The 288,358-nt window shown below is 39.2% G+C and overlaps 13 protein-coding genes and 1 pseudogene across 19 annotated transcripts; 9 read left to right on the forward strand and 5 right to left on the reverse strand.

Annotated features, from left to right (window-relative positions):
• Window positions 1–48,327: 48,327 nt before the first annotated feature.
• On the forward strand, window positions 48,328–73,801 carry npffr1l2 (neuropeptide FF receptor 1 like 2). The gene is made up of 4 exons (XM_087805682.1): window positions 48,328–48,517; window positions 59,311–59,410; window positions 60,669–61,468; window positions 73,611–73,801. The coding sequence occupies exons 1-4, from the start codon at window positions 48,367–48,369 to the stop codon at window positions 73,799–73,801; spliced, it is 1,242 nt and encodes a 413-aa protein (XP_087661808.1). The 5' UTR covers window positions 48,328–48,366.
• Window positions 73,802–81,529: 7,728 nt separating this feature from the next.
• hk2 (hexokinase 2) lies at window positions 81,530–94,512 on the reverse strand. Its single transcript, XM_087796850.1, has 18 exons — window positions 94,286–94,512; window positions 93,520–93,682; window positions 92,461–92,606; window positions 92,204–92,323; window positions 91,494–91,589; window positions 91,301–91,400; window positions 90,567–90,750; window positions 90,261–90,422; window positions 89,424–89,657; window positions 88,590–88,894; window positions 88,375–88,523; window positions 86,185–86,304; window positions 85,983–86,078; window positions 85,017–85,116; window positions 84,690–84,873; window positions 84,183–84,338; window positions 82,427–82,663; window positions 81,530–82,005 (listed from the first exon to the last, which is right to left on the reverse strand). Exons 1-18 carry the CDS (start codon window positions 94,343–94,345, stop codon window positions 81,861–81,863), a joined length of 2,757 nt encoding a protein of 918 aa, XP_087652976.1. The 5' UTR covers window positions 94,346–94,512; the 3' UTR covers window positions 81,530–81,860.
• A 382-nt stretch (window positions 94,513–94,894) lies between these two features.
• figla (folliculogenesis specific bHLH transcription factor) lies at window positions 94,895–97,515 on the forward strand. 2 transcript variants are annotated; one of them, XM_087796924.1, is made up of 5 exons: window positions 94,895–95,081; window positions 95,934–96,080; window positions 96,165–96,251; window positions 97,219–97,371; window positions 97,454–97,515. In XM_087796924.1, the coding sequence occupies exons 1-5, from the start codon at window positions 94,896–94,898 to the stop codon at window positions 97,469–97,471; spliced, it is 591 nt and encodes a 196-aa protein (XP_087653050.1). In that variant the 5' UTR covers window position 94,895; the 3' UTR covers window positions 97,472–97,515. The 2 variants fall into 2 exon arrangements, with proteins under 2 accessions (XP_087653050.1, XP_087653058.1); XM_087796932.1 differs by having other exon boundaries at window positions 95,970–96,080.
• Window positions 97,516–100,958: 3,443 nt separating this feature from the next.
• Window positions 100,959–117,563, forward strand: add2 (adducin 2 (beta)). 5 transcript variants are annotated; one of them, XM_087796863.1, is made up of 15 exons: window positions 100,959–101,279; window positions 105,533–105,709; window positions 105,798–105,939; window positions 106,402–106,553; window positions 106,622–106,702; window positions 107,755–107,904; window positions 108,852–108,995; window positions 109,072–109,170; window positions 109,948–110,124; window positions 110,616–110,861; window positions 113,084–113,200; window positions 113,597–113,683; window positions 113,775–113,901; window positions 114,869–114,940; window positions 116,482–117,563. In XM_087796863.1, the coding sequence occupies exons 2-15, from the start codon at window positions 105,569–105,571 to the stop codon at window positions 116,736–116,738; spliced, it is 1,992 nt and encodes a 663-aa protein (XP_087652989.1). In that variant the 5' UTR covers window positions 100,959–101,279; window positions 105,533–105,568; the 3' UTR covers window positions 116,739–117,563. The 5 variants fall into 5 exon arrangements, with proteins under 5 accessions (XP_087652989.1, XP_087653016.1, XP_087653026.1 ...); XM_087796890.1 differs by lacking the exon at window positions 114,869–114,940 and adding an exon at window positions 116,308–116,335 and having other exon boundaries at window positions 116,482–116,627; XM_087796900.1 differs by lacking the exon at window positions 114,869–114,940 and adding an exon at window positions 116,308–116,350 and having other exon boundaries at window positions 116,482–116,610.
• A 178-nt stretch (window positions 117,564–117,741) lies between these two features.
• Window positions 117,742–120,819, forward strand: snrnp27 (small nuclear ribonucleoprotein 27 (U4/U6.U5)). Its single transcript, XM_087796943.1, has 6 exons — window positions 117,742–117,906; window positions 118,442–118,580; window positions 118,980–119,095; window positions 119,184–119,263; window positions 120,298–120,362; window positions 120,651–120,819. The coding sequence occupies exons 1-6, from the start codon at window positions 117,870–117,872 to the stop codon at window positions 120,703–120,705; spliced, it is 492 nt and encodes a 163-aa protein (XP_087653069.1). The 5' UTR covers window positions 117,742–117,869; the 3' UTR covers window positions 120,706–120,819.
• A 973-nt stretch (window positions 120,820–121,792) lies between these two features.
• Window positions 121,793–137,966, forward strand: mxd1 (MAX dimerization protein 1). The gene is made up of 6 exons (XM_087796911.1): window positions 121,793–122,441; window positions 122,982–123,081; window positions 129,497–129,526; window positions 133,076–133,190; window positions 133,957–134,116; window positions 134,985–137,966. Exons 1-6 carry the CDS (start codon window positions 122,375–122,377, stop codon window positions 135,179–135,181), a joined length of 669 nt encoding a protein of 222 aa, XP_087653037.1. The 5' UTR covers window positions 121,793–122,374; the 3' UTR covers window positions 135,182–137,966.
• A 6,462-nt stretch (window positions 137,967–144,428) lies between these two features.
• On the forward strand, window positions 144,429–149,393 carry neff1 (neuronal intermediate filament family member 1). Its single transcript, XM_087796954.1, has 4 exons — window positions 144,429–145,250; window positions 146,699–147,016; window positions 147,494–147,618; window positions 147,912–149,393. The coding sequence occupies exons 1-4, from the start codon at window positions 144,510–144,512 to the stop codon at window positions 148,249–148,251; spliced, it is 1,524 nt and encodes a 507-aa protein (XP_087653080.1). The 5' UTR covers window positions 144,429–144,509; the 3' UTR covers window positions 148,252–149,393.
• A 7,528-nt stretch (window positions 149,394–156,921) lies between these two features.
• On the forward strand, window positions 156,922–168,810 carry cds2 (CDP-diacylglycerol synthase (phosphatidate cytidylyltransferase) 2). The gene is made up of 13 exons (XM_087796967.1): window positions 156,922–157,114; window positions 160,843–160,985; window positions 161,834–161,930; window positions 162,156–162,253; window positions 162,578–162,717; window positions 163,425–163,483; window positions 164,827–164,909; window positions 165,052–165,139; window positions 165,200–165,268; window positions 165,510–165,662; window positions 165,915–166,034; window positions 166,576–166,679; window positions 166,918–168,810. The coding sequence occupies exons 1-13, from the start codon at window positions 157,055–157,057 to the stop codon at window positions 167,051–167,053; spliced, it is 1,350 nt and encodes a 449-aa protein (XP_087653093.1). The 5' UTR covers window positions 156,922–157,054; the 3' UTR covers window positions 167,054–168,810.
• LOC148088364 (uncharacterized) lies at window positions 167,725–169,784 on the reverse strand (annotated as a pseudogene).
• Window positions 169,785–172,924: 3,140 nt separating this feature from the next.
• On the forward strand, window positions 172,925–183,070 carry arhgap25 (Rho GTPase activating protein 25). The gene is made up of 10 exons (XM_087796981.1): window positions 172,925–173,081; window positions 176,187–176,383; window positions 176,817–176,904; window positions 176,993–177,103; window positions 178,508–178,712; window positions 179,567–179,699; window positions 179,764–179,959; window positions 180,117–180,271; window positions 181,256–181,737; window positions 182,713–183,070. The coding sequence occupies exons 1-10, from the start codon at window positions 173,018–173,020 to the stop codon at window positions 182,912–182,914; spliced, it is 1,833 nt and encodes a 610-aa protein (XP_087653107.1). The 5' UTR covers window positions 172,925–173,017; the 3' UTR covers window positions 182,915–183,070.
• Window positions 183,071–186,739: 3,669 nt separating this feature from the next.
• Window positions 186,740–189,632, forward strand: bmp10 (bone morphogenetic protein 10). The gene is made up of 2 exons (XM_087806392.1): window positions 186,740–187,225; window positions 187,701–189,632. The coding sequence occupies exons 1-2, from the start codon at window positions 186,811–186,813 to the stop codon at window positions 188,765–188,767; spliced, it is 1,482 nt and encodes a 493-aa protein (XP_087662518.1). The 5' UTR covers window positions 186,740–186,810; the 3' UTR covers window positions 188,768–189,632.
• Window positions 189,633–194,580: 4,948 nt separating this feature from the next.
• Window positions 194,581–198,158, reverse strand: ch25hl3 (cholesterol 25-hydroxylase like 3). Its single transcript, XM_087796994.1, has 2 exons — window positions 197,632–198,158; window positions 194,581–196,268 (listed from the first exon to the last, which is right to left on the reverse strand). Exons 1-2 carry the CDS (start codon window positions 198,069–198,071, stop codon window positions 195,893–195,895), a joined length of 816 nt encoding a protein of 271 aa, XP_087653120.1. The 5' UTR covers window positions 198,072–198,158; the 3' UTR covers window positions 194,581–195,892.
• Window positions 198,159–199,634: 1,476 nt separating this feature from the next.
• Window positions 199,635–214,259, reverse strand: erlin2 (ER lipid raft associated 2). Of its 2 annotated transcripts, XM_087797013.1 has the most exons (13): window positions 214,181–214,259; window positions 213,292–213,399; window positions 211,705–211,786; window positions 211,200–211,246; window positions 211,073–211,134; window positions 210,625–210,750; window positions 209,850–209,923; window positions 208,879–208,937; window positions 206,102–206,193; window positions 205,619–205,708; window positions 205,021–205,100; window positions 202,824–203,000; window positions 199,635–199,916 (listed from the first exon to the last, which is right to left on the reverse strand). In XM_087797013.1, the coding sequence occupies exons 2-12, from the start codon at window positions 213,396–213,398 to the stop codon at window positions 202,827–202,829; spliced, it is 993 nt and encodes a 330-aa protein (XP_087653139.1). In that variant the 5' UTR covers window position 213,399; window positions 214,181–214,259; the 3' UTR covers window positions 199,635–199,916; window positions 202,824–202,826. The 2 variants fall into 2 exon arrangements, with proteins under 2 accessions (XP_087653139.1, XP_087653132.1); XM_087797006.1 differs by having other exon boundaries at window positions 199,635–203,000.
• Window positions 214,260–235,679: 21,420 nt separating this feature from the next.
• Window positions 235,680–238,700, reverse strand: znf703 (zinc finger protein 703). The gene is made up of 2 exons (XM_087797024.1): window positions 238,131–238,700; window positions 235,680–237,832 (listed from the first exon to the last, which is right to left on the reverse strand). The coding sequence occupies exons 1-2, from the start codon at window positions 238,389–238,391 to the stop codon at window positions 236,339–236,341; spliced, it is 1,755 nt and encodes a 584-aa protein (XP_087653150.1). The 5' UTR covers window positions 238,392–238,700; the 3' UTR covers window positions 235,680–236,338.
• Window positions 238,701–288,358: the final 49,658 nt, after the last annotated feature.

Genomic DNA, 288,358 nt, shown 5'->3' on the forward strand with positions numbered 1-288,358 from the left:
CAAAGAAGCAGTAGACTACCATTCTCTGTCTGAGGTGAATGTGGCAGATCTGGAATCCCGTCTTCTCATCAGGAAGGTAATGAACTAGGTTTGTAAATGTAATATTGAATATACAATATCTAATTTAGTAATGCATTACAAAGGTCAGAAGTTCCACAGATGCACAGACCTTGTTGGAATATGCTGATGAAATTGTGAGCTGTGGATACACCAGCCACATAAACTTAGACAGCAAAGAAAACATCATTAGGTACTTTTCATGAAAATTGACATTTACGGTATATTTAAAAAAAAAAGTCTATCTCAAAACCAAAGTCTATCAATGTTTTTGTGTTATTCAAAGAGCAATTGTCCTACATTTTACAACACGGCTAATTCCAATACTGCAGCAGCTTAAGAAGGGCTTGGAATTGTATGGCCTGGTTGATCATAAGGTTGCAAACCCTAAAGCTTGCCACTCACTGTTTGTTCTTGGAAAGATAACCAAAGTAAGTAAATGTAGTAAAATTATGTTTTAATAAATTGAATATTGTCTTTTTTACTTGTCATTGTTAAAATATTAATTTACTGTTTTTATAGCCGGATGCTGATTTCATGATGATAAACTGCGAGCCACATTCAGTGAAAAAGGGACAAGGAAAGAAGTGAGAGGAGGATTATTAATTTCCTCCAGGATTTCTTTCAGGAGATTGAGGAAGCAGGTGTGGTATGAACATATTGCTATGTAGACTAAATGACTCTGATTTGGTACAACAAAGTGACGGTAAACTTTGTTATACAAAGTGTTCGACTTAATGACTCAATCCATAGTTTTGAACCACATCAGATGTATCCAGCAGACCTCTTATTGATAAGCCAAGTTTAGTTGTTCTTCTGTAAATAGTGTGTCGTGAAACGCTGAGGCACTTTTCAATGCAGCCGACAGGCAGGTGCATGTCAAGCAAATGTTATAGCCTTTATAACACATCCTGTTGGACAGAAAAAGTGAATTAGATAATGAAACATTTAAACCTTGAAATACAGGCTAGCAACATTCAACTCAATAGAACTTAATAACAGCATAATAACCAATGAGATGAAAGACAATGTGTAAAATGCAATCATTAGACCATGTTTTTGTTAAACTTCTACTTAATAAATGTTTTGTTAGAATGGTGAAAATTAATTGTATTATCCTCCAAGTTCGATGCTGGGTTTGCTACGTTAGCTGCTGTGATTGGCTGCTTCGTCAACAATTCTGAGATCTTTTGTACGTATAGCAAGTGAATTTTAGTAAGTAAGTAATAGTTTATTTGTAGGAGCGAAAAGTCTAATTTCAAATAAGCTAATGTTAGCAACATGCGTTATTGGCTAACCACTGGTTAGCATGGTAAATATAGTACTTAAACTGCAGGGGATTATGAGGGCTTATTAAGTCTTGACACAGCATAAAGACAACATAAAAGTCATAAAACACCTTACCTGTGGCTCTGCCTGTTGTTCGTTCGACATTTAAAATTTTTCTTTCTCTGGTCTCTGTAATTGGTTGGCTTATTGGCACAAATGAAACACTGTGTAGAAGTTGAGCGATCGCAACAACGAAATCGGAGCGCGCGCAGGGAGATGAAGTTGAGCACTTGTAAAGCAGAAAAACCGTACGCAAAGTGAGATTTATTGGATGTAAAATAGATTGTTTGCTCAAACCACTTAATTTTTTCACTTGAGTAAAAATAAAATGCAAACTGTCACAAACATAGTCTAAGGTGCTCAAAATGTCTTACTGCACGCTCAAAAAAGAGACACATATAAAACGCCATATGAATGTGTCCAATTTGATGGAGGACCATGGGAGTCAATGCTTCACAGTCTTAGTAAACTATGTTAGGTAAAAAAAAAAACAAGATCCCAGCGTATCAACAATGAGTGAATCAAAGTGTGATACTGGCAAAGGAAACTTTCTTTTAGAAGGGAGAAAGATGGGATGGAGTGCGGCAAGGGTCATCAACAGAAATATGGATGCCTTGTGGAGGAGAACCAGGATCCAGCAACAGTGCCAGTGTAGGTACAATTTCGGTCCCCCCTACAAAATCTGTCCACGAACGTCTCTTTAAAATATTTTTTATTGGTTAAAGAAACGTCAACAGAACGTTTACATGATGACGACACACGTGACTTTAAGACCAACGGAAGTGTCCGCGCTACATGTGACGAAGCCGCTGATTGACTGAATCAGTTTTACTAATAACGCACAACTGTACAATGCAATACAAACATTCGAGTTACGAAATAATTCGCTTTTCAAATAACAAAAATGTTAGAATATTCCCCTTTCAATAACTCATTCTACCTGTCTGTAGTTCGGATCATAAACACCTCAGTAATTATTTAGTTTTCATTTCGATTTTTTTTTTTCCCGATTTAAATAAATTATTAAATGTACATAAGCGAATTATTTCGGAACTCGAATGTTTGTATTGCATTGTACAGTTGTGCGTTAATATTAGTAAAACGGCTTCAGCCAATCGGCAGCTTCGTCAAAGGGGTGTCAAAGTCGTGTGTGTCGTCAGACCAGGAGATGAATGAACCGAAAGTGATTTTGTTGACCATGATCATCTTTTTGTCAATATAAATGTTTTATGTGGTAAAAAGTATCATGTAAACGTTCTGTTGACGTTTCTTTAACCCATAAAAAATATTTTAAAGAGACGTTCGCATATGCAGCGTGTGACGTCATCACGTAGGAAGTGGGGGGACAGATTTTGTAGGGGGGACCAAAATTGTACCTACACCGGAGATGGAGCCCTCGGACCTCCTTGAGAGAAAAGTGTGGGTTTAAACTGCACAGGTGATAAATATAATGCAGAAAAGAAAGATACACAGAGAGAGAGCTTGGTGTCTAAAACAATCTAAGCCTATATCAGCATATCAAAACTGCTGGGTCAGTCCTAGGCTGAGTGAAAAGTAAAGTTTTAAGATTCCTCTTAAACATAGACAGAGGGTCTTGAAAACTGAAGGCCCTGGCTCCAAATCTACACTTAGAGATTTGTGGTATAACTAACGAATGTTGATAAGTTTGGATTAGATCTGTGATGTATGTTGGCGCGAGACTATGTAAGTGAGTAAGTCATTCTTATTTATAGAGTGCTTTTCTAGACCAGAACACTCAAAAGATATATACTAAAAAGATCAAGATAACACAAAGAACAACACAGGAGTTCATGTAAAGCTTTGTAGGTTAAAAGAAAGATCTTAAATTGTATTTAAATTCTAAATACAATTTAAATGTTTAAAATTAAAATTGGTCAGAACATGAGCTGCAAAGTTCTGAATGAACTGAAGAATTCTCAGATACTTTTTTAAGAATCGTGACAAAAGAGAGTTACAGTAGTCATGCCTTTAATGAACAACAAGGTGATTATAATCATAAAATACAGACAGGATGAGTCTTACCGGGTAGAGGAGATGATGTAGAGACATAAAGCTGCTAAAATACCAGGGTCCTATTGCTATCATAGTATTTCAGGTTTTAAATCAACCCAGAACAATATGCCAATCATCAGGCAACAATCGCCTGATTCAAGAGTGTTGATCCACACATACACTGTTCCAAGTCACAAAAAGCCCTTCTATTGCCATGAATCATATTAAATGCATTCCATTATTGGGTTTTTTTTATGTTCTTATGCACCAGCCTCACCCTGGGTACCATGAACCCCAAGTCTGGCTTGATCAACTTACAGTTCCGATTTTTTTAATTTCCTCTAGGCAATTGCAATTGTGACACTCAGCTGTCCCATCTGGTCAATGCTGTTCTGTTTTCTCTGCCTAAAGGCCAGTGTAATTGTGCAGCAAGGCCATCTACAGCTTCAGTGGATTGCATTTCAGTTATGACATAGAATGGTGTTTAACAGCATCTTACCCACTTTTGAATGTGTCATCTTGTAACTGTTGCTTAGAAGAAAATTGCATGTCCTTGTTGTGGCAGACTAGCAACTATTCGATAGGATAGACATTTAAATTGACATCATATACACAAAAACAAGAGAGAGAGATAAAAAGATAGCAAGATGTGGTTTTCTAGCTTTAGATTGCACACTTTTTGAGAAACAAACACATCAATTGTTACTTTAGCAAGCATCCATTTAAATATGTAAGATGGGAGGCGAGTCAGGAACACTAAGAGGTAATGTGTACCCCTCACTGACAATTTTCTCCCTCAGGTTTAAAATACATTCTTCAGTACCCTCATCTCAAAATGTGCTCTGGTCTCATTGCTACAACAGTTAAATGGTCACCGTTGTATTATAAGTAGAACAGCAGAAAATGATGTATTGCATGTGATTGTTATTGAGGAAAATTTACATCAACTCAACCTTTAAACTACTCCCTATGTGGTTACATCTGAATAAGTGCTGAATTTAGCAGTATTTTACTTCTGTTTTGAAGGAAATGATTAATTCTCAGGGGCATAAGAAACATATTCCATATCTTAGCTTGGACTCTAGGCTTGAAAGATAATATACAGTCCCTGACAAAATTCTTGTCGCTTATCTAAGTTGTAGGAACAACAAATAATAGCTTGACCTGTAGTTGATCAATTGGAATCAGAAATGGCTTATATGAAAGACAAAAGCCTCTAGATTATGCTTCACATACCAAAATAAGGTTTTGTATTATTCCATTAGTTTTATCATTTAATTAGGGCAGAAAGGTCAGATTTTTCTTGGAAAAAGTCTTGTCCTGTCTTTATATGATTCTACCAATTACAAATTAGAGGGACATTTGAAAATGAGGACTTTGCTTCTTAAAACCGTGTTAGCTGTTTGATGAAACTTCTGATGAATAAATTATACATCAGAAGACGCAGGGATTTTCACCACATTTGATGTTTCAGGCCCAAGCCCTTCAAAAGACTGGGGATGGCTGTTTTTTATGTACTTTTTGGTTCGGCACCCAGAACAAACTTTTATGAAAAAGTAATTAGTGGTGCTGACCCAGCTTTTACATGGTTTCATGCAGTACAAAAGAATTGAAAAGTTTTTGGTTCATATTTTAAATGCATTTTTAATATAAGAAATTTAAAAAAGAAAAATACTTTAAACTCAACTCAACTTTATTCAAAAGGGAACTTTAAAACAACAGCAGTTGACAAAAAGCGCTGTACAAGAACATAACATATCACACAGAATAAAAACAGATACAATTAAAGCAAATATATCAAGTTAAATGCAATTCAAATAATACTAAAAGGAAATCATACATGTCCCAGTTAAAAGCCAAGCAGCAGTATTCTGGACTAATTGGAGACATTCAGGGTAAAAATGGTCGTTCACAAAATAAAGCATGTTACAGTTATCCTGCCGGGTTATAATGAAAGCATTGATTCCTGTTTCATAGTGCTGTTGTGCAAGAAAGTGCTTAACCTTTGCCAATCCTTTATCAAAATATTATGGTCTACCGTGTCAGAGGATGACATTGTCACCAGTCATTTGCCTCAAGAATGTCCTTAAAAACTCTTAAAAAAGCAGATTCAGTGCTGTAGATAGTTTTAAAACCAGACTGAAAAACCTCCATGACACCAATTAAATTGTATTTAAAGTTTCATATCATAACAAAGTTAACTCAAGACACTTTACAGTTGAAATAAGATTATAGTGGAGAAAGGAAAAACAGATCCCAGCAATTCAACAATGAGTAAATCACATTGTGGCATTGGCAAGGAAAAACTTCCTTTTAGACGGCAGAAACCTCGAGCGGAACCAGACTCATTGTTGAAGGCCTCCTGCTGTGACTGGCTGGGAGGATGGATGGGGGGGAAGACGGATGGACGGAGAGAAGAGTGAGGCAGGATACAGTGAGAGAAAAAAAAGGTGGAGAGTATAGGAGAGTCCATGGAGGCACCTATACTCTCTCCTATACTCTCCACCTCTGGATCCGATGATGTGGTGGAGGTCCTGGATCAGCAGCAGCTCTGGAGGTGGAGCCCTGGGTCTCCGGTAGAGAAATAAAAGTTTGGATTTAAACTGCACAGGTGATGATGCAGAAAAAGGAGAAATATACAGAGCTCAGTGTTTAAAACTCCTCCAGCATTCTAAGCCTATAGCAGCTAAGATAAAAAGAAAGGCTTATTATAGGCTTCATCGAAAAATAAGGTTTTAAGATTGCATTTAAACATAGAGAGGGTGTTTTCCCTCCGGACTGAAGTCGGTAGTTGGTTCCACAGCAGAGGGGCTTGAAAATTTTAGGCCCTGGCTCCAAATCTACATTTATAGATTTGTGGTATAACTAATAGATCTGAGTTTAAGGATCGTAAGGTCCTAGAGGGTTTGGATTAGATCTTTAATGTATGATGGTGCTAGGCCATGTAAGGCTTTATAGGTTAAGAGAAGGATTTTTAATTCTATTCTTAATTCTACTAGAAGCCAATGTAAAGAAGACAGCACAGGGGAAATGTGTTTGCACCTCTTAGTCTTAGTCAGGACACCTGCCTATATGGTTTTCTAACCTCTGTAGAAGGATTTGATGGTCAACAGTGTCAAATGCAGCACTGAGATCTAGAAGAACAAGAACTGAAACATGGAATCATGTTCATGCCCCCTTCAATCCCTGATCAGAAGCCCTTAGCAGGTCAGTACTTACCTTTACCAGGGCGGTCTCCGTGCTGTCGGGTTCCCTTAAACCAGACTGAAAGACCTCAAATTGATCATTGCCATGGAGATATTCACAGAGCTGACTTGTTACCACTTCTTTAAGTAGCCATGTGGGAACAGGATCCAGAAGACATGTTGTGGACTTCGAGGAGGAAACTATCAGGGACGGTTTTCGAGGACTCACTGGTAAAAAGGAGTCAAAATATATATCTGTTTTACGGTCCGTGTCCGGTGAAGCTGCACAGGTTGTATTAGAAGAATCTAGGAGGTCCTGAATCTTTCCTATAATAATAGTTACGATTTTTTCATTTAAAAAGTTCATGAAATCACTGCTAGTGAGATTTGGAGGGATGGACTGCTCAATGGAATGATGGCTCTGTGTCAGCCTGGCTACAGTGCTGAATAAGAACTTGGGGTTATTCTTATTTTCTTCTATAACTGATGAGTAATAGCTCTGGCTTTCTGAAGAAATGCCTTATATATTTCTAACGTATATTGCCAGTCCTGGTAGAATTCATTATTTTTGATGAACGCCATTTCTTCTCTAATCGCATAGAATCCTGTTTTAATTTAAGTGTTTCCCGAGTATACCAGGGAGCACGACTACTTCTGTTAACTTTTGAGAAAGTGGTGCAATTAAGTCAAGCATGTCACCAACAATAAACACTGTATCTGATTCAGGGAACTCAGACAAGAATTCAGACTATGGTCCAGGAGGCCGATAGAGTCCAACAAAGAGAAGTGACTGACCTGATCTCAAGGTTGTATTAGATATGCCAAGTATAATACTTTTAAAAGAGTTGAAATCAGATTGTGGTCTAGTAAAGGTTGACATACATAAATTGATGAAAGCTGCGACTCCACCTCATTGACCAGAGTGTTGAGGACCATTAAAGTTAATGTGGCTGGGTGGTCTTGATTCATTTAAAGATACGTAATCATCCATAGACAACCAGATTTTGGTTAAGCAGAATAAGTCAATGATTTTATCTGATATGAGTTAATTAATTGGTGCATCTTTTGAGGACAGGGAACGGATATTCAACGATCCACATTTAATTCTCCTGTTTCCTGTCCTGTACAATATAGTGGAAGTATTTATTTGAATTATATTTTCTTTAACAACTCTTCTGATGCGGGCATTTTTTCTTGGTTTTAGTAAGCAGGGCAGATTCACCCTCTCTATGTGGTTAAAGGCAGGTGACTGTTGTAGGAGAAGTGCAGAAATTGCTTCAACAGCACATGAACAGCTTTCTCCAGTAGCTTGAACATAAAGGCCTGGACACACCGCTAGGATTGTCGGGCGTCTGACGCCGTCCCGTGTGGTCAGCGCCCCCGAGTCCCTAGGGTGTGTCTCCCTCAGTCTGAAGTTGGCTTCCTAGTCGGACGACAAAGGTGCACACGTTCAGTCCTCTCGTCTCAGTCGGACTGGTCAATCTGATTGGTCGAGAGAATCAGTGCAGGACAATGAAACGGAAGTGACTATTGTAAACACTAGATAAGCAACTTCACACCAATATTATCATGTGAACGAAGCAGCTCAATGCGGTGCAGTCTATACATAATCTGGTCCTCCTTTCACATTCAACCAGCTCACATTATCATAACATTGGAACAAATCTCATCGCCTCCTGCTCCATGAACTAATTCATTAGTTAATGTTAATGTCTTGAATTGTGTTCATGTGAGTCACCTTCATCTCAACGTGTGTACATTCCATTATCACCTTGTCTGATTCTAACTAATGGTCATTCTGTGGTAATAATGATTCAGAAGGCCAATATTGTTGACATGACTTTAATGATCATTCTAGATAATCAAAATGATTCCCCTATATCTTGCTCAACACAAATTTTGGAAAAAGCCCTCCGAGCTGCCGCCGTGAGACTTCCGGGGTGAAGAGGGTACATGCAAGACACATCTGAGGTTTCTCTCGCGCGTTTCTCCCACAGAGCCAGATTTTATGTACGAGAGTGGGGGTTCTAGTGAATCCAGCTCGAGTATATGCGCTGTTGGTTCAGGAGATGGAGATGCGACTCGTGTGATGCCCTTTCGTCAACGGCCTGCCGTGTGACAGTGGCAGGGGGCGGGCCGGAGGACAACCCAATGTTCGTCAGGGCTGCAGTTCTGACGGAACATTATTCGGCTTGGAGTCGCCTGGTTTTACTTTATTCCAGATTGCAGAGGGAAGTAATCAGGCGGGGCTATGCGCTCCAGTTTGACCGTCAACCCCGCGTTTTCAGGGATTCTCTGGACACGCGTGGCGGAACAGGTTATTCTGTCTAAGAAACAAGGTCTTTACTATGCTGAAGAAGAGATCTAGCAGCAGAGATGGTGAGCGGGTTTTACTCCCGGTACTTCACCTCCATCACCATGGATGGGGGCCCATACTGGACCTCAGCTATTTGAATAGGTTTATAGCAACCCTCCGTTTCGTATATTGACGGTAAAAGAATGCTGACAGGTGTAAGTCCAGGAGATTGGATGACATCTATTGACCTGATCAACGTGTACTTTCACGTTCTGATAGCCGAGAGACATCAGAAGTACTTGCGTCTCGCCCTAGAGGATTGAGTGTGTCAATACACTCGACTCCCATTCGGGTACTCTCTGGCACCCAGGACCTTCACCAAGTGTGTGGAGGCAGCACTGGAACCAATGAGAACAAATGGGGTGAGGATCTGACCTATTTGGCGACTGGTTGATCCTTGCCAGGTCAGAGGCAGAAAGTCAGGCTCACACACAGAAGATGTTGAGCCATATTGCCAACCTGGGGTTCATGGTGAACCTCAGCGAGAGCGCTCTGACTCCAGTCCAGCAGTTATTTTACCTGGGGGTACTGCTGAACAGGGAGGAAGGATATGCGTGCCTCCCGGACACGAGTATCCAGCCCATTCTCCGACTGACAACACAGTTGGTGGAAGCTCGCTGTCATGTAAAAAGAAGAAAGAAGGACGGCAGCAGGCGCTGTTAATATCCCTCCTGGGGCTCGTGGCAGCAGCTCACACGGCAGTGCGGCTTGGCTTGCTGCGTATGAGGGATCTCCATAGATGGTTTGGTCGTCTCAAGCTAGACCCTAAGTGGGACCGAGGTCGAAAAGTGAGCCTTCCCGCTTTGGTTTTACAGGACATCAAGTTTTTTGGAACTCTCTAACCAACCTCAGAAGGAGAGTTTCCATTAGATTGCATCCTTCCTTACATTAAGGTGTTCACAGACGCATCCCTGACAGGTTGGGGAGGCACCTCGGCTCAGACCTACGCCAGCAGTGTCTGGAACAGACCGGTGTACATCAACTGGCTAGTGTTGAAAGCAATTCCCAACGTCCTGCTTCAACTCTCTCCCCAACTGTCACAGTCCAATGTCCTAGTGCTATCAGACAGCTCCAGCGGTGGCGTACATAAATCGCCAGGGTGGAGTCTGATCCCCAGCCCTTCTGAGTGTCACCTGCCGGTCTTCCCTCAGAGGTCTCATATTGGGTGAGATCGGCCACTATCCAGGCTTACCAGGCAGCGGGTGGATCTGCTCCTAGCGAATTAGGGGCACATTTCATCCATGGTGTGGCAGCCTCAGTGGCTCTTTTGCGGGGTGTGGCAACAGAGGACATCTGCTCAGCTGCTTCTTGGGCGTCCACGTCAACCTTTGATAAGGCCTATCTCCTCGACGTGACGGCAGGATCAGTAGCTCATACGGTTTTGAGTGCTGCTGTGCCCCCCTCGAGGCCCACGGCTCCAGTAGACTTGGACCTAGGCCGGCAGGGCCCTAGCGATGCTGCTTCAGGAGCGTCGTCCAGCTGGGGGTAAATTTATCCCGTCAGGCTTCGCCTTGGGTTTAAGCCAATAGCAAAGCTGTTAGAGGGCGCACCAATATGAAGTAGAACCCCTGAGTTATCTATCATAATCTCAGGTTCTACGAATTTGTGCGAAGCTCTCTAACCTAGTCGCCCAGCGGCCGCCCTTCTCGCTGAGTTTTCAGTTGGAGGAAGTGCAACGGGTGTTTCCCGCCTTTATAGGAAGTGGACTGCCCCCTGCTCGGTGGCGAGTTCATTAAGCTTTCTCAGAGACGAGGCGGTGCCTCGGGGTAAACCAATAGCGAAGCTGTTAGAGTGCTTCGCACCAATTCGTAGAACCTGAGATTATGATAGATAACTCAGGGGTCTCAAGTGTTATGGTGTTATCACAGCTTTCTTAATGACATTTTCGTTCCTCAGCCATCTCTATAGCACTGATCTTTTCTTTCCATTTCATTTTCACGCAGAGCGGTACTACACACATGTTCACAAACCCGGCATTTATAAATCCAGCACATTAAGTAAGTGTGTGAGAAAAATATGCATCAGAAAAAAGATGCCACGCTGTGTATCAGCACATATGAAAACAAAAACTCATGAGAACCTTTTTCTTTCTTTTATACATTAGAAACATTACAAAACAAAAACAATCTAATGGTAAATGTGAAGACTTTGTTACGTGTTGGGTTTATTTTAGTTGTTATTGTTCTGGATCAGGGCGTGGGCCTTTTTGTTTTGTCTGTTTTGCCTGTCTCATCCACAGAATCAGTCGCACACCTGATGTTCACCATCCCACCCCTCCCTCCAAAATCAAGTCACCTGGTCCATAAAAACGGTTGGTATTCAGTGCACTCGCTCTCTGACTGGAGCTTGGTGTGTTTGAGCTCTTTGGTTTCTGACTTCTCCCCCACAGCAGCTGCAAAACATTTACTCAAAGTAGGATCTGCTTTTTGAGCTGCAATCAAATTACTCTGGGTCAAAGGTAGACATTAGTGATGGGTCGATGAGGCGTCATAAAGCGTTTCAACACATAGCAACACTGTGTCACTGAATACTCTGGGGATCTTCTGGAAATTGTTTAAGTTACCTGCTGGACCTTAGAAATCACTGGCATGAACTGACACTGATTTTATGAGCATATATATATATACACAAGTCATTGTATTTTATATTGTGGTATTTCAAACCTTGATTGCAATTTTAAATATCTAAGAAACTTTGATACAATCAATAAAAAATTTACATATTCATAATAATGTGAACGTGTTGTGAATGCTTGTGGACTGAGATTTTTACGACACATTATTTTTTACACATTTTTATGAGAAAAAAGGTTTTCCACAGCTTTAAAATTAATTTGCTTTTGCTTTATTGATATACTTTCTCTTGCTGTGGAAAGCATGCTCACATGGAACAGATGATGCTAGAGTACAGAGGAATTCCACAGACAGCAGGAAGAAGTTGGGAATAAATTGGGAATTAAATATTAATTTTAATGCATGATTTCCAAACAAAAACAAACACAATTAATAAATAGTAATGTTTTATCAATAAAGCAGCTGTGAGTGTGTTGTAGAATCGCTGTACAGTGTATGCTAGATGTCTCTGGGACTTTATTTTTATGCCTGGCCTGTTAATAGGAGGTGGATTTATTTAAATAATCGACATTTGACCTGCAGAGAACAGGAATAGTAAACCAAGAGTCACTTTAAAATTAATTTGAATTAAAATGGATTAAGGGGAAACTTTGTGAGAAACGGCGCAAAACAACATGCAAATTAGCGGACGCATTCTGTTGACAGATGCTCTTCCTTAGACGGGCATTGTTTGTCGCTTCAGTACGAAACAGTCCCGATATCAGTCATGTGACTTTCTTAAATCGACACAGGTCTTGCTGTCGGAGCTTGACGCATGCACGGACGCATTGGTGTTACTGGACTCAACACTAGTAGACATGTTTTCTCAAAGTCATCGTTACCCCGAGACACACTCAGCACTACGCTCAGCAAAAGATGATGTAGGCACTGATGAAACTGGGGATGCAGACAACTCAGTCGCGAACATGGTGTCCGACAGATCAACAGCTTCTGGTGTCCGACAGATCAATAGCTTCACCCCACTTGCATGTCTGAGCATGTGTCATGACAGCCACTAAGAACACCTCCTAACCCAACACACCAGATGTGACTTTCCACCAGCAAGGCAACGGCAAGGATGGACTCACGCCCACCGCAACACCGCTGACCAAATCACAGGAGAGTATCACCTGATGAAGAAGGACAGGAAAATAATTGCTTCCAATAGGCTCTGTGACGTACTTCCACTTTTACCCGGCGATCTGCATAAGTTTACGAGACAAGGGTCACAAAGCGCTTAGACATTAAAAATAATACTCAATAAAATATTTACTCAAAAGTTCAAGATAACACAGAGAATAACACAGGAGTTCCAGAAAATCAGGGAAAAGCCTGCACAAATAAAAATGCCTTAAGATGTTTCTTGAAGGAGTCAGTAGACTCCATCAAGCGCAAAGAGAGAGGAAGATTGTTCCAAAGTTTAGGAGCAACAGCCTGGAGGGATTTCTCTTCTCTGGTCCTGAACCATGTGCGAGGAACCATCAGTAGATTCTGATCCACAGACCTCAGATCACGAGCTAGGGTGTAAGGCTGGATCAGATCAGTGATGTAAGAAGGAGCTTGACCATGAATAGCTCTAAAAGTAAGAACCAGAATTTGAAAAGTTAATCCTGAAAGAAAATTGAAGCCAGTAAAGAGTTTTAAGGATCGGAGAAATGAGAGTTCTTCTACTTGAGCTGGTCAGAATTCTCGCTGCAGAGTTTTGAATCAACTGCAGACAGCTCCTTCTTGTTAAGACATGAAAACTAACTGCTGCAATAGTCAAGACGAGAATACACAAACACATGGATTACAAGCTCCAGATCATGTTGTGACAACATTTTCCAAAGTTTAGAGATTTTTCTCAGTTGAAGGGAACCATTTCTGGTCAGTTTTCTGCAGTGTTGAACTAGAGACATGTCTTTGTCCAATACAACACCCAAGTTTCTCAGGCTCAGTTTGACAGACGGACCTAAGTCACCCAAGTACTGACTCAACCCTGGAACCTTATCATCAGGAGCAATAATAATAATAATAATATGTTTCAGCTTCAAATTTCACTCAGCCATTGTTTGATTTCTAGCAAACAATTGACTTAGCTGTTCAGCCTCTGGGGCTCAGTTGGATCAAAAGAGCAGTAGAGCTGGATGTCATCAGAAAAGATGTGGTAAGAAAAATCAGGAAATCTCTGAATGATTTTACCCAAGGTAAATAAGTACAGCAAAAACAATAAAGGACCCAGAAAAGAACCTTGAGGGACTCCATATAACAGATCCGCCTATTCAGACCTTATTTGATTGGCAGATACACTGAAACTGCGCCCAGAAAGGTATGATGAGAATCACTGTAACACAGACCCAGACAGTCCCACTTCACCTCTCAGTTTTCTCAGCAGGATCTGGTGATCAACTGTGTCAAAGGCTGAGGACAGATCCAAGAGAACCAGAAAAGTGTTTTGACCCGAATCAGCCAACATCATGATGTCACTGGACACTTTTAGTAAGGCTGTCTCTGTAGAGACATGTTTGTGGAAGCCAGACTGAAACTTCTCATGGATGTCGCTCTGATCCAGGAACAAAGACAACACCACCTTCTCCAAGATCTTGGACAAGGAAGGGAGCTTAGAAGAGAAAGATCACTCAGATGGACATGATGTACAGATACATTAGAAATTTCCAGGCCAAGAGTAAAAACTAAGTCTAATGTGGCCTTTTTGATCAGTGGGTTCGAAAACATGTTGCGCAAAATTAAAGGATTCTGTTAAAGTGAAAAGTTATTTAGCAGAGCAATGTGACGTCATCAACATGAAGATTAAAGTCTCCAAGAATAAGACCAGATTCCATCTGAATAATGGAAGATAAGAAGTCACTGAACTCTTTCAAGAACACCGCCGCAGGACCAGGCGGGCGGTAGATTGACACACAATAGAAAGGTCTTGTAGAACCAACCAAGACCATCTGAGACTCAAAAGAAGTGAATTCCTGTGTCTGAGTCACTTTTCAAGAACAACTCTCTCTATATACAACAGCAAAACCACCCCCACGACCACAAAGGCGAGGCTTCCCCGAGCACTCCCTATTGGACAGAGTTTGTTCAGATGAATAAATCTTACTCTATCTGCCAAGTCTCAGACAGAAATAATAAATCCAACTTTTTTCTTGTGAAGAGATCATTCAAGGAAAAGGATTTATTAGTTATGGAGCAAATATTCAAAAGTCCCACATTCAGCACCGATGACGTCACTGATCTCTTGTGGATCTCAACTGATATTCCACAGAGTCCATGTCGATGAGAAGCAGAGGAGGAAAAATACTCATTGGATTTTGGTAACTGTGGTGAGGGAAGTCCTCCATCGACTCTCTGGTGTTGAAAAGAGCATCCAGTTGTAAATCCGTGATAATTGAAACTTATTTATATTGATATAAGCATAATATCAGGACAAGTAGTTGTTAAAACTACAGTTTTTGGCAATTATTGCAATAGCTCATGTTTGTGTACATGGATGTCCCCTGCAGCTGTAAAGGCCAGTCTTCCAGGACTTTGAGGGCAGCTACAGCAACACACATTTGGTCCTTGACTGCAAAGTTTTACGCTGTCAGACTCCTTCATCTCTGCTCCTTCTCAGTGAGGTCTTTTTCTACTACTCACTGCACCTTCGAGGCCATAGTGGAAATGTCCACCCTCTGATATTGTGTTATCACTCTTTGAGGAATCCATGAGTGACAAGGACGTGTTTCGCCATTCAGGGATTAGATCACTCTTAACACCTGACATGGCCATCATGGTTGACAAGGGCTATGTTCAAGAGTGCCCGTTGAGAGGAAGATCCGAACATTTAAAGAAAATAAACCTTTTGACACTACAATCCCGCTTTCCATCTCAGGGAGCATTAACCCAATTTCTACAGTTGCATGTCTCCTTAAAAATTACCAAAATGAGCCTCTCGTCAAAAAATGGATAAGAAAATTTAGATTTTACTTATTAGTTTTGTTTATGTTACGTTTCTCGAGGTGTTTCTTGAAGCTACTTCCGGTTTGGGAGGGGCTATCATTATGGTTCCACCAGCATATGATTTTACGTGTGTCAGAGATCACACAGACCAAGTTTCATATGTCTGAGGGTCCCTGTGGTCAAATAAGAGCAAAAGAGCAACAGTCATGAAAAACACGTTTTTTGGCCCCTGTTCATTCCCTGCGGCCACTGGAAGTCTGAAAATGTGCACAATAGTTCACACTAGACGCAATATCAAGCCTGTGTTTGGCCTTCCAGAACTGGTCTGATCATGAACATGTCATGGGTGCTCATATTACCTGCGTGTAAAATTGGATTTATATATTGTTGTAAATTCGTATAAATGTTGTCAGGAACGTTTGTTATGTTATATGTTTCGGGTTGGACCTATATTGATGAGACACTATAAGAAAGTTTAGTCGACTCGTGGAAAGTTTGTCCCGACTTTTCGACGGAAAGTCCAGCCAAGAATGCGTTCGTGAAGAAATACCATTCTCTGGATTAATCATTGAAATATAACTCTTTTGTGACAAATCTGGTGTCCTCATTGGCTCTCTAATCGATGCGGCTGTTGTGAGCAGAAACTCACCTGGCATTTTATAATCTGAGACTAAACATTCAGAACAATATAGTAAAACTGAGGTAGCAGGACTCACTGTTCTTCTAGAAGTTCTCAGGCTTCAGTGGTCAATTGAGAAACATGTGCTCCTGTCCTGCTCCCTAAAAGACATCCACTGAAGACAATTTAATGTTTCTCCACTTTTTCATGAATTATTTATATTTTTTGAGAGGAAATTCATTCATAATGATTGATTAGCTGTAAGCAGTACATGTTATTGATTACTAACGTATGTATATGTATGTACTTATACAATACATGTTAATGATTACTAACATATGTTTATGTATGTACTTATTCAATACATGTTGATTATTCACGTATGATTATATATATACTTATGCAATACATGTTATTGATTACTAACTTATGATTGTATATGTAATTATTCCATTAGTAGTAAACTTTAAAGGCGTAAATGCCTTTTACAATGGATAAGCTATTAACTCCAATATAAATATTGTACATGACCTGATTTTTATCACTCTGTCACAATAAAAGATATGCACTGTTATCATAATTTAAATTTTAAATTTTTTAAGCATTCATTGGTATCTATTATAGGCATCTCTGATGTTACAACTGCATTGATCATGTTGGGATAATACTATGGGAGCATTATTCGAAATTACATCAAATTGTGCTTTATTACAGGTTTCATGTCAAACAATTGTTCACACATCATCACAAATGTCACGAGTAACCATCAGACTCAATCTCCACGACGTTGATGGTCGCATCCTCAGCGAAGACTTGCGTGTAGTAGTTTCTGGTCCGAGTCATGGCTCGAATGACGTCATGCTGCCTTGCTCCTGCTCCTAAAATGCTCTGAATCCCTTTCAAAGCCTCACTAGTCAAGCCCCATGGTGTATCTTAAAAGAATAAGACAATAAGAATGGATTAATTCTGTTCTTCACTTGCTAAATAAACTCTTACCTTGCTGTGACGCTGTCATGTGAGACAACTCTTTCAGGGAATCACAACGACTTGACAGGGACTTCCAGTGTTGGTTCATCTCTTTTTCACAAATCTTTCTTTTCCTGCTGTCTCCTTACTGCCATATCAATGTCGAATCCTCTTTGTCCAAAAGTCATTTGATCATTTGAAGTGTAAAATCTATTGAAAAAGATTCTGCAGTCTGGTGTACCTACCAGCTTGACGGGCACAAACAAGTGTTTCCAACAACAGAACCCAGAAAACCATGGCCATTAGCATCAGCATGTCAGTGTGTCCTGCCACAGAAATGTATTCATCATTATAACCTAACATGACTATTGTAATAACCAAAGTGTGTATGATGTAACCATCTCACCTGCTTTTGACATGTGTTTGGTGGTCACTGCTATTCCAGAGAGGAAGGAATGGTCACAGCTAAATAAAAAGAAAACATATGTCCATAAACACAATCTCAAAGGGTCTATTTTCATACAAAAGCGTGACGGATTATAAAGAGGATCAAACGAAATAGCACATCCAGACTTTATTTTACTCATTCATAAAACAATGTCAACATTGTGGAGTTGTAACACCCAAAAATATACAATATAGTCACTTTTACAGGACCTTTTAAGCATGTATTACTTCCGCGATGCGTGAACAATCCAAGCTTCAAAAAATTAAAATTAAGCATTTTGTACCGATTTATGTTCACTCTGTACTCCTTAAAGTGGTTCGAGGTCGGTAGGCACAATCGGGGTAGAATCGCACTGTTGACATTAAACATTTCAAGTGCGCTTCATAATTTTAGAATTACAGACAAATGACAACACCGACACGTCACGTCATGTTATCATGGCAACGAAGAGTTGGGCGACAGGTCAAATGTTACCCGGGTCGTTTGAATCAGACGTCGGGGAGTGTTAAAACCGACGTTTTTGTCCCCCCTATACCGTCACCCTAGTGATGCCCGGGGGCATTGCACGGTGTCGGACGGTATGACACCGCGGGTGTGAGGACGTGTTGGAAAAAGATGACTTAACTAATTGAATGCATCTGGACGGAGCCCCCTTCAGCAGTGTTGTTTGAGAAAACCGTGCAACAAGAATCACCATCAACATGTAACACATACCCTTATTATGCAGCTAAGTCCTTCTTACCCTTTTCCCAACGAAGACTCATTCCTGCCTTTTGTATTATTCGACCTGTTTCTGCCCCTTGAGGCCGAGTTTGCCTTACCCTTGCTATTGCCTTTTGTTGCCGATTACTGGACTGTTGGACTACGCCTTTGCCTTCCCCACGGAATTCCTCTTCCTGATAGCTACAAAGATATTCTAAGCTCAGTTTAATCATTATTATTTCTTTTAGGTTTGGTTCGAAAGTCTACTGCTGAAGTAAAAGGTTCAATGAATAATATCAATAGAAAAAATTGACTGAGCAACCATTTCTGCAGCCGTTTACTTATTAAATAATTTTTTATTGTTAGCATGTCTTTTCTTTTTTTTTAAGATATTTGTTTATTGATTTTTTTTTTTTTTTTTACATAAAACAACCAGTACAGCTTAACAGTGTAAATGTTATGATACACAGAGAAAATAAAACATATGAAATAAGAAAATGTCCATCAGAAGAAGGGAAATAAAAAAAATTCAGCTGTAAAAATAAAAGTAAATATATATACACACACACTCAACACAAACAAAACATGCCTGGTCCGCACATACACCCACCCCACATCCTGTAGACAATGACATTGTCAATCTAAACAAGCATTTAAGATAAAAAATAAATAAAATAAAAGATTTTCATGAGGTGACAGTCAAGTGCATTGTCCTTGCATATGCCAGAAAAGGTCCCCACATCCTTTTGAACTTAGTGCTGGACCCTCTTAAAGTGTGACGTTTTTTTTCTAATATAAGTTGCTGAGCACTTCTTTCAGCAATGATGTGTGTGATGGAGGTGCTGGTGATTTCCATCTCGTCAAGATGAGGCGTCAGGCCAGTAATGTTGAAAAGGCTACTACATCTTTTTGGAGTTTGCTTAGAGGTAGATAAGAAATACCAAATAAAGCAGTTAAAGTATTCGGTCCGATATTGGTCTCAGTGACCTCTGACAATGTCCTAAAGATGTTCTCCCAAAAAAAGGTCAGAGAGGGACATGACCAAAACATGTGTAGATGGTTCGCTGTTCCATTATGGCACCTCTCACAGACTGCATCAACGTGGTCGTATATTTTAGAGAGTTTCAGTTTAGTCCAGTGTGTGCGGTGTACAATCTTGCATTGGATCAATCCATGTCTGGCACAAATACTTGAAGTATGAACACGCTTCAGAACTATGTCCCATTGGTCCTCAGAAATTATCTCCCCGATCTCCTCCTCCCAGAGAGCCTTGATCCCATCCAGAGATGTTGAAGTGAGATTTTGGATTCTATTATAGTTATGCGTTATTAAGCTCTTCGTCACTGGAGTTTGTTAAAGCAATATATCCAACGGCGTTTTTTCAGACAAATTTGGAAATTGATCAAATGCTTTTTGGACAAAAATACGGATTTGTAAATATCTGAAGAAGTGTTGTTTAGGAAGAGAGGGTGATTCTGATAATTCTTCAACAATGCATCGTCTACGAATGAGGGGGCAGATATGTGGTTTCTAATCATGGGAGCAGTGATGGGGATTGACTGTAGATTGAAATGACGTTTAAACTGAGTCCAAATCTTTAAGGTGTTTTTGATTATAATATTCTTAATAGGAGCATAAGTGGGACAGTTAACGGAAGAATGTGCCAGGGCAGACAGTGAGACTGGTTTGGAAGAGGCAGCTTCCATAGCTATCCAAGACGGGGGATTGTGAGACCCCTCAAAGTTGATCGAGTACTCAACAATACGGGTGTTTGTGGCCCAATAGTAGTGTTTTAGATTGGGTAAAGCCAACCCTCCATGTGACTTTGACCTTTGCAGAAGTTCTTTACGTATCCTTTGGTTCTTTTTATTCCAAATAAATTCCAAAATTGATGTGTCTATTTTTCGAAAAAAAAAAAGCCTAAGGGAGAAATACTGGTATGGATTGAAAGAGATATGAGAATTTCGGTAAAATGTTCATTTTAACAGAATTTACTCTTGCAGCGAGATTAGGGGGAGTAGTGACCAACGCTCAAAATCCTTTTGCATCCGTTGCAAGCAGGGCTGAAAGTTTGCCTTGAAAAGTTCCGGTACTGTCGTGCATAAGTTAGAAATGTATAATAAGAGGCCATCTGCATAAAGTGTGACTTTGTGCTCATTTCTTGTTATACTGGTAATTTTAAGATTAGAACAGAGGGCTACAGCCAGAGGTTAAACTGCAATAGCAAATAGCAGTGAACTCAAAGGGCATCCTTGTCTGGTGGATCTGTACAGCGAAAAGTGTTCTGAGGTGAGGAGTGTAACAGTCTAATCCAGTTGATAAATCTCCTGCTGTATCCAAATCTGTCAAGAGTGTAAAAAAAAGTATGGCCACTCTACCCGGTCAAAAGCTTTTTCTGCGTCAAGAGATATTACAGATTCAGCAGTTATGTGACTAGATGAGGTATAGATTATGTTGACTAACCTTCTCAATTTAAAAAAAGATTGTCTACTTTTAATGAAGCCTGATTGATCAGGAGAAATAATTAGCGAGAGTGACGACTCGAGACGTAAAGCTAGAAGTTGGTAGTAAAGCTAGAAGTTGGTAGTAAAGCTAGTTTGGATAACTGTTTAAAGTCAACATTCAAGAGGCGGATGGGGAGTTAAGAAGCACATGACAGAGGGTCTTTGTTCTTTTTCAAAATGAGGGAAATAGAGGCCTGTGTAAGAGTTGTGGGGTAGTTTAAGTGACTTGTATGATTCGTTAAACATGTCGACCAAGGTTGGAGCTAATTTGTGTAAAAAATTCTTATAAAATCCTAATGAGTAGCCATCCTGTCCTGGGCATTTTCCGCATAGCATGGAACTGGCTGCAGTGGAAAGCTCTTCTTTAGTGATGCTTGAGTCTATGTTTTTAACTTATTCTAGGGGTACAAAAGGAATATCAAGTGATCTGAAACAACTTTCAAAATCTGAAATATCTGCCTTATTCTCTGACTTGTACAGATTCAGATTTTATAAGTCTCAGAACTTATTGTTTATCTCTTTATGATCAGTTGCTATTCCAGAAGGCGTTTGAATTTGAGTTATTTGTCGTGAGGCTGACATCTGTCGTAACTGATATGCTAATAATTTACTGGCCTTGTCACCATGCTCTTAATAGTTGAATCTAGATTATAATAACAGTCGCTTGGTCTGTGGATAATAGTTAAAATTCAGTTTTTAGGGAAAGGCGCTCTTTATAGAGGTCAGGTGATTGGGAGGATGCATAGATCAAGTACAGCTGACTGATGCGTTTTGTTAATTCTTTAATTTTAGTGTGAGATTATTTCACCTCTAATATAGGCCTTGAGAGTTTCCCATAACAGTGAAGCTGAAACTCCTTGGGTCTGGTTTACACTAAAACAGAAATCTATTTGTTTTGATATAGAGTTAACAAAGTCTTCATTTGACAAAAGATGGTTGTTAAAGCGCCATGGAGTGCGGCCGTTATTCATATCTACATAGTGACCGGAGCATGATCTGAAATAACAATTGCTTTGTATGTGGTGGATTTTATCTCAGGCAGAAATCTGTTGTCAACAAGAAAATAATCTATACGTGTGAAAGTGTGGTGGACATTAGAGAAGAATGAATAGGCTTTAGCGGTGGGATTTTGATATCGCCAAGGGTCAATTACTGAGAATTGCTCCTTAATTCTGTTGTTGGATTTCTGTACCTACGTTTAACCAATTAATAAAAGATTAAGACTTACTTTATGAAAAAATAAATTAAAAGTCAAAATCTAATCTATCAAATATTTTTCTGATTATAATTATAAAGCTTTCATTTTATTTTCTTGTATATAGATATAGAACTCCAGTGAATATTTTGAGAACCTTATTTTCCATTATTAACCCTATTTTTCATCTTTGTATTGAAGTTTTCCTCCAAGAACTGTTAAACAATTTCCCAAAGGAGACCTCCTGAGGGATCAATAAAGTTTTACCTTACCTTACCTTACCTTAAACTCTAGTGATTCAAATTGGTATTTATTTTAGGTTTACTTTGTTTTAAGACTTCAATCAAAACATTTAGTCATGTGGATGGAAGACTAGTATTTTCCGATGCTTATATAATTAAACTCCTTCAAAAAGTTACACTTGCAAGTCCATATGTTGGGTCAATTTAGAACTCAACTTGTTTGTTTTCCATCAATCTCTTGCTCTAGTTCTTATTTTTGATCAACTTGGATTTAAGGTAGATTTATCTTTAACAAAGATAATTTAGAGACTAATATGATTCTGTAGTATACATGTACATACTGTATATACCTTATTTTAGCATTAAGTAAAGTAAAGTTGGATTTATCTCAAATCATGATTTCTTGTGTTTGGTAATTTCTACATCTTAACTATTTCACCACATGACCAAAGAGTAGTTTCCCTAAAACAACATTTGTTCATACATACATTTAAAGTCTGCTAGTCAAGTTTTTATCTTTACATATGTTGGCTCATGTTTCTTGATTATTTGATATCTGCAGTGGACAGTGACTTCTTATTTCACCCTCTCTGGATGGCTTTTCAACACTGTCAGAAAAACTCTTCGCAAAAGTTTTCACAAACAAATCGTTCAATAGCAAAGAGAAATCAAACTCACACCAGCAAGAGATTGCGTTTTCACTCCCGAGGAACAGCAGAGCTCGAACACGGGGGTTCGCTCTCCAAGACTGCCAAAGAAAGCTCTGCATCCCTCCTCTTTTATTTAGCTTGTTCAAGGTGAGTGTCTCAGGGAGGTTACAACATAAGCCGTTCAAACAGTCAACAATGGTTTCTTACAGACAGACAGGTCTTGTTCTCATCAGCCACCTGCTCACCCCCGCCCAACCCGTTTCCTGTTTTTCAATTGTTGAACGTCCTTGGGGTTGATCAGTTAGCAGTTTTAAACACATTAATATTGTAATAAAGCAATATTTCTTTCACAAACACCACCCTTACCAGGATGAGAATGATCAGAAGTAATGAAAAGGTCAGTTATGAATCTATTCAGGTGGTGATTAGGACATGCTGTGTGTGTCATGAGTTGTGTATTCCAAATTTGTATGTCTGATAATTCTTTTCATGTATTTTATATGAATAAATCTTGAAGTTAGCAGAGGGTTCAAATGATAAGTGTTTTGACTTCAGGGAGTTTCGGGGGAATTCTTTCACTCTCACACACACACAGGGAGCAGGTTGAGGCAGTCACACTTATTCAATTTTAAATTTAAGACATAATGTGTTTGTTTACTTGTTGCTGAGCTCATTGTGTTTGTGAGATCTGTATGAATGTCCGAGAGTGTTCAATAGTAGATGATGTTGTGTGTGTTCAAATGTGTTTTATGAATGTAATTGTCAATTTGATCAGGTTGCAGTCAGACCTCGACGCTATAGGTCGTCACCTCTGCGACTTTTGAATGTAAGGTACCCGGTTGAACGATTATAATAATATTCTTGTTTAGTTCACTCTCTACTGGTTAAATTGGAAAACTATATCATATGTTATGATATCGTCACCTGAGGTATCCCACCTGGTTTCTGCTATTGAAGATGACGTTACCCATTTGTTGAATTTAGAAACACTATATTTTAGTTTACTCTTTTTCTTATTCTTAACTATTTTCTTTAATTAATATTCACTTCAGGGAGATTTCCTTTTGGTCTATAGGTGTTTGGTTTATTCAACTAGAGAGAAGAATGTCATATTTATTTTTCTTATTTCATAGATTAAAGGCTCTTCAACCTTTTTGAAAGTACATAGAGGATAAGGACGCAGAGTCGATGTCATGGAGCAGCGAATCAATGAGATGGACAAGCGTGGAAAACTCTGCGAGGTAATCGTGACTGGACTCGAAATCCGGCCCTCAAGTTACGCAGCTGCCGTAACTGTGGACACTTCGACTGAAGACTCGGAGATCCAATCTGTAGAGATGCAAGTGTCTGATTTTATACGAGGGAAAGACATAGACCTGGACTTCGAGAACGTGGAGGCATGCTTCCTCCTACCAAGAAAGAAAGACTCAAAGACCAGAGCTGCGGTGCTGAGATTCACCAATGTAAAATACAAGACTGCTCTACTCAAACAGGGAAGAAAGCTTAAAGGATCTGATGTTAAATAAATTAGAACCTGGAAAGTTCACCAGCTGAGGAAAGGTGGGAAAATACAACACACCTGGACATTTTACTGCAGGATTTACATCAAAACAAACAGAACAACACCGGAACAAGTCAAGATAATCCAAATCAGGAGTGAGAAAGATTTTGACTTATACAATATCTATGGTATGGCGTACTATCGACCCACAACTACACCCCAGCAAAGTACAATGGAATTTACAAGGACTGGAAGTATGTTGGATCTATCTGAAAAGATTGCTGGAAGGGGTGGGGAACTGATTATAAATCAACAAGTTAAACGGACCCTGTCTGAACCGAATGAAAGAACGGACAACCATTTCTACAAAAACAAACCTGAGAGATGCCAATAATACACTGATGAACAATTCAACACAAATTTGGACATGGATGGAAAGCTATTTATACTTTAATAGCAGGAGTCTTTACACCAACTTCGGTCACATCAAGGATTACCTTACTTCAAAAAACCTTTCAGCATAATTGCGGTGTTAGAAACATGGATTAAAGAAGACAAAGTCAAGGATTTTGTCCTGGACGGATATAATCGTGTTTGTACTAACAGGAAAAGCAGAGGAGGTGGTGGAGTGGCCCTTTTCATCTACAACCATATTGTAAGGTAGGTTATGAGATTCTATGATGTATGTTAAAGGTGTCAAAAGGTAAAAATATTGTTCTAAGCTGTGTTTACAGAGCACCAGAGAACCTAGAAATCGTGACAAACAGATTCAATGAATTCTTTGTAAGTGTCGGCCCTGAACTAGCCAAGAACTTTGATAAGAACTCGGACTCAGACTCAAATCAAAGCTTGATGTTTCTAACTCCAGTGAGAGACACAGAGATTAGACATCTGGTAGAAAAATATGTAAGCAAAACATCCACTGATGTAAATGACCTCAACATGATATTGAATAAAAGGATATTATCGGGTATAATATTCCCGCTCACTCACATTTTCAATCTATCATTCCAAAGTGGGACTTTTTCTAACAAAATAAAAGTTCATTCCCCTGTACAAATACGGTGATAGACATGAATTCACTAACTATAGACCAATCTCAATACTGCTGCAACTGTGCAAAGTTCTGGAGAAGGTATTCAACAACAGGCTAGATGATTTCATCAACAAACACAATTTACTGTATGACAGTCAATATGGATTCAGAAAAATCACTCAATAGCCCTGGCCTAACTGAATCTGTAGAAACTATAACAGACGCCATTGATCAAAAGCTCCACTCGATAGGAATATTCATTGACCTGAAAAAGCATTTGCACCATTATCCACGATATTCTACTAGCTAAGCTGAACATACTTGGCATCAGAGGAGTAGTTCTAGACTGGGTAAAGAGCTATCTATTCAAGAGATCACAATATGTTAAAATATGTGACAATACTTTGACCTGCCTGGACATATTGTGTGGGGTCCCACAAGGTTCGGTTTTGGGGCCAAAACTGTTTATATTATACATTAATGACATTTGCAAAGTGTCAAACATCCTGAAATTAATTCTATTTGTGGATGACACAAACATTTTCTGCTCTGGACGCAACTTTGAACCAATGAGTGACAACAGTGAACCAGGAAATGGCCAATCTTCACGTATGGTTTAATATTAATAAATGATCACTAAATCTAGCAAAGACAAAATATATGCTATACCGTAAAAAAGGACGAAACGAGAACACAAACATAGAAGTAAATGGAATACATATTGAAAGGGTCACTGAGATGAAATTACTTGGAGTTACAATTGATGAGATGCTTACTTAGAAGCCATACATCAGACAGTTAAAAAATAAGCTGGCCAGAAGTGTCTCCATATTATGCAAGGCTCAAAAAAATGTAAACCATGTGGCTGGCTTAGGCATGGAGTAGGTTGCGTTTTCTTTGGCTCCCCACCCTACGTTGTTTAAACTATTTTAATTAACTTTTATCCGCACCTATATTCTATGAAACCATCGCCAAGGGTTGGAACTATGCCTAAAAGCAAGAAGAACAGTCAAAAAGTGCAAGAAACTCGCTGTGGTAGTGAGGATGAGTGCCAGCCTCCGGAGCTAACTGGCCCTAGCTCACCTAGCTCACCTAGCTCACTGAGTCAAGGAAAACACCTGAAAAGACGGAGGCTCCTCCTCGCTCATACTGGATGGTATTAAACAAATGGAACATTCCATGAATGCAAGGTTTGATAGTCTGGAGACTTCGCTTGAGAGTGTTGAATCGGCTGTAGCTGCTAACACTTCCCGCATTGTTAGCCTCCAAGCGGCGCAGGAGGAAAATGGAGTACACTGGGCTGAGTTGGAGAGAACGTGTGCTGCGCTGGTGAAACAGACTCTGGTGTTAAGCGCCAAACTTTGTGACTTGGAGGGTTCACTTTTTTTTTCTTATTTTAGTTTTGTTTTTTTGTGATTTCAACTGTGTCTTGGATACAATAATGGATAGATCTTAGGTTATGTTAGGCTAGGTAGAACTTTATTGATTTTTCCAAATTATCCACAGCAAATACAGCTATTTTTCATAAAAAAGAATCAAAATAAAATAAGAACAAGAACAAAGAAAAATAAAGAGAAAGAACAAGATGATACAATCTAAGTCTAAAGATAAAGATAAAGAACATAGATTAAAGAAAAATAACAAAGACAAAGGATAAAAAGATTAACATAGAACAGAACATCATTATACTTTTACTCCACTCCTGCCCCCGAACTCAGTATTGTACAATTGAATAGCCCGAGGAATGAATGAGTCTATTTGTTTTGCACCTGGGAAGGAGCATTCGTGCTCCATCTGCTTCTCTGCTCACTGATGACAGTGTTCAGAGGATGACTGTCATCATCCATAATGGACAGTAGTTTGTTCAGTGATCTCCTCTCAGCAACTGTCACCAGTTAGTCCAGCTTCATGCCAACCACAGAGCCAGCCTTTCTGATCAATCTGTCCAACCTGTTGACACATTCCCACCCCAACACACCACAGCATAGAACAGGACACTGGCCACTACAGACTGGTAGAACATGCAGAGGAGCTTCTTGCAGATGTTAAACGATCGAAGCCTCCTCAGAAAGTATAGTCTACTCTGAACTTTCTTATACACATGGTCTGTGTTGCAGGACCAGTCCAGTTTACTGTCCAGCCACACACCGAGGTACTTATAGTTATCAACTATCTTCACCTCGTCGCCTCTGATGGACACTGGACGTGGCTTTGTCCTGGACCTCCCGAAGTCCAAGACCAGCTCCTTGGTCTTTGGAGGTGTTCAGCAAGTGGTTCCTCTCACTCCAATTCACAAAGTCACGTATTAGACTCCTATACTCGTCTTCGCTGTTGTCCCTGATGCATCCAACAATGGCAGTTTCGTCAGCATACTTCTGGACGAGACTCAGCTCTGAGTTGTATCAGAAGTCTGAAGTGTAGATGGTGAAGAGGAGAGGGGCCAGTACTGTCCCCTGAGGTGCCCCTGTACTGCACACCACAGTGTCAGACGTGATGTCCTTCAGCCTGACATACTGTGGTCGATCAGTAAAATAATCCGTAATCCACGAAGCAAGACCAGGGTCCACATGCATCTGTGTCAGTTTGTCCTGGAGCAGAGTGGGCTGGATGGTGTTGAAGGCACTAGAAAAGTCCAGGAACAGGATCCTCAGTAAGCCACTTACTTTATCCAGGTGGGAGTAGGTCCGATGCAGGAGGTGAAGGATGGCATCTTCTACACCAACTGCTGGCAGATAGGCAAAATGCAGGGGGTCTTGCACGTGCTGGACTTGTGGCCTGAGGTGTTTGAGGACCAGCCGCTCCAGTGTCTTCATCAGCTGCGAAGCCATCTTCCTTGCGTCTAACAAATTCACTTGACTCCACAACTGTTTTAAATAACTTGATGAAGTCATTAAATCGAATCGTTATTTGGAGGATCCAACATCCAACTCAGAGAGTATTCTTTTTTTTCTCCAGTTCATAAAACCTACACATGGATTGACTATTTTCTCGTTGACGGCAAATTAACATCTGCAATCTCCTCATCAAAATATTGCAACATTTTAATTTCTGACCACAGCCCAGTCATTTTAAACATTGATTTCGGAAGGAAGAAAGGGTATTATAATTGGCGACTGAATCCAAGTTTACTCAATAATGAAGAATTCTCAAATAGATGTTCTGAAGAGATTAAGGAATTTATTAAATTGAACGATAGGGGAGACGTTTCTGATTCGATATTATGGGAAACTTTTAAGGTAGTAATCCGAGGTACAGCGATATCTTATGAATCTATGCAGAAAAAGAAAAGAACTGTCAGATTAAATTATTGTTTCAAAATGTTTTTGTCATGTTTATGTCCTTCCTGTTTTATTTTGAAGTTGTGTTTCCGTTTGGTACGTGTTCTGTGTTTTGTTTTGACGGATTCTGGAGGTGCGCGGCTGGGGATGATTGTATGGCGGGTTCTTCCTATTGATAAGGAGCACCCCTACCCGGAAGAACTCGCCAGAGTATTCAGTTTCCTGACCAGGTTGGCATCTCTGATCTCGCTCCTCGCTTGAATTCTGAATGAACTATCTTTTGAAGACCCCTGACGTTGTCAGCGCTTTAAGTTGCTCACATGAGTCTTTTTGCCGTTTTGTTTTTAGTTGCTGTTCGAGACCCCGATCTCCAGCCGTGTCCTGCCTCTTTCCCGAGCGCCTGTTCTGTTTTTTTGTTCCGGTACTTTCCGACCGTTTTGGATTATTAAAAGACTTTTATTCTGAACTATTCTGTCGGGGATTATTCACACTTCCGCATCTGGGTCTCCTGCCTTGTTCAACTCGTGACAGAATACTCTGGCCACCAGATGGACCCAGCGGAAGTAAGGGAGCTCCGCCGAGCCCTCGGTTCTCAAGGAACCAGACTATGTTCTCTCGAGGAAGTGACACGGGACAGTCACTCAGCGCTCGTCCAGCTGTCAGACGCTGTGGGCCTCGGTGCGCGCGCCGACTGCCTCCGCTCATGCTCACCCTGAGAGACTGCCGGCTCTACGTGAACCAACGATACCCACTCCGGAACATTATAATGGAGAAGTGGGTGGTTGCACGTTTCTTGCTTCAGGTCCAATTAGTGTTTAGCCAGCAGCCCTCCTCGTTTTCCACTGGTCGCGCCCAGATCGCGTATATGATAAATCTCCTCCGGGGTAGAGCAGCTGACTGGGCAACTTCTCTGTGGGACTCTAACTCTCCGGCTCTAGCTAATTATGACGGTTTTACTGACGAGATGCGCCGGGTTTTCGACCTGCCACATCGCTCTCCCGCTGTGTCCGCTCGTAAGTTACTTAGTTTAAGACAGGGAGATGAGTCTGTGGGGCATTACTCTATAGATTTTCTAATATTAGCCGCCGAGAGTGGTTGGAATGAGCCCGCACTAATAACCGCTTTTACCCAGGGGTTAAGTAGCTCCGTCAGGGATCAACTCGCCACTCGGGATGAACCGGAGGGGTTAGAGGCTCTTATCAGCCTAGCTATCAAAATCGATGATAGGTTGAGGGAACGCCGCAGGGAACGTGGCAAGGACATTTTCTCTCCTCCTCCTTCCTTCTTTGACCGACCAGCTCCTCAGTTGACTCCTGTGACTCCTACGCCGCCACCCGACAAGCCGATGCAGCTTGGTCGTACACGTTTGTCTCCCGACCAGCGCTCACACAGGCTCACGAGGGGATTGTGTTTGTACTGTGGCGAGCCTGGTCACCAACTACGTGTCTGCCCAAGTCGCCCTAAGGTTAGTGCTCGGGTGGGACACACCCGCTCTTCTCCTGACCCCACTCACCGGATCACTCTACCTGGACTTTTGACTGTTGACATGACTTCTACTGCTGAGGTTGTTCTGATCGACTCTGGCGCCGACGACAACTTCATCGACCGGGACTTCGCCCTATCCCTTAACGTCCCCCTGGTTAGACTTGACATTCCCCACCCGGTCTGCGCCATAGATGGCAGACATCTCATAGACGTGACTCACCAGACCACTCCCCTTTCCCTCACTATTTCGGGTAACCACTCTGAGGTCATTAGTTTTCTTCTCATTTCATCTCCCTCTTCTCCTATAGTTCTTGGTCTCCCGTGGCTTCGTATTCATAATCCTCACTTTGACTGGGTGAATTCTACTGTACTTGGTTGGAGCCCTCATTGTCTTTCACAATGTCTGCATTCTGCACCTACTACCTCTCGTCCTCCACTTCCCATTTCTCCCCCTCCTGATCTTTCCTCCGTTCCTCCGGAGTATCACAGTTTGGGTGAGGTTTTTAGCAAGGGGAGGGCGCTATCCCTACAACCACACCGTCCTTATGACTGCGCCATCGACTTCCTGGTTCTCCACTTCCCTGTAGTCGACTGTACAAGGTTTCTCGTCCTGAGCGTCAGGCCCTCGACACCTATATCGGGGAGTCACTGACGGCCGGTTTGATTCGCCCCTCTTCTTCGCCTCTTGGTGCAGGGTTCTTTTTTATTAGCAAGAAGGACAAGTCCCTGAGACCCTGCATAGACTACAGGGGGTTAAACAGTATAACCATCAAGAATCAATCCCCTCCCACTCATAGACCCATACTTTGATCCACTGAACAAGGCCATGGTCTTCACCAAACTGGACCTTCGAAGTGCGTATCACTTGGTTCGTGTTAGAGAGGGCGATGAGTGGAAGACGGCATTTAAGACTCCTCTAGGACACTTTGAGTATCTGGTCATGCCGTTTGGCCTGACCAATGCGCCAGCGGTTTTTCAGAGACTCATTAATGAGGTCTTAAGGGATTTCTTAAATGATTGTGTGTACGTTTATCTTGATGACATTTTGATCTTTTTCAGTTCCCGTGATGAACACCTCAGCTGTGGCCAGATCCCATGAAGGTGGAGGCAGTTTCCCAGTGGCCGGTGCCTGTTAGCCGCAAGCAGTTGCAACAGTTCTTGGGTTTTGCTAATTTTTATTGTAGGTTCATCCGGGGTTATAGCCAGGTTGCCGCTCCACTAACCCAGCTTACCTCCACTAAGAGTCCTTTCATCTGGTCCGCCAAGGCGGAAGACTCCTTCAACCAGCTGCGCTCGCTGTTCTCCTCCGCACCTATCCTACGACACCCTGACCCAGTCCGTCAGTTCATCGTGGAGGTGGACGCTTCTGACACCGGCATAGGAGCAGTGCTGTCTCAGAGGTGCTCCAAGGACAACAATGTGCATCCATGTGCTTTTTATTCCCGGAAACTGTCTCCAGCGGAGCGCAACTATGACATTGGCAACCGGGAGCTACTGGCGGTGGTGGCGGCACTTCAGGAGTGGAGGCATTGGCTGGAGGGCTCAGAGGTACCTTTTCTGGTTCTAACGGATCATAAGAACTTGCTCTACTTACAGGAGGCCAGGCGCCTGAACTCCTGCCAGGCCCGTTGGGCCCTGTTTCTGGGCCGATTTGACTTTTCCCTGACTTACCGCCCAGGAGGTAAGAACATTAAGCCTGATGCCTTATCCCGACAGTTTGCTCCTTCCCAGGAGGGTCTTGCGGATGAGACCATCCTCCCTAAGCGGTGCTTTATTAGGGCGGCCAGCTGGGATATAGAGAGGGTAGTTCTGGAGGCTCAGGAGAGTGACCCAGGACCTAGCTCTGGACCGCCTGATAGACTCTTGTTCCGCAGCCAGCTCGTGCCAGCCCAAGTGCTTCAGTGGGGGCACAACCACAGGGTAGCGTGTCACCCTGGCGTTTCGAGGACACTCTCGTTTCTCAGACAGAGATTCTGGTGGCCGGAGATGGCACGCGACGTCAAGGAGTTTGTGGCTGCCTGTGCCACGTGTGCTCGCGGAAAGTCCTCTCGTCGCCCCCCAGCTGGACTCCTTCAGCCCTTACCTGTGCCGAGTCGCCCCTGGTCGCACATCTCAGTGGACTTCGTCACCGGTCTTCCTCCATCCATGGGTAGGACAGTAATCCTTACGGTGGTGGACCGCTTCTCCAAGATGGTGCACTTCATCCCCCTGATCAAGTTGCCGTCCGCATTGGAGACAGCGGACCTGCTGGTCCTACACGTTTTTAGACTCCATGGCATCCCAGTGGACATCGTCTCGGATCGTGGACCCCAGTTCTCCTCGCAAGTCTGGAGAGCATTCTGCAAGTCCCTGGGGGCTAATGCTAGCCTTTCGTCAGGCTACCATCCGCAGAGCAATGGACAGACGGAACGGGCTAACCAGGACTTAGAAACAGCACTACGCTGTGTGTTGGCTCGTCACCCTGCCTCCTGGTGTCAGCACATCCCCTGGGTGGAGTATGCTCACAATTCCTTGACGTCATCTGCCACTGGGAGGTCACCATTCATGGCTGCTTACGGGTATCAACCAATCCACCTCTGGATATCCCGCTCCCTCATCCTGGATCCCTCCCTCCTCCGAGACTTTTACCGGGAGCACCCGGAAAGACCGGGTAGAACGCTATTTTGAAGTTGTGTTTCCGTTTGGTACGTGTTCTGTGTTTTGTTTTGACAGACGCTGGCAGTTGCGCGGGTGGGGATGATTGTATGGCGGGTTCTTCCTATTGATAAGGAGCACCCCTACCCGGAAGAACTCAGAGTATTCAGTTTCCTGACCAGGTTGGCATCTCTGATCTCGCTCCGCGCTTGAATTCTGAATGAACCATCTTTTGAAGACCCCTGACGTTGTCAGCGCTTTAAGTTGCTCACGTGAGTCTTTTTGCCCTTTTGTTTTTAGTTGCTTTTCGAGACCCCGATCTCCAGCCATGTCCTGCCTCCGTCCCGAGCGCCTGTTCTGTTTTTTTGTTCCGGTCCTTTCCGACCGTTTTGGATTATTAAAAGACTTTTATTCTGAACTATTCCTCCGAATATTATTCACACTTCCGCATCTGGGTCTCCTGCCTTGTTCGACTCGTGACAGTTTTACTCAGAATAATACACATCTCATACTAAAACAACTGACACCTAAATTAATGGCTTTCTCAGTTCAATTCCATTTCCGCAATTAAATGACAAAGCACAAGAAAAACTGAATTCTGATATATCACTACAAGAGGTCTTGAATGCCATCAAAGAATTCCCAAATGGTAAGTCAAGTGGACCAGATGGATACTGCATAGAGTTTTATAAAGCATATGCTGAGGAGGTGGCTCCTTTATTGCTTAGAATGTTTAAAGAGTCCATCAGGAATAAAAGACTGCCAAGTTCATAATATGATGCAAATATTTCATTGATGTTAAAAAAAGAGAAACCAGAAACTGACCCATCATCATATAGACCAGGGGTCGGGAACCTATGGCTCGCGAGCCAGGTGTGGCTCTTTTGATGATTGCATCTGGCTCGCAGATTTCGGCTATTCAGATAAAACATAAAATATTATCACTTGTTTCAGGGGTGGGCAATACGTCAATACGGCGAAGCTGTTGCGAGTAGATCGCGTGATTTAATAAAATATGATATGAGAAAATAGTAAAGAGAGCTCTGATTGGCTGCTGTGCATGTCAATCAAATGGTTATTGTGCCGATTGGTTGAAAATTTGACATGCACAGCAGCCAATCAGAGCTCCTGCCTCTTCCACTGAACGCACGGAAAAGATCATATGAATCGAGAATAAAAAGAGCAAAACGTGCGACAGTCATTTTACGTGTGGCGACACGAGCACGGATAGAGTATTATTTATGTAGTTTGTGTGTTCAACAACGCCACCCTGGGAATTTCACCCAGAGGATATTAATATAAAGGTCAGCACATAGGTTCATTCGCGGGAAGGAGCAGAGACAGTAATTCAGAAAGAATATTTATTAATTTACCACAATAATAAAACAGTGCTGGTTACGACTATCCTTGCTCAGGGCTGACACCTACGGTGAGAGATGTCCGACGAAAAGGGGGGATCCCTGGGAACACTACAAACAAAACCCACGTGCAAAAGAAAGGGGGGAAACACCACCACCGGGACACCAATCCGACACCGCAGTACGGCAGCTCCTGAGCAGATAGAGTGAAACGTTAACAATGAGTGACGACAATGACGAACAAAATACAAATGAATATACTTTAACTGTAAAACTAAACAAATGACAAATCAACAAAACATAGAATGATCAAAATAATCACACGGAAAGAAACAGACACAATTGAAATAAACGTAAACAAAAATGAACACAAGAACTCAAGAGTCCGGGGTGAACTGCGACACCGAGCCTCAGTCCGCTGTCGCTCGCTCGACTTAGTGCGATTAGCCAATCACACACACGCACAGTCGGCCGTCGGGACACAGAGGTGGTCGGGAGGGGCGAATCGTTGCCACCCGATCCGTCCCAGCAGTTCCGGGTGAAGTTTAAATAAAACAACCCAAGACAAAACAGCAGTGAAATAAGCGGGTGGTCTTAGCGGAGGCTGCGCTAAGTGACCTAGGGGGATCAATAAAAGCAGAGTTAAAAATAAACTAAAAAACCGGAGGAGGAAAGCTCCATATGTGCTAATCACCTAGCCACATACCGATCAAAACATTCCTGGGGAGCACGGCACGAAACGGCGTCACCCACTTCGTAAAGAAGTTGCAGAGGGGAAGCAACACGCAGCCAAGCACACCCAGAGAGGAATCTATCAAAAGGATCAATGAGCTTACCACAGAGCTGGACAGAACACCACGAGAGAACCACAGTCGTCGCTAACAGCCTACCTCTGACCCCGGAAGCGGAAGCGTAGGACGCTGATTGAGGTGGGAACTCAGCCTCCAGCCATTCAGAGCGAGGGAGAAGTGTGCGCACCGCCTCCTTTTAACCAGCAGGCTAAGACGGGATTGGCTGGAATGCCAACAACCTCGTCCTGCTACAATCGCAATTCAGAAAAACGATATAGAATTATAAGCTTGTTTTTTTTAAATAAAATATCGAACAAAATAATGCGCGTTTGGTCGCTTCAGGTTCTTCTCTACGAGACTCACAGAAACATGACGTCAGGTCCATCAAAGTTAAGCTGCAGGTTTCAATGAAAGCGCGACAAATGCTGGTTTTCCTTTTGTGATCGCGTCCTTAAAACACACTTGCATTAATACATGATGACTATTTGTAAATTACCTTTATCTCACGAATGTAATAAGAATACGCAGAAACACAAACACGTTAAACAGGTGCAGGTGAGCCACACATTCTAATGACGTCAGAGACGATCAGACAAAGCGATGACGATGTGAAGTTACTGATGAACAGTTTTATTCTCGTTAAACTTCATCTGAAATTTAATTAATCCACTTGTGTGATTCATATCAGACATGAAAAGGGCTTGAATTCGTGTCAAGCACAGATTCTTACATCTGAATATTGTTTATATGGCTCTCACTGAAATAAATTTCCAAATATTTTGCTTTCATGGCTCTCTGAGTCAAAAAGGTTCCCGACCCCTGATATAGACCTATAGCTCTTTTAAACTGTGACCTTAAAATATTGACAAACATTTTAGCTACTAGATTAAATTAACACATATCAGTGATAATACACCCTTATCAGACTGGTTTTATCCTCTGAAGATATTATTTTTTAATGTGCACAGATTGTTAAATATTGTCTATAATAAATGGAGCAAAGATTAAAAGGCTGCAATTCTTGCATTTGATGCACAAAAAGCTTTTGACCAAGTAGAATGGAAATACATGTTGTTAACATTGAAAAAATGTGACCTTGGTAATAGTTTTGTTTCCTGGGTGGAGATGCTTTATTTGTCACCAACTGCTGCAATTATAACTAACTCTGACCGATCTTCTTCTTTCAACCGTGGGGTTCGCCAGGGGTGCCCACTGAGCCCTCTTTTCTTTGCTTTGTGTATAGAGCCACTTGCAATTGCCATCAGAAACAGCCAAAGTTGACCACCACATTGCTCTGTATGCGGACGACATTATTTTATTTCTTGAGCAAAGTGAAGACTGTATCCCTGTCTTACTTAATATTATTGAAAGAGCTGTTTTTCATTCCTGCTGTTTTCCCTTTCGGGACATGCATGTAATATGCATGTCTATGATAAAATGATAAAATGTGAACTAAACTGTTATGCCTGAAATAAACGATTAATCCATTCTTTTAATTTTTTGAGAAATCTCTTAATGCATTATTTTTTCTTTGACCATCCATCTTACAGTATTTCAGTCTTATTTTTTACTATTTTCACCATTTAGTCTTTAGGTTTAGTATAGTCTGGAGGTGACAAGTCAGCAGCCCTAGACAGAGTCAGTTTTAATTTGTTAAAATAAAATTCTGCATCGTTTGACCAGAGTGTAGCAATCAAAATATGGTATTCTGGGATTAACTGTTTACTGTTACAATTTAGACTCAGGAAGATATCACGTCTAACAGGCTAGATTTGTCCCCTTTTTTAAGTAAGTAATATTTATATATATAGATATTATATATTTTAACAAATCGAAAGCAAATTTGCATTTATTAATCATGTGTCCCAGTGCCCTAGCTTCTCCACCAGCAACCACAGCAAAGGAAACACGAGGGAGAGAAGTGACAGAGCATAGATAACACCTTGTTCAGTTGTTAATTCAACTTCAGTAGCCACACCATCCGTTGTCACCACAGTCAAGTTCATAACTACTAGATCGTGCCATTTGTCGTAATAAACAGGGTCATCATCATCCCAGACATAGTTCATAGTGCAGTGTGAGGGGTCCATGGGTGGTTTATAGGAATGAAGCTCTATAATCCACTTTTCCAGAAATCTCAAAAGTCCTTTTAATTTCAGAGATATTTCAGCTGGTTTAATCACATTGAACCAATACACAGCTGCCTCCCTCTCTGGAGCAGGCAGAGTTCATTATTGGTGGATAGTTGGGAAAGGCTGATTCATGCTTGTATAGCTCAGAATAATTGCTGCAATTGTAGGTGTCACCGTTTGGGAACTGGACCAAAGTTCCAGAGGGCGTTAAAGTCAAAGATGTGTCAGTGAATGATAAAATGTCTCTTCCCAGCATGCCAACTGGACATTGAGGAGAAATCAATAGTGAATTTGTAAACTTGATCCCAGATAGTTCACAAGGGAGAGGTTTGCTGAAATGGAGGACATCTGGTGTCCCAGAGATGCCAACAACTGAGGTGGTGTCGCCACAGATAGGAATTTTGCGACTACCAACCTCGCCATCAACCGCGTCTGGCAAGCGGCCGCATCAAAGCTCTGAAGTGGGAGGGAGTCACAGAAGGTGCCGAGAGCGTCAAGCGCTGCTTCATCGGCCATCCTGGGGTACCGGCTCAGTGGCCCAGGACCAGCCGCTTGGTGGAAGCGATCAAGCTGTGCAACATGCACAAAATGACACCAAGAAGGCTGGAATGTTCACCCCCAGATGGTCCACGATCCTCTGGAGCTACGGTCAACTACGGGAGATGGTTCTCGACAGCCGGCGGGTGATTGATGGCACGTCGATCCAGCTGTTTATGGTGAATCAGCGGACACTCACCCAGTGGTAAGTCAGTCAAATAAAGATGTTGACCATATACTGTTGTTCAACTGAAGTGTAATATATTCTGTAATTAGTGTTTTGAAAAAGTTTTGCTAGCAGCTGGATGACACACATATATTTCGTGACTCTGTGCATTTGCATTTTCTGGCCAGGAATGCCATATTTGGCTAATAATTAATTGACAGTAAAATAATCTTTAATAATATTGAAATACATTAAATTGGATATAAATACACTTGTTTACATGAAAGAAGGTAAATTAACACACAGTTAATTAACAACTCTTTAACTGAACTTTTAATTTTCCTTATCTATGTATATCCTCCTTTTCTAACCCTCTTCCAATCATTTTGATAAAAGAGATTCTCACAAGAGGAGCAGATGCGCACTGATTTTAATCATTTAGCACAAGTTTGCAGACAAAATGAAAACACGCGTCAACCAGTAAGCGACATTTTTGTTGCGAGAAGCAGCCGACATTTCAGAATGGATTTACCCAGAAACTCTAAGCATCCGAACCCACATAGAGCCATATTAATTTTCTCCATTTTACATACACTCTTTTGGAAGAAACAAAAAAATCGGTAACATTACATGAATGATTCCTCTCAATCAGTCTCTTGGAAAGTCCTGCAGCTGCTTGTGATTGAGAACTTGAGAACTGCGATTATTTCAATGAGCTCTCAACCAGCTCATTAGGCATGGTAGTTTGAAGTTGATGTATTGTGTAAGAAACTCATCCACCAGTCTATTCTTATTCCTCTTTTGGTTAAAACAAAATCTGGTAAAATAATACAAATGAGAACTCTCAATCAGGGAAGTTCTGCAGCTGCTTGTGATTGAGACCCTGCTCTGAGAGTCTGTGGACGGACTCTCAAAGAAGGGTAAGATGAGACCCTCTCTTGTTGCTTGAGCTGAGACACGGCGAGGATTTGGATGACTGGTTGCCCCCTCTCGTCTCTGCAGGAACTATACGTCCCCAGGAAATCAAGGCGTGCCGGCAGGATCGCACCTGACCCCTCTCACTGGGACACCCCTCCTGTTCTAACTTCTTCCGTCCGGCAGGAGACTGAGATTGATACGGACCAGAACATCACAGTCCAAGAACTCGTTCTATCCGTCGGCCGTCCGGATCATGAATGTTGTAGTTAAAGTGATTTAATTAATTATTTATTTATTTGCCATTTTATGGTCATGCCTCTTATTTTATCAAACAAAGACAAGAATGGACTAATAAGAATCAGAGTTTAAGTTAACAAAGAGGTTAGGGAGGCCGGTTTAGACACGGGGAGAGGAGAGACAGAGGATATGTAGGACGAATGTTGGAGAAAAAAAAAATTACTGTCCAAATGATGTCCAGAAAGAGAACCTAGGTTTATAAAAAAAAAAATTATAATAATAATAATAATTGTAGTTCTCTAGCCCCAAGTTTCAGGCACAAGGTGCTTTACATCAGTCATTTCAAAGTAGCACAGAACATTTAAAACAGTAAAACAAGGGTGGACTTTGGTCATAAAAAATGGCAGGAATAGAAGCATCAGCAGTGCTTTTTCAATTAAAAGCTTTATCTAAAACCTGAAATAAATGATGTGTATTTGATTGGTTTATTTAAATTAGGTTAGAAAATCAAAACCTTATTTCTTCCTTAACTGCAGTATGAGTGTGAATGTTTATTACTTTTGATACTTGAAGGCTATCTCCATTTTCTTTCATTTTTGGAACTGTCTGAACCTGAGAGTTTCATCACCAGGTGGACCGATGACCACAGCCGCTGCTGTCAGAGCCTGCCTCTCGGGGCATATGTGATGTTTACTTGAAAGTGGGCTGGACAGCTCCAGATCCATTCATTCTCCGCACAGGTCACAGGTGCTGCCTCAAGTCAGGGACATATCTGTAAATAGTTGTTGAGTTCCACACAGCCAAGGGGCGCTGGCTTACTTGGGTGGCTCTGTGTGTTCCAAAAAAGATGTAGAGCAGATCGCGGTAGGGGAAGAGGGGACGATGTCCTTGCGCCAGACTGCCATCCCATGGAAAACCAACCACCCACAAGGAGTGATGGCACCACCTACTGACCTCTAAACAACATGAAACCACTTCATGAAGCTTCATCAACTCATCACTACCGACTAACTTGTGGATAAAAACTGAGATATACCAAACTCTTTTTAGTTCTTTTTAGTTGCAGTTTTTCCAAGTTTCCTTTTTTGTCAAAGTTTTAAGACGTACACGGATGGCCTTGAATCTTTCCACCTTGGACATCGGAAACTTCACAAATGTATTTTTTTTTTACCTCATATGAAAAGCAACTTCATGAGTCAATTTAATAATGGACCCTGAAAGGATGCATCAGTTCAACCTACTTTGAAAACAGGAAAAACTTTTAAATACATCCAAGTTTCATTGAATTCAATTTTATTCAAAGTGCCAATCCATGTTAAGTGAGACAGGCCATTATGCAGTTCAATGTGAATACTTTTACCATCAGGTATAAGTTTTATCAACTCATCCGTCTCATGCAACCCTCAATTCAACTTATTATCTGCTATCCTCCGCTACACTATTCCATTTTTTCTGTTAGTTTTTCCTATTCTGCTGGATTATTACCTTTAGTAACGTCTCTTATTTTTTAGTTGTGATAGATGGATAGAACTTTATTGATTGAATTGTTTTTCCAATTAGAACATAGCAATACAACGATTATTCATAAAAATACAAACAAACAAAGACAAACAAAAGAACAAAGAAAAAGAAAAAGAAAGAACAAGATGAAACAATCTAAGTCTAAAGATAAAGAGCATAGCTCAAAGACAAATAACAAAGACAAGGACACAAAGATTAACATAGAATAGAATGTCAATCTAATAGTCCGAGGAATGAATGAGTTCCTGAGTCTATTAGTTTTGCATCTGGGAAGGAGCATTCGTGCTCCATCTGCTTCTCTGTTCGCTGATGACAGTGTTCAGAGGATGACTGTCATCGTCCATGATGGACAGTAGTTTTTCCAGTGATCTCCTCCCTGCAACTGTCACCAGTGAGTCCAGCTTCATGCCAATCACAGAGCCAGCCCTCCTGATCAACCTGTCCAACCTTCTTATACACATGGTCTGTGTTGCAGGACTAGTCCAGTTTACTGTCCAGCCACACACCGAGGTGTGGACACTGGACGTGGTTTTGTCCTGAACCTCCCGAAGTCCAAGATCAGCTCCTTGGTCTTTGAGGTGTTTAGCTGCAAGTGGTTCCTCTCACTCCAGTCCACAAAGCCACGTATCAGACTCCTATACTTGTCTTCGCTGTTGTCCCTGATGGATCCAACAATGGAAGTGTTGTCAGCATACTTCTGGAATTGTAGCAGAAGTCTGAAGTGTAGATGGTGAAGAGGAGAGGGGCCAGTACTGTCCCCTGGGGTGCTCCTGTACTGCACACTACACTGTCGGATGTGATGTCCTTCAGCCTGACATACTGTGGTCCATCAGTAAGATAGTCCGAAAATCCAGTCTTAGCAGGGACAACATCTAAGCAGAAATTTAAATAATCTGACAGACAGTGTGTCTGACCCTCGATGTCCTCACCATGAGACTTCAGCAGCACATCCCAGTCTGTGGTGTCAAATCAGTCCCCACAGCTGGTCACCACTTTTCTGATTGTCCTAGTGGTCACAGCCTGTCTCTGCACCAGAGAAATGTACTGTGACTGAAAGTGGACCAGGTTATGATCAGACCTTCCAAGTGGAGGAAAAGGTTTGGCTCTGTATGCGTCCTTCAAGTTGGTATAAAGAAGGTCAATTGTCCTGTTACTCCTGGTGGGACAATCCATTGCCTGGTGGAAAGTAGGCAGTGTAGAGTCCAGGTTGGCATGATTTAAATCTCCAGAGATGATGATGAATGCGTCAGGATGTTGATTCTGAAGTCTAGCTGTCATTGTGGCAGTGTCCCGGGCTACACCAGCGTTTATTCCTGTACATGATCAGACCTCCTCGGCGCTTCCCACAAGCGTCTGTGTCTGTGTCTGCTCTCACGGTGCTGAAACCAGGCAGGTCCACGTGAGTGTCCGGAGTCAGCTGATTGAGCCACGTCTCTGTGAAGATCAACAAGCTGCTCCCTCGGTAGATCCGCTGGTTGTTGAAGGGAGACAGCTCGTCGATCTTGTTTGTCAACAAATTGACGTTCCCCACATGGGATCTCGTGGCGTTCTCCAGCACGTGCCATTGACTTCAGTGACAGCAGATCCTCTCTTGAGTAAACAAGACGATTCTCAAAATGTATAAAATATGTTCAAAAGTATACATTAAAAAAATTATAACATAAAGTTAAATATTATTGCTGCAGAGTTACTGGAGAGGCAGTCATCCTCGTCAGCGCCTTTGTAGCTTCTTTATTTTTCACACTACAGAAATAATATATGAAGTCCTATAGAGAAAGTAATAGATTGATTTCTGTGTTGATTTTACTAAAATATATGTAGCAACCCACATGAAGCATATAGTTATGGAACTTGTTCAGTAGCTAAAAAACGTTTGTCCAACCAGTTGTCACATTTTCAAGACTCTAAAACGCAATTAGCACAACATCGGTCTTTTGTGGCCATACCATTTACACATTTCATGTCGTTTTCACACAATTTGTAGTAAGTGAACACATTTCCAAAATTCTTACATTTTCTTAACAGACAAGCTAAACCTCCTAAGAAAACTATGGATTGTTTTTTCATTGTTTACAAATGTTAACACAAAACATCTTACAATAGCAAAAACAATATCTATCACAAACCTGCATCTGCAATGATATCAGTTCAAAAACAATATATCTTAGCTGATATTAAACTGACAATTGAAACGTTGACACACAGCTGTTTTATGTTGGGTAAATTGGACTTAGACTCAGAGGACTGAGGAGTATGTTTGGAAACGACAAACACCGTTATGTCTGGACGAGGAAAAAAAATGCGTGGTGGTAACATTCCAAGGGCTAACAGAACAGTAGTCAGTGATGAAATACGTGCCACTATCATTGACCACGTAGTCAACCATGGTCTTTCACTAAGAGAGGCTGGTGAAAGAGTGCAGCCCAATTTGAGGCGGTCAGCGGTTGCCTCCATTATACGCATCTTTCAACAAACCAACAGGTAAGTATTGTATGCATGGACTGTTTCTATTCTCACTTGGCATGAGATCACAGAGATTAAATACAGTAATGTTGTGGGGTTTTTTTTAAGTAGACTGCTGTTTTGTTTTTTTGTTCAGAATGCTCTTGTGTCTTTCATGGATATGTTGTTCACTGTAAGCAATACTGTAAAAAATGTTCTGTTCTATAATATTGTAAACATTATTTCTACTGTACCAACTGTAGTAAACAGTAAACAAGGCAAAAAAAAACTGATTTGCATTTTACTGGTCTGATTTCTAATGTGAACAGTGCATGTGGACATACAGTTCCCAACCAAGTAATTTATTGTCAAAACCATGATTGCATGTTTTGCATGCAAAAAGCTGTAAAACGAATACATTAAAGTCTTTGCAGTTTTTGTAATGTCAACAATAGCCAGTATTTTTGAAACCTGGTGTATTTTGATTGACTGCATGTAACTTGTAAAGTGAAAACAAGTTATTCTTTGACAGAATCATTTCATTCTGAGTCAGATTTTGAGTGTTTTGGTAAAGTTAGTATTTGAAGAGAAAGTCCTATTTTGAAATGAAGAGTTAGTATATATTTAACAAAATGCACTTTTGAGAAGAAAATTATCCGTTTGGCCAATTGTCTTTTGTGGGTGACAGTCTGTGTTGAGAGTTCAGAAAAAGTATCTGAAGTATGGGTTAGCACTTGTTAGCGATTGAAAAAAAACTATAATTAAAAAGAAAAAACGTCAACATTTTGGGTTTTCTTTAAAAAACAAAACAAATTTCAAATACTTTTGAACTGGTAAATTACGTGCTTCCCATCTCAGAGTATTGAGGGGGGTGAAAATTGCACGTGTCTTTAAAGATAAATCATCTGATACATTTAATTTAAGCCAATATTTGATTCAAAAACATTTATGGTAAAACATAGACTTAATCCTTTGTTTGGAAACATGTAGGAATAAGGGTCTGGCCAAAAATCTTAAACTCGATATGAGATGAACAATACAATTTTTAAATAAAAAATTATCTTCAGTGTCCAAAAAACTATTATGAATATAAAACGTGTATTAATTTGTTCTTTAAACTTTCGGATAGTTTTATAACGTTTAAGGTTAATAATTGTTGATTCTGTTCGGTTAAGTCTTGGGTTCATTCTTCCAGTCGTATTTGTGAGGATGATTTAACGTTTGACAGAGAGTGCTGAGATGCGTGTGGACCTTTAAATCACTTCAGCAGAGCGCTAGAGGAGGCTGAACTCTCACATATATCTTCGCAACCATATCTCACAGCGGCTTGTATGACCCCACCTGTTGAAGAAGACCTTCGCATAAACGCTCTTAAACCAAAGACGAACATCCTCTTTAATATTTCTCTGGATTTTTCTTAATTTCCGCGGGGTCTGGAGTAGAGCAGGAGTGAAGGTGAGTACCTCTGGGTTCGGTGCGCAAAGACGCGTGTGGTTATCATGTAAATATTGACAAATAGTATGACAATCAAATAAAACATATTAATCCCTCTGCAAAGTCAGGTCGATTTTAGTTTTGAGTTGACCCCCCCTGCACTAAGAATAAAAGAATAGACAGTTTTTGGATTGGATATGTTATGTTTGGATATGATATGTTGGATTAATATGTAAACCGTGAATGTATTAGTTATGGGACTTTAAAATGTTTTAAATAGTGTGCCAAAGACATTTTAAACATGTACAAACTGTACATATTTAAGATCTTATATTTCTGTCAACACTTTTTTTTACGGACAATACGTTAGAACTGGTGCGTTACGAGGCTGCCTGTGTGTTGTACATGATTATTGCGCATGCTCGAGAATTGCATGTAAAATCAGAAAAATAATATATATGGACTAGAGCTGAACGATTATTAAAAATTGCGATTATTTTCCGAAATATTATAAAAAAGTATTTTTTTTATGATAAAGGCAAATTAAGCATAACTTTAAATTAAATAAAGGGAGAAGGTTTATTTAGTTCCTCTATTTACACTTGTAAACAAACGTAACATATGCACTGCAAATCCTAAAAACTACTGTAAAAGTGTGATGTAAACATTTATATTTATGAGTCAATAATAAATCATACAAACTTCAGTGAATAGTAAAGAAAAGTGAAAACGTCAGTCATCCTTCTTTTTCTTACTGCATATTTCTGAACAGTTTCTCATGTGTTTAAATGCATTTCCTGTCATACACAATAATATTTTATCATTTACAGAATTTCAATTGTGTGATTGCATAAGTTAACTTTGATGACAAACAAGCCGGTGGCGCGCGCAGAGGCGAGAGCAGCGCGCACAGACAAACAGACACGTCTACAGACACACGTCTCGATTCAAATGTACGAACCGATGTCAGGTTCTAAAGTTGTTGAAAACACTGTCGTTAGTTTCTTATGCTGCTCTTTGGCTTCTCTGGACGTCACTGACCGACGGGTTCAAGCGTCTCTCTCCGCTAGCAAGTCATTTTGACGGCTCTGAAATTAAATGAACATTAAATAAAATCGCAACCTCTGCGATATAATAATCGCATTTTTGAATAACGAGATTTTATCGCAATGTTTATTTTATTCAACAGTTCATAAAAAAGCATTTATAAAGACAGAACACATATCATTGCAATCCAGCATTGGTTTCAGTTTGGACCTCTTACTCTTTGTTAAGCCTGCTGCTGACTTTTTAAAATGCGTACGAAGACAAAGAGGACAAGGATTATGTGCGGATCTGTTTATTGCTTTGCGGTTTAAAAATAATCAGATTGATCATGACCCTGCATTAAAACATTCATTTTCTATTAGAGCAGTGAACCCAGGTGCCATTATTAAATATAAATTATGTATACAGTATATTATAGAATGTATTATCAACAAGGAGTCATAATATTGCAACATTGAAGATGAGTCGAATATCTGTCATTGTGGCAATATAAGAACCCCATAAAAACTACATATGCTTGATTGGCAGCAACACTTTTCATAATGTCAGTGAAGTGGAAAGAGAACAAAACAGGAGCAGGTCATGAGAATAATTTCCAATTAATTATGAACAAGTGATTAGATGAAGTTGTGTAAAATTTATGAAAAGATGGATCGCAACATTTCAGTCTTGAGTGTGAGATTTTTACCAAAGCCGACATTGTTCTGTGATTGGCACCATACGTTGAGATAAATGGGCTGATTTGTAATTACAGCTGGTAATACATAATTATAATAATAATAATTGTAATAACACGATGGTTAGATGGTTAAACAAGGGAGCTGATAAGGAACATTTCTATCATAATGAATGAGACTCACTCCAGATTATTAGTCATTGAGATTATTCAGTATTGGAAAATCCAGTCAGCACTGACACAATTTGATATATACATTTTAAATGTATTTAAGAAACACTCTCGGAAACCCTATGCCATTACGGTATGACTCAGCACTTTTGCAGTAGAGACGCCAAAACACCAGTAAAAGTTTGGTGAGGTGTCTCTGATTTTAAAAAAAAGAAAAAGATATATTAGCACCCTGTGTCTTACACACCAGTGAATAGGTTACTATGAGAAGTTAAACAAACAAAGAGCATCTAGGAAAAGTTTGAGCACAGTGTTTATTATTATATTTAAGAAATGGAATTAAGAAAGCTCTAGTCTTTCTCAAACCCACAAAAGACGACAAAAATGTATGTTCATTTTAATGTAGCGACTGGAGCTCAGTGGTCTTCATCTTCGTCCAAAAAACAACCTAAAAACATCCAAGTAACTCGTTTGTTGTGCTTGTATGCTACATCCATCTTGTACTGAAGCTTCAACGAGAATAATTGTTCCGGAAATTTTTTAAAATAAGTCTATATTATAAGATTATTTGACAGAGACAGAGTATTACAGAGGTATTTGGATGTTTTTAAGAAAAAGAGAACAAGCCTCATTCACTTCATTCAAATGAACATACATTTTTGCCTATAACTCAAAAAAGTATAAGATTACTCTGAAACTAATCCCAACCCTTAGTAGAAATGAGGATGAGTAGAAAGTGAGTTAAGTTTTTCAAGGGTGTACATAGGAATTCACCATTTAGGATCTTGATTTCATTCGAATTTAAGAAATGCATGTATGCTAGCTACTGTTGGAGCACATGTAGTTTGAGCCGATCTGGGTCACAAAGGTTGTTATTTAAGATCTTTTTTTTATGTTTCTCTGGAGTCTAAGACACCAATAACAATACATTGATGCCAAACATCAAGCCTTTAGGTGACAACAACTAACATATCCCCAACATATTCTCCAACATAAGAAATATTATTGTGAGTACCGTCATTTTCAGACTTTAAGCTGCTACTTTCCCCCACTCAAATTAATAGATCTTTAGTGACCAACAGCCACTAGGGGGCCATCTTGCAGTAAATAAAAGGTGTGACACACGCAGAGAAAGAGTATGCGTTGAAGAAGACACTAGCAACTTTTGCTCAAGTCTGTGAGTGTATTCTGACAGAGGGGAAAAAATGTCCAAAAACTCCAGCAGGTATAAAAAAGGGTAGACTGCTGCGGGATGAAGAGGAAAGATCGACGGTGAATGTCCCTCAAGATGTTTTGAAATTTCCTTCTGTTAAATAAAAAAAAACACAATTCTGTGTACCATCTTACTAACCTAATATGTCATGTTTTGACACATTATGTTTGACATGTTTTCAGAACCACATCAGTTTTAAATGATGGACCTACTGACTTCTAAACACTGCTTCATGAAGCTTCATCAACCCATCAATAGTAATAACCAGACGTGCGGCGTAGGCTTGATATGTGGCTCATAACAGATGACAGCGGTGACCACAGCGTGTCTGTGAAGGCGTGGTCTGACATGAAATGTCTTTATAAGTCTTATTATTTATAGTTATTTTTCTTAAGTTTATAAATCTGCACTACCCATTCTTGTTCATGTGATATTAGCCAGAGATGGACACTTTATTAAAAGGGAGAAATCCTATGAGTCATGGGCCGCTATAGGCCGGTGCACAGCAGCAACTGATCAATCACTTGATTTATGAAGTTAATGGATTTATGAACTAAGTCCTTTGATAAGAGGTTGATTCTGGCGTCACTACTGGTTATTTGTAACAAACCTGCGGCCATTGGTCAGGTGCGCGTAATAGTCCATACATTGCAGTAACATTTTTTAAAATAAAACAACTTATTTTGACTTGTCTTATCCATCTTTCTCCATGCATCTAATTCATGCAACACTTTTTCCCTCTTGTACTTTTATCATAATACATGAAGCTAATCAACACTGTATCTCTGTTATTTATCTCCCAAAAGGATGGAATTTGTCAATCCACTGGTTGAGGAGACGTCGCTGGAGGATGTGTTTATTAACAGCAGCTCTGATGGAGAAGTTAATAGCACCAACATAACCTTCTCCCCATATTATCAGCACACTGTGAGTGTGGCCGCCAGCTACATCCTAGCCTATTTATTCATTTTCCTGCTGTGCATGGTGGGAAACATGCTTGTGTGCCTCATACTGCTGGAAAACCGCCAAATGCGCACCGTCACCAATGTCTTCATCCTAAACCTGGCTGTCAGTGACTTGTTAGTGGGAATCTTCTGCATCCCTACAACGCTCGTAGATAACCTCATCACAGGTAAGGTTGAAAAATAAGTCTGCTATGAATTAAGAAAATGTACATAAATACTCCATACTTCCATATATACTCATAAAAGACTATCCTGACTCTCATCCCATGTAGCTGGGATAAAGCCTGCTCAATTAAGAGACTAACTAATTATAATGTGTAGTTAATTTATTGAATTAACATCAGAGAGCAACACAGAAGGAAAATTTCCTCTTCACTGTCTCCTCTGTGATTTAATCTCAAACTGTAATTTTGACATTAAATGATTCAGTTTGAGTGCTGTAAGAAAAGACTGGGGATGTAGGTTTCTGAGGACTCGACTATATATCCAGAGAATGACTGGATTGCTCATTTGACAGAGCTTAGAAACTCTCTGCCTCCCAGCTGCACAAGTGCACCAAAGTAATAACCGCAAATAATTTAACACATGCATAATTTAGAGTTCAATTAATTATTATCTTTAATAAACTGCCCTGTTTATTTATTTAACCTGAAGCAAGAATAGCTAATGAGATAAGTACATACTGTGTGTGCATTTAATTTGACATTTTGCATTAATATGGTATTCCTGCTGCTGCCTCTTTACTGATTTCTACAGGGATAGGTAATCGATCTTATCGACAGCAGCAGAACGATCAGCCTTCAATAACAACCATTTAAAGGTGCTTGTATTTTAATTTGGTGGTTCCCTAATAAATAGCCTTAAAGGGCAACATGAAAACCCAACTATCCTAACCCACATTATATTATATTATATTATATTATTTATTTATTATTTTTTTTGCAAAATTCTTCACTGTCTGAAATCTCTACGAACAAGAGGTGATAGGCTCTCCTCTTTTTCTTGACACAATTTTATATACGAAAACTGTTCCGGAAAAGACTGCTTCCATTTGAAGATGTAAAGACCAACCGCTAATGTGTAGTGATGTGTTGACAAAGCTTCATGTAGCAGTGTCCTCACTTTTTTAGAGCTCAGTAGGTGGCGAGCGCAGTTTAAAAATGATGTTTAGTTTCGATGAAATAGATGTTCAAATGAATAGATTATAAAGCAACGTTTGACAGCTAGTTTACTTTAAAGAACAGGATAAAACTTCATTAAGCTTCATAAACCCATTATTATACTAATTAAAGTAAAACAACGAAAAGCTTTTTAAATGTATGTCATCTCTTTAAACCATAAAAAGGCTCAGGAACAAAAATGTGGTTACGTGGCATTAACTGAAGCCTGGAAAAATTGTCAGCAGCATTCCTGAAATAACAAAAAGGACGATAGTAAAATACATGATATATATTTTTGTTGGTCTCCCTTGAGTTTAACAAATCTTTAGCAATGTCTTCTTCATTGTGTTTTGTAACTGTCCTGTATTTTTCAATGTGTCATTTTCTCATGTTACCAGATCAAGCAGTTATTAGCTATTGAAGCTGCTGAGAATGAAAGCGAGCAGAGGGAGGTAATTTTAATCATTCACAGATAATTGGAATGGATTTATTTCACTTTGTGTCACAGTCCTGACCTGATCACCTAAAAAAAGACTCAACAGAGCAATAAATTACCTTGAAATTGCATTATTAGCTGCCATTGTCAATTTTGCCAGGAGCACCAAACAAAATGATGCCTGGACTGACCGCAATCATGTTTTTATTATATATCATATAATGATCCTTCTCCCACAGCCGACAACTGAACAAGTCGTCTTTTGCGACCCTTTGATGAGTTGCCGAAGCATTCGAAATTGCTTTTGAAATGTCCTTCAACAATGTTTACGTTAATAGAGGCGTTAGAGAATCTAAAGCGAGGTGAACATCACAGTTGACACAGTGTTAAGGATGTTGTGCGCTTACTCAAGGTCAGAGTTTGATTCCCAGTGAAGGAACTTGCCTTCTGCTTCTAGCTTTGTAGTTCTTAAAGCATTGTAATCCTTGATTTGATTGAATTATGTGTTTGTTGTATCCCTTTGTTTGACCCTGAGATAACACAAAGATGTTTTTTTAATTTAAAACTAAAACCAGTCGACTTTAATTTAATGACAGAAACCTGAGAAAACACAAATGATGAATTAGATCATTTTTTGTGAATTTTCATCAAGATTGATGATTTAATAGACAAACTTACTTACTTTTGTTGGAGTTTATTTAAAGCAGTAATACGTAACATGTTTGCTGTTTTTCCAAATTGTGTATGATTGTTTTAATAATTGTTTTATTTAACAGAGAACTCAAACGGTAGTATTTGGGCCTGAAGGGAGACCACATTTCCCATGAGGACTTGCGCAAAGCATCGTAAAATGGTACTCATCATAGTTTTTTAGTGCTACTGAAAGTGACAGAAACCACCTCAGGACATGATAGAGGTGTCAGTAAAATAAATGTAAGTTGATGTTTCATCACACAATTATCAAAATATTGTATGCATGTTGAAAAACTGCTGCTTTAATTATCAAAGCCAGTGAGACAGCGACACAACAGCAAATGGGCCAAGAGTAATAATATACATATAGAGTACAACAAGTAACAATATAATAACAAAATATTAGTAGAAAATAAAATGTCAACAGAGAAGATGAGAGAAATAAGCAGTTCCTTTTCAGGATGTACCTAACCCTCCAAGAAGGAAGAGGAAAAATGATGGCTGGATGGCCGAGTCTGAGTAAAAGAAGAAAAGAAAGTTCCAAGAAGAATATAAATGTCGACAGAGGAGAATATTACGTAGGTGAAGATGACTAGTGCTGGCAGACTCATTTTTAACAACTTTAACTCTCAATAAAATGTTTTTTTTTTTTAAATGTCAAATGATTAGCATATCTGCACTTGGGTTCAATCTATCACTCACGGCTGTCATTCATTCATCCACAACTTCCCCATTTAAGGCCAGCAATGTATCAATGAATAGCCGTCTGATTTTTTTTACCCCAATAAGTAGTGATGTTGCGATCGTGTCGACACTTCAAAGCGTGTTGAGAGTAATCCAGAGGGGTTTTTGTTGAAGCTTGTATGGAAGCGTGTATCTCACAAACTCTCCCAGCTGAACGTGACCGATACCATCTGTCAGTGGATCACCAGCTTCCTGACAGGCAGGAGCAGGTAAGACTGGGAGAGGTCTCCTCCACCACACTGACAATCAGCCCTGATGTCAAACTCCGGAAGTTTGCAGACGACACAACTGTCAACGGCCTGACAGCGACAAGTGGTGCAGCAGGAACAACCTGGAGCTCAACACGCTCAAGACTGGATATGACGAGAGTCTTCAGGAGGCACCCCTCAACCCTGTGCCCCCTCACCATCAACAGCAGCCCTGTGGCAGACGCGGACTCCTTCAACTTACTGGGAACAACAATCTCCCGGGACCTGAAATGGGAGGGTAACATAACCTGCATCCTGAAGAAGGCCCAGTGGAGGATGTACTTCCTACATCAGCTGAGGAAACACGGGCTGTTCAAGCATCTGTTGCTTAACTTTTATAGTGCAGTCATCCAGTGTGTGCTTTCCTCCTCCATCACTGTGTGGTTCGCAACAGCCACACAGCAGGCAGGACAGGAGGAGACTTTAGCGGACTGTGAAGACTGCACTGGGATCATTGGTGCCCCCCTGCCCTCCATCCAGGAACTGTATGAGTCCAGAGGCCTATTGCACAAAAGACCAAGCCAGGATGAGCAGACATGTATTCATCAAGCCAGATGAAACCAATCCTGGCTAAATGCAACACACGGCTTCTTCAAGTAGCGCTTGCGATCGATCACAGATTCACTGATGCACTATGGCAAAAAGGGCAACAAGACATCCCTTTAAAATCCTATGAAGAATTCAAAGAGAAAATAAAAAAAAACAGGAAACATGGTTAGTGTAATACCGGTTCAAACCATATCCATGTCTCATGCTTCTAAACTCACTTTTAAGAAATAGGGGGAAAATATGCATTTTTGATTCATTGCTTGATGGTCTAGTGGTCTGATCCTGGCTCTTGGTTCAAATCCCAGAGGTGTCATGAAATTTTTGTCTCTTGCACTACCTAGAGATTTGGCATACTGAAGGCTTTTAGTGCCTGAACCATTGAGTGCTAGCCCTGACATGTGATATAATTGTGGCCTGCATGAGGAAGAAGAGCGCCTCCTACAGTGCTATCACTGATAGACTGGGACAATGCTGCCGTCTTCCCGTTTGATGACAGTGGTCGGCTGGTCTGACACCAGTATGTTTTTAATAATTTTCGTTAAATTGAGAACTTAAGTTAAATATGGCCTGCAATGGTAAATTAATTTGTGTTATTTTTCATTGATTTGATTGAGTTGTTAGTACTCATTTTATACAGGCCTACATGAAGGCTCCTGCATCCTTTAATTTCTTATGCCACTGTGGGACTTCAGTTTTGAAATGCAAAGAAAATGTATATAGCCAATTTTAACATCACAAATCGGTTTTTTTGCTTAAAATGATGTAAACTAATGATCACACATATTTTAATAATAACAGAGGGTCTAGTTGAATATTTTAGAGTGTGTAGTGTGCAGTGGAATAAATATTGATTCATTTGTGGTGACTTCTGACTGAGATGAAGGATGAGGTCATATAGATCCTGGAACTTAGCCTGGTCTTGAGCAGGCTAGCTCCACAGAATAAATCTCCATGGTAACTGATGTCATAACATATCCCACTTTCTTCAATCCTGCTTTATGCAACGGGATCATAGATAAATTGAACCAGGATAACCAAGATAGCCCAACTTAATCCCTTATCCTACTTTTGTGCAATAGGCCTCAGGACTAGAAAGACTGCATGGAACATCAGAGACCATTTTTATCCCGGATCATCCCTCTTCTGCCCCCTCCAGTCAGGCAGGCGCTACAGAGCCCAGAGGACAAGAACTAACCACCACAAGAACACTTTCATCCCCTCCGCCATCTCACGATTATTTCCTACCATGCCATTTACTTCTTTAGTATCTAACTATCTTTTGTATATATATACTGCATATACACTGTATATGTATCCATTTTCATTTTAATTCTAATAATAATAATTTTTATATAAAAACAATTCCGAAATATCCACAGCCACAAAAAAATCCTTGCATGGATACATTCCATGTATCTGTACTGGCGAATAAAGCTGCTCTTAATTCTTGATTGTACTTGATTTGCGTGTTAGTGACGTATGCAATGTTGTTTGAAGCCTCAGGAAGCGGCCGTTCAATCATGACTGATTCACAAAATGGTACTCGGCTTTGGAGCGCATTTCGAAAATAAAAGCGAATACATTATTTTAATTGAATGTATTACTCACATTCACATGTTGCATATGCATATGCAGACATAAACGACGTTACATATAAGCACATTTTACATCACAACTCTTCCCATCAATTCGATTTAGTGAAAGCATTTGGCATGTTATACATTTTTTATCCACATGATGAAGCAGTGGAGCAAATGAAGCACCATGAAGCTTCCAACCATGTATCAAGCAGTTGGCTGCGGTGCCTCTCTGTGTCATGGGGCTTCATCTTGCTATCACTACCGTTAAGTCACAAGGTTATCATGAATTCATGGCTATGATACGCAGTGGCAATAACTTTGAATTTAAAAAAAAAGCAAGTTTCTTCAAAATGTTGTATATTAAAAACCTTATATGGACCCATACTATTGTACTAAATATTTATATATGAGCAGTGACTGAGTGCAAACTGTCAGGAACATTCAGCAAGTCATGTTGATTTTCAAACACTCAGTTTGACCGAGTGAAAACAGACAGGAAACACTGATGTAGAGGATGGAGAAAGGAATGATGAACAACTGCTTTTATTACAATAAGAGCAGGCAAAAGGCACTGACAACAAAACAAAACATTGGCCAACTGAACTGAACATATAATATACTGGAGTAGAAGTTCGACGTCGCAACAGAGACTGACAGATGAAGGATGTTTTTTTAAACACACAACAATTAACGGGAACAGGGATCAGGTGAGACGAAGACACAGGTGACACAAATCAGGGCGATCAGATCAGGAACACGAGGAAGTAAAACAAGACCAGAGCTGTCTCAAATCCATACTTCTCTAAGTCTCTATTACCAACGGATTTACCCTCCACTAGGGTACTGCATTGTTGGTGATGGTGGCTATCCCCTGCCTGCGCCAGCCCATCGCCCTCTTGACGCCATACCGCCAGCCTCTCCACAACCGTCTTCAGGCCCTGCTACAACGCCCACCTGTCCAAAGCCAGATGTGTTGTGGAGAGAGCCTTTGGCATCCTAAAGACAAGGTAGAGGTCCATCTTTATGAAGGCATTGGAGGCCAGATGATGCTGATGTGGAGGGAGAAGCAGGCGACCACAACCACCCAGAACCAGCAGCCCCAGGTGCTGTGGAGCAGAAGACAGGCATAGGATGGCAATGTTGTCTTGTGCACCTGAGCACGACTACATATAATAAAATCATGTACGTAGCAGTCACGACTCCTTATTATAATGTGTCACAAATATGTCCTTACACTAGCTTGAATGAACAATTAATTTTTTCAACAAAAAATTACACAAAATAAAATAAATATTTTTTTTACAAACGATGACAGAATATCAAGGAGAGGCTCCTCCCTGGCAGCAGTCCCCTTGTCTCTCCTCTCATCCCTCGCCCTCATTTCCCTCATCATCTGCTCCTCTCTCTCCATGCTCTCCCTGTACCTCCTCTCCTCTCTCTCCACGCTCTCCCTGTACCTCCACTCCTCTTTCTCTGAATCCTCCTTTCTTCTCATCCTGGCTATCTCTGTTTCAGCTCTGGAGCTCCAAAAACTAGACATCCATTTCTTGAAGGTTATTAAGCGCATCCACCTGCCGCCTTTTCTGGGTAGATGCTGTTGATGCGCTTTGTGGTGGGGTCTGCACGGAGGGGGGGTTCAACCACAACCGCTTTCTAGGAGGATGAGGGGATGAGTCGATGCGGTGTTATTGAAGGCTTGACCCCAATCGCCTCATCCATCAAAGTGTACTACTTCAAGGATGCGGCAGTGACCTCACCCCCCTCTGTGCTGACTCCAGTTGCACTTCAGCTTTTGTGAAGGAAAGAATTAGGGTGATATATTTTACATCTCTATCCTTATTGTCTTATAAAGCCATATAACTTATAATGTTTCTGGCATCTGAGTAATGTGTATGCCAGCAGGACATCTCAGCTTGACAATTATTACTTAATAAAGGAGTTTTAAATGTTCCAACAAATTTTATGACTTCTATAGTTTGAAAATAGCAGTAGTAATATTGCAATTATAATGCAATTAATTATGGCGCCCCAAAATGCATGTGTTGCTCTTTGCACATTTCTTACAGTATTACAGTGTTTCTCCTTTGTTTTTATTATTCAGTCACAGAGTTGTTATGCTTTACACATAAGAAATTTGTGATGGCAGTAATGAAAATCAACCTTGTACGCGTGCTTTTTCCCACTTCTTTTTAACAAAGGCTGGGGTCACCTTCCCCCCCAGCTCCCGAGCATCTATGAACATCCTGATTGAAATACAAGTGGACACAACTATTCAATTACACTCCTTACTGTAACATCAATGTCTACAAACATGTAAATTATGAAAGGCGTCATTCATGTCAGCATGATAAAATACGTTGTTCATTCACTTACTCATAGCGTCAACGTTACTAAGATGGCGGTCGTTTAGGGTAAATAGAGTCCATCGATTCACTGTTTCACTTGTGTTGAAATACTGGATCAAGTGGCACCTGTTAAATCGAACTTCAACATTCAGAAAAAACGGTGCCCTTGGGCAAATGCAGATCTCCTGAGTCTGTTGACTTTGTTGAAAGACTGAGCGTCTCTGGAAGTCCACTAAACTTGAGGGTGCACAGACTTCACCTCAGGGATCTGATGTCTTCATACAATGAGATGGTGGAAACTGCCAGATCTGATTACATCAGGAAACTGGTAGCAGCAAATAATAAAAACCCCAAAGTGTTGTTTGGGACGATCAATTCTCTTGTGTCTCCTGCTCCTCAAATCAAGTGAAGCTGACAGTAATGCATTGTTGAGATTTTTCATTGACAAAATTAAATTGATCAGAGAAAATCTCTTCCCCCTTGTGTGGAACCCCTGCTGTTACTGAGCCTATTTCCTCCTTGTGGTCTTCCTTCGCTGCTGTATCTCTGGGTGATATTTCAGCACTGGTGAGCAAGATGAAACCCTCCTTGTAGGCTCTTTATCAAAGTGTTTGATGTATTTGGCCCCTGGGTTACCAATATGATGAAGTGGGACTGTCTGGGTCTGTGTTACAGTGGTTCTCGTAATACCTCTCTGGGCGCAGTTTAAGTGTATCTGCCAATCAAATGAGTTCTGAATCGGCGGATCTGTAGTGTGGGGTCCCTCAAAGTTCTGTTCCGGGTCCTTTATTGTTTTTGCTGTACTTGATTCCCCTGGGTAAAATCATTCAGAGAATTCCTGATGTTTCTTACCACTATCATGGTCAGGCTCCTCCTCACATCAATGATCTGATCCAGCCTTACACTCCAGCTCGGGCTCTGAGGCTCGAATGATCTTCCTCTCCCTCTGCGCTTGAAGGAGTCTACTGACTCTACTGACTCCTTCAAGAATTATCTCAAGACATTTTTATTTGTGCAGGCTTTTCCCTGATTTTCTGAGACTCCTGTGTTGTTCTTGGTGTTATCTTGACCTTTTCAGTATATATATTCTATTGGGTATTTGCGCTTTGTGAACATGGTCTAAAAAAGAGCTCTACAAATATTACTTACTTACTTACTTACTTACTTACATTGAACCATACTCAGTTTTGTAGGCGTTTAAGTACGCTAATTTAGTGTGCATGGTGCACTAAATTTCACATATTAAAAATTGAGACGCACTTATGAACTAAAAAAAATGCTAACTTTGAGTACGCAAGTATGCGTTTTGAGACACAGCACAGGGTCAGGACTTCACAACAAGACCAGGAAGTGAGACGAAAGGGAACATAAATGACAGGACATGACGCAAACAATGATCTATTCAAGTAGATTGATTTATTGTTGTCATGTTTCTGTCATTCGTGTTTTATTTTGAAGGTGTGTTTCCGTTTTGGTACGTGCCTGTGTTTTGTTTTTGACAGACGCTGGCAGGTGCGCGGCTGGGGATGATTGTATGGCGGGTTCTTGATTGATAAGGAGCACCCCTACCCGGAAGAACTCGCCAGAGTATTCAGTTTCCTGACCAGGTTGGCATCTCTGATCTCGCTCCGCGCTCGTATTCTGAATGAACAGTCTTTTGAAGACCCCTGACGTTGTCAGCGATTTAAGTTGCTCACGTGAGTCTTTTTCCCCTTTGTTTTTAGTTGCTGTTCTGAGACCCCGATCTCCAGCCGTGTCCTGCCTCCGTCCCGAGCGCCTGTTCTGTTTTTTGTTCCGGTCCTTTCCGACCGTATGGATTATTAAAAGACTTTTATTTTGAACTATTCCTCCGAGGATTATTTCACACTTCCGCATCTGGGTCTCCTGCCTTGTTCGACTCGTGACAATTGTAGATGAAAAATACATCTCAGAGTGGAATAAGTGTTTTAAAAATGGAAAGAACAGAGCTGGAGAGAGTACACACTGTTTATTATCCAGCTACAATAGAAATAGTAAATGGCTGAATGTGAACCTGAATGATCACTGGACAAACACAATACAATCAATCTTTACTGTTTGCAGTTCATTGTGTAGGCTTTTAGCACTCATCAAGTCCTAGAATTTTCCATAGAGGATTTCATCTTCATGCAGGGACTTAAGTGACATACCACTTACAGTGTAGATTGTGTGTGAGTAACATTGTGTTTCTTTATGTAACAAAGACTGTGACTCATGTTGACAGTTAACTTATATAAGATTTCATCTTCGTCCAGGTAGTAACATAGAATAAACGTGATGGTTCATGACAGTTTGGAAGAGACTTAAACACATTTCTATGCATTCTCAATCCACATGTTTTTTTCATAACGTTTTGGATATGGACAGGTAGAGTCACAAGATTAATAAATCTGTGGTTGTTCGTTAGCTGAAAATTGTAGAAGTTTAAAACAGATAACGGAAAAGTGGATAACTGGGCAAGGTGCACAAAAATAAATTAGAATAAACAGTGACAAAAATGCACTTTTGTAGCCTTTGGACTCACTCTATGTATTTGATGATAAAGCACATTATGGACAGTTTAAGTTTATAAGTATCTTGCATATAAGGTACTCATTTGACACAAAAGAAAACAACAAGATCTACTCAATGTTGAAAAAAATAAAATAAAGTCTGAAACTATCAGGCTAATCCTGGGTTGCAAGTAAAGCATCTGGTTTTCTTTCAGTAGGAGACACTTAGAAAACCTATGGAAAGGACTCTGACCCATCTTTACTATTTATACTTTCAGTGTCTCCTGAAGAACTAATGTTGTTCTTCATTATCCAAACACAGTGACCGTATGTCCTTTGAGCCTACAGTATGTGCATCATCTTAAATCCTTGTGACCTTAAATTCTTGAGCAAAGAATGAATGGGAAACCGGAACTTCGTGCATTTGCCATAGAGGAGTGATAGAATTGGAAAATATATTTTTTGCCAAAATGGTGGACACTTTCTAGAAATAAATTCTGTGCCCATAATCACCATAGTTTATGAGGTCCTATGCAACACACTTAAAGCTCACCCTTATCACAAGTTGTGACAGGTATAACTCATAACCACCATGAGCTTTAAGTCTTTAAGTTGGTGAATCATATAGTATTTATCATTCATTCATGTTAAAGCTTTAATTATATCTACTGTGTTTCTGTATGATTTTTGTGTAGGCTGGCCATTCTCCCGCATGGTGTGCAAGTTAAGTGGCTTTATTCAAGGCGTTTCTGTGTCTGCATCCGTCTTCACCTTGATTGCGATTGCTGTCGAAAGGTAGATATACTGTATATATATATATATATAAATATATATATATATATGTAATGATTGTCATTTCTCTATGTGGCTAATGGCCGACAGTAATTGACTAGGAATATATGTATTATAATAAACCAGCCGTTGAAAATCACAATTTTTCACAAACAAGACTTACCCTAAACTCAAACCAAATCCGCAAGAAATATTGTCTTGCTCATAGGCTCATTTTCTGTGAAATGTTGAAATGCAATCCTAATAACTAAATGTATTTTTGATCTGCCTATACCAATCAATCCAACTTAATGGACTGACTGGGCTTATTAGCTGCAATATTAACTTCCTTCCAGTTAAATTCAATGAATAAAATCTGTTGGTACCATTTCAACCTACCATACCATTTCTTTTTTTACATGTCGTCACACGCTGCAAACCCAAATAACTTTTTTAAAGGATTCTTACGAGTGAACAAAACATTCGAAATTTTTACCACAAATTAAAGATGTATATTAACAAAAAGAATATATTTTTTAATTGTGTTATTTTATAAGCATGTCATTTTCCCCCAAATAGAATGTGCCTTGGCTATATACAACAACACTAATAGATCATACCATGTCCCATGTCAGTTTAAATTTTAAAAGGAAAAATGCATTAAATACTTTTAAGTTTAAAAATAAACAGCTATTTACACTGTCTCAAAAAAAAAAATCAATCCATATTCAACAAACATGACAAAAAACCTTGATTGGGCTGTTGACGGCTCAACACAGCTATGTCGAAATTGAGGGGGCATTTTTAAATCATTTGTTACCCTTTGGACTTTCCTGGTCTTCCCCTAATAGCTTACTTACTGCACTAAACATCAGGGTCAGAAGATATCATTTTTAATTTAAAATAAAACAGTTAAGAATTAAAAGGGAATGCAGTAAAAAGAAAGAAAAGTAGATGAATTACTGAGGGGGAAAGATTAAAAATGTTGAAGAAAGTGTATATCTAAAGAGGGAAAGTGGGCATGATAGACTCCAGCCATGGGTCTGGAACAAGCGAAAGAGAGAATAACTTATTTTTGATATAGATATCTGTTATCTCTTCTTTCTTCCCTGCTAAGATTTGGCTAGTGTCCAATAAATGCATCTTGGGTGTATAATTACTCATTACTGTGTCAAGACAATTTGAGAACACACGCCTGATTTCAATTTCTCGAAACCACTATAAGCAATGTTATACACTTGACTATTCATTATATTGACCCACATTCTGCTTCCTTCATCAGGTTCCGTTGCATCGTGTTTCCACTTAAGCCAAAGCCCACCTTATCTGTTGCCAAGGTCTTCATTCTGTTAATTTGGGTTCTGGCGCTTGCAATCATGTGTCCAGCAGCACTGGCACTGACAGTGGAGATTGTCCCGTTTCACGTCTTGGTCCTTAAGGACCACAACCGGACGTTTCCTCTCTACACCTGCTTTGAAGACTTCTCCAACCCAGAGATGAGAAGAGTTTATACCGCCATTCTGTTTGCAAACATCTACCTGGTGCCACTGACCGTGATCATGGTGATGTACGGAAGCATCGGGGTCAAACTATATAGATCGGTGGTTGGAAACAGAGTGCATCACCTGCCGAGCAACTCAGACCAAGCTCAGGTTAGAAGAAGGGGTGGTCAACCTCAAATATCCCAAAGAAAGATAAGAGTGATAAAGATGTTGATCCTGGTAACGTTACTGTTCATGATTTCGTGGTTACCCCTGTGGACACTGATGATGATGGCTGACTATGCAGGCTTGGGCCAAGACCATATGGACCTTTTGACCAGCTACATCTTCCCATTCTCCCATTGGCTAGCTTTCTCCAACTCCAGCGTCAACCCTATTATCTATGGTTACTTCAATGAGAATTTCAAGAGGGGATTCCAGGTGGTGTGTAAATCCCGAACATTGGACTGCATGGTGTGTGGTCCTTTGTGGCAGAGGATAAGCCAGTTGGGCAGGAAAGGGACAACAATACCAGGCGGAGAGGATGAGGCCAGTGCAGGCGCGGCTTCTGACCATCGCAACATTCTTTTGTTGCGAATGCGTAAAAGGGTCCAACATTTAAATAATGACTCAAACACCCCTGACCTTAACTTAGCAGCCAGAGTGGGTTGTGCGGTTCTTAATTCAGGTCCCTGTGACGCAGCTGATCAGGGGATAAAAATGGAGACACTTTCTCAGAAAACCAGTAGTATGGAGAAGACAGGAAGGGTTAGTCCCCATTTTCAGGCCTGGAGTAAGTGAAGGTCATACTGTGGTATTGATTAAAATATATTCATAGAAGAACTCTCTGGCATATGACCACCTTAAAAATTGACATTGTTGGTGAGACAGATCTGAGACAATTACTTTTCACACCTAGAATACTTGTTTTAAGTTGTTTCATGAAAGGGTGATGATAAGGTTCCATTTAGAGCATGCTTACCTACGCAAAGGAAAGGTTAGAGCTTGGTAGGTTGGAGGAACTTTCATGGATTTAATGCATTTTGGTAATAGGTAGTGTACAAAGAGCATAATGGAAATTGAAAGAAAAGAAAATTTGTACAGCAAAAAAAGAGTCTTTGCGCTCTCCTCTATGTTACCAGACGGGTATTTGGCCATAAGATGACATTATCAGATTGTGAGTTTTTTTTATATGATTGTGTTTTTGCTTTATTTGTATGTGATGTATTATGTAAACTGTCTGCATCTTTGTTGAGGACTACAGATGGAAAGTAGCATTGTGCTAAATCTGGTGCAGCCATCTTTTTAATGTAACTGCACATTGTCCTTTTATATAAAATGAATTGAACTGAAATCACAGATCACTAATGATGTCTTTTCTGACCTGAAGGTCTTCTCTTTGCCTTCCTTAATTCATGTACACCCCATTCACACACATTTTCTATTGCATCTAGTCCCTCACCAGCATCGATCCTCCTGTATACCTCTCATTAACACACATGTAATCTGTTTTAGCTTCAGCTCATACATCCATCTCCTCCTTACAAAATACAATTTGCTAATGTGATTATAATGAAAAATGTGATATTTCTCAATAAGAAAATTGTTAAATGACCTTCAAATGAATGGTGATCGAGGCAGTTTATCATGTGTATGATGATATTAAATTGTCTGATGTACATGCAATGCAAGTTAAAAGCTGCCACTGTGGTACAGGTTGATGTTGTCGTAATGCAGTTACCAGCTACATGTATTTTGTCAACGTAACCTCAGTAAGCATGTTATGCAGCAAGATTTGGTACTAACAGATTGTGTATGTCTTGCTTGTCGTCATTACTTTATTGTGTGTATTGTATCACGTTGTGTCTTCATGGGACAGTGCCTTTGTTAATTAATATTGTGTTATAGTTTTTGTTGTTGATGATATTTAGGTAATGTGTTGTACAAAATCTGCACAAAACATGTCAATTATTTTATCATGTCCACAATTCAATGGGTAACATACAAACAATTCAAATGTATCTATGCGAGTGGGCTGCATAACTGTGTGAATAATACGCCATAAACCTTTGCCTTGATGCTAAGAATGCATTTTATTGATTGATTTTTACCTCTTTTTTTATTTTTCATTCAGCATGCCATGTCTGCTTCTCACACTTCCTACTAATGAAAAAATAATCAGGCCATTGCAAAGGTTTGAACACTCAATCCATTAATTGACTCCAAACCCTTTTGTTGTATCACTGCCGGTAAACAACCTTTCTTATGACTCTGAATAAGTTCCTGGATTCTGGCTGTTTAGTATTTTTTCACCAATCTTCCCTACAAAAGGCCTTTAACTCTGTAATGGAAATTGCATTTCATTTAATAAGGCCAATAAGTTCATTCTATTGAAAATTCACATAATGTTTGAACTGTGTGCAGCACCTCTAAAACAAATTCAAAAAGACTCCATGAAGCTTAATCATCACTAGTATTGAATGAAAGGCTTTTAAAGGCTATGTTAATTACTATTTATTTTCCAATGCAGTCCAATAGCAGGTCGAAGTAGAGTGGCCAATGTCATCCTATAAATGGTTGCTATTCAGTTCTATATTCAAGTTCAAAAATTGAGTGACGACACAAAAAATCTTCTTGAGATGTTTCTACATCTAAATTGGAATCAGGGTCACAAAGAACATCATCCATAAGATGGAATCAATCGGAACCACCAGGAAAAATTACACAAGTGTCTAAACTGAGTTATCAGGGGAAAAAGGCAAACTGAGCTGCAGAATTCTTCTTTAAAGAGAGGAGAAACTTCTGAATGGACAACGATCTCTGCAGCCATCCAGAAACGCCTGTATGATAGCTCTAGCACATTTGAGCAGGTTCTTGCTTTAAAAAAGGCATACAGCAGTAGGTTGGGATTTTGCAAAGATAAAAGGATGGAGGAATTAATAAGAACCCGTTCTCTAGTCTAATGAGATCATTATTCATGCGCTTTTAGTTTAGAAAATGAATCCAAGGATCACCAACAAGGCCACCCTGGAGGGCTCTGTGGGTGGAAACATCTCAAGGAAGATAGTCCAACTGTCTGAGTTTCAAGGAGGACACCACTTCTCCAGATAAAATACAGTCTTTGTGACCCTGGTCTGGAAAAGTGCTATATAAATACAAATTACTTACTTACTTACTTACAGTGGCTGGCCATGCATTTCACACATAGGCCTTTAGTGGGGCATGTTTGAATGAATCGACCTCTCAATAACTACTTTAAGGATCTTTATACACCACAGGGATCTCACTGGTCAATAACATATTTATCATCAAGTGAACATCAGTGCATTATATCAAAATTTCACTCCCAATAGTCTGTGTGGCCACGACACACAAGCTCTGAAACGACTGAAGGCCTTGGGTAACACATGACCGGCTGCTCAAATATGATTGGATGAAAGCTCTCACATGAACATACAATCCTGGAAGCAGTGTGCAACTTGTGCGAGCAAGAGGAAAGAAATAAAATAAAATGAAATTTATTTTCTGATTATGTTTAGGCCAGCAGAAAAGGCCTTGCTGGCCCTGACGGCCCGCCACTGTATCACCATTGTAATGAAGGATTGTAAGGCAGGCGAAAATTATTTGACGCGCTGCTCTTAATTTGAAACCCGGAAGCTTATTTCCTAATTCTAAATGACTTTGGGGGAATTTAACGTGAAGTTTAGCGATGACACTGAACGTTGTATAGCTTGATCACAGTACGATGTCAGCGCTGTTGTATTCAAATGTTGTTCAGCGCTTTGTGAAAAATTCTTTACAAATAAAACTTACTTAAATTATGATGACTCGATCACGCTGTTGTGTTATGAATAGTTAGAGACACCAAGACCTGCCTTATGTCGCTTCTGATTGGTTAATATTGCACGGTGCCTTCTGTGATTAGCCAAAGTTTATTACCATTAAAAACAAACAAGAGTATTAAATTGGTAAATATAGGCGTGTGACGTGAGGATGGCATTCTATTAGTCTCTCTTTGTTGAGCATGCAGTAAGACATTATATGGCGTTTTATTTGTGTCTATTTTTTGAGCGTGCAGTAAGACATTATATGGCGTTTTATTTGTGTCTCTTTGTTGAGCATGCAGTAAAACATTATATGGCGTTTTATTTGTGTCTCTTTGTTCAGCGTGCAGTAAGACATTATATGGCGTTTTATTTGTGTCTCTTTGTTCAGCGTGCAGTAAGACATTATATGGCGTTTTATTTGTGTCTCTTTGTTGGGCAGGCAGTAAGACATTTTGAGCACCTGAGGATATTTTTTGTGCGCATTTGCATTTTATTTTTACTGGAGCAAAAAATAAAGTGGTTTGAGGAAACAAAAATCTATTTCACGTTCAATAAATCTCACTTTGCGTGTATTTTTTCTGCTTTACGAGTGCTCAACTTCATCTCCCTGCGCGCACTCGGATTTTCTTTTTGCGATCGCTCAACTTCTGCGCAGCGTTTCATTTGTGCCAATAAGCCAACCAATTACAGAGACCAGAGAAAGCTTGTTTCTGATTGGCTGTTTGGTTACCAAACGCAACGAAAGGTGCCGGGAAATTCTTGCATTCAAGTGTTTCTGAACATTACACAGTTCATTTTGGCCAGTTGGAAAAATTAAAAATGTCGAAACAACAGCCAGAGTCTCAGGTAAGGTGTTTTATGACTTTTATGTTGTCCTATGCTGTGTCAAGACTTAATAACCCCTCATAATCTCCGCCGTTTAAGTACTATATTTAGCCAATAACGTATGATGCTAACATTATCTTATTTGAAATTAGACTTTTCGCTACTACAAATAACTATTACTTACTTACTAAAATGCACTTGCTATACGTACAAAAGATCTCAGAATTGTTGACGGAGCAGCCAATCACAGCAGCTAACATAGCGAACCCAGCACCGAACTTGGAGGGTAATAAAAATTATTTTCACCATTATAACAAAACATTTATTAAGTAGAAGTTTTAACAAAAAAGGCCTAATGATTGCATTTTACACAGTGTCTTTCATCTCATTAGTTATTATGCTGTTATGAAGTTCTATTGAGTTAAATGTTGAATACTAACCTGTATTTCAGGAAGTTTAAACGTTTCATTATCTCATTCACTTTTTCTGTCCAACAGGATGTGTTGCAATGACAGATGCTGGTGAGACTTCTCACCAACTTGCAATCTGCATTAGAACACCAGCTGCTAAATCTAGATTATTTGGAATTCCTGACACACCATGAACTTATTATGTTCCAACACTTCTCTCTGGAAATAGGTGGTGTAACGGAAGTCATTGAAGGTCTTCTAAACCTCTACCATACTGTACAATCAGAGATGAATCAAAACCTTATCTCTGTGTCATAGAACAGGCACAGGTCACCCCAAAATTTATAATTGAAAGAGAACATTTGTTGGACATCCACCTCCCTGTTGCAAAGTGCCTCAGCATTTCAAGATGCACTTTATAAAGAAGAATGACTAAACTTGGCTTATAATTCATTCATTTATTCATTGTCTACTGCTTTATCCGCCCCTTAACAGGGTTGCAGGGAGACTGGAGCCTATCCCAGTATCATAGGCCGAGAGGCAGGGGAAACCCTGGACAGGATGCCAGTCTGTTGCAGAGCTATTCATGGTCAAGCTCCTCCTTATATCACTGATCTGTGCCAGCCTTACACCCCAGCTCGTCTGTGGATCAGAATCTACTGATTCCACGCACACGGTTCAGGACAAGAGGAGAGAAATCCTTCCAGGCTGTTGCTCCTTAGCTTTGGAACGATCTTCCTTTCTCTTTGCACTTGATGGAGTCTACTGACTCCTTCAAGAAACATTTTGAGACTTTTTTTTTGTGCAGGCTTTTCCTTGATTTTTTTCAGTATTATCTTGACCTTTATTTTATTGAGTATTGTTTTGATTGTTTAAGTGCTTTGTGACCCTGGTCTGGAAAAGCGCTATACATCAGATCCAGTGACATCATGATGTCGGCTGACTCTGGTAAATTCACTGTTCTGGTTCTCTTGGATCCGTCCTCAGCCTTTGACACAGTTGATCACCAGATCCTGCTGAGAAGACTGAGGGATGAAGTGGGACTGTCTGGGTCTGTGTTAGAATGGTTCTCATCTTACCTTTCTGGGCGCAGTTTTAGTGTATCTGCCAATCAAATGAGGTCTGAATCGGCAGATCTGTTGTGTGGAGTCCCTCAAGGTTCTGTTCTGGGTCCTTTATTGTTTTTGCTGTACTTGATTCCCCTCGGTAAAATCATTCAGAGATTTCCAGATGTTTCTTATCACATTTTTGCTGATGACATCCAGCTCTACTGCTCTTTTGATCCAACTGAGCCCCAGAGGCTGAACAGCTTAGTCAATTGTTTGCTAGAAATCAAACAATGGCTGAGTGAAAACACTCTACAGCTAAATGTGGACAAAACTGAAACACTGGTGATTGCTCCTGATGATAAGATTCCAGGGTTGAGTCAGTACTTGGGTGACTTAGGTCAGTCTGTCAAACTGAGCCTGAGAAACCTGGGTGTTGTATTTGATAAAGACATGTCTCTTGTTCGACATTGCAGAAAACTGACCAGAAACTGTTTCCTTCAACTGAGAAAAATCTCTAAACTTAGGAAAATGTTGTCGGAACATGATCTGGAGCTTGTAATCCATGCGTTTGTTTCTTCTCGTCTGGACTATTGCAACAGTTTGTTTTCATGTCTTAACAAGAAGGATGTGTCTCGTCTGCAGTTGATTCAGAACTCTGCAGCGAGAATTCTGAAGTAGAAGAACTCACATCTCTCCGGTCCTTAAAACTCTTCACTGGCTTCCAGTTTCTTTCAGGATCAACTTTAAAATTCTGGTTCTTACTTTCAGAGCTATTCATGGTCAGGCTCCTCCTTACATCACTGATCTGATCCAGCCTTACACCCCAGCTCGGGCTCTGAGGTCTGTGGATCAGAATCTACTTATGGTTCCACGCACACGGCTCAGGACCAGAGGAGAGAAATCTTTTCAGGCTGTTGCTCCTAAGCTTTGGAACAATCTTCCTCTCTCTTTGCGCTTGATGGAGTCTACTGACTCCTTTAAGAAACATCTTAAGACGTTTCTATTTGTTCAGGCTTTTCCTTGAATTTCTCGAACTCCTGTGTTGTTCTCAGTATTATCTTGATCTTTAAAGTATGTACTTTTTTGAGTATTGTTTTGATTGTTTAAGCTCTTTGTGACCCTGGTCTCGAAAAGCGCTATATTAATAAATATTACTTACTTACTTACTTACTTACTATACAAATACAAATTACTTACTTACTTACAGACAACCATTCACACACAGTCTCATATCTATGGACAATTTCTCAAAGTTATCAATCAACCTCTTGTTTGTTTTTGGACTGTGGGAGGAAACCGGAGTGCCTGGAGTAAACCAACGCAACACAGGGAGAACATACAAACTCCACATAGAAAAGTTGGCTTGGCTTGGAATCGAAACAGCAACCTTCTTGCTGTGACCGCTTTTATCACTGCGCCACGGTGCACCCCACTTGGCTTATCAGTAATAGGAAAATTTAGCACCATGACTGATGAATAATTAGACAGGACCATTTTAATGATTAAGGGTCAGATGCCAAATGCTGGTTACAGATTGGTACAAGAACATTTGGTGTCAATGGGTGTATGAGTTCAGTGGCGTAGAATGATGGCCTCCATGCACCGTGTTGATGCTGCTGGAATCTTCTCATGAATCAAGGATTTGGGTGTGTTGTGCGTCGAAGGTACTCTGTCCAAGGCCCTCTCTCCTTGGTCCACATTGACACAAACCACAAACTGATAAGGTAAAGTAAAATATCCTGCAGATTCAGCATGGCATGTATAATCGCAAGAAGACATAATTATATATTACCCTTCTGGAACAGGGTAATATATAATTGTGGTCTTTAGTGGAGTTGATGGCTACTCGAGAAAGGTAACTCCTCGAGCTGTTAATGAAGTTTTACTAAATGTTTTCTTCCACAGCTGGTCATTTGTAGGAATGTACAGTACAGTACTTTGAAATCAGGTTTTCTGGATTTTTCTAATCATATTCATGTTATACATATTTAGAGCAATAACCAAAGACTAAAACAAAACAGTTGGAGACGTGGTAATTATGTAAAATGAAAACACTTTATTACAATAAAATTAGAATAAAGTTGTATTAATCAATCAAACCCTCCATTTTAAAAAACGTCTCTGTTAAAAGCGCTGAAATCTTGCCAGATGACAGAGAGAGGAGAGCAGAAAGAGACAGTGACTGTGTCAGATGAAAAAGGCTTACATTTGAATGGCAGTTCAAGCACTGTTCAAACTACATGAGGACAGCCGCAGCTTGGCAACTTACCCATGTTACCCATGATGGCTTGTTTCGCTTCAAGCGGGTGCCATTTGGACTGGCATTAGCACGCAGTTTTCAAAGGATGATGTCAACGATCCTCAATGGTTTGCGGGGTGTCCAATGTTACCTCGAAGACATTATTGTGTCAGGTGCAACAGCTGAGGAACATGATAAAAGACTAAAAGCTGTACTTTGGCGTATACAAGATGCAGGTCTCAAGCTGAATCATTCAATATGCAACTTCAGACAACCAGGCCTTGGGATGTGTGTGGGCAACAGAAAGATGGACAACATATTTCAGACAAACATTTCACAAAACGCACTGACAACAGCCCTCTCACCACACTCCTTGCTTCAAAAGTTCAAGGACGAGCATGGATAGTCAGATGGTCTTCAAGACTTATCTTTTAAATACAACATTCAGTACAAACCAGGTAGAGAGAATGTAACAGCGGACTGTTTGTCTCTTCTTTCACTGCCAAGCTTATAACCTTATTGTAGTTTCTTTAGGTTCCAAAATATTATCGTAGTTGCAAGCAGCCGCAAGAATGACAGGAGACCGGAACTTTGTTGAACAGCTGTTTAGTGCAGCTTCATTCATTCCATGCCGTCACCACATCCAATACAGGGCTTTAAATACGGTAGCTCATAAGGGACAAAAACTGCAATACACAACATATTCCTCCCCTTTAACTTTTAAAGCTCCCTTATGAAAACAAAACAATAATATATCAAGTCCTTCCTGACTTCTGTGAACTGTGATCCCCATCTACCAAATATTTATCAAACCGATATAAGTGTATATATATATACAAACCTACCACTACAGAAAGAGGGTGGACTACCTCAATCTGGACTGAACCCAAGGGGATTATTCTTCCCCAGAATAATGGGTTAGTCACTACCTTAAAATGTCAGTCGATCAGGAGGGCGTCTGTTCCTTCTTGGGTGATCGCGACGTGTCGATGACCCATTTGGAGTGTCTTTTGGTGAAGATGGCTGTAGTCCGGGGATGGAAGTCACATCAGGAGCGGACACCTGAGTTGAGGGAGGTGTACTTGGAAAACGGACATTTCAGCAGACTTCTTTTTGACAACCTCTGATGGATAAGGCTCATAGCGGATCTCCGGCTCAATAACAGGTGATGAAAATGGAGAAGTGTCGTCACTGAACCCAGTTAAGTGAAGAAGATATATGTGTCTTTTCCAGATGAAATGGTCGCTGGTTTCAACAGAGTACGAAACGGGGCCAGTCTTTGCAAGAACGGTGGCTGGTTTCCACTTAACACCTCCAGTATAGTCCCGGGCAAGCACTTTCTCACCAGATGTAAATGTTCGGAACTTTGCTCTGGTTCTTCTTTCCATCTGAGATCTTTGTTGAAGATGGACAATTTATTTGGTCTTTTGAGGTCTCAGTAAGTCAAGTCGAGCGCGTAGTTGTCTCCTGAACATAGCAGCGGCTGGAGAAATCTTTCTTGTTTGCGTGGGGAGTGTTTCTATAAGACAGTAGAAAAGCATTAAGACGTTGATTCAGAGACTTTTTACTGTTGGACGCCTTGAGTGCATGCTTCAAGGTTTGTACAAATCTCTCATCAAGTCCGTTTGTAGCCGGGTGATAAGGATCACACTTAATGTGCTGGATACCGTTTTGTGCCATAAACGTTTTGAACTCTTTCGACACCAGCTGAGGCCCATTATCACTCACCAGTTGTTATGGCAGGCCAAAACGGCTGAAGATTGTCCTCAAAGCTTCGACGGTTCTCTCTGAGGAAGTGCTCTTCATTACTGCAACTTCTGGCCATTTGCTATGAGCATCAACTACCACCAAGAACATACAGTTCTCCACTGGTCCAGCAAAGTCAGCCCCCTCCCCCCAACTGTTCTCACCTCCAAGCCACCTCCCTGCCCCCCAACATGCCCTACTGCCTCAGTTGCCCAACCCCCCACAGCCACCTCTCTCTGTTACATCTGAACAGGTGAGTAGAGAATTAAGGCGACTGAAGATCAGGAAAGCTGCTGGACCAGATGGACTCAGCCCCAGACTGCTCAGGGACTGTGCTGATCAACTTTGTGAGCTGGTCACACACATCTTCAACCTGAGCCTCAAACTGGAGAAGGTCCCGGTCCAGTGGAAGACCTCCTGTGTGGTCCCGGTTCCCAAGGCGGTGCATGCGAAGGAGCCAAGCCACTTCAGACCAGTCACCCTGACCTCCCATCTGATGAAGACCATGGAGAGGCTGGTACTCCGCCATATACACACGACGGTGAGCTCTGCGTTGGATCCGCTGCAGTTCGCCTACAGGCCAAAGATGGGGGTGGATGACGCCGTCATCTACCTGCAGCACCGGGCACTGACTCATCTGGAAGCCGCCGGTAGCACTGTGAGAGTCATGTTTTTTGACTTCTCAAGTGCTTTCAACACCATCCAGCCGGCGCTGCTAAGGAAGAAGATGGAGGACACAGGAGTTGGGACACAGCTGGCAGCATGGACGATGGACTACCACACCAACAGGCCGCAGTATGTGAGGCTGCAGGACTGCAGGTCTGAGGTGACCATCTGCAGCACCGGGGTGCCTCAAGGGACAGTGCTGTCACCTTTCCTTTTTTCCCTCTACACGGCGGACTTTACCTATGACTCCAGCAGCTGTCACCTCCAGAAGTTTTCTGACGACTCGGCCAGTGTGGGCTGCGTGTCTGGGGGGGGGCGAGCTGGAGTACAGGTCAGTCATCAAGGACTTTGTTGACTGGTGTGAGAGCAACTACCTTTGCTTAAACACCGGTAAAACAAGGGAGATGGTGATTGACTTCAGGAAAAAGTCCCCACCACATCAACCGGTGAGCATCCAGGGCTCGGACATTGAGCTGGTGGACAGCTTCAAATACCTGGGTGTTCACCTCAACAATAAACTGAACTGGTCTACACATATCAACGCTGTGTACAAGAAGGGCTGATGTCGCCTCCACCTCCTGGGGAGACTGAGGTCCTTCGGAGTGTGCAGACCACTATTAAGGACCTTCTATGACTCCGTGGTAGCCTCTGCTATCCACTACGCTGTGGTCTGCTGGGGAGCAGGCAGCATTGACCGGGACAGGAAGAGACTGAACAGGCTGGTCACGAGGGCCGGCTCTGTCCTGGGCCGCTCGCTGGACTCAGTGGAGGAGGTGGGAGAGAGGAGGACACTTTCCAGACTATCCTCCATCAGGGACAACACTCTTCACCCACTGCACCTGACCGTGGAGGAGCTGGCCAGCTCCTTCAGTGGCAGGCTCAGGCACCCCCAGTGTAGGACGGAGCGTTATAGAAGGTCCTTCATCCCAACTGGTGTCAGGATATTTAACTCTCTACTTTAAATATCCTGATGTTAATCCGTAGTTTGTTTTTCTTCTCGGGTGTTTTTATTTTATTTTTATTTTTATTTTTATTTTTATTTTTATTTTTATTTTTATTTTTTTATTTTTTTTTATTTTTATTTTATTTTGTTAATATTGTTAATTTTCTAATATTGTAAATAATTTGTATATTTTTAAGATCGTTTTATTTTATTTTATTATTTCTTTTTTTCCTTGCACTTTATTTTCAATTGTGCTGCTGTTGTAAAAGTGTGTTTCACCTCTGGGGATGAATAAACATTTTCTATTCTATTCTATTCTATTCTGAATTCGTTGCCACGGTTCTTCGGGCCAGATCCACGGATGTAATGGAGCCATCTGAGGCTGGTTCCTCAACTGCTGACAGTCAGAACAAGACTTTGATTTCTCCTCAATAGCCACCAGAAGTAGCTACGTGCAATTTACTCATTCTAACTACACCAAAATGTCCAGAATGAAGTTCAGTCAGGACGTTCTCTCTTCAACGACGCAAAAGCAATGGGTCTTTCTTCACCCGATGGCATAATGTGAGACACCACTGCCCCTACCCCATAAGGTGATGCATCACACGCTAGTTGAAGAGGCAAGTTCGGATCAAAATACACGAGTATGTTTGAGTTTGCAAAGTCTTTCTTTATCTCTTTAAAAGCTTTTTCACATTTTACTGTCCACTCCCACTTGGTCGTTTTGTTTAAAAGTTTGTGGAGTGGCTTCAACTTACTTGCAAGGTTTGGGACAAATTTAGCATAATAAGTCAACAAACCAAGGAAAGATATTAACTGACTCACATTAATTGGCGCTGGAGCATCCACCATAGCCTTCATTTTTAATAGTGACTTTTGGAGTCCTGTGCTGTCAATTACATGACCCAGGTACTTGACAGAAGATTGAAAAAACTTGCATTTATCTTTCCTCACCTTCAGCCCATAGTCTTCTAGTCGTTTCAGTGTTGCCTCCAGATTTTGCAAATGTGTCAGATCGTCTTTTCCTGTGATGAGCAGATCATCCAGGCAGTGGCGGTTCTACACTGAATTACTCCCCGGGCGAGCCTCCCCCTTTCCTCTCTCACTCACAGCTGCACCTTGTCAGCGAGCAGCTGCTGCAGGGGGCGCCAGATCGCACGTACCTAAAACCGCTACTGCATCCAGGTAACACTGCACACCTGGGAGACCACTCAAAATCTGGTCCATAGTACTTTGGAATAATGCTGGAGCAGATGTGATTCCAAAAGGAAGTCTCTGATATCGATACAACCCTTTTTAGTCACAATAGTTAATAATTCCTGTGAATCAGGCTCTACGTGCATCTGAAGATATGCTTGAGACAAATCTATCTTCGATAATTTTTAACCTTCCTACATTAACACACTGAGAAAGATTAAACAATCCCAGATTCCCAGCAAGTCTGTGGGTACCTGTTTGAGAACTCACACTGAAAGACACAACAGGCCAGCAAGTCGCTGGGAACAGATTCTCTCTAGAAGACAACAACCTTTGGTGAATTTCCACGACGACCACGTGCGGCGGCCATCTTAGAAGACAAGTGTTTAGAGTTACTGACAAATTTTTCATGCACAATTGACTAGAGGCGTTAACCTGAATATTCATACTATAAAAGATCCACCATTTTCTGAGATCTTTGCGTTCTGGCATTCGAAGACGTCTGCCATAGATCTCTCTGCTTGCTAGCGCCCGTATTCTTGTAAGTTTGTCTCTGACTTTTGCATAATTCGCTAAACAAGCATTTTTCTTAAACTGATCTATGTGACTGTCATTTTCCACCACCACGTACGAGAGTGGGGAGGGGTCGGTTCACCAGAACACAAAACCCCCACAGGATGTTTAAATATCTTATTCCTGCAGTCACGTTCAATGTGGCCTTTATTTTTGACCAAAATTTCTAAAGTCTTTACACCAACACTCTGATGCCTGATGTCCTGATTCACAGCGGTAACATAGTTGACCAGGTGCTGTGTTTTGTGCAGAGTCTTGTGTAAGCTTGTGTACTTGGATGGATGAACTTAGCTGATGAGCTTCTCTTGCAGTCATTTTCCATTGACGTACTGATCTCAATAGCTTTCTCCAATCTCACGTTAGCTTCAATCAACAACCTCTTTTGAATGGCCTCGCAGCGTAGGCCACACACCAGGCGGTCCTGGATGGTATCATTGAGTGAAATTCCAAACTCACAATGCTCTGATAAACGTTTCAGCACTGCAACAAACTGTATAACAGATTCACTTTCTTCTTGATTTCTTTCATTAAATCTGAACCTCTCTGCTATAATCAGTGGTTTAGGTGAATAATGATTCTTCAATACTGCCACAATTTCTTCGTAAGACTTCTCCCCCGGTTTACTTGGTTGTAACAGACTTCTCAATAAGTTGAACATTTTTGCTCCCATGACACTCAGAAATGTTGGCACTAGAGCAGCTTTTTTCATGCTGTTTGCCAGGTCAAAGAACCTTTCGGTGTATGAACTCCATTGTTCGTTATTTTCTTCATATGGTCCTATGTTTCCGACCGGTGACATCATTTTCACAACTTTCAAAAATTATATTGTAACTTGAGCGCACTTATCTCTTTATTCCAGCTCTTCTTGTGAAGTTTTCTTCATCTGTCGTCCTTAATTCCAGCTTTTCGTGGGAACCAAGTTTCTTCAAAAACTAGCTCATTAGGGACAAAAACTGCAATACACAACACTTATAAAGAAAAGCAAGGATTACACAGAAAAAAAAGCAAGGAGCTACAGCTGTGTTTTTTTAAATGTGGATCATATGTCCGGGTTAGGAAACCTGGCATTTTTCCTTAAAGTCAGTCATGTTCGGAAAAGTACCGGTGTGGAATAAGGACTTTGTATGTTAATTACAGTTTGGAGTACTTAAATGCTCTTGAGTTTCAATTAACACAATCGTAAATATACCATGTTCTTATACTCGGGTTTAAATGGTTAACACATGGCTGATTTGTGTATAAAGATGTGTAGCATAAGTTGGGTTATCTACGTAAAAGTATTTACAGACTGTGTTAAAAATGTTAACTACAAGTAAGTGTACGAAAGAAAACATTTTAATTTGATTTTTTTAAAGTTCTTCATAAATAGAAAATGTTTGCTTATTAAGGGGATATGTGGTGCTTCCGCCTGAACACTTGAGACGCTAGTAGAACACTGAATGTAGAATAAGAGAGGAGAAGAAGACTGTAGTGTGACGCAACATGCTACTGCTACAGAATAGGTTCTGTCTGTCGATTCATCTGGATTGAATAAAGTGTATGAATTTAACTACTGGAAGCATCAAAAGTTTCGACCAGTCAACTGGGTCTCAAAATGTTGAAATTACCCAGAATCAAATTGGCTGTTTATTGTCCCCATAAAAGAGGAAGTACACATGGCCAAAGAGCCGACCAAAGAACCCACTGACTCCTGAGCTGTGTCTCAAATCACATACTTGCGTACTTGAACTGATTATTTTTAGTGCACAAGTGCGTATCAATTCTTAGTATACGAACCGCCATGCACGCTAAATTGGTGTACTAAAACACCCACAAAACTAATCGATGGACCCTATCTACCCTAAACAGCCGCCATCTTATGCTGTGTCTCAAATCGCATACTTCTCTTAGTATACTAGTACGCGAATTCTCAACAGATAGTATGTCTCAAATCAAACACTGCCACTACGCACTAACAGAAAATGATGTGACAGCTTCTTCTTCTACTTCTATTTAACGATGATTTCAACCAGCTGCAGGAACACTATCGCCACCTGCTGGCAGCAAGTTTTGCAAGTTTGGAAGAAGAAATAAAGAAAAAATATGAGAATCGAAATATTCGTGAGATATTTAAGCTGGTATCAGCACCGAAGACGTGTCATCCATCTACTGCTGGCTTAAAATGCACCTGTAAGTATATGAATATATATATGCATATATATATGACGTAACTTCCATTTACAACGTCACTAAAATGGCAGCTGTTTAGGGTAGATAGTGTCCATCGAACCTTACTCACTAAATTTCGCATACCAAGAATTGAGACGCACTTACGCACTAAAAATACTAACTTTGATTCCACAAGTATGCGATTTGAAGTTACATTTTATATATATATATATAAACATATATATATATATATATATTCCCAGCTCTGGAAAAAAATAGTCTGATTTTACTACTTATAGGTATATGTTCGAGTAAAATTAACATTTTTGTTTAATTCTATAAACTACTGACAACATTTCCGCCACATTCCAAATAAAAATATTGGCATTTATTTGCAGAAAATGACAAATGGTCAAAATAAAAAATAAGATGCAATCTTTTCAGACCTCAAATTGTCATGTTTATGTCCTTCCTGTTATTACTTCCTGTTACTTATTTTGAAGTTTTGTTTCCGTTTGGTACGTGCCTGTGTTTTGTTTTGACAGATGCTGGCAGGTGCGCGGCTGGGGATGATTGTGTGGCGGGTTCTTCCAACTGATAAGGAGCATCTCTACCCGGAAGAACTCGCCAGAGTATTCAGTTTCCTGACCAGGTTGGCATCTCTGATCTCGCTCCGCGCTTTTGAAATCTGAATGATCTATCCCTTGGAAACCCCTGACATTGTCAGCTCTTTAAGTTACTCACGTGAGTCTTTTTGTCCTTTTGTTTTTAGTTGCTGTTCGAGACCCCGATCTCCAGCCGTGCCCTGCCTCCGTCCCTAGCGCCTGTTCTCTTTTTTGTTCCGGTCCTTTCCGACCGTTGGGATTATTAAAAGACTTTTATTCTGAACTATTCTGTCGAGGATTATTGACACTTCCGCATTTGGGTCTCCTGCCGTGATCGACTCGTGACACAAATAATGCAAAGAAAACAAGATCATATTCATTTTAAACAACACAATACTAATGTTTTAACTTAAGAGGAGTTCAAAAATCAATATTTGTTGGGATAACCCTGATTTTTGATCACAGCTGTCATGCGTCTTAGCCTGCTCTCCAACAGTCTTTCACATTGTTCTTGGGTGACTTTATTCCACTTCTGGCGTAAGCATTCGAGTAGCTCAGCTTTGTTTGATGGCTTGTGACCATCCATCTTGCTCTTGATCACATTCCAGAGGTTTAAATGGGGTTCAGGTCTGGAGATTGGGCTGACAATGACAGGGTTTTGATCAGGTGGTCCTTCATCCACACCTTGATTGACCTAGCTGTGTGGCATGGAGCATTGCCCTGCTGGAAAAAACAATCTTCAGATTTGGAGAACATTGTCAGGGCAGAAGGAAGCAAGTTTTCTTCCAAGACAACTTTTTATGTGGCTTGATTCCTTCGCAAAGACGAATCTTCCTTATTCCAGCCTTGCTGAAGCACCCCCAGATCATCACCAATTCTCCGCCAAATTTCACAATAGGTGCAAGACACTGTGGTTTATAGGCCTCTCCAGGTCTCCGTCTAACCATCAGATGTCCAGGTGTTGGGCAAAGCTGAAAATTGGACTCATCAGAGAAGATGATCTTACTCCAGTCCTCATTGGTCCTATCCGTATGGTCTTTTGCAAACTTCAGCCTTGCTCTTCTTTGCTTCTCATTGATGAAGGGCTTTTTTTCTATTTTTACCCGACTTGAGCCCGTGTGGAACGGTTCTTGCTGGGCACTTCACCCCAGCTGCCATTTGCCATTCTTTTTGTAGGACACTTGATGTCATCCTACGGTTTCTGAGTGACATTCAAATAAGTTGACGGTCGTCCCGGTCAGTGGAGAGTCGTATCCGCCCTTGCCGGTCTCTAGCTTTGTTTTCCCCAGTGTCTGCTGTCTTATACATTTTAAGGATGGAAGCAACTTGATGCTCACTGTATCCCTCAGATAGTAAAGCCAGAATTGAACCTTTGTTTTCCTCACTCAAAACTTTTCTTTTCAACTCATTTGGCATGGTCAAAAAATATTATTTGATTCCAATTATTTTGGGGGTACTAATAGCACTGTTTTTGCCATCCAGCTGGTCCTAGTGATGAACACAGCAGTGCTTTTTATACTTTTTCTCCTTTAATAAGATTTGGTTCAGGTGATCACCTAATCAGTACCTCATGAAGCAGAATGAGGTGTGCTTGTTTTGGAATTCAACAGACGCTGGAATGGAATGCCTTTCATAAATGTGGAGATGCTGATTTCAGAAAAAAAAATTAACTGGTTTCTTGATTTTTTTTTCCCATAGCTATATATATACATACATACATATGCATGCATACACTTACAGCCAGCAGTAGGAGGATGACACGTCTTCGGTGCTGATACCGGCGTAAATATCTTGCAAACATTATGTTTCTCATTTTCTTGATCCAAACTTGCAAAACATGCTGCCGCCAGCAGGTGGCGATAGTGTTCCTACAGCTGGTTGCGATCATCGTTAAATAGTAGTAGAAGAGAAAGCTGTCGCGTCATTTCAGGTTAGTGTGTAGCGGCAGTGTTTGATTTGAGATATACTATCTGTCAAGAATTTGCAGAAGTTAGTAGGTACACTATCCTGAAGAAGTATGTGATTTGAAACACAGCACTGTGCTGTGCACCTTTCTAAGTGCACTGCTTTACTTTCACAGTGCTCACATTTCGACAGGGTAGTACTGTCTCAAATCAGACACTGCCCTATGCACTTACGGAAATTACTTGACAGCTTCTTCTTCTACTACTTTTTAACGCTGGTTGCAACCAGCTGTCAGAACCATATCACCAACACTTGGCAGTGCTTTTTGCCAAAAGAAACAAGTTATTAAGTTGCTATTCATTGTGTGTGTTATTATTGTTATTGTGTTGTTTTGTGGTAATATGTGTGTTTTCTCAAGAAATTTACACCCGTATCTGCTCTGAAGATGCGTCGTCAATCATGTAGCTTCCGTTTAGCGTCAACTACGTCACTGAGATGACAGCCGTTAAGGGTGGAAAGTGTCCATCGATCCTCACCTAATTTTCTGGCCTTTTGAGTGCTCATTGCGCACTAAATTTGTGCACGCTGCTCATCGGGATGCACTCAAAATATTAAGTGCACACCCCTGATGAGTAGTGATGGGCTTATGAGGCTTGAAGCAGTGTCATGTTGTTAAGAGGTCAGTAGGTGGCCCCATCAAGTTAAAAATGATATTTTTATAGGAAGGTTGTTCAAATTAAAGGAAAATAGTGCATAGATGGCCTCTAGTGGGCTCTAAAAATAGTGATACTTCTACATGAAGCTTCATCAGCCCATCACTATTGATCAGAAATACCTGAAGGGGCAGCATAACAAATTCGCTGCCAAGGAATGTGCTGGTAAATGTGAAACTGAAAGCCTGAAAGCGCCAAGAGGGTGAATTGTGACTTTGTTGGAGACAGCTCTTGACCTTGGTCTGGTTATTTCCAGTAAATTATGCCTTCTAAATATCGGCCCACTGTCAATATCTATAAAATATGTGAAGATACAAAAGAGCTGATGACGCTCGGACGTTGGTCAACAATCTTGTGAATTCAATAATTGTGAGTTTTTCAATTAAGAGCCGAGTCATCCACTGATCCTGTGGTGTTCTTTTATGTGGCCCATCCTTCTACAAAATATTGGCGAGATAGCCAGGACCACAACCAGCGTTGGGTATAAACAATCTATCAATACGTACCTAGGCAACATAACGGTTATATATTTTTATATGAGAATGTAACCACTAGAATCAATTATTCAATCATTGTGGCCCATCCTTCGACAACACTGTTGAGATGTCAAACTGGATTTGTTTTTTCCCCCAATACTTTTATTGGATTTCTTTGAGTAATGCAATTTCTAGAATCCAAACAGCAAGAATAGTTGGACCTAATTTGCCCAGACTTGAATGTTTGTGGAGCCTTTAATAAAAAACTTTTTTTTATTTTGATAATGGGCAGATCTGTTGTGTGGAGTCCCTCAACGTTCTGTTCTGGGTCCTTTATTGTTTTTGCTGTACTTGATTCTCCTCAGTAAAATCATTCTGAGCTGAGCCCCAGAGGCTGAACAGCTTAGTCAATTGTTTGCTAGAAATCAAACAATGGCTGACTGAAAACACTTTGCAGCAAAATGTTGACAAAACTGAAACTCTGGTGATTGCTCCTGATGATAAGATTCCAGGGTTGAGTCAGTACTTGGGTGACTTGGGTCAGTCTGTCAAACTGAGCCCGATAAACCTGGGTGTTGTATTTGATAAAGACATGTCTCTAGTCCAACACTGCAGAAAAACATGATCTGGAGCTTGTAATCCATGCGTTTGTGTCTTCTCGCCTGGACTATTGCAACAGTTTGTTTTCATGTCTTAACAAGAAGCTGTCTCGCCTGCAGTCGATTCAGAACTCTGCAGCAAGATCCTTAAAACTCATCACTGGCTTCCAGTTTCTTTCAGGATCAACTTTTTAAAATTCTGGTTCTTACTTTCAGAGCTATTCATGGTCAGGCTCCTCCTTACAACACTGATCTGATCCAGCCTTACACCCCAGCTCGGGCTCTGAGGTTTGTGGATCAGAATCTACTGATGGTTCCTTGCACACGGTTCAGGACCAGAGGAGAGAAATCCTTCCCTCTCTGTTGCTCCTAAGCTTTGGAACAATCTTCCTCTCTCTCTGTGTTTGATGGCTCTACTGACTCCTTTAAGAAACATCTTAAGACATTTTTATTTGTTCAGGCTTTTTTCAGCCTTGATTTTCTGGAACTCCTGTTGTGTTATCAGTTTTATCTTGCCCTTTAAAGTATATATTTTATTTAATATTGTTTTGATTGTTTAAGCGCTTTGTGACCCTGGTCTGGAAAAGCGCTATACAAATAAAAATTACTAACTTACTTACATGTAGACAACCCACCTCGGCTAAACCTTATTAAGCTAATAACAGCTGTTTTTTAAAGACTGAAAAAGTTTCAACATTCCACATTTATGAACAGTAAGTAATCGCTGAATAAACACCAGACTTTATTATTCATGACGAATACCTTTATTAGCTTAAACCATCCATTTATATAATTACATGTCAGCAAAAAAAGTGGACTACATCAGTGAGGCTGTTGCAAAGAGCGTTATTATGAAACCATAACCGTTTTATTTAGCATGCATCATGCTTGACTTTTAAAGGCTTACAATGCTCATATACAGTACATCTATTTTTCTAAAGTAACAGGAGGAACATAGCAAGAATAGACATAGACACAGACTGATTAGTTGCTTCCAAGACAAAATATTCAGATATAAATATTGACCTTGTTAAGAAAATGAGAAAAGGAAAAGAAAACCTCAAATATTGTTTTAGTATTTCCCCTCGCTGTTGATCCTACATGCTACAGCAGTGATCAATGCAGCTCCCTTCCCACTTCCATCTTCAGACTTGTGAAAAGTCACATTGCACTGTGGAGCCAGATCCTGCAGTGTCTCCTGCATGATTCTGGAAAAACTGCAGAGTAAAGGAAAAATAAATATGTTTTACATGGATCGAATAATAGTAAAAAAAAAAGCATGAATTTATTTAATGGAAATCAAGGAAAGGAGTGATACTTACAGTTAAAATATAAAAAATATATATTATTCAATTAAGTTATGATGACCAACGAAATGTATTATATAATATTATTTAGTTGTTTTTTTTTAAAAACACTAGAAACTATAAAGTAGTGGAAGTAAAACAAACATTCCAATACATAAAAGGATTGAAAAACCATTTTGCAGCAATTCTTAACATTTTGACTTTCATTTTAAATCTTTTCTGTAATGATTGGTTTAATGTTAAGCATTAATGACTCATTATTATTTTAACAATGATCTTCAGTACGTAACTTTGTATGAACAAACAATATTTTAAATCTCTGTGTACTTACTGTGGATGAGTCTTGTAAAGTGTTCCATCAACACCAACAGTGACTTCAAGCCTCTGTAGGTTGCGGTTCTGTCGGATCCTCTCAATAACTGCGGCCAAACCAGCACCGCAAAATTGGGCAGCTCGTCGGGAAACAACACTGCAGACCTCCTTCACAAGGACGCTGTCGTCACATGTGGTGAAGGTGAGGCCCAGATGCTGAAGGATGGACCGAATCTGTCGCATGGCCAACCTATCACTTCAGAGACAACAGAAAAATATGTGCATAGATAAGCATGGCTGGAGGTACAATAATTAGACCAAAGTAAAATGTTACCAGCAAGCATGATAATTGAGTGCATATTGTACTTGCTAAATAATCCCTTTGAAAGGTTTCAATAGACTTTCAATTGACCAGTCATATGTTCCAGCGAAGTGGACATGACACCGGTCCATAAGGCATTGGATACTGGGCTGCAACTAGGTATTGAACTGCAACTCAGGCTGGAGACTGTAAAATATGCATAATTTTTACTCATTAAAAGAATAAGACTCATCATGGTAAGTCTGCAAGACCTAAGGGTTATTACATAGAGTATGTCCTGGCCACATATCTGAGGACGTTGACTGGTGCATGTAACCATAATGGTGGAGACTGTTGTTTTTGTGAGCGTCTTTCGAATGGAGATGAATAATCGGTATAAATACTTCTGTTGCTATGTGATATAAGTCACTTTTAAGCTAGAACAGGCTAAATTCTATCCTTGTGTGAACACTGCCAACAGCTGGCAGATTCATTTCCACAAAACGACATTACATTTCTTTATGATATTCCATTTCATTTGCTTTCTGCTGCAATTACAAAACTTAACAGCTTTATTGAGGTTTACAAGTAATTATTTGAATTGAAATCGATATTGGCTTATGAAAAAAAAAACCTTCAAAAGGATTTACCCCCATGTCGCATACTCTTACATTTTTAAATTGCGGATGCAGTCTTGGTGAACCACTTTTGTATGAACTAGTTCTGTGTTGATAAAAAGTATCCTTATTTTAAGAAGCCTCTAGAATACACACCCCTCTATGCTGTATGTTTATCTCTTGAATTGAAGAGCTATTCTATTAGATTAACTTTATTAATCCCTCTTGAGATTTCCTTAAGTCAGTCAATTTTCCATTTCACGGCAGACACAGACACAGCAGATTCCTAAAAACAAAAAGATCAGAACTAAACAGCCTAATAGCACGAGCAATGAATGAGTTCCTGAGTCTATTAGTTATGCATCTGGGAAGGAGCATTCGCGCTCCATCTGCTTCTCTGTTGACAGTCATCCTCTGAACACTGTCATCATCCATGATGGACAGTAGTTTGTCCAGTGATCTCCTCTAGGCAACTGTCACCAGTGAGTCTAGCTTCATGCCAACCACAGAGCCAGCCCTTCTGATCAACCTGTCCAACCTGTTGACACTCCTCTTGGACACATTCCGACCCCAACACACCACAGCATAGAACAGGACACAGGCCACCACAGACTGGTAGAACATGCAGAGGAGTTTCCTGCAGATGTTAAATGATCAACTATCTCTATTAGAACAGATGTAGATTTTTCTTAATTTAGTACATTTAGAAAGTTCTCCTGATTATGTCTTTTGGTTTTCATCAATTATACTGATACAATTATACATTTAACAGATGACTGAGCTATTCAATCCAAAACTATGATACATTTGACTAAACAGTGGTTTGATTTGGACTGATTCAAATTATTTCTCCTTACCTTTCAATTTGGGACAGGAACTTTGATTCGAAGATGCCAAAAGTCTTCAGTCTTTCAGATACCTTTCCTCTGAATAACAGTCCTTTAGCAGTAAAGTCCAGTAGTACGTTTCGTACTATCTCGCCGAGATACATCCCACCTATCATCTTCTCATACCTGAAAGAAAAAAACAGTCTGAACTTTTCAGAAAACTACTACCAGATCCTCAATCAAAATATAATATAATATATATATATATATATATATATATATTTCTCCTGCATTGCTGTGCTCTGCCCGTTTATGATCCATCATCCGGCTTTTTTTCTTTGTCGAAGATATCACTACTTCTTGACAAAGAAGATTTACACAACCTATGCTTCCTGCAACTACATTATTTTTCCAGTTTCCCTTTCGTCGGCATGCATGTATTCTCGCTTCTACAAACTTCATTTTCTTCACCCCGTTTCTTCTCCTCCCCTTCACTACAATCAGTATGTGATCTGCAAACATACTTGAGATTGTTACCTCTGCTTTCCAGGATTGTTAGAGCTTTCATCAACCAAACGATCAAAGCAGGTGAAGAAGTCGTCTAGTTCCCCGTTGTCCCCAAATGCCCCCCACTCTATGTTGACACACATTTGACCAGCATCGCCTTCCATAACCTCAACGTTCTTCATTTCCTCCATGTAGCAGGCATTTGTTCCGGTGCCTAGAAGGAAAAAAAAAGGGTGGTCCATGAAGGGTGGAGGTTGAAGTTTGTGGCAGGAAATGAAAGGGATTAAAAATGTAAGCATTTGGTTGTTTTTAGTTTTTTTTACTTTAAATGTGCTGTAAATACACTAGCATCCTTACCTACAATTAGTCCCACTTCACACTTAGGATCCTCGTAGGCACAGGTCATCATGGTCCCCACTGTGTCATTTACAACAGCCACAAAGTTCAGATTGAATTCCTAAAAGCAGCAGCACGATAACATCATTTAACATAACTTTTGTAGAAGAAGAACGCAAAAAAAGTAACATAAAAACAAGTAAAGTGTGCTTATCTTAAATGGATAAATAAAACATATAAAGATGAGACAACCTTGTATCGATCTCATCATTTCAACAGCACAGTGGCAAAAGATTTAGACGAGTTAAGCAGGAAAAAAAAGTCTCTCTCTGGCACTTAATTGATCTTTTCCCTTTTCTTTTTAAGGTTTAAATACCTTAAAAACTGACAAAAGGAGAGAAAAAAGACAATCAATGGGTACAATAACATAATTTCAGTCAGATGGCGAGGCATCTATTGTCCAACAACATATTTTCTTCAATGGCCAGATTATAGTTATAGTCATTCTTGTTGTGGTGCATAGAAATATTTGACCTGTATTTTTTTTTTGAGTGGGAGAACTTTGTATTATTTTACTAAGATTGAGTGTGAGGATTCATGATTCATAATGCACATTGATTAAATGTTTTAAAAAAAAACTATTCTAACTATTTTCAATTAATTTATATTTCTTATATTTACTCTCTGAGACCATGTCAAGATTTCAAGATAAAGATTTTGAATATTTTGCTCTTATATATAATATAACCGTATTTCTTTATATTGGATATAGAAGGATGGATGAATGGATGGATAGACTCTTTACTTTGGGATCAAAAGAGAGGAATACTGGTCCTATCATACTAATAAGAGAGTGGAATGTAGATCATTTTTGTCTTGGCTTTCTATCCCCTTCGAATACTCATGATGCTGGATTAAAAATACAAATCTTTTGTTTTAATCTTGCTTCAGAGTAGCATTATGATAAATATTCAAGTGAGTACTTACTCCTCTGCGGTTGGCGGCATCTTTTAATAATTTTACAACGTCGTAGCCAACACAGTCACTGGCTGCAAAGCACTTTGTCCAGTTCAGTAGAATTCCCTGGAATAAAAAAAAAAAAGGTTTAACTAGTTGCAAATAACTATTGAAATTGGTTAATAGAAAAAAAGTAAAGTAAAGAATGACAATTTATCAAACCAATCGTTACCTCGTCCAGTTTGCTTTGGTGACACGGAAAAGAGAAGGTGAATCCTAAAGGCAAGGAAGCTCCGGTCAGGCCCCTGTTTTCCAGGAAGTTGGCAATGCACTCGGCAATATAATTGAAAAGCTAAAGGAGAAAAGATTCAATGTAAAAACAATAATACAGATACAATTACTGCTAAACTATACCTCTATTTAAATAATAAAAATGTTTGAACACAATGACACAAAGTTCTATCACTGTAGATATAAAATCCTGGTGTTGTCTGCGTTTTTCCTCATAGCTTGAAGATTTCTTAAATAGGCTGCAATTCTGCAGAATATTAGAATATGACTTTCTTATTGCTAATCCATATGAACACAAACAACTTTGATATATTGATGTGGCTGGGGACAAACAATACAGATACTTAAGTGAGCTTATTCATAAAAAGATACAAGAATATGATATAACACAGAAAACCACTAAACCCTGGTCTGGAAGAGATGAGAAGGGATAAAGACATACATGTGATCGATTGCTTAATCAGACAAAGGAAAAGGGTGTTGTTTATTTTGAGCAACGAAAAAATAATAAAATATAATTCTATTTTAATATTTTAAGATCACAATAATCTTCCAATTTAGAATTAAATTAAAAAATAATAATAACTTACACAAATAAAATACACTTCAATTAAATACCGTAAATTCCAGACTACAGAGCGCAGGTAAGACGTTATTGAGATACAGTCACACCTAAAAGCACCAGACAACAAGTTGTGCAAGTTGTGCATCTTCTTGCATCTAGTTGCTGAGTATTTAATCTTTAATGAGGCAGCGTGAAAAACTGTTAATGACTCAGCAAATTGCTCACACTGACGCCGTTTGGCTCCAACGTAAAAGACAGTACTACTACAAAGTTACGCAAACACTGCTTCCAGAAGTTGAGCCAAACTTCTACAGAGGATGAAAGGATTTGGGCGAATATATATATATTTTTTATTATGTTTAGAAATGAAAATAACTTCCCGATTGGAATAAAAATTGAAGAGAAACGAGCGTATTTAAATTTACGTCCATATTTCCTTTTTTTCCATTATTAATCGAGATATACGCGTATATAAAAATATATATTTAATACTGTATATTATTTACAAAATTTTACCTTAAACGCTTATAGTTGGCTTCTATCTGACTCAATAATAATAATAGATGCTAGCTAAAGAAAATAATAAATAACAATATAACACTCCCTACAATATGGATGAGTGATTTTAATGTTTCTATATTACAATCTGTTCCTTTAAGAGTTCTAGACAAAAATGTATGTTCATTAAATGGAATGGAGCTCATTTGTCTTTGTCTTCATCTTTGTTCAAAAGTATACCTAAAAACATCGATATGAGGTATTGTTCCCAAAAAAACAAAAAAAATTTGAGGCTTGTTTTGAGTGGATGATACCAGGTCGTCAGCCTAAATCTCTCATGTTGAGGTTTTAATACAAAATGTACTTTACAGACGAGCAGTATGGAGGTATTTGGATGTTTTCAAGTGTCTTTTTGGAGGAAGTTCGTCAACTGAGCTTCAGTCGCTACATTAAAATGAACAAACATTTTTGTCCATCACTCTAAAAAGAAACCAATTACTCTGAAAATAATCAAACATTAGTCGAAGTGAGGGTCAGAAGAAAATGTGTGAAATTTGAATACTTGGTGAACCATCACTTTAAGCATTGATAATTATCATAGCAATGTTTTTTACTGTACGTTTACTTCAGTTTGTCCTGATGAGATATCAAACTTTATCTAATTTATAAAAGTGTTCCGGTCTGTAACCGACTTGCTGAAAAATATAAAATATTTTCTTTGTATGCTGAAAGAATATGAGCCATGGGTTGCCAACCCATTGTATAGAGATATGTGGATTGCTAAGCGACATGATGAGGGCTAGGAAGTGTGACAGATGTTTGACTGCCTGGGTATTATACTATCAAAGATGTAATGTTGGGTGTTTAGGAACTGGTAGCTTCTCTTTTACACAGTTTTGACGAGTTATACTCAGATGCAGAACAGGGTAGGGCTAAAAAGGCCCCAGGGGAAAGCACCAGAAAGCAAGATGGCAATTATGGCAAGAGAGAAAATGCTTGGTTTCGTATAGCATTAATAGCAGTGATAGACTAAGCCAAGAGATACAAAAAAGGCAGATGTGTTAATACCTCTTCTGCTGAGCCTTGCATCAACTCCTGTGGAATACCATAGATCTTCTGGTGCATGTCAACGTTGTTTATTTTGCCGTTTCGAAGTTGCACCAGCAGGACCCTAAAGCTGGATCCCCCCAGGTCCAACGCCAAAAAATCTCCATTTTCTGATGAGAACAAAATAAAAGTTTTTTTTATTTATTGTAAAAGACAAAGTACAATGTTCGGTTTACCTGTTCCATCTGGGAGAGAGCAAACAAATGACGGGAGCATTTTCACAGTTGCCTGCTCATGAGTTTGCTTCGACAAACCTTTCACCATTTCAGAACTCATTCGCATTTTTACTTCCAACAGCTGCTCACGAGTCAAGCGAAACGTGTCTAGGATGTGCTGTATTTCAGCATTTTGTGCAGCAAGTCTGTACGCAACAGCCGTCACCATGGCAGCACCTTTCCCACTGCCTACTTCTGATTTCAAGAAGCGCACATCACAGTCAGGTGCGAGCCGGGAAACCATTTTATGAAGCCTTCTGGAGAACCTGCATAATAATTCATGTTATTATTAAAAGTACATCCAACTGGAATAAAACATTAAACAGTATATAATGCGTGTAAAAACCATATCTCCTTGTTAGACGTTTTTTTCAATAATAACCAAGTGGTATTTAAAGTAGTAAAATGATAAAAAGGTAAATTTGTGTAAAGTTGAAGTAGTAAAAGCAGTTGAACCTAAATGGAAGCATACCATAGTTGAAAAATAAATAAGTTAAAGTGATAGTTCACCTAAAATTCAAATTCAAACTTCAACCTCGTCGTCGACCGTTAGAGGTATAGACAAAAATGTAAGACCATATTAAACAAGGGACTGGAGCTCAGGTCCATCTTCCTCCAAAATGACAAACTTAAAAACATCAAAAACCTCCATGCTGCTCGTCTGTAATGTACATCTAGTATTGAATCCTGTACATTAGGACTTTTTCAGAGAAAATATTAACAAGTCTTTATTCTAAGGTTGATTTTCTACTTTTCATAAAAGACACAAACAAATTTGTTTTAGTGAAAACTTACTCTGGATGATTTTTATAAACAGAGCCATCCACGCCAACAGTTGTTCGCAGCTTTTCCGCTGCTTTGTTATCCCGGATTTGCCTAAGGACAGCCACCAAGGCGGCTGCACAAAGGTGTGCAGCGCGTGTTGAAACAATTTGACATATTCTGCGCGCGACGATGCAGTCATCAGCAGATGGTTGCAATGCAAGATTTTTAAGAACTTCCTCAGCACTGGCTAAGCCCTCATTATCTCTGTAAGAAAGGAAAATACAATAATTCGATTGTTAACCATTTGCAATTAAGCTTTGTGTCAAAAATGTATCATAAAGTAATAAATCAAATCTGTTTATATTGATAATTCTTATACAAGCTCAGAAACCATTAAATTCTCTAAAGGGATAAAATATCTTCTGTGAGAGTTGTGAGGAAAAATACTAACTTTTGAAAAAGTCAGTTGAGAAATTTACACATTTTATTAATACTTTTTCATCAAAACTAAAGAAATCTTACAATACATTTAGCATGCATTTCTCAAATTTCAAATGTGTCAAACATTTGATTAACAGTTATGTTCAAATTGTAACAAAAGTATCTTTACAACCATTTACAAAAGTTGTCTTCTTATCTATTATTTTATCTCTTCGTACTAAGATCTGTGTAATCTATCAAACCTTGAAGTATTGCATGTAATAGAAAGAAAAATTAAATCTGCGTTGATAATTTTCTTAAGGAAACATATGCTTATACAAGTATGAGAGAAAAATTTAAACATGAAGTATTTTATGAAATGTTCAAAAGGCTTGGTATTATATTAATTTGTTTTTTTAACAATGAGAAACTAATGAATGCACTTACTTTTCACTTTCAATGGCATAGACGAATTTGGTGTTGAAGCATCCAGTCGTGAGAAGCTGTTTAGAGGCCTTTCCTTGGAAAAGGAACTTCTCTTTGGTCATCTTCACCAAAATGAGACGGACAAGTTCCCCCATGTACATACCACTAATCATTTTCTCAAACCTGTCAGACAAAAATTTTAAACAAGTTTTACATCTACAGTAGGTGAACAGTAGTTCATCCACAGACTGAATCTGTTGAACACCAGTGGTGCAAATGTGGTATATCCAGGTTTAACTTATAATTGTAACAAAGTAGGCGACTCACAGTTGTTTGCCAGGATTTAGGGAGCCGGCATCAATTTCCCGATCAAAGTTGTTGCGAACATCGTCCAACACTCCATCGTCACCAAAAGCTCCCCACTCAGTGTTGACAGACATTCTGCCTTCATCACCATCCATCACTTCAAGGTTCCTCATGTGCTCCATGTAGCAGGCATTTGTTCCTGTACCTGATTAGAGGATGTTGACAGAATGTAATTGTAAAGCATTACTTTAAATACATTTACAAAATCAAAATTTCTTATACGTTTTCTTCAACCCAAATAGTTTACAATCATGACACCTCAACCTCAAGGTGCATGCACATTTGCCTGGTTTGGTTTGATTCATATAAATTTAAATTAAGACCCCAACAAAAATATTTGGTACATCATAAAGTAGAGATCATTCAACTTTTCAATCTCAAAACGACCATTAATAAACATAAATACTAACTTTGTAGCATGTTATAGCATCAAGCAATGTTTATGCTAGCCTTTTGCACAACTTTTACTTCTACATGCTTATCCTCCAAGGGAAAGGGATCAACTAAATTCAATAGCTTAAGTGCTCAAACCACTTGAACCCATTCAACAGGTCCCAATCAAGAAAATAAGTGTTTAAATGACTGCACAATCAAATGAACGAGCGGAGTAACAACCATTCTGGACAAAACATTTTTACCAATGACCTGTGAGAGAAAGTACACAGATAATTACAACTAGATTTAATTTAGCTCACCAACAATAAGGCCGATTTCACAGAGGGGGTCATCATAGCCGCATGTCATCATGGCTCCAACTGTGTCATTAATCACGGCCATGATGTCAACCTCATAGTCCTGAGTTTTATTTAAAACACAACACACAGAACTTAGAAATGAGTGGCCAGGCAGATCATTGAAGTCCAATGTCTAGTGTTCAAATGCACATACCCCCCTTTTTTGAATGGCTTGCCTCAGCAGTTTCACCACATCCTTTCCCTCAACGTCCTTTATCCTGAATCCTTTGGTCCATGAAACCAGAACAGCCTAAAAATGAAGATATATAGTGGATAGTCTGAAATAAATATGCAATGAACATTTTTTTTTCAACATCCAACAAGCATTATCTGAAAATGCGGTGGCCCGAAAACACAGACCACTGTAGGCATCTTGACCCTGAGATAAGGGTTAAAACTGGAGTGTAAAAAGCAAGAGATTAAAATCAACGTTTCCTAAACGAGTTTCATAAAAGGACATCTTAGAAGTGCTAGTTAGGTTAAAACATAGAACATCAGTGTATTCTGAGCGAGCCTTTGACAGACATCTGTAATAAGTCATCAAAAACATTTCCTGATTGGATCAAGGTAGCAAAGGTCAGCCTTTCTCTTTGAAAAACACTGGTTTCAAGAGACTAGGTGGATTTTTGTTATCTTGCCTTTGGTGTATAAGGTAATTGACAAGTAATAAACAAGTTGACCTAGTCATTTGTTGTTGCTGCTTTCACATATGCCCAGAAAAAGGACCAAACGTATCAATATGATACAATGGTGCAATATGCTACAAATAACAATTAACAAACATCCACATTTACTGCTAGAAATCTTTTTTTTTTTTCAGAAATGCTGATTATGACAATTATGGCCAAGATCAGAATTACTCACCTCATCCAACTTGGACTGCTGACATGGAAATGAGAATGTAAATCCCAAAGGAAACCTTTGATCTTTTATTCCTAACTTCTCCATGAATTTAGCCAGACAATCAGCTACATGGTCAAACAGCTGCAGAAAATAAGCATGTGAATAAGATATGGCCATGGCATATGGATGAATGTAATCATTTGACATAAACAAATCAACAATGAGTAGATATAAGCATCATTCAGAAAAATGAGTGGAGAGGTATATAGGCCCCTTACCTCAGATGCACTTCCTCTCATTATGTGTTCAGGGATTTCAAAAATCTCATTTTCCATTTCAACCTGTTTTTCCTCTGACATCACTTTGACAAGAAGCACACGGAAATTCGATCCTCCCAGATCCAGTGCGAGAAATTGTCCTTGCTCTATTGAAATAAAAACAAAGCACAGACTATAACAGATAACAGAATAATGGCATGAAACAAGCTTTAATAGCAGAAACCTTAGATTCAAGTGTTAATAGCAACAGCCATTTGAACTTGTATGGGCAAAACATGAAGATTTTTTTCACTGCTGACAAGTCTCAAATGAGAGCGCAAACTGTGAATTAAATGCCGGATTAGATTCCTTTTAAGTCAACAATTCAAAAACACACAAGTGATTGTGCCCCTAGATGCAAAAGTAAGGATAGGCAAAGAAATGTCTTCTTAAAATCTACGACTAGTAAAAAATGCCACTGTCCAGATAATCACCAAACCCCCTCAATCAATCACATCCCCCCTATTCTTCACCCACAGTATCAATTACAATATCCTCCTCCTGACTTTCAAAACCCTCAACAACCTTGTCCCTCCCTTCCTGGCCGATCTCCACATAAACACACCCCGCCAGACACTCAGATCCTCCTCTTTCATCAATCTTGCCACCCCACCTGCTTATACAGTATTGCCACCATGAGGTACAGGGCCTTGAGCCTTTGATTTGAGTGTCTCTTAAATTGATCTTGGACCTCTATTGTACTCATCAACATATGTCTGTATGAACAAAAATCTTAATTTATAGAAAATTTGCTTAACAAGTAAATGTTTAGAAAGAAAAATGAGGAAATAAATTAATGGTCCAGAGCACTTGGAAATAAACAAGATAATACATTCATACACAAACTTGTTTATGTTGAGATAAACCTGTGGGGTGTAGTGCAAATGGCCTTGGGAGTGGGACATGGGATGTGCAAATTAGGTGTTGAATGTTTATTCAACCGGAATATAACAATTAAACATGTATATACGGTAAACAGTTTTCTGACACAGTCGTCACAATCTAGAAGAAATGTATTACCTGTTCCATCTGGAGTAGAGAGCACAAAAGTGGGGAGCATCTTCACAGCAGCTGTGGGGTTGGTATCTCTGCAAAGACCTTTGTCCATTTCTCGTCTGAATCTGACCGAGATGTCCATGAGAATTTCATCGGGAAGCTGGAAATGCTGCAGATAACTGTCCACCTAAACAAAATAATAAAAATGATTAGTATACTTGAAGAGAGTGATGTAGGACACTCAAAATCCCCTAACTATAAAAAAGTGTGGGTACTTTTTCTAGTCAGAGACTTGTAGAGACTTGCATATTATTTTTTGAATGCTTTAACTGACAACAAAAAGACTGTTCACGGAATCAGTACAACTACTGACTTAAGTGGCTATGTAACAACATAATGGTATCATATCATTGGTATGAAAGTAGTCTCCTGTCTGCACGATTACTTTCTCAAGACTTAAAAGAACTTTTGTAACAGGACATAGGCGTGACTGTTGTAATGGGTGACGAATTTTCTGAGACGTCCTTCAAGCGTTGATAGAATCGAGTATTAAGGAAATTAAAAACAAAAGGCAGTCTCAGTAATGACAACAGAAATGTGGAAAAACTATTCTGTTATTCCCTTCGGTTTAAAATTGTCTGTATTTATTAATAAATATTTGCTTCTTTTTTTCCCCCCCAACAAGTCGATACGATCATATGTACTTACATGAGGTTAGCTCAAGTTAAAAGTAGCTTAAAATGATCAACTTCTTCTACTGTGACCAACACACCATAATATACGCACTTACTTTGCTAGCTCGGTCATCGTGGAGCTCGGCGAAGCAATTTGCAAGAGGGGAAGGTAACATTGTGTCTCCCTTTGGTATTGTTTTAGGAGTTAAAACCAAGCAGCCTTTGTTTTCTGGGGTAAAGCAATCAAAACGGTTAAGTAGTATTGCTTACACGAGGAGATATACACATTGAAAAGTAAACGGAGAACTACAACATTACTGGTAAGTTACTTCCTTGATTTGGCAGGCTGGTGACGTCAACGACATGCAAGGCGTTGATTGGCTGCTGGAGGGACGCGCGCGGGGTGTTTTTTGTTTTTTTTACTACCGTTGCGCAAGTCTCTCTCGAATTAGTTTTGCTAGAAAAAAAATTCTCGTTTTTTTTTCAAACCATTCAAGAAAATGAAAATATATGTATTCTACAAATACAATTTAAACGCACCATCCGAAGAGTTTACAATTTGACACAGATAAAAACACATGAGTTTGTCATCGATTACATAGGGCATCAGATATAGTATAAAAGATTCCCCTTTAGGCGAAGTGGGCTCATTAGACAGGTGCCCCTCACAGGTGTGCTGCTCCCTCTCCCAGCGGGTCACACCTGACAGGTTCTGCCTACGTTAGAATGAAAGTTCCCGAGAAGGAATTGATGAGTGACATTTTAAAATGCTTGACAGGAGAGCCCGTGCTGCCAGTTTACAGGAACATAGAGAAGTTCAAAAAAGGGAAAGACGGCTCGTACTTTATCGCCGAAGACTTTAACAAAATCGCTCTCAAGCGAGAGCTTGTCAACGCCAAAGAACGACTCCGAGTAAGTTATGTTGCTTTTATAAAGTCGTTCAAGTAAGTAAGTGATTTATATTTATTGAGCGCTTTTCCAGACCAGGGTCACAAAGTGCTTGAACAGTCAAAACACTACTCAAAGTCAATGTAAATGTGTCATTTTTCTCTGAAGCATTTTTTTGTGGATGTCAGCCCCTAATGTGCCACAGATCCCAGCATGAGCTGCTGTCAATCTAGTTTAGCTGAAGTGATACACGTTATTCAAGGATAAAAAAGCAGAATTGCACTTCAGTTTGAGATGAACATTGATAAACTTACTTCTTTATTAACCGATCACTACTTGAGCCTTTATATTGTAAGAACTCTGTTTCAAACTAACCAATCTCACACCACATTATAAACTGAAACACTAATACACATATACATTCCATGCTACTGTTTTGACAACGTTTAAGGAGGGTATGATGAAAAGCTAAGGTCACTCTGGTACAATGGCTGTATCTGGAAATTCCTGACAACCATTTTTCAAAATTCTCATACGAGAATCAAGTTTTTTTTAATCTATTAATGGTTTGCAGTCTTCTAAGAAAGTCAGATGAAACATGGCAATTTATGGAGGAGGGCACTTTCTAAGGAATTGTTTTAGTTGGATGTGAAAACGTTGGCGTAAAAAGAGAAAGGGGTGTGGAGAAAACAAAGGCTTAGGGGATTGCTGGTTAGTTTCAATGCAAATGTCAACTCAGGATTCAATCACAATATAGCATGTGTAACAGTATGTAGTGTTATACCATGCTTAGACAGTTTGTTGTACTCTAATTTATATATATATATATATATATATATATATATATATTATAACCTGCATTACATTTCTGCGTAGATTCGGAACTTGAACTCCATGTTTTCCCGGCTCAAGCGAATGGTTCCCATCATGCGACCTGATCGAAAACCCAGTAAGGTGGACACTCTGAAAGCTGCAGCAGAATACATTCGCTTGCTTGTGGCTGTTTTGCAAGACTCTGACGGAGTGAGTCAGGCGGCCATTCAACATAATAACACAAACTGCCAATTTTCTTCAAATTGTGATTACAGTTATTTTCTTTTCCCCCAGCAAAGTGGCAGCAGAACTGATTTCCTAAAGAACGCAATCACTAATGGGCAGGCAGAGATGAGTAGTGACCTATGGAACGTGGATGATGTAAGTCATACAGTATATGGTGTTAGATTTTTCTGTTTTTAACGATTCGATTTCCTTAAAAATATTGCCATGGCACTTGTGTACAAGGTAAAAAATAAAAAAGTCTTTATTACATTCTCTCAGAAGGCTCTATTCATTTATTTTATATGCTTTTGTAAAAATGATGGATTGTGCTGGTTTACCTAAAAAGGCACTTAATATTGGAGTTTAACAAAGTAGCAAACACAAGGGTGGTAAAAATTTGTGGATTTTTAAAATCTTTTTACCTCATACAGAAACCATCTTAAATTATTTGTCAATTGATTCAATAGTCAAAACCTAATATTTTGCCTTTTTTCCATAATGATTGGTTCAATGATTATCAACTATGAGTTACAGCACCCAAGCCATTTAAAAACATTGTTAACAAACTCCACTCATTTGGTTTTGGGTCTTGGGGCAGTAACTTGAACAGAGAGGCCAGGCCCTCCTCGTCCCAGCTACATCATTCACCTCTTCCAAGGGGAACCCAAGGCGTTCCCAGATGAGTTGAGAGACACGGTCTTTCAAGTGGGTCCTGGGTCTACCAACTGGTGGTCTCTAACGGGTGGGACATGCCCTAAACACCTCATCAGGGAGGCGTCCTCCAGGCATCCTAATCGGATGCCTAAACCACCTCAACTGACTCATCTCGACGCAGAGGAGCAGTGGTTCTACTCTGAGCCTTTCCTAGATGGCTTTGCTTTCCGCCCTATCTCTAAGAGAGCCCAGCCACCCTTAAAAACAGCCAAGAACTATTTTTGAAGATTGCGGGTCAATCTTTTTCTTTCTGTCACTTCTCACTGTGTATGTCCATAGGTGAGGGTAATGACATATACTGACCAGTTTACAGAGAGCTTTGTCTCATGACTTAATCCAAATAACCTGTTTCGTTTCACTGAAAAACTTTGTTTGTGCTTTTGCTGTAACCTGTTTTCTTCATTGACAGTTACTCGAAATGTCCGAGGAGTACATGGATGATGAATTCACCTTGCTGTCCGATTCTGTAACCGACGATGGTGACATGACCCGAATGATGATCCAACAATGTGTGATGCCAGGATATCAGTTCATCATCCACTTGGCTCCTGATCAGACAACTGTAATTGTATTAATACATTCATATTTAGAGGCATATTAACCAATATACATGAAGAGTGAGAACATTTTTTTTTCTGCTGCAGATGTCTCAGCCTGGTTGAGAGGGGATTGAATCAGGACAGTGGAGAACAGAATGTATTAAAGGTATTCTTTTCTTGTTGAGTCTAAACTAAATAATGGATCGTTATGTCCTTTGTGTGTATCAACCCTTTTTTTAGTTTGTTTGTTTATTGAAAACACTAAAGTATCATATTATCCCTCAAGGACTTTAGACCAGGAACAAATGATCATGTTCTTATCGATTACTATATGGATTCAGAAATCTCTGAATTCTAGGCACAACTTGAAAGCGGCAAAAAAGCATATTATGTACTTTACAGAGGTCTGTACTCAATGGCCAATCTTTATGAGGTAGCCTTAGTTTCCATGGTACCTGTAGATTGGTTGAAACCTGCTGGGTCATGGAAACCCACAGTGGGGAACTTGATGACGTTGATGTCTTTGAATTCAGGAACGTCAGCTCGGTCCTGTTGTATAGATCCAATATCATTGTTGTTCTGCCCTCCTCTGGTCAGTCTGTAAATCAACTCTAATTGTTTCTTTGGTATTTCTTAGGACGTGCTGCTTGGAAGAAAGATTTGTAACCCTTCTGCATTATTTATCTTTTGTTTTGAAATTTAATTTATGCTATGAATTAACATGTTTTTATGTTTTATGTATTATTGGCAGCACCTCAATAAAAACAGATGACAGTTATTTAATGTTTTTTAATTATTATTGAAAAGGCCTGGTTAACAAAGAAGGGGGATTTTTAAATGTAAAGTATTAACGACAATAGAAATGTTATACACCTTGTGTAGGAGGAGCATATGTAGCTATTTTATGTTAACTATTGTCTTGTCATTTAACTGATCACATATTAACTAAATTACAATTTAAGAGGCGACAATTTATCTGGCAAGTGTCTACTAAATCTGATGCCTTACACTTTTTCATAAGTCCTCAAAATTCTCAAAAATAAACACATGGAGGAAAAAATTACTGGCTGATGTCCAGATATTCATGTCAGCAACATGCCATCAATCGAGGTTTCAGTCCCACTATTTACATCAATCTTAGTATTTTTAAGTTTTATATTTGTATATAAACGTTTTTTGCTCTGTAAATGCCAACAACCATACCATTCTAATATACTATATTTTATATACGTCATACATGTAAAATCCTATTTGCAACTACTGTATATCCAACCAGGTAGCTGTAGTTAACTAATATTTATAAACTGCAATCAAACAATTTCATTGTAATGAATTGTAATTTTTTACCCCTCATTCATACTCGTATATATAACACAATAATTACCTCGTACCTAGATTTACATGCTCATTATGTGTATCATGTGAGCATTTATGGGTTTCATTTAAGCACAATTTGTGTCCTTTAGTTTGATGCTACAGCTGATTTAGAACGCCCGTTTAGTTTTTATTTCGGTAGATAAAGTTCCAAACCATTGTTTTGTACTCGTAGTACTATGAAAATATTGTTGATGGAAATTCTATACAAGTCAGTTATTTTGTTTATCAGGTATAGGTTAAAATAACATTTGAAATTGTTTAGGTGACATTCTGTTTCTGTTTTTTGCCATTTCTGACTAACGGCGTTTTCTCTCTACTAACTTGAGAACATTTCAGTGATTGTACAAATGAATCATTCCAGTGTGCTCTTTGCTCTACCCTGGGATGCAAATCTTTTTGCACCTTAAACGATACACACAAAATATAAATTTTAATTCTCGCGTATCTTGTATGTAAAAGAAATGCAGACATTACTTTTGAGCAGGAAATCACCTTTTTTTGTGTTAAATCAGGATGTACAACTCTCAAACAGGTTGGTGCTTTTTTTCGTAATAAGGTTTCCTTTCTTTGACTATTTAATCCCAAAGCATAACGGGACCTGAGAGAGCATGTTCATCTCCTCGTATGCTTTGTCATTTGTGTGCCTTGTGTTGCACCTGTTGTTGTGCCCATAGAACTCTGTGCTTCATATTTCCACACTTCATGATTTGTCACAAGACTGGTTGCTCAAATATAACCTTTACTTTTGGTTGTTGTATATTGCTTCGTTTTGAAAAAATTGTCAACTTATTCTTCTGTTAACTTGGTGGAAATTAATGTTTTAGGCTGTCTAGCAACCTTTAAACATGATGTTTAATGGGTTTTTTTCATGTTTTATTTTATATCCTGATCTAACTTAATCAATATAATGTTATGTTGAAAATGTCTTTATACCAGTCACTTATAAGGTGAGTAAGAAAGGGATTACCACACTCATGGAACAATTCAGATGAAAGCATTTTTTGTTTAGTGGCTTTGGAGAAGAAGCTGCTGCCTTGTATTACTTTAAAAGAGGTAACCTCATGTTTTTTCTTATATGTACATCACCACCTTTTATAAATGGGTATTTTAAATTGCATTGGCTGAGAAAAGAGCACTATATTTGACTAAAATAGAGTTGACTGGTCAGAAGTTTTATTGCAGCTTTATCATTCACTTACTTCGAAACTGTAGATAATAGGAGTGCAACAACATCAAAGTAATTTTAACATTTCAGAATAAAACATTATGTTACATTACATGTTATCAAAATAAATTCATGAGTCTTGATTTTTTTTTTTCGTGCTCCTATTTTCTTGCATCCAAATAACAATCTTTATAATTTAGATTATATTGAGTCAGTGTAATATTTGTGCAGAGGATTAAAAAATAAAATTGTATTTTTGAATTGTTTCCGTCCATCTCCACCTCTTTGCTTTAAAGAAGGTTAAGCACTTCAATAAAACAAATGAATGCATCACAGTTACACAGATGCATCCTAAGAACTGATCTCTTTAGTAAGATGCTCGAAGTGGACACAGAGATACATCGATTCCCATTGAGATGCACTGTTTTAAAGTAAGTGTCGCAGGGAGTTGGGATCTGTGCAAGAAAAAAAGTCAATGTAGGCACATTTCGACCGAAAATCTTTGGGGGGCTGAATTTTTTGTTTATACCTATTAGATGGATACAAGCTCTGGTGGAATTCCTGCGTCAACTGTGGCATAGTGCTGTGTGATCGAACTGAACATTTCAGAGTGGGTTTTGTCTGTGGCCAGTCTCAGGCACACCTTTTTAATAATCATGCTGTCCAGCATCTTCATGTGCCACACGATGGACTATCTCGGCAAAGGAGACATGCTCACTATCACAGATTAAGACAGATTTGTGAACAATATTTGAGAGAAAGGGGGGTGGATTTTTTCACCCCGTCCCCATGATTGATGACTTAGAACCCCAACAATTCTATATGTATAAATGTATTCTATATATACAAATGCAGAACAAGAACATAAACGTTCTAGTATTTTCATATTATATATATAATATTATATGTGGGCGTTTATTTGTTAAAAGGAAGAAATACGCTCGTGTAATATAAATAACACTGATTATTACGACTCATGGAGGATGCATTACTTCAAATCACCACAGCGGGGCGCGTTGGTCACATTGTTGTAGTTCCAGGCTCTAACTGGGCCCCGCTGTACTAACGTCGAAGAAAAACGCGTCCAAAAATCTACCGAGGCTGACTGAAGTATCACAAACACTGATCCACTGTGTTCCTGGGCTCTTGCCTCTCGTTGTTTGGTCCACGAGGGGGAGTCACAGCGGACAGGCGTGGTCGTGGGCTGGTCGAACTCGACAATGAGACACATCCGAGTCTCTTGTTTTGGATTCAACTGAGGCCGAGGGTACCCACAAAGGAACCGAGAGGTTGCGACCGAGTGATTCTGACAGAGGACCTCATCCGCTCCATTTGGACAGCGGGGGAGCCTCATCCACCCACGGAAGACCCTCCTGAGAATGCACTGAGGTACGTAATGCGTTTGTAATCGTGCACATGTATTTGGGCGTTAGACCTGTTTAATTGATCCATGTTATTAACCGCCCTATAAACGTATCACTCTAGCTGCCCTCCTGTTTTACTTCTATTACTGTCGTGTTGTTAGTCGAGGAGGGCGAGGAGCTGCTGGTGTCTGCAGATTAGATGATGGCCGTTAGCGAGGCTGGTGCTGATGCTGCGGAGCTCCAGTGTTGCTAAGCAGCCATGTCGTCCAGGCCCCGGCGCTGCCCATGCTGCTATTAACAAACACTTTAGATGCTAGAGTTAGTTACACTTTTTGCATTCATTGAATACGGTTTTTGTGAGAAGAATTATAAAAAATGGTAGAGATGGCAGCATAATGTCAGACCTAGCATAACACCAGTGAAAATGTGGATTAAATGTTCATATTTGAGTCCAGTGCATGTTTATGGTTAATTAATCATCAGGTAGAAATATGGAAATGTTTTTTGTTGTTTGTTTGTAACCAGCAAATCCACAAAGAGTTGACTACATAAACGCACAATGTACCATCCAGTAAAACAACTTCCATAGATTTAAGAGGTACAGACAAAAACGAGCTCAAAGGGAAAGTGGACTATCTTATAACAACAGTAAAGCTGCGATTAGAGTGTAAGCTTTTATAAAGTCAGGTTGTCTGTCTCTTGTAAGTTTAAAGAAGAGATGGTGAACGCATCTTTTGAGTTATGTGCTCACAAACACACCAACACCAGAATATCTACTTACCCTCATTAGCCAATCAAATTCCTTATTAGTTTTAAGCTTTTACCTGTATATGCTCCAAACATCGATTTCGATGGTTTGGATTCCAGGTAGTTTTATTGTAAATGTAGTCTCACACTCACAAACCACTCCCCAATTGATGGTGCAAACTTTGCTTTCTTTTCTCAAGTACTCTTGGGTAAATAGGCAGTCATCGCTCTGATTAGAGTCAGTTAAGGAATAAGACATATCCTACTGTACCATAATGTAGGTGGGCTAATGTGTAAGATGCATGCATCAATCTTATCCTTATAAGACAAAGATTTAAACAACCGACTTTCTAAACACAGAGAGATATTTCTATGGGTATTATGTGAAATGTTTGCTGTTGGAGCTGTATAAATTATCTGTTTTCTGAAAGTATCAATAATTTACCCACTATTAAGACCGAAAAATGGTGACAATTACAATAACAATTCCCAAACATTTGTGCGTTGACATTCACCAAAGCACACGTTTTTAAGACAAGCTTTTGGATAACCCTCAATTGAACAGTTCAACTCTTTGAAAGTCGAAAATAATAATAATAATATTTATGTCTAACTCCCAATATGTGTTCATCTCATGCATATTTAATCATGCATGCATTGTGGTTGTAAGGCAAACAGGAAATCACAGCTGAGCCATTCAAATCATTCTGGATCAAACCACATTTTAAGTGAGGACAAAAAAATGGATCATGACTGAGCAGAAAATTGATGCAAAAATCAGAATTGTGTTCTTTTTAAATTAACCGAGACCACACTGGTGTCAGACGACACATGAAGCTAAAATAGTCATGTTTTTATATTGCTTAGCATGTAAATAATGTTCCGGCTTCCAAGGTTTTATCTTCAACTATGATTTTAATAGTAAAAACATGACTTAAACTTGTTTTATTTGCTGAATTCTTTCCACTTTTCTTCTTATGAGCACGGAGCCAAAGAAAATCAATGTGTAGCTACTTAAGTAATTATGTTGCCCCATCACTGGATTCACAGACGCACAAAACCGCTGAATGCATACATGCAAAGTGCACGTGAGGATAATGTGCAGCGAGAGTGATTTTGTTAAAAGAAGCCGCACCAGCCACTCAGATGTGACTAAGGGTGAAGGCCTCAGACAGTCCCGGTTCCATGTCTCCCCTTTGTCATTAGGACCCTCCCGAGAGACATTTGCTTTTCTGCCCCGTACACGTCTGCAGCTGAGACTCCCTCGTCCCCCATAGAGAGAGTTGAACTCTCAACCCTCCTCCACTACAAGACTGATCACATACAAAGTAAGCCAAGCTCAGGTTTAAATAAAGCTGCTTGCTTAAATGGCACCAAAGGTGTTTTTTTTGTTTTCCAAGAGTGGGATCTGCCACCAAGAAGGACTCTGATACTATCATCGTTCTGGTGTTACCTTAAAAAAAATGTTTTTACCAAAAATATAAATTTTAAATTTAAATGAATGTTTTTTTTTAATCTTACTGAATATATTTTTAGTTTTAAATATTTTAGTTACCGTTAAATTGAAATGATTTGCTTTCTATTCTCCCTTAAAATAACAACATACAACTGTCTATCCTTTATCCTGAATATTTGACTTTTTGCTTTACTGATATACTTTGTGGTTTTCTCTCCATACTTGTACGGGTTCTTAGAGGATACACTGGTCACTCCACAAAGTGCATAAGTGTGTGTGAACCTTTTCATTTAATGAAGTTCAGAAATGAGCCCTGTGTTGGGTTAAAGCGGAAAAAGCAATCATAAGCAACATGGAGAGAAGTCTGGCCTCTGGTTTGTCTCTCTGTACCATCAATAAACGCACATAAATGAGGAAGAAATGTGAGAACAGAGAAAAAGCAGATTTAATCAGTGCAGTAGATGGTATAAAAAGGTTATGTGTTCAATAACACATATTTTATAAAACCTGAAATGGGGATTTATAATGCAGCTCTTCTTTCTCTTTAAATCAGTACACAAGTTGACTGATGAATAAAATGAAATAAAATGCTTAAGGGAATCATCATCAATACAATTGATTATAGAGCAGTTAGAACTGCACATGCCTGCCAGTCCTGCTGCAGCAGAAGCCCCTTCATTAGATGTTGGATACACACGCTCGTAAAAGGATGTTGTGATGTAACCAACCATGAAAGGGAATCCATTTGTAGGACAGCAGGGGCGTTGTGTTTGGGCCCTTATCTTCCGCCTGCAGCACCGTGTGTGTGTGTGTGTGAACGTGTTATAGTCGGGGAGTGGCACTCGTCACTCTTCTAAAAAAAACTTACGGTAACTCTGGACTCTTTCTCCGAGTTTCCTGCCAAGCTTTCTGACGGCAGCTGCTAATGCAGCGTTTTCTATAGCACTGCTCTTCCACTGACTGACCCCGGCCCAGAGGAGAGTAGATGTGGGGGTAGGTGGGCGCATCATTTGAACATGCATTAGGTCTGCAGCTGTTAAAAGCTACAGGACACATTGCGTAGATTTGTGCGCAACATAATCTCTAAACACTCAGTCTAGTTTCAGAGCTCAATTGTTTCTTATGATCACATCTATGCTAAATAAATCTTAATCAATCCATCTTTGTTCATTTCTATTCTCTGTTTATATGTTTATATGTTTGTTTCCATTTATTATCCGTGATTACTATGGAAATATTTTTATAACCATTTCCATTTATTCACAATACTATTTCTATACCTTACAATATTGGTTTCCAATCACCAGGGGGCCATCTGGGGCATACGTTATTTGGCCGAAGACACAATTGATTTTCTTTGAACTGATCTTTAGTGTCTCAAAGCGCTTTTTAGTCTCTGCTCTGCCTGTTACTCTCGACACCTCAGGACACTTTGGGTGAAGTTTACTTAAGGAATGACGCTGTAAACTAGAAGATTTTGGTTAACTTCAGTATATCATATATTTTTTTAATATATATATGTTAAAATGGAATTGAACATGGTTTTATAAATCTATCAATTAAAAACAGCTTACAATTTTTTTCAATTTAGTTTAACTAAATTAAATAATAATTAAAGAATCTAATTGGCTACTATGATTCTGAGGCCGATATACAAATATTTTAAATAATATAGTTAAAGTCCTGTTGGCATGTCTCGCAAAGTAACTGAATACTAATATATAATCTGAGGCATTTGAAAGATGGATCTCGGATTTTGTGTGAGAAGGTTTACCTGTTGATCTAGTGTTTATTAATCTCTTTTGTTACCACATGTGTTCCAGATGCTTAATCGTGTCTGGTTTTGTTCTGACACAAAAACGAAAGTTAGACGAGCGAAGGTTGAAGATTCTCAGGTTCCCAAGTATCCGTTTGAAAATGTCCTTTTAAAATCACGAGTAAATCTTTTTAACTGAAATTCGATTCCAACTCAGACTGTTGGGAATAATTTATTTCTGTAGAATGTATGAAAATTATTAAAACTTTAACAGCGTATGAAGTAGAGATTAATGGTCTTCAACGCTTTCTCTTCGCAGTCTTCATCTTGTAAGTCGCCCTCTGCCAGAGTCAACATGAGCAAGTCCCCCACTCCCAAAGGCACTCCGGTGCAGCGTAGTCCCAGTGATGGAGTCCCTGAGGGTTTGTCCTCTCCCCAGCATTCAACGCCGGGCTCCGGCCCAAAGAAGCGTATTTCCACCCTGCTACAGAGTCCGGTAAGGTTCTGGATATGGATACTGTTAATGAACCTTGAATGTTTTTTTTGTTTTTTTTAAACAACTACTTCATTGTCTTGTTTTTTAGTCTTTCAAGGAAGAGCTGGATGTGCTGATCCAGGAACAGATGAAAAAAGGCGGAAGCTCCTCAAACTTGTGGGCCCTTAAACAACTTGCAGATTTCATGGTCACCCACGGGTCTCCTGCTGCACTCCCTGTGTCGCCCTCCAGTAAGTTCTATTCAGGGTTTTTTGGATACATGTTACTTTTCATTATGAGACACTAGCAATGCTAGTGAGTGAACTTTAATTTCTGCCAAACATCCAACTCTTACCTTTATCTCTAAAAGTAGGTGATGGCTGTAAACGAGGTTCAACGTCACTATTTAAATCTCCCCCTCTAACCACTGTACTGAGATTACATCGGTCAGACCTCAGAAAGAAATTTGCCTCTATACGTAGAACCGCACTGTGATTGGTCAATTTACCCCCATATTCTCTAAACCAAAAAATATAGTTTTGACTATACCACAGTCTCAAAGGCCAGGACCGCTATGTAGGCCCATGACTTTGCATGACCGAGGGAACCAGAGACCACAGACTGAAGAGACTAAGACAAAAAGTGGTCTCAAAAACCTCAAGTCCACAAGAAAGGTGATTTGCAAGCTGAACTTGTGACTTCTCTTCATGTAGACATGATGATGGTCACAGCCATCAACGACCTCCAGTGCTGGGAGCCCGGCTCAATGGTGAAGGGGGAGAGACTGATGCGCTGCAAGCTCGCCAGTGTTCACCGCCTGTTCGACCTTTTCGGCTGGGCCCAGATCAGTCACAGCTGCCTCACGGTAATCTAACAGATTTAAAGCAGTAGCTGTCCTTCAGATTTCATCCTTACCAAGTGTCTCATTTTCAGCTCCGTGTGAGCAAAGAACAGGAACATTTTCTGGTTCTGCCGGACGGTCTTTCCTACAGCGAGGTTTCTGGGTCCAACCTGGTAGGTGTTCTTTTGTTTTTTGGTGCTCCAGTCCAGTAGAGAATGAATATTTTGTTTATTTCAAATATTTTGAAAAAGGTTCAACAATAATAATAATAATTTATTTTCTCATTTTTGTTATGAACAAACTCTAGAAAATGTTACCCAGTTTTTCAATTTGTTTCATCACCTTGACCTTTGAACTACATACACATTTGCTATATTGAAGTATATCAGTGCCAGTGGATGATTAAAAAAACACCCCCTTTTTTTTTTTAAATGGAATATTTTTCACATTGTATCCTTTAAAATTCAATATAAAAATGTCGGTGTAATAGTGCTACCAGACAATACTGAATATAAAAGACAACACATTAAAAGAAACAATGCATTTATAAATTCATTTTTGAATTATTAGGCCAAGATTAAAAATATATATGAGTATATATATTTTTTTAATATTCACATATTTACTTGAATAATTTAAAATGACAAATTAATAAATACAATTCTTCAAAAAATAATACAATTCCTAATCAGAATATTTTATTGCCAGTGATGTAAATCCAACATGGGATTTTTTTTTTGTGGTGATGGTACAGATTAAAAGAATGAAATAAGATAACACAGAAAATGTGAACAGTTAAACGGAACTAAGCAACTGGCGCTTTTAGTGCTTTTTAAATATAAATAAATTAAATATAATTTATAAAAGTAGCTTTAAAATGCATCGGCACATATCGATATGAAAGGACATTAAGTAATGATAACACATATGGAAGCGGGAGATGAATGGGAAGTGAGGGAACCGCCCACAGAAGGAACGCTCTCTGGGCCATTACAATGTTGAGCTCAGTAACTCTCAACTCTAAAAAGCCTCCTGCCCACTGTCGGCGATGAGGTTACAGGGCGTGATGTGATATTGATCATGAGCTGGAGAGAGCAGGGAGGCCTGGCTACTGTGCTGCAGCACGGAATGAAAAACATCATGGTCAGAAAGTATCATATGGGCCACCGCTCAGGTGGTAAATTGCTACATCCATTTCAACTGATGAGGAAACTTGTGTTTTCAGGTAAAGGTGAACATACTGGGGGAAGTGGTGGAGAAGGGGAGCACCAACTTACGTGTGGACACAGAAAAGTTCAGCCTCCATTCCGCCATTTACTCGGCTCGACCTGACGTCCGCTGCCTGTTTCATGTCTGCACACCGGCCACAGCTGCGGTGAGTGATTCAGGTGTAAACTCTGTTGATTTATACAGCTCTGCAATTTGGAGGAAATAAAGGAGGGACACAAAACATATTTTATGCAAGAATAAATGTCAACTGGTAAGTGTGTGTGCAAATTGTAATAATGTGTTTTTAGTTTCGGTCAAATTAAATTTGAAGTACATCTTGTTTTAATCTTGGCAGGTAATGATGAATCCTCGCTCTCAATTATTATCACTGCTTTTAAATTAGTTTCTGTTTTGTTTATTGCTCTTCGATTTTCTTGATGCTGGAAAGGAGTTAGATGCACAAGAAGAAAAGTGTTTGAGAAAAGAAATGTAACGATACATATAAAAGATGTAAAATGGTATGGGTAATTGGTTGTCTATTTATAATGTATTGTCTTTTATTTTAACCAGAAAGCTAAACTGTCATCAGCTATGTCTACATTTTAGAAAAAATCGGAAAATCTATAGCCGCAATGATTGGACCAGCCCTTTTAGAAAACAAAGCAAATTCACTTTGTTCTTTGTCGCGTGGTCCACTCATTCAGATGTGCTTAAATATTCATATGATAGATGTTAATCCAGTGCAAGTTATCATTGTAAACACTGGTAATGACAAAAATGTTTAAAGGTATTTTTATTGTGCAATATATATCCATTTGTTTATGCAAGGTACATCAACATGAATAGATAATAATAATTGTCAATATAATTATAATTTGTTTAGAAGGTAGATCATCTTAGCTTGTTAATTTTATAAGTAGCTCACATGATGAAAGTGAAAAGTGTGAGAACATCTATAGTTTTATTTATTTTTATAAACATCTGTTTTACCACATTCATATGAAATCATAATAATATATAATATAATCATACAATCACTTTTTTTCACAGTCGTTTGAAGCAGTTCTAATATTGCGCATTCTGAGCAATGTGAACAATTGATGGTGTGTTCAGGTTTCGTCAATGAAATGTGGCCTCCTGCCACTCTCCCATGAGGCTTTGCTGGTCGGTGATCTGGCTTATTTCGACTACAATGGGCTGATGGAGGAGGAAGAGGACAGGGTGGAGCTCCAGAAGAAACTGGGGCCCACTTGTAAGGTAATATATAAAGCGTGCGATGGATACACATTAAAAAGAGTTTTCCTTGAATAAACACATCTTTGTTGATTTGTAGGTGCTGGTGCTGAGGAACCACGGCATCATTGCTCTGGGTGAGTCGGTGGAAGAGGCCTTCTACACCATTTACCACATCCAGACCGCCTGTGAGATACAGGTGGGACACACTCACACCATTGGCTTGCTTTACATTGTTGGACTGTGTTGTAAATCATTGTCAAGCTCTGCACTGCAGCAACAGACTCAGCAGAAATGTTCTCTCCTGTAACATGAATGACTAACTCTACATTTGGCAAACACTCCTTTACTCCCCCTTTTCTGAGAGATAATCTATGTTGGATTACCTGACACAATCTATATGCTGAGCATTTACAGTTGCTTTTTCATTGAAAGTAATTTAGTAGGTCTAAAGCTATTTCTGTAAATTACCACCAATATTTTACCAAAAAATATATTATACGTCAACTAATGTGTTAATTTAGGTGTCTCTAAAATCGGTCCTAAACCTCTCATGTACTCATCAATATGTGTCTTTTCATTTAAATATTTACATTAGAAAATGTGCTTAAGCCCCACCCACTGAAAACAATGTGTATGTCTGGAGATTCAATCTTATTTACCAAAACCCCAGCAACTCTGCTGTGATTGGTCAAGCATCAAGGTGTGTCCATGCGTGTCATTAATTACAGAAGTCTCTCCTTCAAGGGACTCGTTCAACTTGATAAAGTAATAACTTCAAAACATCATCATGATGAGAGACTTACTGCGTCTTGGAGAGAAAGACTTCAACATTTGAAACGAGTAATGAGAGTTGGGTTTTGACATCACTGACCTTGTTAAAAATGTGGTTTACAAATGTCGACATTTGCAGGTTTAACTTGTACAAACATTAAATAGTTCATTTTTAAGTGTTGATAAATTTGTGTCCTGTTAGTTGTCGGCGTTATCCTGTGCTGGTGGACAGCAGAACCTGATTCTACTGGACAAAGCCACCCACAAACCAATCCCTGCCGGCACTGTCGGCTGGGCCGGATCCACCTTCGGACCTCTGACCAAAAGCCGTGTTGGGGAGCATGAGTTTGAGGCTCTGATGAGAACTCTGGATAATCTGGTGAGAACGCTTTTAATGGGGTAAATTGATTCTACTGAACCATGTTTTTTTTACCAAACCGTGGCCCTCTTGGAAATCGATTGTCATTAATCCTGACTCGAGTCACGTGGTTTGAAATTAAGCTACGGCAGCATATTCACTCGTTAGTCAAGTCAACCACGCCCCTTATTATGCAAATCCAGGGAAATGTAAATGTAATAAATGGAAGTTAAATTACAGGAAAAAAATCTGATGCGAAAACTGTTTTAATTCCAAAGCAGTTATTTTTAAACTGGTTTAATCAGGAGTCTCTTCTTTTTTTTTGGCTGGGTTTGTACTTGATTTCCTGTCCTTCTGAAAACACCTTCTGAACTGCACCTTTTTGCACATTAGCTTCTCTTTTTAAAACTGTATGTTTTGCCCCCTGGTTCACCCCCCTTCTTTATTTCTGCCCTTCTTCAATGTTGAAAAAAATGCTGATCATTGTAAATGTATTCTTCTCTCTTCTCTAGGGCTATCGTACCGGATATGCCTACCGTTTCCCCGTCCTGACGGAGCGATCTCGGCTGCGGCGGGACGTGGAGGTTCCTGCCACTGTCACGGCCTTCCATCAGTTCGATGACGACGGAGTCCAGCTGGGAATGAAGCAGCTTCCGTTTGCTCAGAGGCAGCAGGAGAGGACTCGGTGGCTCAACACTCCCAACACCTATCAGAAGGTCAACCAGGAGCAGGTCAGCCCCGGACACCAGCGCACCATGGTGAGCCGCTGATGCTTAAGATGGAAGCTGACTATTGGTGATACAACACATTTTACTTCTACCGTGTCAAAGATATCGTAAGGATTTTCAAAACAGATTTAAAAATATATGGACATTGGTGTATCATTGATTACTTAAATAAAGTATGTTTATCTAATCAGATCTTACTATTTTCATTACTATTATACTGTAATGATGTAATATGACATTATCGTAAGTTAACTGAAGTACTTTCAATTTCTCACAGCATGTTTTATTTATCAATACAACCTTGACTTTTAGTTGTGTTTACAGACTATTCCTGCATTTCCATTTTTCACATAAAATTAAAACCTACCATTTTCATTAACGTTCTTTTTTAACACACTTCTTCTTTTCTGAATGAGAATGAAGCCATTTACTTCACTTCATGTTTTAAATGAGTACAAGTTTAATATTCATGAATTAGGAGTTATCTTGTCCCACTGTTTGACTTGTCACCTGAATGTTCTGAATGTTATAACGGAAACACTGACATCCCACACAAGGTCTCAAGCAGACAAGTTCCTGCACAAATATAAATTATATTTTTGCTTTTCTGCTTATTAAAAATAGTCTGTAACGATGCACCTTGCTTACTATTATGCATAATCGATTATTTTAAATCATTCTCTTGCATACAGCAATGTGACTTTTTAAAACTGAGTGAAGCTAGTTGATAAGATTCATTTTGAAGAGAATTATTTGGGGTTGCTTAAAAAATGTGGCGTGGATCCTAATCAAAATGATAAAATAAATAGTGAGATTGGCACCAATCTAGTAGAATGACCTAGTGAGGTGTGTTTGGATCCTAAAATGAAACCTTGTGACCTTTTACCTCAACTCAAAATAGGAGGTGATCAGATGCCACTGTTCATCATTGAGGGTGTGAGAGCGATTGGTCATGACGCTCCCACTACCAAGAAAGTTACAAAACTGTAAAAATAATCATATCATCTTGCTGCTTAGATTTTAGTATCTTTCTATTTCATCTTCTGCTGATATTACTTTGAGTAAAATAACATTTGACTCGAATGGTTTGCCTGCATAAAGTGTGAGTGCCAGGATGTATTTTTTCTTCTATGATTTAGTTCTTATTCAATTAAAATAATCTAATAAAATAGACATTTGTATTGGCCTTCATTTGAGTTGTATGATCAAATATATAATCATGTTCCAAGTGGGCAGCAGAATTGTGTCCAAGAGGGTGATGAAACGGCAGGGGTGAGGAGATGAAAACAATATGAGCAAGTGGGAGGAGCTACTTCTGCTTCCTCTCTTTATCTTCTGTCCCTCCCTCTGCTCGCTCTGCTTTTCTGCATTGCAGGGGAAACCCACAACTCGGTTCTCACCTCCACGCAGCCACATCTTCCCTCTGGTGGTCAAACTACGTTACATATCAACATGCGTTCTCTCTGAGAGGGGGAAAAGGAAATTGTTTTTTGGGACATTATTAAATATCAGTACTACTAGCACTACTGGAGGCTGGTCGTGAGGCCTCGAAATTTATTGAAAGCATTTAAGCATGTAGCCTTTCCTTCAGATAAAAATCCAGATGTACAGATTTACTTATTTTTTATATATATATATATATATAATAATAATATAAAAATAATTGTAAATGTTGAGTTAATTTTCACATTGTTTTAAAATAAAAATAAATACTATTTTATTGCAACATGAATATATAATATAGAGATTAAAAGCATATATATTTGAACTATGAAGATAATTTGCAATATGCCATTTTTTTGGTTCAGTTTTTTTGAGTTCTTAATTTTCATCCCTAATTTATTCTCTTTTATTCATTTATATATATATATATATATATATATATATATATATATATATGGTGGACATTTTTTTTTAAAAATAAGTGGAAAATAGTCTCTTTTAGTCAGATGGAGTTTTTACCTGGCATTAGTTTAAGTCAAAAGATTAAAAAGTGGGATGACAAAGGAACACGTTTAAGCACCACGGCTACTTAAAAAAGAATGTATTTAAAGAAAAGAGGCTTTATTTTTAACCAAAGGAAATGTGGAAGGTTTATGTAACCACGAGACTTCTTCATCAGTAGTGATACCACTTTGAAGCTTGTTTGAGTCTCTTTGAGGTCGTACCTTTTGAATTTATTATAAACTGATATAAAGCAGTTGCCTTGAAGTTGAAGATAAGATTACGATGAATTTTATTTCTCTATCCAGTGGCTGAAGACAGAGGAGGTGACGCAAGCCGGAAGTACATCCATCAAGATTGAGAACCCAAACCTGTTCGTGCCTCTTTTTACAAATCCTCGAGAAGTGATCGAGACACGTAACAAGGTACAATCAAATTTTATATATATATATATATATATATATACACTTTTTAGATCATGATTGGAGGAAAGATTTAGTTTCAAAGCAGACAGAAGAGTTAAAGAACACAGTAGAGGTTCACTGATGCAAGATGTCACAAACATGTTTTCAATGTTATTTTAATTACAACATATTAGTTGTTTAAATATTATCATTATCCAGATGAGTATTTTACTTTTAACATGAAATGTACAGCAAATGGTTACTTTTGTAGCGTGAAGATGTTTACTTTACAGATTTTCCCCTTTTTTAAATTTGTTCAATAACACATTTTAATATATGAAACAACTTTTAACATAATTCCAGCTAGTCATTGCTTTTAATCGGTAAGATTGCCTACTTTATGTAATTTCTCCTCAGATCCGACAGCAGAATCGTCAGGACATGAAGACGGCAGGACCTCAGTCTCAAGTCCTCGCCAGTGTCATCACAGATAACAGTCCTCCTGTAAACTACTGCTCATCAGTTTGTTTGTTTTTTATTTCACGATCCAGCTTCTGTTGTTTACAAGATACTTGTTTTTTTTGTCACCATTCAGTCCCCAGTGAACCCACCACAACTTCCACCAGAGCCAGAACCTCCAAACCCCTTTAACCAGCTCACAGACCAAGAGTTGGATGAATATCGCAAAGAGGTGCAAAAGAAACAAGAGGGCGCAACAAACGGTAAAATTCCGACTGTATTTTAGGATCTTTAGCTACTGTATAGAATTGTGACTTAAAGTAAAGATTATTATTATTATGTAAATGTATCAAACATTAATTCTCGTTTATATTAGTTGCATTTCCGCAAAATATTTAGAAAGCATGTCCGAGTGACAAAAGAATAAAAAACTTGTATAAATATTAACTGTAAGACAATAATTGTAATCTTTTATGGCATCAGTGATAAAGTACAAATAGAACAAAACAACATTTCATAAACAAATATCCAGCCATCATTTTATACATTTTTCCTCTGCTCGTTAAAAATAAAGATGGTTATTAAAAACAACAAAATCATTTGAACAAGCAAGTAATTGATACAAACACAAATACATTTGTAAGGAATAAGAAAAAGTAAGATCTATTTCGATCACCCCTGCCACAATTATCTTTAGTAAGATATCATGTTCATAAAGATGTCTTTTATTTCAATTTAATCTGAAACGGTATCGAACAATAATATTTTATCCTTCAAGTGATTTTTTTTTTTTTTTTCACAATCTGAAAAAAAGAAAAGTCCATCTTTCATTTTTAAAACGTTTTTAAATTAGGATATCTGCTACACAATTTTTTTTTTTTTTTCTTTTAAAGCCAAAAAACCTGAATTAGTTCAAGTTCATCTTGTTTACATCTACAGAACATTTTATTTTGGATCACTTGTTTGACTTAGAAATACTTCTGTCCTGCGTTTAAACAAACTGTTTGTACTTTTGATTTATCACAAATAACCACTTTTAAGTGCCTCACACCACAGTTCCTCTTTGCTGCTGTTTCACCCAAAATCTCTAGTGGGCATGTTGGCAACTAACACAAAAGTTTAACCACACTTGTGCATCGTGTTGATGTCTACATTGTAACAGCTGCTCACAACAATGACCTCCTTCACATCTGTGTGTGTCTGTGTGTGTGTGTATGTTTGTGTAAGTAGGGGAGGAGGTGGTAAATGAGGAGGAGTCCCCTGCTACCTCTCCCATAAAGATCCCCAGCCAACCTCTCTCAGGTGAGGCTGTCAACAGCCTGCCTCCAAAAATACTGCTGCTCGTGGCTTCTCATGCTTTGCTCACTACTTCTTACTCCATTGCATCTCAGACTAATTAAGTCCTGCTTACTTTTGCTCTCGGTTTATCAGCACTTGCTATATTTTGCTTAAATTACTATGCTTCTGAGCAAATATTACTTTGTTTTTCATTTTGGCTACCCGAAGACGGAAAGAATTAATTGTATTCCACTTTAAAAGATTTATAACCTAATGGCTTAGAGGTCGGAAAACTATCCAGTCAATTCCAACTGGTGTTTCAAGCCTCACTTAAAAACTAAATAAGTCAAGGTCAAGGTGAACAATCTCCACCACTGCATGTTTTTATGGATGAGAGGTCGTTCACCTTGACCCAAAGACAACACAAGAGATACCCCAAGCACATTTGTTTTTGGCCACAGGGACACCTTGACCAATAGATAACACAAGGGTTAATGAGTAGCTTAAATATATGTTGAATTTCCATGTAATGAGTATAAACAACATTAAAGTGTGTTAAGAAAATGCAGTCAGCAAAGTTAAAGACAAGCAAAAAAGGCAGCAAAATGAAAGACAATGAAATAGTAGTAAAATATTGTTGTAACATTAAAAAATATATATCTCACCAGCTTTGTTATTGTAGCCCAATTAAAGAATTACTTTTAATTATAATGGTTATAATATAATCATAATAATGGGCTGTCTGTAAACATATTTTAGAAAAGGAAGCACTGCAATATGATATTAAATAAAACATGTTTCACATGTGTGGCATTAAATTCAATTACGTTTTTATGAAGTACATTTTACATTGTATTAGGCTTAGCCACGGCTTTTACTCGCATATAAACACATATAAATAATGTAAAAATCGTCCAATTTGCCCCAGACTTTGATACTTTAGTGAAGAATCGTTGAACCAGATGCCCTTAAGCTTTAATTCAGGCATATTTTATCTTGTCTATTGTTTTTTTAAATCTTGGCATTATGAAACGAATCCCAAAATTAAAATGTTTTATTTTTTATTAAAATTACAGCAGAGGTTTTGTTGGTAATGTGTTGATGAAGCTTCATTAAGTAACATCCTTGTTTACAGTGTCCACTAGAGGTCACTCTCTGCTCTGTAATCTTTCGTTCAGTATTGTCTAGTGAAACCTTACAAAACCTTTTTTAAACTGGTGCCATATTCTGAGCTCTGCTTCATCAACACATCCCCACTTTTGCTAAAAGTGTGACTTTTTGAGGTTATGTATTTGCTGCCTCTGTTTAAATCCATCTATCTTCATATCCACTGTCTTCTCTTTACCCATTTTTGTCTGTCCATTTCTGTGTTTATTCACACTGTCTCACAGGCTCTGGTGCATTGGTCTTGTCTCACTAGTAAGTACAGAACATGTAAGAAAAAGCCACTTCTCATTACAGATGCATGTCTTGCCTTTGCGACATGTCTAGCTTGTAGCTATGCAGCTCCACGCCCAATCTTCGATGTCATTTTTAGTTAAACTACCAATTTTGTTCTTAATCAGGTGACGAAAGGACGGACTCTGCCATCATACAAAACGGCGGCGAGGAGGAAAAACAGACGACAGAGGAACTGGAGAAAGGGATGAAGGCTCTCACCACCAATGACACTTCCCCGACGCCTGCTTCCCCACTGCCTAAACTGCACGGCAGCACGCCTGATGGGTCTCCCTCCAAGTCCCCATCAAAGAAGAAAAAGAAGTTCAAGCCACCGTCATTCCTGAAAAAGAGCAAAAAGCAGAAGGAGAAAGTAGATATTTGAGATGATTTGATGTGACCTTGGTGAAATACTGCTGTGAAATCGTCCTAGTGTATGGTAAAAAAAAAAGTCTATTCAAAAACCTGTTTATTTGATCTATGTGGGACCAACACTAATGGTAACCTTCACGTATTATTTGACCCAGGTCAGATACAGATGTTCTGCCATGTCACCATCTTTCACATTACTCACTCATTTTTCATAAACATCACTTATTTATTAAAACACTCTTGTGTTTCTTTACTGAAGAGTCCTGTTTGCAAAACACAGTGCAGTTTTTTTCTAATGACTTGTTATCATCCATTATGCACTTCAGATCTATGTATAAACACTTGACATACGTACGTTAGTATTCTAGGTAGTTACATTTCCTGGTCATTATAAGCATCTTTTAGTCATGAGTTGGTGTAGACTATCAGAATCTATGTTGCTGGTATGTTTGGTGAGCACTGCTGCGATCTGTGGATATGTTGCTCCTGCGTCTGCTGGCTTTGTGTGTGAGATGATATTAAGGCAGACCCAACAGGCAGGGAAGCAATGAAATATGCTGGCTTGCAACATAACACTGCAAAATGTCACTAACAAAACGATGTAAAGCACTGAATCATGTTGCTTTTCAATGCAGTTTGAAGCCTGGGAATAGACAACCCTGAAAACATTCCACAAAACTGTGTAAGTGTTGAAAATATCTCTGATGGTCTTTTCTGTTTAGATTTGAAAATAAGCCAACGTGTCATGTTTGCTCATGGTCTTTATTTTATATTAGAATGTACATATGATCTTGCAAGTTTCCCATGTATCCGTCATTAAAGAAACGTTCAAAACAAACCTTTGCATGCCTTATTGTCTTGATGACTACAATATCACAATGTGCATTAAAAGTGTGTTGACAAGCAAACTACACGGTCAGGAAAAGTGTTTGTGAGGGAGAAGATTATGAATGGCTGGGTGCTAATTTACTCCTTGACAACAGGGGTCGCTGTTTCAAATGAGTTAAAGCGGTTTCCTGAAGCTTCCGCCAACATAACAACAAGCTTCATCACGCTAGTGTTGCGTTTGTACGTCCTTGTTTTAGCTCATTAAACATCACAAACTCGAACAAAGTCAATCGCTTGCTTTCTTATTCTGCTTATAATGGGAAGAAGCAGAAGTAGAAGTCCTCCAAGACGTGGTGAGTAAATAAACATTAGCTAATTGTAGCTTAGCCAAGATGCTAATGGGTTAGATAAATAATGTACAGATAGTTTATCTGTTCTATTCTAATGTACAGATAGTTTAGATGAATCGTGGTTAGTAATATTTATATGAATCATCTTAAGGGTGTTACGCTTCAATGTATCACAAGTCGTAAATGTTAAACTTTGTATAAAGAAAAAATGTATATTCGATTAAATCGTTGTTTGAAAGGTTAAGATGGGATCAATACAAGTATTCATTTGTTAATGTTTTTCAAGTTTGGAGTTTCCTAAGTGCGGTGCTGAGTGTTTTCTTGAGAAAGTAGCATAAAAGGAATTGAATAAAAGGTCGATGGACGTCATTTATGGTTATTCATTCCAGTATATTAATTTTGATAATTTTGTTTTTAAGTAGATATGTTGTAGAATATAGAAACCTAATATAGTACATTAGCCACCTGAAATGTTTAGTCCTCGGACAACTTGACTTACTTTGTCTATGTTTTGTCTTGTTTGTGACATTTCATGCAGAGCGAAGACGTTCCGGCTCTACCTCAAGAGATCGAGACCGTAGAAGACGAGAACGATCCCGGTCTCGAGACAGAGATCGAGAACGAGATAGAGATAGAAGGAGAAGTCGCTCTCGATCTCCTCATAGGAGACGCTCAAGGTATTGTAAACTAGCCCAAGCATGCGTATTTGATTTTTCTACCTAATGACTTGTTTAATTTTGAAAAATATTGATATTTCTGTATGCTATCAAGACAAGAAGGACAGAGTGGGTAAACCACTCACTTGCTGTGCTGTAGTATTTAATGTTCAACTAAGGTAACTTGGCTTGAACTGCTTCTATAATGACTTCGGTATCCACTGAAGTAGCCATTTTTTTAAGTTGTTAACTGTTGCGAAACATTTTATTAACAGTTGTTTTATCATAGCTTATTTGAAAAGATAACCTGTGATAAATTCGAGTTTTCCTTTTGCATGTATAAATAACGATTGTTTATATTTTACCAAATTGGTATTTTTATTTTACATACAGTGTTTGATTCTTTTTTTTTTATGGCAGGTCTCCTCCCCGGCGCCACCGTTCTTCCTCTCACTCACCTGGTAGGCATAAAGACAGACGTGATGATGACCGCAAGGACGGAAAAGACAAGTCAGCTAAACCCATTCAGATATCAGGTAGAATTGACTTAATCTCATCACCTTTCTTTCTGTCTTTTAAAAGCCTTCCCTTGATTGATCAATAAGGATTTGCATTTACTTGCAGCTGAAGACATGGAAGGAAAAACAGAAGAAGAAATAGAGATGATGAAGCTGATGGGATTTGGATCATTCAACTCATCCAAGGTAAAAAACAGGATGTGGAGTGCTAAGCTGCCACAAGGAGGAGCAGTTCACTCTAATGGTGAAATTAAATAGGATGTCAAAATAAAGACAAAAATATCTAAGATGACAAGTACGCTTCTGGAATTGAATTGTGTAAGGTTGTGTTATGTGATTGTACAGTATATTTGATTCTTTTTCCTAAGTTGGGTAATGAAGAAGACCCCTTTAGATTTTCTTTCCTGGTCAAGAGATGCATCTTTACCACTAAAGCTATCAATTAACTATATTTGAAGATATGACCAGAAGGATCATAATATGTTATGGTTTGCATATTGAATGATGTGAGTTTTATGTGCTTAATTTAGGCAGACAACATATTTTGAAGTAAAGCGCCACTTCCATTAGATTAAAGCCTACAGAAAACGATAAAAGTATTCAAAGCATGAATGATTGATACTTCATTGGTTTGAAAATACAAACATAGTATGGGTTATGTTTTGCCACAGCACACCAAATCAACATAAAATGTGATTATTGTGTATACAGTCGGAGAGCACTCGTCACACAAATATTACTCTCTATGGTTTTTTGTTAAATGTATCTACCAAAATATAGATGGAAAATAACTTGGGAGAAACATTGGAAATATTTATTTTATATTTCAAGATTATTATCAACAATATGTTGGTGACCATAGCGCAACAAATGTATTTGTTTAGGATTGGATTACATGCATTAGAACCTTTTTAAGGGAAAACGATTAATATTGAACAAGAAATGTATGTAATGATTCAAAAATGTGACAGAGCCTAGGAAAAATGTGAACTACATTCTTACAAGCTATTAAACTAAAGTACTGTGAGAAGGGCCCAAGGGTTTTCCTGGTATATTTCTTGAATTCTATTTTAAATTGCATTGTACAATATTATTTATAATAATTTGAACTAAATTCATTCATTGGAACCAGGCTAGTTAGCATGCTTTTTTGCATCCTGAAAAAAAAAAGGTGTATTTAAGCTGTAACTTGTAATTGTTCTTCTTCTTTTTTTCTACAGGGGAAGAAAAAGGATGGATCTGTAAATGCACATGCGATCAACGTGAGCATGAAGAGAAAATACAGGTAAGATTAGAAAAATCAAAGGTAGTTTGTAGAATGATTGAACAGTCATGTAAATTCCTTTAAATTTATGTTTCTGTGAGGTTATCCTGGGTCACAGCTAAGTTAGCTGTGGCGAAACTTCACATCCCTGACACGAAATCACTCTGGACATAACCAGTGTTGTTGTAGCCAATCACCTTTGCAGGTGTTTCTATGCGGGGCTCTTGCTCTCCCATTGGTGCTCGATGATGTAATCTGCAAGTGTTGCGAGGGTAACAGTGATGTAATGTTTTATGTGTTATTTTTCAGGCAGTATATGAACAGGAAAGGAGGATTTAACAGACCACTCGACTTCATCGCATAAGATGTTCTCGTCTTCTACTTGTTGATTGGTTGTTCATCGACGTGTTAAAGATGTCCATTTTATTTGAATTTTCAATTTTGTACATGTGTGTGATATTAAAGTGACTTCACCCTGTTTGTTGTTTTTCCAAATACTCTTTCTTTCAAAAGCATGTCAAATTTAATTATGGATATTTATATTGGTTATAAGCCTGAGCGAGTGTTGGGAATGGCTGTCAGTCAATGGTGCCTTTAGGATGGAGAATATATGAGGAATAGATGCAGTACACACTGGTAGTCTACTTATTTTGTTCCTTGAATTGAGGAGGAAGAAATGGAAGGTTTACAAGAACTACAGTATATTTAAAATATTCAGTTAGGCATGTTTCTTGATCTCCAAGCCATGTTTAATTGTATTACAGTGCGAATGACATAGTGGCGCACAAACCGTGTGACCAAGTCACTGCATGATTTTCCGTACATCATGTCTCAAAATCAAGAACTGTGAATACTTATTAGTACTTAATTATGAAACCTGGCGAGATTCGAAACACACTCTTAGTTTGTAATACTTGGCACGCATTTACTGCAGAACATAATGCATTATTATTGCATGGAAACATATATATGCAAAACTAATCTTGCATTTTTCGTAGGGATCTACGGTGCGCCTGCGCAGTACACCGCCCTGTGATAGGTTAAAATATGGCCAGTCATATGCCAGCATGTGATTCTGACCAATCGTTGACAGAAGACGAACGAAAACACGCCAACTACGGCCAATCACAGACGTACAGCGAAACAGCATGGCCTTTTAGCTCGAGCGGGCGTTGTCGCTGTAACTCGTGGAATTGCGCAGCCAATCCCTGTCGAGGTGGCCATAACGCAACCAATCGGCATTCACGAATCAGAAGCTTCGCTACAGCGTTCATTGTGGCCAATACAAGTTTGAGCCAAAATGGCTGAACAGAGGAGGGTGTTGCAACCATAGGGAGGGGGGGGCTGATTGATTGACAGTTGTGGCAACCAATAGAAATATTCGATAATATGCCCAGAATCCAATCGCAGGTGAGCACACGGGGGCTTTGTGGAGAAGTACAGTAGTAGCTGTCGTCCAGATCAACAAGCCAGTATTTTGGAGGCAGATTGATAAACACTCGCTGGTCCTCAGCTGATGTCAGTTGCTATCTTTCCGCCACAGAATCACGCGTGACCAGCGACAAACCAGCACAACACTGTCTAGCCACGTAAAGGTTAGATAACATCGGCGTTTCAACTTTTTTAGGCAATTCGTTTTTTCAATGAACTTCGCTTATTTTTCATCTTAATTTTGTATCTTTTATGATGACATTATAAAGCCGAGACCTCTGCAGCTTCCAACACATACCAAAGCTATTTTTTCTCCTTTGCCTGGAAGGACTTATAAACAATCGAGGTTTTTAACGTCAAGCATTCTCTGATTCATTTTTGTCAACAAACACGTTTTTTTCCCGGAAGATTAACACGAATATCAACGATATTTCTACACTCATTTTTGTATTTTAAAAGCTGAGGTGTTCGGATCAGTCTGAGCTTCCCAGCTAACGACATCCTTACCTGTACCAGTACAAACTGCAAGTGAACTGTACGGCTCTGACCAGACCCGAGAACCATCGTTGGATTGTTTTTCCAGCTTTTATTTCATTTATAACATGGCAGCTATCGGAATGGTTCAGATGCTGATCGAAGCAGCTGAGTTCCTTGATCGACGGGAAAGAGGTAAACTGTCTTAACTTAACGTTTGTTTAGTACATTTAAGCAATTGCACGTTTATTATTTTATCTTAATTTGCATGTGCATTTGTCATTGGACCTTAATATTTCTGTACAATAACATGTTAGGTCGATGTTAATATTTAAATGTGGATTTTATGCATGAAAACAAACTATGCATTTGTGCGTATGTAACATGCATGTGCAATATTAATGTTAATAGAAATAAGATTATAATGTTTTTTCTCCTTGGTTAATGGACAGTGCAGGAAGACGTTGTTTTCATGGTGGCCCCTCCTTTTCTGCTGTTGTGGTTTTCGAGGGGAGTTTATTTCAGTTCAAGATGACATCATTGTCCAAATGAATGGGGGGAATACTGTTAAATGGCCCTGCATGTCGAACCGGGATTGCTTGTGTGCATGTCATGTAAAAGCTGCATAGCCTATTTTCTGTTTCTCTTTTTCAATTATTGTGTAAACTGGTCGAGATTGTGGTTCCATTTTGCATTGTACATGTGATCACTGTGTTGTTGTTTTCTCGCCTGCAGCAGCCGAACATGGCTATGCCTCCATGCCACCCTTCATCAGCAGTCAAGAGAGGGAAAGCTTGAAAAGGAAAAGCAAAAGCAAGAAAAACATAAGTACCAGGTAACTCTTGATGTATTACAGCAGATAAATTATTTGATATGCAATCAGCCGCCCACCTGGTTAATACTCTACTAATGATATATCAACATTTTATTTTTCCTCACTGTTGTTCGACAAACATCCATTTCGTTTTTGAGTCTTTGCATGGTTTTATTGTGCAAACACATTATTTAGCTATGTTGATGTTTACCAGTAAGCTCAATTTAAAGATGTCGTTAAACTGGATTTTCATGGTGCTCTGGTTCCCCTTCATTGTTGAACAAGTTAGAGAAAAATAGAATTTGTCTCAATGTCTACCCTTCGGTTATCTGTAGTCTTGTTACATTGTTCATAAACATAACTATTTTCATGATGTTGAGCAGTCAAAATTGAATTATATGTATACAATATGTAGCCCCACAATGTGTATTGTGTAAAATAGAGTCTTATTGGGATCATTAAACAAATTATGTTATATTTTTAAACATAAACATTATATAAAACATATATGATCTGCCAAAATATTATCCAACTTTAAACCTAAACCCTATTATTAGTCAGTTTTCCTAGAGAAGATTAATTTATCTTTACCACCCGATAGTGGACAAGATTCTCTAAATTTGAGATTTAATATACACTTTAAAAAAAAAGAAGTTTTTCTTTATTTTTGAATAGGATACTTACATAATTATGAAAAAATACAAAGTTTTACATTCTGGTCAATTTAACCCAATTTGCTAAGTTAGCAAGTAAACTATTTATCTAAAATTTCCTTCACTTATACATTATGATTTTTTTATTCAAAACACAAGTTTTATGAGCTGTTAAAGGTGAGCGTAATGGACACTTTCTTAAAAATATTTAAGTGATGTCATCTTCTGTCTTTGTCTTCTGTCAAACCTTTCACTAAAATAAAATTGGTATAGTATCAGTGACATATTTATTGTAGTGAAACAAATTAAAATGTTAAAGTTCTAATTATTAATTAATATGTTAAAAGGGGTAACTGCATTAAAAAGTAAATAAAGCTTACAATATTATGTCAGAGTGACTGAAAAAGGTGTTCCGGCATGAGTCGCTCAGCGTGTCTTCAGCGTTATCTACTTCAGTGCAGATGGTGCAGAATCATGCTGATGACCATACAATTGACATGCTTATCTCTGTGGTCTGATCCAAGATAATGTCATAACTTGTCCAGGCACATCTCCAACATCCAAGTCGGGTCATTGTCCGTCATGTGCTTGTGTTCGGAGTCACAGTAATAAAGGATTTATTGTCTACAGAGATTAAAATAGAAAGGTAATTAGTTGTGACTTACCTGTGTGCATAAGATAAAAACCACATTAGACTGCAACAACTGAAAACAAAGTCCCCTGCTTAGCAAAGCACAATTACATGTGATGAAGGTGTTGCTTAGTTCTCAAATCATATCCATTATCACTTTTGCCTTGTGCCCAAAGGATCAGGTTGTAGTACGCCTTATTATTGTAGACAGAAAAATGTCGGATCAATGGAGTGGAGCACACAAAAATCTCTATCTTGATGAGATGACTGGAGCTGTTGGAACAGATATACAATATGTGGGGCAGCTGGGTGTATTCTTTAAAGATGCCCAGTCACATGGACTGATGAATGTATACTTTAGTTCTTGCTGTTGCTCAATGTGTGTGGTGGGTGGAAGTGGGTCACACAAGGTGAGGGCTATAGACGGTGGAGTGTGTCGCTGTAGCTCACCATCATGTCACCTCATTAAAATGCCAAGTAGTGCGCTCCAGTGTGTGGCGTGTTCTCACACCTTGTAAATCCGTTATATCAAGGCCGATGTGTGTTGCATTGGTACATTCCACTCCAGTCATCTAGAAGGAGACAAGTTGAAACACAAATGTACAGTCGTCTGTAACCTTCAGCTGAGAGGAACGTACTGAACATTGAAGTGCTGAACAGATCAATAGCTATCGTCTATCGACATACTTTGTGGTGGTAAAATTATTATTTTGATTCATGTACAAATTTTAACCTTGACAAAACACACAATTCCAGGGGCTTTAGGGAAGAAAGCTCTTAACTAGTATACTTTACGTTTTCTGTTTACCATGAAGGAAAAACAATTGGCAGTTCAGACTGAATTTAAGAGGATATTTTTGTACGTTTGGCTGGTACAACCCAAATTCTCTAGAGTCTAGATGAAGTAGACCCATCCAATTATTTGCATTTGTATTCTGACTGTCTTGATGGCATCTGTATTTTGACTTTTTTTTACAAAAATGTTTGCCTGGTTACATCATTCGAATATAACGCATCCTTTTGCCCCTATTCAGTGTAACATTGACCTAATTACAAATCAATAAAAATCTTGTAAATTTCATGGAAATATTTAAAGAATAGGTTTTCTCCTCTGCAATCTAAAACTATATATGGTTTGAAATGTAATATGTTTTGGGCATGTTTTGGTCATACATGACTCGACAGAGAGCATAAAGAGGTAAAGTTGAAAAACCCTTGCTCTTCACAACAAATATGGATGATGTAAAGGAAATGTGGTTTCAAATATGACCTAAACACATTAATTGCCCTTCAAGTGTGGCAAAAAAAAACTGTTGAGATTGAGTGTATTTTTAGGTTGTTCCTTGTATCAGTCATGACGCAGGAGTGGAGTGTATGTTGATAACTGCAGACCGCAGAGGGTATATGAGGTGAAGTATAGCCACATACATTCAGGCATGAAAATAGCCCTAGCAGAACTTACCCTGCATAACCCTGGGCTCATCCATTATATTGCATACATTTCATTCAATTAATTGATCCTCTATTTAACAGGGTGAAACCAAAGTGTTAAAGTTATTTATGATACTGCAACGACTGCAGACAAATCAACGTGAACATTGGACACTGCAGTACCAGGTCAGAGTATAATGAGTTTTTATCAAGCGGTCCAGGTAGGTTTAAATAATTGGTTTTCCTTGCACTGATTCGCCACTTTGTTTAGGGGGCTGGGATGATGACTTTGACGACGGTTATGTAAAAAAATGCTAATTTATCCCTTGGATGATTTTATTTGTTATTTTCACCTGCTAACAACGAAGACTGCTTTAACAACTCCATACTGTTGGCTCACTCCTGTCCAAACAGTAGGAAGACTAATCTCCCTGGACCACCCAGTGACAAGTTATCTCAACAAAAATGAATAAATGTATTGTAGTCATAAAATTTTACTGGTACAACCAAAAGACTTAAACCAAGCCTTAACCTTGGACTTCAATGAGTTGAGTCTTGTGACGTAATTGTAACTTGGCAAACATTGACTTGATCTAATCTCTTGTGAATAATGTTGGTATTCAATAGTAAACCAATTTCTTTTTGGATGCATCATACATTACCACTCTACACAGACCTTAACAGTAGGTAAGCATTAATTTAGTTTACTTAGGAGGGCTTCTATTTGTAGCCACAGCTGGACTACAAATGCATAAATTCAGCTCAGCCCAGTGCAAGCAAGGTAGGAAGTGTAGAACAGGAACAAAAAAGGAACCTTGCATACAAATGCTTGACTTTTATTATTTATTTTAGGTTTTTTCAAGCTTCGATCCACTGGCCAGTTGACCCAATGCTACATGGATTTAGTGTGAAATTACCTTCAGAGTTGCTCTCACTTTGTAAAAGTATTTATCGTGGTACAGACAGTAACAGCCACCTGATCCTTACAGAACCAACATGATAAAGATCTTTTTACCTTGGCTTACGCTTGCAAATATATCGCCACTCGAGATACCACTGCTCACTCTATCAGACTGCTCTCTTGAAGACAATGTATTGTAAATAATAAGAAGTTGGCACTAATCTTGTGAACAAGTTAGAAGCAAACTGGTTGAAAAAGAAGGACCTGGGCCACATTAATTGGTTAAGAAAATACATATTATCTTTTGTTAAGTCCTTTTAAACAAAATAAAGCTGAATTAAAAATACAAATATTAAATTAAATGCGCCACAACCCTGTGATTGATTTGATTAAATATTTGACTTATAAGTCAAGTGGGGGACACTTAATGGACACTAAAACTGTTTAGGTCATTCAAGTTAATCGGGGTCTGTTGCATGTTTGTGCTGGAGCTGCATGTGTGTAGAGTGCCTGTGGATATATATGGTCAAGTGCAGGGTTATGTTAGGACTCTGCCTTGTGTGCGCTCATGAGTGTGTTATCACTACTATTTATGGCAACTGTACAGTTCTTCCTCTTCATCCTCGATTTGTCAAAGGAATCATCCAGTTTGTCAGAAAATCCAGATGAAGGTATTTTGCCACTAGATCCAATTATTTATTGGAAAGGTTGGGTTTTCCAAGTCATTTTACCAAGCTATCGCAACCGCTTTTTTTTAGTATGGCATAGATGTGCAGTGGGGGAGGGAAGTGTGTTAACGTGCAAGTGTATAGTAGTGAAACTCCCCTCCCCCTTCCTCTCCCTGCCTTCCTATGCATTTCTCACCCTCCTCACCTCCTCCACCTCACAGTTTGCTCCCAATCCTGACATGCAGTGGAAAGCACCAAGTCCTCCATTTCATACATGGAGCGTCCTCCCCCACCTTCCATAGAGCTACACTACATGCAGCTGCAGTGCACTATGGGAGCTATAAGCTGCTTTGACACTGACAGAGGTGATCGGGGTATTATTGGATGTGTTGTGTGCAAAAAAAGCAAACAAACGTGTCATGTTGGTCATGTGCAACCCCTGAAAAGGCTTTTGTTATTAGGACGGATGTCAATCAACCATATAAGCCAGAAAACCCTTTAGATCTATAGAATAAATATATTATTATTTTAAACTTTGCTTAGAATTCCCATAAGTCTGGTGTTTTAATGTGCAAGAATTTTACCCAATTGTTGACAATATTTACCTTTAATGTATCACTGACTTTAACATGAAACCGATTGGAAACTACATTATGGTTTGTTGTTTTTTTTAAATCGGCCAATACTTGTTCTAGTAGCAACAAGGCAATAGGTTAGAAAATAACATTTGAATCATTTCACTTTCCACTTATGATTAAAAAAATGTGTTTCCTATTCTATACCACAATATTGCATCGCATTTAGAGACACTACATGAAGGGGTATCGGCAAAGACTTCCACAGCACCTACCAAGCGAATAGTTGAATAGCACTTTTATATACTCGCATTAATATTAAGTGATAAGGATGGTACTTTGATAATTGTAATTATCTTCTGGTCACATAATTGAATGAGAACAGGAGCATGATCTAAGGCTGCATTGCCTGAACCTCCCTTCCAAAATGTTCTTTCTTACTTCACTCTTATTTCTATGCACTCTGCAAAATGAAGCTGTGTGGAATGTCACTTTGAAATTATGCACATTCAGCATCTAATATTGTAGCAGAAACGTCTATTGCAACATTTATTAGTCACTGTGATGTATAGTTACTCTGCCACCGGTGCCTGCAGCTTGACTGGAGATCTAATGTATCTTTGCGAGCCAACCTCAGCGTCATTCCACCATGCTCCCAGTGACATCATTCATCAGACCAACGAGTTTTATCGATGCTACATTGGTGTAGGAGTGTTCAGGCCTGTGCAGAAGGGCTCAGTGAGCCCAAATAGTCCAGCCCAAATAAATACCTATCCTGCTGCCAGTGTTATGTCACCAGTGGCTGTCTGCCCCGGACGAGAATGCTCACTGGCTGGAATGGGGGCATGTTGGATAGAGAATACCCAAAGATGATATCCCCAGTGCTCCTCACACAAACACACACACACTCAAACACACGCACATGCAGGCCAGACACCGATCACTGTGACACTGCGCCACACAAGAAAATCGGTTTCACATCAAAGCCCTCTCTGTGCGGCAGAGTAGAGAGTCTCCTCAGAGAGTGCAGCTGAGGATAGCCTTTAACTCAAGGTGTGTGTGTGCATGTGTGAACAAGCGCATGTGTGAGTGTTTTCCCTGTAGCAAGACGACGGTGGTTGCCAATTTCTAGCTAAAGCAGCACATGCTTTTTTTAGGACCAAGGAAAGGAGGGTTAAAAGGGCACTGGGATGTCCTAGAGCTTGGGAAAGCAGAGAATAGGGTCTTCTTTCCAAGGGGTCTGCATTTGTAACGAAGAAAAAGCTGTGCCGTCATCTGTGTTTGTTTGTGTCTAAGGCTACACACCACTCTGTATTCACCCATTTGCACAAAGCTCATCCATTCTGGTTACTATGTCGCCTCTGGCCATGAATGTGTGTAGGCTTTGAAGTGATTTTTTTTTTTGTGGATATGTTGCAAGCATTAATATACAGAGTGACAACCTCTTTGTCAGGCTGCACATAAACCCCCACACAACATTTTCTCTGTCACTTCCAGAGTGCGCCAAATGGTTTGTGCACAATATGAACCACATGAAGTACATTTACTCATTCATGCTCTCTTTTGTCTCTCCACAGGTCTTCACATAATGAAATGGAAAAGATCAGGTATGTTCACACATTTACATTACATTCTGTCATTTTGATGACATTTTCTTGATGAAAAGTTTCTTGACTAAATGTGTCGCTCACACTAAAAGCAAATGAAAATGATATGCTGTCATAATGGTTTAATGTTATACTCACACTGGATGTCTTTAGACAACATAATTGACCCTTTCACATCTATCCATTCTCTAAGTAGCTTGTGGTTGTAGTCTTCATTAGCCTAAGGGGTTATGAACCTTCCATGAGTCCCAGACTTTACTGTACGCCACATCACTGCTGCTCATCCCCTCCACTGGTCTACATATTTAATACGGAAGCTTTTCGATGCACATCAGTAGTTACACAAGAACTTCTATCCATTATTTTCTACACCAGCAGTTATATGCACTGCAGTTCCACTTCAGGAGCAGAATAATCAAACCAAAAGATTATATTCCACATTACAGTATCTATATTTTGGGTGTTCAAACAATTTTTTTCAAATAAGCCTATATGGTCTTAATCTACTAATTTTAAATAAATGCATGCCAGTCTCCAAAAAATATAAAAAGAAGTTAGGATTTTAAGGGTATTTTAGTCATAGTGTAAGTAAGTAATTTGTATTTATAGATCGCTTTTCCAGACCAGGGTCACAAAGTGCTTAAACAATCAAAATAATACTCAGTAAAATATACACTTTAAAGGTCAAGATAACACCGAGAACAACACAGGAGTTCCAGAAAATCAAGGAAAAGTATGCACAAATAAAAATGTCTGAAGATGTTTCTTGAAGGAGTCAGTACAGATCTCTTAAACAGGCTAGAAATTGGTGTCAAAATTAGAGACTCGTAAGCTATTTTAATGGAACTTATGTGTATGACAATTAAAGTTTAAATTTAAGGAAATATTAGAAGTATGTCTTGATGTTTTTTTACTCTGATCTTTTTTTTGTAGAAATTATTTTACGTCCAATCTCCTTCAGCTCTATTGTTATAAAGTGTTGTTTTTATTCAGGGTTCTTCATGGTTATTCCCATGAAACTATGACAGTTGTTGATGAAGACAAAAGATGTTTGCTCCTCAAATCTAACCATGCCTCATTTAGAGCTGACCTTGTTTGAACCTAAATGGCTGATACTGGCAGCACATATTTCACAATGCCTCCTCTAGGTTAAGAAAAAGACCCACGCACAAACCCTGCACATTATTCGCTATATTTTATGCCAAATTATTAATCTTTTAGGCACTTTAACGCCCTCTGCGGTTCCACTGTGCTTCCTCTGCTAGTTGATCCAGACGAGTGGTCTGAATAATATATGGCCCTGAGGTTTTGGGCATGGTGGGTAGCTCTCACATGTGCCACAGAATAAGTAACGCTTGGATCAGTTATGACTGTGAATAGCTCTTAACATTCATTAACAATTATCCTAATACAGAATTTCTTAGTTCTGCAAAATAAAAACACTACGCCCACAGGCTGTCCTAAACTGTTTCACCTTAAACTGCTATGACAACTATTCCCTTCACTTCGTGTATCTCTGGAGGCTTCTTCCTGCTTTGGTGAGAATTTCAAGCCTTTACTATGAGATGTCAAAGGGCAAGGGTGAAGACAGGAAAGTGATATATGAAGTCAGGAGAAGTGAAGCATGTTGACCTTGTTTTGTTTTTATATAACTATCGCAAGACTTTCAACAAAATTTTGTTGTATTACACTTATTTTTCATGGACGAAAATAGAAGAACTAAGCTGTTGTTTGCCGTAAGAAAGATGTGTGTTGAGAAGAATAGAAACATTGTAGCGTTGTGGTAACACAATCCTGCTTAATCACAGTCGATGACGTCTGTCTGATATGAGTTATTACAGCAGAACAAAAGGCTTCCACAAATAAACAAACTTTTTCATTGGTGATCTGAATGGACATAGTTGAAGTAATTGGTTTTTAGCTTGAGAAAAGTCAGATTTGCACCTGTGGAGAATCATGTTTTCCTTTCTTTTCATGTTGCCATCGGTGAAACATAAAGTAGTTTTCCATCCAAACACTAGTTCCTGCAGCCGCCCAAGTGAAAATCTAAAAATATAGACATAGAAGCCAGTCAGGGATCAGGACAAGGACTAGTTGCTGCTGGTGTGGTATGCACTCTGGACACGCAGGTATTGGGTTTCTCAGTTGTAGTTGGCCTGAGAGACGAGCTCAGCTAGCCATCGCTCCCATCAGATCAAATGGATTTTCCAATCTTCCTGCAGTGGAAGGTTAAATATCCCATTCATTTATGTGTCAAGCTATAGCTCTGCATATGTCCTCGTCACCTATTGACATACTGCACTGACGCTGCACTGAACCAGAATAACCTGTTGCAGATACGGCGGTGTGTTGCTGCCACACCCGCAGTCGCCTTCTCACGGCTGTCTGCTGCTTGTCACTGTTGTTTATCAAACATTAGCTTGCCCTGCTGATCCCATATTATGTCAGAACATTTCCCTCTTATGCAATGCCAGTCACTGTGCCCTTTGGCTGAGAAACAGGCACTCGGTGTGAAATACAGAAACCTGCTTTGTGTACTAGTACACAGACTTATTTTGAGACTTTTTAAGTGCAAAGTAGCACCGGCCTATTCAACTTCAGGTCCAAGGGCCATCTGCACTTCTAACAACCTACAGCAGACCTTTGATGAGTAGCTCATCCACATTCAGCTGCAGAAGTTCACCATTTTCAAAATAAAGAGACTGCTGTGTGCACGCCCACTGGCTCCCCTCGCACAAGTCCACAGACACGTACACCAGCAGCAAAGGCTGGAGGTCTGTGTTGTATAACGGCAAGGTCAGGTGGTCACCAGTATTCAACACAGCTCGGGCTGAAAGTTTATCTGCCAGGCATGCAGAAATGTAAAGGTTCCATTATTGATGAAAACTCCTTGAAAGAGTGAGTTATTGTCTGACCAACTTAACCTGGATGTCCAAGAATTGTATTGAGTCACAGCAAAAACAAGTACATTCAATAACCATGTCATAGCAATACCATTGTGTCATTAACCCTGTAGCATTAGTTAGGTTAGTGGCAGCCCCAAGTTTATATATGTTGTCAAACAAATAACTTATGTTGACACTACATTCAGATTGAACTTAATTTAGCCATTTAACTCAAATTAATAATAACTATAATAACAATACAGTACATGAGTTTTCTATAGCGCTTATCAAGGTACGAAAAGATGTTTTACATAAACCAAAAAGTGAAGATAACATACATACAGAATATCAATGTACACAACCTTTTCCATGTCCCATTATTTACTGAAAATGAAAAGTGTATTTCTTTTTCTATTATTCTAACACATGATCAAATAACCTAATTGACAGGGGTTAAAAACTTTTAAGGCATTTTACCAGACAAAGTTCAAGACAAAATTATGCAAATTTATTCATTTCCAAGAATATAAATCATAGAAATTAGATCAATTCCTTTTATGATTCGAACTTAGTCCATATATTGTCCATGAACCCCTTCAAACACGCTTTTGTTCCAACAGTAACAATAGTTAACCGCCACCTTCTGTTGTTTTTCTCTCTTCAGGCGGGCGAATTTAAGGCTGTGTTTAGAGCGCTTAAAACCCCTTGTTCCTCTGGGACCAGACGCCAACAGGCACACCACCCTGAGCCTGCTGATGAAGGCCACAGATCATATCAAGGTAAGTCCCATTTTCTCTAGAGTTTGCTCAAAGTTCTTTAAAGCTCACTTTTACTTTTTATGGAGATTGATATAAAGATAGTGCTTTATTTTCGTCAGTACGTTGTGCAAGGTCAGATATTATATGGTCAAACTAGCTGGATTACAGATGGTGACACCTTGCAGAATTTAAACAAGCTTCATGTTGTGTATCAGTTCCTTTCTACTAGCCGGTATCCATTGCATGTATGTCTGTATGTATGTAACTCTAATGGTTTGATCCTACATCAAAGTAAAGGTTTGCTCAGATATTCTAGATGACGTTGCATCTGTGCTAGACGTCAAAACAAACGTTTTATCAGAAGCTAGTTTTCCAATATTTTATTTTAGGGATTTTACTCGGTCGACTGAAGCTAAGTAATAATGGAAAAAACTGTACTAATGTAAATGTAAGTCTTACCTTGGGTCCACATTGCTCTTGTCATTTTCTCTAAGAGAGAAGTTAAGAAAAATGTTCTTTCCCAGACTAGACCATCATAATATTTGTTTCCGAATACTTTCCAATTAGCTGTGACATTTTAACCCCTGAGGAACAAGTGTAGTGATGCAATGGACATACAATAGATGACTTATTCTGTGATCATGTTTGAAAATGAGTTGCTCTTATTATAGCCATTATTAGTTGCAGGTTGTAGCTACAATTTAACAAAAGAAGGTCCTGAGAAATTTGTGTAACTCATTTGAATCTTGCAAAGATCAGTCAAATCTTTCCGTTTCCTAACTTGCAGCGATTGGAGGACAGTGACCGAAAAGCTCAGCACACTTTAGAGCAGCTACAACGTGAACGGCGACACCTGAGGAGGCGCCTGGAGCAGCTGGGGGTGGAGAGGACCCGCATGGACAGCACTGGCTCCATCGTGTCTTCGGACAAGTCTGACTCTGACCAAGGTTTGCTGACAAGTATGACTCGACAAGGTCATACTACTTTTCTAAGATAAACTATGAAGCAAATATAATACTACTAATCATTGAACTGATGGCACTTTCATAATTAGATACTGGTAAGACAGAATTTAAGTCACAGATCTATTAATGCTTGAACTTGGCATTTATATTTGAATCACATATATTCTTCAAATGTTTCTAGTGAAACCAGATTTGCAAGATGCTTGGAACTTGAAAAATAACTTCTAAAATGTTCTGTATTAAGTCAGTGACCCAACAGCTTCAGAAGAAATTACTTTAATAGTTAGAAAGAAAAATTTCGCTATTGCAATTTAAGTATGGAATGTATGTTTTTCTTATCATACCAGAAAGTCAAAAGATGTTTTAACATAATTGATGATGATTTATTTAACCCTACGTCCTCATTAGGTTTGTACCTTCCAGCACCTTGACACGTTTTTTTGAGTTTTCATTTCATTAGTCACAATTATGGACCCTGCTCAAACCATCTCTACAATTTTAGCAAATGCACAAAAGCAGGAATAGCAGCTAAAGTAGAAATAAAGTTTTTTTTTTTTTTTACTTATTTAGAGCTTTCTATGCACAAGTGAACATTCATAATTTCATGTTGTGTAGTTTTTATTTAAAATACATTCTCATACAATACTTTGATGAGTAGTTTACTAAAAGTCTTAATTAATATGGTTCAACAGATTCTACTTTCTGCAAGAAAAGGGGTCGTTTAAGGAGAATAGGGGAGTGAAATGTGCTTCTACTGCTGGAGTGCAGCAGATGTTTTTGTTTAACTGTCCAGGGATTTGACAATGATGCTTGTTTTCTAATGCATCTGCTGCTTCTCTGTGGTCAACAGAGGACCTGGACGTGGATGTGGAGGGGACAGACTTCTTGCTGGGTGACTTGGAGTGGAGCACCAGCAGCGTGAGTGACTCAGGGGACGAGCGTGGCAGCCTGCGCAGCAGCTTCAGCGACGAAGGCTACTCCAGCGCAAGCCTGCAGCGCCTGCAGGACACTCAGGAGATGGCCAAGCAGCTGGGCTGCAGCCTATAAGCAACATTACCGGCGGACTCGGTTGCTTTCCTGCCCCATGATTGTGTCCCAGCCTGGTCCTATGCAGACCGACTGTCCTCTTTTCACCTCACCTCCTCCAGAACAGAGGCTTTTCCTGCAGCTGGGCCTCCAATTCCATTTGGACTTCAGCACCACCACCACTACCATCACCACGTCCATCATCATTGTCATCATCATCATCAGCAGCAGCAGCAGCAGCAGCAGTAAGGGCAGTCAATCATGAGGGCACCGCCCTCTTTGCTCTGTACCAATCAGCAGAGGGGGTTCAAGATCGACTATCCGTCCAAAAGAATCACAACTTTCAGCCAGAGAATGTTACCACACAATATCCCACTGCCTCTTTGTCTATGCCTCCAGAGCCATTACTGGAACGCACTTGCAGGATCTCACACACAAGCATAACATTGGCACACACGTCTCTATCGCTCATTTATCTAAGAGACGGAGCCCCCGAGGCTGAATCAAAGGTGGGCTGCGTTTCTCCATCTAAGTAACCAGTCAGCCATCAGTGCAGCTTAATTTTGCACTGAGATGAATAACTCAACACCGTCTTTAACTCACCAAACTCCAGACACCTGCAGCAGTAATGTCCCCTGTCAGCTCCACAACACTGTGGAAGGAGATCAAATGTGTCAGATGGCAATATGACCCCCGTACTGACCAACCTTGGTTGGACATACTATAAACTACTTTCTATCCGTACTTGCCACAGAAAAGCTAAACAAAGGGTGTGCAGCATGAGATTGTGAAGTGGCTGAGGTTTGGGGAGGGTTTTTTTTGGGGGGTAGGTTTCGACTTTTCTGCCTTTTTCTCACACTCTCTCTGATGACTGTGGCGGTTAACATTTAATGTGTGGCTAAATCTGCCGACCCCGAGGGTCTCCACCGCCAGCCACTCGGCCCAAAGCTGCTAGACTTTGGCAGAAGTTGGTGCACGATTGTACTCTTGTGTCACCACCGCGTTCAGCTGAGTGGAACACGATGGTGACATCCATCTACCGTCCACAGCACATTCCACGAGCCCGGTTTAACTTGTTATTAATCAACAGAGAGATACGTTTGAGTAAGCAGAATGTCGACTCTTCTGCCTCAACACAAACAAAAAAAGCCTCAGTCCTTATCAGCGATCACCGAACCGACACCAAAATTTATTTCCTTTTGCCTTGCCTTCATAGATATACAGTATATTATTTCCTCAGATGTTCACCTTGTAATGTAAATAGTTTTACAGAAAGATCTCTATGTCTATCAAAGTATTTATTAGATCTACTAAATATATAGATGAATATAAATATATATTTAATTAGTCATAGCTTTCGTTCTTCTTGTGAATTTTCTTCAGTTTTACACGTGTAGTTTGTTTGCACAGCCTAGTAAATCCATAGAATATCTACAGTTGTCTCTCGTGCCTCAAGGCTTTGTGTCTGTTTGGGATTCAGCACGGTGCTCATAGAAAATATTTTCCCTTTTTTCGTGCGTGGTCGATGGTTCTTTCTTTCAGGGTGGTTGATACCAGTTGGCCCTTTTTGTCTCCCATAATAAATATTAGGATTATTTAAAAAATAAAACATTAAAAAAATAATAATAAAAGAAGAGATGCTGGTGGCCAACATGGTGGTGTGTGTCGCACATCAAATCCCATCCCATGAGAGCAGGAGTCCTTGGTTTAGTTGGGGAAGGCAGGAGGTGGATTGTGACTTATTTTGAATGTAGATGTCCTCCACCCTGCAGTGCCAAGCTCACCTAAACATTTTGGAAACTCACTGCTAGCATGACGTTAAACCCCCCTGTCCATCCCTTCCAAAAAATGTGTAAAAAAAAAAAGAGAAAACAATACTTGAAAAAACAATCGTAAAAATATGATTATTAATCTTTTGAGTGTGGAATGCTGCTCTTTTGTCCAATAATAGCGGGGAAATGTGTAGTCACAATTTTAAAGTGTAAAGTGAAATGAGGATGAGTGGTTGGCGTGTTCACTGAGGCACCATCTGTGGAAGTGTGCATGTGTGTACAGAATGAGTTTGTGGGTTTGTGTGTTCGGGTATTTGATCATTGTCTTCAGAGAGAATTTGTTTAGGGGAGGAGGGAGTAGCTGAAATATATTTGCTTCTACTTACAATGCAGAACTTGACAAGGAGAAATGTTTGAATTCATGGGCGTTTCATTTCTCTCCCATCAGTTGACTGTCAGCCAAATATGTGTGGTGCACATGCATAGAAGTTTCTCCCAATACAGCAAAGGCATCCATGGCACTGGCTCGGCTCGTAGCGGGGTGGTTCTGAACCCAATCAGCCAGATACTGCCCCCCTATGCCCCCGCCTCCCTGGACAAACCTTGGTGCTTCAAGCGTTCGCCTCAAGAGGCCGATGTGGGATCTCAAAGAACTTTGATTAAGCTTCATTTGTTGTTTTGCACAGTTAATCGCAGAATCCAACATGGCTGAAAATGCCTTACAAACAGTGTGTTGGATCGATCACAACACAACACAAGGGTCATTCCTCTTCATTGTGACGTCTCAGGCGTGGTGCTCTCTGGCAATAGACACACACACACTGTAACACTTCATCGCTACATCCACGTGGTGGTCGCCTGCGGCCTTCTCTCTTCGGAAGGGTCACACTTGTTGAGTGAAAAGACGACTTTTTCGAGCACTTGCAGAAATCACTTCCAATGTGGGAAAACCCCTTCGTCAACGAGTTGTGGAGGGCAGCGATTTATAATGCCGGTGAATTAAAAATAAACATTTGAAACCCTTGTTTACCTACTTCGGCTTGGCATCATCTTTATTTTGGACACAATCAACATCAGATTAAGATGCTCCTGGAAAATCTGGAGCTGGTGACTTCCCTCAAGTGCATATCCTCATCTGATGAAGGGAGGTGGACCCCTCCCCCACTGGAGGTAGACAAGCTACATTTATTTATAGGTTTTAGCGACAACTCTCTCTTTATTATAATGATGTGATCTGTGCATTTTAAGAGATTTCAATAGGGTACAATGAGACTCACTACACCCTGGTCTTGATTTGATTTAGAGTAATCTGGCCCCTAAATCCTGGGTTTGTGTGATCACAGCCATCTGACTGCTTCTCAATAACCAGCAGATGAAGGCTACGGGGGATGGGCATCTTCACAAGCATCCGGCTTCCCTTCTGGAGCAGTGTGACAGTCAAGGGGGAAGGGAGCCGCAGAAGAAAGCTATTTTTCAATTCTGGGCTCTACATTTTGTTTGCTAAAGCTCCATTTATTGTGTTATTACAGCGGATGGTGGGCGGATGGTGGCTCGAGCCTGTGTTCTCCACCAACGTTGTTACGTCATTGCTACTCCTCAAATGTTCCCACTCATGGTTTTATTTGGATCAACTCGTGTATCACACTCAAAAATATTCACACTATCTCCTGGTGATGAAAATGCAGTAACAAAGTTAGGTTATTTTCACACATTTACTATTGATTTCTCAGCATAGTTTAGTTTCATTTCTGCCTCCTTTCTTTCCAAATTTGCTGCATTATATTATGATATTAAACTGTTTTTAACGGTTTGAATGAGGGCCACTGCTAACTGTCAACTTAGCGATAAGATTTCAATCGCTGCATTGAATCATAAATACAACAAACATCAGTAAGAGACAAATAGCTAGTGACCTTTAGTGAAATACCCATTAGTTTTGTTTTTTTAATTTGATTTTAATGTATATTTTATTCCACAAATAATCTTTTTTCACATTTTCCCTTGAAATGTTTAGTTAAGGTAAGGTAAGGTAAAACTTTTTTGATCCCTCAGGAGGTCTCCTTCAGGAAAGGGTTAGGGTTAATTGTTTTAGGGTTGTCATATTCTTTCTGAATATATTAATTATGTTGCTGTATCCTAACAAAATTCAAGTCAAATCCGTTTTAACAAATTTTTTCAGTCTAAGTATTTTGTGATACCATTAGAAAAAATCGGTAAAACATATTTTACTTTGAGATATTTATCAACTGTAAACTGACGATAATAAAATGAAAAAATATATAGATTTAAATCACCCTTTTTTATTTGATGTTACATTCATGTTTTTCGCTTGGATTTCTACTGTCTATCTTTGATATACTGTTTCTTTCTTTTTATACCTTGCATGTCGATATTGTTTTTCTATATGACAACCGTTATTTTTATGAACTCCAAAGTCCCATTTTACCTTCACTCTGACTCACCATCAGTAGTAAAAGTTTCCTAAGCACGAAATTAAGTTGAACCCTGAAATAAATACACATTGTGTCATTATTATAACTGTCTTAGTTGCTTATTAACAGCTTTCAAATAACTAGACTAAGTTAGGGTTTTATTGGACACATTTTAATGAGAAGAATCATTCAGGGAAGAGAACTACTTCTCTAACACTATTCTGGTGTTTGCTATTGTTTATCCTTTCCTTAAACACGTTGTTTAGTTAATGATGCTCAAATGCTAACATTGCTATAACGCTAATACTGTCCTATCTAAAGCTAAGGTAGCTCAGGTGTGATTGAAAATATGTGACAGAATTTAATGACTATTAGTTTTGGTTACTTTAGTCACTTGTTATTATTATTCTTGCTGTTAATAAAACAGTAATAAGCCCAGCTGAGTGTGGTGACATTACCTGTGTGCAGAGACTTTAGTGACACACTTGTGTAAGTATTGTGAGGGTGTGTGTCTGTTTGCACATACGTGCAAAGGCCAGAGGCCCACTGACCCATAGCTGTGGGTTTAAAATCAGCTCAGACTGTCAGTTTAAGGTTTATTTTTGGCCTCTGAACCTGCCCACAATCATCTAAACGCACACATTAAGCCCATGTGCACACATTCAGACATGAACCAAGACACACAAACAGTCTTATCAATCAGACCCACCCACAACACACTTTTACAATTCCACCAAGCATGCAGCATGACTGCCGTGGTAACGCACAACAATAACACAACCAGTGTTACGACCCTTGCAGGGGACACAGTGACCCTCGCCCTTTAAACACACTCTTTTTACTCGAACACGTGACGCAGCCTAGTGTTTCCTATGCAGGGCAGTGTACAACACTTGTCACCTTTCAACAGCTCTTGTGGATATAACAGAAACATGCTGCTCTCAAAAACGTGTAGTTACATTTTAGTTAGTTTATGATCTGCTGTAAACATCATTACTTGTTATTTAATCCGTTTTTTTTTTATCATTGAATGACAACTGACATATTCAAATGTTGCTAGAATTGTTGTGTCAGATGGATGACGTTCAAGTGCTCAAAGTCAAATATTTGAGAACATTGTCTTGGTTTATTTATTTCTTATAATATTGTATGATTTATCTTTTACACATGGACCATTGTAAGTAAGTAAGTAAGTAAATTATATTTGTAGAGCGCTTTTCCAGACCAGGGTCACAAAGCGCTTAAATAATCAAAACAAAACTCAACAAAATATATACTTAAAAGATCGAGATAACAACGAGAACAACACAGTATTGTAGTACATGTTTTGACTCTCCCTGTTGTCAAAAACTCTATGAATTAAAAAGAACCAAATCATCTTGGAAAAGCTCCATTTTCCCTCCAGATACTTACATGCCTAATAACCCTTTTAGACACCCTTTTTTACCATGACCTATGTCATTTTTAATAAACCACTTTAATTCAGACATAATCTATGGATTAAGTTCAAAACATCTACTTCGTCCTTTTATAATAATGTATTTGATTGATATTAATAATTACAGGTTTGATGCTTTACTGGAGATTCAGATTCTAATCGTATTTTGACATGTAACATGTTATAAGGATAACAGAATCCTTCTTAGACCTGTAAGGATTTGAATGCTGTAGTCTTTTGCATGTGATGTGCTTTTTTTGTGTATCAAGCTACACTTTATAATATATATTTTCTTCAAATATTATATTTAATATATTTCCCTGTTCTCTTTATTCAGAATGTTTGTTTTTTAAAACACAATGTAAGAGTAACTAAATGCTTACATATGTGTAGCATGTTGGACATGCAAATTGATATTTACTCAGGGCTGTGCAGCCTTTCATCAGCATGTGTACCTGCGAACAGATGGAGGAGATGGTCCATCGGGGGAACGTGTTAAAGAGTGCTCATCAGATAAGATGAGAAGATCTGAGATAGAACAATCACCAGGCTGTTGAAAGCTCTGTGTGCGTGTGTGTGTTTCGGGGGGTTTTGCACTCTCTGAAGTGTTGTTTTTCTTTCATATATAAAATTCTTGTAATGTTACGGGGACAAAACTTACTTTTAAAATGACATTATGTTTTCAATAATTCAATGTGGACCCCTGCTAAGAGTCAACTTAGCGATAAGATTTCTATTAGTGCTGCATTGAACCATAAACACAACAGACATCAATAAGAGGACAAATAGCTGGTGACCTTTAATCAAATATCATGTGACTATTTGTGTTAGCAAACTGTTATCAACGTGATAAAAATGGAGAAAGAATGATAACCTTTATTGGAGATGCTAGTTTAGAGGCTTGGATAGCATTTTATACTATAGTATGATTCATTCCACCCACTGTAGCTGTGAAGTGCTAACTATCTGTTTCATCAAGACTGCTACGTTAGCTTTGAATCCTTCTTTATAGGATTAGGATTGTGTTGGTAAAGTTTTAAGATCTTAATTCAAATCCAGAGACGACTATCACAATCTACCTCTTATATATTTGGTGCAGGATGCTAGATGATGAGTCCTGGCAACAACCTAGCAGGCATCCAGATATAAAGTTACACTAGTGGGCGTAGAAGCAGCTTTACAAATGCTTTAATAAATATGACCAATTTTTAATATTCTGAACACACACTTGACATATCTGCCAACCTTACATGCGACTGCTGCCATATTGTTTTACACTGCATTTAACACATGTGGGCTGGAAGACACTGCTCACTCATATTTTACTGTTAACAATGCAAGTGACGTGAACACCAACCACAATACAATGCTGTCATTGACATACAAATACAAAATATTTAAAAGTTAAATTGCACTGCACTTTCCTTAAATTTACGATTTATGTTTGTTTTGAGTTCCTACATTAATAACATTTCGGCCATTTCTAATAGTCACGTGCTTCAGAAACAGTGTTAGGTGGAGACCAATCAAATGCTTGAAGAGAGCAACCGATCGACCAATGACACGCTTGCACTTTTTGTTAAACCTTTTCCGATTAGTCGACCTTTCTTCATCCCGCCTCTAATCGATCCGCTTGCAAGTGTGAGGAACACAAATGCTATTAGAGGTTCGTGTATATGTATAGGATAATAATCACGCAGAGTAATTAGAGTTTTATACTCGGTCGCACTTGAAATGAGGGGGAACAAGTCGTCTTTAGCTTTTGATTCCTACCTCCATTTGAAGGTCTCTGTTGGAGTAATAGTGTCCTCTTCTGGCCCTAGTTGGTAGAACATCCAGGAGGTTGAGCTTGTATCGTGGCGCCTTGTTTGTCTATTTTCCTCAGACAAAAAATCTGAATAAAACATTTTTTATTTCTGCTCTCCAGTGTAAGGAATGTTGCTGGTGTATTTATGACTTGTGGTCTATCACTGTGGCTCTAAATGTTCCTGGCTGTTGCACAAGAATACCAGACAGGTATGCAGGAGGTCAAAAACATTTGAACTTTTACAGTGTTGTGTGGAAAAGTCTTGTTTTTTGGGGTTTTCACAATATATATATTTTATTTTTTTTCACAACCCATACCATTTTCAATTTGTTCAATTTGCCTTAGAATTAAGATAATATATTGAATAATACTTTTAAGACACTTCATGGAATATAAACTGAAGAGAGAAAGACAAACCTAAGGCATAAATCCCTTTTAATATCCTTCCATTGTGAACAGAGTTTCATTTTCCATTGATCAGATGAATTCATCTTTACCACATAATGAAGGACAAGATGCAGACATCAAACGTGTCAAATATTTGGACGACTGCAGAAAGGGCGAAAGGTCACCATTTTCATGAAGAACATTGTACTTAAAAATAGGTTTAGAGGCAAATAAGTTAACTTAACCCCGGAATTGTCAACGGCATATATTTAATAATGAAATAAATCTAATTCCTTAATTTCCTAAATAGTATTGCAGGTCCGAGTTTTACGTGAGACTTTCTGCACATGAAAGAAATTCCAATGTCCCTAAAAATGACCCACGTTCGTGATTTATATTAACGATATTTATAATGAAATATCTAATAGAATATAATTTAATAATCATTTATCATTTAATCTCTGAAGTAAATCTATAGAACCTCTGAAGGCGCCATTACAAGAGGTGAGGCACGCGATTAGTTCTGCAGGATTTCTGTTGTGGGACCCAACGGTCTCTAGCGCCCTCTAACGTTTAATCCACGCAGTGCTGAAGTGATTCTCATTTGTTGAGTCAGCGATTTACTGGAGGTATCAACGTCAACGCTATCTTTTGAAATAAAAGTTGTTTTATGTGAACCACCCACACATTTAGGATCATTTTAATTTGGTCGTAAAAATCTAAAATATATATTCTTTATTAAAAATTTGTCATTGCTGATATTTTATTACAATACCTTGGTAGTAAAACAAGAAAATGTGTAAATGTATCCTTTTTCCAGAAAGCTGACGAGCTGCAGTGGTTTGGTTGAGTGGATATTTTTGGAGGGGTGCGGTCTCACCCTCCCTCCTGCCTGGATCAGGACCAAGGCCAGCGACAACTCTGCGCACCAGACTCGGATCATGCGCTTGACAAATAAAACCCACCAAAAGTCAAAATGTCCGCTGACTCACCGCAGACACGTTTTTTTAAGAGCCTTATTTGTTGAAAGTGAGAATGAATCAGCGGATCAGAACAATGATGGGGCAGAAAAAAACAAACATTTTGTGGAGGCGAGAGGCTGCAGCACAGGAACACACCCTGGCATTGATCTTGTCTCAGATTCTGCTGGGACAGCAGAGGAAACAGAGGACTTTTAAAAAGATGAGCCCAGTGTGCAAACTTAAAATAAGACTTTAACGTTTGTTTGTTTCTCTTGATAAACCCTATTTAAAATGGTGGACTGTGTTGTGCGGGGCAAAGGGGAGGACACGCATGAGTGACTAGGAGTCTCCCATGAGACAACATGTTTCTGCAAAAGCTTGCAGGTTTCCCCTCATCTGCTGCCCCCCTGCGTCAGATGATGCGCAGACCTCAGGCGCTATAAAAGCACCTGTCCTGGCCACGCCGCACTCGCATCCCACTTTCTGTCCGTCTCACACTCTCACCCTCACGCACTCCTCCTCAACTTGTGGCACGCACGCTCCCAGGCATCATGAGTTACTCCGGTGACATCTACAGCAGCAGCTCCTACAGGAAGATCTTCGGAGATGCCCCGCGCTCCGGGAGGGTGTCTCTGGGCACCAGCCCGTCCCGTCCACACTCTGCTGGGTACCGCAGCAGCCACCGCACCTACGCCTCTCCATCCATGGTCTCCTCCAGCAGCTACCGCCGGAGCGCGGCGCCCGGGCGAGTCTTCTCCTCCATGCAGGAGCCGATGATGGACCTGACCCAGTCCACCGCGGTCACCAACGAGCTGAAGATCGTGCGCACCAACGAGAAGGAGCAGCTGCAGGGCCTCAACGACCGCTTCGTGTCCTTCATCGAGAAGGTGCACAACCTGGAGCAGCAGAACCGGGTGCTGGAGGCGGAGGTGACGCTGCTGCGTCAGCGCCACAACGAGCCGTCCCGCCTGCACGAGCTCTACGAGCAGGAGATCCGCGAGCTGCGCGCGCGCGTGGAGGAGCTGACCCACGAGAAGAGCCAGATGCACGTGGACTGCGTGCAGATGCAGGAGGCGCTGGAGCGGGTGCGCGAGAAGCTGGAGGAGGAGGCCCGCCTGCGGGAGGAGGCGGAGGGCGCGCTGAAGGGCTACAGGAAGGACGTGGACGACGCCACCCTGGCTCGCCTGGAGCTGGAGAAGAAAGTGGAGTCCCTGCTGGACGAGATCGCTTTCCTCAGGAAAGTTCACGAGGAGGAGCTGCAGGAGATGCAGACCTCTCTGCAGGCCACCCAGGTAAAGCCTAAAGTTCCCACACGTATCATCACACAAGTCAGAGTAAAGAAAAAAGTCAGACAAAGTTTGTGTTCAGATCTCAATTATATCACATCAAGAACTTCTCTTGCATGAAATCATCTGATTTGGCGCAGTTTCTTCCGCTGCGTCCTTCCAGCAAGTCTCTATTGCGCACTGGGAAATTGATGGCACTGCAGTTCCGGTTCGGCTTCTCTCCTCCTCCGCTCGGAACCGGTCGGTCACGCCCCCGTGAAACTTCAAAAACCCACCAGCCCCACATCTTTATGAATATGTGATAGGAGTTCGCACCATTGTCGTCATTACAAAGCGAGGGGGTGGGAGGAGAGGCGCATTATTCAGGGGTGTGGTCGTCCGGCCCGGACAGATATACTCTGGTTTATACAGACATGCTTTTATTTACATGTAACATTAATAATTACAGACTTATATAAAGACCATCGTCTTTTGGAAGGATGGAAAATGATAGTTTTTACGAGTGGTTTTATACACATTATAGAATGAGGATTATCCGAATAAAAACATTTGAACTCTTATTTACAGCTTTTGCCTCGAAAACACATTTTAATGATAATTGCCTAAAGTGGAATACAAATAGATGTAAACCAAATAGAAATAACTATATCAGACAAATATGTATGTGTATTATTAAAATGCACTTTAAAATGCGTTCAAAGCACTATTCATTTATACAACAAATCTGTGTCAGAATAATATAGAAATAATGTATGCTTTATCTGGTTATAAATTGTACGGCTAATATTTCACCGTGGACATGCAGAATTTGAAATAAACAAGTTTTCACGCTTGTATCGGAGCATTAGTTAACTTGTCCTGTGAGCATGAATCACTTTAATGAAAGACTGTTGAATAAGTCATGCAGTAAGGGATTGGGTTGTTGGGTAGATTTCTCTGAGGTCGTTTCTCTTCACCTCTGGGAACGTTATACTGCCGTGGAAGATATTGACAGGGCAGCAGAACCCTGAGTCAGCAGTCCATGCATCAGTGCCCCAGCACTTCACGCCAGCACGCCAGCTCATACATACATGCATGTGCTGCCACACAAGCAGAAGAGGGCCTTCATTTGAGGCTAAAGAAGTCGACATTGTTCATGCAAATTGTTACATGGCTACCTACAATTTAGGTTCTAATATAAAGGTGCAATCGTTCTGTTTTTGCTGCAATTCCCCTTTCTTTTTCCAATTGTTGATGTTTCTTCAGCCAAACACTTCAGCTCAAGGAGATTTTATTATAACATTGTGGCCCTTACAGCAGCTAACAATTAGGAATTCAGAGGTTGTTTCTGGGTCAGTGTCCAGGATCACAACAAGTGTGGGAGACACCGGATCATGATTAGGGATTTTGATGAAGCAAGAGAACCATAACTAAACCTTTAAAACTAAGGCAATAACACTGTGAAGTTATCGCAGGTATCGGTGGAGATGGACATGAGCAAGCCGGATCTGGCTGCGGCTCTGAAGGACATCCGGGCCCAGTATGAGAACCTGTCCTGCAGGAACCAGGCCCAAGCTGAGGAGTGGTACCGCTCCAAGTTTGCAACAGTCAATGAGGCGGCTGTACGCAACCAGGACGCCATCAAGCATTCCAAGGAGGAGCTGAGCGAATACCGCCGACAGGTGCAGTCCCGCACCTTGGAGATCGAGGCCCTCAGGGGCCACAACGAGGCCCTGGAGAGGCAGATTGCCGAGATGGAAGACCGTCACAGCAATGAGATGGGAGATATGCAGGTAGGCAAGACACATTGGGATATTTATGACTTTATTTTTCTTTAAATTTGAACTCACTTATCTTCAACATGAGGTATTTGGCTTTGAATAAAAGTTCAAGAAAGAGTTCTTAAAACACACATGATTTTTTATTTCGTGTTTTGCAGCCCTTACATCTATAACCAACTGTCCATTAGTAAGAGTCTGACTCAACACAAAAAACTACATCAAATTAAGATAACATACATGAAACACCACATAGAAAGCTTAAATGAAAGCATATGAATTTCCACATTAAAGCCTATGTTGTGTTATTTAGTTTTGAGCCTTCAAGCTAAATCTCACATTTAAGTTTAGTTTAGTCTTCAAAAGAGGGACATTGAAAAACCTCTTTTGCTCATCTTTATTATAGACAGATTTTTGAACAGAATCGATATTCGATAGTGGCTGTGAACGAGGATTGCTTAGCAGAACTTTTGTTTGTTTGTTTGACTGCAGGACACCATCCAGGAGCTAGAGGCGGCTCTACGAAGCACTAAAGGGGAAATGTCCCGTCACCTGCGTGAATACCAGGACCTTCTGAACGTCAAGATGGCGCTAGACATAGAAATTGCTGCCTACAGGTTTGTATCCTTCCTCACGCACAAAATCACTATTGACATATTTTCACTCATTCAAATGTTGAAGTTGATATTTCTTCAAATATTAGAAAGAAATAATCAAATGTTGTATGTAGAAGTGTATAAGAGACTTGGATATGGTCGTCATACAGGGCTTAGGGTCCTTTAATAAAGCTAATGGTGTTGCATAAAATGAAGAACGTTATGAGGAACAACGCTATGAAGACCTTCAAAACATAAGCTGTCTTTGCTTTTACTTGTTGTCTTAACACTGGAAATTCTCTGTCTCCCTGTAGGAAGCTGCTGGAGGGCGAGGAGTGTCGCCTGAGCTCTGTTGGAGGGGCCATGGTCCAGTCTGGCTACCCCGGCTTCTCCTACATGTCATCACGCTCTTACTCTCTGGGAGCCTACAGGAAGTCCAGCGCCAAGCCAGAAGAGGAAGAGGAGGAGGAGGAGGAGGAAGAAGAGGAAAAGGAAGAAGAAGAGGAGAACGAGGAGGAGGAAGGAGAAGATGGAGGAGAGGATGGCCAGGAGGATGGTGAAGGGGAAGAGGAGGAGGAAGAAGAGGAAGAGAAGCCAAAAGAGAAGGAGGAAAAGAAGAAGGAGAGTCCCACCGCAAAGCCCAGCAAGAGTTAAACAGCTTGTGTGTCACTTCCATCATCTTCGTCAGTCCTTGAATACACACATGAAACACACACACATGCACACACCAGCATGATGCCACAAAGTTTGAGTTTTCCTTAGAAGAGCAAAAACAAACGTGCCATTGATAACCACAACTTGTTAGCACACTGACTTTCAGAAGAAAAAATGCACAGTTCTGCAGAACCCAGCCAGTCCAACTTTTATGGTGCTATATGATTTTTACATTTAAAAGTTGGGAAGATCTCATTATAGCACCTTCCACTGAAATGATCATCGTCTCTCCTTCACCCGCTCTGCCTTCCATCCGTCATCCCACCGCAACAAAATGAAATGTAAGCCGCTTCTCTTTCTGTCGTGGCAGTGCAGCAATAAGAAGCTCTGAGAAACTGTATATATATAAACTTGTATAGTTGTCTGGGTTTTCTCTTATGGAATGATAGAGGAGTTTGTTCTGCACTTATTTTTCCCATTTAGGAATGAATTTGTGTTGTGCTGCTATTCTTTATCGTCATTTATTTCCCGTTCGATTGGTTCATTTGTCGAACATCTCACCAGCCTGTTTGCCGAAAGCCAATCTTACAAACAAACAAATCCAGCCACAAAATAACAGTTCAAATAGAGATGGAGAACAAGAGCGTCCTGTGGAGGAGTGGCGTGCAGCTGAGGTTGACAGTGATGGTCCTCCACTCAAACTGTTTCTGGCAGATGGGTTGGATGCCATCGTGGGTCATGGTTCTCCATCTAAGGGCTATCTTCCCCATAAACTCCCTCTCTAACCTTCCCCCCTGATCTTCCAAGTGTCACAATTCATCACTTCACAACCTTGATCCTCATGTTTGACAAATGAACGAATCGATGGGCACGATTGCATGGCCTGACCTTCAGAGCTTGACTATTTGTGAATGGATTCTGTTCTGCTTGTTGTGTGTTTAGGTGATTAAAATGCCTTAATTATAGCTGAAGTAATAAAGTTTGACAAAAAAACGACACATGTTCACCTGCATCTCACTGGTTCCTGTTGAGGCGGAGGAGTGTTGCACCTTCCAAACTGATCTGCTAGACTACTGTGACTGCTGCTCTCTCATGCAGTGATGTTCTTCTCAAAGCCAAATAAAGACAATTATGAACCAAAAGTACGCTTCTGGGTTTTCACTTTCAGCATGGATTAGAAGCCAGTGATTCGTTCGACTCCGGCTGTTTGATTCTGGAAAAATAGAGGAAATACTTTTCTCTGTATTAAATATACTGAAGCTCATATAACAGATTTTGTTTTTATGATTTATCATGTCTTGGAGCATCAGTGTCAACATCTCTTTATAGTAAGTAAGTAAGTAAGTAAGTAAGTAAGTAAGTAATATTTATTTATAAAGCGCTTTTCGAGACCAGGGTCACAAAGCGCTTAGACAATCAAAACAATACTCAAAAAAGTACATACTTTAAAGATCAAGATAATACTGAGAACAACACAGGAGTTCGAGAAATTCAAGGAAAAGCCTGAACAAATAGAAAGGTCTTAAGGTGTTTCTTAAAGGAGTCAGTAGATTCCATCAAGCGCAAAGAGAGAGGAAGATCGTTCCAAAGCTTAGGAGCAACAGCCTGAAAAGATTTCTCTCCTCTGGTCCTGAGCCGTGTGCGTGGAACCATAAGTAGATGCTGATCCACAGACCTCAGAGCCCGAGCTGGGGTGTAAGGCTGGATCAGATCAGTGATGTAAGGAGGAGCCTGACCATGAATAGCTCTGAAAGTAAGAACCAGAATTTTAAAGTTGATCCTGAAAGAGACTGGAAGCCAGTGAAGAGTTTTAAGGATCGGAGAAATGTGAGTTCTCCTACTTGAGCAGGTCAGAATTCTCGCTGCAGAGTTCTGAATCAACTGCAGACGAGACAGCTCCTTCTTGTTAAGACATGAAAACAAACTGTTACAATAGTCCAGACGAGAAGAGACAAACGCATGGATTACAAGCTCCAGATCATGTTCCGACAACATTTTCCTAAGTTTAGAGATTTTTCTCAGTTGAAGGAAACAGTTTCTGGTCAGTTTTCTGCAGTGTCGAACAAGAGACATGTCTTTATCAAATACAACACCCAGGTTTCTCAGGCTCAGTTTGACAGACTGACCTAAGTCACCCAAGTACTGACTCAACCCTGGAATCTTATCATCAGGAGCAATCACCAGAGTTTCAGTTTTGTCCACATTTAGCTGTAAAGTGTTTTCACTCAGCCATTGTTTGATTTCTAGCAAACAATTAACTAAGCTGTTCAGCCTCTGGGGCTCAGTTGGGTCAAAAGAGCAGTAGAGCTGGATGTCATCAGCAAAAATGTGATAAGAAACATCTGGAAATCTCTGAATGATTTTACCGAGGGGAATCAAGTACAGCAAAAACAATAAAGGACCCAGAACAGAACCTTGAGGGACTCCACACAACAGATCTGCCGATTCAGACCTCATTTGATTGGCAGATACACTAAAACTGCGCCCAGAAAGGTAAGATGAGAACCATTCTAACACAGACCCAGACAGTCCCACTTCATCCCTTAGTCTTCTCAGCAGGATCTGGTGATCAACTGTGTCAAAGACTGAGGACAGATCCAAGAGCACCAGAACAGTGAATTTACCCGAGTCAGCCGACATCATGATGTCACTGGACACTTTCAATAAAGCTGTCTCTGTAGAGTGATGTCTCTTAAACTTCTCATGGATGTCGCTCTGATCCAGGAACAAAGACAGCTGCTCAGACACCACCTTCTCCAAGATCTTGGACAAGAAAGGGAGCTTAGAAATAGGCCTGAAATTACTGAGGTCAGTTGGGTCCAAGCCTGGTTTTTTGAGCAGAGGCTCCACAATGGCATGTTTAAATGCATTGGGAAAAACCCCTGTGGAAAGGGAGAGGTTCACCATATTGGTAACCCAGGGGCCAATTACATCAAATACTTTGATAAAAAGCCTACAAGGAAGGACGTCATCTGAGCAAGAGGATGGTTTCATCTTGTTCACTAGTGCTGAAATATCACCAGTGAAGGAGGACCAAGAGGAGGAGATGGGCTCAGAGACAGTAAAATATAGGGGCAAAAGCAGTTCCTCATTTGAATACTTGGAGAGGAATATCGTTCCAAAGCTTAGGAGCAACAGCCTGGAAGGATTTCTCTCCTCTGGTCCTGAACCGTGTGTGAGGAACCATCAGTAGATTCTGATTGATAGATTGATCTCCTAACAAGGAAATTGGAAATTAAGAAAAGGGGCCACACACAACGTGGCAGTTCGAAAACATGTTGCAGATACTTTATTAGTCACAGGTGTCTTACAATTGAATTCTATATCACAAAAGAAGTGCCATAACTATTCCTAACTATCCACCTGAAGTAAGCGTGACGATAATATACCGTGACATGTTTCCAGGTGTTCAGACTTGTCCTACAGTAAACAATCCTTCCATTTATCTGTTAAGTTAACAGGCTTTATGAAACATATCTACAGTATACTGTATGTCTGTTCTACCTTTTAGTATTTCACTAAAGTTCTCAGCAATTACAAACCACAAGGTGAAGGACTTTGACAATAGGTCATGCAAAAACACAAGTTTGTATTCATTGATAACAATAGATGGTGCATCGCTTGGCCTGCCCTCATTGACCATTTGCAACTTGTTTTAATACAAAGAACAAAAGCCACTACATAGTACTTAGTACGTCAACATTGTTCTGGTAAACAGATTATTTTTTGTGGTAGCACAAAGGTTTTTCCTACAGGGCAACAAGTACGTACTGCATTTCTTCTATATACACATACACAGTAGAGACCAAAAGTTTGGACAAACCTTCTTATTCAATGTTTTTTCTTTGTTTTCATGATTATTTACATAATATAATGGCTTTCAAAATCGAGTCACCTGAAATGTTTTTACTTCACCAGTGTTTCTTTTCAGGGTTACTTAGTGATTTGTTTTGCCTTATTAACGGAGTTGGGACCGTTAGTTGTGTTGTGCAGAAATCAGGTTGATACAGCCATATTGGATAACCTTGTTATTCAAAGAAAGAACCAATCTGCTAAGAGAAATTAGTGGCAATTGTTACTGTCCGAAATATTGCAAAAACTTGAAGGTGTGTCTGTACAGAATGTTTCCATCAATTACAATAAAGTATTTTTTTTTTTTTAAACGTAGATCACCTTAAATAACTTTATTTGTAATATGCTTTAAAACATTTCAAAAGGTACTTTGTTATTTTGTCATAGACCTTGTTTTTTTATACTTTTGTTTGTCGATACGTGTCAATGAAGATTTCAATAAATTTGAAACCAAACAAAATGTTAAGAAGATCGTTTAACAACAGGCTAGATATGATTATATATTGCTAGTGTTCAGTTAAATCTGGATTTAGGAAGGCTTTGAAGGTTCAGTAATTAACGAGAAAATAAATCTGCAGAATTTAATTTCATGAGACAATGTTCAAATATACAGTGATAACATTGGGACACACTTACAAAAGGATGGTCAGCTACATTCATTACGGCACATTCAGCCAAACAGGAACCACAGAGAGCAGCAGCCTGCAGTCACGGCCAAGACTCTGAAGCCCGGCAGGATTGAAAGCGTCTTAGTTTACGACCAGAGCAGCAGTAATGGCTGCTGTTGTGTGTAAGAATCACCTCATCACAGGCCCGGGGGGGTGAAAGACTTGGCTGTCGAAGATCGATGTCGTTGCCAAGACTTGCCCACCAGCGCCGCTGTCAGCAGCAGGAACTTAATCACAGTTTTTTTCTCAGCACCGCCAGCAGTCCTGAGTGTGTATGTGCGTACAGTCGTGGAAGGGTTTATAAATCTGTTTGCACATTCATGTCAATGGCCTTGCAATTGGGGGCTGCTATGAGTGACATCTTCGTTTTTAATCTTTGGTTGAGTTATCGAAGGAAATGTCATGTCTAGTCATGTCTAGGAAAAAAAATGTTTGAATTATCTATGAATTAGGTCTTGGATCATCAACTGAAGGTCAAAGTGTCAATATCAACTGCTGATAAAGATTTTGTTACAAAACTAGCAAAACTGGATATGATTTTCAGGTGAGAAAAAAACCCTCATACATAAATAGTGAGGAGTCTGAATTCCTCTGGATGTCCTCGGGTGGATCGATAAGGAGCAAGCATTAGGATGTCATCACCGTGCAAGTATTGAGTAAAAGATCAGGATATAGATTCTCACTGTGTCTCTGTGTTGGCACCAACACACTGGAACATTTTGCAGTCTTTCCTGTTTTTTAAACAAGCACCAGTCGTCCCTGAGTCTAAAACTGAATATCAAATTCAGCCTTGTTAGGAATTGCATTTGCACATTACACACCGAAAGGATAAATATTTTAATTGTTTTTTAAACTTTTTTTTCCCATATCTTCATAACTTTACACTATACAGTATATTAGCAACAATAAATAGCTTCATATAAAAGGTATAATAAAATAAAACACAAAACAACAAGCACATTTATTGTCGACATAAACAATAACAGAACCAAAAGTGACTCTAAAAACAACCTATCACATGGACGACAAAGATAAGCCCAACTTTAAACTAGTGAACATTAGTACCAACACAACCAACACAAATCTATTTGACACTATATAGTTGCAGAGAAAAAAGTCGGGGTACACACTTCTATCGGTTACATTGTCTGTGTAACTGATGCTTAGGAATTAGGAGGAAAATAAGGAATGGATGATGAAGAATAGCAAAGATTTCACAGAAATACTTGCCAAAATAGATATACTAAAATATTGAAGACAAAACAGGAAAATAACTTTATGAAGCTTAAATATGTCATAAATCCCCCAAACTATTCATTAGTTATATATTTTGCCTTCCTTCCTGAAGGATACAGTCAATTGGAGCGCCGTATCAGAAGGATATCCATAGACACCATGTTTACCTTAGGTAACAATTGTTTCTTTTTCATTCATTGGGATGTTTCTCATTCATCTAATAACTATTAAGAATATTTCAAAGCTAAAAAGTGTAAGTGAAGAGCATGATTAAAAAGATCAAAATATGGGCGAAGTGGTCTTGCATAGTTTCCTTGCAGGGCATCTTGTTAAACTACTCATTTCAGGGGAAAACCCTGAACTCTGTCATGACTGGAGTTGTCATTTTGATCTGATGATGTTTTATGATCAGAATGATGAATGGGGCATGCTGGGACAGCAGCAGAGCTACGACTACATGTGGCCGAGGCCTGTCCGAGTGCTGAACCTGTGAAAGATGAAAAAGTTTGATGGATTCCATATCTCTACATACATGCTGTCCATGTGTAGATGTCCTTGATTTGGACTGCTGCACTCGTGCTCTGCGGTCAGCAGATTTGTCATCGTCGTCCTGGGTGTGTCATTGATCTGCTTCTCCTCCTTCTTCTGTGCCCCCCAGGACCCTTCACGACAACGCAGTAAATACTCCCCGTCAGCATTTAACAACCTCCCGGCGTTTGTCATTGTGAGTCCACAAACATGCATTTATATTTATTTTGTTAAAGCCAGTTGATTGTTGGACACACAGGCTGCACTGACCTTGTCCCTGCAGGTGCTGACACCCACTAAGAGCTACAGTTCATGCTCCGCAAAGCAGAGAGAAAAGTTTGTATCCAGAATAAACAATTCACAGGCTTTTGAGTTTCTACCTGTCCTGCTTCCCTCCACCCCCACCCTGTCTTCATCCTTCTGTCTGCACTCGTCTGTCTGTCTCCCCCCCTCTCTCTCTCCCTCTATCTCCACTGCTATATATAGACTTCTGCATTGCAGATGTCCCAGAGCCCTGCAGTTCTGGAGGAGAGTCTGAAGAGTCCCAGCCAAAATATGAGCCACCCTACATCAGTGGTGAAGTTAGTAGAGCGATCACTAGAGAGCAGAGAATCAAACATGTCTTCTCTTCTGAGAGTCGACGCTGCAGTGCTGACGAAGTTCTTCCTCTGACTCAGTGTACTGCAGCAGTTGAAGGGTGATTTTATCTTTTCATTTGTTAAAAATGAAAAAATACCTGTGTATATAAACTGCTATGACTAAAAAAAACTTTCACCTTGAATGCAATTCTAACCATATACTTGATGTTGAAGGTATTTTACTGTTTACTGAGTGGTTGGATGCAAGTTCTACAGATTTTAAATGAGAGATAATGATTGGCTTTTGCATGTGGCTCATTTCAAAGTGTTTAAAATATAAATAAAATGTAATGAAAAGCATTGTGAATTAGATGATACATGCCACAGTGACTTTTATAATATAATATAATATTAAATAATGATGAAAATAAGACCAGCATCAAAATTAAAGCATAATAACAATGAGGATTTACATCTAAAAGTATTTTATTGGAAATAAATATTTTGGGTTTCCCTTTTTATGATAATGATTACCTTGGGTCAATCTTTGAGGATTGACACACAACGATAATTGATTTTGGTTGTTGTCATGTGTTACCAAGAGCCTATCTTGAAAACCACGACTGAGCATAGAGTATAGAAGAAAACCATCAATTATAGATCCACTAACGACGAAGTATGGAGTCAAAAATCCCATTATGAGGTCATATTATTGTTTTTTTTATATATATATATCAAAGCCACTATCATCATTTCCCATTATGAAGGTTCAACCAAGGAAGAATCAAACAAAGTTACAAACATTATGTTGCTTCACAGTATTTTTTTTTTAAAAATTTAAGCAAGAAAAAATCTATGCGTTAGGAGTCACTCTTGTCTGCAGACTAGACTAATTAATAAATAATCTGTACTGGAAAGAAAATCAATTAAAAAAATTAAGGTTTAAAAAATTGCTTATGTTATGCTGCAAAAAACAAAATATGTTATTATTCTAAAACTCATTGATGTACAAGGAGTTTTAAATGCAAACAAGAACCAGAGAGACCTGTATGAGGCAAAGTTGCAGACGTTTACCTCCTATTATCCTGCATTGTGGAGGTACAGATTAAAGAACATGTTAGTGTACAAGTGTACAACTCCCCAGGATGATGCTTCTATTCAGCTGTTGTGTTCAGACTGCATTACCCCCACCCCCTTCTTTTATTACCAATGCGGCAACAAAAACAAAAGTCATTAAATATTTATCCGACTGTCTGCTGCCATACTCTCTCTCACGTTCCCCTCACTGCGACCATAGACCTATTTCAGTCTATTCATCACTCTTATTCTACTAGTAGTGTTTTAAAAATGTGACTTGCAATTCTGAGCCCATCTTTAATCCAGACACGCGCCAACACGCGTGTGTCGGTCTTATGTCTCCATCTAGCGTCGATGTTAGGTATGACATGCAACACTACATTTAAAAAAAAAATGAAACGAGGGAAAACACAAGATATACCAATAAAAAAAAGGTTGTTTAACTTATACTAACTAACTAATTGTATTTGATTTCTTTTTTTGGAGAGTGACTGTGAGTTGTTTTTTTTCGTTTGAAATAAAAAGGAGCTGAGCCATTAGGCGGTTCTGGTCAGTTAATATTCAGAATATAAACTCTATGAGTATGTGTAGTTTATGAATAAAACGTAACAATAACAAATAACAAAAGTAACAAGAATATCTCGAGCTGTTAAATAAAAAAAGAAACGGGGGTCGGCGCTTTATTTTGAAAAGTGAAAGCTGTTTTCCTGAAGCAACACATGCAGCTTGACTACTGGTTCGGGTGAAACGTGAGACCCAGCGATATCGAACCAGTAGTTGCCGAACATTTTGGATCGAATCACACGAGAGAGTGACTGTCTGTGTGTCCGGAACCATCGCTGTCTGGGCCGGTCTGGAATCACCATGACGGAGCTCAGGCACCGCAGAGAGACGGAGCTGCAGGAGCAGCCGTCAGAGGACAAGGTAACGTCCTGAGAGATGCTAACGCTACAGAGCAAACACTCCATTAGAAAACAACACGATAAGAGAAGCGATGATGAAACTACACTGTGGTGATAGAACATAACCAATCCACCACCTACTTTCTCGTTTAAAAATACTGTTATTTATGTGACATATTCGTTATTATATCTGCGCCAAAACATTATCTTGCTCTTGTGTTTATACTTTTTTTTTTTTAATTTCAACCCCCACTTGGTGAAAAAAACCCCAAAGGAATAATAATATAAAACATTTATGTGGAGTTAGCTATGTATACATCTATAACACTGCCATGCATAAACAACAAAGCTTCGCGTTGTTTTCTAGATATTTCTCTAAAAAATAGTTTTTAAAACGTGCCAAACATTTATTTCCAGTGTTTTTTTTTGTTTTTTTTTTACAAAAACGTCGAGGAATAATAGGAGTACAAAAAAGCTTCTCTCTCAGCGCTAGCTTAGCTTTATCAACAACATCCGCCTCCGTCTCTCTGCTGCCTGGACCTGAAGGATGACGTCACGTTTGTCAATATGGAGGTCTCACAGACAGTTGGAGGCGAGGAACATCATTTTTACATGTCCCTGCGTCTTCAGGGGACGCATTTCATTAATGTTGAATAGATGATCGATTTAAATCAGGACATAAACAATGACGTCATTCGCTCAGCGTGACGTCAGGTTCAGGTCACAAGTTAAGTATAATTTAAAGAGAACCAAGAACATTTTCCTGCGTATTTCTCATTGTATACATCACATTGGAAAGCGTTGGTTGTAATTTCTTAATATTGTGTGGTATGTGTGGAACCATGACCTTCTGGTAACATGCAAACATGTCACAGCTCATTTAAAATTTAAAATGATGGTAAATGACGTTTAAATGTGTGCATGTTTGCATGTTTGCTCCACAAACCAGCCACAGTAGATGTGGAAGAAATACTGGAATAAATACTAATTGTAGTTTATTTATTGTCATTTCATACACCTGTATAAGATACCATGGAAGGTGTTTAATGCATGATTCTAAATAAGCTTTTCATATTGGTGAAATTCCAATAGTATTAGGGCCATCTGCACAGTATTTTGAAGTATGTCAGGGCTAGGTCATCTGATGGATGAACCCACAAGTAAGAACGTTGGTGATCTTGGGTCCAGATTTAGTTGTCTATGATAAAAACTAGGTGATCTTGTCCATCCTGTCGGCAGTCCGACTCTTTCAAATGGCATACACTGCAGTATGAGATTCATTTTTCTTGTCAGGATCTCACAGTTTATTTTAATGCTTCGCTTGCCGTCATAAATCACTTGCAAAATATATACAAACTCAATAAATTAAATACTGTATGCGTAATAAACTCTATATTTGTTATGGTTTCTCTGCCTTATCATAGGTTTATTTGATTATAAATTTTGTAATTCCAAGACATTTTATCTACTCTGCTCTCACTACTTTAAAAGAGTATTTTCTTGGCCCTTAAGTCGCCCTTTAAATCGACCAGATTTTTACCATTATTATTTGGCTATAACTTTCCTTAATGTTCCACATAGATATTTGAAATGTGTGTTTGAGGGCTGCATCTATCAAATAATTTAATGTATTCCATTGAACAATCCAGTAGTTTATCCAATAATCGGATAATGCATGATAAACAATTTCCCGATGGAGACCTCCTGAGGGATCAATAACGTTCTACCTTACGTATTTCAAGTTGGTAAACTATTTGCAAATACACAAGAAAATATGACATTTAATGTAATAATGAACATCCAAGTTTTAAAAATGGTAATAAAACGTAGACCAAAACAAATATTGCAATGCTTTTAGTGGCTTCCATACCTTTAAGTATATATATATATATATATGTATATATATATAAGGCCTACAAAAGTTAAAACCCATCAACCTTAAGAGCAAACACGTATAACCACCAGAATAAACCAATTTTTACCCACCAGAGAAACTAGTCAGAAGTCACTGCGATATCAAATCTCAATAATGACTCAATAAAAATAACTTAATTATGTTTTATGTGACTTTTTCATCACTTGTTGAACAATGGTTTGTGTTCGCAGCTGATAAGCCATTATCTTTTGAATTGCTAAGGAACTCTTGTCCTTGTGGTTGCTGCCGCTTCATCTGAATTCTCACTTCCTGTAGTTGATGACGAGCTTCACATTAGACTAAACGTTTCAAAAACAGCCGCCTGGAGCCCATCAGCATGACATAAATGTGGTGGGGGCTGAGGGGGGTCATGTGACACCAAAGTCTATTTTTAACTCAAGAATCCTGAATGACGGATGTTGTCTCCATAGAAACCAGTGGCGAAGTAATGGTCTGCATTGGGTGCATATAAAACCATAGATGAGCTTCATTCACGCTTATAGCAGCCGTGGTAAGATTCTTCAATAAGAGATCGACGAATGAAAAAAGAGAATTAAAATGAATATATGTTAAAGGAGTTAGCGCACATTTTACTGACAAATATAGTGCTTTAAGGCGTTCCATGTTTTCTTGGTGGTCTGTAAGTCACATGATGCACACAGGGGTTACCACTTGATTCCAGAATTAACCATTATTTTATGCACAAGGGTGGTCTAATAATAGGGAACCAACATCTGATCTTCTTCAGTTCAAGAGCCTGAACTGTCTCTCGCCCTCCCACAACAGTAACACGTTGATTCATGAAGCAGTATTCTTCTCCTATATTATATATATATATATATATATATATATTGAAACCGCATTTTTAAACCACCTATTGAGCTCTTAAAATAGGACACTATTTCCCGCATGGCCCATCACTGTCAAACCACAGCTCATAGAGGTGATGAACCAATAGTTAGTGTCACATTATGTGACAGAAGAACCTCCCTGAAGGTGTTAAATATACTAATACTAAAATAACGGGTACAATGAATCTCGCGTGTACAGTTATGACACCATAAGAGTAGGTGCAGGATGTGCTTCTCTTAATCCTAAAAGGAGACTGAGCGTCAAGAGTGTCAGGAGGCCATCTGCTGTTTGGCTCCGACAGTTTCTAACCTAATTTGGTCACCAGCAGCAGAGAAGTCTGTGGGTGAAAGTGTGCTCTCTAGGATGAATCCCTACGTCTGAGAAATATCGGCCCAGGCGAACGGATGCTCCTGAGAATCATTCTCGATGTTTGTCCTCCCACTCATTCTCTAAACTGGCAACGCAATGCTTTCTGTTTTCATGTCCCTGTTGGTTTTCAGATCATCATTATTAATGTGGATATATTTGACTGTTGCCAATGATTGAAATCATGTTATATTTGACTTTGGTAGTCAGACAGAACAGCATCTTTCAACTGTAACAATTGTCATGTTTCATTGTTGATCTTCAAAAATATGTATTTTAAATAGTATAATCCTGGCCTGGTATTCTGTTTTCATTAATTTAAATTCTACCTTTTAATGTTGAACATAATCAACAGTTGTACATATATGCTACTATATTTTCACGAATTCGCACATCAATATTAACTCGATACTTCTAAATAAATGTACCTTTTATTATACAGAATGCATCTAAAATGTCCTATTTTGTCACAATTACATTAGAAACGTAAATTAAATTCTTTCACTAGTTAGAAGTGTTGCATTCTTTTCCTAATGTCATTTAATTTGAGGTTTCTTTTCTTGACTTGTTGTGTTTACAACACTGGCAATAAGTACGTTTTCTGATTCTGATTCTAGAGCTCTGACAGTGAGTTGAAGGCAGAAAAAGATGGTGCCACAGACGTTGAAACTAAGGCGGACACGGGGGTCCCTGAAGTGCCAGTCCCCCCCGACGACACACCAGAGGTTCTGAACAAGGCTCTGTCTGGACTCTCTTCAAGGTGAATCTTTGAATAAGACAAATTCTTTAATCATAGTTAAAAACAGAATATATTTTCTAAGGTACAGAGGAGAAAATAAGCATCATTGCTATCTCAACTGTTAAACACTTAAAGCAGCAATAATGTAAGATTCAACAGGTTGTTTCTGGCCTGCCTTTTTAGAACAGTCTCACAACAATGTCGTGGCCTATCTGTCACAAAATGTGTTTACAAAGCTCTTCTATTTGTACTTTTACCCTCTTTTTTTGATTGTGGGGGTGCCGTAGTTTGCTAACAAGCTACAAACATTCACTCATTAGCTGTGTAAGCATCATTAGGGGGCGACATAGCTCAGATGGTAGAGTGGTTGCCTGCAGTCCAAAAGGTTGCAGGTTCAATCCCAGCTCCAGACAAGCTTGTGTCGTTGTGTCCCTGAGCAAGACACTTCACCCTGATTGCTCCTGATGGTGAACTTGGCGCAAGTGTGCAGCCTACTCCCATCAGTATGTGTGAATGGTTGAATTTCCCCTCGCGGGACTAATAAGGGATTCTAAAAAAAAAAAAAAAAAAAGATAGATCGAAAGATGGATGGATAAAACTTTATTGATCCCTCTGGAGGTCTCTTTCGGGAAATTGTTTTTCCAGTCAGCACACGGCAACATAGACAGACGATGGATTCATTAAAAACATTACTTGCCAAAGTGGCTCAATATAAACTCCCAAATGTACATGATTATCGATCAGATACTTTTTATAGTTAGAATCAAGTCAAGAAAACTGTTGTAAATGTTAATTATAATGATTTATGAGGCATTATGAGTCGACGACTGTAGCAAATGGCTTTAACTCGATTACTATTTTCCCCTCAGATGGAGGAACTGGTGGGTTCGAGGGCTCTTCACGCTGGCCATGATCTCCTTCTTCTTCATTATCATCTACATGGGCCCCATGGTGCTTATGTGGATTGTGAGTACAAACCCAGCCTCAAGAAAAACACCTGTCATCAAATAATTGCATAATCTCTTATTTTGAGAAATGTTCCACATAAACGTAAACGGCTTTATATAGTGTTGAATATTTTGCATCACATTGCAGGTCACTAAGCAGATACTTGCGTATCTTTGACTTTTCTACAGTGACTCTGTTCTCGCAGTGCGTTTCATTATTTCATGATATTCTGTTCTGCCTCAGGTCCTGTGTGTTCAGATCAAATGCTTCCAAGAGATCATCACCATCGGCTACAGTGTGTACCACTCGTACCATCTCCCCTGGTTCAGGACGTTGAGCTGGTGAGTCGACACACTGCATGTCCTCCGTTTCTTATTTCAGCTGCTTAAACCTTTCTTTTTTTGAAGTTTCAGATGTCCTGAGGTTGGTTTTTTATGAACTATAGAATGACTTAGATCCAGTAGTGATATTTAATTAAATAAAATGTGTGATTGTGTTAGAACTACATGTACATCAGTGTATAGTTTATTGTTTTGCTCCTCTTGAAAAATCATCTGAGAAATGAAATGAAATCAAAATTGATTCAGTTTCACTGCTCAGGTTCTTTGACGGCATATTAGACGTGACTCACATACACGTCTGCTCCTCATCCTGAACCTGTGCAGGTACTTTCTGCTTTGTGTCAACTACTTCTTCTACGGCGAGACGGTGACCGACTACTTCTTCACGCTGGTGCAGAGGGAGGAGCCTCTTCGGATCCTAAGCAAATACCACCGCTTCATCTCTTTTGCCCTTTACCTCACAGGTATACACAAGATCTTCTTTATCCTGCGAGAATGATCTGATGATTTTCTTTTTTAATCTGGAAAACTTGAATTTATTCATGACCCTTAAGTGACTTACTAGTTTGACCATTTTATGTTTAACTCAAGCTCTAAAGGAGAACATGGCACGAGTTAAAATCCTTCTTCTGTGCCAAACAAACCGACAGGAAGTTAAAAAATAAAAGTGTACAAACTGAAGCTTCAAAAATGTCTTTACTGACATAAGCTGCTATTCAATTATGTTTACACCAATGCAAAAATAAATTAGTTTTACTTTGCGTTTCATTTGAGAAGTTGATAGAAACAAATTTTGTACAATTGTTAAGTGTTAATTCAGTAGAGAGAATGCAGGTTTAGTTAAAGCTTCCTGTGCAGGATGCTCCGTTTGTCGCAAGCGGATGTGTGGAGGAAGGAAGCAGTAACTCTCTTTTCAAATAGTCTGAATTGAGGTGAAAGATGCATCTTCTCACATGACAACACAGATTGAATATGCAACATATTTTGATTATTTTCCTTTTTTTACTCTGAAACCATGTTAATCAACTCAACAAACAATAGTTTTTCTCTCTGCACAGCTCCTCTTGCTGAACCATCAGAAGTGGGTCAATATATTAATAGCCTTGTGTTAACCAACTTATGACCTGAATATTCTGCTAAAGTAAATATGTCACATGTCGACTTGTTCCAGGCTTCTGCATGTTTGTGCTGAGTCTGGTGAAGAAACACTACCGCCTGCAGTTCTACATGGTGAGTTCTTGAATTATTCACGACATCAGATACAACACTGTCATGTTAACGGGTCAAAGATTGATGCAGACACGTTCTGCTCATGACACTGATCTGTTTTATCGAACCCTTCATCGACAGTCCCGACACTGTCAGCGCACTTGACATTTCAAACTACTGTAACACCTTCAGAATGGACACCACCTGAGGAGCAGCAAACATGAGCCTCATTATGAGATTGTCGTGTCATTCTTTAAGACTGGATCCATCTTCAAATCACTTTCTTTCCACACAAATTTTACTCATATTTCAACGTTTCTTTATACTCTCCTGACTCACTGTCATGTTTCAAATGTTGAAGTCTTACTCTCCAAGATGCAGTAAGTCTCTCATCATGACCATGTTTTGAACTTATTACTTTAAGTCTAAAGTACGCCCACTTTGTTCATACCACAAGTCCCTTGGAGGTGAAGATTTCCGGTGTTGATGACGCACGGTGATAAAAACTTGTTTGTGGTAAACAACATTTAATCTCCATAAAAATAAAGTTTTAGTGCATTTTCTAATGTAAATATTTCAATGAAAATAGATTTTTGTGCAAACAGTCACATACAGATGAGTACAATAGAGATCCAAGATCTATTTCAAATAAACAAATTAGTTGCCCTTTAAGTTGCACGTTCAAGTGAATAATGATTTTCTTTGATGAGCTAAGTAGTACCTTACCAGTTTGAAAGTTTAAGTGTACCAGTACCTATATAGTTAATTTGACTAAATCAAGTCATTATAGAGTTCATACCATGTTACAAAGTGGAAATTATGCCATTTTCTATTATATTTCTATAAACTTTTAAACTTTTCAAAAGAAAATAACAGACTAGATAGTCACTAGCAGCAACTTTTTCCCAATTAAAAGCATATTCTTTCAAAATGAACCATAGTAATATATATTAAAAAAAAAGGTATATATATATGTTTAGTCATCACATCTGGACATAGTGAAAATGTAAACTTGTGCACAGGTAACTGAACCATAGTGACTTTCATAGTGATGTTTTAAGTTATATAATAGAACTGTTTACATCAAAAGATGTATATCTTTAGTTGGAATTTGGTCACATTATATACTATTTAGTGTGTTACTACACCGTTCAAGGAGAACACGATCCTTTTTCCTCTGTTTTAAAGTGCCTTCTTCAGTCTGTCATACCGAGCATACATTAGTTGGAGAGGGCGATTACTGTTGATGCTAATATTGGTTCTGCTTGATTTAATCTGAGATTAGCTCCACTGTACAAACACCTGGTCTATAAATCAAGTTAAATCTGAGTGCAGACTAACATTGAATCTCTGTCTCGTTCTAGTTTGGATGGACTCACGTGACCCTGCTGATCGTGGTGACCCAGTCTCACCTCATCATTCACAACCTGTTTGAGGGGATGATCTGGTGAGTTAACACCAGTTACCATATAAAGCAGACATCTTGTCGACTCTGAAAATAACGATACTTGTTCCTGAAGCTTTAACACGTCATTACTGAAAAGACGACACATGTTGTGGATACATGACATCATTTCCTCTCTCAACAGGTTCATCGTGCCCATTTCCTGTGTGATCTGCAATGACATCATGGCCTACATGTTCGGTTTCTTCTTCGGCCGCACTCCTCTTATAAAGGTCAAGATTATTCTCACCTTTTTTCCTCACCAGAACAAGACTAACTATGTCTGTCCTCAGCTGTCGCCCAAGAAAACATGGGAGGGCTTCATCGGTGGATTCTTCGCCACGGTTGTGTTCGGCATCATGGTGAGTTTTAAAACCTTTATTAGTCTTTACTTTGTAACTAGCTGCCAGAACATCAGTGTCTGGTGCAGGAAAATCTTAGCAGTCGACAAATTAATGTCCTGATGTGTCTAATGATTTAATTTCCACTTGTTGTGGATGTTAAATTTTTCACTCTTCCTACTAATAAAATTGATGTGCAGTTATGTTTTGTTGAGAATACAGTTATGAAAGTGATGCTGATCTAACAGTCTTCTCTCTTTAGCTCTCCTACGTGATGGCCGGCTATCGCTACTTCGTGTGTCCAGTGGAGTTCAACAACGACTCCAACAGCTTCCAGGTGGACTGTGAGCCGCCGGATCTGTTCCAGCTGCAGGATTACGCCCTGCCTACCGTGCTGCAGTCTTTCAGTGGATGGGTGAGGAACCTCCTCTGGCTAAGATGAAACTTTAAACTCCTGCCATCTTACGTCCTTTAGGAAATATGTAGATGTAGGATGGTGTTAAAAGAAATGTGTTTAGATAAATAATCTTTATGTTTCATCCCCAGCTAAGATAAGCTTGATGGCATCAAAATGTTATCAAGATGTGTTTGACAGTTGTTCATAAACACAATAATAATTTCCATGTCCATGCATCCGTTTCCTGACCTTCACCTCTTGTCTCTGCAGACCACCGTACGTCTCTACCCCTTCCAGATCCACAGCATCGCTCTCTCCGCCTTCGCCTCCATCATGGGACCGTTCGGAGGCTTCTTTGCCAGCGGCTTCAAGAGAGCGTTCAAGATCAAGGTAGAGTTGAAAATGTGAACTTCACTAACTGTCATGTCGTTTTACACTTAAACAAGTCTAAGGCCAGGTTCAAGATCTCATGTAGAAGATAATCGGAATTTTCAATAAACTTGAGCACCTGAAGATTAGATTAGATTATATTATTTCTAATTGTTAAATGAAAAATAATATCCTTTTTAAGACTAAAAAATATAATCTAATCTAAGATTGTTGTCAGTTACAAAGCATGTCACGGTTCCATAGTAGATAATTTATTATGGTTTTGCTTAGAATGTTTTTTTTGTTATATATAGATTTTGAATGCTGGTTGTTAAAATCTGAACTAGAGTAAACCAGTATGATGCGGTTCCAACTTCCAACATATGATACATAATTCACTGCCTCTGTAATTTTCACTACATCTTTAGCGAACTGCTGAGCATAGCTACTGCTAACATTAGTAACGTGTTAGCTAGCAGGTGCTACTCTGAGGAACTACATAAGTGAAGTGAATGAGAAGCTTCAGGAGGCTTTAATAGAATTGTGCTGCTGCTCTTTCCAGGACTTCGCCAACACTATCCCGGGTCACGGTGGTATCATGGACCGGTTCGACTGCCAGTACCTCATGGCCACCTTCGTCAACGTATACATCGCCAGTTTCATAAGGTAAACCTTTCTGCCCAAAGCTGTTGGCTGTCCAGCTAAAGTTCGCTAACTGTTTAGGAGATGAACATTTATTGAGTTACTCGTTCATTTATTTATTTTAATTTGAAGTTGATAAGATACAGTTCCCAAGACAGCATACAGGTGACGCGTACCTTGGGTTCTCTGCAAAATAGATACACTTAGTTTACTTGTGAAGAGACTGGATTTTATCTTAAATGTGTCTGTGTTTTTGTCTCAGGGGGCCGAACCCCAGCAAGGTGATCCAGCAGCTGCTGGCCCTGCGTCCTGACCAGCAGCTCCACATCTTCAACTCTCTGAAGACCCACCTGACAGAGAGGGGTCTGCTGCCAGCGCTGGAGGACGTCATTGCCTAGAGACCAGCCTCAGCCCCCCCTCCTACACGAGGGGTCCATTGAAGAGCAGGGAAGCACACAGAATCTCGGGAGACTCTGTTTCTGTGAGGGGATCAAACAAAGAAAAACATAAACCGGGTCATTCCATTTCATTTCAGCTGTGCGCCATCCAGTGTTTAGATTGTGTACTGCAGGCTAAGTTGTGATCACTGCGTGTCCTTCACGAGTCGGTTGTATAAACACACATTTTGTTCTGATTTTGTGTGGATATTTTACTGTATTTTTTGTTACATGCACTGCTCTCAAATCCATCACTCACTGGTCACTCTTTTGCACCCCTCATCCATCTTTTTTTCTTTTTTTTGTCGTTGTATTTATACTGGGATGCTTTTTATATTTGCTATTATATCTTATTGTGTTATCTTTTACCTGTGAATAATTGACTGTTGCCATGACTTTTGTGGATTTCTGTGCTCATCAACACAGCTGGTCAGCCCCATTTTAGAAGTTTCCCTAAACATTTCACTTTGGAGGATGAAACGCAGCTGAGGGATGAGGCCGATGGAGATGCATGTGTTTAAAACACTGCAGCTGTTACAATTCAGGAGAAAGTTTGAGGAGAACTTTACACTGCCCTTCTGCTTCTGGAGCTCCGCCCTGATGTCCAGATCAGAAAAGAAACATTAGAAAGTTCAATGATCTGAAAGGAAAGTCAGAGCTTTTATCATGTGTCAAATCTGTTTAGATTTAATAAAGCTAAATTACCTATGTGTGTTTAAAAAATCAGACTGCCATTTACAATTTTAAAGACGTTTTCTGCCTTTTTGTTGTCAAAAAATTGAAGTCAGTTATTTTATGAATAACAATGGTGACTTACTTAGAAACACATCTGTAGAACAAGATATTGTTTAACACAGTTCCAAGGGGCCAAAAATAAAGTTTTTTGTTTTTTTTGGTATGTTATTGGCCTTCAAGTCAAAGCCAGACAATCCTTATCGAGTTGCTAATGACGTTTACAATGTAAAGAAATGTCCCAATTCTTTTAAACAAAATTTATTATTTTTATTGAGAAAGTGAGCGGTTGTTTGTAGAATCAATGATCATTTCACCCCACATTTGTGCAAAACTGCGTAATTTATCTTCACATTGCTTTTATTTCTGTTCTAATGGGTCAAATATTATCGATGTACATCTCGCAGTTCAAGTCTTAAGTCCTTTCCTTCTCAAAAGTATTTATGTATTGTAATTAACTGACTATGATGTACATTTAAGCAGATATAAGTATTTTGTTTAGAGGATTATTTAATGCTATTATGGCCATATAGGAAATAATATATAAGCAGAAAATGATTGTTGTGCTCTTTTTCTTACTCTTTTATCTCTTTCTTTAGTTAATGTCTCTTTATCTGCTTTTATCTGGTTTTGTTCCATAAAACAATAGTTTGCATTACATACGGTGACTAAGTTGTAATAGCTGTATACTGCCACTAGAGGAGGCAAGAGTGAAGCGATGCCGTTTCTGGTACATTCCTCCTCAATTAAGGACAGCGCAGCGTGGAACGAGTTAAGGAGAAATAAAATGGTTCTTGTTTTGGGGAGGTTTGACACTTGCATCCCCTCCTGTTACTCACAGTTTATTCAGCGATGCGGAACTAAAGAGATATGTAACGGAATGTGTGTAACGTGTTACAATTTATCTTTTGTGGCTTTAGATTCCCAGCAGCTAATCTTTGTGACAACTGTTTCTTTGACTCTGAAAATAAAATAATTAAAAAGTCTGACTTGGCTGGTAAACTACTGGGTTCTCGAAAGAGAAATTTCGATCCAACCTGCACATCCCTGGGTCCTGGAGACATACAGGTCTTGAAGAGATGGTAGTCCACGGCCGATCACCGTCTCAGCAGCGTGCACGATGGGCTGCAATCTGTTCCTGTCCCTGGAGGTGGCACGTACCACACGGAGATGGATGAGGTGAGGATGGACTGGATGATGGCTGTGAATAACTGTACCAGCATCTCCGTCAGCAGACAATGTTTCTTCAGCTGCCGCAGAAGGAACATCCTCTGCTGGGCCTTCTTAATGAGGGAGCTGATGGTCTGACTACCAGGAAGCAGAATGAGCCCACGATGGAACAGGGGGAGTCAGCCAGGGTGAGGGGCGGTGGTGGGGCTGTGACTTTCCTTAAGTCGACAATCATCTCCACTGTTTTCTGGATGTTTAGCTTCAGGTTCTTGCTGCTACACCAGGATACGAGCGGATCCCTCCCTCCTTTAGGCAGACTCATCTCCGTCCAAGATGAGTCCTATGAGGGTGGTGTAGTCTGCACACTTAATCAGTTTAACCGACTGATGGCTGAAGGTGCAGCAGTTAGTGTACAGGGTGAAGAGCCAAGGGAAAAGTACACAGCCCTGAGGGGTCCGAGTGTCCTGGACAGTTGTACCTAGCCTCACATGCTAGCTCTGGTCTGTCAAGAAGGTAATGATCCACCTGCAGAGGGAGTCGGGTAAGTTTAGCTGGTAGAGTTTGTCTTGGAGCAGAGACTGGAGCATGATGTTGGATGCAGAGCTGTAGTCCACAAACAGGATTCTGGCCTAGGTTCCTGGGGAGTCCAGATAATGCAGAATAAAGTGAAGGGCCAGGTTGACTACATTGCCTACAAACCTGATGGCTCCGTAGGCGAACTACAGTGGTTTCAAGAGGGGGGCAGTGAGGGTTTTGAGGCGGGCAGTACCAGTTGCTCAAAGGATTTCATGACTACAGTCGTCAGCTACCGGCCTGTAGTCCTTCAGTCCTGTGCTCCTAGGCTTCTTTGGGACAGGAATGATGATGGTGGGGTCGGGGGGCTGATCAGTTGGGCATGTGGACTGTTGGTGGGGCTTGGGGTTGGCTAGTTTTACACATATGGTTTCTCTTCCCACACAACCGTGGCCTCCCTGTGACCTGGAACACACTCACCGGACCAGACCTGGACTCGTACTTGGCCGTGCTGCTCCCCAGCTCCAGGGTTGGTCCTTGACCCAGCTGCTGGCTGTGTTATTGCGGGGCAAGCGTGGACTTTACCGCTGCTGTTGTGGCTTTCTATCCCTCTCTCTCCTCTGTATCTTCTCCCGTCACTTGAGTCTGTTTACCTGTGTATTACGTGAACTTGCAATCGGCCTGATCAGTTGTGAAGGAGACTGGGCCTTATAAGGTTTCTGCCTCCTAGTGGCACTTTTTCCTTTTCAGCGATGTTGTTATCGCAAGCCCTTGGCAGGGAACTAGAGCTGCACTGGTAGCATAGAGAAAGTTTAAACTGACAATCTAAATAATAAACCATCAATTCACAGATTCAATGTTTGTAAATAATACAAAGATTATTCACTTAAATGTAAATTTATTCTGTGCAGCTCTGGTCCAATCAGATCCAATTTAATGAACCACAACAACAAGAACTAAGCTTAAATTAGCCATTTATGAAATTCTGTTGTTAGACAATGGATACCTCACCCCAGGATGAATACAATACTATTTTACCCTGTCACTGTCGTTCTTTTTTTCTCATCTGTTTGTATTGTAACTGGTGAATGTATGTTCATAAAAAAAGAAAAGAAAAACGAAAAAAAACAATGTTGTCAGGTTTGTGAGGCTGAAAGTGAGACGAGCTGGTTCTGATACTGGATGTAGGTTCGTGATTGGCTGGTGAAGCTCCATGAAGCAGTGTCATATTATTAGTGGACAGTAAGTGGCGCCCCCAGCTTCAAATATATGTGAGGTTTAATAAAATAGCTTTTTATAGAGCAAAGAGTGACATCTAGTCCCTGCTACATGAAGCTTCATCAACACATCACTGACTATAGTCTCGCACTAGGTTGTAGGTTCACTTCCCAACATGAGGCAACCGGAATTCTAAAACAAAGTGCAACCTCCTGACTGTATTGACGGGAAGTGCACCCTAGGGACATGTTAAAGATGTCCGTGAAGACCGGAGTCAGCTCACTGGCACCAGCTTTAAGGGTGGACTGGGAAACATTGTCTGGTCCAGCAGCTTTCCAAGGGTTGAGCTTCCTGATCTGTCTCTTGACGTCCTGCTCAAGAATACGGAGGACAGGGGGTTAACCGAGGGGGATCTCAACCATGTTTGTGTTGTCCTTTGATGAAGTGGCCACAACAGTTTTGGTGGGGGAGGAGGTCTGCAAGCGGAGGACATTCCTGTGAGTCAACTGAAGACAGCCTGTGCTACCAACCCTGTAGATACACAAAGGAGCCCTGGTAAATATCCAGAAGGAAAATACAGTTGGTTGCTGGTATCACCGGCACATTTTACAATCCTGCTCGTCTAGCTTGAGATGACACAACCATCTCTGATACATTCCTTAATTTGCTGCAAACCCAGCCGCATTGCCATGTGAGATGCTGCTATAATCCCCATGAGGGACAAAACAACGGCTGCTTACGCCAAGTGATGCTGAGCTTCCCGCAACTAAGATGGCAGTTGGAGATTGGGTTGGATGTGCATCTCCAGAGAATATTCATCACCTGTGTTGAGCAGCACTTCAAAGTACAGCACTCTTGCTGATGTTTACCATGCACCCCAGAGTGGCAGTGTGTTTTGATTCTGCATGTGAAAGCGAGTCTCTGGTACAGGATTAAACAGTCGTCTGAGAAGGTCAAGATCGTCACTCCATCCATCATCAATAGTTCCAGGACTGCCTCAACACACTTCTTGAAGGTCCTAAGCTCTAGGGAGTAGCCAAGTAGTACAGACACACCTGCAGCTCCAGTGGAAAACACAGATACTTGCTATGCCTCCTGACTATTGGGACATTGAAGTATGCAATTGACATCTTCCAATCCCCTGGATGTACTCCAACTAGGTGACCGCTCTCTGGTGAACATCCAGGTGCACAAGTGGAGCAGGAGCAGGCAATAAAATATGAGTGATCGTGGTTAGTCCCATATTCGTGTGGACAAACCCGGACACAAAAAAAGAACGTACACAAAGGGGATTCAAACCTTTTTAAAGATCTGTGCTCCTTTAGAACATGATAGCTAAGCATTAGCAGCAAAGGCCTCAACCAGAGCCTGGGAGTAAGTTACTCCCACAGGCAGGAACCCATGCTCTCTGCTTCTGGTTAGACTCTCAGAAATATACATTCTATGTCTTTTATTGACCGACTTGCACTCATTTCCGCTACTGTGGCTGCTGCTGCTGATGAAATGTCTGCTGATGCCCTGAAGGAGAAACCCTTTACTTGATCAAAGCTTGGTTAGAAGGCGCAGCACAATGAAGTAAAACTTCAAAACAATAGACTAAAGAGCAGAGATCAACACCTAGTGTAGAGGAAGGGCAGTGGACTTCACTACCAAAGAGTCATATTTCAGGGAGATATAGTATACCTGTTTGTTTTTTTTTACCTTTATCTGGATTTTAAGACCTTTCTAAATCATATCATATGTATCCCCTGTTGGCCTCTTGGCTTGTTATCTTGTATCTTTCCTTTATCAAAAAAATGTAGGACTATGTCCTAATTGAGAATAGATGGCAGAAATATCAGCAAAAGACTTAATCAACAACCTTTGAAAAAAAAGAAGATAAAAAAAAAATTGACATTAAGATTTTTTAAATGTATTTTATATATAACCAGTCTACGTACAGTACCTGTCACTTCAACTATTGACCTTGTTGCTAATACTTTCAATCTTATCTAACAACCCTAAACCAATGACAAACACACATAGTCACCAAAAGTCACATTAAAGTAGATATTCTTCAAGTGATTTGATTGTATGATGAGCGTGAGTCAGGGGAGTGAATCATCACAGACAACAGACTTGGAAGTGGAGGCAGCATGACGGCTGACAAAAATCTATCTACATATTCAGGAAGTAGGAAGTGTGATCTGCCGCATCTGCTCTGTGTGTGTGTCAGTGTCTGTGTGCGAGCGTGTGTTCTGCGGAGGTGTCTGCGTCACATCAGCCACTGACCCATGCGATGAGGAGACCACCATGTCTTTGAAACTACCTCGCAGCTGGGACTTCAGCACCTTCAAGTTGGAGACCGCTCGTATAGGTGAGCGGCTGACCACGATGCATTCACTGACCTTCAGAGCAGAGAGGAAACAAGATGAGTTCTTGAGCACCACTTTTATTTACAGACAAAAAATGTGAGTTTATTGGTTAAAGCGAGATTCTGCATCTGTGTTCTGCGACATCTGTATTGTGAGGTAGGGTTGAAGGTGATGATGATGGTAGTGGCAGTGTGATTGACATGTCTTTTTATGGTAAGACTTGTGAGCTCCAGACTATTTCAACTTTAAGCCTGATTCATTAATAGAGGTGTACTTTGAAGCTCTGCAGCAGCTGGTTTCCTGTCGCATGGAACAAAAGTTGCACCACAGCTAGAATTGGTATTTACCGACAGGAAGTGAGGATCAACTGTCGATCATTACATGTACATAGATAATAAGTTAATTATTACAACCAAATTTTCAATAAACACCTCTGAATTATCGTGTACTTTCATAGTGATGACGAGAAAATGTTAAAACATGTTTGTGTTAGAGTCCTGTTATTGAGAAATTCAGGTATAAGTCCGTAACTTGTTCTTTGTTTCCAAAAGTTTACAGTCTGCAGGGAGACTACTGGTCTAAAGAGGGTCAACATGCATCTGACCTAAAAAAAATCTCTTAAAATAAAGTGAAAGCAAACTCTATATAAAACTTTCTGCAGCCTTCAGCAGTCTCACCGACAGATTTAGGCCAAAAAAAATCTAAAATAATTCACCTTTGTTTCTTCCCTGTCTGACAGCATAACCTATTAAAAGACTCACAGAGGAGAAAAAAGGTCAAAAGGGCAATGAAGATCTTAATAAACCAACAATAGTAACTTAAGTTTGGAGTACACAGGGAGTCACTGCAGGAGTGATCGTTCCAGTCCACACTAGACTACCTAAGATGATAGAAAACAGTAGTGATGGGCTGATGAAGCTTCATGAAGCAATGTCATGTTGTTTATAGTTCAGTAGGTGGCGCCATCAGTTTAAAAATTATGTGATGTTCATTGCAACGGTTGTTGAGATCCATTTCAATCACTTTGGATTCTCTTTTTAGAATAAATCTGTTGTTTTGATGTGCTGATAAAGCTATTTTTAATAATTAAACTGTTCTCTTGTTCGGTTTAATTAAGCAGATTGTTGTTGTTTTTTTTATTTCTTTGTGTTATCAGTTTTTGACCTCTAAAAATGGAAAAAATTATTTGACTTTAGTATAAGATGTCAACAAATTAAACTTGATCCAAATGGAACACTTAAAAAACCCTAACAAACAAATGTATCTGCTCTGGTTTAAGTTGATTTAGTTTTCTGTTGATCCTGTTACAATACTTGACCCTGTTACAATACTTGATCCTGTTACAATACTTGATCCTGTTACAATACTTGACCCTGTTACAGTATGGCCTCCATAAAACCCTCCAGTTCACTCTGCAATTTACATATCACCTAGTTTTGCTTGCAAATCCTGGTATTTACAACGCTGTATGTGCTTCTCAAATGTACTTTAAAATGTGAGCAAGGCCAATTAAAGGACATTTCTAAACTCAATAATTTACCTGGTATCTTAGCTCCAACTTTCATGTTACTATGGTCACAAAATGTTTCCTAGACTCACCATTCCAAGTGTGCTCCTTAAAAAAGTTAACTCAGTCAGATTATAACACAACCAGATGCCGACTGTGTGGATGTACTGCAGGGCCGGGTCTAGACAGGCATGTATGAGGGGGCAGCCACAAATCTTGAGGGGGCATTGTGCCAGGCCCCCTCTTGCCCCTGCCTAGACCCGGCCCTGGTTTGAGGGGGCACAACATTTATTTGAGGGGGCCAGGCCCCCTCTTGCCCCTGCCTAGACCCGGCCCTGATGTACTGTAACATCAAGCCTCGTTAAGTACTTAAAAAAAAGAAAACCACATTTCTAGTATCATAGAGTTTGTCCTCTCAGTCCTCAATAATAAAGAGCAATAAGTTGTTGACAACACAAAACACAAACCACAGTATTTAGTGCTACACATCATCAGATTTGTGGGACAAAATTCACTGTTGGAAATGCTGAAAAAAGTCACAATAACAAGTTATATTTGTCTATTATTTAGGAAGGTAGTATATTGTCCATCATGAAATGAATTCTAAAATCAACATTGATAAAATCACATAGATTTTCATGCTATTTAATTCCAGATATACAGTACTAAATTTGATATGCTGTTTCAGTGATTATTAAACATGTGGTTTTCTAGTAGGTTCAAAGCCAGAAACTACTGTTTGGTCACAGTAAAAGAGAAAGTAGCAGATTGACATTTATTATTTATCTCATATCGGTATAGCAGGGGACTGGAGCATATCCCAGCTGCATAGGGCGAGAGACGGAGGACCCCCTGAACAGCCTGTTACAGGGCACACAGAGAAAATCGACTACTCTCAGACGTACAGACGATATAGAAAACTCAAACTCTATTTGTTTTCTAGACTCTGGGAGGAAACAAGAGAAACCCACGCAACCACAGCGAGAACATTTAAACTACACACAGGAACCCTTAAAGTTGCCTCAAACAGAACCGACAACCCTGTTGTTATAAGGCTACACTACTAACAGAAACAAAAGTGTGATCATTTGTTCAGTAAAATCCAATTCTGTTCCTCAATCACTCAACTTTATTCTGGTCCTGAAGTTCACAGTGGTGTCTGTATATTTGCGTGCAGTTGTGTGACTGTGTGTGGCCGTGTTATCAGCATTACACCACAAGGCTTCAGTGGATCTTCTAGGTGGAGCAGTAACGTGGCAGCTTCCTGTTTACTCAGCTTTCTTCTTCTTCTTCTCCTCTGTCGTCTTATCGTGCACGCTGAATTTAAGAACAAGGGAGTGATCTGGGGATCCGTGAGGTCTGGCCGCCCTGGACCACGTAGACCTCCGTGCTCTCGCATACGTAGTCTGTTGTTGTTGTTGATCTGAGTCGCTGTGGCCACAAAGGGAAGCTGGTCAGGACTGTTTCCATTCAAGCCCTGATGAGCCGCGAGTGTGTTCACTGTCACAACCTGGAGAGGATGTTTGAAAACAGGAAGTGAGGCTCTGTTGTTCAGTCACGGTGCGCAGCTGAGTTCTTCTTATCTGAACTTGATTGACAGCTCGATCCAAGAGTGTGCTGTCAGGGGAGGGAGCCTCGGGCTCGCCAGGGTCCCTCAGGTCCATGGAGAGGCCGCTGAAGGCCGGCTGGCTGAAGAAGCAGCAGAGGTCACTGGTCAAGAACTGGCAGCCGCGCTACTTCGTCCTGAGAGGGAACACGCTGACCTACCACAAGGACGACAAGGAGACCACCATACAGGTCTTCAATCAATCTCTTTAAAAGCTTCAGGAACACATCCTGCTTTACTTCCTGGTGTGGGCAGGATGTGAGACCTTTGCTTTGTTGATGATCACTGACTGTTAGTTTACTTCCTTCAAATCAGAATACACACACAATAATTGAATTCTGTCTGCTATGAATTGTAAAAGCAGCAACTATAAATGTTTTGATTAAAAAACGGGGTTCCACAGGGGTATATGCTTGGATCATTAATCCTAGCATTTTACATGAATTCTACAAACACTCCTGACCTGTCTTAAGTTCCCACAAACGTTTTCCGATAGCAGTACTTTAGTCTTTCATCTGAAACATGTTTTAAATTATTTGTCTGACTTAGAACTATTTTCCTTTCAATAAACCTAAAAAATTCAATTAGTTCATCAAATTAGATCATGCATGTCCACCTCTTCAGGGTTTCATCCAGCTTCAGTCCAGCAAGGTCAATGAGCTCCCGCCAAGCCCAGATGACTCTGGAAAGTTCCTGTTCGAGATCGTACCGCGTGAGTTTTTTACTCTCAAGCATCCACAATTCCTAGTTTACTCCTTATCTGGTCGTCTGTCACACAGTAGTGTAACATTGTGTTGTAGGTACCAATGGTGAGAGGGATCGCTGCTCGTACGTCTTCATGGCCAACTCCCAGACTGACATGGATGAGTGGGTGCGGTCTCTGCGCAGGGTTGTTGGAGCTCCAACCAGAGGTTCAAAAGCTTCTTGATGTTGTTGAATCTAGTAGTGCTGACTGTCTGCATCCATTCTGGTTTAACATGTGTGCTGCTGTTACCTTAACGTGTCTTCTGGAAGCATGTTTTATGTTCAACATCCACAAGAAGCTTCTTCGTCATACTAAGTAAAATGGGAAAAAAGGTCCTACTGATGTTAAAAAGTGATATCAGCCCCAACATAGCACCTTTTTTCTAGTTTCTAGGAAAGCTGCTCAGTTGTGTGTTTGGACACACAATGCTTTGCGTTCTTATTTTTTCTTTTTTTTTTATACAAACTCTTGAAAAGAATTTAAAAACCTTAAAAAAAACCCTCTTAATTAAATTTTAAAATCCAAAATAAGTTAACAATCTTTGCAATCTTTTTCCTTTTACAACTCTGTGAAACAAATTAATGACAAAATCTGCAGCAAATTAAAAAACACAGTGTTAATACAGTGTTATCTTAACTTAAGGTGAGGATTTGAATAACTGCATGTAACACAAATGTTATTGTGCACTTACATAGACACACACATAGAGTGCAAGAGAAAAATTAATCCATCTAAAATAAACCTAACCCTAACCCAAAAAAAATAACAACAACTTACTAACCAATTTAAAAAAAATGGAAACATTGAGGAAAATGTACAAACTACAGAAAAAAATTGGAAATAATAATGTCTTCTAGAAATTCACAAACTCTGAAACAAATGTAAAAGTTTGAACATTTTTTAGACAAAGTTATAAACTTTGGAAACCATTTTGATGTCATCAGAAAAACAACAATTTTTTTTTTCTTATTGTAATTTTGTTTTACGACATCCCAGCCACTGTAACAACATTGCTACCATCTTATTACAAAATAACTGAACTTAACTTAGTGATCTGATCCAGCCTTACACCCCAGCTCGGGCTCTTACGTCTGTGGATCAGAATCTACTGATGGTTCCTCGCACACGGTTCAGGACCAAAGGAGAGAAATCCTTCCAGGCTGTTGCTCCTAAGCTTTGGAACGATCTTCCTCTCTCTTTGCACTTGATGATGTCTACTGACTCCTTCAAAAAACATATGAAGACCTTTTTATTTGTTCAGGCTTTTCCTTGATTTTCTTGGGGCTGCTGTGTTTGTCACTCTGTTGTCTTGGCCTGTTAAAGCATGTATTTTAACTGTTTATTGTTTTGTTGTTTAAGAGCTTTGTGACCCTGTTCTGCAAAAGGAGCTTTATAAATAATAATTACTTACATTACCTTATACACAAAAGTATTTATGCACCAAAGTTATATATTTCTTAGATTTCTGAATTCTGATATTCCAGCTAACATGAGGTCAACAACATGACTACACTTGACTGTGTGTTGAACAGTTGGAATGACGTATGTAAGTAGCTTTTTTTTGCTTCAGTGTTTGGGAAGAGTCTGGAGGACACAGTGACCTACGAGCAGCGCTCAGGCGCTCACACGGTGCCCCTCCTGGTGCAGAAGTGTGTGGAGTTCCTCAGGGAACGTGGTCTGGAGGAGGAGGGGATATTCCGCCTACCTGGTCAAGAAAACGATGTCAAACAATTCCGAGATGCTTTTGATGCTGGAGAGAGGCCGTCATTCCCCAGGTAGCTACAAGAAGTACGAAAAAGATCACTACAGCAGAGAAGGTGATCTAGAACAGACCTTTAGCTGATAATATCATCTGCGTAAATTATTAAATTATGTATTAATAATGTTACTATCAGCAAGTATACACAAGTAAATCAATTTGTAGAGCAAACACCAGCTTGATTCATTCACAGTGCTGTTTCTACAAAAAGGAAAAAAGAAAGTGAGAATGAGATAATTATTTTGTCTTTTAGAATTTTTTTGTTTTTCTTCTGCAACTGATGATAACAAAAAAATAGTCTTGACAAAATGATTACAAGTTTCTTTCACTGTTGAACAAAACACACCAAAGGCTGAACCACATCCTGTCTGACACGATAGAAGCACAGCCTTAATGCTCAAGACTTTCCTCGACAAGTCAACCATAAAAATATAGTAACAATTTAAGATTATGCCTCAAAATGATTGAAGGGTATTATCATGTGATATTGATAAAAAGTGCAAACATATCTATTTTTAATTTATGTTTTAATACATGTACAGTAAGTGAATTATATTTAAAGATGCAAGAAAATGTGTGACTTGATGAATTGAAGATGATAAAAGCTTTATGACATATTTGTTGCTCGCTAACACTGATATGCAATATGTCAAGTCAGTATGTTTGTGGCTTGTATGCTTTAAAAGCTTTAAAAAATATTTAGTTACAGTTTAATGTTTACCCAAAACTAGATCACTTAGCAAGCCTCAAGATAGCATCACTGTTTACGATGTTTAGCTTTCCAGAAACAATGGCAGAATGTCACAACTCATCTCATGCAAGCTGTGGGGCTCCAGGGAAAACTTCCTTTTTTCATTGGTCTTTTTTCAGTGACACTGACGTCCATACGGTGGCGTCCCTGCTCAAACTCTATCTGAGGGAGCTGCCCGAGCCTGTGGTGCCCTGGACTCAATACCAGGACTTCCTGGACTGCACCAACAGACTGGACGTCAGTGCGGAGGAGGTGTGTTTTCATGCGGTGGTGCTGAGTCATGCCTTTCTGACTTCCTTGTCTCCCTTGACCTCAGGGTCAAAGGAACCTGGACAAGCAGATCTCACTCTTGCCCAGGGTCAACTACAACCTCCTCAGTTATGTGTGCCGCTTCCTGTTTGAGGTCCAGCTCCATGCCACCGTCAACAAGATGAGCGTGGAGAACCTGGCAACAGTGATGGGCATCAACCTGCTCAAGCCCCAGATAGAAGACCCCTTCTCTGTGATGAAGGGTAAGATCCCTTCAGGCGGGCATGTCACAGATGAGGTCACTTTCAGTATCTATTTCCTGAAAACATATGATTTATTATTAAGAAAAATAATTAATTAAGTGTAAGGGGATAAAGAGATTTTCCCAAATGAATCATTCAAGTTCCTTTGCTTTTGCAGCGACTCCTCAGATCCAGAGTCTGATGACGGTGATGATCAGAGAACATGAGAGTCTGTTTCCTCTCTCCAAAGACCAGCCCTCCTCCCCTCAGTCTAATCCCGCTGAGAGCCAGAAGAACACGCCTCGCAGCTTTGTGGGCTGGGGGTCCACAGAGGTAGAACTATTTCTCTCTGTTGTTGCAACACGTTTGAGGAGACAGAAATATGAGGAGAAGCTTTATGATCAGCCGGTTTAATAAGGAGACAACAGTAAAAACACTGCTATAAGAGGAAGGACAATGGGTCAAAGTTCATGTTGATCATATATATGAGTATAAACAAGACTAAACATTATATTAGAGCAGAAAAAATAACACGTTCTGAAACTTTCATTAATGTTCTGTTCGGGCTCAAAACCATGTTTTCAAATATTAATGGAGTGAAAATATATAAAATGAACTTAAACATTAAGTGCCTCTTTTTTCCGTTATAGTTGAAGTGATTGTAGCTGTGACAACTCACTACAAACAGACTTTTAAACTTTATTACTTATTTGAATTATTAAGTCTATCAATTCCAATGACAGACAGTCCCAGATCTAAAAACACGGTCCAACTTACTGTCTTTTGTCAAGAATACATATTTTCTCCTGGCGTTTAGACTTTTAATAGTGGGGTGAGCTGCAGTAATCTTTAGTAATGTGGCCTGCCAAATGCTTTTGTGTGGCCCACCGGATGTTTAGATCAAAATAAAGTATATTAATGTTCATGTTGATATGCTGACCTACAAGTATGCTAGTGTTCAATTATCTTATAATCTTATAATAATTATCAACAAGAACAAGAGACTTTCAATAAATTAAAAATTTATGATGAAAGGTCAGAGATGGCGGTAGGATTCATTTCCATCGTGGATTATGCACCGAGAGCACATCTTAAAGCTTCCAAGAAAAGAAATGGAAAAAACTGTCAGTTGAAGTATCCTGAAAACCACCTTATTTCAACGGTAAAGTGACGCGTTCAATGAGTTCACCACACACACAATGTAGTCACTTGTGAGTATTAAGAGTGTGTTTCCTGTCTTTTTTGTGGAAACCATGATGAAACATTGAAACACTTTACCAGTGAAATTAATTAATCACTGTGTCATTTTCACCCCAGGTCGTCAACATTGAGTATTCCCAGAAGGACAAGAAGAGTGTGGCCCCACAGGGAGGCACCTCAGACGTTCCTAAAGAGAAGAACGATGAAAACTTCCTCAGTCCTCGCAAGCGCACACAGACCCTCCCGGTCTTCAATTGCCCTCTCACTGGGATGGCAGCGAAGGCAGACGCTATTAACCGTTGGAGCCGTTACCAAGACATTGCAGAGGAGAAAAGTGGGACGTTGTCAGAGGACATTTTTAGGATTTTGGATCTCAAAAGTTCAGGCAAGCTTTTCAGCGGATCTCCAACGAGCAGCTCTGAAGCAGAAGCAAAGGTTCAGAGAGAAAGTGATAAAACAGCTCTGAACGGAGCAGACGCCACCAAAACTGGCTCCCAGCTTCTTCATAGTAAGACCAGAGAAGAGACCAAACCCAGTTCAAATCTTCTGCAGGGCAAAGACGTGCTGATACCAGAGGAGCCTGAGCAAACAGTCGACAGGTGAGACAATTCACTTCAGTACTGAGGCATAGAGCACAAAAGAGCAGTGACGGTGAGCCATTGTGACTGTTGTGTAATGCCTACAGAAGAGCGATGAACGAAACAGGCTGACTCACGGACACAGTGTTGGGAAAAAAACGTGTCAATTCATGCCCATAATGCTAGTCACAGGATTGGTACTTGAACCCACAACATGAGTGTAGCGCCCAAAAAAGACAGTGAATTACATGTGGTAATCTATGAAACTATTTCCTGACTAAAGCAACACAGCAGCTGCATGTTCAGAAGTGTTTAGAATGAAACCACTTAGACCAGATCCTGAACCACTCTTCAAATACCTGGTGATAATAAATATGTGCTGGGACCTCAACATGATTCTTTTGATTGATAGACTGTAGTTAAGGGGAAATCTCTGCATATGAGTAGTGATGTGTTGATAAAGCTTCATGAAGCGGTATCTTATTTTCAGAGTCCACTAGATGCCGCTCTCTGCTCTATAATCTATTGTTTTAAACAGCTATTCTATATATACATCACGTCATTTTTAAACTGAGGGCGCCACCTACTGAGCTTTTTTCTTTAAAGAACACTACTTCAAGATCAACAGGATGTTAGTGCTGTCCTTACCACAATTTACCTGAACTTAAATTCTGTCTGGCTTTATGCTAGGAAAATAACCCCAAACATAGTGTTCAACTTACTTTTCAGGAAAACAAGACAAACTTTACCTGGATCCTAGAGACTCCACAAAGCCACTTTGAGTTTGATTGATTTCTCGATTTGTACAGTGTTACTTAGAAAAGCTCCACACTGGCTAAAGCTGCCTACTGTCCTAGTTCTATTCCAAATGTAAATCATTTTTTAAATGTATATATGTATGGTCTTTATTATTTAAAGATGGTGTTTCTTTAGTTTTTAATGAGTACATTTGTGCTGTTTCGATTGGTCTCATGAACATTTGGTGTTTTTCTACAGCCTACAGCAGCGGAACAAGGAATTGAACGTGACCATTGCACATCTACAGACGGCCCTAAAGGCAGAGCGTAGCCGTGTGGCTGCTTTGGAGACTTGCCTGAAAAATGCAGAGAGCAGCAGGGACGAGGCTCTACGGCAAAACCAGGAACTGCAAACAGACATTGAACGGCTCTGCAGTAAAAAGCCTCAAGCTCCCACATGACAGATGTAGACAGACTTACAAATAAAAAACCTCCATACGACGTTGTATATTTTAAATGGCAAATATTTTTAACATAGTACAGTGGTGAGGGTCAGTTGAAATGTATATTTAAGTGGACTTCGTCAATAGTATTTAAATAAAAGTCTGTTAAAGAAATGTTGGTTTTATTTGTCTTCAGACACAGTGTGTATTAGAATCAATCATAGAGCATTTGTTCATGAAGCTTCATCAGCATAACACCTTTTTTTTTACATGTCTGTGTAAGTTAGCTCCAGAATTCAGTGTCATTGAGCTCATATGATTTGACTTATTTAGATAAAAAAAAAGGAAAATTCTTAAAAGTTACTGATAATAATATATAAAGAATAAATGTGAAAATATTTATGGGAAACCAAATTGTAGCTGCTTGTTGAAAGTCTTGTTATTCCATATTCTGTTCGTATAAGGTGATTTATTTAAGGTTAAAACTTCAAACTCTACTCTTGAGCAAAAGCTCAGTGATTGACAATCTGCAACAGCAGATAGGATGAAAGTGAAAACAATGAGGGAATGTCCTGTCATTCAAAAAGGAGCCTGGAAAGATAAAATAAGCAGTATGGACGTAAACGACTGAAGGATTACGTCAAAACTGGAACTTCCCGCTTTGGAAGTGTGTCACGATGTAGTATGGTTTCCTGATGATGATAAAAGTTAAAACATCAAAAGCTTATTCAGATTTTTCATGTGAAATAACTCAGAAGTAAATTACAGCCAGAGGGAGTTTAGTAGATGAGAGGTTTTGTTTTAGATGCTAAAAAATCCATAGCATATTATTGTATCTCTCTCAACACAACCTGAACTTGTAACTGATTTACTGACTCGTAAGACTGCAGACGTGTGACAGTCAAATAAACACAGTGTCACAGTAAAAGCTTCTCCTTCACAGTTGGTCTTGTGAATGGATTTGGATGTCCAGTTTATTAGACATAACATAACAGATCACTCTCAGATATAACACCACAAGATATTATCTGATGGAAACCATTTGTCCAAAAATAGCGAACCTGACTCCCCAATAATCCTTCTTTCTAGTGGCCGAAGCCTTTAATAAAGACCAGATGGATGGAAGTGTGTGTGAATGTGTGCACTGAGACATTCCCATTATCAAGCCTTCTCACTGCCGTCAGGAAGAAGTGGTAGCCTGTTGTTGCGGCAGAAGTCTAACAGTGGAAGAGATAACAGCTCGTCTGTCAAGTGTCAGCCTGGCAGATGAGCATCAACACAATCGGGGGGGTATCAGAGGGTCACACAAAGAAGCTCTGGAATGAACCAAAGTTTAGCAGTGGGACAACAGTGCAGGTGGTGATTAGCTCAGTTATCTTACCACGGAAGTGGCTCTCTAAGTGTGGAATTTATCTCTTTGCAAAGTTCCTTAAATTCCTACTTTCATTGACCTAGATAACTTTACTTTTATAGTCCTTATAGTGACTTGAGGAGAGACCAATATACTAATGGTAAGAACTCTAGATTACTACAAGAAACAGGCATGTGCAGTGATATGTCCAAGGGGTATAGGCCACCCATGATTGAATTTAAAGAGGCTCATAAATGCAGTGTTTTTGGCTTGCTCATTTTCAAACTCAGGTCTTCTAAACAAGATTTTATGATCTTTAATTTCATCAACACCTTTTTGAAATAAAAGCATTGACTCATTCTCTCTGTGAAATAGACATTTAGAATGCTAAGGAAAGGTACCGCCATGCTCATAAAGCCTAATAGTTATCAAATACTTTAGGAAGAGACTCGTCCAAAACACTCAAGTGCACAAATATGGTTGTAAATAGTCTTCATGAACACAGTAATACCAAAATATTTAGATTTCAGAACAATATGGGAGAGGTTGTTGCATGTTTAGGCAACATATTATATTCAATATATTCTATTCTATATGATATAAATGTTTTAAAAAAGCTGCCCCTTAATGTAAGAGAAGCTTTATTATTTTTTTAATAAACAGTCATCTTTAACAACCATTATTATAACTAACTTGAATCAGTTTGATACTGCACCGATCCTAATATATACAATTACTTTATGATTGAATGGTCTTACATTACAATATCTGCATTTATAGACCTTTGCATGAATATTTAATATAATAGTGTACTTAAAGTAGGCTTTTACTGTTATATCACGACTAACAATAATAAGCATTAAAATGTGATTAATCAGAGCTTAAATTAAGAACACAAACATTTTTCTATAAATTGTGTTGGAAGTGGGGTGCTCGCTGTTTCCCGGTCAAATTTGCAAGTGTGTCTAATCCTTCTGAAAAACCCTGATGACTGTGTGCAAAGCAACTATGAGACACTTTTCAGTAGCTGCAGCTAGAGCAAGAGAAGGCAGTCTAATGACATCATGTTGAGTAAGCAAGTAAAAGACCACGCAAGAATGCAGAAAGGAGTCGGTGAAGTATGGCTGAACTCACTTGTGTCAGTGGAAGAACTTGTGCTTGAATAAGAGTTATTTACCTTGAATTTGAAATGTCATGACCCTCACGTTTGTTGTAAAATGTTTTGAGAAGGAGATGTAAACACACCACTTCTTTAAATGTGTTTAGTTTTAGTTCTGATATGCAGAAAGGCAGCTGATTCTCATCAGCACCTCTTCAACTTTTATTCGTTCTCTTATACCTAAAGCTGACTGCGGCCAGACTTTTGTGTAACCGCTGAGGGGCAGAACTTACCATGTGATTTCTGCTAAGGGGGGACGGGCATTGACGGGAAGAGAATGATGTAATAGAATTATGCTTAACAATCAACTGGTGGTTTAAATATATTTTAAATCAACAATAGTGATTCATAACTATGCATATAGCAGACTTTTGAAAATTATATTTCAAAAGTACAGACATTTCAAGCTTCTGCATTGTCATAAATAATGCACTTTACTAAACAAACCTTTTAAACACTATCTCAAACAACCTCAGATTTATATAGCGCTAGTATTGAGAAGGTCATATGTCATATATATTTAGCATCTTTCAAAGCCTGACTAACTTTCAAGGAAAATATAAATGCACTTTAATTTGCATTACTTTGTCCCCCTTTAATGTTCACTGTACATCTGGATATACTTCAATTCTGGATATAAAAAGTGATCACTTTTTTATATGACATGCAGTCATACAAAAAAAAAAATACATGTATCGATAGATTTTGTTTTAGAAGTTTATAAAAATATTCCCTTGTTGTCACAGCACCAATATATTACTTTTGTATAATAAATAAAAACTGGTTCTCTACTGACCTACAAAGGACATCAAAGGTTAAATGAATAAAAAAGGGTTAGAATTTAATCAATTCAAAATGTTCAATGGATCTGAGGGTCGCTTACTAAGGTCCACTATTTACCAGCCAAATAAACAAGTGAGTATCAAATCCAAAGCACCCACCCAAACAAAATAGCGTTTCCACTAGGAAGAGGCGACAGGACAGTGTTTACAAGATCCTCATTAAGGAAGTTGTAAGATAACGCACGCTCGTGTGCATCACACAAAGTGGAAGACACGTACGCACACACCAGCCAGAAGACCATAAGTAGCTAGCAATGCAGAGCCCACCATATCATAGATAAGAGACAGAGAGAAAGCTGGGAAGAGAGAGGGAAGCACAACGAAAGATTAGGACAGAAGAGCACACAGCACATCGACTAAGTCGAATCTCTACAAAACAAAACTACATTTGGACCAACAGCGTAGCAACAACGGACATCAGGCAGTGTTAATGGAATACATGCTCGAAGACATCAGAAGAGCAAAGAAGTTGTCAGAAGTTCACTCGCAACCTTGTTGAGTCTTAATTCATAACCAGTTGATAGGAAGTTGCGTTCCTATCAGAGCTGCAGAGTATTTATTCATGGCAGGTATTTGGGATTATCAACAGGAAATCATTTGCAGCTCCAGGACTTTTATCTCGCTGATTTGCACTTTCTTGATGTTCTCTGCGGGTCCTCTCTTTGGAGAGAGCAGCCCCATCTCTGACTCCCATCAGAGGAACAGGCCGGCTCCCGGGCTGGGAGATGGACGAGGAGGTGTGGTGGATCCCTCACTTTTGGAACAGGACAATGACATGAACATGCAGAACGTGCTTGAAGGTTTGAAGGAGCAGTTCTTGCAGACATTTAACCTGTCAGGCATCGGCCCACCAGAGCTTCCTCCTGGAATTAAACGAGAGGATCCACCAGAGTACATGATGGAACTCTACAACCGCTTTGCTAACGACAGGACATCCATGCCAACGGCTAACATAATACGCAGCTTTAAAAATGAAGGTACATCCTCTCTTATAACTGTTTTGGGGGAAACACTTGCTGATGACTTAATCAAAATGTGGTCATATGGGAGGGCAAAATTATTTTATACTCCTGAATCACAAAGAAAATGTCCTAGGTCAAACTTCCAGAGCAGATGCACATTTTGCAAATTGTTTTTCAGGGACAGCCTTTTTGCAGCACTTTTATTTTTGGACGTACTTTCACGCTTTAGCCAATATGAGTGTGGATAAAAAGCTTCCTCTTTTAGCTACGATTAGGAACTCATGAAACAATAAAACATATTTTATACTTTATAGAAAACTCCAAACCAGCAAACCACCGTTGGTTGGGAGATTTCTGTGACCATGTGTTTAAGGTTAAGATTAGCGATACCTTCAATGTCTCTCTCCGGGTTTTCCTTTTTTTTTAGTTGAACCGTGTTTATTTGACTCTAAATAAAGACCCTAAATCATTTTAACTTTTTCCCTAACAGAATCATCCCCTGGTGTTCTAACTGTCGCAGGAGTGAGGCGCCACCCTCTTCTCTTTAACGTGTCCGTCCCTCATCATGAACGCATCACTTCTGCTGAACTGCGCCTCTACACTCTGGTACAGACTGACCGTCACATGTACGCTGGTGTGGACCGCAAGGTCACCATCTTTGAAATGATATCTCAAGACGACAACACCACCACTGCCAGGTCTGAGGAAAGAGGTGATGGTTTCAGAGGAGGTGGGGTGCAAATGAAGATGTTGGAGCTGTCTTCACGGCAAGTGTTCGGCATCGATAACGGCTGGGAGGCGTTTGATCTTACTGCCTCTGTTCAACGGTGGCAGAAGTCTGATCTAATCACCACACATCGCCTCGAGGTCCACATTGCCAGCATAGCGGATGAGGACGGAAGACAAGGCATCCAACGTGACAATAGGGATCCACCGGAGGGGGACATGAAGATTGATACCAGTCTAACCGAAAAACACAAACCCCTCGTGATAGTTTTTTCGGACGACCAAAGCAGTGACCATCGTGATGACAAGCGAGAACTGAATGAAATGATTGAACATGAATCATTAAACCTGGTTTTCCCGAACGACCTGGATAATGGACTGAATGCAGTCTTTGGTGATGTCGGGAGTGACTCCGGAGACGAGGATGCGGAACCGGACGAAGAAGACCTGTTGCAAATGAGATCCAATTTTATCTACGACACCTCATCTCGAATTCGACGAAATGCCAAAGGAAACCATTGTAAGAAACAATCTCTTTACGTGGAGTTTAAAGATATCGGGTGGGACAGTTGGATTCTAGCACCCACTGGTTATGATGCATTCGAGTGCAGTGGGATATGCACCTACCCTCTCACAAAGCATGTCACCCCCACAAAACATGCCATCGTTCAGACACTGGTGAGCCTCAACAGCCCGCAGAAAGCAGCCCGGGCATGTTGTGTCCCAACCAAACTGGACCCCATTTCCCTCCTGTACCTGGATGACACAGGGGTGGTGACCTACAAGTACAAGTTTGAAGGTATGGTGGTGGCAGAGTGTGGCTGCAGATAGTGAAGTCTTACACGTCAAAAGTCTTACCAAAAAGATGATGACAAATCACAACAAAAAAGGAGAAAAACTTTTGAATCAACATAATTCCTTGTTGTTGTTTCCCTGTCAAAGTGAAACTGGACTTTATTTTGAGTTTTGTTGCAAAAAGGATTCTTACTTTCCCTTTCCCCTTTCAATGGGAAAACATTTTCCACTTAGACCCAAAGAGAACATTCTGTGTCAAGTGTGGTGGGAACTTGTGGGCTGGTGGCTCCCCTCCCTTGCCTCCCCCCTGACATCAGTTTTCCTCTTACTTATCTCTGGCTTCCCCACTTGATGCAAACACTAATCAGCACTTCATGTGTCCTACCACTGTGAAATGACCTCCCACAGACAAACTGACAAGACATGAACTTTCCAGGCCCACCTCCTGGCTCCGGCAGGCCCCCGATATGTCGTGTTACTGTGGGTTATCTAACCAGGACCAGCTTCCCAAATCAAATGCCTCTTTTCCACTCCCACAAACTAGAGCGATAGAGAGGTGTTGGGGTTGAAAAACATGTGTGCCAACACTCACACAAAACTGGACACATTCTTGGCAGTTTTGTTTTTGTTGGGGGGAAAGGGGAAGTACAAGGGGGCACTGAGGTGTCTACACTCTGAGGTCACAAATTATCTCAAACAGCTCAACTAGCTGACCTAGTGTTGAACTTTTCAGTTGAGTTTCTTAAGGTGAACTGAAAATCTGTGGACCAAAATCAAACGTGTGAAAGAGGGTACCTCGTCTTATTCCTCCTTATACTTACATATTTTGATGTAAATGTATTGTTACCTCTGCTGCTTGTGTCAGATGAATTCTATTTATTGTTTTAATTTATTAATAAAACAGATATGAGTAAAGATTTTATGTCTGTGTTGCATAATTTAAGACAGTCTTGGCAAACCTGGTCATGCAATGTAAACACTGGTTAAGCTCCAGAAAAATAAAATTATTTGGTAATTTATATTACTACATTCACCAGAATGTCTTAACAGAAAGTGATTTAATTTATAAACAATAATTTAATAATATAGAATATTTACTTAGTGTTCGAATACATGAACACCTAATAATAATAATAACAATAATAATAATAATAATAATTCTACTATAGTCAGTGGATGAGAGTTGATCCCTGGTCTCAAGTTTCATTCACGTTAATAAAAACCTTAATTTATAAAACACTTATTAACTTTAGATTGAATAGTTCTCTTCTTAAAGAAAATCCAATTACATGTTTGCATGAAGATTGATACATGTTTTAGTTCTGTAATAACTGATAATTAATAAGTCAGGATTAAACTGTTAAAAGCCAAAACAAAGGTTTAGTAAAAGTATGTAGTAGTATGCACATCTACAATACTGTGAAGGGAAGAGAGTTGTGTACGGTCACTGCTTCTCATGAACAGGGTTGTGAAATCAGGGAAAACTCACACCATTATTGTTTTGGCACAAGTTGTATTGATAGCTTCTTCTACAAACATACTTATTTCAGAATGTGTGTTCAGTGGTTGACTGCAGGGATGTGTGATCAGATTGCTCAAATGGAGGGAGCCAAAACAATTTAAAGGAACATTTATTGAAAAGTTAACACAATAATTGAATTTAAATTTGAACCTTTGGTTTTTATGTTGTTGCTTCAACTGTCTCAGTCTTGGATTCTAATAAAGGACATGGAATGATGTTCTAAGCCTTATGGAATGTCAGACCTTCATTTGTCAGACCATTGTTTTGAGCTAAGAAAAGTTCAAAAGGTTTACCTTGAGACGTGGAGCGTAGACACTGATTCACTATGCATTTGCATTCTTCTCCCAGAGGATTACTGAAGAGATCCAGGACTTACTAGACCAGGGGTGGGCAATTAGAATTCTTCAAGAGCCACATTAAATTCTGTGAATGTTGTTAGGAGCGTCAAGCATAAAGAAAGAAGAAAACATACCTAAAGAAAAAGTACATTCGTCATTAGGCTGTGACATTTATTAAGCTAAATAAGCTGCAATTTTATTCTTGAATATGAGTTTTCTTTTTCAAAACATTTCTTCAACTAACTATGTTTTGAGGGATTAATATATACTCAAAAGAAAGGAGGGGAAAATGAATGTAATGTAAAGGAATAATAAATACAAAATACATTTGTTAATGCATAAGAACCATTTATACATGATCAAACATTGACATTACGAGGGCCGCATAAATACATTCGCCGGATTTGCCCAGGTATGTACTAGAGCAGGGGTAGGAAACCTGGTCCAGAAAGAGCCGCAGTGGGTGCAGGTTTTTGTTCCAACCGATCAAGCATGTTCAGTTTAACCAATGAGGTTTCAGCTGAACAAGCAACACCAGACTGACATTCAACTGATTACACTCCTAAGACACCTGATTGGTCAAAATGTGTCCTCTTGAATGGTTGGAACGAAAACCTGCACCCACTGCGGCTCTTTCTGGACCAGGTTCCCTACCCTAACTAGAGGGACGACCTAACAGCATCTCAATATAGGACAATCTGTGATGGGAAAGTTGGAGAACCCTATGTGAAATAAATGCATTTAACGGCTACAAACCATTTTAAGTAAAAGAGCATCGATTTCAGAAAAAATTAGAGGTACTGTAGGAGCTGAAAGGGAATCAAAAAGTTGTTGAATTAGGGAGTGGACTGATGATATGGGCTCAGTAATCTGTTGAATCAAAAAGGTATTCAAGTAAAGTTTTGTATAAATGTGTTTTATCAACAATCTTTTACACTCAGTTATTTTGCCTCGATGATAGATTGATTAAGTTGGCACTTCTGACTGATGATGTGATCCAGTGAACAAGAAGAAACGTGGGATAGTAATTTACAAAGTCAACTAATTCAGAAGATAAATGATTTGCCAGTTACACAGCAGACAAAGACGGCCGAGATAAGATTCTTTCCATTCTAACCCACTCAAGCGGGAATAAAAGATTGTCTTTTATACATTAAAACACACACTGAGTGTATTATTGAAGGATGAAAATCAAGTTTGAAAACATAAGGATGAAACGTTTTCACTGCTCTTGCAGCAGAATTGTAAACAGATGTGCGAGGTCATTCCAAAGTGTTGGAGAAACATGTCATGTGGGGGTTACTAGCACAACCCTGCAAGCGTTAAACATTGTGGGAAATCACCTGTTGTAAAGATGAACTATTCATCACCATTTTGTGAGACACTAATTCTGCAGTTCGGTGTTAGTTTTCTGCACACACAAGGAAACAATCAGCAGGGTTGTCTTGTTGATTCATTATTCGATTTTGGCCTCTTTTAAATGCTTCAATATTTACACATTTTTGTTTATCAATTTAGCTTTGTAAGTATAAACACCAAGCTGGACTTTTACCTTTTTAAGTTTTCACAATAAGCGTTGAATAGGGTTCAAGAGAAGTGAAAATGACGTTGAGACACAATAGTTACTTTGATTTATCTTAAATAATCCATCAAAGTAATGAGTTTTTGAACAGCAGAATTTATTAAAGTAATTTATTTTTCACATATATAGATTAGTTATACTTTGCAGGGTTAGCAATAGTTATTTTGGAATAATTTAATAAAAATAATAGAATAAAAATGAGAAAAATAAAGTGGATATCATGTTTATATTTGCCTTGATGTCTGATGAAAATCCAAAAGGATTTTCAGATGTTCCTGGAAAAAACAACGTTTGTGATACACTTGAGTTAAAATGTAATCATTGGTGGATGAATCACATCACATCTCATCATTTAAAGATGTGTTTACAATACCAATGTCACTTATTCAACCATTTTAAGTCACTCTTTAACTCAAACAAGCAGTGATTCATGATGCCGACTATCATTGATCTCTGCAGCGGATTTAAACTGGAACATGTGCCAAAGAAATGAAGATTGAAGCATCAATGTATTGAAGTGCTGAGACCTGCTGAATACAAGTATTAATGCTTAATAAAACAAACATTGACACCCATATGTCAATCCTCAGTTTAAATAATTATATTATGAATGAATCTTGGTACTTTTGTTTTGTGAAAAATAGGTCTAACTTCATGCAATAGAACAACATTAGCATACAGGTTAGCATAAGCCACATCTCTGCTAATGCTAATAGTGCTAGTTTCTAAAGCTAAAACACAATTAAGATAATGAATGGAGGAATAATTACATTTTGTGTGATTTAACTTTCATTATGAAGATAGAAATAGAAAGTCTGGATGTAAAATGAAAGTTATTAACATGACTTACAGGAAGAGAAACATGGATACACCCTCCCATGGGCTAACTTGGTAGTTCATGTGTGGTCAGTGTATTTTTTTTTTTAGAAAAAAGGAACTGATGTATAATTTTATTCTACAAATAATAATTAGATACAAATATGAGATGGCATGAATCAATTGCATCTAAAAAAAATATTATTACATTGTATTTTTGCTATAAATGTTTATTTATGTCCCTTTTTAGAAAACTAATTTGCATTGTTTTTCACTTTTTTTTCTCTCAAAAGTATTATATTTTTGTCTTTGTTTTGGTCAAACGAAGTCTCCAACCCAAAAAACCCTTTCCTGTCAATTTGTGGGGGGTATTATTTCTTTAGTTTTCTTTGCTACAAAATCCTAGATCATTTCTTTTTCATCAAGTTTTTTTTTAACTTCATACTTTTCCAAATACAAACATAATAAAAAAAAAAATGAAATGTATTGTGTCTGTTTTTTTTCTGTGCCATCTAATTTTACCATTTAAATCACAATGGATTAATCACTTTTGACAATATAATCTACTTTATAAGGGTAAATAACATTCTAAATTGTACAATATTATTATAAATTGTTGCAGCTATACAACTTAGTTTGTAGAACTAAGGCTTACTTTTCACATGCTCTCAATGATAATGTTGTTTGACAGAAATCTCATAACATCTCGAGCAGCACAACACAAATAGGATGCAATATTTCACAAAGGAGACGAGGGCATGACCTCTGGTGTGAGACCGTTTAAAAATGGAAGCAGCGTCGAGGTGAACGACCTCAGACTGACAGTTTGAGCAAGAGAAGCTCACTAATTGAATATTTACACAACAGAGAAAGAAACTTGAATCTGGCCTTCGTCAACACACCAGAAAGCCTGACGAAAATAGTATGCTCTAATTCTAATCTGACTTGTTTTGACGTGACTTTTTACACATCCATTTCCCTGAAGATGTCCTGACGTCAGTCAACACGAAACATGACAGTAAACACGCTATTCAGTGTTAATCACCCGGGGTTGCATATGTGGGTCCAAACTCTGACGTCGGTAATTGCAGATTGCTTCCGTTTTGGGCTACATGGTTATCACTCGATCGCACGGTGACATCACCACCCTCAGTTGTTCCTCATTTTCCCACAGAACAGACTCTAAACCGCAGCAGAGGCATGATCCAAAAAAACAAACTCTAATGGAAGTCACATGTTGGTGGAGGTGCGCCTCAGCAAGTTGTTACAGATCCATAAAAAAGTGTTCTCCTCGAGAGTGAAATTATTTAAGGAGTCGCACCAGAGCCCTCCGTGACTCTGAGCAGCTTCATAAATCACCAGTGAGGTCTCTTGAGACTTCTGTGGCTTCAGGCCATGCGAGTTACAGCAAAAACAAACATCTATTCCTGAAATTTGCAGTCAATGACACTGTTAAAGTGGATGAAGAAAATCATGGCAGGGTGGATTTATCTCCACACGTGGTTCTGATTCTGATGGTGGGCTGACTTACACAAGAGGCCCCCGGGGGGCTCCATGTAGTCAAGCAGAATGGAGTGGGAGTCAAACAACATTGTTTCTTTTCAGTGTTTTTTGGCTTTATTGTCAAACGAAATGCAACTTGAGTGCACAGAGAGTGACAAACATAAATTCAACACATTCACTAATAAATAGTTATAATCTCACATTAAAAAGAGGCAGTCTACTGAGTTAAATAGACAAATCTAAAACACAGTGCGATAATGGCTCTACTGAAGAATACATCTATACAAGTTAAACAACAAATGGGAAGAGTTCACATTTATAGCAGCAAATGATGCTCAATTGTCTTTTATCCAACATAAATGTATGTGCAGATGTGCTGCTCATGCCCGGACACTTAAATGTCTTGTGTAAAACATCTCGCTCGATAAGTTTCTAAAGCACTCCAGTTGCTTGAACACATTTTGAGATGAATCCTGAAGATGTCGGTGGTTCTTGAAGGTGCGGTTAAACCAGGATACAGACTTGAAATCATTCATATTTACCCATGTAACCACCACCAAGTCAATTATTTGACTTTCTAGCTTTTGCATCCCTTTGTGTATTCAATTATTCACGCTTCAAAAGAAAGGCCTGACAAACATTTCTTCTAACACCTGTCACAGAAAGGTTGAGGAGCAGACCACGATATGAGGTTAAACCACACATTTCTCACATTGACACACAAAAAGAATGGAAAGTGTTTACAGCACATTTCTTTCATGAATAATATTTCAGTCAGTAAGTGCTCAGCTTCAGGTGCAAACGTGCTGCACAACAAGAACTACATATAGCTACAGCGCCTCCTGTCTACAGGAGGGAGTAGTGGCAGTTTTTACACTGGTGTCTGTCTACTTAAAACTTCTGAAAAAAGAGAGAAAAGAATATCTTAAACATGATGAAATTTCCTCTGATGAATCCAAAATAATCCTTTTGGAGGTAGACTACTGAAAACTGTGAACAACATGTGAATACGAAGCTCCACTAAACTATCATAATACTATCAAATTCTAGATGCTGTTGTAACATACTTCCTAACCTTATAGTCAAAGTCTTTTTGTCTCCGTGTGAGTCATGCTATGTTTGAAGCTTTCTGGATCTTTTTTCCAAAATGTCACTGGGTGCCTGAGGCGCTTGGAGGGTGTAGGGGTGCTCTTGAGAAATACTACTTCCACTGTTGGGCACGAATACTGACCGAGTCTGTTGCTGATGTGACAATCACACGATGTGTCATCAGAACTCAAGCTTTTTTCAATAAACTACATCATTCAAAACATCATGAACCCTGTGTTCCTTAACACGATGAAAGTCCTGACATATAGTAGCTACAACCAAAGTACATGTAATGTTCCAAATAGCAAGAGCTATTTTGAGCGAGGACGACCTACTGCTCTGATATACGTTCCAAAAAGTTGGTCCCAAAGAGTAAAGTAAGGGGCGTAGTTGGCCTTGTGAATAACATGGTGGGTCTGATGGTACGGGGCGCCCCCTAGACAGGGCAGCAGTCTGTGGAGGCCCCAGGGAAAGTCGTAGCCGCAGTGGTCCTCGACCGCCAGCCAGCTGTTGAGGACATGGAAGACCACCTCGCTCAGAGGGTGACAGCGCACCACCCAGGCGCTGCTCAGGGCGAGCAGCAGAAGAGACAGCAGCTCGGCACAGCTGGCGTCCTGGGCCGCCAATGCAAAGTTTGTCTTGTGCAGGTGGTGTTGCTGGTGGACGTTTCGGTAGAGCCACCGAAACCTGTCAACGACAAAAAAAACACATCAATAGTTGCAAAATAGCAAAAATACCTCCTATGACACATTGTGTCACATGCTTACTTTGCATTGGTCATTCCTTTTTTACTTTAAATAATGATTATGAAATATAGATAATTCATGTACAAATGTAGAACTCTCAGGAAGGGCGAGTGAGGAGGTGTGTTAGTTACAAGAATAGCACCACTACAGGAGTAGTTCTCATCAGCAGGAGGGCATTAACAGATATGAACAGAAGTGACATGCTATGTCAAGAATGTGTTCAGGAGTTATCATAAAGTCAAAGACAGTGACCACAATCGTCGTTAAATAAAACCTCAATTAATTAAGTCTGATTTTTGTGCTTAGACTTTAGAAGATGGCTTAAGATTGACAAGAACCCTTTAAACCCCAACTTCAGTTGACGATGTAGCTTCTTAGCTTGACCAGCCAACATGTATTTTTGCTGCATCATCCAGCACAAAAAAATATCACACATTTTTCTGGTAACTCAAGACTTAATTATTATTTAATATTTCTTATATTTTAATTTCAATTATTCAACATTTGTTCTATTTTAATTTTAATTATTCAATATTTGTTATATTTTAATTTCTATTGTTAAATATTTATTATATTTTAATTTCAATTATTCAATATTTTTGATATTTTAATTTCAATTATTTAATATTTGTTATATTTTAATTTTAATTATTCAATATTTGTTATATTTTAATTTCAATTATTTAATATTTGTTATATTTTAATTTCGATTATTCAATATTTGTTACATTTTAATTTCAATTGTTCAATATTTGTTATATTTTAATCTTTCTATGATTCAATATTTGTTATATTTTAATTTTAATATTTGTTATATTTTATTTTTTCTATGATTCAATATTTGTTATATTTTAATTTCAATTATTCAATATTTTATGGTGTTTTAAGTGTTTTAAAAATGCAATATAAAAAACAATACGAAGCCTTTTGAATTCAATATTAAAAAAAAAATGCATAAACGATCAGGTGACGACATCACTGCTACATCAGTTTAGATATTTTCGTGACAAAGTATCAACTTTGTTGTCACGTCAAGAGCAAATTTCATGTATTTATCGAAAAACGTTTTAAACATGTGAATAACTATATTTAAAGTGACATTGAAGGGTTCAGTATGTAATAACCAGGACTTGAACACATGGTGTCGAGACATTTTTCAGAGCTGATGAAACTGACCGAACACAACAGTTAGGTTTCGCTTTTGACTTTGACTTTGAATAAACATATAAAATCCACAAACTGTTCCTTTAAACTTTACAGAGACTCACTATAGAAGTATATAAGTTGTCAGTAAGAAGACGTACCTGTGGAGGCAGTAGTGCCAGGCGAAGAAGAGAAAGTCAAAGACCAGCAGACACGCCAGGACCTCCAGGCACAGCCGGCTGCAGGACGGCGCCAGTTCCGGCAGAGAGATCCTCCTCAGGCTCTGGAGGAGCGCGGTGGCGGGGAACACGGTCGTGGCGTACTTGAACAGGACCCTCCAGAAACACGCGACCCACTGGCGCAGGGACGGCGGGGGACCCGAACTCGCGGCGCTGCGCCAGGACCTGACCCGCGGGCTGACGCCGGCCAGCGTGTCCAGGAGGAGGAAGGGCAGGCAGAAGGACAGGTGGAGGAGGAAGGCGCAGGTGGCCGGCAGGTAGGAAGACGTCAGGACCTCCTCATGTCCGAGTCTCAAGACCCGCCACAGACCCTGGAGGACGGGCTCATCTTGACCCAGAGACGGCGTGAAAGGTTGACTCATCCCCTCTCAGCTCGCGAAAAACACTTTTACTTTCTTGTCCTCCGGATTCAGATGAAAAGTTCTGCCAGACTTCAACCATGCGAAGGAGCCGACAGTCTGTGAAATCCTCTCAGACTCTGGGCTGTCTTTAAGACATTTCACTCGAGACACACCCACTCACACGTCACGCGCAGACATCACCTGGATTGCCCATCCCAATCCTACACCCTTTGACTGTATCTATGTGGCCATAATGATGGAGAAACTATTTATCTTGTATTTATTTCTATTATTACTTACTAGTCACTGAATTTCACTAAAGGGTTTTCATTACAAGACTTTGTGAGAATGTATTAAATATTCAAAAATATAAAAAAGAACGATATAAAAATACTATAAAACATTTTATATATACATATATATATACAGATATACATATATATATATATATATATATATATATATATATATATATATATATACAGAAATACATATATATATATATATATACAGATATACATATATACAGATATATATACATACACAGATATACATATATATATATATACATACACACATATACATATACATACACACATATATATATACACACACACACACACATATGTATATATATATATATATATATATATATATATATATACACACACATATATATATACATATATATACACATACACCTGTGCTGTACCTGAAGTATATATACTTCCTGAGTGGCCACATTGTATACTGTGGCTGTTTTGAGCGGCTGTGCAAAAAGTATAAAATCGAGCTAAATATCCTTATAATATATATAAATATATATATATATACACTGTATATATATTGATATGCACAGCCGCTCAAAACAGCCACAGTATAAAATGTGGCCCCTCAGGCAGTATACTAGCCCACCACCGACCTACATGACTCTAGAGTAGTGTTGGCACATGGGAAAAACTGGGGTAACTGTCAGGGATTTGAACCAATATCCCCTTGACAAACACATCTTAATATAGACCTTGTTTGGTCAAGATTTGGTCTCTGCTTCATCCCTCTCTGTTAAAAGAGCAAGCATTTCTCTTTTCACCTGAAGTGGCTTGTAGCGAGACATCTGCTGTTGAAATATTAAGACATCAACTTTTCTTCTTCTGTTCTCAAGTCAGTGAGTCTAAAGCTCCTCAAGAGGTTCTCACCTCGACAGGTTGATCAGGCTCAAGGTCACCCCTCTCACCTGTAGGTCACCATGCATGGTGGATTTGATCCTGAACCCAATAAAACATTTTAAATGTTTTCATCAAAACAATTGACGTCAATCATGTGAATGAAAATAGTTTTAAGAGCAAAACCAGCCAAACCTTTTTAGACGGTTTGAAAGCGATATTTTGCAGAGAGAGTGAGGAGGAAGAAATGCGTGACAAGATAAAAGCATCTCACCTCGCCTCCTTAAAAAATTAAATACTTTCATACCGAGATAATCCCATGATGAAAATACAGCAGGCCCGGACAAGAAGGTGACGCATTAGACCTGCACCAGCTCGGCGAGGCCGACAATGTACTTTTAATGAACCTTACGCAACAGAGTTGAAAAAAAGAGAAAGGAGCTTTATTTAAACACACTTTCATCATCCGGTCAGTGAACACAGCACACAAGGACGTAGATACACCTTGAAGACAATGACTCCTTCAAGGACAGTGCAAAAACATTCATTATTGAAGAGACAGCAACAGCCTGTATTTCAAACATTCTAAACAAGACTGCACATGGAGACAGAAAACATCACTCCGTTGAATCCCTCAAACGCTTTTCAAGAAGAACCTGTCGGCTGCCTGTCCAGAACGTTGCCATCAGTCAGTTACAATAGTCTGCAAAAAATGTAAATACATTTCTTTAAGGTATCTATTTGAACCCGTTTACACAGACTAGATACATGCTCACCAAACCCTCATAGATGGATCAATAAACTTTATTTATTCATCAACTCATTCCTGCCTCTATCCATCTAATGGGCCAAACTGTGATGAAATAGTTTCACACTCCACTTAATATAGGGGTCTTATATAAGATAAGAAAGAAAAAGGCTACGATGAACTGGTGAAGAAGAACCATTAGAAGCTGCATTACTGGTCCATTTTGTTGAAAAGCTGAGGACTCAACAATCCCCCGTCTCTAGCTTGCTAACCAAGAGACACAACATGGAGCTTCTATCCACCTGGTATTGGGACAAGCTCCGTTTTATATCTTCACATTGTGCTTCTGGGAATGTTCATGTGGTTTATGGGATGAAAAAATGGTGAATGGAGTGTTGAGGAGTCATAGTAAATGTTGATTTGTTGCAGCTCTAATCCATGAAGTGCCTGGGGTCAGGCAGCCTTTTCATAAATATATTTAGTTGAATTGAAAACTTCAAGTTACTCAAACATTTAAAGAACAATGCCGACTGGTAGGGTTTTGGTGCAGTTGACGAAGCAAACATTAAATATTTAAAGGAGATTGATGGCATATTAATACAAGTTATTAAATCTTATCTTATTATTTTGGATAATAATGATTTCTTTAGATTCATTCAGTGTTTTTTATCCCATTTCTAATGAATAGGATAAACTCTAATTACATTCTCTTATGAATATATTGACAAAATTCAAGAACTACCAACATAGTACCAGTGATGGTTTGATGAGGTTTCAGGAGACAGCTGATTACGTAACCTCATAGGTTTTATGATAAAACCACTAGATGCCAATTATTTTTCCTTCAACAGATTGCATGTGTTTAGATTGTAAAAAGAGATAATCTACACCGAAAATAAATGACATTAAAAATAGCCTTTTTGCCAACAGTGATTGTAACACAGCAGTAAACCAGCAGGATAAAAAAACAAAAAACAATTTGAATAGTTCTAGTCATGTTTCTATTGTATCATCTGAACATTATGTCTTCTGCCGCCCTTGTGCTTCCATCCATAGCGCCACCTGGAGGTGAGAACATTTGTTCTGCGTTTTCACTGTGATATTGCACTTGTGACTATATTGAGAACATTACAGCAAAATAAAGAAGCTTTACTGCATCAGCAGCACTTCAATAAAGAAAAATCTGAAGAATATATTCAATCGAGTTTAAAATTCAAGCAACTAGGGAAAATCCAGCACATAGAAGAAACATAAATTATTAAATGAAAATGTCAACTTTTGTAAAGGAAATGGGAGAGATATTGGCCAAACATGAGAAGAGGGCACACATGGAAAATATTTTATGAATTAATTAGATAACTTGCATTAATTTTTTTAATTTACTTGAGAAAATGATCACGATATTGCTTAATGCTAATAATATATATGCTAAATTATTGTTGTCAAACAGAAATGAAAATTTCAGTAATTCAATTCAATACAATTTCAAACAACAGAAAATCATTTTGACTTGAATATTACAAAGCAAAACACAATTAGTTGAAATAAAAATCAAATATAGTTTTTTAGCCCAAACCAACCCAGTATGAAAGTCCACCACGCCCCACGGGGCGTGATATTTCATAGCAACCACTGAAACAAATAATGACACTTGAATATTCTGGTAGATACCTACACTATCAATTCATTGATTATTGATGTGAGTCAAACATCTTTGTTTACTACATTGTTGATAATGAAGCCAAATAGCTGTTGGAGCAAACATGGCGCTGATAAGAATTAACTGAATTGTTCAGCATGATTTAGCAAAGAATTAGAGCACAAGCTATAATTCAATTAAAGATAAACTTGTGTTTAAATAAAGTATCATCATTCGTTTCAGCATAAATGAAGTTTTTTAACTTGGATTTTCATTTTAATGTCCATGTTTTCTCATGTATGCATTTATTCATTCATAATTGATCAGAAATACAAATTTGATTTAAAATCTGAGCAGTTGTAAGATCTCCAACTTTCGGTGTACATTATTGAACGTGTGGTATAAGTGATTTTTGATACAAATTAATACTGGGCCAGAATGTAGATGTACACAATAAGGTAAGCTAATATTGATGAGAAGGTTAAGAGCCAGTGTAAACTGCAGCACTTCCATGCTTCACTTCACAAGTCAATATATTGATAATAGTTGTGAATTTGACAAACCACGGCAGTAGAGCTGACCTGCCTTTGTTTTGACAACAAAACATTGAGCAGTTTTTATTGCACCTTCACACATTTACAAGCAGATAAGAATCAGACTTGGCTTGACTTTTAAGCTATGCTGTGTTGGCAACGGTTTCGTATAGGACTCATGTCATGACTCATTAATGACCTCCTCTCAGTGCGTTTCAAGTGCCCAAATAAAAGCCTTGAACTGTGTGTTTAAATGTGTGCAAAAGGATACAAGTCAACACCAGCCCAACATGTGCCCATTAGAAATAGTCTCCCTGAGATCCTCCACCCCATGTATTTATGGGGTTTCTGCTCACAAATAATACCAGACAAGCATGTTGCCCAAAACAGATTCTTTCCCTTGTCATACTTATTTTTTTCTTTATATTTGAGCTCATCATTTAACATGAATATACCCGTTTGTTGATGTGTCTTGTAAGCTAATTTTAAAAATCTTAATCAATTCATCACTACGCACTCTGGTGTGGTCCAAGATGATCAGATGATCCATGAAAATGAAAGAGATATCAATTGATCCAGCAGTGACAGGCTCTAGTCACAAGCGAAACTTCCAGCCAGCCTGAGTGCCACTGCTCTCCGGTGCTTCTCCTCCCTTTGGTTGGTCCTGTTCATACCATCTTTCTCACTTACTAGCTAATCCAGATCCAGAAGCTGGTCGGCCACAACGTCCATTGCTGCGGGGGTCTTTGCTGAGCTGCTGGCAGAGTCTACGAACATCTTGGGGATGTCGTTCCCAAAGTAGATTTTGCTGTTTGTCGCAACGGCTTTGTACCTGATCAGCTGCAGGTACTCTGGGGTAAGTTTCATCTGCAAGAATACACAAAATATAAAAAGTTATATAAAATGTTTCTTGTAATTTTATCTGAGTGGATAGACCTTTGTTTCATTCCCTAACGGTTGTCTTCACACAATTAATGAAGCACAAATTGTCATTAGGTGTAGTGAGTTTACGTCTAGTTATCAACAACAAGTAAGGTTTTATACTTCCAGGTACCAAATGCAGTACAGACCCAGCAATGTGCGCTGAGGTTCATGTTTGGTGAGGCACAACTTTAGAGTGAGATTTTCAAATATATACGGAAACCATAAAAGATCAGCTCATTCAGTGGACTGCTGGATATTTCATATCTCTACAGAATTATTCACGCATACACAGAAGACACCTATAAAAAATAGTTTTGCAATTACAGCAGCAAAAGAAAACTGATAAAAACACTAATGAACAGGTGCTAATGGAGAACAAAAGGAGAAGATTGAAATGTAACATACTAAGACACATCACATTACTATCATCCTCCACCTGTGCCTTTTCACCCAGTTTTTATGTCCAATCAGCCAAAACTACACAATTCACTGACAAAAAATTTGATGTCAAAAAACTTAACATGGTTAAAGGCATTAGTGTAACTCTGCAAACATTATATTAACAACATGCAGGGATACAGCAATTTCATAAATCAAATCATTTTGCAATGGACAATCAGAGGTGAGGTTTGAGTCGTTGCTGAATATAAATATATATAAATTATATGATTTGACTAAAAAATACAAATAAAAAATATTCACACACAAAGTGGGTTATTATTGAAACTCATTTCATGTTAACCTTTTTTATTTTTTACTTATCATGACGAGACCGCACATCTTTTTTTCCTAATTTTGATTTCAAGCCACAAATCCTTGTGACCCCTTTTAAGGTGATGTTGTTGCATGAAACATGACAGGACAGTCTACCAACCAATCAACCGACCCCATATAAGACACATTGAGCAGGGAAGACAACATTAGATCATCATAAGCGGTTTATACTCTCATGAATGCTGTTTAAAGCTACTTTCATGGCTCAAACCGAACAATCGTAACTTATAGGCCATAAAGAACGACTTGTTGAACCAGCAAACATTTAGGACTCAACTGAGGCCAGAGATTGTCATGTCTCCACTGTGCCAAAAAAAGCACATTTCAACGCTTAAGATTGGATCAATAAATCATCCTGTAACAAATGTGCTGTTTCTGGCACAGCACTATGCTGCTAAAGATTTGATCTACAGATTGAAGTCAAGTGTGTCAACATATGTCGACGTTGTAAATAAACATACATCATACATAATCAGCAGTTGATTTTGACCAGTAAACATCAGCTCCCAAACCACAAATTGCTTGGAGATAAGACTAGTAACCTCTCAGTGAAGGTTTTGATCAGGTCAAAGGAAAGGGGGAAAAAGGAGGGCAGAAGGCCCCACCATATGCATTTTTCATCAAATTCAAACCATATGTATTATAGTAAGTAAGTAAGGGTGATTTGATGACATTATACCATATTTTTAATACATATTAGATAAGGTTGATTTCCATCATTTCTACATTTTCTTTTTAGCAAGTGTGAGACTCATATATTACATGTGTAGGACAAGGGGTCACACAAAAATGTTCAACAGGCACACAGAAGGATCTTAAACACACAGAAATTCAATAGAAGAATGTACTGTAATTCAAAATGATCTGATATGCTGCATTTCAAATTTGATTTAAGACGTACTTTGATTAATGTAATCCAATAACAAATTGTCTGCCGTTTTAAACATATTTACTTTACTTAGCTGCCTGTAATGTTACTCTTACCCTTAGTCAGACGTTGAAACATTAATAATAGCCAACATGTTGCAAACCTCTGTGTTTATTTGGCTTCTACAACTAAAATAAACCTCTGATGAAATTAAAGAATCCTCATGAGACAGTTAAATAAAGGACGCAGTTATAAATATGTGCATCTCAATATTATTGCGGATTTTGACAGATGTAAAGTGCGCGTGTGTGAGAGTTTTACCTTGTTGGCTTCTGCAGTTCTCTGCGCAGTGTAGTACTCAGCATCTGCTCTGGCTCTCTGTCGGGCCAAGAAGGCTTTATCTATGTTGCAGACCCAAAAAAGAGAATGAATGTTCTGCATGTCCACACAGATGGTATTCAGGTATATGAAATAATCTTGAATTGAAAATGTTACTTAACAAGTCAATGTTTCACAAGAGAACATACAATTAACTATAAGAACCAAACAGTAAAAGACAAGATTAAAATTGAAATGTAGAAAATAAATGCCAGTTAAACACAAGGCAAATCAAATTTTAAAAAATAAGACATGGAGTTGAGGCAAAATAAAGATATCTACTTAAACATAAACACATCTGGATCTTTTTCATTCCATTTCTATGGTTTTCACTAGCTTTTTTTTTTAAGTAAAGAAATGTTATTTTCTTCCTCAACAACACCTCATTGTATTTCCATTTGACCTCGCTCCATTACTGACTGAGTAATGCTTGCAGATATAAAGCTTGTCAAGAGCTTGATTAGACCTGCTAAGGCATGTCTAATCTCGGCTGCTGGCGACAAAAGGACTCCAGTGATACACATCTTTCTAATATACGAACCTTCAATCTCAGAAATCTTTTTTTCAGTCTCCTTCTCCATTACTTTCTGTCCAAACTTGATCTCAGACACTTGCGCAACTTTTTCAGCCTCTGAAAAAACAATAGAACCCAGACAAACAATCTTTGATTGTTAAATCAGTCTCATAAACCCGGATTTCAAAATAATTGAAAAAAACATTGATCACACTTTCACCTCCATGCCTTCAATTTCAATGATCTATCCATCAAACCACCCACTCACTCGTCCATCTATCCATAACTTTTCTTCTGTTAGAAGTCGGTTTGCTGGGACAGGAGACAAAGTACTAAAGCTCAGATTTACAGTTTATCTACCCAGACTATGGAGAGATGATATATTTCTGAAAACTCCATGTCCTACGTTAAAGGTCTCATGGCTTGAAGTTCTAGTTGTTTGATTTAAATACATTGTTTTTCACTCAAATCATATGGGATTCATCCTGAAAAGGCACACTCCTTTCTCACCGATCACAGCTTTGATTCTCTCCGTCTCCGCCTCTTTTTCCACAACCTTCTGCGTCTGTTGGGATATCAGGAGCTTTGTTTTCTCACTCTCCCTGCATGAACACAAACAAGAAATGCAAATAGAGAGATTGAATTTTCAAAACAATGAAATGGTATTCACACTAGAAAGTTAAATTTAGGTTTATTTTGTCGAGAAGCTTCCTCCTTTAAGGATCTCCCTTTGTAGAAAGGTCCATCTTTTTCCGTCTACTGTATACAACTAACGTCAAATGCCAAAACAAAAAGCACATCGTTTTTTTAGAAGTGAAAATACATATGCTGCTTATAGAACAAATTTGATGATGAGTACGAGACATTTAAGTAAAGATCATGATTTTTATTTTATTTTTAAGAAGAATAAAAAGGGTCTTAAAGAAGGGGGAAATCAAAAGAGAGATCTTGTAAAAATGTATGTAATGTAAATGTAAAAATTATTATTTGAAATAAAAATTGAATTCTGTGTGTCTATTAACATTTTTTATATTGTTTATAAATATATTGTAAAATAAAGTTTTTGTTACAAATACATCTATCAATGCGATCTTTAAACCGTTGCAGTAACAGCGTCAATCAAAGGCTTAGAATGTTTGGGGTGTTCACTTTTATTTACTCATTAATGAAGTAGATTGTACGTATAATATCCATATCCTGACTCAGTCCTGAATCAATAATGGTAAATTAAACTTTTCTCTTATCCTAAGCATGTTTCTCTTGAATCTTAATTAAGAAAATTCTTACTTGCTTCTCTAAATTCAAGTCGTCTGTTTAGATCCAAATTTGTGTTTACAGAACTAAATCAGAACATTAAACAGCTGACAGATGGAATTACAGGAACATCAGGTTACATCAGAGCAAAGATCCTGAAACTTCGTAGAGCAGAGTGGTTGTTTGTTATCATCCGTTTTGCATGTGGTCCTAATTAAAACCCACTGATTTGAGCACATGTCAGCAGTTAGTGGCGCATTATTACCTGTACAATATCTCCCGTTTAAACCTGCAAGACTAGGAGAATTCTTGCTTTCAAGTGCAACAGCCGAAAGCATTCAAAGTCTCCTCGTTAAGAGTGAACAATTCTAGTTGAAGCACAGATGCAGCACCCTCAGTGTGCTTGTTTGTCTGCTCTCCAGTTCTGTACACAAAGGGAGAAGCAACTGACTGCAGACCAGAAGATGTTTGTTTTATAAAATCTTGCTATGCATTACTCTACAAAGTAAATATACAGAAGAGAGATGACCTCATAAACACCATGTGTATATAGCACAGGGTCCAGAGACTTAGACAATGAAACCTAAAACGCCTACTCTGTCTTCACTCTCAACTTTAACTAAACATGTTTTTTATATGGCAAATGCAGACAACTTTGGCCTACATTCAGAATTGCTTTGAGAGAATTATTATTCATACTGGGCTCATTGTGTTCACCAGTTTATTAAAATAAATAACCGACAGCTTAAGAAATAGCCAATACTCACATACTATCCCAATATGATCTTATGAAAAAAAGTAAATGACTTTTTATTTAAAAAAAAAAAAAATCGAAAAAGGCAAGGATTAATGAAGGCAATGAAAGAATGAATAACTAAATAGATAAATGGGCTTTTCTGAAATTGGTGTAGCCATTCTAAGAATTCATGGAAATGCCATTAAAGATCATGCCAAGTTAAGAGAAGAAAAAAGAAAATCAAACCATGCTGTCTGATGTTGGCCCCTTCTAAATTATTTATGTCACGCTTCTGAGCAGTGTGGCCCTAAAATAAGAATGACCTTTTTTATTTTTACCATATCATCGCTTACCTAACTCTGTCTTCCTCAATTTCCTCATCCAATCACATTGAGTGAGCCGATAAATCGGTGTGTGACTACTGGCTGAATAAATCAGCTCATCTTTTGCTGCCTTGTCATGTCCCTGCATATAAAGTTGAGAAGTTAAAATTCAATGGTAAAAATATTGGATTCCATACAGATAAAACAATATCCTGGCTATGATGATCCCTGCTTCTGTGCTACAGGGCTCAGTCAGTAATGTTCCTGAGAAATATACTCAACTAGGCTTTATCAAGAAAATGTGTTCAATTTCTTAGTAGCACAAACTTATAATCTCTCAATATTTACATTTTCAATTGATAAGTGGTTAACACCCATACTATCGAGTGGATACACCAGAAGCAACAATTGAATACTTAAAGAAGCAGATCCAAAGTAAACATCAACATCATTATGGCGTATTTTGAAAACTGCCTTTTGTCACACATCTGTACTTAATAAGTTCTTCTGAGGAGAACTGTGTAATTTACATTTAAGTCAAATGACAAACAATAAAGTTATTTTAAACCAAATTTAACAGCATCATGTCCGAATGAGCTGTGCAATAGCAAATAACTTTTTAAGTTTTCAAGTAAATTTATATTATGTAACCCCAACTCTTTTGGTTTTGGGGTACTGTTATGCAACCAGTAAACACTGGATGCAGATTGGCTTTAAACTGTGTCCCTTGATATTCTCCAAGTGCTACAATTGTACAATTATTAAGTTCTTAAACTATGAAAATCCGCTTTTTTTTATCTGAAATGTGGAACTGGTTCCAACATGACTCACACCACCCACACAAATCAAGCCTCCCTGACTGCATGTTTGTCCTCTTCGAGACTACACAAAAAGAAGTTGGTAGGAATCCGAGTTCACTCTGCGGGGGAGTTAAAAGAGCAGGATACGGAATTGGCACCAAATTGCAGACTTACATAAGCTCGTAATTTCTGCGAATGCTCTCTGGGATGTTTGGTTTGGTGACTCGTACTGCCTGTGAACAGACAAAAGGAGAACAAATAAAAAAACTGTCCTCGAAGGGGACTTTTAATAGTTTGGCTTCTCTGTTATTGTTGCAAGTGTTTCTGGTCATTTACAGGAAATTGGAGGCAAAGTATTAAAGTCCAGTGTAGCGTGTCGCGCCTTTTAGTCAAAAGGTTTGTTTCCCTGCTGCAAGTCTCGACTGATTCAAATCATGCTGAACCCATTTTAATGAGAAAACTGCTGTTCAGCATGTACTCAAGTCTGTTTGTAAACAATCTTGAGGGTGACTGCAGGAATCTTTAGAGAAGTTAGTAAGCTCATACTGCAGTTATTTAGATAAACAAACATCTTCATGCTGAACATCATTTTCATAGATGGGATGGGGGGTGTTATTGACAGCAGATGTGTCAATAAAGTATACTACTGTCAGCCTCGGCTATTGAGCATCGTCAGCTTACTGAAGTTGATAAATATTTCAACTCAAAGTTGTGAAATATTAGATATTTGACACCAAGATCATGTTGGGAACATGTGTAGTCTTAAACAATCAGAGTTGTGATTTAGATATATTTTCTCACCCATCTATTATAATAGCTGCTAAGCACATCCACTTATTTCCCTGAAATATATCTGAAGAAGAGAAACAAAGATTATTCTGAATGTTATCTCATGTAAAGTCATTGTTATGGATATCATGTTGAGACTGAAGATGAATCATTCAGAATTAAGAAACAGATACGTTTATCGTCATCAGCAAAAGGCATTAGCTAATATTTATTGACTACAACTATGGCGCATCTCGTTAGCTGCTTGCTACGCTGCTGCCCCCTGGTGGTTGATTGCTGCCTCTTTTAAAAGCAACTGCATGAAGCGATAACACTTTTTCCTGCTAAATACAAAACTTCACCAACGTATGCTGTACCTGTATGATGAGACCAGGAGCCATTTGGGTAAGATCCTCTTGCAGCGTCAGCTTCAGGTTTTCATCAATTTGGTCTGTAGAGAGAAAGTATGCAATGAGAACTGCAGCACTGATGACTCTACTAGTAAAGGTACACATAGTAAGAGTAAATGTGATGAACAAATTACTTAGCAGCTCTAATAAGCTCATTTGTGGAGAAAGACATTTGAAATAAACCATCTGACACCAGGAAGCTGTTATAAGTGCAAACCTGTGACTTTGGCTAAATTAAGTTTACTAAAACTGTACCATCATTAGAGTAAAATAATGTAATTTAACTGAATCTTATGCTTACTGAGTTACAAGACAATTGCTTTATGAAAAGTATCTTGTCCATGGAAATCATTGATTTTGCTACTAGCAACTTGGATGTTGCACATCTTTAATGATTCAAGTTCACCAGTTAAACTGAAGCACTATGGTTGGGCTCTAGAGAGGAACCAACTTGGATAAAACAACTTGATTGGAACCAGAGAGTTTCTTGCTGAGGGGCAGCGGCAGTCACTATCTCTGAACTGAACATTAGAATAGCAATGATGAAGCAAACTCTCTACCTGAAAAGTATGTAGTAGAGAAGTTCTGGCAGACAGGTGATGTGGTAAAATAGCGCTCATTAAGTCAAATAGACCATAATAAATCAGCCAGCAGCAATGCCTCTGTACTCGCCAATTATGGGCTCCGTGTGAAGGGAACATTACATTACAGGTGGAAAACAGCAGTGTGGGGGAGGTCTTACCAAACAGGCCGATATAAACTTCCTGCAATGAATGAACACTACAGAACTGGTTGAGCTCGTGATGGACCTTGTTGAAGATCAGCGCTTTGTCGTAGTCGGCAGTGAAGTTCCTCACGATGTCGAAGACTGCAAATATATTAAAGCAACAGTATGTAACACTTAATCTTTTTTTTAGCTTTAGATTGGCTTACCAGGTTTTTCCTCTTGTATTTTACACAAACATTCATGGTAATGGTAAATCAGAGAATTTGTTACACCACTGTTACATCCTTCCGACATGAGGTGGAGCCGGAAAACACAACGCAATCCTATATATTTGGCTATTAAAAACAAGAGTTAAGTTGAAATACTAAAAAGAAAATCATTTCATCATTTATGAGTTTACTGGAAATAATTATACTTATCAAAACATATTTTATGCCCTAAATGGGTAAATCAGGAGGCCTACCTGCTGATGGAACGAGGTAGTTCACCACTTCAATGCGGTCAAAGTAAATCATCACTCCGCCACTGAAAGAAATACTCAGTATCAACTCCTTGCCCATGGTAAGGTTTATCAAATAATAAGAACCTACCTGGTACCGCAAGGGACATTCTTCACCTCGTCCGTTTGTATTGTTGTCTAGTTAGACAGAAAGCATGAAATAGCAGCGTGTTAAGTTGAATTTGTTAGTTAAATCAACTTGTTTTGAGGTGTTGCAGGAGTGTGTACACAATACATTTTTTCAGTAATTGAATGGACTCTCTCAAAAGACATATAATAAATATTCAATTTATGAACCGTAAAACAAGTTCAACATTTGATTTAAGTATGTACAGTACTCAAGTAAAGATGATTAATATTGTGAATCCTCATTGAAATAACATCCATTCTACAGCAGTTTGAAGCATGTGTCTGTTAAGATCAAAATCACAGTTATGTAGAAACTCAGTAACAATGAGGTTAAATTTAAAGTAATATAATTTAATAATAACTGACAAAAATGAGATACACAGAAAAAAAACTTCCAGCGAGAACTTTGAACTTAAACACAACAATATTGTACAGCGAGGATGTTCAAAAACATTATATTGACTCACCTGCACTGACTTGTACGAAGTAATAAAAGGGAGCATGAGATGGAAACCAGGTCCACTAGTGGCGGTCAGCAAAGCACCACCCCTGTAGTTTACACATAACTTATAAATTATACCATCCAGAGGAATATGATACAATTAGGATGCAGCAAAATGAAAAATGAGTTACCAACGCTGAAAAAACGTATAATGTAAATTTTCAGTACCATTGTACGTGTATTTGCTAACTCACATGTTGGGGGAAATATTAACAAAATAATAGTTTATTCAAACAAGTTACTGGATCTGACTGAACTCCAAGGGGATAAAAAGAGAGAACATTTTCTCTAATAAGACCCACTGTTGGCAAAAAATATGTTGAACCCAGACCATGACAGCAAATAAGAGACAAACTAAGAAAGAAACACATGTGATAATAAGCAATTTCCCAAATGTTCAGAGCTGAAAGGTTCCTAAATTGGACAAGCAGGTTTTTTTATTTTTCTCTTATTTCAAAGTCAGAATAAGAAACAGAACACTTTTATTGCCAGCGTTCTAAACACAACACAGGAATCTGTCGTGGTGGCATTAGAGAATTTAAAAAATAAAATAATAGGAATGGAACAAAATAGATGAATTTAATAAAATACAATAAATTAAAATAAAAGAATAGACTTTACAATAAAATCTGATATGAATAAATATGGTCTATACTTCCAAATCACAATGATAAATTCACTTTTGACACGTAATGTTTGCCACTACTTTGTGTATAGTTCACATAGAATACTGTTTAACATAACTTTTGTTTTGTTTTTCGATTTTGAATTTTTCATTTGAACCATTGAAACCTGAAAATCTTCTGAAAAAACTAAAAACTAAAAGGTCAAGTCCCCTAAAAATTGTCAAAAACAGCTTTACATCACACGTTCCTAATTTGATGATAATAATAATTAATTGAAATATATATATAATATTTTTAAGGATAATAATAATGTTTTCACTATTACACAAGCATTGAGAAAGCACATGATATTCTGGCTTAAATTTAGTCAGCTGAATTGACATACAGTATAGAGCCATATTTTTTTTTTAACTGACTATTTTCAAGTCCATTCATTATGTGTCTTCAATAAGTAATTTGTATTGGGATTTTTATTTCTATTACATTGTATTTTTCATGTCCTGTGTAATACAAAGAAAAAAGTCCATAAAGGACCTTCTTTTGAGGATAGTATAGAATAAATCTGGAAAAAATGGCTGTAAAAATATAATTTATTCAACAGATAAGCCCAAAGACCATGATGGGATCAGTCACTAGTGCATGGCCAAGTTTTAGTAGAACACTTTACATTCAATGGTTTTAATGTTCTTTATCTGCAACTATTTCTCCAATGTTATTTGTTGTCTAACAAATTCTTTCTTTACTTGCATTAGCAGTTCAGATCGAAGCCTGCTTGTGATTTTGAATGTTAACAACTTAGCTTTTCCAAACAAGAATTTATGCTACCCGTTTTACGATAAACGTGCCTCTAGTGGCCACATGTGCAGCAGATGTTTTATAGTGTGTTGCTGATGTTTAACTCCAATTAAAAGCTTTTAAATATACACCTGTAGTATACTCCTGTGTGTCCTTCCTCAATTTTGTGCACAGATGTCAGCAGAGCGGCTCCACAGATTGCAACAAAGACGGAGAACACGGCACCCCACTGCGCCATCCTGGAAAACAAACGTGAAAAGAAAACGTGTTAAAATGAGCAAAACATGCAATTGTAATGGACTCCCTCGGAGCCAAAGTCGTACATGTGGTCTTGAGTTTATCTGCTCTAAGGCTTAACCAGCTGGACCACACTGACCTACTCACGCTCAAAGAGGATTGTGACAGTGTCTCTCTGCTTATGTGTCACCACAATAAACACAGTAGTGTAGTCAGATCAGGTAGACAGACGTGGATTTAAAGAAGTCTGAAACTCTGTATATGAAACATAAAATAACCTCTTGTATGTTAAACTGACGGCTCACTTGAAACCTAAGAGGTTTTAATCATTACAACACCTTGACAACTGCCCTGAGTTGCGAAAGTCTGTCTCCACATTGTAGTATTGAAACTGAATTGTATACAAACGTGAGAAAGTCCACTACTCCCGAGAGGAACGTGGTACTAATTTACTTAAGAAATGTAGCTGATATTTTTGAATGAAATTAGTTCATCGATGAAGAACTGTAGATATACCTAAACATATATGCTTGTAATTATAAACCTCTTACAGGATACTTTATCAAGAGTTCGACTCTTGTCAACATAGCAAATATTTGTCACTTAATTATTTGTGATAAAGCTCAAGCTAAGGCCAAATCTTGACTAAAATGAACTTAGCAAATCAGTCTGAACCTACGTTAAAAAATGTCTTAAAAAGAGAATTAAAAAAAAGATTCTCGGTACAATAACCTTTTCCTCAAAGCATCGACCTTGTCTTTCTTATTGTAAAATGGTTCTTACCTGTTGAACCAGTTGAAAAAGATCCAGAAAACAAACAGAAGCCGCACCTGCTAGCTTCCTTCTCTTCTTCTCTGCAGTCTATACGGACGTTTGATTGTAAGACTATTGCACCAGCCCCCTCTGCTGGAGTATCTATGTATCGGTTTTTGTGCCCTTTTCACTTATTTTTGTACAAAATGTACAAGATTTAACGTTTTTTTTTTAAATACATTTTTTAAATAACAACAATTAAAAAACGTACAAATAATAAGTTGTATATAAAATTGACAATAGTACAAGAAAGACCATGTAAAATAAAGAAAGAAAACTATGAATCTCTGTAAGTGACCAAATAATTCCAGATTTGGTGTCATGCAAAGATTGAGAAATTGAAATCAAAAGGTATTTTTTAACACTTTATGTGTTAAAAGAGGCCAATTGAGGACACTCATGTAAAACTTAAAAAACATCCATTCATTTTCTGAAAAAAGTGAGCGAGTTGTATTTTTACAGTCGTTGAGGGTGTAGTTATGATTTGATAAGAACTGTCTATTTACTGGGGCTTGGCTACGTATCCAAAAGGTCCAAGGTACTGGAAGGGAGGGGCGGTGCGCTGGTGGGGGGTCAGGGGGTAAGAGAAATCCTGTGAGGAATTAGGAGCGGTTAGAGACAAATATTGCAACAGAGTGAATAACAAAACAATTAAGGGCGACCTCCAATAAAGGCAGCACACATAGGTGAATGAGTCCAAAGGGTAACAAGTCAATAAAACTGAAAGGTGCAGGGCAGGCCCTATCAGGGTGAGTACTAAGACTACTGAAACAAGAGGTGGAAATGAATAATGTTCTGGATTGGTCTTATGCCACCTGAAATCAAAAACATTTGAATTAATTTGAGACATATGGCTCTCATTTGATGTACACGAAAGTGGAATAGTCTGGCATAGTTGCATTACTGTATTATACTCACTGTCGGACTGAAACTGAGATGGCACCAATGTGGTCACAAAGTAGCTAGAGTTTCAACAAAGTAGAAGGAAATAAATCCAGTTTATAAATCAAATGTATAAGTTAGTTATACATTTGTCAGACATTAATATGGAGTAACTGAGACTTCCTCAACTTCCCCTATTACATCTGAGAATGGGTAAACTGCTGCTTTTTATGCTAAAATGCTGTTATATAATATGGAGAAAAATAAAGAATGATGTGGAATTATTAAAATAAAATGTATGCATTTATTTATAAATCCTAAGATTCTGAAATTCAATCCAGTAGGTGGCATTGATGTACGTTCAAGCTAGCGGCCACCTTTGAAAGATAATATCCAGATAAGCGATGACATCTTTAGGACGAAAATGATGGTAAAGATTAAACAAAAGAAATATCCTGACCCACATAAACAGATATATGTTAAATACATTTTTCAAAATGTGGTTTTGTGCAATTCTTTGAGTACACATTTTAGCTGTTTAGTAATAATATACTGAAGTTGATAAAGTAGAACTCATTTTCTTCAAAAAATGCACCATTTCCATTAAAACAAAAAATAATTTGACTGCAAAATATTTCCCCAGCCGAGGTTAAAATATGGGACCCAGGTTACATTTTTATTTTTTACTTTACTTTAATTTATTTTGTTGAAAACAAATCACAGTGTATAATACACAACATTCTTTGACTTACCTCCTTTTTTAAACATTACACAGAAAAGTAAGTAAGTAAGTAAGTAAGTAATTTTAATTTATACAGCGCTTTTCCAGACCAGGGTCGCAAAGCGCTTAAACAATAAAAACTATACTAAATAAAGTATATATTTTAAAGATCAAGATAAAACTGATAACACAAATACAAATACAAATTACTTAGAAATAAAAAATTAAAAAAACTAAGGGGATATAACAAACAACAAAAAGACCCTGCTTAATGTATGTTGTTGTTATGAACTAGCTAAGCTAGCAAATATACCAATCAGTTTAAAATTATCAGTGTATAACATTTCAGTTTATATTCATGCTTAAAGTATTATTATTAACTACTAAAAAATAAAAAATAAAAATTGCCTGTCAGGGTCTTGTCAGATCTCCTGTTGTCATTTACTGTCAGTGATCTGACATTAGAAAGCAGTAAATGTAAGCTTGGATGGAAAGTAAGACTGTGACTTGTATACATTTTATATAATTGTACTTAAAACCACTATAAATTATGTTTTTAGAGTATGTTTTTAATAAATATGTTTGGTGATAATTCCAGACATGTAGAAATGTACCATGTTCTTAATGAAAAAGCATTGAACCTCCACGGAGGTTGAAAACAAGAAAAGCAATATTCTTTAAAACCACGAGATGGCGCTATTAACCGCAAAAAGTAAAACATTTGAGAAATGTTTGTACTTCGACTGCTTCATAAGGTTAATGCTTTTTCCTTCTCATGCCTTATCCACCCGCTACATTGAGAAACGGTACAGATTGGTCATCATGTCTCATACTACTATGACAGATTTTTGGCTCTGTGACTTCGGTTTAATCTCTAACCTCCACAAGGCTTCAGGGGTCCATCCACCCCGGGGCCAGTTTTATTGGTATTTTTAGACATCTTGGTTGCAGGCAGCAGCAGTGGAGCTGACCTCTGGTCGCTGCAGTGGCAGATCGTTGGCCTGCATTTTAAACAGGGTGGCAGGGGGCGGCGAGGGTAGAGGGAACAACAGAGCAGGGGAAAAGAAGTTTGTCAGAGTTCATTAAGTATCAAGGGAACATGGCTGGAACTGGCAGTGTAAGCCACGGCGGAGCCCTGGTGCCATTAATCACCACTGACAAGAAGCTAGGGGCCGAGGGAGGCGGGGGGGGCGCCTCACTAGAGACTCTCCAAGTCATTACTGAGCAGCCGTGTGGGCTAAAAGGTAAAACAGCAACGTCACAGATTCACAGATCCTGAGTGACAACAGCGTCACGTGACTTCATCTACGTCTCCCTGCAGCTAAAGTGCAGCACCGACGTATGTGGTGACCATGCATCTCTGCCCAAGCCACTCATTTTCTCCCCCAAATCTGCCACCCCGCTGCCGAGAAGAAATACATGGAGGGGAGAAGTAGAGCCGGGTGACTGGTGAAGATGGAGGCCTCTGTTAAGTGCTGTGCTTGAAAGCCCGTCCGGCCTCATTAGCTGTCAGTTGTAACAATACAGAGCTGGCAGCGAGGACTGCTCCCAGTCTCAGCGCCATAAATCACCGGCTGACAGCGGCCTGACAGGGCTGGGAACCTGCACACATGCAAGACTTGTTCTCTCTCTCTGCCCTCTGTTTTCCACCGATCCTTCTATTTCTTCATCCCATAACTCACGTTTACCCTTTTAATCTCAGCCTTTTTAAACTCACATGCAGAGATGAATGTTGAACATCAAGTCCACAAGTCAAACAGAAGCGTGTGTGAGAGACTGTGTCATTGAGGAAGGTGAGAAATGATTGTTGTTGGGTTAGTCAGCATTCTTCATTGTTACTTCCTTTAACTACACAATCAGAGGCTCTTTTTTAACTTGTTAACTTGACTGTTAGCACAGTGAGGAAAAAAGTTATCAATGTTATTCTTCTAATATTTTCATTTTGTCCTAAAGGTTTAAAGCAGTAGTAGTGGATTTACAAATGTTGTGAATTAGGACGTTTACCAGAGGGACCAACTTGACTTCACAAAACTCTCCAATTATAAATGAACTTTCATGTGAAAAATATGTGTTGTTTATTTAAAGATTTTTCAATATACTAACTAGGATGCCTACATTTTATTTTAATTGTTCCCATGAGCTACAATAACATTTAAATAGGAATCAAAATAGTCATTGTTCAACAAATTGCACAACAAGATCAAAAGTGTCTACATTCAGTGCCAGAGAGTCCCTAAGCAACAATAGGGTTAGAAAGTAAGACGTTTTCTTTTGGGTATTTAAAAAAAATGAATATAAGAAAGTATGTAAAGAATATAAATATAAATACATGTACTATACAAACTATTCTAAGAACAAATTATATTAATGGATGAATAAGGCACAAGATATTGCACCCTGCCAGAATATTTCACAAAATATTGCTGGAATATTACAGAATATTGTACTAGTTATTATATATTTTATGTAAAGTCAAAACAAGGAAGCAATTCCAAAGTACAACCCGGGCATCATTTCCAGTCCGTGAGTAGGTTTTAACGTGGTCTCCAGTATAAAAAAAATAAAAAAATAAAAAATAAAACTTCAAATGTAAAGAAACTTTTTATGACAAGTTCTCATTAGTCAAATGAAAACTTCATAAAGTGATGCTGCTAACTGTCAATGCTATTTTCTTAATGATGAAAAACCTTTTTCCTGTCCCACCATGAACTTTGTGTTCCTGAACAGACTATATTTAAGAATGAGATACCTCTCGGTATGATTGGACCGTTAACATTTGGCCCCACAGATACCTTAAAAAAAAAGAGTATTTAACAAGCATTCAGTATGACTTATGTGTGTTAAAACGACAGTTAAAGCAGCAGCAGTGACTCGCTCAGACTCAAGCTCTGAGTTTACAGATGTCCCACTGACATGCAAAGTCCCTGTGTTGAGATGTAAATGTAAATGCGTGCGTGCACATTTGCAAGTGAAGGAAGTTCTGGTCTGTTTGTGTTCATGAGGCCACGCAGGAGCACATAAATTTGTCTGCCAGCGTCCATTACGGTGACACGACGTGACGTGTGTGACACAAGCGGACCTGAAAGGAAGGAAGTGGAAGAAAGCAAGGCTGCAGGTCATTAATCATTGCTCTGTGACACATGAACACACACACACACATTAACTTGACACATGCTGCCTTGAAGCTGCAGCTGGAACATCAGCACGTTCACTGGCAGTACCATGAATGTGTACATTTACCACACATTCGCAGAGAATGAGTTCACAGTTGGGCTGCATGCCGAAGATTTCTGTTGACTCCCCGAGTCCTCCTCCTCTTTGGCTACATATTTCTACGCTAAACCAGCAGAAACCATCTGGATCCAACGCCCTGGGTCAGCTCGGGTTGGATTGTGCCCTTAATTGCTCCCCGGGATCAAGCACCGAAGTGTCAGACACGGCTATTATCGCCCTTGACAGCAATGATATTATCCATTTTCCATTTCACTTGTGTTTAAGTTCAATAACTGCGAACTCAAACTTGGCCGGACAATTTCCTTGGAAGGCAGATCGTGAGGGAGCTGCCAGCTCTGGTGCCTGCACCATTAACCCGAGTGGAGCTCTTTAAAAGTCTACAATCACCTGAAATAAAAACCTCCTTCACATCATTCAGTCCCCTTTAATATGTTTTAACAGCCCAGTTTGAGCTGGAGGGCAAATGTTTATTGAGGTTTTTTTTGTAAATTTCCAAACAAGCAGCGTAATGAGGCGATGTGTTTCAGCCCACTGACTTGGGAAGTCATGGAGGGAAAAACAACTCTGAATTGAAAATGCACATTTATTCATCAATTCACCTCCAGTAGTTTTCTCAAACGAGGAATCATGTTTCTGTCACCTGGTTTGTGTGAGTCAAACATGCTCTCTGTTTTTAGCTCCGGGCTTGCTGCCACCAACTGTGAAAGGAACATCTGGCTTTTCTACTTTGGTCCACTAAATCACTTTCTTTGTTTGCAATTTGTCGCTGGGAAGGACAGAGCATTTACCCGTGCCAAAAATCCTTATTAAGCCATTTGAGTCTATATATATTTCATTTAGACAGACATCGATATTCAGTGTGTTGAAATTTAAACTGGTTTCATTACTGCAGACATATGAATCTGATTTCAAAGGTAAAATAGTATCTTTAGTTAATTTGCACTGACAAACGAAAAAAGCCTTTTTTCCTCTGTCACTGAGGACTTGTTTTTATTATCCTTAAACACAGAGTTAAAATTCTGACAAGAAGAACTGAAGTGTGTTCCACTTCAACTCAGTGTTTAGATCTGCTGTCCATTCATAGTATACGTCATAAACTTTCCTATATTATTTTCTAAATATGAACTATCTTATTTAGGCTCTCAAAATAGTTGTTTATTGTGTTAAAACAACACAAAAAATACCTATCAAGTACTTTTACTTACTATCCTAAATCTTCAAGCCAGAAGCATTGAGTTTGCGAGCCATTTTTTATCATAATATCAACTTGAAAGTGGAACACACAATTTTTTTAGCTTCACTGACTACGTGGCCTAAACAATCTGTTCAGTTTAGTATCTACAAAAAATGATGGTTAGTAAAATGAACTATAAATATGATACATCACTGTAGGGGAGTACTTCCTCTCCTTGTTTCTCGGTCAAACCAGGCACCTCCACCTCAACCTGTGTGCATTATCTTATACTTATCTTAGACTCAAGTATCTCCTCCTTATACAGCTCCTCCCTATGTATGATCCATAAGTTGATAACCAAAAGTTTTAAAATAATTTTTCAAGTTCCTTCTAGTATCAGAAGAAAACGAGAATGCTACTTCTGTAGTATTCTGGTTTTATCTTCCAGGTGAGTTTAAAAAGTCTCTCGGTATTTCATATGAAAACACTGTCCATGACCCACTTATGAAAACTAGTCTGATGGTCACATGACACTCACAGACATGCTGTCGAGACAAAAATAAGAAATGAAGAACACTTCAAGAAATAGAGTTCCACTACATGAGTCATGACTGTTTCCCATTAAACCAATCATCATAAGAAATAGGAAAGTAATTACAGCTTCAATAAATGTGAAATAAACAACAACAACAACACATTTTTTAAATTAAAGTGTTTTTTTTGCGATCTAATGTATGCTGGGATTTTTTCTCTTTCTAATTGGAGTTGGTAAGTACCTACAGCGTGAATCCTTTTAAAGTGAACAAATAACCTTTAAAACTTTCCAAAATCAAGATGACTGAATCAGCCCAGTTCTATCATCCTGCAATTTTAAGAAAATCAATAAATATTTTTTTAAATATTTTGTCGGAAAACAAAGTAGAAAAAACGACACTGTCAAAAACATAACCTATGCCATTTATAGGTTAAGAACCTCAAATACAGAGACAAAAAGTACAAAATTACACACACCAAATAATCACAAGCAATACCACATACAGCAGGGTCACCACTAGCTTTTCAGTTATATTTGTCTCATTTATACCAAGTAAATAAAGTTAATATGTACAGAATCACCGTCAAATGTGTGACAACTGTTGGATTTGTTTGTGTTAAAGGAGGATATTGACTTTCTGCCATCTCTCAACCAATCAGAAGCCTTATTTGGAAAATGATAATATAATAATAAAATAAATAATAAAAACAAGGTTAATTATTTGTATTTGGATCCGGAATTATGAGCGTAGACGTAATTAAATAAATACATAAAAAATAAATAATTCTTTCATCGGAAGCATGGAGTAGATGTAAGTAACTCCGCCATAGAGGTTTTTACTGCCAATGTGTAGATGCCATGACATGCTTTCTACATACATGGATTGATGGTGGAATGGGAGAAGAAATGGCTCCAATCCAAGTCCCAGCCGGATGTCTGAGTTCTTCAGACTGGTTCTATGGTAGAAAGCGTCATCAGATGAACATTTGAAAAACAACAGCAGGTTTTTAATGATCCAATATATCACGTTGCTAACAAACAACTTGATGCAAAGTTTTCTGAATGATTATACTTATTTTGTCCTGCAGCTTGTTTTGATGTTTGGGAGTCATGATTCCAGAGTTAAAGCCCAAAGTTACAAAGTGTTCTCGCTCCCCCGGAGCCGTATAAATCCTCTTGTTAGTCAAATCTCCTCTTATCACCACACTCGGATGTCTCATCCGGCTTTCTGCCCTTTGTGAAACCTAATCGAGTATGTGTGAGCGTGATTACGAGCATGTGTGTGCATGACGGTGTGGGTGGACAGTGTAATCTTGTAACAAAGCCACGATCCAGTACAGTGCGAGCAAGGCTGTGGGGGTGTGGGAAAGCCATCGCCCCGGACTTCAGAGAGAAGCGAGGGAGAATGAGGAAATAGTAGACAGAGAGGACTAATGGTTGGCTGAAGGGAGGGGGCTGTGAGGCCAACAGCTGCTCGCCATCCATTTGTCCAGCCAGGAGAGCACGAACGTACTGATAGATTCACCTCCCGGGGACTTTCCCTTAGATTTGATAAGACACACTCTTATCAAATCTAAGGGAAAGTCCCCGGGAGGTGAATCTATCCATGCGGTTTGTTCAATCTCCCCCAGGCCCGCTTGACTTAGACAGGATGATGAAACCGTAATGACTGCAGCGCATTGTAGCTGTAAATAACAAGATGAGTGCAGACTTGAACACCTGTCACTTTTAAAGTGTTTCTTGATACTCGCTCAACTGTCTGATCTCAGTGTTCTTTTTATACATTCCATTTGTTATTTGCTTTTGTTTGACCTGTTGTTGTCATGATTTTTTATGCTGTGTTTGTTAACAGTTTGGTGTTCAGTGTATTCATTTCTTTGTTAAATAGTTTGAAATTGTATAAAAGGCATTTCGTTGTTACCATTTTTTGTATGTATTGGTGTGTTTTGAACAAATACAAAGATATGCCATTAGCTTAAGTTTGAAATATAAATGTGTCTTTGTGGCTCATGGTTACAATTTAGCGCAATTTAACCACTTCGATTGCCTCACAGCCGGAAGGTTGCTGGTTCACTTCCAGGTCCAGAGAGTGTCAACTTGTGACCTTTCTCTGTGGAGTTTCTATGTTCTCCCTGTGTTGCGTAAGGTTTACTCCGGACACTCCGGTTTCCTCCCACAGTCCAGAAACATACAGAGGTGGATTTGGAACTTAGGGAAATTGTTCTTAGGTATGACTGTGTGTGAATGTTTGTTTATCTTTGTAAGTAAGTAATTTATATTTATTGAGCGCTTTTCCAGACCAGGGTCACGAAGAGCTTAAACAGTCAAAATAATACTTCATAAAATATAAACTTAAAAGGTCCAGATAACACAGAGAAAGACACAGGAGTTCCAGCAAATCAAGGAAAAGCCTTCGTGAATAAAAGTGTCTTAAGATGTGTCTTGAAGGAGTCAGTAGACTCTATCAAGCGCATAGAGAGAGTAAGATCCTTCCAAAGTTTTTGTGTGCCGTGTGACAGACTAGTTTCCTTTCCATGGTCTCTTCAGCCTCCTGCCCGAAGAAGACAGGATGGTCTCCAACCCCTATAAAGTAATAGGATTATTAGGAAATAAGGGAAATATACAGGCCACCAGCACAGAGAGACTAACTATAACTCACACACACACACACACACACACACTCACCTCTACAAACAATTTAGAATGCTGAAATAACTTCTATATGTTTTTGGACTGTGAGAGGAAACTGGAGTGCCCAGAGTAAACCCAAGCAAAACAGGGAGAACATACAAACTCCACACAAGCAGGATGTAAGCTGGAAGCACCAAAATTAAAGACTTCAACTAAACTAAAAAAATATCAACTTTCCGAAATCTCACAAATTTAAGTTAATTTCTTCTTTGTTTAGAATTAAACTTTACTCTCAGGCTGTCGGTCAACATCAAAGCGATAGAGACGCCCGTGTGACGGTCCTGTAGTGAATCATACTTCCTGTGGAAATTCCCTTTTTGGATAACGGATCTATTTCAGAGAACCTTTCACAAACCCAAGGCAATCTGCAATATCATTTTAACCATTGGCTCCTTCACCCGTGACCACCAAATCTTGCTACTAGACAGCGAACAGAAGAACAGGCGTTGAACCTGGTCCTGTGGAAAAAGTTGACATCTTCTATCCTTTTGACGACGTAAGAAACCTCCATGATCAATCATCTGAACATAAATTTATGTGTCTGGGTTAAATCTGCTGGTTTATATTTGAGAAGATTCTTTTCCTTCATTTCAGTTACAAAACGCTAAATAGAAACTAATTTTTATCATTCATCGTCACAGTTTTTCTAATAAATCTATAGAACTTCACGTCGGTATCCATTTTGGTGTGTAACTGTCAATTTAAGAGCCTCTTACTCAGTAAAGAACAAATAATCAAGACAAACAAGTAGTGACTTCAGTTAATACGATTGATTCAAACAAGTGTTTCATAGTTAATAATAAGGCAAATTAAATAATGGACTTGTGGCGTAAGATGTTTGAGGACCAGCCGCTCCAGTGTCTTCATCAGCTGCGAAGTCAGTGCCACCGGTCTGTAATCGTTCAGCTGCATCGGACCTACTCCCACTTGGATAAAGGAAGCGGTTCAGTGAGAATCCTGTTCCTGGACTTTTCTAGTGCCTTCAACACTATCCAACCCACTCTGCTGCAGGACAAACTGACTAAGATGCATGTGGACCCTGGTCTGGTCTCCTGGATTACGGACTATCTTACTGATCGACCACAGTATGTCAGGCTGAAGGACATCAAGTCTGACACTATGGTGTGCAGTACAGGAGCACCTCAGGGGACAGTACTGGCCCCTCTCCTCTTCACCATCTACACTTCAGACTTCTGCTACAACTCAGAGCTGAGTCTCGTCCAGAAGTATGCTGACGACACTGCCATTGTTGGATGCATCAGGGACAACAGCGAAGACGAGTACAGGAGTCTGATACGTGACTTTGTGGACTGGAGTGAGAGGAACCACTTGCAGCTGAACACCTCAAAAACCAAGGAGCTGGTCTTGGATTTCGGGAGGTCCAGGACAAAGCCACGTCCAGTGTCCATCAGAGGCGACGAGGTGGAGATAGTGGACAACTATAAGTACCTCGGTGTGTGGATGGACAGTAAACTGGACTGGTCCTGCAACACAGACCATGTGTATAAGAAGGTTCAGAGTAGACTGTACTTTCTGAGGAGGCTTCGTTCATTTAACATCTGCAAGAAGCTCCTCTGCATGTTCTACCAGTCTGTGGTGGCCAGTGTCCTGTTCTATGCTGTGGTGTGTTGGGGTGGAAATGTGTCCAAGAGGAGTGTCAACAGGTTGGACAGGTTGATCAGGAGGGCTGGTTCTGTGGTTGGAATGAAGCTGGACTCACTGGTGACAGTTGCTGAGAGGAGATCATTGAACAAACTACTGTCCATCATGGACGATGACAGTCATCCTCTCAGCACTGTCATCAGTGAGCAGAGAAGCAGAATGAGTGCACGAATGCTCCTACCCAGGTGCAAAACAAATAGACTCAGGGACTCATTCATCCCTCGGGCTATTAAATTGTACAATTCTGAGTTCGGGGGCAGGAGTGGAGTGAGAGTATCTGGATGTTCTGTTCCATGTTAGTCTTTGTATCTTTGTCTTTGTTGTTTTTCTTTCCTTGACCTATGTCCTTTGTCTTTGTCTTTAGACTTAGATTGTGTCATCTTGTTCTTCCTCTTTATGTTCTTCTTATTTTATTTTTTATGTATTATTTTTTATTGTTTATGAAAAATTGCTGGCTATTGTAAAAAAACAATTTCCCAAAGGAGACCTCCTGAGGGATCAATAAAGTTTTACCTTACCTTACCTTACCTTATATACATTTAATAGTTTCCTTTGTACTATAATCAAAGGTGGTGCTCCAACTTCAGGTATTCTTACCAAGAGGCAATTTTAAAGTAAAATCTAAAACTTAAATTTTCTGAAAGTAAACCTTTTTTTATAAGGGTTGTAATCACTACAGTCCTTAACAATGACATCATTACTGCAACACTGACAGCTCATACTGCGACGCTCCTGGTCTCTGTCTGTCACTGACTTTATGTCTTTCAGCCGAAGAACATCTTCTCTGGATAGTTTGGCAGAACTTGACTTGAAAGAGGAGAGGCTGTCTGTGATCACACGGAACTCATGCCAGGCTCTCAAGTGTTGAAGTGTCGTGTAGCAAGGCACTCGACGCAGGACTACAGACCTCTGATGTGGTCAACTTTGATAATAATCTATAACTTTAATAGCTTCATCGTGGAGTGTTTGGGATGCTAATGATGAACTAAATGTTTACACAACCTTTGATTTATGACTTTAAATCTGTTTTTATTAAACTTTCTATTTGGGTTCTTTCATGTGATATCTCAACAAAGGCTAATGATATGTAGTGATCAGGGATTTGCACAAAGTAAATGAGCATTCCAAAAGAAAGATAATCAAATATTCATCATCCATAACTGAAATTTTGGTTGTAATCGTATCTTCGAGGCGTGACATTGACAGCAGACAGATGTGAGTCAAAGTGCGGCTGGACAACACTTGATTCATCTGAACATAACAGTGATCGTTTTGTTGATGTTCAATCACGGAGTCGTAAAAGTCTCAGATCTGGTTTGTGTTGCTGATTTGTCAGAAGTGCAGAGGATAATTTACTTCTCTTGATCTGCTCTCTGGTCAGGTGGAGTAACTCGCGGCTTTGTGCTGCATGGTGTGTGTGCGCACGAACCCACACATGTACACACATATGTGTACAATCAAACACACACACACACACACTAACCTCAGTGTGGTGTCACACAGCAGGCCTGCCATAAATCAATGGGCAGGATCATGTCCGCCAGTTAGACTAAACAAGAGCATTTGTGCGGATTTGCTCTCGCTCATTAATCATCCTGACAGCTCCAAAAACACATTTCCCCTTTAATGACTGTATTTGGATAATCAGCTCTGTTTCCCCTCACGCCCTCTCCCTGGCTCTCCCCCCTTTCCCCCTCACAATCTGACTTTTTTCTTCACTGGAGTTGGTATCATAGTCCGAGCATGTGGGTAAGTCAGCATTATGGGATAAAGTAGAGGTGGGGGTTGCAGAGCTCTTTGCAGGCTAAAGTAAAAATAATCACCGCAACCATGGAAAATATGTTGCCTTTTTTCGCCTCAAACTAACCACGGGACTCGACTAATATAGGGCTGTGTGTGTGATTGACCACTGACACTGTCAGAGCTCTTGCTGAAATAAACAGTGATGGAGACCCCCTGCAGCCTAAGAGAAAAGACACGAGAAATACGGCGACACAAAATGGTGCAACTCATGTAGCAATTAAATTTGATATGACCACATCATTGACTTCATGTATCGTCGATGCCATTCTTGACAGCCGACTATATATATAAGAGTATAATATAAGAGTGTCTAGAGGCCAATGGCAGCACTAGGAGAATAAAGGCACAACAAATAGAAAGAACCCAGGGTGAAGCCATACAGGATTCAAAGAAGTGATGTGTTGATGAAGCTTCATGAAGCAGTGTCCTTCCTTTCAGAGTCCACTAGATGGCTCTCCCTGATCTATGCAATACAGAATCAGAAATGTGTATTGCCAATGTTCTAAAAACAACAAAGGAATTGTTTGTGGTGTCAGTACAGTAAAATAAAGAAATAAGATAACACGGAAAATAAGCAATAGAAAAATCGAACCTAGTACCAAGGCTGCCATTCTCCAGCATATTTTTGCCTTATGAGCTGTAGCCATCTAGTCTTTGTCTTTCACAGGGAACTTGTATCTGTTACAATAGTGCGAGACACTCATGAAAACAATATTGGATAAAGAAATGACTCATACCATGGGATATTTAAAGTCAATTTGCCACCTATTTCTACTTTTGGGATTTAATTAATTGTTTATCTCTTGTGAGTTAAAGACCAAATTCCATTGAAACAAACATTTCTAAACTGAGGGCACCACCTACCACTGGCCTCTCAAGAATAGGTCACTGCTTCGTGAAGATCCATCAGCACATCACTATTTTTAAGTCAGTCACATATACAACAAACCTATAGCTGTAGAATGAATCCATTATTTTACACAGAACTGCGCCGCTTCACCTCATCCTGGTTGTTCACTCAGTCTTCGGGACTCTATTACTTCTAGCCAGCCACAACATTTTCTTCAGCTAATGTGCAAACAACACAAACCTAGGAAGTCCCCATCGTTAAAGTTAAAATATGCAGCTCTGCAAACCTTCAATCTTTAAACGTGTGGCTTTTGATGGATGATATTTTGCCTGTCTATTGTCTCTATATAAGATTTGAACCCAGCCTGGCTTTATTCGAAGAAAAGTAGGACCTGTCTATCAATGATAATCTTTGGTGTACTGGAAAGAAGTACGCTGTCTGCTCTTAGCCAGTTGCAGGTGTCGCTATGTCTATACTGAAGCAACTTACATTCAGGTCTATTTAATGGCAATTACCTACAACAAGCGTTTAGAGGTTGGATCTAACCCTCAAAATTATTTTTTGCAGTTCAGTCATAACACAATAACCTAAAATATACTTTGAAGAAAAACTGGATATTCCGGAATGTATGTTGATTTCTTGACCAATGACTTGGCCTGCTTTCCAGTAAATAAATGGCCATTGGAAATAGAAGGAGAAAATAAACAGTGTAGTTCCAAATGCAATTTGCAGACTTTAAACAATAAAGTGTCCAAGAAAAATAACAATTATCCCAAGATTTAAAATCTGAGTCTTATCTAAAAATAATCTCCACATCACTGCCAACAAACTTTCCCCCTTGTTTGATTGACGTCGCTGAAGTAGAATATTACACAACCGAAGATGATCTTATAGTTTAAAAGTGAGATGCTTTTGGTTTCAGTTGAACGTTTTTGCTTCCATAACCTTTTTATGTAAATTACAGGGCTTCAGTTTGCACTTTTTAAAAGCCTCCAAGAGGCCTTCCACAATGGCATGGCTCTGTGCCGCTTCCCAGAGGAAATTTTAAAGCAGTCGACTTGTTCAGGAAAAGAGTGGCTTGTAACCTGAACAGTTACTTCATGACTTGAAACCACAAGAGCAGATTTGTGTTTGCGTACTGGGACATTGTCAGTTGCTGAGTAATATTCTGTGTTCACAAAATGATCAGGAAGTCAAGAATAAGTAACACTAACAATTCATCATTCATAACCTTTGACAGTAAGTCGAATCTTCATTAACTTCCATTTTTACTCTTGTTTAACCTTAAGAAAGTTACTCACTCAAACTTGTTCTGGTGGCGAAACCATTGACATTTAAATAAAGCAAAGTAGAAATGCATGGTGGAAACCTGATAACCCTGACAACCTTATACGGATGTGTTCACCCAGAGGTCTTGGGGGATTTTTCGTGGTCCTTGATCATCTTATATATTACTATATATATTTAAATGAAGACTCTGATCATTCATTTCCGAAGCAAGCATCTGGCCGCCTGCGATGTTTTAGACGAGCACAAAGAGTGACAAGAAAACTGCTGACTTCACACTGTCCCTCCCTTAACTCTTATCATAATTATGTTATTATACTATTTTGTGGCTCATTGCCTTGCGAGGACATGTAATGAAGCTGATCCTTCCACTCTGGGGCTTGGCTTTGAAAGATAGTGACTCACAGAGTCTTTAACAGTCATCCAAAAGTTAAATCAATTTCACATATGTCTTATACACCATTAAACACCAAGAAGACAGTTAAAAAATATGTTATAAGTTACACGTCAGCGATAGAAATGTTAAAAAGACACATTTTTTTAGTGTTTCTTTCACTGCGTTTAATATGTTATATTATTTTAATTGTTATCTCATTTGTTATAAGGATAATGTGTGGTCGGCAGAAGCCAGTGTTCATTGTTGAACCACTGTTAATCAAACTGAATCTTATTTCTGCCACAAATGATGTGCATATACATTGATTCATACATATTTGTATTTTTGCTACTATTTATTAAAGTAACACAGTAACAAAGTTTTAGTTTTTCTTATTTTTTGCTGTATCTAAATGACATACAGATTAAGTTACCCATGTTCAGACATGTTTTTTACAGAGATTTAACATAATAACCAATAAACAATGGTAGAATTTTACTTATCTTGTGTAAGTTTGAGCTCATTGCCAACAAATTATTGTGGCCAACAAGAAGTTTTAAAGTTAACAAAACTACCTGCAGTCTGAGTGCAGCACAAAACCTGTTGATAATGTGTCTTGTTTTTACACTAAACTTCAGATTTATTTAAACATTTTTTTGGTATGCTCCCCCACATATACTGTCGAACTAAGTTTTTTTGAAAGTGAGTTAAGCCGACCAAATGAGTGCAATCATCATCACTACAGCAGACATCGAGTCGGGTGTGTAGTTGGAAAGAAGCGAAAGAGACATAATACTGTAAGTGGCTCTATTATGACCACAGACCTTAACGGTTAGGGAAACCATTTTGTTGTCAATAAGAGCATGAATCAGGACAGTCAGAGCTTCCCCTCATATCCTGCCAAGGCACGTTCATTTCCGAAAACCCGTGACATCTTCGCCGCAATCTCCCAGCGTGGCAGCAAATGGAATCCATCTGGACTCCCTCTCCGAGTGTTATTAGCCGTCCGCGAACCTTTATTGAAAAATCTTCTCCGGAGGTTGTGGAAGGCAGGACAGTTGCAGTGTACTTGACGATTCAGGGATTTTAAGAGTCCCCGGCAGATCTGGGCGACGCTCCATGTTGCAGATCATCTTGGCCAAAGTCGAAGCTCCCTCAATCAAAACCGCAATTTCATTATCTGATGAAAAATCGGCTCTGACCTCTGCAATCATTTATACTGGAGAAAACCAGTCACACATCCAAGATTAATCAATCACAATGTGATGTCTTTGTGTCTGAGTAACATTCTTTTTTCTTTTCAATGACTGCTTCATACACAAGGAATATACTGTAGAAGTACAAGTTTAAACAGAATGATCAGTGAAAATGAATTTGTAATGAAGTCATTCTTGAACATAAATCACCATTACCATTTAAAAAAAAAAAACTGTCTGTAAGATATAAACACTTAATTTGCCTGTGCAAACTATAATCTCTCAGTTTTTCTTGTTAAGCTTTATGTATAAACACAGTATGAAATTAGCTCAAATACTTACTAAGAACTAAATCATACTCTTGTGTGTGACCCAAGATTTTTAAAACTTGAATCAAATATTTACATAAAATGTAGGATATATGAACAAATTATAGTCTTGATGTTGTATGATGTGGATGGTAGGGGTCAAAAAATGTCAGTATGCTAGTTATGAAAAATAACTCAGCAATCATTAGGTTCAATTTCCAGGCACTGATTATATTTTTTGTGAATGAAGCGGAAGAAAAGATGTGTCCCTTTTGTAGTGTTGTAATCCAATACTTTTAAATAACGCCTAACAAAGTTCAATTTATTTTAGATAAATAGGTGTATGCATAGGTTCATACACTTATTATGTTTGTATATTATTTGTTTTTGTATCACAATCTCACGTTCATATTTGAGATCAGTTTCCAAATTCCATGTTCTTCCATTCATTTCGGGTACTGTCGGTTCTTGTGTTTCTTGAGTCAGTCCAAAGCAAACTTTGCAAGGGATAATAAGGCATGTCGAAGGATATTGTATAATTTCAAATGCATAAGCTTTGATTTCATATATGGGTCATGTTATCGAGTTGAAAGTGGTTTTAGGGTTGATATATAGAAAACGGCCTTTTGATGTGCGTTTTGTCCTCACTTTTCTCTAAAGTTGTGGTCACAGAGTAATACGTCTGATAGAAGAGGTTGTTCATGTCCAACTTTTAACTTTAAAACAGCTTGAGCTGTGAACACTAATAGAACTCTAACCATTGCAAGGTTATTTGTTTTAAAAATCATTTTTTAGGAAAGTTTTACTTATGTTTACGTAAACAGAATACATACAGTATATTATAATATATAACAAATTCAAAAAACATGTGGAAAAAAATATTTTATTAAGTTAAAGCATCTGTTACATTTTAATATTGTTTGCTGACATTTTGTAGTTAATTCGGTAAAAAAGATGCAGATGTGGTTATAGACAACTACACACGTTACAATAAAATAAGCCCCACAGCCCTAATGTAAACAGACATGGAATGCACCTTTAATGCCCAAGACCTCTTTTGGTTCTTCTAGTTTTCTGTGAATTCTTCAGTATGCAGTTTCTTAGCTTGACTGATGACAGGAGGTTGTTGCCACAACAGGCTTGTGCTTTGCAGGGACCTGTATTAAATTATGAATTTTGAAGTTTCTGGTTTAAAAAAGAAGTTTTAGAGCAGACGTGTCCATAGTGCACCCCCCTTTTTGGCTCTTAAGCAGACTTACTGCGGCCCACTGTCTCTGTTATAAACTGTATTATTCAACCACAGAATGTAAAATGAAAAAAACAACCATCTTTTTTTATGATCGAAATGAAACTGTTGTCACACAAGCTGTTTAAGGCAGGCTTTTAAGCTTTTAAGTGTCCAAATATTTTTCTTGTGTCTGTCATTTAAGATGTTTTTAATGTCCTGTTTAACTGGATTAAGAGATAGACACTTTTATTTTGAGTTTCTGAATGAAATAACTCTTGGTATGAACCCGCTTTTCACATTTGGCCCACTTTCGTTTTCAATGTGGCACAATGAGCCTAAATGATCATTGGACACAGACAGTCCGTTGTTCAGAGGTTTTTCTTTATGTTTACATACATACAACCTATGTGAATACCAAACAAATCAGTTTGCTTGTTGATCATGCATCTGTATCTGCCAGAGAGTTTTTTTTATCGCCGTAGAAGAGTCGAATGTTGACTGTTTTCCTCTCGTCAGATGACTGTAGATGGAATTAAGGGAAGTGCTCCACCAGCTTCACTACATGGAAGTCATTAATGTGTCTGTTATTGTTTCCATAACTAGCAGCGCAACATGCCTGAGTGAATGAGAGAGAGTCGAAGCAGACGTGCAGAAGAGTCGTGCTAATGTGGAGAAATAAAGCAGATATTGTATGACAGACCCTGATGAGGGATGTCTTCACGCCATCTGGGTTGCTTTAACACTGCGGTCACTGTTGGACGCCGAAGGCTCTGTATTGTGTCCTGATGTTAAACACAGAGGTGGTAGTCATGGAGTCGAGGTTCATGTTTTGTTTCAGAGATGAGGAGAGAGAAGCGGAGTGGCCTCATCCCTCTCTCGGTCTGTCGTGGCTGTCAGCAGAGATGGCGAGCTTGAGAAGAGTTGGCGTCTAATTTGAAGAGCTGCTCCACACCCTGTCGTCATTAATCACCCCGACTGTCAGCCAGCGGTTCAGGACCCCACAGTGGCACTGTGACACACTGAGGAGACAATATTTGTCCCCTTCATCACCGTCGACTAGAACTGCTGCTTTGATTAGTGCCTTCATGGCTCTGGTCACTAATGATTTACGTTCAATGTTACACTGCCACATAATGCTCCTCGTGACTGATGCACAGAGAAGGATTTTTCTTAAAGGTTCATGTGTATGAAGGCCATATGTGGAGTCAGTAACCTGTCAGTACTCCAAAGTACATTCTTTGATGTCAACATAATGGATGTTTAGAACTGCAACCCACGTTCACATTTTGTTCTTTCAAAAATATTTCTTGTCTTTTAAGGTAGATGATCAAATACATTTTAAAAATCTGAAACTAATTCACAAAAGCATGAATAAATGTAAAATATCTGAAACTAATTTATAAAACTTGGAAAGCAGATTTACAAACAGTGATAACAAATTGTAAAAAACTATCATCAATGTATCATTGTAATATTTTTATAAATTATAAATTAGTTTCAGCAGTTTGTAAATGTGTTTTGGACTTCATAGCCACTACATATATGAGCATTCTAAAAAAAAAATGTATAGTAATAATAATAATTATAAAAATATTTAAATGTATAAATAAACAAAATAAAAAAAAATTGTTTCTTACATGAACGTAAACATGATTCTAGTTATCGTTTATAAGAATATTAAAAAATGATGTGCATGTGGATAAAGATAAAATAAACAATTGTTTTATAAATACTTCTGTAAAAGTATCTTTACTTTTAAAAAAAACAAAACCAACACTTCCTATTATACAATTATCTTCTTCGAAAATATCTTTTATATTTTAGATATTTTTTTTCAGACATGTTTTAACTTTTTGCTCGGTTAAAAAGTGAATTAAATTCTTTCCTACACTTAGTCCGTAGCTTTATTGACTCTTGGAGGAATCAACACATTTTATTAACATGATGATGATTTGAAGAACTCCAGCAAACTTTACTTATTGTATTAATAACTAATCATGTGTCAGCAGTTCTTAATAGTTAAACCACCTAAGTAATGTTTAACCTTTTTACTAGAAGACAGAGATCACTCTGTTGCTTCAGCCACCGAGGACAAAGGATGAAATGCTCGCCGGCTTCACACCGCCGACAGAAACAGTGAAGTGGGTGTTGACTCAGCTGCAAGTGTGTGTGCGGATAGACGGAGTAGATTGATGAGTGGGGGAATAGGGAGAATAGTGAGGCATTTGATGAACGAGTGCAAACTGGCAAGGGTGAAATTAATTCCACCTCCCAACAAGATTGAAAGTTCTCCCCTCTGCGTGACCTCTGCTGTGAATCATTCTCAGAATCTCAGCCAACGCTGCAACCCTATCAGCAGGATGTAAAATACTCACAGAAAGGCAGGATTGCATGTATTTGTCAGCCTCACACACCGTCTTTGGACAGAGGCAGGTCTATCTCAGCTGTACTTCTTCATCAAGACGATAGGGGGCGACACGATCCACAAGATTTTAGTGGCAAAGCTGTTAGCAACTTCTGAAGTCTAACAACACAAACCGCTCTCCTTGACCTATTTTGTTTAAGGTAAATAGCAGAGCGTGCGCAGATTCAGTAAAGAAATGCCTCTAAAAAAAAGGTGTGGTGAGCTGGGCGCAGCGACCTTGCTTGTGCGGCAGGAACTGGATGTGGTTTGGGTGGGTCATCCATTTTGTTAATGGTCCTGTCAAGTGACACCTGTGCTCGCCTTTCTCCTGTCTGGAGTGCTAATGAAGCGCAAGAGTAGTGGAGTCTGGGAGTCGAGGTCAATAGTCGCCACAGAGACTGCGCCACCTACACCCCGTCAGCCCTGATAAAGTGGCGACACAGACACATTATCAGAGGTGAAACACTAATAGCATGGGGCTGCTTTTAAGAGAGACCCTCTCTTTCCCGTTCAATTAGTGGTGCTTAGCAGATTGTGCTGAGTTGACAATAGAAAGTAGCAAGAAAATGGCTTTTCACTTCAGGACCGAGGCATCTATGTTGTGTAAGAGGCCGCTCTCCTCAGGGGAGGTGTCAGGACTTTGATGAATATTTCTCTATTAACTGCCTCCCATTGTCAGCACTGGCCTTTGTGTTGCAGGCCTATCCGTCAGAGCGTGAGGAGATCCTGGGCCGACACCTCCCTCAGGTCATTATTGAAGTCCCAGTGACCCACTCCAGTCTGCTGAGGAGGCTGTTTTCAGGCCTCACAAACAAGAATCAGCAATTAAACGCTGCACTTTCAACAACAAAAGCAATGTGGATGATGGAGGGAAGCAGGATGGAGGTCCGCTGAGAGCAGCGAACAGGACTAATGTGACCTGGCATGCCCTCTTTGGGACAGACCTGTCAACTGATACGAGCCATGAAATATTACACATAGCCACACAGAGTGCAGATATAACAGCCGTGATGATAGATGGTCCACAGTAAGTGCAGAACAGATGAGTGAGTTCATGCTCAGATCCGGCATTAAATTAAATATAGAGAAGTGACCAAAGACAAGAATAAAACAAGAACTGCAATCATGTATCATTTATTTTCTTATCAAAATAAGACGTTTCCCGGTTGGATAGCACAGCCATCATTTAAACTCTGTTAATCTTTGTACCGTTTTTATTGGTAACCCCCCAACTTTTTACCCCAGGTAAGCATGAAAAAATATTAAATCTTTGCATATTTACAAATAAAAATAAAAGCTAGACAATTTCAAAGAACATGCATTGCTTTAGTCTTGAAAAGCAGATAATGGTAAGAAGTAGACAGGGGGTCCCAGAATAAAGCCTCAAAGTCCGTCCTCATGATGGTGCAAGGTGTTTTAGTAGGCATAATGGTACATAAATCATTCTCTTTTCAGTTATAAATGTAGAGCAGACTTCCCCACACAGCTGTAAAGCAAGAGCTTCAGTAAAAAATAAATACACACTTTCATTCTGGGAGACAGATGTGGCGAAAGAAAACAAAGCAGAACTGCTTCAAAAATGCTCTAAGACATGTGTCATAGCTAGAGTCTCTTGGTTGCAACAACACAATCCTTTAGAGTCTTTAGCCTTCGCTGGTCACAATCCTGAGGCTAAAGGTTGGCATCTCTTTCACACCTGATGCCGTGGACTGATGGTGAATTATCGCCAAAAGCAGCTCCTACGAGTCCAAGCTGTGACTATCACCACTACTTGTCATCACTGGTATCCAAGAGCAGATGCGGATCCCATTCTCTGACTGTAGAGAGCATATGGGGAGTAATATGGTGAGGTGGAGGGAAGGGATGGCATGGGAAGTCCTGGGGCCCCTGGCAGATGGGATTTGCTGTACGGATGGTAGCGGGCAAGACCTAGGCCAGGAGAGCCACGAAGAGAGAAAGAGCCGGGTAAGGTACCAGGGCTGCTGTGTGGAGGAAGATGTAGGTGGCATGAGGCGGAGGATGATACAGAGGAAGGGTAAGCTGACAACAGCTTACTCTCCACCATGCCAGGGAGAGCAGTGTGAGTACGCAAGTGGGCCAGAAGCTCCTCAGAAGTGGAAAAGCGTTTGTCACAGGGGCCTCCAACAGACACCCAATTACAGGCATGTGGCATCGGTTCGTTGGGGAGCATGAATCCATATGTGTAGAGGGGGTGGGAGAGGGATGGGGTTGTGCTGGAGGACAGGGCACTGGGGTGCAGAGAGTGGAGGTGGTGTGATGGGTAAACCAGTGGAAAGCCAGATTTAAGACTTGATGGATCATGGACACATGTGGTGCAGTTACTTCCTCCAAGGTGTGGGGCATTAGGATAAGTCAAACAGTATGGGTCCCGGCATAACCCCTGCATTAATGATGGAGGAGAGGCTCCTGTCAGTGGACTGGAACTAGGGTGCTTTCCTGGAAGTCCTAACCCCAAACTTGATTTGCTGTGATCCAGGCCATGGACAAACTGGGAGGGGTAGCCTGCGTAGGCCCCCACGATGGAGCCGTGATAGCCCATTGAAGCTGGTGGCAAAGGGAAGACAGAATGTCCTGGTTTAAAGGGCGACACTGGGGCAATGTGGCCAGAGCTCAGAGTAGGTTGTGTTGAGGCTTGTGAGTCACTCTTGCTCTCGGGCCTCGGGCTACTGGAAGAACTTGCGTTACTTGAGTTAGCGCTGGCTCTCACGTGGCTGGAGTTGGCCAACTGAGCACCATCTATCCCTGACTTTGCTGACTCTGAGTCTTTTTTAGCAGAGCTGTTGCTATTGTCCAAGCCAGACTGCTCTGTGCTTGCAGGCTTGCTGTCCATGTGCAGGGCCTGAGAGTGGACTGCTGGCTGGCTAGAGGGTGAATGGCTTTGTCTGTGGCTCTGACTCTGAGGGTGCAGGGGAGGGGAAGTGGAGCTTGACGGTGAACGTGAATGAGGTGGAAATGATGGACAATTTGCACTGGTTCCGCCATTGGACCCTCGGAATGCTTTCTCTGAAGATCCCTTTGCCACTAGAGCATCCTTTCGTGTTTCGCCGGATGACTTGGAGTATGGCTTGAAGCTGGATTTGTCTTCCAAGGACTGGTGCTGCTCGCCAGATTTTGAGGAACGACTTGAGGACTCCTTGTCACCCAAACCAGAGCTGAGGGAGGCCAGTTTGGAAGAAGAAGGTGGGTCCGGTTTGCCTATTTGGGAGCAGGTCTGCGCTAGAAGAGCCAGAGGACTTTTCTTTGCATCCAGCTAGAAAGGAGACAAACATAAAAATAAAACGTTAAAATTGGGATATATTATCGTCAACTTTTTCGTAATGCTTCTATTCATAATTCTTTGACACATTTTTTCCTCCTATATTTGATAATTTGCTGTTGCGTTACGCAAATAAAAATAGATAAAAGAGTTGCGTCGAGAGCTTGGGTCGCTAAAACACATTAAAGAAAAATCATTGCAGACATGATGTCTCCTCTCTCACTTACTGATAAAATCTGATGACAGCTATTGACTGATGTTACTTTTATTGAATAATAAAAAATATACTTACTTCTATGCTGACTGGGGCGGACTGGAGCGGCTGGAGATATTCCGGGTGCAGCAAGTGGCCGCTGTGCGCAGTCAACATCTTTACGATCCTGATCGGGAGTCTCTTTGCCTGCCGTGAAGGATCCGAGGGTAACGGACGAGTCGTGTTCGAGGAAGGAAATGTATGTCGAGGTTTGTCAGCTACTGGCCAGCGAGGATCGCCGCTGCGCTCCGGGGACTGTCTGCGTAAAAGCGCGTCAGCTCCACCGGGGATCTCTCTCATCTGGATCAGGTCGCACGGTGAGAAAAATCGTGTGTGACAACAGGCCAAGTTAGGAAATTATTTTTGCCATACTGTTATAGTGAAGTCTCAACAGCAACAAAAACAAAAGTCAGTAATCCAAAACTGGCATGTGCGCAATGCGCGCTCTTCAAACCAATGTCTAGAGGACAACAAATCGTCCCAGTGTCATCCTTAACCGTCGTGTTAGGACGATATTCCTAAAGGGTCCGTGATCCAATGGAGCAGAAAGAGTTTTTAAAAAAAGCGTCAAGTGTCAGGATATCTCCGGGTAGGACGTCCTCCTGTGTGCGCACTGGTGTCTATGCAGCAGCTTCACTTCATCGCTGCTCCCACATACAAGAGGGGAGGGGAGGAGCTTCAGAGGACAGGGCCGCCGTCCAATCAGGTGTCAGCGTCCATGGCAGGGGCGTGTTTAATGCACGGGGGTGTCGTTTGTCTCCCCACGCCAAATGTATGACAGTGACCTCCACTCATCACACATTACATCAATTCTAAAACACCAGGAAACATGGCCATAGTATAATTTACTGTTTCCATGACAATTCTGCATTATTATATTTTCAAGCTGCTGTGTTGTAAACAACAAATTAAGTCAATTGACCTCACCAAAGTTAAAATGATAAGAGTCATTTGTATGATTTAAATACCAGCAAGGCCATATTTACATTTTTTTTGATAAAAGTGCATTTAGCAGCACATGAAGTTGCAGAAAATTAAAGAGATTTTTTCAAAAGTGTAGCTTTATTAATTGAGAAGAAAGGATTAGGGGAAACCAACAGTATACTAATCATTACTTGTGACAATACACTTTTTACAGTTGCAAATATAGGGTTGAGGTTATTAGATATAAAAAAAGGAAGCATTGGTTTAACATAGCTGAAATGCTGGTAACTTAGCTTACTAAGTTGTAGCTTGTCCAGCTCTTATATACGATTGTAAATCTTTCTTTTCCCTGATAAACTATACACATTTTCTGGAACTCCTGTTGTGTTCTTAGTTTTATCTTGATCTTTAAAATATATACTTTATTGAATATTGTTTGGATTGTTTAAGCGCTTTGTGACCCTGGTCTGGAAAAGCGCTGTACAAATAAAAATTACTTACTTACTTACTTTAATCTATTAGCATTAGCCAAGCTGCTAGTCATATTAAGTACAGATATATTGAAATAAATATCCCTTTAAACATAATCCTTAGCCAACTAGAAAAGATGTGTTCTTAATTTGTAGATGTAAACTCCCCTCCATTATTGCAGTGTTTTGGTTATTTGATGGCCAAGTGTTGACACGACCAAGTGGCTTGTAAATCTTGGAACTCGTTGTTTCAAACGTGAACATGCGTGAGCCAGTTCTCTGAGCAAACATGGCTCCTTTTTTTCAGCAAGTGCCAGGAAAGTCGGCGCAAGTTGATGAAATCACTCCGGCGTCTGTCACCGGCGTCACTGTTTGACCTGTCATCATTAGGCTCAGCCGTCACTCATCGCCCACACATTGCCACTCGCGCTTCACTGACCTAGAGAGCCAAGAATACGTGCACACAAAAAATGTACGCCGGCCTAAGTGTGGCACAATCATCTTTCGAATCTGTGTGTTTGTTTAAAAAAGTCTCTCGTCGCCTCGGGCCCAGACACATAAACAGGTGACGCACAACAACTGCCTGCCGACTGTAAGACTTGAAGGTATCTCTCAGGGTTTTTAAAGGGGATTTTCAAACATGTTTTTTTTTTTTTACAACTGACAGTTAATATGTGAGCTTTCCGACTCATGCAGTCACCCACTTGTTAAAAAGGGTGAGTGGGTGCAGTGTGGGTGGGGTTGCATAAGGGAAGGGGGGCGTTTAAAAGTAGACTAAAGAGGAGGGGATCGGGAAAACCAGACAAAGGCAGCGAGAGAATGAAACAAGGGAGGGCTCAAACAACAGGGAGCAGCTCCTTTCATGTGTCCCCTTGATGTCGGCTGGTAACAGCTGTTTTGGCGTGTTGATGACTGATGGCTGTTTCCTGTTGAGTATATTTTAGGGAGGGGGGGCAGCTTTTCTGTTAAAGAGGATTCTCAGCATGTCAAGGTCTGGCCAGCCCTCGGGCTATTTCCATGTCTTTTCCATGCTAGTATCAAAGCAGGAGCAGTAGCATAAACAAAAAAAAAAACCTTTGGGATGAGGCAGGAGAGAGGAGGGCCGGACCCCACATGGCCCCTGTGATCATGAGATTTATAGAGCCGCCGGGACCTGTGACGGACGCCCGAGCTCTGTGGTGGGGCTGATTCATGGCCGTGTTGAAAAGCTGCTGTTTGCCCGACCTCAGAGTAAATATGTGACACTGATATTGAGCAGAGTCCTGAAGCCCGGCTCCCCCAAGTCCTCACTGGGTCATCCTTCTTTGCTGAAAGATTTGCGACACAGGGATAGATTAGGAAGATGTTTAATGAGGGACCAATTTGATGTGGGGCGAGAGGAGGGGTATTTTTTAAGCAATTACTTCTTCAGGCGTCCTCTGGTGACTGCCAGACTCTGACAAGGCCTGGCGTGTTACTGTACGAAAAAGAAGGAGCGAGAAATGATAAAAGCGCCAGAGAGACATGGAAGGGGAATAAAATACGAGTGTAAATAACTCCTATTTAATTATCTGTGACTGACTTATGGGGTGTGAGGAATGGGAATAGAGGCCTGGGGCCGGGGTTCTGCTCTATCCCCAGTCTTTTCTCCAGCGGCAATAAAACCAAGGGGGGAAAAAGTGGATTAAGACAGTTTCATGGGGTGTAGCAGACATGGCATTTAGAACCAAACGCCTCACAGGCAACATTCCAGCTGGGACAGAATGTTGAAACAAGGATTTCCTTGAGCTGAAAGGTCCACAAACAATATCTACACAGTGTGCGTAATGTATTCACACATCCTGGTTTATCTTTCTGTGGTCACCTCTCGTTCACTCTTTGACATGCTAATCCTTCACACTTTGGTCACGTGTACGGATGTGGCGTGTGCTGGGAAAACAAAAGTTGTCTGTAGGTACATTCTTTGGAATCAGATTATCGGAATGGCATATTTGTGTGTGTGTGTGTGTGTATCAAAGTCAAACCTCAGCTGACAGCCTTATCTCTTCGGTTTAGGAAGGAGATTGTCTCTTGTCAGTTTGTCAGGTCTCGCGGGCTAACGCTCTTATCCACTCTGCCTACCTGTCGTCTATCTGTCTGCATTATAATCACACCAGGATAATAGGTTTTCCTCCGTGCTTGCAGAATGGTACTTTTATTTCTGAATCCTACACGAGGTTCTGCCTTGTCACACTCGCTACACCTGAAAAGCATCTGCAGACAAGCACGTAGGCCACATGCAGCCCACATCTATGTCAACCTGGAGTCCTCTCAACAATGTGAAACAAAAGCCACCATTGTGCACTTATCAAGGCGAGATGAGGATACATGAGGTGAACCGACCCGCTCTCCCAGACGTCTGCCACAAATCAGATTGTTCCACATTGTTGTGTGAAATTTCAGATGACATCAAAAGATGATTGGATGGCGAACAGTTCACCACATTCACACTGTTTCGCTTTTCTCTGGCTGTGTTTCAATGATTTTAGTTTCATGATTATTTCAGTTTATAAAGCCTTTGAACTCATTGCCTGTAGAAATCTTGTTTTTCTGACTTTTTTGTTCTGTAATATAAACATTTCCTTTTTCATTTCATTTGCATTATATATTTTACAAATATAGTCAAAATATTTTTATTTAAATCAGGTGAATCCCAAAGATTGGACTATTCATCCTCTTGACCCTGTTTCTGGGTAAATTTTCTGATTCACGTCCATTAAAAACGAGTTCTAAGCAATGTGTCCAAATGTATCCAAAATAATAAAAATCTAATTAAGTTTTGCCAATTATGTTATACATGTTTCAATGTCATTCGAAATATAAACACTACACTTTTTGGACACTGTTATAAAGATGACAGTTTCCCCATGTCCAGAAAGCTCTACAGGGAATTCATTTCTACTATATTGGTTGATAAGAATCTTTTAAAGTATATATTTTAACTGTGTATTGTTTTTTATTGTTCAAGAGCTTTGTGACACTGGTCTAGAAAGGCGCTTTACAAATAATAACTTACTTATGTACTTACTTACATTAGATCAATAGAATTTCTTCAATAATAAACCATGATTTACACAGTTCAAAATACAAGCCTGAAACACTTGTTCAGGCCATTACAGATGGTATCAGTCAAACCTGAGCCAAGGTCAGCCTTAACCTCATCACCCATAATGATAGGGAAAGTGTTATTAAATCAACATTTATATTTTAATTCAAAACAAGCTTGGCTAGCACTAGCAGCAGTTTCTTTTTACATGTAGGTCAAAAGCTAAGGATATTGTCTTTTTCTTTTGATGGAAAACACAATTGTTGTCTTAAAATGGCTTTTATTTATGACATGTTTATTGCAAATGGAAAACTTCTACATATAATTCACAATAAATAAAGTTCAATATGTGAATAACCACTCAGATGTAAATTCGCTAGTCGCCTTTCAATGGTAATAACCAACAATTGTCAGGCATCAGCACCACATTCTCTGCTAAAATACAAGTTTTTCCACTCCATTTTGAGAAGTCATGTAAACAATGATCAGTTTATTATTTTATATTCGACCAGGAAACATACAGTAAGAGGAAAGTATGTAACATAAACTAGGCGTCACTGTTTAATGTAATTGCTGTTAAAGACATCAATTATTACAGTAAGAAAATTCATAATTTCACAGAAAACATTCACATTTATATATGCATTTTGAGGCCATGAAGAAAAGTGCAAGAAGTCCTAAGAGCACTTCTGGTCATCACCCACGTGTGCCGAGCAGAAACACAAACAGTTTTTTCTACCAATTCTATGTACCATAAACTTTAAACCAAAAGACATTTCCTCGTCAATAAAAAAAACTCAAAGTCAGTCCTCGGACGACCAGCCAATTAAGACTCGTGAATTCCTATCCTGATGAACAGCAGAAGTTATTGGACGCGGCAGTCACCGCAGACTTCCTGCCAAACATAACCGGGCGATGATGATTCATGGCGGTGAGGGCGGGGCTCAGCAGTGCTTGTCAATCACCAATAGCCTGCAGGGAGAGCAGGTCATGTCAGCTGCTGCTTCTTTAATGTGACGAAGGATGGCATTACTCAATTAAAAAACTATCAATGTGTAAGTAAATCAGCGCCTTTCAGACTTGACACATCAAACACGCGGTTATTGAAGCGGCCCGCCCAAACCATTAATCTCTCCGCAGGAGCTCGCCAACCCCAGGTCAACGGCGCAGCAGAGAATCCTGCCACGGCCGATCTGACAAAGGCAACGTAGAAAGCCATTTAAGAGCGAGTGGAAAACATCTCACGAGGTGGATTTTTAAATCTATCCTCTTTTATTGAGTTTAGCTAAATGTGGTAAAGCATAAGTTGGGCTTTACTTTTATGAATTCTCCGTCCATAAAAAACACAGGAGTTACAGAGAGCAGGCGGTAATGGAAAACACATTCCAGACATAGACCTCATGCGGCCAAAATATTTTCCTCCACTCTGTCCTTGCGGTGACAAAGCTCTGCACTCGACTCATGCAGTAATTCACCGGCTCAGATGAACACATGAAAGTCAGACACGGCCATATATCAAGCAGCCGCGACGTCACGGGCGGCCATTTGTTTTGCAACTGCGCATACTCATTTCCAACTCTGCGCCGCACGCCAAAGTGACACTTATGAAATATTTCCCCTGCTGACCGTAGCTACTGCCTCAGCTGTGGAGATTAATCCTCCCTCGACAAACACACACACATTCACAAACACAGCAGCAACGGCGGCAACAACTCTGTTCTGGTAGTAATAATTGCTGCTTCTCTTGATTTATTTCTGCTCTCGTGTAACAGTGTTCCAGTAACAGGTTGGGTGGGATGATAGTGCGCGCACACAAATAAATAAAGGGCAGACAGCCTTTTAATATAGCAGCAGCAGCACATAAAACATGAGTGAAAGAAGTTGTAAAGAGACGTTATCACCAGATATTCTGTATGCATGTTTATGATGCATCTGTAAAATGAGTCATTGTTATGGTTCTATGACAAAGGGGGCATCTTTGTGGTTGTTTGTCTGAAAGAAGTATAATTATTCTGGAGCATAGCTATTAGATCAGAACGCATTGTCTCACAACAGGTCCTGTGAATAATACCCGTGCAGTAGTCCTTACGTTCAGTCTCAAAGAACGCAACTGTCAGCATATCTGGATTTAAATATTTGGGGTTTAATCACGCACAATTTTGCATTTTCTGGCTCAAACCAAATCTCATGTTGGTGCAGTTTTTCTTTTTTTTATAAAAAAAAAAAAAAAAGGTTCATTAATGTCTTGAAAGTATCCTGATTAGATTTTTTTTAGTGTTGTTGAAAGTTGTTTAATAATTTCAATTTCCAAATTTTTTGCTAGTCCCACAGTTTTACATACCACCTGTGTGCTTACATGTTCTCGCTATCCCAATGGCGTGGTGTTTTTAAAGTGCAACTCATGTGTATATTTAAGTGTCTCTTAAATAGATCTTGGACCTCTATTGTACTCATTATAATGTGTCTGTTTGTAAAAAACTCTATTTCTATTGAAATCATTTCATCAGAAAATGTGCTTTAGCTCCGCCCACTGAAATCCTTCATTCTACTGGAGATTAAATGTTGTTTACCATAACCACACTCATTCTGCTGTGATTGGTCAAACATCAAGGTTTGTCTATGTGCGTCGACAATCCTGGAAGGCTCCACCTCCAAAGGACTCATTGTATAAACAAAGCGGGCGTTATTACATTGTAATGGACTCTGCTTTTGTAACCTCTTGTTTGCCGAGATTTCAGAAGGAGGAGAACTTTGTAATAAGTTCAAAACATCATCATGATGAGAGACTTGTCCTTCCTCTTGGAGAGGAAGACTTCAACATTTGAAACACATAAGTGAGTCAGGAGAGTTGGGTTTTCACATGAACCCTTTAACTGACCACAGACAGCAGACATTACTCAAACCATTTTTATATTAAATTTGCTGAAATTCAGTGTTGGTATTTGGGTTTTTTGACTTAACTTATCCTCGTAAAAGATTAAAAACAGTTGATTGTCTTTTTATGTATTTGTATTATGTTTTCTGTATTTGTTTGTTGTTGCTTTTTGGTGTTGAATCAATATTGTCTTTTTTATTTTTTAAGTTTACCTCATTGAGAAGATCAGTTCAAGATTATCTTTCTGGCCGTTTGTTTTGGTTTGTGAGATAGTTTTCTCTTTTGTTCGCTGTGTTTGGGTTCTATAAGATTAGTTTTTCTCCTGTCCAGAGGATTATGGTTATCTTTTTATTGATTTGGCAACGTGATATCTTTTAGCATACTTTATATTTGTGTTCTTCCATGAATCTTCTGGTTTGTGCTCTCGAGTGTTGTGTTTATGGATCGTTGAGGATTTCATGATTCATTGTTGTGTTTTTCACTTCAGGGCCACAGCTCATAACTCAGTGCTATCCCGTGGATGAAGCGGAGTGTTGCGTGCTTCCTCTTCCTGATGTTTCAAGTTTGTAAGGATCTTTTGTTCGGTAATATACAGCAGCAGCTGACTCGGCCAAATTTAGTCTTTTCTAAAAGGTTGCCAGGAGAGAGAGCGAGCGGACTGCTCTCAAAGTCCCTGCCAGAAGGTTGCACTCCCGGCGTGTCGTAAATTAGGGAAGACAGTGTACAAGGAGAGGGTGGGAGTGAGAGGGTGGTGAAGAGGTGAGGGGGTGAAGGTGCAGACTGTAGAAGAAGACGGGGTGAAAGAGTAAGTGTGGTTTTTCTTTTTGGTCACTGGTGATGAATAGCTTCGTGAACGCGGCAAGAAAATACATCATATCACCTTTAATGGGTACACATCCTTACAGCCAAAGTGTTTAAAAATAGGGAGGGGAGGCTGAAATACGACGTTGTATATTCCTCCCAATGACACTTTTACGAGCCCTCCTTGCAGTATAAAGGCATTGATTGCTATTTCAAAGCTCCATGTAAGAGTCAGAGCTGAGTATCTCCAGCTGCCACAGAAACTCTCACATGCAGCCCACTAATGTGAGATCCTCGCAGGTACGCTGCAGAGCTGTGGCTGTTTGCTTAGTAAAAAAAGGATTTTACAACATTTACTCTCAAGTGGGATGGTTTATGAAATGTTAACGAATCAATGATGTTTATAATGAAGAAAAATGGACACAAATTGGGTCAGAAAAGAACATGGTGAACTTTCTCAGCCAATGAACTGCATGGATTTTAGAATGAGTTCAGCCTTCAGGACAGGCTGTTCACATTGGTCACAATTTAAGAAGTTTGTGGAGGTACAAAACATTCTGTCCAATGTTTTACGACAAGACGGCCTGTTTTTGTGCCTGAGGGGACATTAACACTTCCAGATTGACATTTTCACGCAGGAATTGGGAAGTGAACTACTTGGTCTACACTATAATCATTCTTATTTATTAAGTAATAAATAAATTGACAAAACTATTTTGTAGTTAGCTTCAAGCTAGCACAGAGCAGAAGCTCTTAAGAGAGTGTAAATAAAAAGATAGAACGAAAACACGTTTGCATAGACAATACAAAATAACAGATTTAAATTGCAGGGACATTAATCATTTTCTGATAAGCGAACAATCTCTTTTACTTTTGAAGAAGTGACACACTCAGCTGGAGTTGTCTTTGTTGTATTCATAGACTAAACTGTCTTAAATCAACACAGATGATCGACTTGGGAAATAAATGGCACAGCAGATCGCGTTCAGAGACGGACAACGCTCATAAACATCGTCTACAAATCAATAATGGAAAAACTAGACTCACAGATGGAAACTTGTTTTCTATTCAACTCCCCGGAGTCAAATCTGTGATATATTCCGGCTGAATGTTTCAGTGAGCAAAGGAGAGACAAAGTGGTCTAATAAGAAGTGTGGGAAAACACGACTCTAAACTCTGTTGAGGCAGATTTAAAGTTTGTTTAATTTATCCTCTCACTGCTGTAAATTTAAAATGTTTGTGGTAGCAGTAGTAAAAACAAAACCGTAACCTTTCTGCATAGGGAAGATGTCTCCTTAGTACTTGGATGAATTTAACATAGCAACAAAACAGAGTAAAAAAAAAAAAAACGTTCTTGTTTAAATATACTAGTATTGAAAAGGACAGTAAACACAGCTGCAGTGTTTCACCTGATCCCACCTGTGGTGACATGTTTTGTAAACGTGAATCATCTTCACGTCTGGCCTTATTTCAGATGGTGATTTAACAGAGTAAAATGTCATTTTGATATATAATGCTTTCTCGAAAACCATTTTATAAATCACTTTTTTCTTATTAACTTATTTACTGTTTAACCAAACATGAAATTAGTTATAGATTCATATTTAAGAAAAACTACTGATGTTACGCAACAATCAACCAAACCTATGCTTGATATATTTTTACTAAACATTATAACATATTTTTCATCTATGAATGATCAATATGGACAATAAAAATAGCTTAAATGTTTCTGTATGTTTTGGGCTAATTACAACATAATCTAGCCACAACATTATGACTGCTGGCTTTTAAAGTAAAGCATCATGATTGATGCTAGCCATTGTTATTTCATAACCAAGAATTAATTTTCTGTTTAATTGTACTGCTAAGAACAAGTTTAAGGATCAAGGCGCAAATTCCCGAGTCAGGCTAATAATCACATTCTGGCTTACATGTTTTCTGTAACATGAAAGTAATGACATATTATCTTGCATGTCTTTAATAGTATAATAGATAAACGTGTGCCCACATTAATTTGCGGAGATGAAACTAGCCATTACTTTTGTGTTAAAGTGATCCTGAATATTTCTATTGTTATCCTGTCACCATGAGCTGCAGCTATTTGAATTAACTACCTGCCAGGGAGTTTTGTTGCAACAGTGTTCAAGTTCAGATTTAGTTTTTACTTAAATAACTTCATGTTACCCTGCAGGTTTCTTTTTTCAAAACCTTGAATACTCTTTTGGATCCTGAGTTACAATTGTGAAGCAGGTATTCACTTCAGCTTTGTACTCGCTCTGTAGTTTCCTAAGGGTTTAGCTCATAGTAGATTGTACTCTAACCATTGTATCAGTCTTCAGACATCTTGAATTGGAACTCTTTTATGGGTCACTAATGTCAAAACAGGGTGCACGGTGTCACAGTGGGTAGCGGAATCGCCTCACAGCCAAAAGGTTGCAAGTTTGCTTCCAGGTCCGGAGGGCAGCAACTTGTGACCTAGCTGTGTGCGGTTATTCAGTTGGCTTATTCTGACTGTAAGTGTATTTTAAAGTCCCCTAAATGCCTTTTCTGCGAGAATAAAGGCAACATGGTCTTAATTTTCTATACCACTATGTTGCACCTGTAAGCACTTTAATGCAAAAGAGGTCCATGGCAGCATTTTGCATCCTTCTGCTTTAAATATTGAAACAAAGACGTGTAGTTACATAGATAAGTACATAACAGATCATACTGAAACATACTGATGGGAGATGCTGAACACTGTTTTTGAACCGTCGGTATAGCAGACTCAGCCCTTCAAGAGGAGAACACAAGGTCAAGCCCTGAGGACGACCAACATATGCTGCGTTGAAGTGTCCATGAGCAAAAGGTCTCTGCTTGCCGCAGGGCTGCTCGTCTTTTAAACTGAGGACAACCTCTGACCGCAAAACAAGCAAACAGAGCAGAACAGATGTCTCTTCATTTGAAATAGAATATTATACTTTTTAAATGGAAAGTTGAATGTATTTCTTTAATAAAATTAAAATATAAAAATATTGGTTACATATACAAAATGATTCTGGTAACATTACAATAATACTTGTATCGTATCGTATCGTATTGGGTCAATTTTACTATGAAACTTCGTATGATCTTACACAATAAAGAACTTGAAAATGTGTTGGATGTTGTTTGGAAATATTTGCAAGAAGTTCTTTCGATCATAATCAGGAGCTAAATATTGTTCTTGGTTGCACTTTGTGACCCTGGTCTAGAAAGGCACTTTAGAAATAACTATTACTTACTTACTTACTTACTAAATAATTTCTTTAAATTGAAGTGTTGGCAGTGGAGTGAACAAACATTCTTCTTTTTTTTATTTCTACATTTACTTTAAGGATCTTAATAGAAGATTGACATTATTTCTCGACATCAGTCATAGAGTTTCGATGTATGGATTTGACATGCATGGTGGTTTTCGACTTAAATAAAAAGTAATACTGTTGCTGTTGTGTTTATGCATCCTTCATGTATCAAATTGTTGATACATTCTTAAAACTGTTGGGTAGTTTACATTTACTTTAACCCGATTGTTTTTATTCCCCCTAAGGTTAGATCAACCATCTTGGCCCAGCAGATTTGGTTGAAGAACTTTAGTGGGAGAAGGGATTCTAGGATTCGAATCTAAACACTATTATTTGACAACAATGATGGTGAACTAAATAACAAACAGTGGTTAAAAAAAAAAAAACACTAAGGATACGACATAAGACATCTCATCTTACTAATAAATGTGTGCCTTGATGACTGATGAAATGACTGCAAGAAGTTCTGCACTGGCTCAGTCGCGCTACCATTTTGTTCTACGCTACAACAGAGATGACACTCTCTTTGAAGACAAGTTCTGATTAGCAGCATGTGTTCATGTACTGTCGCTTTGTTCTTAACTTGAGCATTCATAGAACTTCACAACACAAACAACTTAAGACCTGCTGGGAGATGGTTTGTGATTATACACACAGCTAGCATTGGCAAACACATGGCTAGCATTAGCATTAGCTGCTGGAGATTGATCGCACTAATGGTACCGGATAGGTTTTTGGCCATCAGATGATACACTCTTTTTTGTATATTATTATGTTTTTCCTCTCTCTTTGCGCTTGATGGAGTCTACTGACTCCTTTAAGAAACATCTTAAAACGTTTTTATTTGTTCAGGCTTTTCCTTGATTTTCTGGAACTCCTGTTGTGTAATCAGTTTTATCTTGACCTTTAAATATATACTTTATTGAATATTGTTTTGATGACCCTGGTCTGGAAAAGCGCTATACAAATAAAAATGACTTACTTACTTACTTACTTTATTTGTATGGGATGTATTATGTAAACTGTCTAAATCTTTGTTGAGGACTACAGATGGAAATTAGGATGCTAAATCTGGTGCAGCCATCTTTTTAATGTAACTACACATTGTCCTTTCACATAAACTGAAACTGATTCTGTTTCGTGATTTATTCATATGATATGTTGTCATATATTTTGTCTATTTATCCTTACTGTCCATTACAGAACAGATAGACCTTTATAATCCTCTTTGTATTCTGTTACGCCGATACAAGTATTTTTAAAGTAGTTTTATCCTTTCAACACACATTAAAAAGGTTGTGTTTTTTACCCAGTGTGGGTTTCAATTGGAACCAAGGACAAGATCCACAAGCGCTGGGTAAGCATTTTCACCAATTTGAGGTCACTCTTATTAGTAGGTTTAATATTTTTAAGCGTGTACACACACTTGTCAAACAACAGTATGTGATAGGAAAATAAAGAACATTACTGGGTTTAGTCTTGAATTCTTGTGAAAACGTAGCAACAGATGGTCTGTTTTTTTCTCTTCATCAGCCGAGAATCAATATTCCAGCAGTCAGTAGCATAACTGCTGCGCGTCTGCTGAAAAATGTATTATGAGTTTCAATCTCGCTGCCCTCGGGAGAGGTGCGGCTGCACTCCTGGCCCATGTTTTCACAAGTAACATGATCTCATAACAGCTCACCTTTGGGATTAGCTCTCATGAAATCTGTTAAAATGTCAAGTGGAGCCACAGCCTACCCTTCAACGCAACCCCGCCACTTCATTCTCCTCCACATCGCCGTCCAGCACTGTCCAACATCAGTCTATTAAAGCCTTCTCTGGACAGCCGCCACGGGCACATCATTTATTATGGCTGAGGCCAAGGAGAATTATTGTTGTATAAAATCCCAGAGCCTTTTAAAAGATCAAAGTTCCACAACATAAATCACGTTCTGCTGTTAATCCAACACTCCCTCTCTTTCTTCCATTCTTTTTTCCTGCGCACACCCTGATGTAGTGTTCACCAAAACACTCTTGTATATACGGTCACATTGTGCCGAAACGCTCGCGGAGATCAAACAAACCTTCCGCCGCCATTGAAGCTCATAATTCAACACCTCTGTGATGTGGAGGGCTCAGTACGCGCCACCGCTATAATTGTTTTAGACCAAACAAATCTCGTTTTATCACATGTCATTTGCATATTACACAACCTTTCACATCAAAACACCGCCAAAATCCTCTTTGATTCTCCGTTCTGCGTAGATCCTGTGAACCTTGTTTTCTTCGCAGAGTCTTGGCACATCATCTGGGTCTCTATAAGAATTATTGAAGTGGATATTTCTATGAAGATTTACAGCCACATTTGACCCAGAGGGAGAACTATGGAGGCATTACGGCCAGTGCAGGTGTATGATTTATGTCTGGAGCTTACTCCGCTTTAGCCCTGAATGAATTTTCGGGCAGGATTTAGCTCTTCATCAGATAGGGATTTTAACATTCAAGGGTAAATGTTCTGTACTATGAAGAAGAATGGAGGCTCTTTAGTCTCCTTCTTTCTTTGCGTCTGCCAGATCAGAGTCATCCCTCAGGCCAAGCCATTATTCCAGGCAGAGCTTTCCGGAGTAAATCATCAAGTTAATTCTTCTTCTTACTTTTTCAACGCCCGTATTTGTCATCGGGCAAACATTTGAGCGGCACTCTCTTTGATGAGCGAAGCCGGTGGACATGTCATGCAGTCTGCACTGTGACTGACAGCAGTGTAATAATGTAATAGCATGCGATTAGGCTATTAAGAAAATTCGTTTAACAGCTTGTTCCCTGTTTTTAATGGAGATAATTGAGGTTAATGGGAAAATTACAGATGAAGTACAAACTGAACTGAACTGAACTGTAACATATGACAATTGGAGAAGTCGCTCATTTATAGTTTCTTCTTTATGAATAATTTCTTTGTGATGTCAAAACAATGGTTGACCTTTGTGTGTTCTCTCGACTAAATGACATTGTCTAAGACATTTCACATGAGTCAGACCGTTCAGTTTTCACACCCTTGTCCTTTGTCTTGCGTTTCGCACATTTGTTACAGTTACACTTTCAAATGTATTCAACACTTGATATCTATTCCGTTGATTTCTGAGATGCCACATGATGACACAAAGCCACGTCACTAAATGGGGCTCAGTTCTTCTGGAAAACAGAAAGCAGTAAAGAAGGTAATGTGAAGCTAAAATTGTATTTGCAAGCCCAAGTTCACTTTCGGTGAAGGAGCAAAGCCTTACAGAGGAACTAAATACAACACAAAATGAAAAAAGAAAACACTGCATTTCCCACACAGAACAAATTGTACCAAAAGATACTCGGAAATATTTGTTTTTATATTTAATTAGAAAACTCCTTTTTTGATAAGACTGCTTGTATTATACCCTAAAACTGATAGATAAAAAACAAACAAATGCTTTAAAAAAAAATAAGTTTACCGCAACAGTTATTCTCAAGTTCCAGCTGTCTCCTTTTATTTCCTGTGGAATTTTTGTCATCTTTTTGCATTGAGTCAGTTCTTTACGCTGCCGTTTCCAACATCTAACCATCGATTCATTGTTTTTTATGCACAGCATCCATTTATCCTTTTTTAACTTAAAATCTGCACCATATGTATTCATCTGTGTTTTTTAATCATAGGTACACAAACTTATCTGTGAATTGTTTCTCTTGCTCCTGCTAGAGTGCCTCCTGGACGCTGGTGACATGTCAATATATATAGATTTACCACATCATTGTATAAGGCACACAGTTTACAGAGTGTGAAGAAAAATGTGTCTTATAGAACGGAAATTGTATTTCTGTGCTTATTTAAAGAACTCTGCTGACACGAATCAACTGTATTTCCAGGAACTGGATGACAGAAAAAACAGAGATGCCTGTCTTCTTTAAAAATGTACTTATTTTTAAATTCAACCAATCAGGGGTCAAAGGCTTATACAATACAACCTCAATAGATTCCTGATTCATTTTTTCACAATACCCTGATGTTGAACTTGAAGTTCTATATGGGAACATTTTTTTTGGTGCCAAAAAGAATTACAAAATCTCTGTAAATCCTGAGTGTCATGCGTCAATCCATGTAAGCATTTTTGTCATCTCACTGATGGTTTTGATGGAGGTGGAATACATCAAGTTTTTTTTTAAATGTTTGACACATACGAGCATATTATCATCGGAATAATAAATTTTGAATATTATTATGATAAACCGCCGGCTGAGGAGGCGTGCTTCCTCCATCCTTGTGTGTGATCTGCCACGACTGGCATGGACTGGCAGATCGTATCAGGGAAACACAGCGGCTGAACGTACTGTACATGCTGCGAGACAAAATAGCAAGCAGAGGGTTTAGTGATAAAACTGTGAAGGATTATCTGTCATTTGGCAGGCCTGTGGTGATATGCTATCAAAACGGATTTCGCTTAAAAAAGCAGGAATGACAGGAATGTAAAGATGATGGAAAGGAGGAAGAGAAGTGGAGGCGGGGGATTGGAGATGGCAGAGGGAGAAGGGAGTTGTCATGCTGGGAAGGATTTTGTTTTCTGTGTAATTTCTTGCCCGGTTCCCCTCCCCTTCTGACACCACCCCCCCAGCCAATGAGCTGAGTGTCAGTCACATTCTGAACTTGCCAAGCAAACACAGTGGAATGATTGGAGCTGTCACTCAAAGTAATGCGTTGTTTGTCACTGGAGATGAGTGAAGAGAAGAGAGAGACGCATCTGTGAAGAATACTTTTCCACTTTCAGGATCTCGCTCAGAATTCATGCCTGCGATGTTAAACTTAAAAGGTTGCAAGTCAGACGCACCGCGGCTCTGACTTCACACGAGTCATGGAGTCAGGAGTTGTGCCGCGAAGCACCTTTGAGGGAGGACGTGCCAGGTGCTCAGTATTCTATGCAAATATTCCACACTCAACTTTTCCTTTTAACAAGATAGTTGTCCTCCATGCTTTAAGAAGAGACCAGCACACCAGTCGGTGCTCAAGCTCTCCTCCATCATCATGTGATCTTCTATTGCAACGACATTTGATCCTATGAGTAGGTAAACTTGCTAAGTTTTCTCCAAGAGATGATGATTCTCCAAGTCATTGTTTTAAAAGTATCTTTAACTTCCAAGAAGCTTATGGATCATGTTGAAGTTTTGGCTCTCGTTGACAGGTTGCACTCTTTTAGCAAAGTCAAATGTCTACTATATTTTAGTATAACTGCATTAAATGTATTTGTTCGTGTTTGTAATCATCTTGTCATATCAACCTTAAACTTTACTTTTTTTTTTTACTTGGATTGAGCTTTTCATTGTATTTATTTTGTTATTGAAAAAAACATGTTACTGCACAGGAGGAATTGTGTGGTCAACTGAGCATTTAAGAGAAGTAAAGCAGAAGTTTCTATCTCAAGGCTGATTCTCAGGAGGCCCCCGGAAAAGAAAGATTAAAGGCAGCAGGATAAACAGCCACACTAACCAAACAGCTCCGAACAAAAACTGTCTTTATTTTACTTAATAAATATTAATGTGAAACAATAAGTCACATTTCTCTACTTGTGACTCAACTTTCGGATGCAAACTATGTGTATGACAAATTTCAATGATAAGCTGTGATGCATTCCAACAAAAACATTGTGTTGTTGAAGAAAATTAGATTTCCAGATTTATCCCACAAAACGTGGTGGATTTTTCTCTTATATTCCTTAAGGTTCTATGATCACTTTGATTTCCTCATTCTTAACACCACGGACACATTGAAACAATACAGTTAAGAATGCTAGCTTCACTAAAGCATGTGTTAAAGTGGTTGCTACAGTTGCGCCTTGTTCTTTGTTCACAACAGGGGTGTGTTGTTCTCAGTCTCAAGTTTGTGATGGTGTCAGTAATCTTAACCCAATTTACGCATATAAGTCACGATTTATTTTCTGAGTTCTGAGCCCTGCCATAGAAGTATGTAAATGCAGCGGCTAATGTTCCCTATAATGTAACCTAATTAGCCAAAATAAACATTCACTTTTATATATATAAAAAAAGATGGTTTGGATGAGGTCATTGTGAACAGTACAGGTTAAAAGTATCAGTTTAGCATGCGGGATCAGAGCCAGAGCAAAAGTCCAACGATGGGACACGTTTGTAATCAGTATTTCTCACTTTTCTGTCTACAAAATCATGTGTATATACTTGTCACTCCTTAACAAATAACAGTTTTGGGTATTGCAGGCTGTCATGTTATCAAAGACTTTTTCAAATTCCACCTGTCAGCCTCGACGTGTTATTCATGCATGACCTAACTGCAATTACTGTCACGACTCAGGATTCTTCTTCCTGCCAGGTCCTGCTCAGAGTTCAGGAATCAATCCCCAGTGAGTGTAATAAGTTTGGTTTGTGTAGAAGGCGTGGTAATACAGTTGCAGTCTGTCATAGTGGCTTTTGTCTTTCTGACAGGAGTTTGGCTTTAAAAGAAAATCTGGCGTATAATTGATAAAGTTTAAACTCTGGTGTTTGAGTTTTGATTGAGCTCTTTTGTAATGGAACCACAGAGAGGAAAGCATTTGAGAGGTTGATTTTCAAGCAAATAACTCTATGTGCCAATTATTTTTGTGTCAGTGTAATATACTTTATTCACTTGAGGTTTGTGACACTTGTCCTCAGGAACCGGGAATTTTGTTGCTTTCCGTCAGAAAAAAAAGAAAGAAATCACACAAACTCCAACTCTCCTGACTCACTCACATGTTTCAAACGTTGAAGTCTTCCTCTCAAAAATGCAGTAAGTCTCTCATTATGGTGGTTTTCTGTGTTTAAGTTATTGCTTAAATCTTGATGTTTGACCAATCACTGCAGGGTGGGTTGCTTTAATCTCCAGAAAAAAAAGTGTTTTCAGGTTTAAGGACATTTTGTAATGGGAATATTTCAATGAAAAGAGAGATACATACTGATGAGTATAATAGAGGTCCAAGATCTATTTAAGACACAATTAAATCAACATATTAATTGCCTTTTAAATGCAGAAACCGTCTAAATGTAAACTTCTAATTTAAATCCTGAATTAATTTTTCCCAAAAAATAAACATTTTGTGATTCCTAAACATTACAAAACAAGAAAATAATAATTTGCTGCTGAAAACTAGCATATACGGTATATACACTATATATATTGTATTTCGTGCTTTGCGAGAGAGTTTATTTTCTATCAGGGTCATGGCCTCAAAAACGGTAAAAAGAAACCAAAGTTCCCTCTCCTTTGACAATGATTCATCAAAGGTCCTTGCTTTAGGCAGGCAGAAAAAAAAGTCAACAACCTTGAAAATGATCTTTTAGTGTGTAAATGGGTCTGTGACGAGAACATGAGCAATGACGGTTGGAATTGTGTCCCAGAGAAAACTTTGTCCCAAGACCTGCATTTCTATCAGATTTCACACCAACATTTGTACCACAGAATTACTCAGAAAATGAATGATGGCGCGAGAGTCGATGGAGTCCTTTGACTTGAAGGAAAACATCATCATGAGTCTTCCACTTGCCTGCAACCGCCTGTACAAGAACAAATGAAGCTATTCACCTGCTCTGAGCTACCCCGGCGCTCCTCAAATAAAGATGGATCAGCAGAGAGCGAGGGTGGTGGAGGGGAGGGGAAAGGTGTAATTAATGTTTCGCAAACACGATCCTTTCCCTCGAGGCGAGCTCTCTCCCTGTCATCTTTCTCCCTGAAAATGTAATGATACTTTTCTCGTCCTCCTTTTGGCTCTCTCGCCCGACTGTCACCCAGGTGTCTTTGTGTGAACTCCGAGGGCTTAGGCTTGCGAGGGCTGGCTGGCAGTAATGGCTGCAGGGAGGACTCCTCAGGTTTCACTCAGGGCCGCTTGTCTCCCGGAGGCGACAGCGAGATGTCAGCGTCTGTCAGGCCGTGTCTGTCATCTAAGCCTCGTCAGTGCCGGCTCTGCCAGCGCTCCATCACGGCTCTGTCGCTCCGAGTTTCCTCCTGGCTTATGATCTGACACACACAGACAGTGCAACTGGCTTTTGGGGCTTCTCTCGTCACCCCCCTCCCTCCAGCGCTCATATCTTCTGTGACACAACAAACACAAGGTCAAGGTGTCTGTCGTGTCGCCCGAGTGTGGGATCGAGCGCAAAATGTGTTGCGTCGTTGCTGGCGGTGGCTCATGGATGTCGGGCGTGTCGCCATGCCTGTTTGCACGTGTGTGTGCGAGTGCGCATGTAAGGGCTTTGAGTGACAGTGTGAGTGAGGTGCAGCCAGGCGGCAGCTCTTTGTAAAAGTGCACCTACCTTCCCTTCCCACAAGTCCCTCCTGGCAACAAACTGTCATGGCTGACAGCTCTCACAAAAGAAAGAGAGGAGAAGGGAGGCAGGGGGTACGGGGATTAAAAAAAGTTTAAGAGATGAAATTAAAGCAAAGAAGGGAACCTGACAGCACCTTGAGAAGAGGCATTGTCTGGGAGGGGAAATATATCTGTGCGAACGGGCTTTGATCAGTGGAGGATGAGAGTGGAGAAGAGCTTGTAAAGCTCCTGAAGCTCATTGAAAGAAGTCGAGGCGAGCAGGAGGAGAGTGCCGCAATTACCTTTCATTGAGGGTTCTAACACGTCGCTGGCATGGGCCGCCCTCCCGCTTTGTCAGGAGGTGACTCGCTTTCCAATGGCTGCGACTATTTCAAAACACGTCAAGGTCAAAGGACACGACTTCCTCTGGAAAAGGAGGAGGATGTTGTGAGAGAAGAGGCTTTGAAGGAGGAGACTGTGAATGAAGGAGCTGGAGGGAAAGAAAGAAGAAGTGGAAGCTCTGGCGGGGTGGGAGGAGATAATCACCTTTATTTTGTGATTCAGAGTTGGGGGGGGGCAGGCTTTCTATACGAGGAGGGAGTGAAGAGGCAGAGCGCCGCTCCAGTGCCCTCTCAATGCGTGTGAGGCCTTTGATAGACAAAGCAGCGTGCTGAAGGGGAACCTCCTGCTGGCAGGATCTGAGGAGGCTGTTTACAGAGGAGCTTGTCTCATCTGAAGTCCCGCTTGCCCTCTTGTATGGAAAACACTTGGCCTTTGATGTCTTTCTCCCTCTCGCTCCAAATTTCTTTCTTACGCTTATTCGCTCCCACTGCTGCCACTTCCTCTCCGCGCTTGTTGACACACACCGCCATCTGAATCTCAATATTCGGTTTGAAGTCAGGGACACATCATGTATTCAGTTGCAAGCTGGAGGAAACGTTGCAAAACATGACTTCAGAACGCTGAGGGGAAACTCTGCTTGTAGGGAATGTGTGTGTGTGTGTGTGTGTGTGTGAAGCTTGGGCTCCAACAGGGTCACACAGAACTTGTCAACAGGCGGTCCACTTTAATGTGACATATTAATGTGGCCTGCCAATGCCAATAACCCGACACAAGCAGCACATGTGTGCATATTTATTAGACTCCATAACTTTTGCTTCGCTCTAAAATATGAAAACACTGCCTGTGCTTTTTTTCAAACACCAGAGAACATGTTTTTTTCCAGCTTGTTCTGAGGCGCTGGAGAAAAATATGTGTGTGTGAGAGATGAATGTGTGTCTGTGTCTTCCATATTCTTTCAAGCTTGTGAAGCTTGTGAAGAAAACAGTTCTCAATGTTGATGGAAGTTTTATTTACACGTTAAAACTGACAAACATACAGTTAAAAATACTGTGAATTATTCAATTGTACACCTAATAAAAACATGATTTTAAAATACAATATGTGTTTATTTTTCTTAAGCGTGCCAAATTCATGGTGGTTAATTGATTATGGTGACAGTAATTCTATTGTTTTAAATAGTTTTTCTTAATCAATCAAATTTTAGTCTTTAACATCACCTTTTTTTTTGTTTTTGAGTTGCTTGAGTTGTTGGGTAGAAAACAATGATCAGCTTAAAGTGGTTATTGGTTAATCTGGTGGATGGTATAATATTTGTTTTTAGATGTCTCTATTTACAAGGACCGGGTGTTTTAGTTGTATTTTCTACTGCTTTAGACAAGAGAATACTGCAATATTCTGCCTTGTTGCTGGAAACTAGTTTAAGTCGTGTCTCAACAGATTTTAATAATTAAAAGTGATAATAATGTTAAAGTGTTTAATGATTATAACTACGAGGCTTTTGCTATATCTAAACTTACAAATAAGTTTATATTATATTCTATATTCCACTCTCTAAGTTCAAGTTTGTAAAGATAGAGATCATTTGTTACTTTGTTGCCCTCAGTGTGAGCTACATTTCCCACTCGTTGAAGATATAATGAGGTTCGTTTTTATAACTTTTTCACAGTCATCTCAGTCGGCTCTTGTGGTTGACTTGATGAGATTTTTTAAAAGGTAGGTTTTAGTTATTCTTACTCACAACCCCTCAGGATGTCAATGATCTGAGCTCCTTTTCATCCAATTTTTTGGACTAGGATCTAGAAGCGAATCATTTTTTCATCTCTGCACACTTCCGTCGAGTATATTGACTAGAATGTCCTCTAAACACTTGCATTATCACAAGTCTCTGGTTTACTCCAATTAGCATTGATCATTGAGAACCAATGTTTCCGGGCAGTGGAAAGCTCAAAGATGTCCTGCTGATTCAGTTCCTGTGGTCTGAGTAAAAACAAGCTGTGAATCGCCATAAAACTGTTAGCGATCTTCAAAACACCCTGTAGGTTGGTCTGGTGCTTTACTTTTCCTGACTGATGATCGCACTCTGTCCATTTCAGTTCACTGCAGATGACCATGAATTCAGCCTCCTTGCCCTAAAGATGAAAACTCTTTATTTGATCCAGTCGCTGCCAGCTGCAAATTTCAAATGACTGTAACTCGACTAAGGTTTGACATATCTGGATGAACTGAAGCTAATGCTTTATGATCAAAAATATACACACAGCTGCAGTGATGTGTTCACTGAGAGGGAGGTGGGTAGAAAGATAGCTGTGTTGGAAAGTGCATTTTAATCACAAGATGAAGAGGCTTTAATAAGTTAGAAAATGAGTCGGAAATATATTTTTTATAAATATTTTTAACATTACTTTTTTTTTGGCTATCTTTGGAGTGTTGCTTAAAACTATCAAAATCAATAATGGGTTAAGTTGAGGATTTCTTTCAAATGATCAAAACAAACAAATACGTTTTTTTTATCGAGTGAAATAATTATCCATAGTTATAGTATCTTGCATGCTTTTTTAGTGTTAAAACCATGTTATAAAGTTTAAAAAAATGAATTTCTTTTCTATTTAAAATGTTTTCCAAAAATTATTCATCTATAAAATACAACAACTTTATATAATTGTTGTAAATGTAATCAAAGGGTTAAAGAGTTAACTTTTCAACTTGAGGTGAAGGGAAATTAATGTGGGCCCTTGTCAGGAATCTGCATCTCAAACTAATGTTGCACATTACTGAAACAACTGATCACGATGTTCCTGAGTGATTCATGTTGCCTGTTATTTCACTTTAATCTAAAGACATTATCTCTCACAGTCTTTAAGCCCCATTAGCTATGAGAGCAGGAATGTAAATGAGGCGTAATAAATCAAGTCAGATGAAACACACTAAGCATGACAAGTTACTCGGCTCTTGTATGGATGACTCTGTAACTGCATTTGGATAATCACGTCCTGGTGCTGCAATGTTTTGTCATTTGGCCTCCATGATAGCGGAAATATGCATGAAAAATGTTGACAGCGGACGTATGTGTAGCCTTTTCAAAAGAGAATCAATTAGATTAACTACAAATTGTTCTGAATGGCTTCATGGTGGAGGACACGTGCAGCAGTAAAGTATAAGCACCATGTGTACCAAGTCAAACCAGCAATACTTTGGCCACTTTAAAAACAAAGGAAAGCACCATTTGTGTAATAAATTGGAAATATCATGTAGCCCAAATGTTAAATATTTTTTAAAGAGCAAGTAAGTAAGTAAGTAATTTGTATTTATATAGCGCTTTTCCAGACCAGGGTCACAAAGCGCTTAAACAATCAAAACAATACTCAATAAAATATATACTTAAAAGGTCAAGATAACATCGAGAAACAACACACGAGTTCCAGAAAATCAAGGAAAAGAAGAAAAATAAAGATATTTTGAAAAACCTACAACCATGTTGATAAAACAATTTGAGCAATGCGTTTTTTAATGTGTGGGGATGATAAGAATATGTTCTTCTCAATTATCTTTTAGTTGCAACTGAAAGTTCTTGCATCTAAGTGAAATAAAAGTAGGGGTTCCATCCCATTCCAAAACTGTACCTTTGATCCTTTGTGGTTTAAGATTGAAAATGCACAAAATGTGTCCTCTCTTTTCTTTTGAATGTGCAATTATACTGATATAAATGTGCTTGAAACATGTTAAGTTGACAATGTCTGTGTTATGTGTAGTATTATTTTTTGGGTTCACCTTAGAATTAAGACTATAGAATATAAGAATATATATAAATAGTTTTACGTGATTTAATGAAACCAGGCCAAGAATCTAATTTGACTTTTGGTATAATTAGTACCGTTTATTTTTAAACTGGTACAATACTGCTACAGACAATCAGTAACGATACCAAGATGAGAGTTAGTGGAAATATTTTTCCATTTGTGGACACACCAGGCAGAGATGGAGGGCCGACCATTCTAGATTATTAACTTCTCCTAGAGGTTATAACTCACAGACCCTATTTTTGTTCTTTCAACTGGACAAAAATGACGGGCGGTCCTTGAATGAAGGGCCAGAAAGTACAGAATGTCAGTGAAGGTTCTAACTCATCCAGGTCATGGTAATCCAAGTGGTTTAAAGACGAGTCAACTGGACTGTGTAGAGTTCTTGGAAGGGGTTTCAACTCTCATCTGAGGTATGTATTCAGTTTCAAATAATCTGGAGTACAGTACAGAATAGTACTTTTTCAGAACAGTTAAGTTTGAGAAATTCTCAGCAGATATGCAAGATAAACACTATTAGTAGGGGAAAATGTTTAGCATAATACCAGGTTATATCAAAGTCATTTAAGAAAAATCTAACACTTTAGAGACGTTTATACAAATTCAGTTCTTAAAGGGATAGTTAGAGTCTCTCAGGTCTCTGCTCCAGCACCAAGTCATTCCTCATTAAAACACATTGCAAGTGCTAGTATAAGTTGTTTGCTATACTTAAAAGATAGTCCCTGATCGTCTGCTAAAAAGCAAGCTTCAAGTATAGACGTGTTAAAAACATTTTAAAAATTTAGTTGCGTCAATAAAGGTTTGACATTACAGACTGGCAGTTTGGAGGTATTTGGATGTTCTTCAGCGTCATTTTTCGGAGACAATAACAACCCTTAGATAATAATAGTGTGTAAATTATGGATTTTGGTTGAAATAGTCCAAATGCTACCACAAGCTGATTGGTTGTCAGGACGCAGACGAATCAAAGATGGCTGCAGAGTCAGTAGAACCACCTACATTTGGCTTGGCATGAGCATGGTGGACTTTTGATCATCTCAAAAGATATAAGTAGACCTTGACCTCACCCACTCGTCCTTAAACGCCTCTGTGCACCAACATGCCACCTCATGACTAGTCGTGTGAGACCAGCACACACTGAATATCAGTTAGTCATGTGACACAATGAAAACAACACTCAGAGAATAATTTAAAAAAAATCAACAGACCAGGCGTCGACTTCAATCCAATAGTTTTCTTTCTCACCTTTCTTCCTTTCACTCTGCCTTTCTTCAGATTCTCTCTGTTGACTACAAGAGAAATAACAGCTCCAAGGCCTCAGCCTTGACAGGTCTCTGGGCTTTATCCTCTGATGATGTATTGGACGGAGACAGATGGAGAGATATTGAGAGAGATGGATAAAAGGAGCAAAGGGAAGGAGGTGGGGGACAAAGGGAGGACATTGATTGCTCTGGGGAGGCAGGATTTGAATAGCTATAAAAACAGACACCGTGGTGTAAGAATAGAAGGGGGATTTCAAGTCAATCGCTCAAATGTTTCAGTCACTTTCACACAAAAGAGAAAAAAAACTTCTACCAATTCCTCCGAGTCATTCGGCTCAAACGGAGGACAATTGGCTGTGACTGCGCTCACACCCTGCTCCTCCCTGTTCTATATCCTCACAGCCCACTTTGTGAGTCTTGTCACTCACTTTCCCCTCACTTCACCCCGCGCAGTTGAGAGACCACAGACTTCCCCGGCCCCGTTCCTCCCCCCTTTCTCTCACCATGGTTTCCACGTCATCCGCTGTGACAGATCGGATGATGAGACACATGACATCAGTTCAAATGGAAGACAAGAATGAGATTAGACATGTGATTCAGTGTGAGGAGGTCAGCGGGTACGATTAACGCACCCCCCCCCCCCCCCCCCCACTCACACCAATCCACAGCCCAACACTAATTGTAAACATATGATCAGGTTTGAGCTGTGGAAAAGCATTTCTAACTCAGAAATGTGCGCTCCCAGCTGCAGCCTAGCCACTATCCAGGCCAAATCAAAACACAAATATGAATAAAAGCCAGGGCCCTGTCAGTGTAGACTGGTGGCTCAAATTGAAAGTGACAGCTTGACACATAATATTGCACCCGTAATGTGATTAGGCCAGCGTGTCGCTCTCTTCTTAAACTCCCACATCCCCAAAGAGCGGGCCCCGGCGTTCCAACTCAGACACACTCTGGCTCTCGACTGCAGGGAAGGGGGTTGAAACGGCCGTCTTGTCTCCCACTTCCCTCTCTGTTGCGATGCTTTATGCTTTGAGACGAATCGAGATGATGCTGCTGTTGAATCATAACCCCTGGAGGGAAATTGCAAACACATGTAGGGGGTGAGAGAGGGAGGCTTTTTCTGGGTTTTCAAGACGTCCATGCCAACAAGAGAGGAGCTGAGTGGGAGAAAGCGCACAGCAATGTGGATTAGATCAGCCATTATCAGCAGCAGAGTTGGCTGAGGTACTGTTGTCAATCTAATAGATGTAGATGTGAAGTGACATGACTCTGACATCACACACAGATACTTTGACAGAAAGAGGGGGAGGGAAGGGGTGATGTGGAAGAGAAGTTTGTCATCCGAATCAAGGAAACTTAATTAGTTGAGACTCCATATGATTATCTGTAAATAACTGTCACTTAGATAAAAAATCTAAACTGATAGACGGTCACAAGTATGTGTAACTAAACAATGTCCTCACATCTTTGTGGATACTAGTGTTGGTGAACCTGTTTAGCTGTGTTGTCTCTAACCTCCAACCTCCTTCACATAGTCCAGTCTTTTAAAAGTTAGTTTTTACTAGCAAGATTAAAGAAGTATGTTGTTGGTTTAGGGAATTGAAGTTCACTTTACAGGATCAATTTGGCCTATGTTAGCCATGTTGCTAACTGGCATTAGTGACAAAAGTCACATTCATTCAATTATTTATCTGAAAAAAAAAGAAAGTGATGAAAACTTTAAACATTCACAATGTGTTTAAGGTTCATGTTTCCTTGTCAGTCAGTCATAATTTGTTGTCAGAAAGAATGTGACGTTAATAAACATCTGTAGCACTGACCATGCCATGTGTTCACTGCCCACAAACACCTCCCAGAAGAGGTACTAACAAAGAGATGGTATCCTTAATATTCACGTCACTGGTATTTTACTTCTTGTTATTTCTCCTTGTCTGAAATATCAGCAAATGAGAGGTTACGAGAGTGGAGTCCATTATGACAAATAATGAGCTTCACTCCAGCCAGCTGTAATCATTCCCTGCTTTGTTTATACAACGAGTTCCTTTGGTGGTGACTTCCGAGATTGATGACATCAATTACAGCAGAGTTGGGTAAACAACATTTAATCTCCAGTCAAACCAACGTTTTCAGAGGGCAGGGCTTGAGCACATTTTCTAATGTAAATATTTCAATGAAAAGAGACACTCAAGACAACAGTTGCTCTTTAAAGATTATGGTCAAACATTCCTTTAAATGTCAATCAAATAAAAACTTCAATGAAATTGACATCAATGCTACAGAACACTCACCCATGTTCCTATCTATTTTCTCTTATATTTTTTCTGATTTGCTCTTATGTGTGCAGCTCAACTGGGAGGGCGAACCAAGACAGCGACTCCTTTGCATCATCTTTCTATAAATATGCTAATGTTTATTTTACTAGATTTGTGTGACATCACCATTTTATTGGGGAGATAAACCACTAACGGTAAAAAAAGACCCCGCCATTCTAGGCGGATGGAAATGCATCAGTATTTATGTTGTTGTTGAGTTGAATGGTTTTCCTCTGTTATAGGTTACAAGCATAAAAACAAGATTGGGACAAATATGGTAGAGTCAATATTAACTAGATACTCGGCTTTATTTTACAGTAATTCAACTTTTCTGTTGGTTTTGAGTCATCAAGGACATCATTCTACATTGTATAAAAGCTAAAATGGTCTGAAGTACCAAATAAACCTTTTGAAAAAATAGGATTAGGTCTAGTTGCCTTATTAAATCCTTATGTACATATAATTCTACATCCACAGCATTTTGAAAATAGATATAATTCAGAGAGACCCACCAAAGGCTGAGGAATAACATTGGTAAAAAGTTGTTTTATAGGAAAGAAAAACCCAACGTCATGTTTTTTCTGCCAACACAGACAGGCTAAATTGCAGATCGCCAGTAGGAACACACAATGTATAATTATTTTAAGAGTTGCGGCCAAAAAGGAAATCCATTCCAACATGGCAGAGACAGTGAGTGACACTAAAGAAATCACAAACTTGTAAAACTGAGCAAAAAGAAATGAAAAAGAATTATTGTACTTGGCAGGACAAGAGGAAACCAGAGCCGAGAGCAACATTTCCAAATGAGCTGTCACAGGTTGAGAGTTCTTGGCTCTTTTCCGCTTTTAAATGCAGAATGAAAGCTGGTAGAGCCTACAAGCCTTTTCCCAAGTGAAGTTTCCAGCTCTCCGGGGGAATTCTCCTATCATGTTAGTGATGACAGAATGAAAGATGTAGCCGAGGCCTTGGTGGGGACACAACTTGGGAAATGAATGGACATAGACCCAGCAGTTGACAGGCAATTGGGAATCTAAGTGAGCTGCATGCGTTTGCCAAGCACAGTAAAATTGAATGGCCTTAGGTTTCCAGAAATGAGGGTCATTTCTCAACTGTGTTTAAAAATGTGTCAACAACCTGCAAGCTGGACTACATCTGCCAGTTCACGGTGCCTCTAAAAGCATTTGTGTTCTGCTTTATCCAACGGGAATTCTAAAATGAAGTTTTGTCTGTCTGAAACAAATGACAGATTCATGTCTAAGGAAAGACAAGTCTGGCTATGGTCTCAGCATAGTCATTAAACACAATCAAATTATCCATACATTCCTAAAAGAAACTCCATCAAATCTTGCTTCTTGGTTTTATTCTCATAATTCTCTGCCTTCCTGCATTGCTCCACTTCCCTTCCCCAGCGTTTTAGTTTAAGAAAAGCCTGTCAAAGAAAATCAAGTCAAGATGAAGACATAGTTGAGCGGCTGTGACAGGCTGAAAGCCACTGAAATAGGTCTATAATGAGTCTAATAATCGTGTGTGTGAGCATAACTTGCCGGGGCCGGGGCCCCAGAGAGAATCAGGGAGCAAGGCAGAGATGATGAGAGCTGCGCTGGCTGGCAGGTGATGATGAGTCTTCACTCTCGATGATGTGACAAGGCCGGGGCAGAAGGTGGACAAGCTCCAAGCCTGTCAGGCTCTCTGTGGGCCAGACCCTGGGGGCTGGTCCACGGCCAGACCTGCTCATCACAGTTTGCTGGACTGGAAAATCACACATGACTGGTTACTTCCAGAGGGCCTTGACTAGCTGAACGACGACCCTGTCTTCTTTGAAATAGAGAAGTGGGTGACCTCACTTTGCCCAAGGAGAATAAATTAACCACATCAATCCTTCCTGGAGTGTGCAATAGCTGTGCTTCAACTTTGGCTTTCTGGATGACAAGTAGCCGCAAACTAACAAGTCCACTTCTCCGGGGAGTTGTTCCCCTGGGACGGAAAAATTAAAACCCAATGGGTGATATCCATAAACACAATTACAAGGACACAAGAGAGGCCTTAATTGCCCTCGTTTGAACTCCTGACTACTTCCTTCTTCCACTCTCAGCCGTGGTGACCGCTGCACAGCACATTCTTTCCCATGAGGTCTCTGCAAAACCCAACAGCAGCTGGTTGACCTCCATTCTCCTTTAGCTATTTACGCTCCGACATAAATCTCAAAGTTTAGAGAACAATTTAGTAAATCATCACTGCAGGGATTAGCAGACTGTTTTATGGTAGAAAAGTCTTTAAATAAAGTCTATGTGAGTGTCTTTTGTCTTCATGAACCCAGCTGTTCCCTTTAAGGTCACATACATGATGGTGCCACAAGAACAAAAACAAAAGTACCCTCTTGTTCATGTGAAGGGGCAGTGGGATATTGCCTCTAGCTTTTATGTAGATATGCTTCTTTTTTTTAAACAGATATTGAGAGAAGAAAAGAGAGTGCAGGCAGGGTGTAGAACGGGTGGTGAAGACTATCAGATTAGCAGCTACAGTGAGAGAGAATCTTTCTAGGGTTGACCTACAGTACCTCTGACAAAGACAAGAAGCAAAGAAGGAAGGGATAGAGTTGAGAATGCTTAGGCTTTCTTGGACAATAGCTTGAAGACAAAGTTCAAGAGGTCAAACTTGAATGGTTTTGACACATTAGGACGAAACACAATGGACTAACGGACAAAGAATGTTAAAAATGAGGAAATAATGAGGGTAGGAATTCCTAGTGAGGCCTCACAAGACACATTATGTTAAGTTACATTTGGTATTGTGTCAAGGAGGAGAAAAAGTAATAGATTCATGTTCATTGATCAATTTCCCAACAGATATTTTATATGTTTTATTACAAATGCAATAAACATGTAAGCCTCTTGGTCTCTGCTATCTCTGCCGTTTACTTTGGCTCAGCATTGGTTCATATTTGGTGAAAAAAAATTCTGCTGTTGGTGTTCTACGCCAAGATAATTAGTTGGGCTGCATGACATATGGGCGTGAAGACCCTGCGGTGTGCGTCAGCAGAACAGTGTAGCGCAGAGGCAGCAGACAGGCGCGGTGGCCTGAGCAGAGCCTGAAGTCAGGCAGGTAGATGTGCCGGCTTGGCCGACTGCCACCTCATCAAAGTCGCTTACTCTAAGTTGAATTGACACGGGGCGCCCAGAGCCCCTCGGTTTTTGTTAAAGCGCTGGTAACAGGGATAATGGCCTACATTTGACATTTTAGTTTGGGGGAAGGCTAGAGTCGGACTTAACCTCTTTCATTTGTGAAATTGCGTAATTGCCAGACTAGTTTAACTGCCTCTAACGCAGTGTTTGGCCTCCAATTTCCTATGTTTTGAAATCTCAGAGTCACCACTGCCGTCATCTCCTTCAACCTGTTTTCACACACTTGTACACACACCTTCCTGTCTCGCTCCGTTGACATCTCCCTCTGTCTTCCCTCCTCTCTGAGGACAGGCCTGTCCCAGTGCGCCCGGCACTCTGACTGTGTCTGATGGCTAAACTGAGGAGACAGGATGCTGACAGGCCGTGTGCCAGAGCCTAGCATGCCAAGAAGATTTGTGAAAATATGCCCTCTGTCATTTCCTCTTCATTTCTCTGACAAGTTCCCTCTGTCAGGCCTTTGAGTGAGCAAGGATAGGTAGGCGGGGAGGATTGTGGATCTACGTTTAAATATGTGCTGATGTGGGATGTCTGATGGTGGATGAAGTGGAACATGACACGAGTCATAGAGCCCGAGTGAACTAATGATTTGTGCCAAACTGAAGGTTTTGTTTGACCTTATAGAACCTTTAATGATCCTTTATTTTCAATTTAAAGGCATTGACCACTCATTCATTCTCTATTCAAATTTAAAGTAGTCAAACTGTTCGTTCTTAAACTCTTCAATTTATCAAAAATATAATATACTGTGTATTATTTCATTTATGTTCACCACACTGGCAATAAAAGTTTCTGATTCTGATTTATTCAATTGCCAAAGTCTGATCAAAATGTTTTGAGGAAATCTTAAAATGTCTGCAGCTAACTCATGGATTGACTAGCTAAGCTCTTGCAACATGTCTTTCAATCTACATTTTCTATCAATTAGCTTGATTATCTTGGCTCGTGCAGGGGTTTCATTGATTGAATCTGCTGTCTTTGTAAAACCCAGAACTTGACACGTGTGTCGTGTTACCAGGTGGTAATGAAGGATGGACATAAATCATTGTTTTAAATCATATACTAAATTATGATTATTTATTAATTGGAAAAGATAGGGCCTAGGTCTTTATTCAAAAATATTTATATATTTATATATATTTATAATATTTTATTTTCTATTTTGATAATATTGTTTAATTTAATTGCTAATTCTATGAACAACTTTCTAAACATGGTGAAATTGGCCCTGTACTTGGTAAAATGACCAAAAGGGGATACAATTATATTCACAATTACATTGAAAAAAAAGTATGATATTTAAATTTAAATTAACAGTTTTCATCTTTTTATATACCTATCCCCCCCTTTTTAATATTAAATATCTGAGAACGTTGCATGTTATGAATTTGTAGTTCTCCCATACAGTATTTTATTGTCATGTTCTTATATATGTATGAATATTTAGAGCAGATTTAAAACATTTAATACATTTAAAACCTTTAAAAGTCTATGATTTTCCTCAGAATGTTTTTGTCCATTTCCTGTTTCTGGTGTAGTCGCTCCTCCCTTGACTCCTCGCACACCTTAATCTTTATCCCTCCTGGAATGCGGGCAGATAGTATTTCTGAGGCAAAGTGGAATAAAACGGCTCCAGAAAGCTGGTGCGTTGAACATGATCACTGTCAGCTACTTTCACTTAATTTGAAACTTCTGTCTGGAGCGCTGCTGGTTGAGTCTAATCTTGTTGAACACTAGAAATGAACGTTGGTGACAGGGATGTCAACAGTGGTTTGTTTCCAGTTCGGCAGGAGAACAGTACCTGCCTGTGTGTCTCTGTTACACCGCTAACCCCGGTCCTCTCTCCCTCGTGTGCCCTCGTCTGTTGGCATTACTGTCATCACGGATGTCTGACGCTGACGTGCTTAACCACCTTAGTTTACCACAACAGACGCTAACATGGTACCTGTAGCACTCAACCCTCAACCCTCTCATGACATCCTTGAAACTAATCCAGTTATATTGTGTGACAGACAAAACTCAACAGATGATTAGAGCTCAGTTGAATAGAAGAAAGTCACTTGTTACTTCCATGGTTGCTTGAGTTTTGTCAATTTACAAACAATTCTCTCTGCAAAACCCTTTATACAAACTTCTTTAACTTAGATTAGATTAAATTAGACAAACTTTATTAATCCTTCTTGAGATCTCCTTCGGGGAATTGGTTTCCAGCAGACAAGAACAAAGTGCAAATAAAAAAACAACGTGCAAGGGATGACAAAGAACAAATATAAAGAACATATATCAAAGGAAATAACGCAAATAAAAGGAAACCACATTAACATAGAATACAATCATCATTGTCATCAACTTGTTTAATGAAAATACATTTTTGTGTCCAAGAAATTACCACCTGTATCAAAATATTTTTTAGTTAAAACACGTGAAAATTGGCTTTTTAATAAAAAATAAAAAAAAGGGGGCAGCCGGGCTCAGAGGAGCTTGACAAGCACTTATGAGAGTGTAAAGAGTGGGTGAAACGAACAAATGAAGAACGTTTTTTTTTATTTTAGTCATCATAATCCGGTACAAGAATGTGTGTTGAACACGCTTGAACTTATAGGGTTCTTTGAAAACCCATCTGAAATATTAATATTTTTCATTTTGAATTCGAAACAAGACTAATTGATCTTCTATGTTTAATACAATTCCACACAAAGAATTTAGTGGTATAATGCTGCATTTTATTCCTGATAAAATAAATACATATATTATAATTGTATTTACTCTCCACTTTGTAAACCAGACAATCCAGCCTCTTCATTGGTCAATTGACACACCATCACCTATTAGTAATCACATCTTAACACAAACAAACCTCTTTAAGGGTTTGGTTTTTTTTTAACAAAAAAAGTTACTGTTCTATCGTAAAGAAGACGATTGCAGTTGCTAACCACATTGTGGTCAAGAATAAGACGTTTTTGGCATGACCATCTGTTTCCTCTTTTACTGAATGAATACCTGAACATGAGGAACAAAACATGGGCTGTTACTAGTTTGACAGAATGTGTGTGCACACTGGTAGAGCAGTTTGTCCATTCTGAATGAACTTAAATACCTTTTCCTATACGCCAATGGAAAAAGTAAAAACAAGGTAGTACACACACCAGGCCTGTATGTGTTGTTCATTTCGATTAAGCCTTTAATTCACCGTAGTTGTTAAGTAATGACTTTCATTTAAGGTCAGTTTGGCAGGACTATGATGTCATCTCTGTACAGCAGTACAGGCGTGAAACAAGCATTTCCCACCAACTCCGTCTCTGTGTGGAGTTCTAAGGGCGATCTGAAGCGAGACACAGAAGTGAGATCAAAGAGTGAAGCTGGTGACAAAGGAGCCTTTTGTTTGGTAGAAGCATAACACGTTTCTGAGGGCCCTAAATTACAGGGGGAATTAGAGGAGGTTTCTGCCATATGTCATGCACAGAACACACACATTGAGACATATATCGAAAAAAAGAACAAAATATTTAAGACGAATGGTGTCGAATGTTTTTTACTATATCACACAAAATCCCTCCGAAAGATGCCATTTAATGAAATGAAACAGAAAAATATTGAAAATAGTGACTGTTGAAAGATACAATACAGCAACAAGAATCTACTGCTTTTAAATAGCTGTTCAAAATGATTGGCAGGTTATGTGCCAATTAACCCTCTAAGTAAAAAAGCCAGGAAGAATATCGATGTTGGAAGATCACCTACTTTTATCAGACGATTTATTTAATCGATCACCATACTTTTCCATGGAATTAGGTTTTCTAAATTAATAAAACTGGCAGTTTGAAACCGACCAAACACACTTTTTTTTCATAATTTTGATACAGGGGGAGAATAACAATAATTATTTAAGTGAAAACTTTAGACTTAAAGCTTAAAAGTTCAAACTCATGGTAGGGTTGCATTGCCCAGAAGTTGTGGGTTCAATCCTAGCTGGATCCAAAGCTTCAGGTTTGTGCAACTTACTAAAGAGCCTCACATCTCAACCTTTAATCAAGCTTGCCTAGTAGATGATAACAATTCAGGTAAAACTGTAACATGCTCAGTAAAAGGACGCTTGTGTATCTAAAGCATGTTTGACGTTTCCCCTCTCTCACTGGCTGGCCTGAATGTGTTTGACAGAATCTCCCAGCCAAAGTAATCATGTGTTCCCTCTGTACTGGTGTGTTTGGCAAAACTTGTCATCGGTAATTATCCCAGCGCAGCAAAACAAATCAACAAAAACAGTTGTTGAGTTGATGAGCCATGAATGTTGATCTGATGCCTGGAGGTTCTTTAGACCTCAATCCCTTGACAGCACCTCATGGAGATAAATTATATTTGGGCAGGAATTAAATCAAGCCTATTTCTGTTTATGGAAATTGATGGATTTTTGTTGCAGCATGCCTGATGTACAGTCAGAGCCATTCAGAATAATCTGTTTAGCGCTCTGCATGGTACTGGGAGGGCAGTGGAAAAGGGAAAAAAAGGTAATGAATTTAAATGGTGAAAAAAAAAGGAAAGAAAAACAAGGCCACGAATTGACAAATTAGTTTGAACACTTTTGACTGTCAAGCTGTTAATTTATGACTGAGCAAACTTCCAAGTGTTTGCTTTGGACTCTTAACACAGAGGCCCTGAGCCCTCGGAGGTGACTGTTGTATGAAATATGGAGGCGGCTCAGCTATTTATTTACGTCCTTTATCGCCCGGTGCTATCATGGAGCTATTTGTCTTGGTCCTCGTGAGTGTTGTAGGAGAAACTGATTTCTGTACACATTAATAAAAATAATATTTTGCAGAGCATGGTCTAATGGTCAGAATGTCACAGCCGTGACTCTCTGTTTCTCTACGCCACAGCAATAACTCAACAAGCTGCTCTTTTATTTCTGCTGCCAAAGATGTGTTTTCTTAGTCCTGGCTGCACAGAACGAGGTCCTAATGAGGTTTTATGGAGCTTACTTGACAATCTCAATATGTGTTTTGCCCATTAATGTCACATTTAAAGCAAACATTTGCTCTGTAATAAGAAGATGTCTCTTACCCAAGTACTTTGTGCTAATTGACTGCTGAATGTGACAGTCTAGCCTCCTTATTTCAATACTTAAATCTAATTTTTTACTTGTATCCTGTACACCAGCCTGCTTTTCTTTTTAAGGATATTTCCGTTGACCCAAAATAAAACAGTCCCGATTTCTATAATTTATGTTCCTGTTATTGCTTCCGAGGCTTTCACAACAATGTAAAAGCACAAATCTTCCATCTCACGTCACAGCCAACAGCTGTGGAGGACCGTGACCGCCTCACTAGATAAACATAAATACGAGTTAATGACAACTGTTGGGACTGGAAATGTATATTTCAAATCAACACTTTTTAGTTAGTTTTTACGGAACTGACACGTTCTGGCGGCCGTGATGATCATGACCACTTCAGACAATTGTTTTGATTCCGCCACAGTGTCCCGGAAAAATCCCAGGAACTGCTCAGAGAGAGCGGCTGCACTAAAAATATGTCCTGTCTATTTTTGAAGAGAGCTGTGTCAAGCTGTGCAGAGTGGACGGGACAGGCAGGAAATGAGAGACAGGAGTAGAGTTCAAGTCCAAACACACTTATTCTACTCATATCAGACTGATGGCTCACGGCAACGGGCCAAACGTCACTGCCTTGCCAAATATTGACACGAACGGTCAAATATCACGTCTAAACCTGAAGTATATATTATATTGCAGTTATGTAATAATACATCTGCTTATAGAGCACGACTCTCAACATCTGGTTTTAAAGTTGTGATCGCATCTTGACCCTATTATCACTGACTGTATCACACTGAAATGAGGAAAGCAACGATAGCCTAAGCCAATAGCACCAATTTAAATTATGTTTTATTTTTTTATGGTTTTAAACTTAAAACCTTAACTTCCTGTTTGCTCCACTGTGTCCACTGTGTCCACTGTGTCCACTGTGTCCACTGTGTCTACGTAAACTGAACAAATGTCAAGTACCTGGTTGTCTCTGTCGTGTTTGTTCCCTTGATTTCATGTGGGATGTATCAAGATACTCTGAAAGAAAGATCTGTTGCCCTTGTTTTTTTGCTCATGTCTGTCTTTAGTTATTTTGCATGTCTTTTACATGAGAGTGCTTTGACCACCATGTGTCTTTTGCTTTCATAACCACCGCACTTTAGTTGAGTTTCCAATTTATGGATTTAGCGTTACTCTCTTTGGCATTTTATTTTTGGATTATTTTGCTGTCAACTGAGATATCGGATAAGACTTTTTGAACTATTTGTAAACAACTGTTGAACATTCGTTACTCCAGTCAATCCCTCTGAATAAAGTGTAGGTGAGGTTATTATGGAGGTTAGGATCTCTCTGGCATTTGTTGCCAGCAAACCAAAGCTAACAAGTTCTGTATATATTTACTTTTTCTGGAGACATTGAAAATGATAAAAGGAATATATTCAGTGATCTTTAGGTGGTGTTCTGAAGTTCCTGCTAATTTAAGAAAATCATCAGTCGATGACAGAATATATCATTATGAATGGTTTCGTGTAAGAACAAGTCAAATTGTTCACTGTTTTCAAAGAACTATGTTTAAAAAGTGAATCCTTATGTTATTATTGATGAATAAGAACATGTGACTTTGCTTGTACACAGAGGAAAATCACTTCCTGCATCGTGCAAAGAATTAAATTTGAGATGAACATTTGCTTCCAACTGTGGTGAAGAATGATCGCGTGACTTCAATCTTACGGCCTCCTTGAGTCACATGATCCGCTGCTACCCTCCCCCCTGACTGACGACAAGCTCAAACACCACTGGGGTCACAACCGATGCCCGAGATTGAGCCTCTGCCACTGCAACAATAAGAGCAGGGTCACGCTCAGTGTCAGCTCCAGGCGTGATGTGGAGGCGAGGGAGGAAGGGAAGGAAGGGAAGGAAGGACGCTCGTCCACGTGATTCTTGTTGTTCTTGATAAAAGGATGAAGCTCATTGACAGATGTGAAGAATCCCTTCTTGTCAGTTAAGAAGTTGTGTGTTTATTTGACGCTGATAATGTGTGAGTGTTGAGGTCCAGTGTAGCTGGGGAATGGCAGGATCCCATGACCCTTTGACCTGCGGGACCTGTGCTTCTGTTTGTCTGCCTGATTGACAAATGAAGGGTCAGACAGCAGGGGGGCTTCAGTGTGTGTGTGTGTGTGTGTGTGTGTGTGTGTGTGTGTGTGTTTGTGCGTCTTTAAATTATTAACTGGGCTCTGAAGTGCAAACACACCAACACTAGAGTCAGCATCAACATTTATGTCAAAGTATTTCATCTGCTTTAAGCACATCACATCACACAGGTGTGACATCTTACTTTCCAAAGGCATGTTTGTGTATCTGCCTGCTACCTTGTGTGTACGTGTGTGTATAACTTTTGCGTGTTTGCCTCTGAATTCTTGTGGAGTTCACGGTGAGGCCAGGCCTCACGGCGCTGCGCCCGGAGAGCCCATTAATTACAGAGCAGTGACACCGGGACAGCCGGGCTTGTAATTGATGCCTCCTTTGCGGCAGGAGAGGTGCTCAGTCACGCAGCCAGAGGAAGAAGGGTCACCCTGCAGTCAGGTCAGGGTGGACGGACGAGGTGAAGGACAACGGTGGAGGTAAGGGGAGGGGGGTTCAACTCTCACGCCGACCTCTGTTGTTGTTGCACACTCAAATATTTCACACTCTCTGTTGGTGTATTGTAGCATCTGTGGAATCTTAAATTTTGAAAATCAATAATATCCGTTTTATTTTTACAACATTAACTGAAAAATATCTGTTGCAGTGCATTATAGAGAAAAAATGGAGGTTGTTTTTCTATGAGATGCCACTCCCACTGGTCTGTTTAAGCTGCCTAACTAGCTTTCTCCCGTCCGCTTATTTCTTCTTTAACGCCATTCATTCTGTATTGACAATGGTATGAGCAGAATATAATATACAGGCTCCCCTCAGAATCATATGCTTTTCCAGATTGAAACTAAATTTTGATGTATGGCTGTTGGTTGTGGTCATCAACTGAGGCAAGAGTGAGACGTATAGCACTCGTCACCAAAAAACTTTAACATCAAAATGTCATGGAACAAGGTTGTTTTCTGGGTTCGTGCCTTTAAGTGAAACATCTGATCAGACTATTATAATGTCAAGCACACATCCAAACAAAAATCCCATTACTATATAATTAACTTTTTTTAGACCTCAACCGACCATTGCTTTTTTCTTGTCATAAATACTTGTGTTTTTGGTTAAAAATAGTTTTGAGAGCAAACTTTTCAAGACATAATTAAAATGAAAATGTACACTGGAGTCACACTGCTGTTACCATTGGCTAATATAGAGGCTGGGACAGTAATCGTGAAGAAGTAATTTCCTCCTATATATTGTTCCTTTATTCTAATTGTTTCTTGTAAGTATTAAATATGTGTGTTTTGGTACAGTTGTTTAACTTTTTGAAAATAGATAATCAGGTTCTGTTGGTTAATCTACTTCATTATTGCTACTTTGTGATTTATTTTTGACGGTCATGTGACAAAGACAACTATTCAACGGAAGGTGTTTCCCTCTCATATACATTATGCTAATGCAGCTCAGTAGCATTGGCTACTTTTAAGTCGTCAAGGTTAAAGGTTTGTTTACGCCTTTCCACTTCAGCTAGTGGAGTTTCAAATCGACCATGAATACATTATTCATGGCCAAACAAGAACATTTGAGTAGCTGTATAATAACATTTCAAAGTAGATATTTATTGGAATTTTTAAACATTGATTGATTTAAATCTAGCAAAGTTTATATAACATGTATCATTGATTTAGTCCGTCTCCAATCACTTTATATCTGGGGAAAAAAGTTTTCTAGAAGCTTCTGCAGAATGGAACCGTTGTTCAGTGTGCTGTTCCAGCAAGACAAACTGATGACAAAGAGTTCCAAACAAATGTTCCTCTGTTCCTCAGCCTGGAGCGGAAGCAGCAGTCAGATGGAGAGTGTGTCCTGCTGTCAGCTGAGGATGAGCGATGGGCTGCCAGACACTCGGGCCCCCCGACCCCCGCGCCCCTGTCAGGGTCCTTTCACTTCCTGCGGTCATTCTTTGATCTGCCTGATGACTAATGACTGGCCTGTGAGGAGGCAGGCAGGCGGACACGGGATCCCCATGTATGTGTTTGTGTATGTATGAGAGTGGGCTTTTACATGCTGCACAGGGGGGCCCTTCATGGGGCCAGGGAAAGCGACCCCTCCCCTTCCCCACACCCCTTGCTATTCTTGGTTTGCAGCGAGAAGAAAGAAGAGGAGGAGGAGATGAGGTGTGCGAGGAGACAGGGGTGATTGAGAGAAGACAGAGAGGGAGGTCAGACATAGGGCATCACACACACACACTGTGATACACTGCTGACCCCTCAGATGTCTCCCAGATCCAATGGAAATAGAATCAAGATAATGCTACTTCAAATGCTCATCATATAATTGAGTTTATAAAAGTTCAAGTGTTGAGAACTGTAACATTACTCAACGTTACTCGAAGATTAAAATGTATCCTAAGATAACTGAGAGAATCTAAAACACATGATGTTGGATAAGGACGTGGTGTACCACATCAAGTTCACATGATGATGAAAAAACACTAGTAAAATGCAGTCTTCGGTAAAACTATAGGAAATTCAAACTTCCCTTGGTTGGACTAAAAGAAGCATATATTCATTAGCTCAAGTAAACTAGTGGTGGGTGAACTCCATCTGTATTAGCTTCAATAAAAACATAAAAGAGCTAACTTATGAAACAAATAAATAACTCACAAATAACTGTGGTTTGGTAACTAGGAATTTTCATGGCGTGAACATGTGGAATAGATTATCAAAAACTGTTTATTTTTAAGAATTTTAAACAGTTTTGGAAAGTGAAGGTTCAAAAGAGTACTAATGGATTTGTGTGTGGGTGTTTTCCTGTTAAAAATTGCATCTCAAAGACGACATTGAGGCTGATACAATGGGTTTGTGTTGCTTTAGTTTTGTAAAAGAATGATTTAGAACCGTGGCGGGCAAATACAGTTACTCAGGCCACGTTATTTACAGTGGCTGTTGTGGCTGGGGACATCAACCTAAAATAAAAGAGCGAAAAGTATAAAATCAATGTATACAATATCATTGTAAATATGTTAAAATAACCATTGTATTGTATTTTCAACTCATTTCTAAAAATCTAAAAATATGATATAAAAGAGCTTTAATAATCAATAACTTAAATCTTTTTGATGGGCAATAAATACTCACAAAATGTAATAATGCTGAGAACAGAAGTCATAAAACAAATCTCTATTGTGATGTTGAGAGACTAGTAATCAAGAATATAAATTGATAAAAAAAAAAATTGTTAGATTCTACATGATCTTTGATCTCACGGGGGGGCATAAATAGATTAGATTAACAGGCAAGAGCCACATATGGCCCCAGGTCTGATTTAGATCCAACCTTACACTGGACTTTTCAAACCTTAAAGACCAAGGAACTGGTCTTGGACTTTGGGAGGTCCAGGACAAAGCCATGTCCAGTGTTCATCAGAGGTGTAGAGGTGGAGATAGTTGACAACTATAAGTACCTCGGTGTGTGGCTGGACAGTAAACTGGACTGGTCCTGCAACACAGACCATGTGTATAAGAAAGTTCAGAGTAGACTGTACTTTCTGAGGAGGCTCCGATCATTTAACATCTGCAAGAAGCTCCTCTGCATGTTCTACCAGTCTGTGGTGGCCAGTGTCCTGTTTTATGCTGTGGTGTTGGGGTCGGAATGTGTCCAGGAGGAGTGTCAACAGGTTGGACAGGTTGATCAGGAGGGCTGACTCTGTGGTTGGCATGAAGCTGGACTCACTGGTGACAGTTGCTGAGAGGAGATCACTGGACAAACTACTGTCCACCATGGATGATGACAGTCATCCTCTGAACACTGTCATCAGTGAACAGAGAAACAGAATGAGCATGGATGCTCCTTCCCAGATGCAACACTAATAGACTCAGGGACCCATTGAGACCTCCTGAGGGATCATATATCTATCTATATCTATCCATCACAATTTACTGATCATGTACTCCTGTTGCCTCCCACAGCCAAAAATCACACACAAAATAAATTTCCTATAGTTGTTTGAGGAAGGTTGTGTGTGTATATGTGTCCTGTTATATACAATGTTGTATGTATGTTATATACAAGCAAAATGTCCTGATTGTCTACTGTGTCTCTTCCCGAATAGCTGGGATAGGCATCTGCCCTCTCAGGTCCTGGCTTGCCTTCAGAATATGAATTCAAACATAGATCAAATAGAAATAAATGTGTCAGATTTAGAGGTATTTTTCATGGATTGTATTGGGTAAGACTTTTAAAGAGCTCTGACGCATCACCAGCCTCTCCCAGCTAAAACAAGTCAGGTCGGCGTCTCCCGCAGCACTGGTGGAAAGTGAAATGCTAGAAATGAAAACCAGGTGTGCGAGGGTTGCTGGTACCGTGCAGACATGAGGTATGCTCGGATGGGGGGGGGAGTTGGGTGAGCGGAGGGCCAGCGGGTCAGCCGGGGGTCAGGGTGGAGAGAGTTGAGGTGAGAAGGTGAAGTCAGGGTTGGGGGGGCCGCGGTGTTAGTTTAAACAGGTCACCTCTCAGCCGGCCGTCAGGGGAAGTGACCCCTGACGAGGCGCTGCGATTGGTCAGATGCACTTTCCCTCTGGTTAACTGCTGCTGCGTGTTTCATGTTGATTCATCACTCCGCGAGCAAGTGAGTGACGGTGCTGTATTGGCGGGATGTCTTTATCTTGCCAATTACTGTAGCCAGCCCTTTTGTGCCTTCCTGCCAGCCCTTGGGAGAGATCACACGGGCTGTCAGTCAGAGGCGGCGCCCCGCCGACACCCGGGGTGATTGACAAGCACGTGGATTGACAGATTGCTGCTGTGGCTGTGGTTGTAGTGTAAATGACTGCTGCTGTTTCAGCATGGGGCTAATGAACAAAGATATTTCTAGTCCTGCTCGATTATGGGATATGACTGATGAAAAACAGCTTAGATGAATTCCAAGTTAGATTAATGAAGGTTGATCAGATTGAGCAAGAGAAGGTCCGGTGAAGTTCAACTGCTCAACTATGCCGACGATAAAACACCTTTGGAGTCAACTGTCAATGAGTGATCGCGTTTCACCAGGAGGGTCCTGATCCGACACAAAAGCCACACCTTTTGACATTTAAATCTTTGGGCTCAGGCGGCTTCTTGTCCCCGGGACTCTGGTGAACTTTTAACACCGGCTCTCGACGGTTTGAAGAATGCAAATATGATCCTCCCCTTCTTGAAACGTTTACAGGGAAATCACAGCGACAGCAAAGTATCTAAACACTCTCGGATGATTTATCACCAACAGGATGCACCAGCTCAGGTTGAAAGCAGATGAGGAGCAAACCAGCGCGGATCAAAGATAAACAGGAATAAATCCAATGAGAAGGGAGGGAGGGAGGGAAGGAGAGAGGGAAGGAGAGAGGGGGCGGCAGCCTGGAAGGATGTGGAAATAGGAGGAGGTGGTAAAAAGGGAGGGTTGGGGAGTTGATTTATGGCCCTTTTGGTATTTAAATATTTCCCTTCTTGTGAGATTGCAGGCTCGCTCCCACCTTTCAGCTGAGTTAACTTGTAACCGGCAACGTCAGGCCTGGGCGGACGATACAATCGTTTCATCACGCCTTAATATAAGGGAAGTTTGATGACAAAACTTTCGATAAAGGAGATCGTGTTGATTGTTAACAGCCCTTATGTTTTGAATTATTACAAAAGAAGCTAGTGATGTTGGATGCAAAATAAAAAAGAGCATTTGAGGATTTAAGGATCAAAGTCTTTCAAGTTGTTTAGTGCCGTGGTGTCAGTCCAAGTTAGTTTAAATATCAATATTGTCGACATAGAAGAATTGTAAATGAGGGAAGAACTTTTACCATAAGAAATATTATGAAATCGTTTCGTGATTTTATGAAACAAAAATGTGTTTTATGAAAAACGTGTTCTATGAAAAACATGTTTTATGAAACAGCTAGTGAAGTTTAGTGATGAACTTTATTAGGTTCCATTAAAAGTTAATGATGTTTCATGAAACAGGTAGGGAAGTTTTGTGATAAATTTAATGAAGTTTTATGGAAGAGCTAATGAAGTTTATATAAGAATTGAAGTTCTATGGTGAAAAATAAAAACAAAGTTTCATGAAACAGCTAATGAGGTTTAGTGAAACAGCTTTAAAGTGAGACACCAAATTTTGTAAAACAGCTGAACAGGTTTCATAAAACAGTGTCTTCAATTTCAAAGGCCTCTCTTGTCACTCTCTGCTCTATAATCTGTTGATACTACCAACATATTTAAAGGTAAGACTGTGAGTGACATATACTGAACTCTAGAAATGACAATACCATCTTAGTAAACCCTATTAAGTAAGTAGGTATTATTATTTGTCAAATGCCTTTCTCAGATCAGGGTCACAAAGGTAGACAATCAAAGCAATACACAGTTAAAATACATACTTTAAAAGGTAAAGACAACCAAGAGACAAACATATAAGCCCAAAGAAAATTAAGAAAAAGTTAAGTAGACTCGATTAAAAGCAGAGGGAGAGGAAGATCTTTCCAAAGCTTAGAAGCAACAGCTTGGAAGGATTTCTCTCCTCTAGTCCTGAACCGTGTGTGACAAACCATCAGCAGATTCTGATCCAAAGACCTCAGAGCCCGAGCTGGGGTGTAAGGCTGGATCAGATCAGTGATGTAAGGAGGAGCCTGACAATGAATAGTTCTGAAAGTAAGAACCAGAATTTTAAAGTTGATCCTGAAAGAAACTGGCAGCCAATTCATAGTTTAATGATCTTGAAAATGTGAGTTCTCCTACTAGAGCAGCTCAGAATTCAGATGCAGAGTTTGTATTAACTGCAGGCGAGACAGCTCCTTCTTGTTTAAACACAAAAAAAAAGTTACAATATTATGAACGCACAACATGACACAAACACATGGATTAAAAGCTCCAATTCATGTTGTGATAACATTTTCCTAAGTTTAGAGATATAACACAGTTGAAGGTATCTGGTATCTGGTCAGTATTTTGCAGTGTAACAGCCACAAGTGGCATTCTATGTCTATATATTTGTGTTGTTCTTTTTTTAAACTGAAGCAGCGACTTTATGCTTTATTGGAAATAGTAATCACTGTCTAGAATAAGACACAATAATCCCTCCTTTTTGCATTTTATATGAATTTCTGGTGTTTTAGTTTCTGGTGACCAATAACTAGTATTGGATTGGTGTTTAGAGCAGGAGATCTTGGGGGGTCTGATTCGGTTCCTCACACAATGTTATTAAAAAAAAAACATTATAAGCACAGGATAAATATTAATAAAGTTTTACCTTACCTTATTTAATTCACAAGAGCATAAAGAACATTCATTCATTTTTTAGCCTTTAGTTTTAGAGTTTTTTGGTTTATTTTTCATGACCAAACATTTTCTGATACATATAAATGATTTAGAGTTTGTTTTGCTGCTGAGATTCAGAGCTACATTTTTAATAAGTTCAAAAAGGACCAAATATTCTACCTCAGACTTTCTACTGTATCTCAGCAGGCTAGAGTGTGTGATGTGCAGGCGAGAGGGGGCTGAGCTCCGGGTTTACAGGGTGTCAAAGTGATGCAACGACGGTCGCAAAGCCATGAAAGGAGGCCTATGTTTCATTTTCCAAGCAGTGAGAAAGAACAGGAGGAAGGAAAAGAGAGACGTCTGGAAAGGAGGCAGCGGGAGGGAGGAGGTGAATGAGCAATATGTGAGTGTTGAGAGAGTGGAGGGGAAAAAAAGAAGGAACGCCAAGGCTTCAGGTTTGATGTGGGCGCTTTTCTGACAGCTATAATTCTCCAGCCTACAGAATTTCATCAACACAAGTTGTGTTAAAGCTGTGCCGCGGGGCTGTGGCCCTTTCAAGTCCCAAGCTCTGACAGGTAGATTTATTAGTCCTGAAATTTGTACAGATCAGACGTCACTCATGGCAAACTGTCAAAGTGTCAGCGCTGCTATGTTCCTGCAGGGGCCCTTTGCTTTCGCTCGACAGTTCTGCAGGGACAGAAGCTTTCTCGCCGCCGCTCCAACTGGAAACATTATCGCTGTGTGAGCCAGAATAACCAAGAACAGAATTCACGGACGTCATCATCCCGACATTTCTGACATTGGGCGGAAATCAAGAGTGACACAAATCATTAAGGATTTGTTTGAGATTAGCTGAGAAAAGGAAAGCCTATAAAGTTTGCTTGAGGAACTTGAGGTCTGGTTACAGTTTCTGAGCGTTAGAAAAAAAAAAAAAAAAAGTCCTTGGAAAGGGAGCCAGGTGGTCAGGAGGGGAGGAAGATGAATGAGGTGGAGGTGCTGAGTGACAGGAGGGGGAGGTAAACACAGGGCATGTGCAGGTTAACTTCACACTGCTAGATTTATGACCTGGTGCAACGTGTTGGTTCACAGCAGGACGCCTCAAACTTCTAAAGGAGGTGCGTGTGTGAAGAAAAGCTCAGCCTGGTGTCGTTGGAGGAGAGACAGGCGAGAAGAGGGGGGTTGACGGAGCTGTACTGGCTGCCGGTACACTTCCCTCTCCTCCACATCTGGATCTGATACTTCAGAGTTAATTAGTCATATCGTGCTGGAGATAAATGGATCACCCGGCAAAGAACACAAACATTTTGAGAAATGAAAGGAAGCGATGTGACACGTTGTCTGACTCGTTAATAAATCATTTCATCATGATTAAAAAGCTGCGGTCGTGGATGGGAGCAGGCAGGATGGAGGGAGGCCTGATACAGAAGAAGTCTGTCTTGTTATTGCTCCATCTGCATGTGTGCTTTTCTAGTTTCCTTGGTTTGGTAACCAGAAGTTATTCATCTAGAGACAGCACAAGCCTGTGTCCCGTCACAAGAAGTTCTCTGTTCACATCTTTTTCAGCTGGAAATTTTTAAAAAAAAGTCCACTCTGTCATCAGTTAATGACTCTGAAACAGTGAGGCCGAGGGGCCACACTCGGACCTTTAAACATATTTATGCGGTCCATGTGAGGTGATTTTCATTATTATTTCTTTTCTAAATATCTTTTATCGTTGAGCATTTACTTCCCCTTGAAAAACACTTAATAATAATGAAGAATATTTTTGAAAATAGTTCTTTCCTGTCAGATATTTAGATGTTATGAGGTTGAAATTATAATTAAAAAATAACAATTATGCTATTAGGCTTTATTTTATGGAATTATAAATATTAAATTTGATATTTTCTCCCTGTTTTTTTCTAGATAAGAAAAAACATCCCTCCCTTCTTAGGGCTTGATAGGGCTTAATTCTTTAAATGATTAATTAATTGTTATTCTGTATTTTTTTTAAACTTTGGATAACATAGTACATTATTCTTTCATACCTTGGACCAGGAATGCCTGGAGATAAAGCCTGTCAATGGAAAATAAATATTTCCAAGTCACATTTAATAATGCCCAGGTTATAATGTTATGGAAGGTTATAATGTCTTATACTTTTTTTCCCTGAAATATCTTATCTATACTTAATTTCTTCAAATCATTCATCATCGGTTTTCTTGCATCACGCGTCAAACTATAGTTTCGACACTGATTGAATCAGTCCTCTGACAAGTACAAGAGTTGTTTGTACATCGGAACAAAGATCGTAACTCTCAATTGTTCTTTAACTATAGGTGTCTTTGTTGATGTGACAGTTGTGGTGTTGAACACAAACTCATTTAGGCGTCAAAACAGAGACGTTCACACACGAGCACATAAAACCCTGGCTTAAGTCGGCTTAATGAAGAGGAGGTGAAAAAAAGGAAAACAATGACTGGCAACCAGAATGGTGTCTGTCACGAACAGAGAAAGCCGAGATGAAAGAACTTGTCAAGGTAGAGATGATATCTGTGCCGAAGCCTGCGGCTGATGTACACACAGAAAAAATGTTTAATAAAACCTGTCCGACACCCTCTCCTTTTGTAAAGTGTGAGTGATGACCTGGACAGACTCCAGGCTGACACACACACACACACACACACACACACACACATACACACACACACACGTAGCTGAGATGAAATTCTCGATGTTGTATCGATGTCGGTGTGTATGTGTGTCAGTTCCTCTCACAACACTTGGGATGGAGACATTTTTTTCTGCTTGGTTGCTCTTGAATTGCAGCGGACAGACTCTTTATCAATATTTGTGGAGTCAAGAGGGTGAGTTTGTGTTTGATGGAAGGCCGCCAGCGTCTAATTACCTTCAGGACACAGTGTGTATGTGTGTGTGCGCGCAGAAAAGTCCAGACCTCCATAGAAGAGGCCTGTCTGTTTGATGTAACCCTGCCTGGCAAGCCAACCAACTGCTCTGCACATCGAAGTGACATGCCCAAATAGCTCAGCTTTTTTTTTTAATCCCTGGTGTGAGTGTGTGTGGTCAATAGAGGGGGAACAACAAGACCGACAAGATGAGACTTGATGAATACCATGTGAGTGGAGGATGTTGACGGACCTGTCATCATCATGAGAAGAGTCTGTTTGACTTTTTTTTTTTTTAAAAAGCTTGACAATTGAATCAAAAGTTGAGTGTGTGTTGACTTTTTCTGGTGATAATGTTAGTAAATACACTGCTGGTGCAGAGATCCTGTTTATTATTTTGTCTTTCCCAATCTCCTGTGAATAAGCCTCAATTATTAGGATGCGAGTAAGTTCTACCCAGTTCACCTTGTGATTTTTCAACTAGATCAGAAGTTAAAGCAACAATATGTAACATTTTGATATGTTTTATATTTTTGTAAATCTTTTCTATACTCTTGGTTTTATTTGGAATGTTAATGAACGTTCAACTTATGTAGTAGAACTCTAACTATTGTTTTAAACATGTTATTTACTACAAAACATGGGGATTGACCACCAGGCTGATGTAAAATAGTAAACAGAGAATAAATGGCAACTGTTAAAAAAAAATCCAATATTGAAGTTAAACTATCCCAACGATAGGGCAAGCAAAAACAATTTCAAAAACTATATATAGACCTTTTTATAGAAATGAAAATCAGTCATATTAAGTGTGTTTTTGTATGTTTTTCCAGGACAACATTGTCTTATATAATAATAATATTTAATTGTTCAATTTTAATGAGATCAAATGTTGTGAATAATATAGTTTTTGGACTCTCATACTACATCTCATTGCAACGTTGTGGTGATGGCTGATTCTACTAAGTCACACAACACATTTCGACGACACTGTCCATCACTCCAGGCCCCTCCTACATGTACATGTAAAAAAACATTTTTTTAATTCTGTTCATATCACAGCAAACAGCTGAATTAAATAAAACAAGTAATAACAAAAAAGTTAAAACATTTAATGAAAAGGGATGTATGTTGTTAAAATATATATCATCAATACAGTGCATGATGTTCTTGGTCACATGATTATTTCACAGTAAGAAAACATGGAGTGATAAAAGCGTGTGGAAAAGGCTTTTGTACTGCCGACAAAATAACAAGTAAGCTGTTGTTGTTGCTAACTCCCTAATATTCCTTAAGGCCTGTGTGGAAACATGTTTCTCAGACACAGTAAATCTTTGTTACTAAACGACTCATAGACTCTTTGAACGCACGAAAACATCGAGGCTGTTGTAGATTATGGAGACATCAATGGTATTTATGGAATTCATGATTTGTTCCTGCAGGCGGGTCAACAGCAGGTCAGACTGTGTGTGAAACTCAATTTCACCCTCAGGTGATCTTCCACTCAATACCCAAACTTAATGACTATTATTGACACAAGGAGTTTGACGGTTGCATTAACTTTTCTTTTTCATCTTTATTATATAAAAAAATAAACAATGATATATTGATCTTCTCCATAGGGCTCCATACTGGTCTGTGTATATTTCTGTGAAAAAAAAGAATTGACTAGGGTTTGAACATTTTTTTTTAATGTTTAAAGAAATTGAATCGATCGTCTTCACTGGAGAGTTAACTAACTTTTATACAACTCTGAATCGATTGATTCACAGTTGAATTGAATAACAACAAATGCTAGAAATCCTGAAAATCACTTTGAATATGTAGGGTCTCTCTACTGAAAGTGTAATTTTAATTGTAATTATTTTTTGGATAGATCTTTTTTCACATGAAACTGCTACTTTTCTCCAAGCTTTTGTGGTTTGTATAAACATGCTAGATTTATTTAAGCACGCTCATGTGCATTCATGGGTTTCTGTCTTTCTTTTTCCTGAGAACAACTCCCTTTTTTGTATTTTTAAAGATGTGATTTTGAGGCCTTAATAGCCTTAACTGCATGATGGAATGTCGCTCGACACAATAAGAAAACAATACATATGTTTCAAGAAAACAAAGGATCTCCATAGAATTTTAATTGAAATATATTTTGCAGAGTCACGACTATGAAGCTATAAAATCCTTTACACATGGCATTCAAGACTTTACCTCTGAACTATCGTTGGTTGTCTCAGATCAAAGTATAAGTTCTCTAGTTTGTCGAAATAGAGGATTTATCTTTCCACATTTTTTGCTGGACTGGGTTCTTTAAC

The sequence above is a fragment of the Callionymus lyra genome, chromosome 1 (assembly GCF_982586985.1).
Source record: "Callionymus lyra chromosome 1, fCalLyr1.hap1.1, whole genome shotgun sequence".
NCBI classification, from domain to species: Eukaryota; Metazoa; Chordata; class Actinopteri; order Syngnathiformes; family Callionymidae; genus Callionymus; species Callionymus lyra.

What these genes read in the sequence shown, in the direction of transcription:
- hk2 (XM_087796850.1), bottom strand. Translation starts at nt 94,345, where the DNA reads ATGTTACCTTCCCCTCTTGCAAATTGCTTCGCCGAGCTCCACGATGAC. An exon ending in TGCAAGGCTCAGCAGAAGAG is followed by an intron (nt 86,305 to 88,374) that starts GTATTAACACAT and finishes TTTCTCCTTTAG; the next exon opens with CTTTTCAATTATATTGCCGA. An exon ending in ATGCCGCCAACCGCAGAGGA is followed by an intron (nt 85,117 to 85,982) that starts GTAAGTACTCAC and finishes TGCTGCTTTTAG; the next exon opens with GAATTCAATCTGAACTTTGT.
- figla (XM_087796924.1), top strand. Translation starts at nt 94,896, where the DNA reads ATGAAAGTTCCCGAGAAGGAATTGATGAGTGACATTTTAAAATGCTTG. An exon ending in ACGCCAAAGAACGACTCCGA is followed by an intron (nt 95,082 to 95,933) that starts GTAAGTTATGTT and finishes ATTTCTGCGTAG; the next exon opens with ATTCGGAACTTGAACTCCAT. An exon ending in ACCTATGGAACGTGGATGAT is followed by an intron (nt 96,252 to 97,218) that starts GTAAGTCATACA and finishes CTTCATTGACAG; the next exon opens with TTACTCGAAATGTCCGAGGA.
- erlin2 (XM_087797013.1), bottom strand. Translation starts at nt 213,398, where the DNA reads ATGGCGCAGTGGGGTGCCGTGTTCTCCGTCTTTGTTGCAATCTGTGGA. An exon ending in CTTCGTACAAGTCAGTGCAG is followed by an intron (nt 211,247 to 211,704) that starts GTGAGTCAATAT and finishes CTGTCTAACTAG; the next exon opens with ACAACAATACAAACGGACGA. An exon ending in AGTTTATATCGGCCTGTTTG is followed by an intron (nt 209,924 to 210,624) that starts GTAAGACCTCCC and finishes TTCTCTCTACAG; the next exon opens with ACCAAATTGATGAAAACCTG.
- arhgap25 (XM_087796981.1), top strand. Translation starts at nt 173,018, where the DNA reads ATGTCTTTGAAACTACCTCGCAGCTGGGACTTCAGCACCTTCAAGTTG. An exon ending in ACAAGGAGACCACCATACAG is followed by an intron (nt 176,384 to 176,816) that starts GTCTTCAATCAA and finishes CCACCTCTTCAG; the next exon opens with GGTTTCATCCAGCTTCAGTC. An exon ending in TGTTGGAGCTCCAACCAGAG is followed by an intron (nt 177,104 to 178,507) that starts GTTCAAAAGCTT and finishes TTTTTGCTTCAG; the next exon opens with TGTTTGGGAAGAGTCTGGAG.
- npffr1l2 (XM_087805682.1), top strand. Translation starts at nt 48,367, where the DNA reads ATGGTGGGAAACATGCTTGTGTGCCTCATACTGCTGGAAAACCGCCAA. An exon ending in CGTAGATAACCTCATCACAG is followed by an intron (nt 48,518 to 59,310) that starts GTAAGGTTGAAA and finishes ATTTTTGTGTAG; the next exon opens with GCTGGCCATTCTCCCGCATG. An exon ending in ATTGCGATTGCTGTCGAAAG is followed by an intron (nt 59,411 to 60,668) that starts GTAGATATACTG and finishes TTCCTTCATCAG; the next exon opens with GTTCCGTTGCATCGTGTTTC.
- cds2 (XM_087796967.1), top strand. Translation starts at nt 157,055, where the DNA reads ATGACGGAGCTCAGGCACCGCAGAGAGACGGAGCTGCAGGAGCAGCCG. An exon ending in TGGTTCAGGACGTTGAGCTG is followed by an intron (nt 162,254 to 162,577) that starts GTGAGTCGACAC and finishes GAACCTGTGCAG; the next exon opens with GTACTTTCTGCTTTGTGTCA. An exon ending in AGAGAGCGTTCAAGATCAAG is followed by an intron (nt 166,035 to 166,575) that starts GTAGAGTTGAAA and finishes TGCTCTTTCCAG; the next exon opens with GACTTCGCCAACACTATCCC.
- znf703 (XM_087797024.1), bottom strand. Translation starts at nt 238,391, where the DNA reads ATGAGAGAGATCCCCGGTGGAGCTGACGCGCTTTTACGCAGACAGTCC. An exon ending in CCGCCCCAGTCAGCATAGAA is followed by an intron (nt 237,833 to 238,130) that starts GTAAGTATATTT and finishes TCTCCTTTCTAG; the next exon opens with CTGGATGCAAAGAAAAGTCC.
- ch25hl3 (XM_087796994.1), bottom strand. Translation starts at nt 198,071, where the DNA reads ATGAGTCAACCTTTCACGCCGTCTCTGGGTCAAGATGAGCCCGTCCTC. An exon ending in TGGCACTACTGCCTCCACAG is followed by an intron (nt 196,269 to 197,631) that starts GTACGTCTTCTT and finishes TGTCGTTGACAG; the next exon opens with GTTTCGGTGGCTCTACCGAA.
- mxd1 (XM_087796911.1), top strand. Translation starts at nt 122,375, where the DNA reads ATGGCAGCTATCGGAATGGTTCAGATGCTGATCGAAGCAGCTGAGTTC. An exon ending in CCTTGATCGACGGGAAAGAG is followed by an intron (nt 122,442 to 122,981) that starts GTAAACTGTCTT and finishes TCTCGCCTGCAG; the next exon opens with CAGCCGAACATGGCTATGCC. An exon ending in AATGAAATGGAAAAGATCAG is followed by an intron (nt 129,527 to 133,075) that starts GTATGTTCACAC and finishes TTCTCTCTTCAG; the next exon opens with GCGGGCGAATTTAAGGCTGT.
- bmp10 (XM_087806392.1), top strand. Translation starts at nt 186,811, where the DNA reads ATGGCAGGTATTTGGGATTATCAACAGGAAATCATTTGCAGCTCCAGG. An exon ending in ACGCAGCTTTAAAAATGAAG is followed by an intron (nt 187,226 to 187,700) that starts GTACATCCTCTC and finishes TTTCCCTAACAG; the next exon opens with AATCATCCCCTGGTGTTCTA.
- add2 (XM_087796863.1), top strand. Translation starts at nt 105,569, where the DNA reads ATGAGCAAGTCCCCCACTCCCAAAGGCACTCCGGTGCAGCGTAGTCCC. An exon ending in TCAGTCACAGCTGCCTCACG is followed by an intron (nt 106,554 to 106,621) that starts GTAATCTAACAG and finishes TCTCATTTTCAG; the next exon opens with CTCCGTGTGAGCAAAGAACA. An exon ending in ACAAGAGGGCGCAACAAACG is followed by an intron (nt 113,902 to 114,868) that starts GTAAAATTCCGA and finishes TTGTGTAAGTAG; the next exon opens with GGGAGGAGGTGGTAAATGAG.
- snrnp27 (XM_087796943.1), top strand. Translation starts at nt 117,870, where the DNA reads ATGGGAAGAAGCAGAAGTAGAAGTCCTCCAAGACGTG. An exon ending in TAGAAGTCCTCCAAGACGTG is followed by an intron (nt 117,907 to 118,441) that starts GTGAGTAAATAA and finishes CATTTCATGCAG; the next exon opens with AGCGAAGACGTTCCGGCTCT. An exon ending in GATCATTCAACTCATCCAAG is followed by an intron (nt 119,264 to 120,297) that starts GTAAAAAACAGG and finishes TTTTTTCTACAG; the next exon opens with GGGAAGAAAAAGGATGGATC.
- neff1 (XM_087796954.1), top strand. Translation starts at nt 144,510, where the DNA reads ATGAGTTACTCCGGTGACATCTACAGCAGCAGCTCCTACAGGAAGATC. An exon ending in CCTCTCTGCAGGCCACCCAG is followed by an intron (nt 145,251 to 146,698) that starts GTAAAGCCTAAA and finishes AAGTTATCGCAG; the next exon opens with GTATCGGTGGAGATGGACAT. An exon ending in ATGAGATGGGAGATATGCAG is followed by an intron (nt 147,017 to 147,493) that starts GTAGGCAAGACA and finishes GTTTGACTGCAG; the next exon opens with GACACCATCCAGGAGCTAGA.